The 243,793-nt window shown below is 35.1% G+C and overlaps 21 protein-coding genes across 63 annotated transcripts in view; 11 read left to right on the forward strand and 10 right to left on the reverse strand.

Moving 5' to 3' along the window:
- Nucleotides 1–9,419, reverse strand: part of LOC113052942 (STE20/SPS1-related proline-alanine-rich protein kinase) — a 51,527-nt gene extending 42,108 nt beyond the window's left edge. Inside the window, exons 1-5 of one of the 2 annotated variants that reach the window (XM_026217441.1) lie at nt 9,068–9,419; nt 4,814–4,926; nt 1,635–1,743; nt 1,240–1,381; nt 41–96 (exon numbers count right to left, since the gene is read on the reverse strand). In XM_026217441.1, the coding sequence (XP_026073226.1) occupies nt 41–96; nt 1,240–1,381; nt 1,635–1,743; nt 4,814–4,926; nt 9,068–9,173 (526 nt within the window). In that variant the 5' untranslated portion in view covers nt 9,174–9,419. The remainder of the gene's footprint in view (nt 1–40; nt 97–1,239; nt 1,382–1,634; nt 1,744–4,813; nt 4,927–9,067) is intronic. The other variant, XM_026217442.1, reaches the window with a different exon arrangement.
- Nucleotides 9,420–11,648: 2,229 nt separating this feature from the next.
- On the forward strand, nt 11,649–46,814 carry LOC113052943 (ceramide synthase 6). Its single transcript, XM_026217443.1, has 11 exons — nt 11,649–11,818; nt 14,823–14,928; nt 18,245–18,375; nt 26,784–26,841; nt 30,230–30,280; nt 31,166–31,258; nt 36,089–36,217; nt 36,725–36,831; nt 39,272–39,428; nt 43,029–43,052; nt 43,206–46,814. Exons 1-11 carry the CDS (start codon nt 11,649–11,651, stop codon nt 43,344–43,346), a joined length of 1,167 nt encoding a protein of 388 aa, XP_026073228.1. The 3' UTR covers nt 43,347–46,814.
- Nucleotides 46,815–48,274: 1,460 nt separating this feature from the next.
- nostrin (nitric oxide synthase trafficking) lies at nt 48,275–54,168 on the forward strand. Its single transcript, XM_026217444.1, has 16 exons — nt 48,275–48,366; nt 48,486–48,571; nt 48,793–48,876; nt 49,135–49,197; nt 49,275–49,356; nt 49,827–49,889; nt 50,016–50,114; nt 50,193–50,318; nt 50,393–50,491; nt 51,131–51,256; nt 51,339–51,447; nt 51,788–51,876; nt 52,064–52,189; nt 52,902–53,139; nt 53,224–53,307; nt 53,384–54,168. Exons 1-16 carry the CDS (start codon nt 48,340–48,342, stop codon nt 53,518–53,520), a joined length of 1,638 nt encoding a protein of 545 aa, XP_026073229.1. The 5' UTR covers nt 48,275–48,339; the 3' UTR covers nt 53,521–54,168.
- On the reverse strand, nt 53,935–57,667 carry spc25 (SPC25 component of NDC80 kinetochore complex). The gene is made up of 7 exons (XM_026217445.1): nt 57,524–57,667; nt 57,016–57,178; nt 56,157–56,222; nt 55,888–56,034; nt 55,403–55,507; nt 54,993–55,091; nt 53,935–54,323 (listed from the first exon to the last, which is right to left on the reverse strand). The coding sequence occupies exons 2-7, from the start codon at nt 57,170–57,172 to the stop codon at nt 54,187–54,189; spliced, it is 711 nt and encodes a 236-aa protein (XP_026073230.1). The 5' UTR covers nt 57,173–57,178; nt 57,524–57,667; the 3' UTR covers nt 53,935–54,186.
- An 8,775-nt stretch (nt 57,668–66,442) lies between these two features.
- On the reverse strand, nt 66,443–88,007 carry abcb11a (ATP-binding cassette, sub-family B (MDR/TAP), member 11a). 2 transcript variants are annotated; one of them, XM_026217446.1, is made up of 29 exons: nt 87,805–88,007; nt 85,646–85,749; nt 82,374–82,467; nt 82,209–82,221; nt 81,573–81,627; nt 81,251–81,492; nt 80,144–80,228; nt 79,597–79,730; nt 79,188–79,359; nt 78,191–78,315; nt 77,840–78,014; nt 77,277–77,390; nt 77,066–77,176; nt 76,853–76,978; nt 76,053–76,256; nt 75,733–75,903; nt 75,295–75,496; nt 74,468–74,549; nt 74,262–74,382; nt 74,026–74,184; nt 72,265–72,369; nt 71,991–72,152; nt 71,269–71,472; nt 70,601–70,842; nt 70,234–70,390; nt 69,184–69,381; nt 68,614–68,820; nt 68,081–68,227; nt 67,015–67,215 (listed from the first exon to the last, which is right to left on the reverse strand). In XM_026217446.1, exons 3-29 carry the CDS (start codon nt 82,447–82,449, stop codon nt 67,015–67,017), a joined length of 3,990 nt encoding a protein of 1,329 aa, XP_026073231.1. In that variant the 5' UTR covers nt 82,450–82,467; nt 85,646–85,749; nt 87,805–88,007. The 2 variants fall into 2 exon arrangements, with proteins under 2 accessions (XP_026073232.1, XP_026073231.1); XM_026217447.1 differs by lacking the exon at nt 87,805–88,007 and having other exon boundaries at nt 66,443–67,215; nt 85,646–85,784.
- An 878-nt stretch (nt 88,008–88,885) lies between these two features.
- On the forward strand, nt 88,886–92,885 carry dhrs9 (dehydrogenase/reductase (SDR family) member 9). Its single transcript, XM_026217449.1, has 5 exons — nt 88,886–89,041; nt 90,403–90,717; nt 91,294–91,552; nt 92,012–92,175; nt 92,279–92,885. The coding sequence occupies exons 2-5, from the start codon at nt 90,405–90,407 to the stop codon at nt 92,500–92,502; spliced, it is 960 nt and encodes a 319-aa protein (XP_026073234.1). The 5' UTR covers nt 88,886–89,041; nt 90,403–90,404; the 3' UTR covers nt 92,503–92,885.
- A 136-nt stretch (nt 92,886–93,021) lies between these two features.
- rdh1 (retinol dehydrogenase 1) lies at nt 93,022–98,118 on the forward strand. The gene is made up of 5 exons (XM_026217448.1): nt 93,022–93,470; nt 94,783–95,125; nt 96,118–96,376; nt 97,382–97,545; nt 97,719–98,118. Exons 1-5 carry the CDS (start codon nt 93,468–93,470, stop codon nt 97,934–97,936), a joined length of 987 nt encoding a protein of 328 aa, XP_026073233.1. The 5' UTR covers nt 93,022–93,467; the 3' UTR covers nt 97,937–98,118.
- Nucleotides 98,119–102,269: 4,151 nt separating this feature from the next.
- zgc:172182 (coiled-coil domain-containing protein 89) lies at nt 102,270–107,480 on the forward strand. Its single transcript, XM_026217451.1, has 7 exons — nt 102,270–102,626; nt 104,677–105,149; nt 105,444–105,574; nt 106,040–106,176; nt 106,454–106,530; nt 106,947–107,046; nt 107,130–107,480. The coding sequence occupies exons 1-7, from the start codon at nt 102,567–102,569 to the stop codon at nt 107,214–107,216; spliced, it is 1,065 nt and encodes a 354-aa protein (XP_026073236.1). The 5' UTR covers nt 102,270–102,566; the 3' UTR covers nt 107,217–107,480.
- Nucleotides 107,481–113,035: 5,555 nt separating this feature from the next.
- Nucleotides 113,036–140,260, forward strand: col28a2a (collagen, type XXVIII, alpha 2a). The gene is made up of 35 exons (XM_026217452.1): nt 113,036–113,174; nt 114,009–114,164; nt 115,844–116,418; nt 120,620–120,640; nt 120,983–121,042; nt 122,012–122,065; nt 122,285–122,329; nt 122,955–122,981; nt 123,068–123,112; nt 123,224–123,268; nt 124,177–124,230; nt 126,787–126,855; nt 127,853–127,921; nt 128,040–128,108; nt 129,519–129,587; nt 129,877–129,945; nt 130,751–130,819; nt 130,899–130,967; nt 131,073–131,144; nt 131,270–131,338; nt 131,482–131,553; nt 132,343–132,411; nt 132,573–132,641; nt 133,292–133,360; nt 133,481–133,549; nt 134,023–134,091; nt 134,280–134,348; nt 134,884–134,952; nt 135,168–135,248; nt 135,371–135,406; nt 135,945–135,981; nt 136,068–136,625; nt 137,496–137,972; nt 138,925–139,116; nt 139,555–140,260. The coding sequence occupies exons 2-35, from the start codon at nt 114,020–114,022 to the stop codon at nt 139,560–139,562; spliced, it is 3,639 nt and encodes a 1,212-aa protein (XP_026073237.1). The 5' UTR covers nt 113,036–113,174; nt 114,009–114,019; the 3' UTR covers nt 139,563–140,260.
- Nucleotides 140,261–140,929: 669 nt separating this feature from the next.
- LOC113052954 (Bardet-Biedl syndrome 5 protein homolog) lies at nt 140,930–146,029 on the forward strand. Its single transcript, XM_026217456.1, has 12 exons — nt 140,930–141,128; nt 141,734–141,816; nt 141,906–141,971; nt 142,335–142,384; nt 142,471–142,598; nt 143,207–143,342; nt 143,454–143,549; nt 143,644–143,706; nt 144,385–144,519; nt 144,675–144,758; nt 145,044–145,067; nt 145,290–146,029. The coding sequence occupies exons 1-12, from the start codon at nt 141,067–141,069 to the stop codon at nt 145,389–145,391; spliced, it is 1,029 nt and encodes a 342-aa protein (XP_026073241.1). The 5' UTR covers nt 140,930–141,066; the 3' UTR covers nt 145,392–146,029.
- Nucleotides 146,030–146,473: 444 nt separating this feature from the next.
- Nucleotides 146,474–152,272, forward strand: klhl41a (kelch-like family member 41a). The gene is made up of 6 exons (XM_026217455.1): nt 146,474–147,694; nt 148,948–149,105; nt 149,184–149,291; nt 149,379–149,564; nt 151,224–151,370; nt 151,825–152,272. The coding sequence occupies exons 1-6, from the start codon at nt 146,618–146,620 to the stop codon at nt 151,934–151,936; spliced, it is 1,788 nt and encodes a 595-aa protein (XP_026073240.1). The 5' UTR covers nt 146,474–146,617; the 3' UTR covers nt 151,937–152,272.
- On the reverse strand, nt 152,260–161,548 carry fastkd1 (FAST kinase domains 1). Of its 2 annotated transcripts, none has more exons than XM_026217454.1 (15): nt 161,299–161,548; nt 159,932–160,306; nt 159,572–159,640; nt 158,217–158,342; nt 157,739–158,137; nt 157,522–157,632; nt 157,247–157,378; nt 155,994–156,480; nt 155,257–155,371; nt 155,047–155,175; nt 154,297–154,428; nt 153,964–154,077; nt 152,799–152,943; nt 152,598–152,712; nt 152,260–152,519 (listed from the first exon to the last, which is right to left on the reverse strand). In XM_026217454.1, the coding sequence occupies exons 2-15, from the start codon at nt 160,264–160,266 to the stop codon at nt 152,427–152,429; spliced, it is 2,502 nt and encodes an 833-aa protein (XP_026073239.1). In that variant the 5' UTR covers nt 160,267–160,306; nt 161,299–161,548; the 3' UTR covers nt 152,260–152,426. The 2 variants fall into 2 exon arrangements, with proteins under 2 accessions (XP_026073239.1, XP_026073238.1); XM_026217453.1 differs by having other exon boundaries at nt 159,932–160,309.
- Nucleotides 161,549–162,377: 829 nt separating this feature from the next.
- On the reverse strand, nt 162,378–168,687 carry cfap210 (cilia and flagella associated protein 210). Its single transcript, XM_026217457.1, has 9 exons — nt 168,355–168,687; nt 168,057–168,256; nt 165,989–166,162; nt 165,706–165,911; nt 165,469–165,625; nt 165,249–165,388; nt 163,846–164,038; nt 163,450–163,614; nt 162,378–162,826 (listed from the first exon to the last, which is right to left on the reverse strand). The coding sequence occupies exons 1-9, from the start codon at nt 168,419–168,421 to the stop codon at nt 162,473–162,475; spliced, it is 1,656 nt and encodes a 551-aa protein (XP_026073242.1). The 5' UTR covers nt 168,422–168,687; the 3' UTR covers nt 162,378–162,472.
- A 973-nt stretch (nt 168,688–169,660) lies between these two features.
- Nucleotides 169,661–176,756, forward strand: LOC113052956 (D-3-phosphoglycerate dehydrogenase-like). The gene is made up of 12 exons (XM_026217459.1): nt 169,661–169,859; nt 170,432–170,583; nt 171,408–171,473; nt 171,744–171,798; nt 172,068–172,166; nt 172,262–172,394; nt 173,421–173,569; nt 173,688–173,840; nt 174,434–174,572; nt 174,901–175,028; nt 175,142–175,358; nt 176,385–176,756. Exons 1-12 carry the CDS (start codon nt 169,722–169,724, stop codon nt 176,537–176,539), a joined length of 1,584 nt encoding a protein of 527 aa, XP_026073244.1. The 5' UTR covers nt 169,661–169,721; the 3' UTR covers nt 176,540–176,756.
- Nucleotides 176,757–178,014: 1,258 nt separating this feature from the next.
- Nucleotides 178,015–184,173, forward strand: klhl23 (kelch-like family member 23). The gene is made up of 4 exons (XM_026217460.1): nt 178,015–178,754; nt 180,140–181,357; nt 182,184–182,336; nt 182,492–184,173. Exons 2-4 carry the CDS (start codon nt 180,145–180,147, stop codon nt 182,800–182,802), a joined length of 1,677 nt encoding a protein of 558 aa, XP_026073245.1. The 5' UTR covers nt 178,015–178,754; nt 180,140–180,144; the 3' UTR covers nt 182,803–184,173.
- Nucleotides 184,174–184,316: 143 nt separating this feature from the next.
- Nucleotides 184,317–187,084, reverse strand: mettl5 (methyltransferase 5, N6-adenosine). Its single transcript, XM_026217461.1, has 7 exons — nt 186,749–187,084; nt 186,053–186,167; nt 185,777–185,958; nt 185,584–185,666; nt 185,449–185,500; nt 184,541–184,590; nt 184,317–184,443 (listed from the first exon to the last, which is right to left on the reverse strand). Exons 1-7 carry the CDS (start codon nt 186,846–186,848, stop codon nt 184,402–184,404), a joined length of 624 nt encoding a protein of 207 aa, XP_026073246.1. The 5' UTR covers nt 186,849–187,084; the 3' UTR covers nt 184,317–184,401.
- Nucleotides 187,085–190,853: 3,769 nt separating this feature from the next.
- On the reverse strand, nt 190,854–197,052 carry cxcr2 (chemokine (C-X-C motif) receptor 2). The gene is made up of 2 exons (XM_026217462.1): nt 196,969–197,052; nt 190,854–192,364 (listed from the first exon to the last, which is right to left on the reverse strand). The coding sequence occupies exon 2, from the start codon at nt 192,340–192,342 to the stop codon at nt 191,314–191,316; it is 1,029 nt and encodes a 342-aa protein (XP_026073247.1). The 5' UTR covers nt 192,343–192,364; nt 196,969–197,052; the 3' UTR covers nt 190,854–191,313.
- Nucleotides 197,053–204,155: 7,103 nt separating this feature from the next.
- On the reverse strand, nt 204,156–208,407 carry LOC113052960 (C-X-C chemokine receptor type 1-like). The gene is made up of 2 exons (XM_026217463.1): nt 208,079–208,407; nt 204,156–206,691 (listed from the first exon to the last, which is right to left on the reverse strand). Exons 1-2 carry the CDS (start codon nt 208,086–208,088, stop codon nt 205,610–205,612), a joined length of 1,092 nt encoding a protein of 363 aa, XP_026073248.1. The 5' UTR covers nt 208,089–208,407; the 3' UTR covers nt 204,156–205,609.
- Nucleotides 208,408–210,417: 2,010 nt separating this feature from the next.
- On the forward strand, nt 210,418–220,530 carry LOC113052961 (actin-related protein 2/3 complex subunit 2-like). The gene is made up of 10 exons (XM_026217464.1): nt 210,418–210,647; nt 211,410–211,444; nt 211,584–211,696; nt 213,856–213,901; nt 213,996–214,182; nt 214,931–215,024; nt 216,664–216,790; nt 219,198–219,298; nt 219,480–219,580; nt 220,188–220,530. The coding sequence occupies exons 1-10, from the start codon at nt 210,574–210,576 to the stop codon at nt 220,207–220,209; spliced, it is 900 nt and encodes a 299-aa protein (XP_026073249.1). The 5' UTR covers nt 210,418–210,573; the 3' UTR covers nt 220,210–220,530.
- Nucleotides 220,531–221,273: 743 nt separating this feature from the next.
- Nucleotides 221,274–231,965, reverse strand: LOC113052962 (neurofilament medium polypeptide-like). 40 transcript variants are annotated; one of them, XM_026217484.1, is made up of 10 exons: nt 231,564–231,914; nt 230,503–230,585; nt 230,153–230,309; nt 228,933–229,097; nt 228,541–228,666; nt 227,442–227,680; nt 225,719–225,753; nt 224,325–224,734; nt 224,217–224,270; nt 221,278–224,150 (listed from the first exon to the last, which is right to left on the reverse strand). In XM_026217484.1, exons 1-10 carry the CDS (start codon nt 231,912–231,914, stop codon nt 222,003–222,005), a joined length of 3,768 nt encoding a protein of 1,255 aa, XP_026073269.1. In that variant the 3' UTR covers nt 221,278–222,002. The 40 variants fall into 40 exon arrangements, with proteins under 40 accessions (XP_026073285.1, XP_026073263.1, XP_026073286.1 ...); XM_026217500.1 differs by having other exon boundaries at nt 221,274–222,272; nt 222,501–224,734; XM_026217478.1 differs by having other exon boundaries at nt 221,275–222,722; nt 222,831–224,734.
- A 7,522-nt stretch (nt 231,966–239,487) lies between these two features.
- LOC113052966 (G-protein coupled bile acid receptor 1-like) lies at nt 239,488–243,179 on the reverse strand. Its single transcript, XM_026217508.1, has 2 exons — nt 242,954–243,179; nt 239,488–240,710 (listed from the first exon to the last, which is right to left on the reverse strand). The coding sequence occupies exon 2, from the start codon at nt 240,641–240,643 to the stop codon at nt 239,615–239,617; it is 1,029 nt and encodes a 342-aa protein (XP_026073293.1). The 5' UTR covers nt 240,644–240,710; nt 242,954–243,179; the 3' UTR covers nt 239,488–239,614.
- Between the last annotated feature and the right edge of the window lie 614 nt (nt 243,180–243,793).

Here is a 243,793-nt window from a genome sequence, read left to right on the forward strand (position 1 = left end):
ATACATTTCAGCCAAGTCAAAGTCAAGCGAAGCTACAGACCCGCGATCTGCACCGATCCATCTTCTCCCAGTAGAATATTACCAGCCTTCACGTCCCTGAGGTCAAACCGAGACAAAGCACATCCATGTCACGGTTTATTAGAATCTTAAACATTAACAATAAAGCCAGTGGCTAAAGAATGAATCTGCATGTTTATGAATTTTTTAAGACCATTATTACAGCAGTGATGGTCTGGAGGGAAAAGAGCTCATTAGTATTTCCCAGCGCTTAACATGCAGAGGAACTTATTTAAATCATGTGTTACATATGAGTCTCTAAAAGTCTCACAAAAACAGACGCTTGACTATCAGCATAAAGTCCGGCCAACTTAGCATCTTATTTGGACTAAGATATATACACTTAAAGGAACAGTTCACCCAAAAATGAAAATGTGCTTGAAATTAACCTCAGGTCATCCAAGATGTAGATGAGTTTGTTTCTTGATCAGAGCAGATTTGGAAAAAACTTGCATCACTTCACTTGCTCACCAGTGGATCCTCTGCAGTGAATGGGTGCCGGCAGAATCAGAGTCCAAATAGCTGGGGTGGATTTCCGGTAAATTTTTTTTGAAACTTTCAAAAAATCTCTGGAAAAATTCCAAAAAATCCTGGGAAGTTCCCAAAATTTCTGGAATGTTTCCAAAATGTACTGGACATTTTACACCTTTTTGCAACCCTACTCCAGTCCAGTGAATAAGTCCATCTCCTGTTGTCCTCTCACATCAAAATCTACCCACATATTCGTTTTTTCACTCGTAAACAGTGCTTGATATGTGCATATTTCTCTCCTGATTCAGACAAGATGACCTTGTCAATTTAAAAGAGAAATATTATGAACAGAGGACCAGAAACAAAAGATAAAAATGTCTTGATGATGGATTTATTTATTACACATTAACTCACAGGTTTCCACTTCACCAGATGTTAACTGATGGACTTTAGTGCTGTGGATTATTGTGGATTACTTGATGTTTTTTATCAGTTGTTTGGACTCTCATTCTGACGGCACCCATTCGGATCCATTGGTGAGCAAGTGATGCGATGCTACATTTGTCCAAATCGGTTTCGATGAAGAACAAACTCATCTACATCTTGGATGGCATGAAGATGAGTGTGTTTTTTTGGGGTGAACTATTCCTTTAAACAAAGACAGACAGACAGTTTGAAAGGCATGCAAAATGACCAGCCATGTATCCTTACCTGTGAATCTGCCCATTTTTGTGTAGATAATCTAATCCTTCCAGTACTTCCTTCAAAATGGTTGCTATTGTAGATTCATCTAGGACACCGTTTTTATGCTCTCCTTTGTTGAACGTGTGCTTTATGATGTCTAACACTGATCCTGGATGAATAAAACGCTTTGTAAACACACAAAAATCTTCTAACCTACAAAATATATATGGACAAATCAACTATATTAATGTCAATGCATTTAAAAAATATTAAATCAAGTCCATTTATTTTAGAAGACATAAAGCACAAGCACACTTTTCAGGCCAAACATTTTACAAAGTAAGCTTATTTTAAATGATGAAACATCACATGTAGTGTTGAAAATGAACATGTCTATAGTGCACAGAAAAGATTTCTCTCACCTCCGCTCAGGAGCTTCATGACCAGCCAAAGTTCATCTTTCACAACAAATGAAGTGTAGTAGGTGACCACGTTGGGATGGTTACACTGGCTCATGGCTTGAATCTCTTTCTGTGGAGACAGATGGAGGTGTCTAGCTTTATAATGCATGTCTTTAATAATGTGCCTGTGCTTTATAATGCATGCACATCAAAGTAATCGCAATGGCAGAAACAGAGAAGCTCTTGAACTGATTCATAGGCCAGGCCATAATTCACACCAAAATCAAAAGATAGGAGGAAGAAATGTAAGCCCATGTTTATGACTATTATGATAAAACATGTAAATAACTATTACACACATTTTTCCTCCAAATTTCATTAACTTGTTGGGAAAAAAAGTATTTTTTAAAAGGCATATTATTTAATTTTTTAAAAGTATTTATACATGAAGGTAAAAATTACTGTATGACCTTTAATTAATACAAACTCAAAAAAAAATGAAATGCAATAAATGTAAACGTTTTTCAACCGTGGACTGGAATCACTCTCCATTTCAATTATTTGATTCAATTTGAATCAACAATTTATTTGAGTCATCATTCAAAAACTTTTTTTTTCCTGTGTAAATGATTTAAAGGTTTTAGCAAAAAATGAGCATGTACATTTTTCTATTATGTCCCTATAAACAAACATATTTTGTTATATTGGTGTAATTACATGAAAATAATTAGTAAAAACATTTGATTTTTAGTGTCATTTTAAACTTACATTAAGAAAAGTTCAGAATCTTTGGTTGAAGTGACAGTTCATTTGATTTAAATGAAAAAAAGAGCAAGTAAAATTGTTATAAATATGATAATATACAGCGATTTTTATACTTATAAGGATTACTAATAAGGAAACTTCATTTGAGATCACAACAGACGAATTCTTATCCTTGAAATCTGCAGTGGCAATCAATGCTTCAATATTAATGCTGTTTTCAGTTTATTTCGAAGCAGAACTCATGCATGAATTTGCAAAAAAGTCTGTTTAGCTTGTGCAAGGATGCATGAAGACGACTGATAAAGTAATTACACATATGCCAATAATATAAGGCTTTAATAGAAGGACCACAGGATGCAATTGAAAAAGTGCATTACATATGTGCTGTCTGGCTTCAGCATAGATTTACACAAACCATATTTGAGAGTAAATCTGGGAGATGTTTACAGCAGAATCCCATCTCTGGGAATAAACTTGCTTTCGTGACAGAAAAGTCATTAATCAAACCATCAGTTTCCAATCTCACTGCACCACAACAAAGATCAATGGAAAACAACTCAGTCGTGAGTGTTGGAGTCAGAGGCATGCTGTGTGTGTGTGTGTGTGTGTGTGTTTGTGTGTGTGTGTGTGTGTGTGTGTGTGTGTAAATAATTACAGTGGGGAAAGCGCACTCAATGAGAGAACCATGAAGTATGTGTGTCTGACATTTTTGAAAAACTAGGGCAGTCAAAATTGAAAAAGTTGGCTAAGGATTAATTATCACACAGATAATTGTGATTAATGATTTATTGACTTACACATGCACATTAAAAAGTTGCTTATTCATTCAAAATCATTACATGTGAAGTGTTTGTTGAAGAAATTAATTTTCTCTATGAGAAAATGATTTTTGGTGCAAATTTAAGAAAACATTTTTAAGATTAAACAATTTTATATGCTTTTATAGAAGCATTAAGCATTAAGGATGATTTTAAATTGATTTTTTAAATAATTTTAAATGATTTATTAATTTATTTCTAATATAAAACTTTGCAGCGAGAGTTTAGAGGCAATTTTCCAATCCCATGAAGCACTGAGGATGACAAAAAAGAAACTTTGATTTGTATACACTATATATAAAAAAAAGTTTGGGATTGATATTATATATATATATATTTAACCTGTTAACTGTCACCCCGTTGTCACTACGTTGACTATACTATATTACAATCAAATCTAATCTAATCTTGACAAACTATATATCGTTGGAAAGTTCTAAGACTCCCAAATATATATTTTACCAATATTTTTTGTTAAAAATTACGTAGGAAAAGTAATAGATCAATTTATGACAAGAGTGCACCCTCAGAAATCTACATTACACAAGGAGCTTTGACCTTTGTTTTAAAAAAAAGACTTCCTCGTTGCCTTTTTTTCTATCACATTTTAGAAATCATCAGAAGTTATATATCACTTGAAAACATAAAATCTCAAAATTCATCCTTCAAAACCCATTTTAAAATCAGACATTGCATTACCATGTAAATGGCACATCAAAATCATGTTACAAAATGTTTTCATTCATGAATTATAAAAATGTAGATTTGTATCATGCACATTCAAGTCTATCTTCAAAAACGTGAGTGACAGTTAACAGGATATATATATATATATATATATATATATATATATATATATGTGTGTGTGTGTGTGTGTGTGTGTGTGTGTGTGTGTGTGTGTGTGTGTGTGTGTGTGTGTGTGTGTGTGTGTGTGTTTCGCGCTAACTGGCAACCCGGGGTGCCGAAATACAATTGGGTAAACTGACCGTGGGCATGTTTCTTAAATATCTGCAAACATATTATGGTATTTTTACGCTTTAGTAGAGTCAAAAACTTACAGCACCTTTGAAAAACAAAACTTCCTCTACACTTTGATTGAAATGTAACATTACATCACATGCTCTCCATCGGAGAAAGTCATAGAGAGAGGAGATTTGTTTCTTTAGAAACATCCAGCTTTTCTCAAGACATTAACTGATGGACTGGAGTCTTGTGGATTATTGTGATGTTTTTATCAACTGTTGGACTCTCATCCTGACGGCACCCATTCACTACAGAGGATCCATTGCTGAGCAAGTGATGCAATTTCTCCAAATCTGTTCTGATGAAGAAACAAACTTATCTACATTATGGATGGCCTGGCTTATTATTTCATTTTTGGGTGAGCTACTACTTTTTTGTTAAATATCTATGATGAAAACAAACAGGGGAAATAGAGCCAAAAGATGTCTGTCCAAAATGCCTGCCCAGGCCAGTCAGGCTGTTCAAACAAAACCTAATTGCAATTTACCTGTAACTAATTAGATTTCCATGTAATGTGTGCATGTTCACATGCATATGCATGTGCACGGCAGAATCTGCATGAGGAGACAAAGCTGTTTTTATGTTGTTCCTCACCAACAGCTCATCCATGCTGGTCTGGCATTTCTCCAGGTTGATTCTCTTGATGGCCACACGCTCCTGTCGAGGGCTACACAGCGCTGCCTGGACGACTGCTGTGGCTCCGCTACCTACAAAACACAGTGTACACGTCTCTAATGAACAAAGCACACGGTGTGTCAAAGACATTATTCTCAATGAAAGGCAGACAGTAAACATGCCCTCTGGAATATAAAAGCTTGTGCACAGCAGGTGCAGCTGATCATATGATGTGCTTATAGGATTGATAACAGACGTGTGTGTCGCTCAGATAAGCAGCTTCACTGTAAGAGAGACCAAGTGCATGCTATACAATTGCAAGTTTCAGTAGTTATTTTGCTGCATCTAAATCAATTGCAATTGCAATCAAATAAAAAAAATTTAAAAAATCAAATATTAGCAAACATTGTAAATAATAATAAAAAAAATCTTCAAAATATTATTTACAATATTTTGTGCGTATATGTGTTAACGAAAGGGACAAAAACAAATCCAGAAATGTTAATAAACAATATTACAAAATAATACAAATATATAACAGAGTATTTTATTATTACATATTACACTGTAATTGCATACACTACATTTAAAAAAATTGTGGTCATTAATATTTTTCATTTATGTTTTTTTTTTTACAAAAAAATACAGTAAAGACATGAATATTGTGAAATATTATTACAATTTAAAGCAACCGTTTTCTATTTGAATATATTTTAAAATGTAATTTATTCCTGTGAATTACTGCAGTCTTCAGTGTCAGATGATCCTTCAGAAGGCATATTAATATGCTAATTTATATATTATTTATTCTTGTTTAGGGATATTATCTGATGAATAATATAAGTGGTTATTTCACCGATTCAGTTGCAAAAAATCAGTTGACAGCCTTGGGCATAAAATCTGATATTTTTAGCGAGTAAATATTATGCAAAAAAAAAAAACCTAAGCTTAATTCAATTAAATTTAAATTCAGCAATTTGTGTGCATTTTATTCGCCATCATTAGAATCTATTTAATCCAGATGCAAAGTATATGAAGCATTGGATTTAGCAGGTAAATTTGATCTAATCCTCGATCACCTCATCAGGAACAGACAAACACAGTCTGCTTAAGCAAACAGCAAAACAAACTACTTCATTTCTATCCAAACACACTGCGTGAGTGGAAGGAGTGTATGAACCCAGCTGGCCTTTCTTTGGCAGCATTAACCCAAAACTGGTGCATGCAGGTACTGTAGGTCGCCAAGAACCACAGCACAGTCAGGGCAGCAAGAAAGAGAGGGATTTCATTTGTAAAGATCTTAAAGATCATGTTTAATTTGTGACCCTGAAGTGAGAGCAGCACTGGAGCAGCTGTTGAGCCTGTGCTGGCCCTGCATTAACCTCTTCTAAACAAAAGCCTTTCAGTTCTGCAGTATTTAAAGGTTATCTATCTCTCTTTTTCATGTTGAAGCATCTGGGTTGAGGTCAGGACTCTTCCGGGTCACTCAGAGTGGACAGACAGATAGCATTCAGTCTAAACGGCCTGAATCTTGCAAACTTGAGAATAAATGTTCCCTTCCATGACAGTAAGCTTTCCATTTGACTTTTAGCACATTTTTGACATGCAGCAATGCTGTTTTTGGACAGCAATGGCTTCCTCTTTGCAGCTTTCTCCATTTATAGACAGTTTGTCTTACCATGTGTTGATTAACAAGCAGAGATGATTTCGTAACCCTTTTCCAGCTTGCAAGTCAACAAGTTTCAATCTGAGGTCTGCGGAGCTCTCTTTTGGTTTTTGTAAGTTCCTTCAATGTCTGTGATATCCAACGATCCTGTGCATGCACACAGTTATCCATCTCTGAATTTATGATTCAATTTCTACACTATGCCTAAAATCCACTTAAATTTGATCAGTTGACATGATGTGATCGTGTCTGAAACGAGTTTCCTTAGGAGGCAGTAGTATCTTCATTGAGACAAAATAAAACTCCATGGGTTCACATACTTTTTCCTGTAACTGTAGACCTATTACAGCATTATGTTTATCAGCCAGTAGCTACCATTCTCTATAAATATTGAAAAAGCCACATTTGTTGATCACAAATCATATTTTATTATATAATAATACATTATTATAATTGTATATATATATATATATATATATATATTTTTTTTTTTTTTTTTACTTCTGTAATATATATTGTACTTTTAAAAAATAATTAAATAATATGTAATGTAATAATTTAATTATATAATTATAGAGTTATGCTATATATTAATAAAATGTATAATACTTCCTTATATAATATAATCCATTTATATACAGTACAATACCGTTCAAAAGTTTGCGGCTGTTTTTTTAACAATATGTTTGTAATAACTTAATAAAAAGTACAGTAAAGAAAAAACTAATTACTAATACTAATTACTAAAACTAACAATTTCAAATAACTGTTTTCTAATTAAATACATTTTAAAATACAAAAAAAAAATGTTAACATTTATGAATGCATTAAGTGTCACTTTTGATCTATTTAATGCATTTTAGATTAATAAAAGTATTAAATAAAAAATAACAAAGACTTACCGATCTTAAACTTTTTAACTGTAGCATGCATACAGATACTTATGCATTAAGTAATCATGCTCATATTCTTTTCATGCTTATAATATAATACTGACAACAGTTAATCTATCGATTCAAATGCATTTGAAAAGGAGGTGTGCAATTTCACTAAGCCCGTTTGAAAAATTACACATTTTCTAGACATTTAATGCATAAAACATAATGCAGTAATAGCCAATTGCTGAGATACGACACATCACATTTGTGACTATAAACACACACGCAGTGCTGCTATTCACACCGCAAGAGTGTGTGACACTCTGCCAACTGCGGCTGACAGATAAAGAGGAGGCAGAAGAAGTGCACAGAAACTATAGAGAAGCTCTCCGGTAATGCTAGCTCTTATCTAAGCTGATAACATAAGCATACTGCTTTAACAGGCATCTCAAAGAGAAGAGGCAGGGGGTCCATCAATATCAGCCGCCTCAATTTGAGCTGAACTTTTATTGATTTATGAATGCAGCAAAATGTCAGTGAATAAAAAAATACAAAAAAATTAAAGCAAATAAAAGGAGCAATGTCACAAAATAACAGCTTATTTTGCTATAATTTTGTTATAATTATTATGCATGCATTTACGGCCTCTTATTAACCTTGCTAAATGACTAAATGTAAATGTAAATCTATTTATTTAATATTATTTCAATAAATTGTTCCATTCAATTCTATTCTGACTATTATTTCATGTGTCAGGTTTTACAGGGTTGAGTAAAAATATGCATTTGTATGATATTTATACGTTTATATATATGTGTGTGTGTGTGTGTGTGTGTGTAGACTGTAGACAGACTGCAGTTTCAATAAATTGTTCCATTCAATTCGATTCTGACTATTATTTGCCATGTATTAGAGGGTTAATATGTATATAAAGTCTAATAATAATTGTATGTACATTAGTCAGTTTAAAGCACTTTACAAAGCATAAACATAAAATACATAAATCGATACATCTCCCACCAACTGTGCTTAAGTAAGGTAGACTATATAGATGTGTCACTGTAGTTCAGCTTCTTAAAACTGCACTTCATTTCTTTGTCAAGAACTTTTTGAATTATCAAAAAAAAGACTGAATGCAGTTTTAAGAAATGAGAGGTGCTCGATCTGAGCAGCAGGGGGCGTCGTGAGACGCCCTCAAACTCATCGCATGCAGCAGATAACACCTCTGTCTGAATCTCACACACAGTGCAAGTGTTGATAAGATCAGAATATTAATATCTTAAAATATCTCACATCATAATAATGACTCGTGTTATCACTGATATAAGTGTTTTGTTAAATATCCGCCATGCTGCGCAATGCATCAACTTCAAACCCCTGAAACTTGGTTGCACTTTTTAATAAAATACCCTTCCCTGTGTATAATAACGGCAGCTTTACTGTAAGCGTCACAGTAGCCTGATGTCTCACTGGACACGTGCTATTTATTATAAGGCATCGTCGCTCATCGCACGCGCGCTGTCATGACATCTTATAGCTCCGAAACATATGATAGGAAGCTTCACTTGTCACATCCGCATTGCATTACTGTCATCGGCCGGTGCATATGGAAAAAAAAAAGCCGGTAGGCCCAAACCAAAGCAACAAACTACAGCCAATGACGGGCTCAAATCCATCTGCAATACCCACCGATCACCTCCTGGAGCTCGTACGCCTCCTTGACAATGGGCCAGCTGCTGGTGAGCGCCGGCTGCGGGGTTTGGACGGCCGCAGGGGGGTCGCTCTGCTCCGCCATGATGCTGCTGAGAGAGTCGCTCTCACTGGCTCACCTCGGCTCACCTCACCGCTGCTGCTGCTGCTGCTGGATCACTGCCGCCTGTGATGATCAACACATCCGGAGAGACACTTCGCGAATCCTACTACAGCTAGGGCTTAGCTCATGAATATTCATCTCGGCGCGCTGATATCACTACAGCGTAGCGCGTGAATATTAAGTAGCTTATGAATATAAAGTTAACCGCGGTGACGTAGTTTAGTGACTTACGTTGGCGCGTTTGACAGTTTCATTAATTTTTTTATTTGCTTTTATATTATGTAGTTTAATTTATTCATTTTTATTTGTATTCATTCATTCGTTCATTTATTCAAGTAAGCGTATATTGAACCCCACCTTTATTTATTTTTTTTACTATTGAGTTATCATCTTTCGACTTGCTTTTCGGTCATATTTCTGTTTACAACATTCCCAGCTTTCAGCTGTGTTTTGAAAATGTTTTTCTTATTCCACTTATTACATATCTTAGAGAATATTATTTAATTGCTGCTCTGCTATGAGCTAATTTAATACACACTTCTGAAGTTCAACAATGGCTAAAAAAAAAACATTGTAACATTGCTGTGCATTTTGTAAATATTTGTAAAGATTGTAATGTTTTGAATAACTTTTTTCAATTTCCATGGTTTATTTATTTATTTTGTGTACACATCATATGTGTGTGTGTGTGTGTGTGTGTGTGTGTGTGTGTGTGTGTGTGTGTGTGTGAATTAAATATGTTGTTGTTGTTTTTTGCACTATATGGTTCAGTAACGTTAGGTAATTCATATTCATGATCAAGTCGTAACCTTAGTATGAGTTTGACAATAAAAAGTTTCCCTATTTCACTGGGTTGTGTTTATTTATTTATTTATTCTCAAAATGTGAAGTCTGAGTTGAGTTCACTGTTATGAAGGAATTTTAAGATGAATCAATCTCTCCAGCCTTCATGACTGATGATCTATTATGTTTGTAGTTTACGATATAATCTCTATTTGGATTCACCTCTGTAAAACCCATAGGTAAAACCTGGATGAAGTAAAAACAGAAAGAGCAGCCTGCAGTAGCTTTATGTCGCCCAGCAGGTGGAGCAATTTCATAAGATTTGACAGCTCAAGCGACTATGAAAGGTGGCTCTGTGTAGTTCGTCCTGTGCTTTTATTTTGATGAGTGACTTTTATTTATTGAGAGGAGTAAACGAATACAACAAAAACTTGAGTACAAATAAACACACACACACACACACACACACACACACACATATATATATGTATATATATATATGTATAAGAAGCCCATGGAATAAGTAACTGCATTTATGTAAAAAAAAAAAAAAAAAGACAAGGACTAATGTTTCAGATTACAGACAAATCGGAAAAAAAATATAATTCATATGTTTGTGCTTTAGGAAGTTATAATATGAAGCTATAGCCTACATAATAATGTTAGCTCTAAACTGCTGGATAATGCAAGTTTGGTAAAATAGAAATTTGATCCAAAAGTCCTGGGGTAAGTTGAGCCAGTGGCCCACCCTTTCTTATGATTATAATGTTTAACTTAAAATTTTTAATTGTACTGTAATTCTACATCATAGCCTACTTCGTTCATTTTAAACATTTTTGATTTTGTTCTTTGTTTTGAACTTGGAAACTGATAATTTGAAGTAGACGCTGTCTATGATATTTGGCCATTGAAGTTTTTAAGAAAATTGTATTTCCCTGCAACAATTGTAAGTGGGACGTTAAGTTCAATTAGCCCAGTTTTGTGAGGTCAGTTGCAGTGTTTTTTTTTTAATTTTTTTATTCTTCAACTGTAACTTTATTTTGCTCTGAAATTTTTAATGAAAAATAGAAATGCTTTCAAAGTTGTGAACTGTATCTTTAAATAAAACTTTTCAGAAGTCATCCGTCAATCCATTCCATTATCCAAACCACTTTGTCCTTATTAGGGTCGTGGGGGGCTGCATCTTGAACCACAGGCGAGGAAAACCCTGGATGAAGGGCCACTCCACCACAAGTGCACACATTTAGATTTTAAGAAGTATTTTGATTGAATGTTTCTTCCTTTGATATAGCATAAGGTGAAAATGTAAAGTTATAATCAGTTGCACAGTTTAACTCCTTGTGGCTCAACTTGCCCTCTCCATTTTTGTCTATTTGTTGAAAATAATGACAGAAGAATATTCATTTCTGCCTGAACTGTTCCTTTAAGCGACGCTTTTATGATTGACAGGCGCATTGACCAATCAGCGCCGCGGAGGCGGGGCGCGTCGGACACGTTCTACTTCCCTACATTGGAGAAAAAGGGGACTCGCAACCCGAACGGGCGGTGCAAGACCCGATTCCATCATCACCAACATCATCATCCTCATCATCATCATCACACTGGACCTGCAAAGATCAGCCGTGAGAGAGCGTCGGCCATTGACTGCACATCAAGACTTCAGATCCGCTAGAGATGGCAGGGATCCTGGCGTGGTTCTGGAACGAGAGGTTCTGGCTCCCGCACAACGTCACCTGGGCTGACCTGAAAAACACAGACGAGTCCACCTTTCCACAAGCCGAGGATCTGTACCTGGCGTGTCCTTTAGCATTCTGCATGTTTATGATCCGACTGGTCTTTGAGAGGTACGTCCAGTGTCACATCTTCATCATCATCATCATCAGTGCCGGTGCTGATGATGATGATGATGATGGTGATGATGATGGGACAGGTTTGTGTCGCTTCTCGTTGTAAACTGAATGCTTGCATGAATTAGGACAATGACAGGAACCCAGTATGGCCCATCTCTTCTGGAATAATAATAGTGATAAAAGTAGGTCAGTGCCTTTCTTTGTAGTGAAGATGATTCTTAGGTGTGCAATCTATTTCTGTTTTTGTAACTGAATGCTTTTATATAACACATCTAAAGTTTGAGAATCTTCACTTATTCCCAACACTGGGGCATGTTGTCATACGACTGTATGGGGTAAGTTGTCACAAAGAGAACTTGTCATTTTCAGCAGACAAAAAAAAAAAAAACGGTTACAAATTACTATGTGATGCATGAAAATGCATTAACCCAATTAAGACAATATTTTAGAAACCCGTCCAAGCTGGTGACTGGTATATGCTTGTATTACTCAGACTTTTGGGTCAACTTGTTTACAAACATTAAAAGAAACATCATGGCCTATATTTTTAAGAGTCTCTTGAACTACATTTTGCTATTCATCACTGCTGAATTCATGAATACGCTGATTATATCGATACAGGAATATTTAATGACTGTGGAGCATGTAAACATATTTCTAGACATATTTCACCTGCTTTGAAATATAGGATTAAAAAACAACAACAAAATAACAGTAGTAATAATAATAATAATATGTCTTAATATTTTTAAAGATGTTTATTATACTGACCAAGGCTGCATTTATTTAATCAAAAATACAGTAAAAAAAAAAAAAAACTAATATTGTGAAAATGAGTACAAATGTTTTCAGTTTTAATATATCTTTAAATGTAATTAATTCCTGTAGTGGCAAAGCTGTTAAAGCTGTTTTTTGAGGAACATTTTTGATACATTTTCTTTTTTCAGAATTATTTGATGAATAAAAAGTACAAAATATATTTTTAAAATATTATTATATATTACATATATATTAAATATTATATATATATATATATATATATATATATATATATATATATATATATATTTATATATTACAAATGTATTGTTTAATAAGTTTAATGCAACCTTGCTGAATAAATATATACATTTCTTAAAAAAATGTGTTTATACAATATATATAAGTAAATATAATCATACTCATAGTTTTTGTCCAATCATGATATGTCAGCTCGTATATTGAATGTATATTATTTGCGATTTTAACATAATTTTCTACATTTTTAACCAGGTGCTGTTAGTAGCTAGTAACACCAAAAAACAATTATAGCATGTCTTGTAGAAAATAAAATAATCTTATATTTCTGTCTTGACTGTGGTAACAATTTAATAGATGAAGCTGTTTTTTTTTTTTTTTTTTTTCAGTGTCCATACATTTTTTCAATGGTGTGATATTTGTTAATCTATTGTATTTCTATTAAATGATGGACACATTATTTTTGCACCTGATGTTGTTGACTCATATTAAGTGATGTAGAAAAATGAAAGTGGGAAATGCACCAAAACCTCAGTGTTGTTTTTTTTTCTCAGTTCAAAACCAGTGTTAGGTTTGCAACCAGCAAACAAAAGCACTACTAGAGAAACAAGCTTTTGTGCATTTGGACTAGTTACTGACATACAGTACAGTAAAGCCTCTTCACCATGTGACAACTAGCCCCGGTCTCCTCTATATTGCAGTCGTATGCTTGAGATTAGTTGATAAAACCAGTCATTGTGCACATGATATCAACAGCATATCATGCTTTACAGTGAGTTATGGAACTTAAACATTTCAGTTCTGGACCAGCCGAAACCTTTGGATCTGACTTTACATATAGCTAAACTTGTGCACAATAATAAAAAGCCATCAGCGTCTAACCCAGATTTCTTGATAAGAGCCCTCGTGGTCTTCACTGTGGCTTGTAAGGACACATAATCTGAAGTACAAACATCCTCTTCCATCCTCCTGCGTTGCACAATTTTTTATGATGAGCAACAGCCCATTTATGGCATTTCAGCCCCACAAAAGCAAACAGTGCGCAGGCCGCAAATCAGTCGGGCCACCCATAACCTTATCACAGCTCTACAGCTCTGTAGAAGAATCATTTCTAGAGCACTTTCTGCACTCAATTACATTTCCATCATGTTAATTGCATGAGATTATTAATTAAGTGACAAAAGCTTATTAAAAATCTCTGCTGTCACATCCATTTCCATAATTGTGACATCTTACTTTCCATGCTCAGACTTAGAGACAAGTTTTCAGCTTTCTTGCATATATGTGTGTGTGTGTGTGTATACTAGTGGTCTCTTATGCTTGAACCAAGACTGCCTTTAATATTGTAAAATATTATTACATCTTAAAATAGCTGGTTTTCTATTGTAATATATTAGTCTTCAGTGTCACACGATCCTTCAGAAATCATTCTAATGCCGAAACATTTCTTATCATCAGTGATCAGTGAACTGCTTCTCAAATATGCACTATTGCTGTGTTTTATTTGAAATATTTACGAAATTGTCAGGCATCATTTCAGAAGTTAGGGAAAAATGTAAACCGTGCAAAGAAAATCATATGATTCGTTCACATTATTGATATTGTGATAAAAGATAACCAAACAGGGCGAATATTTAGATTAAGATGAGGAAATGAAAATGTTCTGCATACTGTAGCAGCAGTGACTCGTGACATGTTTCTTCTTTTTAACATTCTCATTATCAGATCAACTATACAGAATCACATTAGCATGACAACACCTACTGTACTGCAGTCGCTGTTTATTTCCTGATGCACACATGTTTCTCAGACCTGCGCTAAAGATAAAATGCTTGTCTGTGAAGATTTCGCAAGATTTCTTTAGCTGCACGCTGAGGTTTTACCCTTGAATATAAATTTTTAATGCAGCCTGTCAGTTAGCAGGCATTGGTATTACAAGATCTAAATCTAATAAAGCGTTCTTTGTTATTGGTTGTTGTAGGTTCATTGCGAGGCCATGTGCACTAGGTCTGAAGATCCAAGCCAACGGGCCGCTGAAGGCTCAGCCCAACGCCATTCTGGAGAAAGTCTTCACTGCCATCACCAAGGTACAGAGCATGTTTCATACCACAGTTCAGGAGGTTTTATTGCTTCAGAAGGCTGAGAAAACCACTACAACACAGTTCTGAGTGGTTTACTGCTATTATAAAAAGGCAGTTTGGTTAAAATTGGGTCATCACAAAAATATTCAGTAGGCCCGTTTCTGCTGTGCTGAATAGATATGTGACCCTGGACCTGATATTTATACATCATCTGAATAAATAAGCTTTCCTCTGATGTGTGGTTTGTTAGGATCGGACAATATTTGAAAATTTGCAACAACAAAACAAAATCTAAATATTAAGAAAATCACCTTTGAAGTTGTCCGAATGAAGTTCTTAGCCATGCATGTTACTAATCAAATATTAAGTTTTGATATATTTACAGTTGGAAATTTACTAAATATCTTTATTTAATACCCTTATGATTTTTGGCATTAAACAAAAATCAATGATTTTGACCCATACAGTGTTTTTTCTTTGACTGTTGCTACAAATATACCCCAGCGACGTAAGAGTCACATATGTGCATTTAACAGTTAAATATTAATCTAAATATTAACACATTAAATCAAGACAACATGTTCAAATATTTCTCAGTTAAATTATTGCTATTAATTTCTGAATTATTATTATTTTCCCTTGTGCATCAATTTAAGTTAAATGTCCTTACAGGATTAAAATGACTTTCAAAAAATGTTCCTAAAAATATTTTTCTTGCTTTCACTCACTTTTTTTTAATTTTATTTTATTGACCAATATCACTTATATTCATAACTACCAAAAAAATTTATTAATATTTAGGATTTTAACCCTTTAAATTATAATGTGTTGTTGTTTTTTGGGGGGGGGGGATTACTGCAGTCCTGGGTAATTAGAAACAAAATTTTGATGCATAATTTTTTTGTGCATTGTCAGATTTTAATAAATACATACAATTCTCCATACACACAAACCACACTCAGATGCTCATACCATCACGCCCACACAATTACACACAATTTCCGAGAGAAACGAGTATATTATCTTGCCAGAATTGTTATTTATTTATACTATTGGCATAATAGACATCTTTTAAGCTGCATTTATGAGGCATAATGATCTGATATTTTGATACTTATCCATTTTGTATCCTGCCTGTTTAAGTGGCATTTAAAGGGACAGTTCACCCAAACTTCTCTCACCCTCGTGATGTTCCTGATGTCTTTGTTGTCTCCAGTTTTTGAGTTAGTATCACCTCCACTGAGTTGAATCAGTATATAATTGTGAGTTTATCTCAAATCAAATGTAAGTGCTCTCACTGAGTTTAATCCACAGCGTGAGCTTCTGAACTAAAGCAGAGCAGAGGTTTCCGTGTTAGAGAAGAAGAATGGTTCATCTTTCTGAGCGAGCTCTTGATGATGACGGCAGTGATCGTGGATTGACGGTTCGGCTGATCGCAGTCTTGGAGCGATAGCGTGGCTCTTTGACGTCTGTGGCTTTATCAGAGCTCATGTGCGCTGACGCACCGACACTATTTTTAGTCAGTTTCCTTGACAAACGTTCAGATTCTCAAATGCACGACATCCAGGCACACGTGAGGAATAAAAAGACAATTCCAGCCTGAAACGGAGCGATGTAGAGACAAAGAGAGACCTCAGGGCGAAACTCATCTAGCTGTCTAATTGGAAACTGATTGAGTTTGGATGAAACCCATTACTGATAGACATCAGTTTTGGGGTGGTTATTTTTTTATTATAAAAACAGTAGATGTTTATTGAGAGAAAAGGCATTTTCTATCAGAAAAACCGATTGTTTTGGCCTTGTATCAACCTAAAGAGATTTATTTTGCAGTAATGGCCATAAATTACCCCACTTTAAAAAATAATTGAAAAAAATCTAAATCAGATATTTTATTAATCATAATAAGCTGAGATTTTGTACAGCTAAGTTTTATCTACCAATAAAAAAGGACTAAAAAAATAGTGTCTCTTAATATTATTTCATGGACTTGCGCTAACATTAACTAAAAGTAAATAGTTGCATTTTTATTAACTTAATTAGTAAATACAATAATTTGTGTATTGCTTATTGTTAGTTTGTATAACTAGCATTAATATTACATTATATATTATTAACATTGTAAACCTTGTATAAAAGTATATGTAAAATATTTGATTGCTAAATGCTACAGTGACCAATCATAATTCAAGTATAAAGTCTCAAACATATATTCTGTGCCTAAAACTTGACTAGTAGTGGGGGATTTTGATTCAACCCACTGACTGAATCTTTTGATTCTTTTACCAAATGACTCTTTCTGATAGTTAATGAATCATTCAGTCAACAGCATTGTTCTGTTGAGTCTTAACCAGCCAATTATTCTGCATTATTATTCATTCAACATATCTACAACAGGTCTTTTTAGCATTTCTTCACAAATGTCAACAGAGAAGACCCCCCCCCCCCAACCCTTTATTTTATCAAGCTATAAATACCAAATAAATAAATTATGATTTTTCAGTAATGTCCTTCAATAGTGCTTCACTCTCAGAAAAAAAGTTACTAAAGCTGTCACTGGGGCAGAACCTTTTCAAAAGCTACACACACACACATATATATATACACCATTGAATTTCTAATATGTGCTTTGTAGTAACTAATATATACCTTTAAGGTACTTATATACACCCTTTTAGGGTAAATAAGGTATAAAGATGCAACTTTTAAAAAGATTCTGACCCAGTGAAAGCTTTTGTTCTAGTTTTTTACGCATAGTCTCGAATAATTATTGAGCTATTATACTCACAATTTACATCATTCTAATTGTGTATAATCAACACCCATTTATACAGATTCCTAAATTGTGCATTATGCATTTTGCACACCTGTTTTTGTGCCGAACTCTAGTTTTGTTTTCCTAACTCTCCTTGAATAAAATTGCACGTGAACTAAATGAATGTATACCAACTTTTGTTCGGTCATTGATGGTCGGCCGATCCAGAGTTCAGAGAGGTTCAGTATGCTTGAAAAATCAATGAAACATTCTAGAAAGAAGGGAATCAAGAACGAGTCCAAGGAAGTTTCTATGAATGCTTTGTTCAGTTGAAAGATTTGTTCATTCACAATGGAAACCCCACTACTCAAGACATCACAGCATGCTGCGCAGCATGCATGAGTCTCGCTGGCTCGTTCTGGAAGTGCAGATGGCTTTTTAAAGACAATGGTTTTAATGTGTATAGAGTGAATTTTTTCAAGCTGTTAAATCCACATGCAGCCGTTTCGTTTGTGCTCTATCTGCGATGGATCTCTGCAGTGACACGCTTCTGTCTGCTGTGTCTTTCAGCACCCCGATGAGAAGAGGTTAGAGGGTCTGTCCAAGCAGCTGGACTGGGACGTGAGGACCATCCAACGCTGGTTCAGACAACGACGCAACCAGGAGAAACCCAGCACACTGGCGCGCTTCTGCGAGAGCATGTGAGAATCTGCTTGGTTTTGTCAGTCCAACAGTAGGGGCATTTTAAATGCATTAAAAAGTTTACTTTCCTGATATGATGTATTCCTCTGTGAAACAGTAAAGTAGAATGATTTACTTTTATCCATCGGAAATTGATTGGATGCTGAAGAGTGGATGATGTTACATATTAAAGCGAATCATGTGGTTGAAAGGGCAGGGGTTGAAAGGTAAGGAAAGTCATATGAGAGGTGCAAGTTATTATATTTTGATAAAGTATTATGGAGATATTTGTTTTCTTTGGAATAATGTGCAATGATGAATCATTCACCATAAGGAGCATTTATTAAAAACAATACGGTTCAAGAGTTTGGGGTCAGTAATATAAAAAAAAAAGAAGTTGTCGAGGGTGTGTTTATTTGATTAAAAGGAAATGCATTTATTTATTCTATTAATTTGTAAAAAAAAAAAAAAAAATTATTCCAACCCCAAACTTTTGACCAATACTGTGTATACTGTCGATTCTGATTTCACGTTAACCTGAGGTGAGCTTTTTTCTCCGATCTCATCTGGTTTGTGTGGTTCGCTGTGGGTTTCTGGCTGAGGGAAGTGTGTCTGCACTACATAGGTGTGTTATTGTTTACCAGTGTTCACTAGTTAGGCGGCATCAGAGCAAGTAAGCCCCAGTCTATTCTGGTTTGTCTTTCTTTACCTCTCAATCTCTCTCTCTCTCTCTTATCTCTCCATGCTGTTGCCTGTCTTTGCTCATCCTGTCCACAGCATCTCTATGCTTGTCCTCTTCTGCTTTATCTTTATCACGCTTTCCACAGTCTTATTCAACATGATTTCAGAGGAATATTTCACCAGTACCAGTCCTATGCAGTATCATGTCACAGCATAGATTTGAGCTACGCTAAACATCATCAGCGCTCGCCGTTGCTCGTGTTGCCGTAAAGTGGCAACTTAATGAGTTCCAGTCACTTTGGTGACACAGCTGGTGTATGTGTAATGCATTTGTAGCCTCAGCAGTGGGATTCGTCAGTGACACCGCTCTGTTGGTTTGTCTGAAAAGCCCCAGAGGTTATGGAGATCATCTGATCAGAGCTGAAGCATGACACTGTGCCAGAGATCACCCAACACGCTCACGTTTGAGTGTTGCCTAATGAGAACCACCAAATGATGCCTTTCTCTCAGAGAATAATGGAGCGACTCTGATTTTTGATGTAGGCAGTTTGGAGAGCCTTTTTGTTGGCCTTTAAGGCTGTACAATTTGGGGAAAAAATCAGATTGCCGTATTTCAGATAAAGATTATTATTTTTAAGTGAAGTGATTTAAAAAAAAAAGATAAATAAGGTATTATTTTTTTATTTCAGGTTTGCTGTGCTTGTTTGTATGGCTGCACAATTTGGCAAAAAAAAAATTATAATAATTTTTTAAAGATAAATATATATATATATATTAAGATAACTAAATAATAATAATAAAAGTAATGATTAAAAAATATATTATAATATTAAAAATATTATTATATACTAATTATTATTATTATTATTATTAATATTATTATTATTATTATTATTATTTAGTTATCTTAATTTGTAATTTTTTGCAATTAAATTGCATATGCAATTTAAAATGTCTTCAATTTTTTTTAATGTCTTCATTTGTTTTACTGATTATGTAAGTCATAGAATAATTTCTATAATTATTACTATTAATTATAAAATCTGAATTAATATTATTTATTTTTTTTACATTGATTATGTATCAAATTAAACCAATTATAAAACCACTGTCAAAGTTTTTCTTACTCTTGATATTGTAATTTTACAGTTGTATTATATTGTACAACTGTAAAATTACAATACTGTCTTAATATTTAGATGGAGAATGGGTCTTTTGCTTTCTGTACTATAGTTTTATATTATTACTGTAGTTTATTTTTATTACTACACTAACAGACAGTTTAGGTTTTGGATGCTGAATGGTTAGTACAAACACACTGGGATGCACCAGAGATGCAAAGATACACTAGTATGTAGTCCTCAATCCAGGCGATCTGCAGTTCACTGTAGACTACATCAAAACCAGAAAGCGACATTCTTATATTTCCTGAAATTCCCATCTTTGGATGAGACTGGAAGTGCAGCATGATTCCGCTCATCTCAGGCTTAGCATCAACCAACACAAGGCCCTTAAAAAATGCATCTGTGAGGCATCTGGCAGATTTCATACAGCTCACTGACAAAATACTGAACTGAAACACATAAAGTGACCACACAATCAGTGGAAACGTTCAAGTCAAACAGTGTTTCTATGGAGACTGAAACTATTCCTTGTTCTCTGTGGGTGTGAAATAATCCACTCTCTCTATGAGAAAGACGATCAAAAAAACCCTGTTGCGTAAAGTCAGTCGAGGTTACACCACTAACAAGAGTCTGTGCTGTACATGAGCCAATGTTTCTTCTCCTTGTGCCAAAAAAGAAACAGAAACCAGGACAAATGCAACAGACATTTTGGTGTGAAGATGTCCTCTTAAATACAAAACTGACAGAATTAGGCTTTGTTCATATTAGAATACTAGTTACAATTCCTCCAATATATGCTTTTATATAACTGACTAAAGTTAAGACCAGTCTTAAAGAAAAAAAGTAGATGACTAACTTGTAAGACTAGTCGAAGCAGTTTATACAACCAGTCACCAAAACTGTAATAAGTATTTATAATTTATATATTTTTATATTATAATTATTATCATGCATATATTATTTATTAATATAGCTATTATTATTAATATAACACTCATGTTTTATTTAAACATTTAAAAATATTTTTATTAAGTATTAGTAATAATTATTATTATTATTATTTGTAGGGCTGCACTAATTATATATCAATATGACTATATAATACTACTAATAATGATGATAAATATTTTTTATTCATTTGCTGTGCTTATGGGATTGTAGTTTATTAGTATTAATATATTATATGGTCCTATTGATATATAATTAGTGCAGCCCTACAAATAATAATAATAATAATTGTTGTTTTTGGTGGATTGGATTTTTTAAAAATCTGCTCAAATGCTTATTTCTCTCTCTTTTCCTATCCACCCTGACTCGTGTTTAACTAACCTGTTTTCAGGCATCTGCATTGACCTCTAAGTAAGTAAATGACTCCTGCTGGTTTGTTTTTACTCTGGATCCAGAATAAAGCTCAATGTTGCAGCATGTTTAATTGCTGGGACCCCGAACAGCAGAAAGTGCCTCAGTTGATTATTTCCCCACTGCAGTTTAACAAAGGCCTAACTGTGCTCAAAAGCCTTCATTAGCCCAACAGTATCTTTCTTTCTCTCATCCGTTGATTATGAAGAAGCATCTGTGAAAGGTGCTATAAACAAGATCTGGTGTTTCCTTCGCTCCATGGTCCATCTCAGTCCTCCAGAATGGCCTCAGAGGCCTGTCAGACAACATCAGTGATCAGAGAACAGAGCATCTCTCTCTCTATATGACGAGGAGACTCGGAGAGAATAGGTGTATCTGCTCTTTCTGGAAGGTCTTTCGAGGTCAGTCTTCAGCTGAAGCCCAGCGGCCCAGATTTTCTGTCTGGTGCTTTCAGTACAGCAGCTGAAAGCAAGACGTCCAAAGCTTCTCAAATAATGACCTGAGAAACACACTGAAAAATGCATTGCTTTGCTTACAATTAGGACCGAGTGCTAGAGCTTGTATTATCCTTATATTATTTCAGCCTTATGGAAATATCATTTCAACCATTTGAATGTAGAGTAAAGTAGATTCAAAATGTTTAATGCAAGAAGTAAAATACTAAATAAAAATAACCAAGACTTGTTTTTCGACACTTTCGTGTTTTATATTTTTTGTATGTATATTTTTATTTTAAATGCTTAATATTATTTAAATATTAGTAGAAATATTTACCTATATTTATTTCTATAACTTTATTATTATATATATATATATATATATATATATATATATATATATATATATATATATATATATATATATATATATATATATATATATATATATATATAAAATGCACAAATCAAATAGGTATTCAAATTCATCAAACTCATTAATTCATTATCATTATTAAAAATAAAATAAGGATTGTGATTCCCTTAAAGGGTTAGTTCATCCAAAAATCAAAATGATGTCATTAATGACTCACCCTCATTGTATACTGTCCATGTCCAGAAAGGTAAGAAAAACGTCATCAAAGTAGTCCATGTGACATCAGAGGGTAAGTTAGAATATTTTGAAGCATTGAAAATACATTTTGGTCCAAAATTAGCAATATATATGGCTTTATTCAGCATTGTCTTCTCTTCCTGGTCTGTTGTGAGAGAGTTCAAAACACAAGATTGACTCATTCTCAAGTAAAGAACCGTTTCTGTCAGACGTGTCTGATTCGAGAACCGAGGAGCTGATGATACTGCGCATGTGTGATTCAGCGTGAAGCAGACCGACTCACAGCTCGTCTGAAACCAAACTGATTCTTTTAGTGATTGATTCTGAACTGATTCTGTGCTAGTGTTATAAACCCAGGTAAACCGAAGGCTTGAATCAAGGGCAATCTTTGCCAATGACGTCATTACGTCGAGCGCAAAAGAACCGGTGAACCGTTTTCTTCAACCGGTTTATTGAATCGAACTGTCCGAAAGAACCAGTTCGCGGAAACTGATGCAACCAGTTCTTGACTCGAGAACAAGTCGATCTTTCTTTGTGGATTAATGCGTATTGGAGACGCGAACCATTTAAACGATTCAGTTCGATTTGGTGAACTGGTTAAAAAAGATCCGGTTACATCGAATGATTCGTTCGCGAACCAGATATCATACACTGCAGTGAACGCTCTCACAACAGACCCGGAAGAGAAGACAATGCTAAATAAAGTCTTGGTTTTTGCTTTTTTTTCACCAAAATGTATTTTTTGATGCTTCAACAAATTCTAACTGACCCTCTGATGTCACATGGACTACTTTGATTATGTTTTTCTTACCTTTCTGGACATGGACAGTATATCGTACACACAGCTTCAATGGAGGGACTGAGTGCTCTCTGACTAAATCTAAAATATCTTAAACTGCGGTCCGAAGATGAACGAGGTCTCATGGGTTTGGAACGACATGGGGATGATTTAGATTTTTGGGTGAACTATCCTTTTAACTGAAGTCGGATCAGAATCATGAGGTGCCCTAAAGATTCCCAATTAAAGAGGGCCTGAAAATTCATGGAAGTACAATCTGATGGTATCTTGCAGTTTTTCCACTAGTACTTTGCAGTTTTGTGTGCACCGTGCATCAGACAGTCAGTGAATGTTACTGTGAGTGAGTGAGTGTCCGCCTGCAGTGAAGCTCAGCCTTAAAGGAAGGAACCGCAATTGATGTTGTTTTCATTTCTCATGCAGAGTGACAGGGAGTTCTGTCTGTGTCGATATCAAAGCAGTAATTAATGGAGTATATCACATGGTAAACCCCAGAGGCTGGACGAGCGCAGTCAGTCGGTCTGTGGTAGGTGTCTGAGTTTCGCAATTCAGTTTTATTCATTTGAACAGTTAAATCTTGCACTCCTGCGTGATTTCTTTTCATGCATTTTTGAGTTCAATAATATCGCAATACGACAGAAAACAAATGGTAGGATTTTTCCATGGACATTATTACCGAAAATAAGACCAAGAAAAGTTTATGATTCTGGCATGTTTTGTTCATCAAGATAATCTTCAAGAGTGTGATTATTACCACAATGAGTTTATCTGTTCAGTGTGATGATGTTTAATGGTCCCAAAAACCTCTAGTCCCATTTGAACACATGTTAGCAACCGTCTTCGTCAAGACGAGTAGGGTATGTCTTCTTTTTGTCCACACACGTCCTGGTTGAATCTCTAAATAGCCTAAAATGTCCAGGTTTTGCTTTGTTTTCATACTTGCGAAATGTAATACCTGAAAAGCAGTTTGACCAATAGCGTGCAGGTATCTAACATTATCAACCAATCACAGCATCCAAGAGAGTGGGATCTGTGCACTCTCAGAAAAAAGGTACAGATGCTGTCACTGTGCTGGTATCCTTTCAAAACTTACTAATAAATACCATAATAAATAATGAATAACAAATAATAAATTCCATTTAAGGACTAATATGCACCTTTTAGGGTAAATAAGGTACAAAAGTGTAGTTTATAAAAAAGGTAACACCCCAGTGACAGCTTTTGTACCTTTTTTCTGAGAGTGTAGAGAACAGTCAATGCAATGCATAAATTTTAGAAATCCCGGTAAATAATCATGAGTTTTAATGGCCTTGTCATCTTTCCTAATAGCAGTGGTTTCCAAACAATAGATGTCCAACAGATGTTACGCAGCACGATACTGGAAATTTACAGTATTGAAAAGACTCTTTTTTTTTTTTACCTCAGTAAGATGCATAGACCACAATTCTGTATTGTCCGCTCACATCCTGCACTCTCAGTGTTTCACATCTACGTTTGTGCATTTGACAAATGCTTTCATCCATTGACATTCAGTGACGGTGTGCGTTTAATCACTTCATGCATTTCCTGGAAATCTGACTCAGGATCTCACCATTGTTAGCATAGTGCTCTAATGTTTGAGGTTCAGTAGTGTTTGCTTTGAATTACATAAACCACCATTTCTCATGCAAAAAAAAAAAAAAGACAAGAGGACAAAACTGAGACTATCAGCCAAACAGTTTAAAGAGTGGGCTGATTTAGACTCTGAATTCAGCACTCAGTTTTAAGCGTCTTTGCTCCAATTTCAAAATACATGTATTATGAGTTATTAGTGTGTTTAAACTGGATTTCAACAAATCAAGTGTTATTTTTGTTGTGCATATGTGCTTTAAGGCTATTCCTCAGATCTGCAAAGGCAAGTCGGATTCAATTGAAGGTGGTTCTTGGCCTGAAGTTTAAGAAACACTCCTCTAGTGTTTTCAGACAGACAGAAGTCGAATAAGGGAAAAGGTTACATGAATCAGCACTGGAAAGCCCGATGAGTGTGTGTGTGTGTGTGTGTTTGGTTGTGGTGGAACAACTGGTTTAGGGTGACTCATATAGATGACATGCTGAAAAAATTGGTGCAGTGTTTTAGAGCAGTGCTGTGTTGCTTCAAGACCCAAATTTTACTCTTAACATCAAGCCAATGCGTATAACATGTTCTTAAAATCAAACATTTACATTTTGACTAGTTTTAAGATGAATTGAATTGCAAAATTAGCATAGGATTTGTGTTTTTTTGATAGTTGGGGTCAGTCAAGGGACAGTAGCATGATTCATCTTAACTCCAGGAATACTGAAGTGAATCAGATAATGGCAGTATAATGTCTGTTTGATTAATACTGTGCTTGGCTGTTCTGAACTAATTATAAGTGAGATGTGGCAGGAAAATGTACTGTAAGAAACCCTAGTTTTAATTCCATTTCCAAAGGTACACTAATGTTGAGTTTTTGAAAAAAAAAAAGTCAATTTTGCTTACCATCAAAAATACAGTAAATACTGTACAGTAGTATTGTTAATTAAATATTAAAATATATTTTGTAAAAATGTAATTTATTCCTGTGATGCAAAGCATCATTGCTCCAGTCTTCAGTGTCACATGATCCTTCAGAAATCATTCTATGCAATCACATAAGTTTTGTTGTATCATCCTCAATTGTTTCCATTTTTGAGACATAAAACTTCATATTCTTACCAATAGTTATAATTTAACATACAGTTTAATAATATTGATATACACTACCAGTCAAATGTGTTTGAACAGTAAGTTTTTTTAATGTTTTTTTAATTATTTTCTCACCAAGCCTGCATTTATTTGATTTAAATTACAATAAAAACTATTTTTTACTATTTAAAATAACTGCTTTCTGTTTGTATCTATTGTAACATGTAATTTATTTCTGCGATCAAAGTTGAATTTTCAGCATCATCAATTTTCAGTGTCACGTGATCCTTCAGAAATCATTCTAATATGCTGATTTCCTGCTCAAAACTAATTTGAATGTACAGCAAATATACTCTAATACACTCATAATTATTATTATTATGTTGAAAACAGCTAAGCAGAATTTGTTCGGGTTCAGAAGCACAGCATTTATCTGGAACAGAGCGAATGAGATATCAGCCCAAGCCAGCGTCCTATCTTCACTTTCGCCGTTGTTCTGAAGGATGTGCTGTGAAATGTTGTCACGGTCTACAATAGCAGGACATCTTGCACATTGAATTCCTAATCAATTTCGAACTACTTGAGCGTGAAGAGAGGGGTTAACCTGATCGCTGTCTGTGCATGAAAGCAGACTTTTTTCATGATGCTTCTGTGTTAAACTTAGCTTTTGGTGCAGTAATAATGCAAACTGAAATGTTTTTGATTGTGCTGTTCTGTGTGTTTTCTTCACAGGTGGAGGTTCACCTTTTACCTGTACATATTTACGTACGGTGTGCGCTTCCTGAAGAAGGTAAACTATCTGCTTTGACTGAATAATTGATGGTCAGTGTGAAACAGTGCATCTTTTATGATTGACAAGTCAATGCATCCATTATTCTGTCTTGGTGTTTCCATAAAACACTCTTTGAGTTGTTGACAGGATGTTGTCGAGCAGAAAAGCGTTGTTTTTCACAGCTTTATCAAATAGATGCAGTGTCACAGTTTTTTATTTACTTATTTGGTATCACGAGTAAAAAACGCAGCAGCGCTCTGAGAGTTACTCTGCATCTTTCCTGGAGCAGACAAGGTGAAGTTAGAGAGATGTCAGCTCTGACTTGATTCTGATTTTATTTGTTGTGTCGTACCGTGCGGTGACGGCGAGAGACAGCGTCTATAAACTCGCTTTCTCTCTCTCTCTGCCCTTCTTCTCATAAAGCTATTCATAATTCATCAATCTATCCATAATGCAAACATGTTCAGAATAACTGGCTGCATAACTGACTCTTCAATGAAGCAATTAAAGGATAGTTCACACAGAAATAAATATTCTGTCACTGTTTACTCAACCTCTCGTTGTTCCAAACTAGAACTGCACAATATATCACGAATGGATTTGAATGGAGCTTTCATCATCAATCATTTGCATGTTGTTATGATTTTACTGCATTAATCTGTAAAGATAATGTCGATGCAGCAAGCAGACTGATGATGAGATTATATGTAATACATGTAATCTATCATTTATATTTAAATGTATAAAATATATGTCAAAAGTATTAAAATATATAATAATGTAAATATATAAAACATATTAAAAATAAATATGTTCAATAATTTTACTAATGTATCAAATTACATTATTACTTTTTATTAAATTGTACATATGTATGTGCCATATAAATAGATAGATAGATAGATTATAAAATGTTATATTTTAAATAAAATATATATATATATATATATATATATATATATATATATTTTACATAAAATATTTTTATGATTTTAAAATCTATAAATAATATATAAAGGTATAATAAAATATAACATAATAAAGGTGTAAAATATATAAAGGTAATACATGTAAGGATCAAAAAAAAAAAAAAAAATATATATATATATATATATATATATATATATATATATATTTAAGAAACACACACACACACACACACACATATATATATATATACACACATATATATATATATATATGTGTGTTTCTTATATATATAAGAAACATTTTCTTATAAAGACAAATTGTGTTTATATACACACTATAACTATTGTTCCAAAAGCGAGCATATTAGAGACTCCTGATTATGGTTACCTCATATATATAATATAGTTTATGAATAAATGCATGTATGTAATGCTGTGTGTCTTTGTAAAAACTAGCCGAAAGGTGAACTGCTTGAACTTGTATGACAGTGCACTCTACTGAGTTAATTTGCCTCAGATGGGACACGTTCCTCCTGCTGCTGTTATTAATAGGACCAGGAGTGGAAGTGGGCTGACATAAACCCAAAACAGACCTACAGCTGCTCACACTGGCAGAAGAACTGAAGAACAGGTTCACCTGTTGCTTTCATCTCAGTTAGGAAGAGCAAGCTATGGAGAAATTGATATTTCAGTCCTTTTCCTGAAAATGATTATGAGAAGACAAACCTGTTAAAGTGGAATGAAACTGAGCTACAGAACTGAAGAATGTAGACAGAGCGTTTCCTCGCCGTCCGTTTGAATCCATACAATGCAGAACAATTAAATTGTACTCAACGGTGAGCGCTGACTTTTTCGACTTTTGAAACAAACAAACTAGCTGAATCACAATGAAATAGAGTCTTAGCACTGAATAGATTTTTTTATTGAATTTCCACCAAAATCAGTATTGTATCTGGTCGGTATTGAAAAGTCCATTTTACATTTTACTAGGTCATGTTTTCTACCTTTTTTTCCAAACTGCATCAAACGCCAGTCTCCCTTTTTGCAGAATGCATTATATCTGCTCGACCAATAACAATGCACCATTCCACACACTGTAAACAATAACAACCAATCACTGTGCACCATTCCATGCACTGTAAATGGTAAAAACCAATCACATCACCATTCCACACACTCTATACAGTAACGGCGGTGCTTTGAATCCACCCAGCAGCTTAGTTTTCCTCATCTACTTTGTTCTTTGTGTTCAACAAACAAGTGCTGCACAATAAATTGCATGTGATTGTCATGCACATTACGTCAGTAAAGCTGGTTCTGTGATTAATAGGACCGGTAAACCTCCGTCAAGGGCTTTTAGAAGGAGTAACATTTAATACATAGAGCCATAGATCACTGACAAGCTGCACTATATCGCATTCATTAGATGAATCGCATTCGATTATGAACGTGATATAGCGTAGCTTGTCAGTGTTAGTGTTTTTATTAATGCCATTTATGTTTTTGTTAGTAGTAGTTGCCAACTAAATGAATGTAACATGGCAAAGGTGAATGCGCTTCTGGAAGTTGAATGTAAGGGAAATGTCATTTTGGAATTTCTATGGTCTAATGTGATGTTGTTTATGATGAAATATTCTTTTATTGCTGTAATTAATTTATAGCATTAACAAGATGATCCATTGCCTTCATGTTGGAAGCGATGACTGATGAATGTATTTTTAGTCCAGTGCTTGTATATAAGTTTAGTGTTGAAGTTCAGAGGCTGTCAAGTGTGGATCAACTTACTATATTGTTTCATTATGAAACATAACCTTTATATTGATTCAATGGATTTATTGCATTTTGAGAAGAAAAAAAAGTATAATGGATTTATTGCATTTTGCGGGGGGGTTTTGAAAGTCAAAACCTGGATTAGAATTTTTTATGTTATTATATAACCTAAAGATGTTATGTTAAAGTTTGAAACAGAAAATAGTGGTTTTCATATTGCCACATTCCTGGTAAAGAAAACAAATTTTTACTCAAATTAATCAAAATTGATTTATTGCGTTTTGGAACCAAACTCTTCATATAATGATGGTTTCACTAAAGCATCAGACGTCTGTCCACATGAAATCTCATTCTTGTCTGTGGCCTTTGAGAAAGATGCTGTGAAGTTGCTACTAAGCCCAAAGTTGCACTGGATTGGATCATATATCATTATTCTCGAAGCACAACCGCAGATCTCACAGGAAATCATCAGCTTCACAATAACAGCCTTTGATGCCGACCAACTTTCCTACATAATGATGTGGTTTATCAAAAGTGAATTCAAAGCATTTCGATTACGTAGCTAGCACTACAGAGGATAATGACTGTATTTTCAGTCTTTTTCATTCTTTGATGTAGCTGAATTTAAAAGCTCTTTCAAAACACATTGTCTTGTGTCTTTATTAAGAAGCTCTGGAGATCATTTGTGTCTGTGTTTGATTTTAAAGAGCCCGTGGCTGTGGGACACCCGAGAGTGCTGGTACAACTACCCCTATCAGGTAGATTTATGCTTTCTGTTATATCAATTATAATTATTAAAAGGGTCATACTGTATCAAAAGACTGTTATGTAAATGAATTGCCAAAACGCATAATTTATTATTATTATTATTTTAACGGTGTCATGTAATTACCCCCTGAGGTCCAGCTAAAATATCAATAAAGGATTTTTTGAGGCAAACGGTCATATTTTAGTTTTCCATGATTATATTTCACCCTCTCTGACTCTTAGGTCCTTTTTAAAAGTTGGAACCATTTTTCATGGCAATGCATTAACACCGCAGTCAAAAATAATCAAATCATTCAGTTATTACATTTCTAATGCCATTTTCGCTATCCATTAAAATTTTTAAAGTCAGGGTTTCCCAAACTAGGGTTCATAGAACTGCATTGGGTCTGTGAGCTGATGAGAAGCTAATAATTACAACATTAAAAAAACGAATTAAAGTATAAATTATTAAAAAGATTTGTCAAAGTTGAAATTTTCCAGAAATGGTTCACCCCAAATTATGCAAATGTAGTCATCCTCAAGCCATTCAAGAAAAAATTTGGAGAAATTTAGCATTACATCACTTGCTCACAAATGGATCCTCTGCAGTGAATGGGTGCCGTCAGAATGAGAGTACAAACAGCTGATAAAAAATAGTTTTATCAGCTATTTTGACTCTCATTCTGACAGAGAAAGCAGTGTAATAGATAGCGATTTCGTATTTTAGCATCTTAATAATGGCTTTGTTTCGTACAAACACGCAGCTTTTCACTTCACCAGATGTTAACTGATGCATTGGAGTGATTACTCCAATAATGTTTTCTCAAAATACTCATTAGGGCTGTTGTAAATGTGGTTCTGTGTTGTGTTGATTATACTGTGTCTGACTTTTCTAGCCGCTAACCGTGGATTTGCATTACTACTATGTACTGGAGCTGTCCTTCTATCTGTCGCTGCTCTTCTCGCAGTTCACAGACATCAGAAGAAAGGTACGTAAGCATGAGTTTACAGCCTCTGATCTTGCACTCTGATCATGATCTGAACTTGAAAGATAGCGTTGTGGGAGGCAGTGAGCGATGCTTTGGTCTGGTTAGACGTGTCTGCTGCAGCGGTTTGAGTTTCTCATGAGAGGGACCGCGCTGGGTTTATTAGCAGTGACGTGTGGGTCTCGTTTCCTCTGCTGTACAGGGGCGGAAGGGCTTTTTTGGTTTCAGGGGAACTTCCTTTTTAAACGTGTGTATTCTTGACCACTAATAACTGCTTCCGCTTAATTTCAGCTGAAGCTTGCAGTGTTTAATATTCATTGTGTTACTTACCATATGCATGTAAGCTTATGGAAAAATACGTATTTATGATCAGTATGCATGATTTTCATTTTTATTAATGCATTGTCATGAGCATTAATTGCAGTTTTTAAATTAGCATTTGGGAGATACTTTAAGTAAATGGGTGTCCCATAGATTTTGCTGATTTAAGTTGTGTAATATTAATTGGTGGAAATGTATTTTTAGCTTTGGCGTTTTGATAATACAGGAGCAAGTGTGAATATTGTTAAAAAATATTGGTCTAATAGTGGTATACTGTACTATAATTAAATAAAAAAGTTCAGACATTTGATTTATTAAATAAAGAATCCTGAAATAAATCAGTTTCCAAAATTGTAATAATATTTCACAATATTTCAGATTTTTTTCTGTATTTTTAATCAATAAATGCAGCCTTGATGAGCACAAAACACTTATTTCAGAAAATAAGACTTATTATCTCAAACTTTAAATGAACAAATAAATGAATAGCGAAGTACTTTAAGTCAAGAATTGTTTTCATGCACATGAACCAAATCATTTTGGTAATACATTTGCAAATATCTAATGATAAAATCTCTCTTGTAAATCTGAGTTTTTTTCCTAATCCGTTTTTTAATGAGACAATCTGTCACGGTGTGTGTTTCTTCAGGTCACACTGGGTTGCCCCGCCCACGTCAAATCTTATTGGTCCAAAAACCTAATGCTGGATTCACACAAAAATATTTTCTAAATTTGAGAGACCACAAACACTAGGACGAAAATTCCTAGATTTAACCATTTTGCTCTTACAGTGCGTGGTTGGCGTGATGTGACAAAGACAGCGCACCACACACCGACCGATTTTCATCTAGAGTTCTGATCGTGAACACAGGAAATCTCGCAAAATCTCTCGAGACTTGAGTATAATCATGGCTTCCAAGCATAACATGGTTTGTTATGCTTCCGTCTTCTGTCAGCTCACTCTCTGATTGGATATTGTTTAGTTTCACGTGATAATCTCCAGATCGTACACGTGTTTGTCCCCGCATCAGGATTTCTGATCGGAAATATTCAACATATTCCGAGCAGATTCAGGAAAATCTGATGAATTAATCTTTAGAACGACCAAGATAATCGGGACATTACCTAGGATTATCGGAAGGAAAAAAAACGGCCCAAAAACCACCCCGATTATCTTGTGGTGTGTACCCAGAATAGCTCGCATAATTCATGTTACATAACCTAATTTATCTTCTGTTTTGCTGTTTGCTCCATACTGCTAAACTAAACTTCTGATGCTGCGCCTCGTTGGGACACGACGTCAGTCTTAAACGAATGTCATGTAAATGAATGCAAATGTAGACAAGCTACCCTCAGCGCTCTCAAAAGCTTCATTCAGCTCCAGAAGCTGTGTAATTGTCCCGTGTTGATTACAACAGTGTCCTCTCAATGTAAAAGCGCTCTCCTGCAGCTGACATAAGTGCTTTCTGTCACATCCGTGCTGGAGATTCTCAGCCTGTGTGTTTGAACAGGTGGACCGTTGCTGTCGAAGACTCCTTAAAATCCCAGTTAGCACCTGCAGTCTGTGCTTTATAGATTTTCTTTCTCTTCTTTCCTTCACAGCCCCTCAGAGCCAGACTCATTTCTCCTCTCATTGTTGGCATGTTTTTCTGTTTTTACACTGTTTGCATGGCAACACACTGGTTAGGGTTTGTAAAAAAAAAATGCTAACTCTTCATATTAAACTTCTGCTATTAATTTTGTATATTTACTATATACAGTGTATATATATAATATGTAATTGTGCATATAAAATGTGTTAATTACTAAAATCATAAAAAACTTCTTACTTGACATACAAGAACATTAACTGATGTAAAATATCATATAAAAAAACTTAGTCTACATGTATATTTATAAAAAGAAAAAAATGCAACAAGGTTATTATGGTACTAATAAAACATTGAGTAAACATTGATTGATATTATAAGACAGTAACTAAAGTATTTTTATAAACTTGCTTATCAGCAGCATTGATTTTGTTCATTACCGAAAACATTAATACATTTCATTACTTAAAACTACATTTTAAAAAAGAAAAGAGACTTATTTTATTTCAGGTTGTTTATATATGTATATATATATGTACATAATAAAAATGACTATAAAAATAAGTAGATTTTTACTAAAGTTAAAATAAAAACAGAAAATATAAATATTTGAAAATATGAGAATAATAATTACCAAATTAATAATAATCTATTATCTATTATTTATTATCTATTAATTATCTATTATTAAATTATCTATTAATAATCTAAATAAAACATTAATAAAAACTATATATATTTATATTAAATATATATATATTTGCTGACTGCAAACAAGACATGTTCTGACAGTAAAAAACTTCAAAACCTATGTACAACCTAAAACTCAAATACTATCTTTCTTTCCTTCAGGAAATGCAAATCTTGTTTTTCTTTGCTCTCTCCTTTCAGTTTTTCCATGCACGCATTGAGGATGTGCTCTGTCCCATTCCCACATCACCGGTGTAACCCTTCTCTGTTTGCCCTGCTTCCACTTCCTTCTGCTGTTTTTCACCCCACTGCACTTCTTCCTCATCTTCATCATCATCATCATCAACCTGCTCGCTGAGTCCGTGCAATCCCACAATGCCGCAGGGAAGCATGCAACACCTGGCCTCTTAAGAGCTTTCTTCAACAGACTTTCCTCAGTGAGAATAGAGTGCATGTGAGGACACTGAAGGCTCCTTCTTTATCTTGCAGTGTTTGAGAATGAAGCGGTTTCATTTGATTCATGGTTTCTTATGCACACATTAGCAAGTTGTGAATATAGTTGCTAAAATAGGGACATGCTGTAGCTATAAGGAAGTATTTATTTAATAAATAATGCAAACCTCAGTCCTTCCTTATGCAGGACATTTCGGACTATTAAGAAATCTGAATATGCTTGCGTTATTATTTAAAAACACTATTTATATAAAAGGGTGTAACCACTGATCTATAATATAGTCATAAATAGATCAGTGGGTGTAACAGATTTCCAGAAATAACTTTGGTCAAGCTTAGTCATTGATTAGCAATTGGCAGTAAGTGCTTTCATCAGGGAGTCAACTTGAAGTATTTAAAAAAATTATATATATATATACATATATATATATATATATATATATATATATATATATATATATATATATATATATATATATATATATAATTTTTTTTTTTTATTAATATTAATGTTTTTTTATTATCAGTGAGTGTGATTTTGCATGTTTTTGTCATTTTAGTTTTTTTATGTTTATTTGGTTCTTAGTTTTAGTTTCAGTTTTAGTTATTTCAGTACTTCAAGTTAAACTAAAAGAAAATGTAAAATTATGTCTTTGCAACGGTTTGAAGTAAAATGAAAGTTTATTTTTTGTGTTTTATATTTTATACTTATATACATATTTATATTTCTCCTTTATATTTTCAGTTTACATTTATTCTATTTTAAAATATATATATATATATATATATATATTAAAAAAATTATTTTCATTTTATTTAAGTTAATAATTATCAGGGCCTTAAGATTTCCACGATGCAGATGACAGACAGAATTACGGAATCCAGTCATAAAAATGGAATTTTCTGTATAACGGGTAATTTCATCGAATTTGTCACGTGTTGGATTAATAAATCCAAAGTAGGTCAGTAGGCTACACTTAAATCAGATTACGATATGGACTATTTTCTGTAAATATTGAGCCACAAAAAGACTATTATAAATGAATCCTGTAAGTTCTGCGTATATGTGTTGATGAATCAAGTGCGTAGGATTTAGTAGTGATACTAGGACAAGTCACTACCAATATCCAGCAATTAGTAAATTGTCCCTAATAATGATTTGAATTAAACAATTTAATGTCTTTTGCCCGCTGTTATATCCTAATGAGAGAATCAAACCTCCACCCTCAGAATGAATGGTGCATACGTGTGGTTTTGTCTACTAGACATGAGTGATTCTTGCGTCTCCTGTCTCACTAAATGAGGATATAAATACACGAACTGAGTTTTGTTTCAGTAAAACTATCACTATTCATATACATACAGGAACTCAAAGGTCTTTATGGCAGCCAGTCAAAATAAAAGTTTTATTTAACGACAAAAAACAAAGAGTTTGTTCAATTTTCATTTGATTAAAAGATATATTCATGTTTTATGCATTCATTGACCTTAAATGTGTCTTATCATCTGAAACATGTAAGTTGCAGCTTCACTGGCCGCTCGCTCTAATGTAAACCTAGTGTTTGCAGGGAGTGTGGAAGTGTGTGTTTACGGCATGACAGTTAACTTGGAGGCGCCAGTGCAATCATTTGCAACTTAAAATACTTATTCTCAGTCATTTTTGCTCATACAGGGTAATACATCTTTCGAATTTGTAAACTGTTTACTTTTATTTGTGTGCACTCACCTTGCAGGATTAAAGTACATAAAACGTTTCCACTTTCCATGTGACTTCCTGCAGGACTTTCTCCTGATGTTCCTGCATCATGTGGCCACCATCTCTCTGATCACCTTCTCATATGTGAATAACATGGTTCGGGTGGGAACGCTGGTCATGTGTCTGCATGATGCTGCCGACGTCCTGCTGGAGGTGACTTCCTGTTACAGAAAAGACACAATTCTGTGAATTATCAGTATAATCGTGTCAAAACCCACAGCAACAGGAATTAACTAGTTCATAAGTTTTAAAGTTACATATTCTGATTTTAATTGTGGGTAGTTAGTGGGCTGATCTATCAATTACATGATAAGGAGAGATCATTTATTAAAGCCTAGTCCGCTCAAATATACAAATGATTTTTAATTTACTCGCTTTCATGTTGTGCATGTGTGTATGTATGTATGTATATATATATATGTGTGTGTGTGTGTGTGTGTGTGTGTGTGTGTGTGTGTGTGTGTGTGTTACTGTGATACATAATGTGATAAAAATAAAGAAATATATTTATATATTTTTTTACTTTTTTATATATATGTATATATACCATTATATTGCACAATCAGGAATCAAGATAGATAGGTGATGCAAGATGTGCTATTTGCATGCATTAGATGTCTGTTGTGTTGATATAAATCCTGCTGCAAATTGTGTTTGTAGGCTGCTAAAATGGCCAACTATGTCAAATGCCAGAGACTCTGCAGCGTCCTGTTCGTCATGTTTGCCCTGGTGTTCATCAGCTCCAGGCTGGGAGTGTATCCTGTATGGTAAGTCAGCCGTGTCAGTAGCAGATGATGTGCTGGTTATAATGTCCTTGAACACCTCTGAACCTCTCATTCTCATCTGTATATCTCAAATCGTCTATTTGATCATCTTTACCAGCATTTTCATTTCAGGTTTTGACACCTTCAGTCAGTGATGTTGCCAAGTAATAGTTACTATGGCTACAGCAGAAGTGTGGAGATGTGGACGAGTTCAGAATGAAAGAAACAGATGGCCTTGTGCTTCTTACAGCTATAATAGGCATTTAATCACTGGAAGAAATGGCACGGGGCTTTAATAAAACCACTATTTTTAACTTGATTTCATTAGACCACTTTACTTCTCAAATAAACAGGTTTAGGCTAAAATGGAGCTGCGCATCTGTGTCGATTACCCCAAGAAATAACTACTAACAGTCATTATAGTTAATTAAACCTAGTATAATATTTTTCTTTACTGAAATAAAGATGATATAAAATAAATATTAGATGAAAAACTTAAATATTAGTATTACTGAAATTTTATTCATATTTTTTAATGGGTTTTTTTTGTGTGTGTGTGTTAATTTTTGTTATTTTATTTCAAAGTTTTAGTAATTTTGTTGAGTGCTTTTGTAATTTCTGGTAGGTCTTTTGTTTTAAATATGTCATTATGTCAGTTATATTTATTTTAGCAGATTAAGGAAAACTAAAATGAAAGATTTAGCCTTGGCAACTAGCTAAATATAAAGTTTACGATATTTCATTTCACATAGCACTAATAAAATTACAAAAACTAAAACAAAAATGTATATGAAATATAAAAATAAAAGCTAAATTCAAAAATATGAATAGATGCTCTCATATTAATCACTTACTACATGATATATTTTAAATAATAGTATATAAATACTTGTCATAAAATAACACTGCAGTGGAGAAATATTGTTACTAAAAGTATAGCCAAGTATGAATACAAACACACACTTGATTTTCCTACATGCAACACATGACTTCAGACATGTTTTATCGTGCATCATTTTTTGATGTCATCTCTTTTCACATGGTCAGAGAAGTACAGCATCATATAAACTTCCCAGCAGCAGCTTACAGGAGATGGATGCATGTGAGCTCTTTTTCAATTGCATTTGCAATCGCTGCATTACAATAAAGTAAAACAATGTCTTTAATAAAAGCATTAAAATCCACCCTGTTTTATTATAGGCACAATGCCTAAATGTGCAATCGTCCATATGCAAAGGATGCATCTCCAGTCTTTCTGCTTCCCACTGATGAATTAGTGTTTGCAATTCTGACTACATCTGAATGTGGTTTGATCTGATCACATCACGCATTGTTTTGGACTCTATTGTATTTATTTGCAGACCGCCTGCGTCTGATGTTAACAGCAGGTGTAGCACATCTCTCTTTTTTCACACCCATTATTCATTTGATTTGATTGTATTCTTCAGAATGAATCATTTGTGCTTTTTCCTCTTGTTTTCCTTATTAACCATTTAATGCTGGGAAGATGTTTAATTCACTCATCTTGTCTAAGTGTCTGCTATGGCTTTTGAGTACTTCATTGTGAGACTCTAATGGAATTAGAGAAACAGTCTAATCTGGATTCAGCTGAGGAGGCGCGTGAGGAACTGATGATGGATGTGACAGCGCCATCTGAAGTCTTTACTGTCATTTAGTGATGATTATGAAATGGCCTTGACAGAGTATTCAGTTATATGCTGCAATGCTAGTTCATGTAAATTCTGATTCTGTCTCATTTTGTAGTTTGAGATTTGTGCAACTTGCGCTACAGTGGAAGCAGTGAAATCTGACCTTTCATTAAAGAGTCATCGTTATCGCTCATTTTCATTACATTTGATCTAGAGTCCTGCACAAATGAAATGTTGCTTTATTATTTTACAGTCATCATTTGTACACGTAGTTTTAAACTTAGTCCTGAAACAAAGTCCAAAAAGAGTTTATTTCCAGATCTACTGTAGATTTAGAATCACAGACATTCAGTGAGGTCTTAGAAAAAGGTTCAGAAATTTAACCATTAATATTATAGCATTTATTATTTAGTATTAGCTTCTTTATATTTTTGTAATTTTGAAATGTGCTTTTGTCATTCTTATTAATGGTAATTTATTAATATTATTTATTCACATTCTGAATAAGTTTTTATATTTTTTTCATTTTAATTTAACTTCTACAGCAGTAATTTTACTTTTTTTTTCATTTGACTTAGATTGTCTTAATATTTCTATAGCTTTAATTTACTTAAATTTTTAGTTGATTCATTTATAATAGTTTTAAAACTTATTTGGCATTTCTAATTTTCATTCAAGTTTTTTTTTTAATTTAAAAGTTTTGGTTTTAGATCACTATTAAGTTTGAAGCCATATTTGTTGAACATACTTGTCCTAATGAAACATCACCATGTTGTAATGAAATGTGCTTGCAGGATTTTAAACACCACTGTGTTTGAGAGCTGGGATATCGTCGGGCCGTACCCTTCGTGGTGGGTGTTTAACGTGCTGCTCGTCCTGCTGCAGGCCCTGCACACTTTCTGGTCGTACCTCATAGTGCGCATCGCCTGCAGGGCCATCTCCAGAGGAAAGGTGAGGTTTCAGAAGAACACAGCTCTCATTGCTAGGGACTGATAGATCTCGTGCCATTCATTTAGAAAAGATGTCATGTCATATTAAGTTTATCAGACATATTTCAGATCATCTTTAGCCCTATTCAGACAGTAGTAGTTTTTCATGGCGGATGTTTGTGGAAATACATTTGAATGGCTCGTCCTTAGTGCTAAAACTCATGCGTTTGGATGAAGATGTGTTCTCTGTGGAGGAGTGAATTCGTGATCCTAAACCATGGGAATGCATTTTTCTTTGGGCAATCATGTTCAGCATGACAATGAATTTAATAGTCATAAAATACTATTTTGTTTATTTAATAATAAGAACTGGATTGACACTCTGCGGTTATATGACGTTGCTAAAAAGAACATTATTTTGTGTATTTTTTTGTGTAATGCAATGTTTATGCGTTCTAAGGTTCACAATAGTGTTGGGCGATGTGGTCATTTTTCGAATCGTCATATCGTCAGCCCGTGAGATCGACGATACACGATATTATCGTGCATGGGTGGAGCTAGATAGAGACTCTTTGTTTCTTGTCATAGCAGAACTATTTGGTGTTTTTAAACAAGCAGGTGCGCTCAGTCTAAATGTCAACGGTGAAAATCAATAGTAGATTTCATTTAAAGTCCAGCAGTTTAACACTAATATTGGGCATAAACGAACACGTTAAATATAAATTATTTAAAACAGCTAAGTTCATATATTATGAGTAAAGTTAAATTGAACTGATGCATCAGTCATACATGATGAGACCGACACACCGCCACAGAAACAAGTATGAAATGCATTCTAACATAACTGCGACATTAAACTATGCTATTAAACTATTAAACTAAATATTGCACGTATATACAGTAGGCCGTTCAGATTACTTGTTAAAGTGCAATGAAATGCCTTATATCTGAATATGATGTACAACTGTTTGTGTATGGAGACTTTTTAACGGCCGAAACTATATATTTTGCATGCATCACATTATAGTGCGGTGTGCATGAAAATAATAACAAGGCGGCAGAGCGAACTTATCATCCATAGTGGTTCTCACGTCCTTCTACGTCATCACCACATAGTGAGTGTTAGAAGTTAAGTGATCAGTCTTTAAGAGAAGGACTATGTGAAAATCACTATGGATGATAAGTTCGCACTGCCACCTTGTAATTATTTTGTCTTTACTTTATTTGTAACGCCTAGAAAGAGTTAATCTCTCATGTGTGAGAAGAGCATGTTGCTGTGTACCAGCCATTAAATGTGTGGGACACCAACTCCTTCTAATCCTCTTTTGCGCGTGCGTGGTGTGCGTGTGTTGTGTGTGTGTGAGAAATGCGGTGCTGAAGTGAAATAGCTGGGCAGTTTAATAGCCAAATTATAATAGGCTGCCTAATAAAAATAAAAATAATAATAGTTATTATTATAATGTAATACATTAATAGGAGATTAATAACATTAATATCGTCTTGATTATCGACAGAGAAATCTGCTTACGTCGATATGATACACGATACTATCGTATATCGGCACAACCCTAGTTCACAAAACACATTATTTTCATCATACTGTAAATTATTTTTGCTCCTCTATGCCCTGCCTTTCATTGATTTTTACAAAGCTCATCGTTTTGAAAAGTGAGGTGTGCTCTGATTGGCCAGCTATCCAGTGCGTTGTGATTGGCCGAATGCTGTGATGTGTGTCCCGGTCAGAACACTGGAGCTACAAGTCAAAAACAATAAATCCCATTACAAACGAGGCATTTGTTGCATCCAGTGGGGACATAATTACTGATTATAATGACTTATACTGCCTTTTTACACGTTGCGTTGCCTATCGCGCTGCGTTAACATTAAGCCATGTCTGCATTTGTGATCGGAGAAATGACAAACAACTAACAATGCTCCATACTGCTCAAAACTTGCATTTGAATCATCGGTGGCAAATTATTTAAATATGAAAATGTACTTACAGGCTTTGAGTAAGACGCGCCACTGTCCCACTTTATAAAAACAGCCTTTGTGCCACAGACGAATTGTAGTCTACTCTTCCAGGATCGGGAAACAGTCCTCCATAAAATACATTGCTCACATCTGAATATTTGGGTTGAACTGTTCTGGAACAATGTTATAAATACAACTTTACCACTGATTTCTAGTTGCTCTTTTGGAAGGCAAAACAAAGTAGTTTAGATTTCACAATGAAACACGTCTTCACGACATGGCGATGCCGCAACAACAAAATTACAGTACAGCGAGAATCAAAGTTACGGCTTCTTAACTTTTATAAAGAGCTCTTTGGGTTTGAAAATTCAGTATTTGCAACTTTACAGATCTTCTTCATGCACCAAGAGCATGTAACACTCCAAAGAGAAAGGAAAAATCGCATCATATAACCCTTTTAAATAGTTTTGTCTTGCATTTTATCTCAAAATGTTGGATGCAGCCTTATTTACATAAAGAAAATATTTGACTGTTTGGTCAACTAGTAAAATGATTAGTTGCATAAGGCCAAATTTGTATAAATACATGCTTTTAAATTTTATTGCATACCTGTTGCTGCCATAAAAATGGCAAAATGGTTCACAGCGCAGTGCTATTGTCTTTTTTTTTTATCTTAAGAGCTCCCAGTATTCTTCTTTTAAACAGTTTCCAGCATTTCAGTAATAATAATAATAATAATAATAATAATAAACAAAAGTGTACTTACTTAAAATGCATGCAGGTTAGCACATAGCTCATCAGTTTTCAAAGAATTACAAAAGATGTCGATTCAGATAGCAATTAAATTACCGTACGACCTCTGTGCTTGTCAAAAACAGTATGTAATTCAGATGGGAGTTTTCACACGGGTGGAGGAAGGATTTTGGATTTGGATGGCAATAAAATCACTATCTAGCTCTTGTTAATGTTGAAATTACCTTACTTCCCCACGAGAAACAATTACTGTCTGAATAGTGCTACTGCTGCATTTATGAATGATGTAAACAGTTAACATGGAGTCTGAGGGAGTTGAATTTTCTGCTGATTACGTAGCTTTCAAAGTCAGCGTGAAATCAAATTGACTGTTTTTCACATTCGTGCTTGCTCCTGGTCTTATTGTTAATGATTAACTTACTGTGTGTTACTGCAAAAATATATATTTTCTTAATAATTATTCATCAAAATGCAATAAATTGTTTTATAATAAACTGACGTTACCAAGTTGAAGCACCACAATTCAAATCAATATTTATAGCTGTGATATTGCACAGAAAATGTCCAATATTGCTTATGTACACACATGCTTCATACGTGTAATGTGTCTCCATATGGTGTTCCAAACGAACATGAAGTTTGTAAATGTGTATACATGAGCAATTGAGTAATTTAATAGGAGATAAAAATGATTTTAAATAAAGCCTTTAAATGTTGCATTCGTGATCCAGTGATCAAAATCAGAAATCAATTCCCTCCCTACATGTTTTTCATGTTGTGAGCACTGTTTCGTGTTGAAACTGGCTTCACTAACTACTTTTACCTGATGCTTACGCTGTTTTCTACTGTTTATGTGATTCTTCTCTCTTGTTTGTCTTCCACGCTACCATCGAAGGCGGGAAAATGGAATCCTTTACATGTAAGTATGTGATTGAAAAAAAGAGTTTGGTGCAAAAAAAAAAAATGACAACAACAAAAACTTAATTGTCCTGTGTACTGGCTGCATTTAACTTCTATATAGTGCTAGAGAAAGTCTGTACTGTCATCTTAACTGTCTCTCATATCTTCCTAGGTGTCGAAGGATGACCGCAGTGACATTGAGTCCAGCTCTGATGAAGACGAGGTTCTTCCTCGCTCTCAGAAACATCACACTAATGGGACCAACGGCACCAACGGGTACCTGTCCCAGTCCCCGTGCCCAGACGAACACTAACCGTCCACCCAGCATGGAGGACGTTTCCCTGGTTCCCAGCTGCGTCACTCTCCGTTGTGTCAAATCATATATGAACATTACCGGTCCCGTACTGGAACTTCTCAATAATGTGAATGCGGTTCTGTTTCGTTTGCTCGCTTTTCACCATTTCCTCTCCAGATGTTTTGTGCTCCATTCGTTGGCTTTTGTTTTTGTGGCTGTAGGCTGTTTATCCTGCGACATTCGTTATCGAAGCACCTTTTAGATTCAGTGCGGTTCACACTTTACTTTCATGCAGGTGAATGAAAGCACTGTTCTTTCTTTCATAATCACATGAGCATGCTGCTGCGGTCATGTATTCTGGCATCGTGGGAACAGTAGGTTTCTTGGATTAGTGTTATTTTGTATATATTTATTTTTTGTAACTTTAATTCATGTGCTTTTTTTTTTTTTTACATTTAATATGTTCCCCTTTTCCACAACAAGACGTCGGTGCTGGAGCTAGTGCCCAGTCTAGAACCGCTCTGGATGCAATTTCTTATATACCAATATAGTTCAGTGATTTTGGTATTTCCTGAATCCACAGTTCCAATAAACATTTGCGAAATTCATCACAAATCTTTGTTGTTGGAACTACAGCCTTCCACCTGTGCTTAGAAGGATTTCCCAACAAACAAAAATATGTTCTATGAATGTTTTGCCAACATTCCAATTAAGTTCTAAAAACTCGGAATGTTCAAAATGCGTTTTAGAACGTTTTTCTTGGTTTAGAAAATGCTACTGGAACATTCCATTTCATAATTTTCAAACACTATGGGAACGTTACTTTTAAATATATATAAATTTGAAGTACATCCAAAAGAAGTTTCCCAAAAAATACCATCTGCAAGTACAGTACGTGAATGTCAGATGCTTGATTGTGTGCATTCCGAAAGAAATTTTTGATTCAAAACACATTTTGACTTTCAGTTCAACTGTTTTTGTGGTTGAGAAAGCTTTTGATGAGAATCTTGCAAGTTAGTTGAACAGTTCTAACTACCTACTTGAATACCACTAGCCGGGTTTCCATCACCCTGCTTTAATGCACATTTTGAAGTATCGCATCAGAATCGAGTGATGGAAACAGAATTTGGGGTTAAAATGCCTCAATTCGCAAAAAAGAAAAGTCACGCTCACTTGAGGTTGTTTTTTAACTTATGCGGAATTTTTTTTAATGCTAATAATGGAAGATGGAAATTTCTTTTTGCGAATAAATTCCTCCAAGTGCATCAAAACGTCATGTGACTTTACGCTAAGGGACGGCAAATCCTGACTAACCAGTGGACCCATCTTGTTCCACAGTATCTGAAATGTTGTTAAATGTTCATTCGGAAATGGCTGAGCAAAGTATTCATGTACTGTATAATTGCCTCCCCGAACTTTTAAACATTCATCCACCTCTGAAAGCAATAACTGCATTAATTTGTTTCATCTGCTCGTTCTGAGGTGCAAGTAATACATTACATAGGAAAAATATTATATTCAGTACCTACTTTTCTTAGTGACGTATAGTGCCAGTTTATCAGGAAGTGACGATTTTGTTCTCTTTGACTCATTAGATGGTAACGGTGCTCATTTGTAAATGTTTTATATGCGATATTTAAATTTAGTAAAGTAAAATTTGCAACTTTGGATGGAAACCCTGCTACTGACAGTTTAGTTTAATAGTGCAGACATCAGTGACTTTTTCTGGCAAAAATTCTGGCAAGTTATGGACAAACCTTCTTCCAGTAACGTTAATAAAGCATTTGTTGTAGTTATCTGGTCTTTAATAGTGTTCTCCGAACATTCGGCACAAAAATTTTATTTATACCTCATTCATGGAATGTTTTTTTTTCTTCTATAACGTTCTATAAACATTTTTAAATGTCACTGCTTGTATCAGAATGTTCAGAGAACATTCAATGGTAACATTCCCATAATGTCGGCAAAATAATCATGGAATGTTGGAACCAAGAAAAATCTGCTTGTTTTTAAACTGGACCTTTTGAATGTTCATAGAAAATTGAAAATGTTTTCATAACCTAATGGGTACATTAGCGAATCGTTCTTAGACCTTATTTTTGTCAGCTGGGTTCATCGCTAGTTTGAGTAACGTAACTGAGATTTGTTGTCGCCAAAAAACTTGCACTGCATCAGCAAGTATTCACATCTGCATTCGTACTTTAATTAAATGTTTGTGCTGGTTTCATATAAGGAACTGATAACATTAAAACTAGATCTTGCATTATCGTCATCAGCAGTCTAAACTGGAAATGTGACTCACATTGGGACGTTACACAGTGACGTTTTAAAATGGCAGTCAATCAGTTTGCTCAAAAGAATCATTCATTCAAACGAATCATGCTAAACTAGTGGTTTATCACAAATCGCTCACGTTCCTTCACCAAACATATTTTCACAAGTACACTATCGTTCATTTGGTAAGAGATTTTTTCGAAAGGTCACCAAGGCTGCATTTATTTGATCAGTAAAAAAATGTTATACCATGAAGTGTTATTGCAAAGAAAATAACTGGTTTCCATTAGTATATATTTTACCATTTAATTTATTTCCGTCATCAAAGCTGAATTTTCAGCATCATGATCCTTCAGAAATCATTCTATTGCTGATTTGCTGCTCAACAAACATTTCTTATTTTCAGTGTTGAAATATATATATATTTTATTCATTTGTGGTGATTGCTAGATTCTTTGATGAATAGAAATAATTGATATTGTAACATTATAAATGCCTTTATAACTTCTGATCAATTTAATGCATCCTTGCTGAACAAAACTATTAATTCAAAATAAAAGTCTAGCTGACTCTTATTGTGTATTTCATCAAGAAATCTATCCTCACTTCAAAAAAAAGGTTATTTATCAAGTGATTGCTGATTAATACCTTAATCTAATGTTCCCTGATTATATTTGATAATAATTTCTCAATGACTCCCAGTCATATTTCCAAATAGGTTTGGTTTTATTATTATTTTGCTCACGCTTCTTAAACAAGGTACATATGAGATGATAAAATATATCAAACTATCTCACTGTTTGAATGAATTAACTTTGATGAATAAGTGGCACTAAACACTGGTTTTATTTCTGTTGTATTGTCTTTTTTAATTAGCTTTTTTGAGTTTAGAATAAAAGATTATTCCTGTTCTCCTCGTGTATTTGATCATCATTCAGCCGAGCTTTATTTAAAGCTTTTTATTCGAGTGTTTTGATGCTGTTTCAGTGTTGGGAAGGTTTTGACCTGGAGAAGCGCTACAGCTAATTAGCCGTCATCTTATTTGCACTGCAGACAGGTTGCTGTGTTATGTGGTTTACATTTGATGTCAAAAAGGCGAAGAAGAATAAAAAAATAGACAATTGTATTCTCTGCCTTTGCTGGAAAACTGATTATCAGCGGTACTAATTAATTATGCTGCCATGTATTTTAAATAAACATGACAAACCAAAACCCTCATGGATGCTTTTGTTGTTTGGACTGCGTCTGTCTCTATAATCAATAAAAGATTAAATGTGAGGGATACTGTTATTTGATGTTATTTTGAAACAGTTTTCTCTAATATGGCCTTGTTGCAGCCTGCATTCATACTTCCAGCAGGTTGAAATAAAGAAAATAAGAAGACAATAACTAATAAGAAACATTTTTTCTTTAAAGAGCTCCAAATTACTAACTAAAAACAATAGACACAAAAGATTATATTCAATATTTTGAGAGAGATTTGACCATCTTGGAGTCAAACCTTTAAAAGCTCCAGAACAGAAGCTTTAAACCTTTAATCCTCTACAACAGCAGCTATGACCGAGCTGGATTTGAGTGTTCTGATTGGTAAAGGAGGATGGGTGGGCGGAGACTAGAACTTCAATAAAGAACACACCCTTCATTGCTCCGCCCCCAAATTGACACACTAATGTAGGGCTGTTCAATTATGAAGTAGACTCCCCATCATTATACAAATGCAACAAAGTTTGCACAATCAGCCAAGAAGCTCGAGCTCCCCATGTAACACGATACACACAGAGCAAACAGCTAGCAAAAACTGATTTATTTATTCATTTTTTTTTTTTTTTTTTGGTTGTTGATTTAAATTTTACACAAAACGCTCACTGCACCCTTTAACCTTACTCAATTTCAATTCATTTTAAAGTAGCCTACTTTTTTATTTATTTTGCATACAGTATTGTCAATGCATTTTTACACTAAGCAAATACTTACAAGAAAAAAATTATGTACAATGTAACAACAACAAATAAAGTCTGTCTTTCTAGCTTTGTGTGATTCTTATGAATTCAGATGTTTTACCCCCCAAATCAACCACTGTTGACAGTTCAGCCTTATTATACAACATTTCACCCCATAATTCTGAATTATTCTTAAAAATTATTATAATAAATATAAATTGAGACATTAACTGACGGACTGGAGCAGTGTGGATTGCTTGTGGATTACTGTGATGTTTTTGTCAGCTGTTTGGACTCTCATTCTGACGGCACCCATTCACTACAGAGGAGTAGTGATGGAATGCTACATATCTAAATTCACCTGGATTTTGGATGCTCTGAGAATGAATAAATGTTCATTAAATTTTATTGTGGGGAGAGCTATTCCTTTAAAAAGTTCAAAGGGAAGCCAAAAAGATTCTTCAGGGCAAAAGCGACATTTACGAGTTTTTAAGAGCACATACTTCTATTTTTTTATCTTTTATTGATTTAACTATTATTCCGGAATGTCAAAAAAATGGCGGTTTATAATACTGTTTGCTGGCAACATCAGGACAAATATTAAATCAGGTGACAAAACTTAATGCAAAGTGAAACACTGATTTCTATAGCGAAGACTGAGGCCACTCCTGTGGTTTTATGGAGGGTTAATGGTGCAGTAATCTTGCACAGGCACACAGGTGATTTCCGCATGCATTCTTCAGGAACAGACAGGGTCAAAGTTTAAACTACAGAGCTAAAGAACGACCAGAGTGAAGATGAAGGACCCACTGAGCAGCTGTACTGTGAGTCAAAAGCCGTTTCATTCTCTTAACTCTACTGTTAAAACTCATTTATTTAAATACTAACTTGTTATCTGTTATAGAGGCTTTGTTGTTTAATTAGGCTGTCTATTGTGTTCCAGTATAATCTGCTGTATCAGGATCTGAAGAGAATCTCTAAGAATGGCGAGTTTTTCTGCAAAGAGCTCTTGGCCGTCTTTCAGCAAAGGTAACATGAACTCTGCTCTTCTTCTTTAAAGGTCATTGTAGTACTTGATTTCTAAGAGAAGGTACTTGACTTTCCATTCTCAAGAGAGTAAAATGCAATGGAAAAAGAATAGAGTAGTTCTCCAAAACCCTGAAATCCTTAAAATGTCCATGGCAGAATTTCAATGACCTGAGCGAACAAGCATAACCTAATATAACAGACATTGTTTTCTATGAATTTAGATCTGAACTGGAGATCAACTATTCGAAAGGACTTCAGAAGATCGCAGGGAAACTCCTTAAAGTCTCGAAAGAGATGTGTGACAAGTGAGTGACCGTCCCATCTATCTACATATAAACAACTCAAAACAAGTGCAAGACAAAAAAAATACTCTTACTAAAAATACATTTTCTGAAAACAACACTTACTATTTTATATATTGCTGCTTTTCATCTAGCCTTTTATATAGTGCAACTGGAAAAATAAGGCAAAATCTTGCATGTGATGTTAACTGCGTCAACAGTGCTGGTTAATATTTGATGCACTTGCCTTGCAAACTCATTGACAGTTTTTCCTCTTCAAAGCTCCACGTATCGTGCATGGTCCTTCATATCAGATGAAATGTACGCCTCAGCAGATGCCCACCGGTATGACAACACTGGATCAGGCTCTTTTTATTATTCATGTGGGTTGCCGTGTATTTATATCGGCCTTATTCTTTCAGCATACTGGGAAATGCTCTCAACCAAGATGCTATTCAGGAAATCCGTCAAATCCTAGATGAACACGGGAAAAGAAAAAGACCGGTGTGTCACTTAGAGCAATAGTCCATCTAAGATGTAGATGAGTTCGTTCCTGCATTAAAACAGATTTGGAGAAACTTAGCATTGCATCACTTGCTCACTAATGGATGCTTTACAGTGAATGGGTGCCGTCAGAATGAGAGTCCAAACAGCTGATAAAAACATCACAATAATCCACACCACTCCAGTCCATCAGTTAATGTCTTGTGAAGTGAAAATATGCATGTTTTTAAGAAACAAACTCATAATTTAGGCATTGTAGCTTTTGGCCAAAATACATGTCCATAACCCGTAATAATGCTTCGTGCAGTGAAAAGAGTTCATTCTGGACTCCCATTCTGACGGCACCCATTCACTGCAGAGGATCCATTGGTACATTTTAATTTCTGGGTGAACTATTTCTTTAATGCTTATGCATATATATTTTTTAAAGATTTACAGCAGCTTGTTTACACAAAGTCTCATGTTCACAGCTTGACAATGCCGTTGAAAAGTCTGGAAAGCTTGTTCTTACAAACTTGAATGAACAAATTAAGGTAAGAAAATAGAGCTACACTTGTGGTTCTCCAATTCAGAGGGATGCGATCAAACAAACCAATATTGAAGTGGGATTCAAAAGCACATGAGAAGGATACATTTTGAGCAGAAATGTGTTTTTGCAGCTAAAAAAGAAGCTGATTGGGTTGACAAGAGAACATGAAGCTCTCTTCAGCTTTGTGGAGAAAAATAAACAAATCTCTACAGAGAAGGAAAAACAGAAGGTATTTGTGATGGTTTGTTGGCTGGGGAAATCCTGTTTGTTGCACTGGACAAAATAACAGGCATTTATTTTCATCTAGATGTTGAACAGATTGACTAAATCAGCAGAACTTCAGGCCAGAGTCGATGAGGAATATTTTAACACCAACATGGAGGGTCACCACATCCGACTGAAGCTGGAGAACACACTGAAAACCTGCTACCAGGTTCATGCTGTTTTCCACAGCTTTATTTCCTCTGATGTCATTGCAATTTGGACTAATTCAGAGCTGAATTTCAGATCATTCAGGAGCTTGAAAAGCAAAGAATAGAGACTCTGTCCAACACCCTAAACAAGTACAGCCTCTTCATGACAGTATACGCACAGACCGTCATTCACGTGAGTAACTGAACCCATTAAACACTAACAGTACTTGTGACAGATTCACCAGGACTGGGGAAATTCTGATGTTTAGATGCTTCCTTTGAATTTACGAGTGTCAATGTGAATTGAAATGGCCACACATGAATTTAAAATAGGATTCAACTTTCCAAAATAAATAATAATACAATAAAATTATAATAATTCAGCCTACAGAAACAAAAAAATAATAATGCCCATACATCGTTTTTAATTTTTTCATAAAGATACATATTTGGATTCAATATCTTAATATTATTTTTCAGAGAAAAAAAAAGTATTATTAAAATAATTAAAATAAATTTTTAAATCATTTAACATTTACAGTTTTGAAGGCTTTAGAGCAAATTAAAGATTTTTGGAAATTAATACATTTCCAAAGCTGAACTCACTCACACACACACACACACACACACACACACACACACATATACAGAGATTATTTTAATTAATATGAATTAATGAAAAAAATTAAGCATTTTCAATTTAATGTATAATAATTTAATATTAATAAAAAAAAGCTAATGTGAATGTTGATTAAACTATAATTTCTTGACGTGATTAAAAACAGACTTTCAGGCCGGTTTCACTGGCTGATTTGCTGAATATTTGCTATAGAGTCACAAACAGATTGAGCAGGCCGTACGCAAAGTTGACGTGGAGAAGGACATTCAGTCGCTGGTCGAGGACGTCAGTGCTACGGCGGATGACAACAAAGCTGAATTTCTCATGGCTGACTACTTTGTAAGTCTTTGAGTTTACAACACTCATTTGTGTTGCAGAAATTGATATGATATGAAATGGGCTGCTGTTTGTGTGTGTACAGGAGGAAGAAGGAAAAACAGTCATGGGGAAAGACAGAAGGAAAGATGCCATCAGGACCAAACTTCAGCGTCTGGAGGACTGCATCACCAAAGCAAAGAGCGACAGAGAAGGTTCAGATCTTATAGATACTGTGTTTCAGAGCTGAGCGTATGTGATTCAAAAGGGTCATATCATGAGGAATCACAATTTCCTTCAACATTTATGATCAAGTCAAAGGCACGTTAAGATAAAAAGGAAGAAACAGGACATTTATTCCTAAAAACCAGAAGAACTGATCAGAGTAAAAACGGTAGAAAGGTTGTCTACTTTACACCTCAAGGAACTGAATTTAAGGAAGGATGATATGACCCGCTTTTATTCCTCAGAGATCTTATTAGGTGGTTCTGTCCGGTTTATATTGTTCATTATATGACTTTTTGTTCAACACTGACACATAAATCTATATTTCAGGTTTAGAGAAAATGGTGAAAGTATATAGAGAACAACCAAACTTCTCCAATCAAAAAAACTTGGAGGAAACAGAACAGTCACTGGATGAGGTCAGATCTTACATTTCATACCAATGTTCTGTTGAATTTCTATCATAACTTTTATTTGCCTCAATAAAAAAAAAAACTGGTTTAAATGAAATTTTAATTTGATCTATTTAAATATTTTATTCAAAATGTAAGGGTTTTTAACAAAAAGGGTTTCAACTAAATACTGACCATCCTCAAACCACGGTAGGCCATCCTCAAACTGGACCTTTTGGAAGCGACGCATTGCAAACTGACTCAGAGTCTCGCCGAGATCGAGGGCAAGCCCAAATCAAGACATCGATTCAGTGACAGCATCACTAAATGGAAAGAAAAGGCGAGTTTGCATGAAAACCACTCACACACACATACATATATGGGTCACATTAAAAAAGTATCATCAGCATGCATTTTAAGTCCTAATTTTTGGGAATTTTTTATTTTTATTTTATGTTTGTACATTTATTATCAGCATTCAAATTTTATTTCAGTAAAATTATTATTATTTATGCATTTTATTTGCAAACCTTGAGAATGAAAAATTTGTGCATATATATATATATATATGTAACTTTATCATAATGCATTTTAAGTTCACACTTCAACAGTTCACACAAACAAACGCTGAACATAAAACTGAGTCTATGTAGGTACTGCAATGGGACTGACAAAACATTTCTTGAAAAGAATAAAATAAATATGGTTAATGTCTCTAGTGTCGAAAGAAACATCCTTAAATCATCCTTGGTTGATCCTATCAAGTAAAACCTCCATTAAACATGTAAATCTCGATGAATCCAGGACAGGGAAGGATGAAAACATGAGTTAATTGAGAAACTAGGTCATAGTTTTGCATGATGTTTCGTTTATGCTGTTGCTTTTAAACAGCCTACACTGTTTAGACTATAATATATGGGTTTCCCCGAGGCTTCAGGGTGAAGAGAGACAGTACCGTAATTTTAATAAGCCTAATTTATAAAAAAAATAAAATAAATAATAATAATCTAAATGTTGCATGACTTTCTAAATTCTCTCTGGTTTTGCTCCAGGACTGTGAGCACAGCGTTGTGCAGCTTTCTCGACCGGTGAGAATCAAAAAGACTCCGTTCAGATCTCGTCAGTCCATGAGGAGCTCCGTGATCAATAAGAGTGCCCTGACCAATCAAAGCCCTGATCCGACAAGCGAAGAGCCCTCGACTGAGACGACCGATGTCATGCATTACAACACAGACGAGCAACAGAGCGGCCCGGTCAATGGAAGCGTGTCTGAATCTGAAGAGGATAAAGGTAAACAGCAAGAAAAACATGTTTACTTTTATTTATTCACACACAGACTCCTGATTTCCTTTTTGTGTTAAATTCCCTAAACAGGCTCAGAATTGTGCTCAGTCGGAAGATGCAAGGCTTTATACAGCTTTACGTCAGAAAGAGAGGATGAGTTAAACATTAATGAAGGTAATATGGGAGTTGATCTTAATACATCATCCCTCAGCACCTGCTTTCTGTTGACTCTCCCTCTTCAATCTGGCAGGAGATGTACTGGATATCTTTCAGAAGGACGACACGGGCTGGTGGTTCGGAGAGCTGAACGGACAGAGAGGACATTTCCCATCCACGTATGTGGAAGAACTGCCTGTTTTCACTGAGATGAAGTCATCTGAAGCTTAACTTTAAAAGAGCATGTGATGGAAAAGGTCACTGAATCATGATTCACTCGTGCTGTAGGGTTAAACACACTTGATGTGATTACTGGAAAAAGACTTCAAATGAAAGAAATTAATTGGATCGTTTCTCAGATTCATTGACTCTAAAGAACAATTCACTCACAAATCATGCATTAGTGTGACTTGAGTAGTTTTACAGTAGATGAGTAATATCTAGCCGATTAAATGTTTTAAAGCGGAGAATAAATGTATTTGCTATGAAAATTTCCATAGTGTCTGGAAAAGATCATTTTACAATTTCACGTTTTCTGATTTTTATTTATTTTTTTCACGAAAGGAAGCCGATAAATAAAATCCATTGTTCTAACTCCATTGTGAAAAAGAAATTTACATGCAATGCACAAAAATTTCAATGCACTTTAAGACTTTCGTTTTGTTTATTTTATGACCTGTATAAATGTTTATTGCTAAAATTACAAATCAGTGAATGTACAAAGAACATGAAAAAACGAAGATGAAATTTATTATTAAGTAAAACATTAAGTAATTACTGATGGTTTAGGTAAATAAAAGCTCAATACATGTGCTAAATGTCTATAAAAACGGTGTCTGGGTCTCTGACCGTCTTAAGTGGATCTGAAATAAAAAAAAATTAGCTTTTGTTCGTCAGTCAGGCTTTCTTTACACCACTGTGAAGTGCCACAAACTCTCTCCGGATGTTTGCCAGGAAGGCCGAGAAGTTGTTGGTCTCCTGCAGTCTGCGCTCTAGATGTGTCATGTTCTCCAGAGGAGGGTCACAGGAGATGACTGAGGGGAAAATATGATCATGTTCTTCAGTACTTCACTTGGGGTCAGCAAGATTTAAAAACATAATAATAGTTTTATTGAGCAATGATGCATTAAACTGAAAATAAAGACATTTAGAAAGTTACAAAAGATTGTGATTTCAAATAAATTATGTTCTTTTGAACTCTGTATTTATAATAGAATCCTTAAAAAGGAAAAGTATCTTGGTTTCCACAAAAGTTTTAAGCAGCACCACTGATTTCAACACTGATAATGATGAGAAATGTTTCTTGAGCAGCAAATCAGCATATTGGCGTGATTTCTGAAGAATCATGTGACTAGAGGAATGTTGCTGAAAATTCAGCTTCGCATCTGTTATTTTAAATTGTAAGAATATTTTACATTATTACTGCTTTACTGTATTTTTTTTTTATCAAATGCAGCCTTGGTGAGGCTTTTTTTTTTTTAAACATCAAAAAATCTTACTGACCACAAACTGAACTATAGTTTAAGTTTCGTTTGAATAACGACTAATTAATCAATCAAGTAATAAACTTGATATTTCTTTTTATCAGTTTAAACATGCAATGTGTGGGTTTAATTCAAATGCACAAAGAAAACCCTCCAAGGTGTAATTTAACAGTACTTAATTATTTTATGGTAATGAGTGATCAGAAGAGGAGTATTTACTGTGGTAAACGCCCTCTGCATCGAGCTGTAGGAGGAACATATGGACCATGTCTGGATCTTTACGACTGATGTTCCTGAAGACAAACTGCAGCTTCTCACCTGCAAATAAACATAGATGTTCATGACACTAGCAAACCTTATCTCAAGTTTGTGACCAAAAATGCTTAAATTGTTTAGTCAGCCGCAAAAAGTTGAATGACAAGACCTAGAAATTACTGACCTAGAAATAGTGCCAAATCATTTTTCAAAATCCAAACACTTTGTTTATTTCAAGGTTTGAAATGAAAGAAAATCACATATTCTCAGACTTTTGTACCTCACTTTATTTAAATGAGTTATCAAATGCATAATGAAAGAGGAAAAATTATTCATACTTTAACATATGTAATAGTTTAACTCAAAGACTTTACCTTGGATTTTTCTGATCTCAATACTGAGGTGTTTCTGAAAGATGTCTTTACATTTGTTCAGCTTCTTCAGTCTGTCCTTGTTGGCTTTATTTTGTGACTGAATCACTATAAAAATGTAATAAACAAGCATTAGTGATCGAGTAGAAAGCAACATTAAACCTGTCCATTGTGTCTTTCTGTCACCTAACAGTCATATGCAGAAAATAAAAGAATACATGTGGCAAAATTAATGAACAAATATGAATATATAGAACTTAATATTTCATTTCTTTTCAGGAAATCCAGCATTTAATTCAGAGATATTTATAGTTAATAATTCACAAATGAATCATCCCTGTATGTCTTTTCAATGATTTGGTAGAAATGATTCTCCAAGTGTTTATACATCACTTATCTTTAACGGATCGCTCTCTTTACCTCACTTTACGTGTAATCCATTACATATTAACACAAAGCATCATGGGAGGAAAGACAAGCCTACACACATTCCCTGTTTTTGGTCTGATCCTTCTTGAGCTTCTCAATTCTCTGGAATAAGAGAGCTTTGTGATGCTCTTTGTCTTCAATCTCTGACACCACCTCAAGATGTTCGGCACTCTTCTCTTTCAGTGAAGATGTTTTCTCTTTCAAATCTAACCGTAAAAAAACGAAATATCCTGGCAAGTCATTGATCTGACAAATCCAGACAGCACACAATATGACATTGCTGTTATTAAAAATGTCAAGCAAGTGCGCCAGTCAATCAATTTCTCACCTTCTTTGAATGTCTGTATCATGTCAAACATGTTTTCATCCTCCTTGCATTTCTTAAAACAAGTACCTATGTAGAAAGAAAGACAGACAGGCAGAAAGCAAGAAATTAATTCATTCCTGGGCAACTTAAAATATTCACATAAATTCTTCTTGCAATACAAAAAAAAAAAAAAAAAAAAAAAAATCAGAAGCTTGTTTCCTCCACCGTATAAGATAATAAAAAAAAGGTAACTGGGAATTCTTACTATTAATTCAAACTTTTTTTCCCTTGCAATTCTGAATTCATATTTCACAATTCTAAGTTTCTATCAGAATTTTCAGAATAATCAGAAAAGTACGAATTTTGAGACGAAAGTTGAAATCACCCTTTTTTATTTGTTATTCCATAGCATTAAAAAAAGGTTTGTAAGACGTATCCTCAGAATTCAGAGAAAGCCAGGATTTTAAATCTTGCAACTCTAAAAGAAAAAAAAAGTTAGAATTTTGAGACAAAAAGTCGCAATTACCTTTTTATTTTTACATTTTTTATCCTCTGGCAAAAACAAGCCTCAATAAAAAAACAGAACGGTGAATAAAAATAATAAAATTATAAAAAATAATTTTAAAAATATAATTATTTTAATGCACTTTGAGTGAATCAGAATGAATCAGCTTAAACTGACACAAATAAATAAAAAAAAGTTATTTTTTTAAATCAGACCAAACAATATTTCAATGGTTAAACATCCCATTTTTTGTCACCCATCAGTTTTAAATGCAGATGATGGAGATTTGCTTTCTATCCAACAGATAGTCTTGTTAAAATGTTATATTAAAAATAAGACTTGCACACTGAACTCAACCCCACAAACATCTCTCACCCAGGACGGACTTCATGTAGTGTCTGTGTTCCTGACAGAGCTCTGTCACCCGGTCATTGAGTACTTCTCCCATGGCCTGATCCAGCAGTGTGCTCCTGATCTCTTCCAGTCTGCTGTTGAACTGCTCCACCACGTTATAATCTCTGATAGATGCCATACTGAGCTGCAAAACCAACCAAACAACACGATTAATGTCACTACACGAGACTCAGGGTGTGTTTACTGCGTGTTATTACACACTATCTACTCTAATATAACCTTACAATACTCTTATATTTGCATTTTGTACACAAGATATACTAATATCGACGTTTAACGGACAATCAATGAACAGTTGTTGTTGTTTGTTCAGATGTAACGTTAACGTTAACGCTTCAGTGCGATGTCTTTTTCTTCATTTCTAACTTAGGCAGCTGAAACCGAAATGATGGTGATGTTTATATCAATATGTGAAATGTGTATAATAAATGTTGTTTTAGTAGTTTGGAGGAACATTTAAAACACTCACCCGTTTTATGGCAGTGAATATAAACGGTGGTTTATTCTTCTTGTTTTCAAAAATCCGCGCCCGGAACGCCAGCGGTTAGACCGGAAGTGGCGTCAGATAATAAACGCGTAGACACGATTACAAAATAGCGGCATGAAATTACTTTTGCTCCGTCACGTGTTAAACTGTTCACGGCATACATAATAAATTCATTTAGTGTTCCTACGTATAATTTGTATTTATTCCCTTAGAAAGCGAAGTGTTAATTGGATATATACAGGTTGCTAATCTTCCCCTCATTGAGTAGTTTTGTTTTTGTTGCGCCATCTGGTGTTTGTTGGAGCGCTGGTCGCTTCACTAAGGTTTTTTTTTTTTTAAGTGTGCTGTTTCATTAAGAAACTCTCAGACTGAATATTTATCCGACAAAACATGTCTTATTTTAAATCAGGAATTTTTTGGGGTTTTTTTGGACAACATTTGTTAAGTTACATTTCGTCTTATCTGGCTTGTTTTGCATTTGTTATCATTACAGATGAGTTGACTGTTATGCTTTTCTTTTCTTTTCTGTATGTATAATTACATAATGTGCTGTATGCAAATCCAAGATATATATACATATACTGTATGTATGTTTCTTTGCTCATTCACTGTAAGAGATACAACCTTGCTTCACTTCCCTGAGCTTGTAATTATGTGTAAGTTCTGCAATAAAAAAATAAATAAAATAAAAATTATAATAATTACAGATGAGCATAGTTGTTGTCTGCAGATGGGTCATTTCTAGTAGCCTGTTCTTTGCAATTTGTGTGCCCATAATATAATAGATGTGTACAAAAAACAATAAATAATAATAATAATAATTTAAAATAATTACTAGGAAGTAGAATACTTTTTGGTGACAAGCTATCTACGCGAAGCATAGTACCACTTCAGATAAAATGATTAAATCATTGAAATGTAAACTTACATTTACATAAGTATAAAAAATATATAATTTACTCAGCTAAGATGGCAGCTTGTAAGAATGACCTAACTGATTTTTTTTTTTTTTTTGTTCTGTCAATTACTAGCAGTGAAATTTACCCTTAAACCACACTGTTAGAAGAAAAGCTTCTATATAGAACCTTAAAAGGTTTTATCAGCCGCTACGTATTTGGAACCCCTAAAAGGTTCTATATAGAACCCTTTTTAAGGGTTCAATCTTCGAAACCAAGAAAAAAGGTTCTATATGGAACCTTTTAGGGGTTCGTTCATGATTATTTATTTTGTCCTTTCCGGATTAAATATTTCATATAAGTGACAAACATCAAGACCCTAAAATGTAAAAATGTAATTCACATAAAAAAGTCACCCATGAATACTGAAAAAAGCACACCCAAAGTGCTTAGAACTAGCCATTTATTTATATTAACAAAAATAATTACTATTACTTAAATAATGCTACTGTAATTTCAAACATTCAAGGCTTTAAATGTACAAATCAACATTAAAACACCAACCATTTAAAATGAAAACAAGAGTTTCACCTACATGTACATATTACAAAATAAGTCCATTTTAAAATTACATTAATCTATCACTAATAAATAATGCAAATATATAGATTCATCTAAATTCCCATCAGGGTCAGAACAACATCAAGTACCTCAAAACTACAAATCCATATTAATATAACTCACAATAGAAATATACAGATATAGAATTACTTCAAATCTACAAATTCATATTAATATCACTCATAAAGAATGTGAATACATAGATAAAAATTCAGATCAACATTTCAGAACATCAAGTACTTCAAATCTACAAATTTACATCAATATCACTCATAAAGAATTTCAAATTCAGATCAGCATTTCAGAATAACATCAATCGCCTCATATTTACAAATGTACATTATCACTATTCATGAAATATCAAAGTATTATGATAATTGATTATACATTTTGAGCACTGGGACATTTTTATTTTGGCTTCTGGAGAGTTTAAACAGGTATTGCTCAACAAAATTCATCATGTGAGTGATGTGCTTGAGGTATTCCACACTGAATATGAAATAAGTAGCAAAGAGTCACTCCATTGCCTCCATCACATGCATTTCTGCACTCAAAATGTTGACACCCTCCATATTGATGCTGGCTCTTTTTGCATGGAGGGGGTTTGAAGCTTCATGAAAAACTATAGTCGGAGTTAGCTTTACTGATTCATGCAAGTTGGAAAACATATAAATTATTTGTGAAATAACTTGCATACTTTCTTCCAAACAATTAGGGATGAGACTGACCATTTTTTACCACAGTGTTAAGGGCCAATTCACTGGCTAGGTTGCACACGCAACTCAAAAAAAATCATTTGAGTCAATTTGGGGATCGCGAATAATTTGAGTTCGGGAGTTCGGAGCGGGTTCGCGAATCATTTGAGTCAGTTCGGGAGTTTACAACGGGTTCGCGAATCATTTGAGTCAGTTTCGGGATCGCGAATCATTTGAATCAGTTCGGGAGTTCGGAGCGGGACCGCGAATCGTCTCAATCAGTTCGGGAGTTCAAAGTGGGTTCGCGAATCATTAGAGTCAGTTTGGGGATCGCGAATCATTTGAATCAGTTCGGGAGTTCGTAGCGGGTTCGCGAATCATTTGAGTCAGTTCGGGAGTTCAAAGTGGGTTCGCGAATCATTTGAGTCAGTTTGGAGATCGCGAATCATTTGAATCAGCTCGGGAGTTCGTAGCGGGTTCGCGAATCATTTGAGTCAGTTCGGGAGTTCAAAGCAGGTTAATGTAAAGTTACATGATGAAGTCATACTAGTGCGCCTGTGCATTTTGAGTGCGTTTTTTCACTACATTATTAGGTGTATTCAAATGCATTTATGAATACATGTAAATGATCACAAAATTCAAGATATGGGGGTTAGAAAATGTTATATATTTATATGATTGATATGATTATGTAGTTAATCAATATCACACGAAGAGTGCCATTTCAGTTTTTCTCCAAAAATCAGCATGATTAAAATGTGATATTAAGTTACTACAAACAATAATTTAATTACAAATACAAAATGTTGCAGAATAATGTATTATATGAATGAAGTGGTGAAAATAAGTGGTGACTGTCAGTTTGTGCACGTATGACAGGATTTGTAGATAAATGAATACAAGACGTAGTCAGCCAGACGATGAACATTATTAATATTATTAATAATTATTATATGATGCAGTCACACTTGTAGCAATATTTGTTAGTTCTGTTGTTGATTCAGGGTTAGTTAGCATCATCTGAGGTCCTCTAAGAGTCAGCATCATCTCTTCTAAGGTGTTCTGGATCCAGACTGGAGCTTGTGTAAATCCTAGTTACATCCCGTGGCAAAACATAGAAACAAATAGAACAAGAATGCACATTTGATCAGATGCAACTACACTCACATTTTAAGATAAATTATTCAAATGCTTGGCGAAAGAGATGTATTTTTAATCTTAATTTAAACAGAGACAGACTAGTGTCTTAACCCCGGACATTATCAGGAAGGCTATTCCAGAGTTTGGGAGCCAAATGTGAAAAAGCTCTACCTCCTTTAGTGGACTTTGCTATCCTAGGAACGACCAAAAGTCCAGCGTTTTGTGACCTTAGGGAGCGTGATGGATTGTAACATGGTATAAGGCTAGTTAGGTACGCAGGAGCTAAACCATTTAGGGCCTTATAGGTAAGTAATGATAATTTGCCAGTTCACTAGGATCTAGTTTTGGTTTCTTAATAAGTGGATTAATAACCGCCAGCTTGAATGGTTTTAGGACGTGACCTAAAGATAACGACGAGTTAATGATATTGAGAAGCGGTTCTTCAGCTACAGGTAACAATTCTCATTCATCATTCATAGACACTGTAGAATCTACATTCGCTATTTTATTTATAATGTTATCTATTTTATCAGTGAAGAAATTCATGAAGTCATTACTATTTAACGTAGGTGGAATATTTGAATCAGGTGGCGTCTGGTAATTTGTTAATTTAGCCACTGTGCTAAATAAAAACCTTGGATTGTTTTGGTTATTTTCTATGAGTTTGTGTATATGCTCTGCCCTAGCAGTTTTTAGAGCCTGTCTATAGATGGACATACTGTTTTTCCATGCAATTCTAAAAACTTCCAAGTTATATTTTCTCCATTGCGTTCAAGACTACGAGTTACTTTCTTGAGTGAGTGAGTATTACTGTTATACCATGGCACAGACGTTTTTCTCTAACATTTTTCAATTTGATGGGGGCAACAGCTTCTAATGTATTAGAGAAAATAGTGCCCATGTTGTCAGTCATTTCGTCTAGTTCATGTGTATTTTTGGGTACAAATAGCAGTTGAGATAGATCAGGCAGGTTATTTGCGAATCTTTCTTTAGTGGCTGGAACAATAGTTCTGCCCAGACGGTAACGCTGAGACATATAGTTAATATCAGTTATACGCAGCATGCACGATACAAGGAAATGGTCTGTAACATCATCACTTTGAGCTACGATATTTATATCAATAAGATAAATTCCATACGATATAATTAAATCTAGTGTATGATTAAAACGATGAGTGGGCCCGGTGACATTTTGCTTGACTCCAAAAGAGTTTATCAGGTCAGTAAACGCAAGTCCTGATGCATCATTTGTATTATCAACGTGAATATTAAAATCTCCCATGATTAGCGCCTTATCAACTGTAACCAGAAGGTCTGAGAGGAAACCTGCAAATTCTTTTAGGAATTCTGTACATGGCCCTGAGGTCTATACACAGTAGCCAGAGCAAGAGATACATTAGATTTCTTTTGCATGTCTGACAGAGTAACATTTAGCAGAAGTATTTCAAAAGAGTTAAACCTGTATCCTGTTTTCTGGGTAACATTGAGAATATCACTATATATTGTAGCCTAAAGAACCTTTGTGCCAAAAGGGTTCTTTCTTGTCATTATAGAACCTATGGTTCTATATAGAACCCCAATGAACCCTTTTTTTCTAAGAGTGTGTTGTCATAACGTTCATCTTGGAGATAGAAAATGTTTCTTTTTTGAGACCCCAGGAGCCCAAATTCAGACCCAGAACAATAAAACCCACAGAAGAGGTGGGAGTTCAAAGGAGGAATCTTTATATTACCAAACTGCAGGGAGAGGAAGAGTAGATATAAGTCATGATCTGCAAGATTAACCACAATCTGATGTGATCCGACCACCTCAGAGAAAACCAGTGTTGAGCTGCTGCAAGAGCTTTACAAGTACAGCAGCTGTGGTCAAAGAGTTCTCGTGTGTTCTGATTGGTGGATGATGATGATGAGTGGATAAAGACTAGAGCAATCAAATAGTGAGAGAGTGATCTGCTCACCTGGTTATGTTCGTGGATGTTTCGACGTGGAAAGCAGTTCGGAATAGAAATATTGATATTTTATTTGTTAACAACATACTTTTCGTACCTTAGAATCAGTAAATGTTATGAAATTAGAGAACTAAGCCAATAGTAGCACTGGCAGTGTCATTTGATTTGGATGGGAACTTCAGATTGTGAATCATTTGAGTCAGTTCAGGAGTTCAGAACATGATTCTTTTGAGTCATTTTGGGAGTTCAAAGTGGTTTGCAAATCCTTTGAGTTATTTTGGAGTTCGGAGTATGGAGCGTGAATCATTTGAGTCAGTTTGGGGATTGCGAATCATTTGAATCAGTTCGGGAGTTCGTAGCGGGATCGCAAATAATTTGAGTCAGTTTGGGGATCGCAAATCATTTGAGTCAGTTCGGGAGTTCGGAGCGGGATCGCGAATCATTTGAATCAGTTCGTGAGTTCGTAGCGGGTTCGCGAATTATTTGAGTCAGTTCGGGAGTTCAAAGCGGGTCCGCGAATCATTTGAGTCAGTTTGCCGATCGCGAATCATTTGAATCAGTTCGGGAGTGCGTATAGCGGGTTCGCGACAAGGGGCAAGGAACTCGACCGGAAGTTGAAGTCGGGTGGGGGCTGCCATCTTTTAGCAGAACTTCACTTGCGTTAGCATTCCCATTGACTCCCATTCATTTTGGCGTCACTTTGACAGCGAATAACTTTACATCTGAGGCGTTTAAAGAATCTGTTTGTCCATTATTTATTTCTAAAGATACACGAAAATGTATAAAGGGATCCATTACCTTCTATGTTACATTATGGCCCCATATAAACAGTTTTTGTAAAAAATAGGCTAACGATTGCGTCATAACCACTCGGCTCTCTGTCACATTACCGTACAGACAGGTGGAGAAGCTCGCAGGCAATTACCTTAATATTGAGTACTGGCGTTACATTTTAAAATACTATACAAAATAATTAATCAGAATACTTACTCCTGCTCACTCACGACAAAGATCTCCCCGCTCAAGCTCGCCGTCTCTGCAAGATTAACGATGGCAGTTTGCACGCACAGCTACTAGAAGATTTACATCTGTCAGACAGGTTGCTGATGTCGTCAAGCTTCGTTTGAGTCTGCGCGTCAGAAACGGAAGTGCTAAAAAACGCTAAAACTGGGCTTCATTTGTCTCAATTGAGTTCCAATGGGGTCGCTGTGTCCATTTCTTTTACTGTCTATGGTTCGCGAATCTTATGAGTCAGTTCGGGAGTTCAAAGCGGGTGCGCGAATCATTTGAGTCAGTTTGGGAGTTCAGAGCGTGAATCATTTGAATCAGTTCGGGAGTGCGTATAGCGGGTTTGCGAATCTTTTGAGTCAGTTCGGGAGTTCAAAGCGGGTGCGTGAAACATTTGAGTCAGTTTGGGAGTTCGGAGCAGGTTCGCGAATCATTTGAATTTGAATCATAGCTGTATATGGATAGCAGTTTTTAACTAATTTAGACTAATTTACATGATGCCACGCCAGCATTTCAACGTTGATTCACCGTTTTACTTTCATCATGGGCGAATTACGATTTTGAAAAGTTAATCAACCTTGATAACACAATGTTGTTTCACCGTCGTACCTGGCACCATGTATAAATTCACACTTGCATGTTCAATTAGATCCTAATTTACATTTAGATCAATAGTACAGGATAAAGGCTAACAATCAAATGACTGGTAGCAATGGCTTTACAATCAATTTCAATAAATTACCACATGCTCAAAATTGTATCACAGCAGTTTTATTTTGGAAACATACTGTATAAAACAGATGAAAATAATCCCAAACTTGAGTATGCATGGATGTATTGTTAAAAACATGTAGTAGAACAATCCAAATACAACAATAGTTTTTGTAAAATGATTTGGCATATAAATGCATATTTTTTGCTGCACTTGCAAGAGAAACCCTTGTACCTTTATGACTGAAACTAGTTGATCTTTTATTTTGGTGGAAAACTACAGTTTCTGTAAAAAAAACATGTTTCAGTAATGTGTCTCATGAAAAGAGATGTGTACATTTGTGCAGTGAAAATGTGTTGCACAGTTTGAGAAGGGAACCTTCAACCAGGACCGCTGTAAGGGGAGGGAAGATTAGGACAATTCCAAGGGCCCAGCGTTAAAGGGGGCACCCCAAGTGGTAGGGGGTGGGGGAGGGGTTCTAATGGGAACCCTGTGTATTCTTTACCGTGGGGAATGCAGAATGAGATTTCTACCAAAGGGGACTCTAAAATGTTAGAACCAACAGCCTCATGCATAGTGTGGCAGTGCTTTGGGTGATCCTTGAAAGAGGTCCATTCTGACATCGTCCCATCCACTCTTTCCCACTTGTGCACTTTCTGTACCGTCCTGTATAAACATTTACATTTAATCATTTAACAGATGACTTTATCCAAAGATACTTACAAATGATAAAAATAGAAGCAGTCAGGTCCACAAGAGAACAACAACAGTATACAAGTGCCATGACAAGTCTCAGTTGGTCTATTACAGAACGCATAGCCAGGTTTTTTTTTTTTTTTTTTTTTTTTTTTTTTTTAAATATGAAATACAAGAAAAGAAGGAAAAGTGCTAGTATTAGCTGGTTAAGTGCTGGCGAAAAAGATGGGTCTTTAGATGTTTCTTGAAAATGAGTAAAGACTCAAAAGCTGTACGAAATACAGTTTTAACATTAACACTATACTGTGCTTACGTACAGGTAAATGAAAACTTAAAGTTTAAATTAAAATGCGTTATAACAAAAGTTAAATAACTTTACTGTACATTAACTGTACTTAAATGTAAAAAAAAAAAAAAAACTTACTCAAAGATTAAATTAAAATGTATTAACATTAATATTTAATTTAGTGATTCAGCTGCGTAACCACTAGAGAGGGGCCTGACACTGAGAACCACTGCTTTAATCAATCCTAATTCATTTTTAATTTCATTTTCATTAATTCATTAAAATTGTACCGACATTTGCACTTATGTTTCAGAAAACACTTTGAAACTATTATAAGAATATAAACATATATAACACACATAATGCATGGGATTCATATTAGGAAAATGTGGAAAGATCTCTAAAAGACAGATATTAACATAACTTACCAGCAACACATTAGGTGAGCATCTAACTTGATCATCTGTGATAAAGCAATGCAAAAATACACACACAGGTATTTATTTATCTTCTGCAGGTTACATGTCCTTTAACCTACCCATTTGTAAACTCTGGTTATACTTTACTATTTTCAGAAGATAATAAAGATAGCGATTTTCTTACCTCATTTTGCCAGTATGTTTGCAGGACCTTGCAGAACACATCTGAGCCTTCTTGTGTTCACTGTTGAATTTACTCTTTTTATTCTTTAAAGCTAGTTTTTGATGCAGTATATTAAAATTAAAACAGTTTTCTTTCAGAAAGGTAATGTCAAACATTTTAAGTTGATATTTCCAGTACTTTTATTATTATTATTTAAATCCTTTTACAACTTTATGCCCTCTTAGGCCTGTGGAACAAATCATCAAGAGAGAAGAAACTTAATACCATAACTTAATACTGTTAATTAATAAACATACTCTCTTTTTTTGTTTTATTGAAAGCTAAATTAATAGTGACACATTTGTTTAAATTACAGTTTTTTAAGTACTTTTTGAGTGACAATAAGTGAGACATCAAAACCAGATCACACATGGCACAACATTAAACAATGACTGAGCATAAAGGTATCAGTGATTATGAACATGTTATCAGTCCTGCACTATTATCACTACAGTTCAAGGACACCATATCTTCAGCTGCTACAATAAGTCAAACCTCTACAACCTTTTAGTACAAATCCAATCTATGCATGTCACACATTTTGATACAATACATTTTCACTAAGTTTCTTGAAAACAGCAAACACAATACAGCTGATCCAGGTCTGTCTTAGTAGAATTCAAACACATAGAGGATACTGTCCAGACATAATAAACATCCAGTTATCAATAAATACAAATCAATAACAAACACCTCAACAACAGTTCAGTAATTCCATCCATTAATGTAATAAGATGTAATTAGTTTGAATGGCCCAAATAAGCCAGACAAAGCAATGATGTGTGAGTTTGAGGTGGGACAACTTGCTTGTACAAACGCTATATAAGTTTTAACTAATAGGCGCCCCTGTGGTGACAAGTTTGTAGTACGCTGCTTTCCTGGCCATGAGTTCCTCGTGGGTCCCTTTCTCGATGACCATGCCCTGTGACATCACAGCGATGATGTCAGCAGTCTGAATGGTGGAAAGCCTGTGAGCGATGACGATACACGTGCGTCCCTGACGGGCCTCATCCAGAGCTGCTTGAACAACCTGAAGAACGAAAATCGAACACATTTTGTGCATTAAAGTCTTCAAAAATACTGTGCCGAGTAGATTGTTGCAAATTGTGGTCCATTCTTGAAAACAAATTACATGATGAAAATTGTATTATTTATATTGCCATAGGTACGCTTAAATTTTGATAGCTTGTAATGTAAATCAACAAAATCTTTATAATAGCATAGCAGATTACTTGGTGGCCAATAACATCTAACACATATTATGTGATATAATCGAACTACTATTTTATTACTTTTAAATTATGTTTAACCCCCTAAAATTACTTTTAGATTAATTTTATCTTGTATAATCCAACTACCTTTTGATTACTGTACTTTTAACCTCCTAAAATTAATTGTAATCTCTGGGCATGTGATTTAAAGCTCAAATCTACAGTGATCGGGAAAAAAATTATCATGCCCAATTTGAAAACATTGTACATTTGTGTCGCTTAATCACGCTCAGTGTGAAAGGCCCTTAACTAATTCACCAATTAATTTGAATAGAATCTTGTACCATATTGATATTAAAAAAATACAAAGAAAAAGAAAACGTGTTCCATTCTTTGTTATCAACCACATGAAGTGCATTAAAAAATACATTATGTCAGGAACTGCAGGGGGTTCGGGAATCATTAAAAAGCGACTACCTAATTAAATCTTAAAAATTAGATTTTTTAATAATATTTTTAAAATAAAAAATCTAATTAAAACACTAGTTGTGTGTGCGATCTAATGACAATTATGTATTTTTTGGAATTTGATTATGCAATTCAGATCTCATATAATCAGGTACTACTCAGCAAATGACAGTCAGAATATAAAATCAGTGCATTCACACATGGAGATAGATTTACCTTCTCACTCTCAGTATCCAGAGCAGACGTGGCCTCATCCAGCAGCAGGATTTTAGGGTTTCTGACGATGGCCCTTGCGATCGCTATGCGCTGTTTCTGACCGCGGGACAGCTGAGAGCCTTGAGCACCGACCTGAGTTTCATATTTCTGAAAAACACAACAATAATCAAAAATACCATTTTTTTTATTTTTATAAATGGAATGGTTTATTGGAAATCTAAAAAAAAAGTTTCAGGAGTGTTTGTATGTTTTGTATCATATTTGATATTTCAGTCTTTTATGATTTATATAGTGAGAATATGTAGCTCATACTCAAGGAAGGAAGAAATAAATATGCAATTTGGTGCAGATGCTTATATTTATATGGCCATAAGTACACTCGAATCTTGCTAGCTGTAAATCAACGAGATCTTTATAACAGCATAGTGGATTATACATTCAACTACAAAAATAAAATGAACAAACAAATGTTGACTTTAAGCCTTTTTTAAATCCAAATTGTCAGTCATGAATAATAGGAACGCATAACTTACATCAGGTAGTGTCATCACGAAATCATGCAGATAGGCCTTCTTTGCAGCCTCTATCACCTCCTTCATGCTCACGGTACGAGAATTATCACCATACTGGATATTCTCTGCAATACTGCAGTCAAACAGCACTGGCTCCTGGGATACGATGCCGATCTGAGACCTCAGGAAGGGCACACTGATGCTCGCAGATGGACGTCCATCGATCAGCTATAGGCAATAACCGAAAATCATAGTTTGTGACAGAAATCAAGGAATTCACAATCCTTCCTCATCGTCTATCTTGTACTAAGAGATATTTTAATAGCATCTAATTACAGCAGTTTTGTCTGTTTTTTTGATTATTTTCAACTTGATTACAATGTGAATCTTTTAAAATCTATCTGGTAATAATTCTTGCATTAATACAACAGCTTCAGATTCAAGCAATTTCTGAGCAAATTTAATATGCATTAAATTACTAATACTGTTGGCTCTGTGACAAATTGCTTTTGTTCTGCTTTGTAAGTTGCTTTGGTTAAAAGCATCTACTAACTGTATTTATGTGGGTTTTCAATAAATACGGTTTCATACCACTTGTCCTTCATCGGGGTCGTAGAATCGCTCCAGCAGTTGAACGCTGGTGCTTTTCCCGCAGCCGCTGCTGCCCACAAAAGCAAGAGTCTGTCCTGGACGTACTGACACCTCCAGCCCCCTTAAAACCTGGACGTCTGGCCTGCTGGGATACGTGAACCTGCACCCTTTGAATTCTATTTGGCCCTTAAAGTCATCCTGTAACAGCATAGAAGAGAACATTATAAAGGCAAAAAAGCAGAGTCATTAATATTACAATATTACATTTCCTGCCCGATAAAGACATTTTTAAGTATATCTACTAAAAGTTAATATTGGCAACACAATGTAGATGCACTAAAGGACACAAAATACTTGAAAAAAGAAAAAAAAAAACATTTGATGGTGTCTGTTAGCAGCATCTGTTTTGGGGAATAACATGCATTAAATATCCCTACCACCTGACAAATGTCATTGAAATACATAAAGGGGATAATTTACAAAATAACTATTATATTAACATACAAATCCAATAATTAAATTGAAAAATAAAGTAAAATTAAAAAATAAAACAAAAATATATTATGAAGTAAAACAGAAATTAAATATGAAATAGAAAACAAAATAAAGTTAAATAAAAACCCATATAATATAATATGCATAAAATGACAAAAATATTGCTGAAATAGGTCATGAGGAAAAATAAAACAAAATAGAAAATAAAACCTGAAGTATAAAGCAAAATAAATAATGGAATAAAATAAATAATAATTAATAAATCACATCTGTCTCTTACTATGACCAGAAGAAGACCATGTAAAAAAAATAATAATAATCATAAAAAAATTAATTCAGAGGAGCAGCCCACACTTTCAATTAGACAACCATCCATCAGAAACTCTTTCTTTTGATGAGTTTGCACATTCAAATTCACAAATTTTTCAGCTAATTAAGAATGGCCATCAATGGAAAAAGATCCATTTTGCCCACAGAATGTTAAAGTTCTACTACTAACTAGGAAAAACGACGGAAGTTAACCGCTGGGAGGGAGAAAAACTGATGCTCTCTTACCCAACTTTGTCCTTCTGTTTCGCTGACGTTAATTTTGGGGACCCTGTCCAACAGTTTGAAAAGCTGGGCCGCAGCAATCTTGGCCTTGGCGTAGTCTGGAGTGAAAGATGAAGCTCTGCCAAGTGCAGTGGCACTGGTCACCAGAGCTGAAATGACTCTGAGAAATAAACACACTCATCAGCATCTATTAAGGACAATAATGACTTGATCTGTTCAAACAATTCCCTCTAACTGATGCCAAGTTGTATATACTGCATGCATTTACATGCATTAATACAGACATTCATTTGAATGAGTATGTTAATTAAGCCACAATCTTTGCGGGGTGTATTTATTATTATTTTTTAAACCTGTACAAAGCACTAACCTGAATACCATCATGTATGGAAGTCCCTCGTTACTGACCAGATAGCCACCGTATCTAAAAGAGGCGGCGAAGGCCATGAAAATGACACACTGGGCGAATGCAAAACAGATGCCATAAACATGAGCTTTTTTCTTTGCCCCTTTATATGGTGTTTGCAGTTGCTCTTCATATTGAGACACAAAGTGTTTCTCTTTGGCTAAACCGGCGATGGTCCTGATGTTGCTCAGAGCTTCACTGGACACCTGTATGAACAGAGAGCACAATTTACACACGTGCACAACAAAAATAATGGGACTTTTTTTTTTTATTGGGCGGGATTCTCATTTGTGTAAAAGGCCAGAGTCAAATTATAATATTCTAAAATAGCTGTTTTCTATTTGAATATATTTTAAAATATTATTTATTCATGTGATGCAAAGCTGAATTTTCAGCATCATTACTCTAGTCTTCAGTGTCATATGATCCTTCAGAAATCAATCTATGCTGATTTGATTCTCAGGAAACATTTGATGCTGATTAATGAGACTTTCTGACCGATTCATTAATGAAGAACTGGTGATTCATTCAGAAATTTGACTACATGCATGTGTATTCGCTGCCTCAGTCAAAGCGCGAAGGATGCATTTAAATGAATGAAGCAGACCGTATTTAACATGACTTCACTGTACCTGCCCAGCAGCCTCCAGTGCATTTTTATCCTCGTGAGCAAATCCTGTCAGCATTTTAGCCTGAAAGACTCCAGACAGGCCGATGAGAGGAAGGAAGCAGGTGACCACTAGACTCAGTTTCCAGCTGAAGTAGTATGCAATTATAAAGGAAGCACCGATGTTGGTCAGTGAATTCACGATCATGCCGATCTGTGAGCCTGTAGCCTTCGGTGAAGAGCACATTAAACCAAATCAACACACACTTAACCATATATCAGTTATGTATATCTTAAAAAGGTGCATATGCTCAGTTTTTTGCTGCTGCATCTTTAAAAAACACCCTTTTTTGCATATGAATTTTTGCAATGATTTTTGTTAGTATTGTATTTTCCTGCAAATCTTAAAGGGGCATATGAAACTTTTTTTTTGTTATTGTTCACCCCAAAGTCCACTTATAATGCTAGTAATGTTTCTATGCGCCAAAATCATCCACAAGTTTGTTTTATATCCATTTCCTATCCTCTCTATGATACTTGGAATTAAATGGCAAGGTTTTGGCTGCTGCAAACTATCTTCTTTTATGCAAAGTTTCTGTGTGCCACAATCTTTCAGTCACAAATGTGTTTTAATATCCGTTTTCGATATGTTTTTTTGCTTCAAGAATTCCTCTTTGCATATGAAATGATTGTTTTCTCCAGCTTTGCAACATTTTTGTGTCAATATTGTATTCTTTTGTCCCTCACCCCCTGCACCATTGAGGCGTCCGTGGCTAGTCTGGTAGTCAGAGCACCAGGACTGTTAAAGGGGTTGTCGAACCAGCCCATCTCTTGCTTCAACATTGCCTGAAATCCAACCTTCCTCAGCCTGCGAGTCAACAGCTCTCCTGATTTAGCAAAAGAATAGCCCTGCAATGAACATATATAACACTATCAGTGATCTGCTGTAATAAAACACACTTCTGATGGAAAAGGGACAAAACGTAGGTATACAAATCCTCACTAATAACTCTGGGAATACCTGTAAGAACTGTGAAAAGAAGCTCAGGACTCCTATGCTGACAAACAAAATACAAATCCCATTTATCTGCCTCCTTTGTTCACCCATGTCTTGAATGGAGAATGTCTGAAAAGCAACCATGATGTTATTAAACTCCATTCCTGTGATTAATAACAGGATACACTTTATAACAGATCATGCACATATTAAAGATGAGTGGCGTTTGCTTGTGCGAAACCTGCCTAGCATGGGTTATTATAAAACTAGAAGCATAAAAACATTGTGTGTATGTGATGTGTGATGTCATGAGAAAACTATGTATAACGCAGGCATGTTTATACAGTTGCTAGCTAATGGGATGCTGCATTTTATTCAAACCCTTTCAGCAATGTACACATTAAAGTTTAATACTTAGGGTTGGGGATAAATAACAGTGTAGTAGACAATACTAAAGAGCAGTGTTGTGGGTAACGCGTTACAAAGTAACGCGTTAGAGTACTCTAATTACTTTTTTCCTGAAATTTGTAACTTAACGCGTTAGTTTCATGCGTAAGTAATCAGTAACTTCGTTATTTAAAAAAAAAAAAGTAATCCGTTATTTTAAGGAAAGGAAAATCCCGACTGCAGCCTGCTTTTTGTCAGACAGGAGTCCTAGGTCTACTGTGCCACCTGCGGATGTATCAGCGGAGCCGAAGCTCTGTGATCGTAAAGTCAATGGCTGTGATGCGTCTGTGCCCTGCGCCTGACCCTGTGTGTGTGTGTGTGGGTTTTTTTTTTTTTTTTTTTTTTTCGAACTCCCGGCAAGATAGCAGAGAGGACAGCGTTTGGTTTATGGAAGTACGCATATTATTTTCAATTTGTCCATGAAAAAGAAAATAACATAACGGTAAAATGCACACTCTGCTTTGGTGAAAAGCTTCTGTCGACCGCCAAAAATTCTACCTCAAATTAAACGCTACGTTTTAATCACTACTTTGAAGAGTAAATGTAAGAGGACTGTGTTAAAGCGAATTTAGGCTTGTGACTGTGAGTGACACTTTAACAATAATTAGTTCGGCTATTAAGCGATTTGTCATTTGCCTGTGTGGCAGTGAAGGATTTAATTCGGTTTGTTATCATTTTTGTTTGACAGGCAGCTGTTAATTTCTGTTAGATCATTGGCTGGCTGGTTGTTCATCATTTCTAAATGGATTTAAATCTGCAAGCCTGTTTAAGGTTGTGTGTACAAGTAAGCATACTTGTACTTTGATAACTGCATTATTTAAAGTTAAAGAAAAATCAGGAGTTATCTTGTGGTGCTCATAATATACAGTAGCCTAGGCTACCCGGGCTGGGTAACGTTAGGTGCGAATTTTGATTAATAATATGTTCTGTGATAATAAATAAATAAAACGCCATGTGGAATAGCCTATTGCTGACTGTCTATCCTGTTATTGTTATCCTGCAGTGTTAATTTAGTCGGATGACTGACGTCATTCATTGTCGGGAGTCACGACTTCTAGGTGCATTTAAAGGGGCCGGGGGCTGTGTCTGTCATGTGTGAGCCACTGCAAACGGCTTTTAATTTTTGGTAACGCATGAGTACTCTAACGCGTTACTTTTATGAATAGGTAACGCTGTATCATAACTGATTACTTTTAATTGATGGTAACGTTGTAACCTAACTAACTACTTTCCAAAGTAACTATACCCAACACTGCTAAAGAGATTATATCTCATGCTCGTGTGTGTGTGTGTGTGTGTGTGTGTGTGTGTGTGTGTGTGTGTGTGTGTGTGTGTCACCCCAAGGATTTCACTGAATAAAAGAGCATAGATGGGGTTGACAGATCCATTAATAGCAGCACCTAAAGAGCCCAGCAGCATATACGGCCACTCGGGACGGTTATACTTCAGGATTCGTGCCACAGGAGCCGCTTCAATGACCTCTTCACCCTTGCTTTTCTGCAAGACAAGACAGGGAACTTTAGAACAAATATAGAAAGCAGAAATACTGTATTCAACTGTATTCAGTTCCAGACCTTGTTGTCTGCTTCAACCTCCTCCATTTCATATCGGTCTGAGTGGATGTCGAATTTTCCAGAGATGGCATCCGGGATTTTGTTTGACATCTGAGAATGTGAGCGCTGTCTCAGAGAACGCCTATAGAAAAGGCATTTTAATTTAAAAAGAGAACATTCCGATAAATCCTCTCAAGATTATATTAAATGTTATAATGTTTATGTACCTTAAGGAGCTCTCATAACTTCCTCTACTGAAACTCCTTGCTTTCTCAAATCCATCCTCCTCTGTCAAGTTCATCTCAGGAGCTGTGTGATTCAGTATCATGTTAGTGTTTAAAGAAACAGGTCACCCAAAAATGTACACAATGTCATTCACCCTCATGTCATTCTAAACTATCTCTATGCACCTTCATTTTATTGCATCGCTTTAGAAGAACGTAGTGCAATGTGCAAGTGTTTTTGTCCTTGACAGATGTAGTAACTACTGCTATGCTTTCATCTAAAGTTACAAAATTAGAGTACCACATATAACATTTGCAAATAAAGTATTTCCATCCTATATTTTTAATTGCGTGATAAAAGTTTTTTTTTTTGCACCTGCAAATTTATATCTCCTAATTCGCAACTGTGAGTTATAAATAAGAATGACTATTTTGAGAAAATAACTGTGAGGTTATATCACACAACTTCTAAGAAAAATTTCAAAGATAATTTTTTATATATATATATATATATATATATATATATATATATATATATATATATATATATATATATATATATAAAAAGCAAAAAAGTCGCAACCATAAAAAATAACACCATCCAGTGTTATTATTTTAATTTTTTTTCAATACGCATGAAAATACATGGACGAACACATAGCTTATAATGCATGGAAATTCACTGGTGAAATAATGCAAAATTTCTGCTTTTGTGTTTCACAGAATATCACCACCATACAGGTTTCCAACAACATCAATGTTAATTCTTGAGTGACGCAAAATGCAAACCTGGACTTGAGGAAATGACTTCCAAAAGTCCCCGTACTCACTGTTCTCTGGTGTATCACTGTCTGTATCCTTCCCTTGATTCTGGAGTGTGACCAGGGTAAAGTAAACTCCCTTTCTGTCCAGTAACTGGCTGTGTGTGCCTCTCTCTACAGCGCGGCCATGCTCAAAGCCCACAAGAACATCGGCGTTACGGATGGTGGACAGACGGTGTGCGATGCTGATAGTCGTCCTTCCCTGTCGAGCCTGAAAAATATCAAAGAATGAGTGTGTGCAACAATAAATGTATGGAAATATCAGTTTCTTGAATAAGATTGCATTTGCTTACAAGTTTCTTAATTCATTACAACATGCAACATTAAATTATAGGATACTACAATTAATTATAACTAGAAAAGGACAGTCTGTCAAGAAGGCTCAAAGTAGGCTCCAAAAAACACAGTTACATTTTGTTCTTAGCTAATGGATGTTGTAAAACTCACCTTGTCCAAGGCTTCCTGTACTATAGCCTCACTTTCGTTATCCAGTGCTGATGTGGCCATGTCTAACAGGAGGATTCTGGGATTCCTGACCAGCGCTCGAGCAATGGCGATCCTTTGTTTCTGCCCCCCACTCATCTGACCCCCACCTTCACCCACCAATGTGTCAAATTTCTGCATGACATGAGACACAGTGTCATAAAATGTATTTAGTTCGATATGCCAACTGAATACATGCAAAATTCTGAAAAAAACTTTGTCTGTTACTTTATCTATTTATCAGTGAAGTAATGCATGTGCTGATCTTATACAGTAAGTGGCACCTGAGGAAGATCCGTGATGAAGTTGTAAGCATTGGCTTGTTTGGCAGCTTCTACAATCTCCTCCATGGTGACTCCAGGACGGCCGTATCGGATGTTCTCTGCGATTGTGGTGGCGAACAGAACAGGCTCTTGCTCCACTATGCCAATAAGGGAACGCAACCACTGGATATTTAGGCTTCTGATGTCATGACCATCCAGGGTGACCTAAAAATGACAATAATTTCAATTTTCAACACCAGATCAGGCATTTGGTATTATATTTAACTATTTTAAACTAGTGTTTATTCAAGGAAGTTATTTTTTTAACAAATAAAAGACTTCTTTTTTTCTTTATTGATTGATTGTTGGAAATAACTGTTGTCCTATGAAATTGTTTAACAAATCTGAACCAGTGTTGTTATTGTTAACTAAAAAATAAAACTATAAAAAAAGTTCTGACTTTCAAATCAAACTAAAATATTCTAAAATATATTCGACGATAAATTAAAGTTGAAGTAATTGACAGTCCTCAGTAGAAGTCCTAGAATAATCACTAAAACTAAAAGTAAAAAAAAAAAAAAAATAAATAAATAAATTATATATATATATATATATATATATATATATATATATATATATATATATATATATATATATATATATATATATATATATATATATATATATATATATAAATGACAATAACAAAATAAATGAAATTGAAAATGAAAAATGACATGAAATAAAAAAATTGGAAATGTGACAACAAAAAATACATACTTTAACAATATATAAATAATAGTAAAATAGTGCTACTGTACCATTCCTTCTTTTGGGTCGTAGAACCTCTGAATGAGTTGGATTACTGTGCTCTTTCCTGATCCACTGGGTCCAACGAATGCAGTCGTCTCGCCAGCTTTAACCACAACATTCAAATCATCTAATATCTGAATACAAGATACGGTCAGTCAATATCGGACAGAAAAAAAAACGAACATTAGATTAAATTATGCATGCTTAAAACCATAACCCACTTTCACTTCAGGACGGGAGGGATAGTTGAAGTGAACGTTGTGGAATTCAATGTCACCTTTAACTTTGTCTAACGTATGACCTTCTTCTGAGAAGCAATCGATTTCTGGTTCCTGTATGGGAACAGGATGTGAAAGTCATTAATCTGTTCCCGAATCTGAAAGAATGAAATTCATTGATTTTGTGAGAACTGTGTGTGTGTGTTATTTTCACCCTGTCAATAGTGTCAAATATACTCTTGGCTGCGGCCCGACCAGAGGCAAAGGCCTCAAGACAAGGAGAGGCCTGGCCCAGATTCATGGCACCCATAAGAACACCAAAGAACACCTGAAGAGAACAAAAATCATTATGAGCACTCTGTTGCATCTTACTGACTGGATTGTACAATTTGATGTATGAATATGTCTCTTACTTATTTTTACTTCTATAATTTCCTATTTTTTATTGTTATTTTTATTTTCTACCAATCTTTTATGATTATTTTTAATTGCCTTCATGTATAGCACTTTGAATATCCATTATATAAAAAATTAGCAACGGCATATAAACTTGCAACAGGAAACATTATGTAAAATGATAAAATTCCAAAAAAAAAAAAAAAAATGGGTCAATAAAAATACAAAATACAAAATTTAATAAAAATTAAAATTAAATAATAATAATAAAATAAAATAAAATAAATACATAATTTTATTTTAAATAATACAATAAAATAAATTCATTAAAAAATCATCTTAAAAAAAATGTCCATTTGTGTCCACACTTGGACGTTGTACCTGAACGAGGCCACCGGGTGTGAGCTCCTTAGTTTCAATGACCAGTTTTGAGCCGTACCAGAAAGCCAGAGCATAACACAGGAATATGATGCACCAGAGGTAACCCTGAAACACACCGATGATCGCTCCCTTCTTAATTCCCCACGCCTGGGCCTCCCCAAGGTTCCTGTCATACCTGTGATTAATAAATGAATCACATCAACATCCCTCTTACTTCTTCAGCCCCTTACTTCCATAACGCCCACTTTTCACAATCCACATAATTCCAGAAGGCTGAAAGTTCAGTGTTTTCTCATTGAATATCCAAAAGTAAATGGGGTTGCACTGACAGATAAAGAGGGCATGCTGTACCTTTCTGCCTCTTTGTGCTCTCCTCCAAAAGCAGCCACCGTTCTCAGAGAGGATAGGACTTCATCAGCCACTGCTCCTGCTTTAGCATAGGCCTTCAACTCACGACCCGTCAGCCTCGCCACAGCCTTATGATCAAACAAAATATACACTTAAATGTTTTACAACACTCTGAAATAGGACAAAATCATAATGGATGACTGAATGATGAAACACAACATTTTAAAGTAATAATTTGCCAATAAAAATTGAGGCCATCTAAGATATAGATCAGTTTGTTTCTTCATCAAAACACATTTGGATAAGTTTAGCATTGCAACACTTGTCCACCAATGGATCCTCTGCAGTGAATGGGTGCCGTCAGAATAAGAGTCTAAACAGCTGATAAAAACATCACAATAATCCACAAGTAATCCACTGCACTCCAGTCCATCAGTTAATGTCTTGTGAAGTTGAATGTTTGTAATAAACAAGTACATCAAAGCATTTTAACTTCAAACCATTGCTTCCAGCTAAAATATTAGTCCGTGTAGATTTCTCTCCTGACTCAGAAGATACCATTTAATTTTCAATGAAGAAATATTACAGATAGAGGAAGCAAGTTAAAAATGACTTGATGGATTTGTTTCTTACAAAGACACAGCTTTACGCTTAACCAAATGGTGACTGATGGACTGGAGTGATGTGGATTACTAGTGGATTATCGTGATGTTTTTATCAGCTGTTTGGACTCTCATTCTGACGGCACCCGTTCACTGCAGAGGATCCATTGGTGAGCAACTGATGGGATGCTAAACTTATCCAAATCTGTTCTGATGAAGAAACAAACTCACCTGTATCTTGGGTGGCCTGAGTGGGAGTACATTTTCATCACATTTTCAGGTGAAGGGTTTCTTTAAATCATGCATTATGTCATGAGATCTGATTACATGTGTGCACTACATTACATTCTACAAGTGCTTCATCTCCTTCGTATTAAACTGTTAATAGTGACACCAACCATCGCCATGAGTCCTGCAGCCAGTCCTATGAGAGGACTCACTGCTATCACCACCAGCGTCAGCTTCCATCCGCCGATGAATCCCACCATGAAGCCAAATATGAATGTTGAGATCCTCTCAATGAAGATTGACACCTGGTCTGCAATAGCGCTGTTGATTTTGTTGATGTCACTACATGGAAAAAGAAGTCACAAACATGAAAAATAAACTAGATTTTATGACACTGAAAAAAATTTGTATAGGATTTTTATAGGACTCAGAAACTGTGGGAAAATTTTACTAATAATTACAAAAAAAAAAAAAAAAACATTAAGTAACATTGGTTTTAAAATGAACTTTTGAAATAGAAAACTGGAAATATGACAGATGCATGAACAAAGCTAACAATAGTACAATGGAAACACTTACTCAGATATCCTCGTGTTCAGCTCCCCGATGGAGTTGCAGTCAAACCAGCCGATCTCCATACGCATTATCTTCCTGAAGTACATTTTCCTGATGCGCTGGATCTGTCTGGCAGCAGCAGAGACCCAGAGAGCGATCTGAAACCAGAGTGAATCTTCATGAATACTGTGCATTTGAAAACATGACTTCTTAAGGTTCATATATTGTGTTCCTGTAGCTCAAGTGGTAAGGTTGGGGGTTCGATTCTCAGGGAACACATGATAGGTAAAAACTGATAGGCTGAATGCACTGTAAGTCACTTTGGATAAAAGCGTCTGCTAAATGCATAAATTTAAATTTAATAAAATTGTATATATAATAATGCCTTTGTCTCCAGCATATCTGGAGCACTACTGAGATTAAAAAATGAAGGACATATATATTAAACCCTGACTGCATCTCTGATACTAGACAGAGGTTAATATTGTGCCACTTCTTTCAAGTACATTTGTCTGGATGGCCATTACAGTAAAAAGTTTCAAATCAGACGAGAACAAACTTTCTTGTGTACCTGAAAGTAACTCAGAATAAGGACTCCAACTCCAATTCCAACATAGTACAATGCAAACTTGGACATTTCAGCTTCAATATCCACCCTGTAGAGAAGGATAGAGCAAGAACATATAAAATATGCAGCTGGAACTACAAACTGCAAAGTGACACATTTGACAATGTTTGAACCAATCCTCCAGTTAATTCCCTGAAACTCTTCTGGCTATTAAACTTGTTGAAAAAAAACTAAAGTAAAAAAAAAATAATTATAATAATGATAATTTAATTTAATAAATATTTTATATAATATAATTATGTAAAAAAAAAAAACTCTAAATACAAATTATATATATATATATATATATATATATATATATATATATATATATATATATATATATATATATATATATATATATATATATATATATATATATATATATATATATATATATATGTAAATAAAATACATTAATAAAAACAAGAGTTAAAAAACAGAAAAGATTTGCGTCAATGAGAAAATGAGAATCAAACAGAAGTGTTTTAAGTTTCCATAATGAAAAATCAGTTTACTCTCATTTGTTTCTCTTAAACAGCAATGAAATTAAGTGGAGCTCAAATTGAGACTTTTGATTAAGTCTCTTGCTTTGTTTCTAAAGAAAGAGATGCTTACAAAAACTAAAGTATACCCAAGATATGTCAGTTGTATAATTTTGAGTGTGGTAAAATGCAAGCTCAATATGACTGGTTTATCGTAGGAAGCCCCGCCTTCTGAATAAAAGAGCCAATCTCTAATCGGTAAAGTGATTTCGTAACTGCAGTGGCTGTTAAAAGTCCTGGTTCCCACAGAAAGAGCGTGCATGTAATTGATGGCCATCGAGTGAAATGACTTGCCTTAAAGGGACTTCGATGCTAGTAATATCATAAGCATTTCTCCTCTAAAGTTTCGTAAGAGATCTTATCGATGTCTCAGATTCAATTAACTCAAATTCAGTCTTAAGGAACTCAAATATTTCTCATCAAATTCTCCCATGTTTATATTTAAAGTTCTGTACTTTCATAATGCCCTCAACTGACCCTTCGCATGGAGTTTGACTGACAGAAGATCTGACCAATCATCACTCACCCACAGTACGTGGTGCTGTTGTCCGGCCGCTCGGCCACAGTCCCGTCCAGCCAGGTGATGGTGTTATTAATGCATGTTTTGTTGGGGTCGGTCAGTTCCTGCACCTCAAGCTCATAGTCCACGAAGGTGTTGGTCATCATGCCGTACACCAGCAGCATGAGAGGAGACGCGGCGCCGTGCACCAGAGAGCACACACCTCCCACCACCATCATCAAGACCTCCTTCCATGTAGCAAAGCGGAACTGAGACCAAAAACAGTGACGTGAGAGAAAAATCATGAATGAAATCAATCGGAGTAGCAGAATCACACTGAGATGCTTACCAGCTGAAAGAATCCAACGGTCAGCGCTTTCTCTTTGGTTTTGTCACTGCCACTCCTACGAACACAGACAGAGTTTAGATACTTTATTGCTTATTTTTATGAGCAATACTTTTATGAGGTGTACATCTACACAGTTCATTTATAATAACTGAATCTAAAGAATCATTGCTTGTACTTGTAAATCAAACCTACATCATATCAAAGCAATAATGTAAATAAAATGTGTTTTTTTCATATTCACTTCATAATATCTACACATTCAAAAAAAAAAAAAAAAAAAAAAAAACTGTCTACCAAAGCACTAAACCCATCACTAGACTTAAATAAAATATTATAGGAACATTTCACCCTAAAATGAAAATGTGGAAATGTATTCAGCCTCAGATGATCCAAGCTGTATATGGCTTTTATTAACCAAACTCATCTACATCTTAAAAATGCCTGAATGCGAGAACATTTTCAGCAAATTTTCATTTCTGAATTGACTATTTTTTAAGAAATGTATTTGAGGTGTGAAATTCAACAGATCATTTTTTTCCCCTCGTATGTTGGACATTCAGTCAAGTGTCACTTACTGTGCCATTTTTGGCATATTTCATTTATATATTATATAGAAAAACAAAAAATTAAACTCACTTGAGGTCAGCATCTGTGTTGTAAAAAAAGAGAAGAAATTATTTGCACATAGTAAAACATTAAATAGTTTTTTCTTAATTATTACAAGTATGTCTTAATTGGAAGTGTTTCAAAATAAATAAATAAATGCTTTCAAAATGAAACACAGCACACTACACTTCATACCGTCATCAGCTTTGTATGATTTTGTGGTTTTATCTGCACTGTCCCCAGGAGAGTTTTCACCTTCATTCTTCTTCATTTTTCAGTTTGGATGCATCTGAAATATGGTTTTACAGAAAAATATCCGTTTAGTCAGTTTTAACTTCCCAACGTCATCAAATCACATACATATCTGTTAAATAATAAATATGAAGTTCCCAGTGCTTTAAGTGGCCCAAAAGAGGTGCCGGTACTCTATTATAGCCAAAAAATATATATATATTTTCTTTTTTTTTTTTTTTGATGATTCCCCTCATCCCCTGAGGTAACAACTATATTGAAGGGCTTTTATATACAGCAGTCAACAGGCAACCTTAATAATAAATCCTTTTATTAGTTTGCGGATTTGCTTGAGCTAGAAAGAACTACTGAACATAAATAAAATGTACAAAAGGATTTTGAAAAAATACCCTTAGAAAGAGCTACTGCATTACTGCATTCAAACTTCCAAACTGACTCAAATGATTCGAGAACCCGCTTTGAACCATAGACAGTAAAAGAAATGGACACAGCGACCCCATTGGAACTCAAGTGAAGCCCATTTTTAGCGTTTTTTAGCACTTCCGTTTCTGACGCGCAGACTCAAACGAAGCTTGACGACGTCAGCAACCTGTCTGACAGATGTAAATCTTCTAGTAGCTGTGCGTGCAAACTGCCATCGTTAATCTTGCAGAGACGGCGAGCTTGAGCGGGGAGTTCTTTGTCGTGAGTGAGCATGAGTAAGTATTTTGATTAATTATTTTGTATAGTATTTTAAAATGTAACGCCAGTACGCCATATTAAGTTAATTGCCTGCGAGCTTCTCCTCCTGTCTGTACGGTAATGCGACAGAGAGCCGAGTGGTTATGACGCAATCGTTAGCCTATTTTTTACAAAAACTGTTTATACGGGGCCATAAGGTAACAAAGAAGGTAATGGAGCCCTTTATACATTGTCGTGTACCTTTAGAAATAAATAATGCACAAACGGAGTCTTTAAACGCCTCAGATGTAAAGTTATTCGCTGTCAAAGTGACGCCAAAATGAATGGGAGTCAATGGGAATGCTAACGCAAGTGAAGTTCTGCTACAAGATGGCGGCCCCCATCCGACTTCAACTTCCGGTCGAGTTCCTTGCCCCCTGCTTTGAACTCGCGAACTGACTCAAATTATTCGCAAACCCGCTACGAACTCCCGAACTGATTAAAATGGTTCGCGCACCCTATTCGGTTGTTAAGTGATGACGTAAGAAGCGCTGCTTCCGGGTCCAAGCCTCAACTCGCTTCACTTGAGAATACGGCCTCATCAGCCGTTTATGAGCACTGTTTATTCATATTAATAATTTAAGCTAAACGCTTTCAAACTTACGGTATACACTACAGTCTCCGTGCTCACAGCGTCCCAAACACAAATAATTTTTATATATTTTTTTTATATTTATATTTTCATTGTTTGCCTATCTGGGACCTCGGTATGGAGTTAAAGGTTAAAATTATAACTTTTTCGCTAGTATTCTATCACATTGTGAGTTTATATTAGCACCTTTTGTTGTTTTCTCGTGGTAACTGATAGAGCGTTTGGACACGGAAGCGCTGCTACGTGACGTCAGACTTAACAAGCGAATACGAACTCTCGAATTGATTCAAATGATCCGCGAAGCCGCTCCGAACTCCCGAATTGATTCAAATGATTTGCGATCCCCAAACTTGACTCAAATGATTCGCAAACCCGCTCCGAACTCTCGAATTGATTCAAATGATCTGCGAAGCAGCTCCGAACTCCCGAACCGATACAAATGATTTGCGATCCCCAAACTGACTCAAATGATTTGCGAACCCGCTACGAACTCCCGAACTGACTCAAATGATTCGCGATCCCGCTCCGAACTCCCAAACTGGTTCAAATGATTCACGCTCAATACTCCGAACTAGGAAGAATTAGGAAGCGTGCATTGTGAAGGGCGCTCTGAAAAGCGGCAGTGAGGGCAAATGATTAAAACCTCTATTAAAACAGATGTCCAAATGAACATGAACCGGTACGCTAAAAGCACGTTCTGGGCGCACAGAGAGGTGGCAGCACGCTCAAGAGCTATATTTGGAAGTGGCGGTACTGAGTACCAGTGCGTACCGGCCCACTTAAAGCACTGGAAGTGCCAGATTAATAATATTAGGTAAAAGTTTATTGTCTTATTGTCTTCGCTTAATGACTACAGATAAGAATAAATGCTTTGTCATATAATTACTGAATATTAAGAATCCTAAACTGTTCTTCTCGCATGATTATGTTTGATGAAATCTTCAAAGAATAATTAAAAACCATTAGTGCATGGACAAAATAAATGCAGAAATAATAAAATAAAATAAAAAAAATATAAAAACACACAAATGAGTTACTTTAGAGTACAGGGCAAACACTGTCAAGAGCAGCTCATTTAGTTTTGTTTTGGGAGAATTTTACTAGAAATATGTTCATAATTAAAAAGATCTCCAACTAAAGATTTCAAACTTTGGAGTCAGAGAACAGTATAAAACATTACAGATCTACTTTAACTTTTGGAGACACATGTATGATTAGTGACATCTTTGCTTTGGGAGAAAACAAATCTGAGAACAAAAAAATTCACAAATAATTACAATAATGGCAGGTAACACAATGAATTACACATGCCATTTTGAAGTAGAAAGACTGAAATAATCTTTGAGTTTGAAAAATCTTTTTTTTTTTTTTTACAGCATAGTGAAATGACTGAGACATCAGAAATATCTAATTTGCAAATCAACTTCATATGTGACCTTGGACCACAAAACCAGTCGGAAGTCGCTTGGGAGTGTTTTTAGCAATAGCCATTAAGTAAAGTTAATGTTCCATGAAGATCTTTTATACATTTCCTACCGTAAATACACCAAACCTTAATCTTTGCTTAGTAATATGCTAAGAACTTCATTTGGACAACTTTAAAGGTGATTTTCTTTATTTTTAGATTTTTTTTCTCCTTCATATTCAAAATTTTCAAATAGTTGCATCTCGGCCAAATATTGTCCGATCCCAACAAACCATACATCAATAGAAAACATATTTATTCAGCTTTCATATGATGCATACATCTCAAATTTACCCTTATGACTGGTTTTGTGGTCCAGGGTCACAAATAACATTCCAAAAGAGCACCAGTTACACGGCTCAATCAAATAATTAAACAGTGTAGTGATTGTTCATCTTTTTTTTTATAATAGAGTAAACAGGAAGGACTGATTCGTACCTGTTGTGAGGAGCTGCTCTCAGTGGCGTTTGTCTCGAGTCAGAGGGGCTCTTCTATCAGTGCAGTCTTTCCACACCTTCTACACTATCTTCCCCTTTATTAGACTGATAAGACATAACCTGATCACCGTCTGACAAGGTCAAGCAGTGCACGGTCTGTTCTCTACACTAAACAGAGATTCAAAATAGTGTAAAAAGAGTTAATGAGTTCCTGATATTGATCACATTTATTTATCACTCATCAAATCACAATGGAGTTTACTGTGGATTATTAATGTCATCTCTTGAACATCAGTAATAAATTGGGTTGAATGACCGTTGGGTTGTTGGTTTATTAAGACATACTGTACCTGTAAGGTTGGGCTTGCAATATTAGGTATGATGATACAGTAAATAGAGAGACAGATCTGTCTTCCTTATTCATTTATAATTCATCTTTTTTTGGTTAGAATCATGCTGCTATAAAAAACAAGGTCTATAATGTACCTACCATTGGATAACAGTGCCATAATTATAATTACAAGTTATTTTGATATATTTTTTCTATATTGTAGAAAAACTACACTGTAGATTTTTCAAAGTTGTAAATAAAACAAAGATGATTCGAGTTTTTTTTTTTTTTTTTTTTTACAAAAAATATAAAATATATTTTTCTAATTCAATTAATTTAATGTGTTACTTGCCATTTCTTTACAATTGTTATTTGAAAAGAATAATTGAAATTTACTAGCATCTTTTTTTTTCAGTGAACACTGTAAAAATATATATTGGTTATGATTCTGTAAAAAATATAAAGATAACTGGACTAGTTTTTTTTTTGGATTAGTCTTTCTACTACAACATTTCACACTTAACTCCTTTTTTTTTGCAATTTTTCCATTGTAATATTGCATTTGGCCTGATTTAATAAATACATCATCTATGAAGGTGATCATTTAATAGGTGATAGTTTAACAGCCAAGCGGTTACTGAACCCTTCTGGTGATTGTCAACTCAAAAACAGTTTAAATGATTAATAATGGATAACACCTCTCCTATGTACCCCGCTATCTGAGTCCCAGTGAATTGCATTGCATTGCACTGCATTATTTGACATTACATTGACTACTACATTACAAAGACAGACGTATAGCTTTAAATGGATCATTTATCACATAGATATAGAAATTAGAGAATTGCTTTGATCAAGTTTTGACAAAATCGGAAATAGATATGTTCTGGGAGCCTTCATAACAGTCAAATTTATGATATGCTGATAAAACGTATGACGCTAAAGGTACATCCTACGTCAATCGTTATCAAAACAGTACATTTTCATAACCTCTGAAGGATCTGAGAATATATATCATAAGGATGATGACTAAATTTAAACGATACTCATGCACAAGAGAAATAGCAAAATAATAGATGCAACAGTGTACTATCTGGTGGCCAGACAATGAATCACACAACTGAAAAACTAAAATTACATTTTTCAGGCCTTTAAATCATGATAAGCAACAAATATGGCATGCATGCATTTGTCAGCAAATTACAGCCTTACAAAAGCATGCAAAACATGCATAAAACAGGGTTTATATATTTGGAAACATATATTTATGCTGGAAACTCGAATATTAGTCTGTGACAAAATCTTACGTAAGTTAACAAAAGAATTAAAAGCTGTCAAAAAAGAAAACACGCTCTCACATGTACCGTCATGTGGGAAAGTGTGTAAAATTAGGTCAGTGACCGAACGGTGAATAACTGCACTGTATTTTCTGACCTGCGATAAATCACTTATCACTTATTAATCAGTTTTGTACAGTCAAAATGATAAAGGCTGGTGTGGTTGTTTGTAATAATCTACCATAAAGTTGCATTATGCAACTCTTTGTCATTTGAACATCATATATCACTCATTGACATCAATACACTGTATTTACATGATAATGGATTTGAGTGAATTTAAAAGACATTCTAGTAACATTTTGCAATAAGGTCTCATCACTAACAATAAGAAATGCATTTGTGTTTAATAATCTTAGTTATCTTTAGTTAATTAAAATACAACTCTCTTCATTGTAACACTCAATTTTAAGTCTCTGCTCCTTCTCTTTATCCACCAATGGATCCTAGGCCTAAAAAGGATTCAATTCTTGATGTGGATGTTTACTATACCTCCAGACAGTGACTGACTAGAGATGTTTCTGTTCATATGCATCCATTCTTCTGTGTCCCAGCTCATACAGCAATCTTGAAACTTCTTTTGAAGCAGTGCATGCCACATAATCTCTTTACGAAGAATTGTTTAAGTCCTTTTTTATATGTGAATGCGCCTCAATGACTTGTGCAGCAGCTCTGAGCCGTTACAGCCACAGGATTTATAATAACACAAATGATTCCTGCTTAGTACTGATTCAAAGAAGTCTGGAGTCACTTCCTTTGTTCAGGAATGCACTGTTTATAGATTCACAAACACAGGAAGCTGTGTTTGATCTGTTACTAAGGACCAGCGTTGCTATAGTCAATTAAAGGTAAAACTATTACAAACTATTTAAGTTCATTATAATGAAAATGGAATAAAATAAAACAAAATAAACTTCAGCTTAAAAATAAAATTAAAATTAAAATAGAAATGCTGCCTTGAAACTGAAATAAAAATATAAAATATACAATTTTATGAAATAAATTAAAGCTTAATAAAAAAATTACAATGAAAACTGAAAATATAAAAACGAAAATTCCAAATATTAATTAATACTATTATGAAATAATAAATAATATTCCTTCTTAGGACTGTGACTATAAACCTTGACCTACATTACATTTTCTAAAATATTTGTGACACTTATAAAATATTTTTTATTAAATCTATTTTTTATTATTGTACTGTATGTATGAATTAAATTCTTACATGTAAATTAACTGCTAAAGATATAATAAATAATATTAATAATAATACTAATCAATTCCAAAAGGTGATGCATTAAGTCTTTTGTGTCTGGAGTTTTTATTGTATGGAAAAAACATGTAAACTATACCAACATCATCTCCAACATCACGATCCATCAGTCCAAGCTTCACTGCAATTACAAGAAAAACGCTGGAGAAATGTATCTCTGGTGTTTTATCTGACCTTCCCAATGTTCCCAGTACGACTGTCCCATTTCCTACCAGCTGCCAAACTTACATCCGTGTGGAATCTCAATGCATCTGAGAACACACGGTCTTTTCTGATCACCAGCGCCCCCTGCAGGAACAACACGGGACAGGTATTACATAATAGCAGACACTTCCAAGTAGTTATCAGTTCAGTATGCAGACTATGCACAGCCGAAACGAAGAACAAACACATGCCAAAACTACTGAGACGACTGGCTAATTTCTAGAAACGGACATCTTAAAGAAAGCAACGGTAAGTAGCCTATACGAGCGGTTTGTAAAGTCAATTTTGCACGAAGGGTCAAGTGAGCAATTTCCTGTGTTTAGTAACGTTAAATGAATACTGTTTGCAAAAGAGTTATCTGTCAGGACAGTTTCGACTACTGATCACGCGCTTTCTTATAGAGGCACTTCAGTGTTGTAACAACGTTAGCTTGGTTTATTTCTTTCAAGCGTTTCAAGTACGTAAAAGTACTGTGTAAATTAAAGTTTACTATTGTTGATATCTTAGGTTTACACCCCGCTTTGCTGAAGTGATGTCCGACCGACTCTTTTTCGGGAATCGGTTCTTTCAAACGGTTCATTTTTTTTTACAGCGCCGGTGTTCTGTCGATTTGTCCAAATTAGATTTCGCGGTTCTTTTACTTCGAACGCAATCACGTGTTCCAGAACATCCGATCGATGTCACGTGTTCTAAAAACCTTTTAAAGCTAGCCTAATATGATAAAAGATACTGCGATATAACATTTAGGCTACTGCAATTTAATGTACTGCAGTTTAATTTGTTGCAGCTAAGATTAATTTCCTTTCAAACCTTTTACAATAAACAACGCTGCACGCACTCCTTTCGAACAACATTGCAGATTTTTGCATGTTATAATTGAATTACATTTTATTAAAGCAAGTGTGTGTGCGTTGATAAAACTGTCAAAAAAATCAAGTTTCAAACATTGCAGCACGTTTTATTTGAGAAATGTTTAACTTACTTTCCATCAAGTCAGTCACATCTCAGTTCACCCTTCCAAATGCTTATAATATTCAAAAGTGGGTCTACTTTGTTAACAATTGTTTCTATCCACAAGGACACTTCGCTACTTATTCGGTTATAAATCGGTTATGTTCGAAAAAACAATAGTGAATTGTTGACTCCAGAACCGCTACGACCGATTCAGCCCGATTCATCAATGAATCCTTTAAATCGGCTTGTGTGAACCGGTTCAACTGATTCTTTGACGAGATCCGATTCAAACGAACGATTCATTCAACGATTTGGAAAGTGGCTTCTTTGTGTTTCACAATCACAGATTTACTTGCACAGTTATCCAATATTAAAAGATAAAGAAACAGACAAACATTATTAATATTATTCATTTTTTATATACTGGTTTTTATATTTGTTTTAAATGTATCATTTGATTTTCCCTTCATACTGATTGCAATGCATAATGTGCAATCAGCCAAAAGTTAATGGTTCACTAGGTTTTGTATTACATAAGGGGAGCTTTGGCCACATGCACTCTCTTTCATATCTCTTTTGTTGTTTTTGATTTTGGGGGAGTTTGCATGAATCTGGGTAATCTTTTCTTATGAAAACAAATTAATTTTCTTTTGCAGAAATGTTCCTGTACATTGTAGGTCTCATAGTCTTGCTGTATGTGTATCGGTGGTTCAGAGAACTGGGACGAGTTCCCAATAAATCGGAGAAGTCTGTGTACATCACAGGCTGTGATACAGGGTTTGGGAATCTCTTGGCCAAACACCTGGACACAAAGGGTTTCCGTGTCATCGCTGGCTGCTACACGGAGAAGGGAGAAGTTGAGCTGAAGAAATGCTGCTCCGACAAACTCACAACGCTGCATTTGGATGTGACCGATAATTATAGCATCAAAAAAGCTGCAGACACCATTAAAACTCTGGTGGGAGAGAAGGGTAAGTCACAAAAACTTCTGAAGGATCATTTGATGCTGAAGTAATGTCTGCTAAAAATTCAGCTTTGCATCCCAGGAATTAATTGCATTTCAAATTATATTACAATAGAAAACAGTTATTTTAAATTATAATACTATTTCACAATTTTACAGTTTTTACTGTATTTCTGAGCACATAAATGTAGCCTTGGTCAACATAAGAGATAATTAAAACATTAAGAAATTAAGAGTGCACTTTTAGAGTAATTCCTGATTTTAAATAGATGCCTTGAAAAACTTGATTTAAAAAGTAAAAATTTAAAATTTAAAGCAATTCATTTAATTGATCATTCAGTAATGGGACATTTGCTCATAAATGCATGTTATCCTACACAATACATATGTGTAGTAATGCACATTGTACGGGGTATTTCCAGAAAACTTAGATGATATTAATAACCAGTTTATGACAAATCCTGTGATTAAAATCCTGTGATTGTTTAGTTCTCAACAAAGTAAATTAAAATAAAGGATATTTATTTTGCAGTCTCCCTTGAGATGAATTAAAATCATTTTATTTCGTTGTGCGTGTTTGCAGGTCTGTGGGCTGTGGTCAACAACGCTGGGATCTCTTTCCCAACTGCTCCCAATGACTGGCTGGAAATCGAGGACTTCAAACAAATGATCAATGTCAATCTGATCGGGGTTGTTGCCATCACTCTGAGCGTGTTGCCGCTCATTAAGAAAGCCAAAGGCAGAGTGGTCAATGTGGCCAGTGTGTTCGGAAGGATAAGTACTCTGGGAGGAGCGTACTGCATTACTAAGTATGGAGTAGAGGCCTTTAATGACAGTCTAAGGTCAGTATGTCCTGTGATTGATCGTTTTTTGAAAAATCTCAAAATCTCATTTACAGCGAAAGAGAGTGGAAAAAATCCTATCCTAAAAAAAGCTGTAATTGTAGTATTATGTATATACTGTCGTAGTATTTATACATTTTTTTTAATCAGCTTTTATTTGTATATTTTCAGTTTCACTCATTCATTCACATTTGGTTGTAATGTTTTTATATTTCTGTATAACTTTTTAGTAATTTTAGTACTTGAACTTAAACTTATTACAGTTTGTTGCATCCATAAAAAATTTCACATTGTCATTTTTTTTTTCATTTAATATGTATAAATATAATATAATAGTAATAACACTGGAAATATTTTCCAAGTGCAAGTTGAAATTTAGAACTAAACCAACAATATTTCCAGAATCAATTTTTTTCATATCTGGCAGTTTTAGTTCTTTAATGCGTCTTTGTTGTCCAGGAGGAACATGGCACCGTTTGGAGTCAAGGTTTTATGCATTGAACCTGGATTCTTCAAAACGAGTGTTACTGACTCCACTATCTTTGAGAGCCATCTGCAGAGATTGTGGAAAAGGTTGCCTCAGGAGGTCAAGGATGAGTATGGCAGTGATTTCATAGACAAAAGTGAGTTCGAGTCCAATAACCTGCTTCAAATAAATAAAGGCTGCACTCTCAAACTGTTTGCACTAGTTCTAAAAGCCAAAATAAACTATGATTGCGCTTCTAGCAAAGCTGGTGATTAAGGAGAAGATTGATAAGATATTGGATCCAGATCTGATGAAGGTGGTCAGCTGTATGGAGCACGCTGTGGCTGCGGTCCATCCTCGGACCAGATATTCTCCAGGCTGGGATGCCAAGTTCGTCTGGCTGCCTCTCTCCTACATGCCAACCTTCATCTCAGATGCTTTCGTTTTAAAAAATGCTGTTCATCCAAAAGCTTCGGTTCTGTAAGCATAAACAGCCACTTCTCTATGTTGCACCTATGCAGCATATTGATGGAATAAACCGTACTTTCTTAACTGAATTATAATTTCTTTCAAACTAAAAAAAATGTTTGAACTCAAGAACCACTAATTTTAAATGCAAAGACTATAATTTAATAGACATGAATGCATTCTCAAGCAAACTGAAAAACAGTGTGCACACAAAATATTTGTAAGAGATTGTAGTACATATTCTCATAATGGATAAAATATAGTATTTCTGAAGAAAATTGTTAGAATACAATTATCCATCTATAATGGACATGAAAAGTGCCCTAATTATAAAATGATCCACATGTGAATCAGTTAAAACTTTTATTGGACATTTTTACAATATTGAATAAATAAAAACTAAATTTTAAAATGTTTTCTGTAACTTTTTTTTTTGGGGGGGGGGGGGGTCCGTTTTCCTGTGAGATTTTCTAATCACAAATAAATATTTTGCCTTTATTTTACAGCATTTCAATTATATTTTACCCAATATAAATATCCTCTCATTATCTCAACTTTCATGAAAGAATATCAAACCAGTGATATGATTATGTAAGCTCAGAATTTAATACATTTCTTTAAAAGATTGATAAAAACTTTTATTACACCATCACCATATCAACATCATACAAACATGTGTTGTTTAATCTGCTATATCAGAACCTGTCAAATGTTTAATTTCACCGCTTATTTTGACCACAGCTACAGTGTAACATGTCCAAAGAAACCAATTAATGAATGTTCAAAAGCCAAACTAGGCCATAGGTTGTGTTGCACAACCTCTGTGACGTTTATTGCTTGTGGTGCCCTTGGATCCCGAAGTCGGTTTGTGGCCCTTGAGCTCTTCTGTGCAGCGGGATCAGGACAGGAGTGAGATTCGGGGGTTCGGAAGCAAGAGCTACTGTTTTTCTCAGTGAAGGAGTATTGACAACTGCACTAGTAATGGTACGTTAGTCAATTCTGAACATGATCAGGTCATTTCTGTCTTTATTTCATTAATGTATAAAGCATAGTAGGGTTTAATGTGTGCGTGATTTGTTAATATTTCAGTGTTGAAGTAGAATTTATTTTTGCTATAAATCATTAGCAGTGAAATGAGGGAATGTCTTCGGGTTATGCATGTAACATGGTTCCCCTTCTAGGGAACAAGATGTGTTCCCTAGACAAGATGTCAAGATGTCCTCTAGTGGACACTTTGGAGAATAGGCATGGCAAGGGGAGAGCATCTCGGTTCCCTCTGGAGGTACTAAGGTTACAAGCATAACCCAAGACGTTCCCTTTCTCACCAGAAGAGCAGGAATGCACCGTGGTATGTCTGAGAGGCATTAACTGTCATTAACATTAATTGTAATAAAAATAATGCAAAGAATCTTATTTTTGCTTAATTCTTGATCAAAAAATGTAAACATTTTAAGTGTTTTTTTTTTTGACAATCATGCAGCCAGACATTGAAAAAAAAAATTTGTTTCTCCATTGGTTGTGCACTATAATCAGTTTTAATTTAATTAAGTTTACGTGTATAAACTTTGACGCAGTTGCACAACCTAATTTGAACTAATGAATAAATAATAGGAATCTGCCAGCAACACAAATTCAGTCTAGTTGGTTTTAGTTGAGTTTAATTTATCATAGCTTTTGCTCTCCTGTCTCTTCTTTCAAAGTTATATTTATAATAATTTATAAAAATGAGAATGTGAACACTTATCTCTTAAAATTAACCTGGAAAACATATATATATATATATATATATATATATATATATATATATATATATATATATATATATATATATATATATATATATATAAATACATAAACATCCACATTAAATGTATATAAAGAAAGAAAATATTAAAAATATTCACATACAAAGCTAAATAAATAAAAATATATAAATAAATGTATGAATAAAAAAATATACATTCAAACATGAATAAATGAAAATAAAGATAAATTATAAATGCATAAAGAAAATATATAGACACACCTACAATCAACGTTTAATCAATGTTAAAATATTTCTGCCATTACTGTATTTATTGACTGATTGATGAAAGTGGAGTAAAACATCAATGCCACAGTGTTTTTGTAATTATTTTGTAGATATTCACTTGAGTATTTCTCAGTGTAGTGTTTGTAATCATTCAAATCTAGTAAATGGAAGGGGAGGGAAAATGTTGCCTGATAAGTCGATATGGAATTGTTTTGTTTTGTACATCATCATAGAACAAGCTTCACCCGTCTCCTCCACCCGCAGGTGTTGTTCTGCGCGGATCTTCTGTGCTGCTGCTGCTGCTGGTCTCTGGTCGTTCTCGCGCTCATCGCCGCGGTCCGGTTCTTCCGAGACTCCCGTCAGATCACCGGCATCCACGAGAAGCACGTCCTGGTGACGGGCTGCGATAGCGGCTTCGGACACCTGGCGGCGCGGCAGCTCGACCGGCGGGGGTTTCACGTGCTCGCCGCGTGTCTCACGGAACCTGGTGCCTCCAGGCTGCGCGCGTCCGCCTCCCCCAGACTCAAGACGCTTCTGCTCGATGTTACCGACAGCGCGAGCGTCGATCGAGCGCTGGAGCGCGTGCGCAGCGAGACCGGGGAGAGAGGTGAGACGGACACCCTAGCTCGAGTCAAGCCGACCAACCAACTCATAAATCTGCAACTCCTGGACAAGCGCTTTTAGTTTACCCGAAGGAGCATCTTCAGCCAATTGCCATTCTCAAACCATACTTTCCTCATAATGCACGTGACATGCTTGTTTGCAGAATTCAGTGACCTTATGACCTTAAAGGGTTGTGTTCACCCCAAATTTATTTAATATTTGCTGACAGATTACTCATGCATCTCAGGTCCTTCAGATGTAGATGAGTTTGTTTCTTCATCAGAACAGATTTCTGGAAATGTAGCATTGTATCCCTTGTTCACCAATGGATCCTCTGCAGTGAATGGGTGCCATCAGAATGAGAGTCCAAACAGCTGATAAAAACATCACAATAATCCACACCACTCCAATCCATCAGTTAATGTCTTGTGAAGAAAAAAACTTTGTTTGTAAGAAAACAAATCCACAGTTAAGATGTTTTAACTTTAAACCAGCTTCTGGTCAGAATATCCATAATCCTTAACACTTCCTCCATTGAAAACGTCCTCCAATGTTACACCTTTACTATAAAACCATGGTTAATTTTCTTAAAGGATTGTGTATTCTTTATTTATTTAAAAAAGAGAAAAAAGAAAGAAAGAGTAACCTTAATATTATAGTGTAATTTTTGGTACTGATTAATAAAAACGGGTTGAAGTCAAAAATGTCATGATGGATTTGTTTCTTATAAACAAACAGATTTGAATTTCACAAGACATTAACTGATGGACGGGAGTCTTGTGGATTATTGTGAAGTTTTTATCAGCTGTTTGGACTCATTCTGACGGCACCCATTCACTGCAGTGGATCCATTTGTGAGCAAGTGATGAAATCTAAATTTCTCCAAATCTGTTCTGATGAAGAAACAAACTCATCTACATCTTGAATGGCCTGTGGATGAGTAAACTCTTCTTTTCTTTGCATCTACACTACATTTCTTCGTTTTTCTTACATCAGGTCTGTGGGGTTTGGTGAACAACGCTGGCATCTCGGTCCCCATCGGCCCCATGGAGTGGATGCAGCTGGAGGACTTTAAGAAGGTTCTGGATGTAAACCTCATCGGTCTCATCGAGGTGACCCTGAAGTTTCTTCCTCTGCTGAAGAAGGCCCGTGGTCGGGTGGTGAACGTGGCCAGCATACTGGGCAGAGTCTCACTCATCGGGGGAGGATATTGTCTCACTAAATATGGTGTGGAAGCCTTCTCTGATAGCTTGAGGTATGCCTAGCTGTCTAATAAGGAACTGAACTTCAAGACATATCAACAAGAGCTTGCAGTATGTATTGTGCTTGTTCTTTATCCTAGTTTTTAGTCCTTACAATTAAAAGCCTCAATAGTACATATTTGACAATCATCTTAACTATATATATATATATATATATATATATATATATATATATATATATATATATATTATAGTTAAGTTATTATAATATTTATTAATAAATAAAATATATTTGACATAATTTTATGTATTTATTAAATGTATTTAAATATAAAATGAACACGTTTTAATAAATGAACAAACAAAATGTCTTTAATAAAAAAACAAAATCAAATGCATTGTTTTACATTGCTAACTGATTTTAATTTTAAAAATCCATTTCATCATGGCTTATATTTATTCATTTTCTCAAATATAAATACATTTTATGTATTTGTTTAAAAATATATATATATTTTAAATCTAAATATAAATACACATAAAAATAAATAACATTTTCACAAATATATAATGTATTAAGTAAAAAAAAATTAAAAAAATAAAATGTTAAATTACAAACAAACCAATAACATTTACATTTACATTTATCAATAACATCATCTGACTTTTTAAAATAGCAAAAATCAATTTCTAAATTTCCATAAATATTAGAGCTATATAAGTAAAGATTACACAGGTCATAAGGACTGAAATAAATAAATAAAATAGATAAAACATATTTTAAAATTAATACAAATAAAATGTATTATTTTATACTGCTAGCAAGCTGTATTTATCATCTGACTATAATTAAAAACAGCCAACAAAATCCATTTCTAACTATGGCCATGAGTCACCACAACGTCAGTTTTTCTGAAGTTAACCCTTTAAACACTTTACATTTCACTGAGTTAAATTTATAAACCATAAACATACTTAAACTTCTTTGAGATTTGCATCTTTACTTCAATGTCTAATGATGTCTCTAAAATCATTTTATTCTCTGTTGCTGATATCAGGAGGGATATGATGCACTTTGGAGTGAACGTAAGTATCATTGAACCAGGCTTCTTCAAGACACAAGTAACCGATCTGAGCCTCATTGAAGATGATCTGAAGAAACGGTGGAGCAACCTCCCAGCAGAGGTCAGGAGAGCCTACGGAGACTCATACCTGCAGGACTGTGAGTGCTTCTGATGTCATGTCAATGCAGATTTCATGCAATACTAGAATTTAACGATTTATATCATGGTGCATTTGAAGGAACACATGCAAACAAGCTCATCCAGTGAAACACACAATACTTGACTGACAACAATGTGACATTTCTGCATTTCTCTTAATCTTTTCCTCCAGATATAAAGGTGCAGGAGTTCTCCATGAAGATTCTGGCCAGTAGTGACCTTTCCAAAGTGACGTCATGCATGCAACACGCTCTTTCAGCACGTTATCCCCGAACACGCTACAGTGCAGGCTGGGATGCCAAGTTCTTCTGGATTCCCCTCTCGTATCTGCCGACATGTATAGCAGACATCTTCACCAACATTATAATGCCTTCCACGAACAAGAGCTGAACGTTGCTACAAAAAACTACTGAAAACAGCACTGCAGCTCAACATATCAATACAAGCATCTTTGGGAATATTTGTCTTTGAAACTGATTGCAGTGTGCAAAAATGTTTAAACAACTCTGAATCTTGAAAAACAATTCTGATAATTTGCAAAAAAAAAAAATCCTACTATTACCTGATTTGATGATGATGATGATGAATTCAAAAATATCAATCAAATTCTCCATGATGTAAAGCAGTCAAATGTCAAAAGTTCATATCAATCAGTATTAGGCATAAAATAATGTCTTTGGAATCATTCATATACAGGATGTGGTAATGGTCTGAGAATTTAACAAATGGTTGCAAACTGACTCAGAGGAAGATGGGAATCCTGTCTTTGTGGCAAGTTTTCTGCTGATTGGGGAAAAATACAAGACGACTTCATCTTACAAATGGTCTTTGAAAGCAAAAAAAAAAAGAAAAAAAAATGCATTTAAAGGAACACAAGGAACATCAGATTTTGTGAAAAAGTGACATATAGAGCAAAACGGGCACAATTTTTCCAATAAGCACCTCAAAATTCGGAAGAAAAGTATTGGATTTCATTCTGCAAATATGATGCATTTTATGTATTGTTGCATTTTCCATAAAGTACCCTTTGGTGTCCCACAACAAACTGATCCATTCATTCATGTTATACATTTAAAAAAAAAAAAAAAAAATTAAGAAAAATGACAAATGGATATTCTGACGAAGACAAGCCTTCTCCGATCATTTAGTTTGCTTAGACCCTATGCTCACATTCATCTGCCTCCAATTTGAGTCCAACGCCCACATCTCAGCATCAAATCAACCACCCATACATAGAAGAACCAACATTTTTTTGTGAATTATTTTTTGATAATCTATACACTTAGTAATCTATGTACTTTGCAGCACAGAAAAAAAAATCTATAGTTTCACCTAGACTTTAAAAATATTTTTCATAACTTAATGGAATGACCCCAAATGGAAAACTCTTCAACACTCTTAACAATAAAGGTTCATTTATGGTTCCATGAAGAACCTTTTACATCCATAAAGGCTTTACAATTCACAAAAGGCTGTTATTCATGCTAAGAGAGAGAGAGAGTATTTTTAATGTATTTTTAAGACCCGTTCACTGCTTGGGGAACCAGGAATAGTTCATTTATGGCATCATTGTGCCAAACAAACAAAAAACACTCAAAGCTCTCCATCAAGCAGAAGCTCTCTGACCTCCCAAAATACCTCACAGACCCATAACCCACTCTTCAACCCTAACAGTCAACACCAGCTTCTGGAGAGTTTTTAATAAAGGCTTCTCTGCAACTAATATCACCTGTCTTCACTAATTAACCCAACCCACATTAATTAGCTCATTAAAACCATAAGAAAAAGAGGGTGAAAGAAAGAGGCTTTCCTTGTACACGTGTATATACTGGATAGCACTGTGTGTGTGCGTGTGTGTGTGTGTGTGTGTGTGTGTGTGTGTGTGTGTGTGTGTGTGTGTGTGTGTGTGTATATATCTTTTGGTACATAACAAATTGCAACATTTCATGCTTTTTGATTTTTCACAGCAGCATTCATTTCCAGTTACTTTCTACATATCAGCATGTCAAGATGAATAAATACATAATATTCATTTTGTTTTCCTGTAATTAATATATAAAGTAATTTAAAATGTTTTGATTTCACTGTACATGCACATCATCAGATGGGAAACTAAATATGAAAAGCTATTGAACTATTGGACATCAGAGAGCTCCAGATATCAGTCATTATCACATGCATATAGACGGGAAGTTTCAAGTATTATTCACTGAATATATACTGTAAGACAGAAGTGGTGTGTCTTCTACTTCTATTCAAATGTGTTTACAGCAGAATATGTCACTGCATCATAATATTTGGAGTAGTTTACCATTTCTGTCATTATTTCCTCACCCTGATGTCATTTGAACCCATATGCTGTTATTTTGTGGAAAATAATCAGCACTTTATAATGCGATTCGGTGTCAGTTTTTCTGACGGCACCCATTCACTACAGAGGATCCACTGGTGAGCAAATGATGCAATGCTACATTTCTCCAAATCTGTTCCTACATCTTGGCCTGAGGGTGAATTTTCATTTTTGGGTGAACTGTTCCTTTAAGACGAATCAGATCATATGGCAAAGTCTCAGCTGGCTCTCAATGCACTTTACTGTATTGTTGGCATATATATATAGTTGTGTGTGTGTGTGTGTGTGTGTGTGTGTGTGTGTGTGTGTGTGTGTGTGTGTGTGTGTGTGAATCTCCAGGAACAAGTAATAGTCTATTTCATAATAACATCTGACCAAAAATATTTTCTAATTTACAAATGTACAGTATATTCATAACATTCTCTTTCAGCAGCATCAGTGCAAAGATATACAAATATGACGTCACAATAATAATAAAAAGGAACATGAATTGGCATACAAAAGGCAAAGTCTCTTTCCTGTAAACTATACAAACATTTAATCTATTCTCATCTATATTTTTAATTTTTTTTCCTTCAAAAATAATCTTAAATTGATTTTTGTCATATGCGGGCTGCATATAAAAATAGATTCTTTGAAAAAGAAGTGTTTCTTTGTGGTTTTTTTCCAATGTGGAAGATGAGAATGGTTGCCTTGCCAAGTAGCTGAAATGAAATACATTTAATTGGAAACACTAAAGTTACTAGAATGAAAGTCTAAATTAATTAAAACAAAACAAATATACATTAAAAAAAAAGGAATAAAATGACTACAGGGCAAAGTTACTCAAATTAATTTGAAAAAAAAAAGATTTGTAAATAAATATTATAATAGCTTATACAAAAAGGTTTATATATATATATATATATATATATATATATATATATATATATATATATATATATATATATATATATTATATTTACAGTTGAGAGTAAATGTTTTCTTTTTTGAATATATTTTCAAATATAATTTATTCCTGTGATGTAAAGCTGAATTTTAAGCATCATTACATCTTCAGTGTCACATGATCCTTCAGAAATCATCCTAATATACCGATTTGCTGCCCAAGAAACATTGTTTATTATTAAAATGTTGAAAACAGAAAGTTCAAAAAAGAGCATTTATTTGAAATATAAATCATTGGTAACTATAAATCTCAAAATAACAGTAGTGCAATGATAGTTCACTGTGCTTTGTACAGTTACCAATTTAGACAGTTTACAGTATACCTTGAACAATGTGCAAATATGATACCAAACAAGTTAACAACAAAAGTTGCACCATACCTTGACAGTTGCAATGAAGCACACATAAAGATATAATGAGGAGAAGTTGTGCATTGTGACGCACGGTCCCGGCTGCTGTGTCCAGCCCCTCATGAAGCCGGACAGATGGAGCTCTTGGGACTGAGATGCAGTGGCTCGGGTGCATGATTAAGGGCGTGCACATGACGCTCCACCAGCTCGACCCACAGGATCATATCCTTGACTATTTTACTTCATGTTTAGGGCAGCAAATTTAAGTTTCTTAAATTTGTGTAAAATTTAACAAATAATAGAAATGAACATTCAGCCTAAAGTCGATTCAAAAGCTTCTTGTAGAGTCTGTTGTGAAACAACAGCATGATACTTCTAAGGTTGGATGCCCAAGTCAATATTTTTGCAATACATTTTTTATTGATAAGAGCCCACAGCTGTCTCTGATTCTCAAGACTGAGCACAAGTTCAAGTTTCCCATAGGCTGAGTAGGCCAGACTCAAATAATGCAGAGTACGGTTTTAAATGCCTTACTTGTGTGGTGGTGTTAGCACAGTGGATAAGACACATGCCTTTGCTGTGAGAGACCCAGGTTCGAATCCATTGTGAGACACTAATGTGTCCCCTGGGCAAGACACTTAACCCCTAGTTGCTCAAGAGGCGTGTGACCTCTGACATAGCAATTGTAAGTCAGCTAAATGAATAAATGTAAATGTACTTAGGGTCAGTGAATTTCTATAAGGCGAGTTAAAGTTCATTAGCTTAGCTAATAAGTGATCCTTCTGTGCCAAAATTCATGTTGAATAAAGATTTGATGTGTGTTAATGTCCTGTGATCCTCACTTTATAATTAAAGAGCTCCCACTGAATAAAACATCTTAAACCAGCCAAAGATTTTAAAGAGCTACAGCTGTAGATCATAACGTAATGCTAATCAAAATAAGTATATATTCTTCACTCTACTAATCAACCTAATGCAAATGTGCCTTTCTATAGACCAGTGTCTCTTCACACATTAGAGAGGAGCTGTGGCGACATCTAGTGGTAAAACTCGAGCACTACACCTGCGTTTTCAGCCCAATCTGCTTAACCTGAGGGGAAACACACAAAACATACATACCTGGAACAACAGCGCGTGTTATAAATGTTAGTCGATTTTTAAAATGCTGAAATTACATTCTCAAATCTAGTTTGTTCAAAGGGAAAACACGCACAATAATCGTGACGAAATTCGCTGTTGCTAGGGGCAACCGGGGAAACTTTGTATCGCCACAAGCCGAAGATCAATCACTGCAGCTCACTGCGGTCGAGACGCCTTTGTGAACAAACCTGGTTTATTTTCTTCTGCGAAACACAGCCTTGAGAGATTCGACATGACATCTCCACAGAAAATCCAAATAGACCTCAAAACGATGATCAAAGACACCAAACAGGTACGCAGTTTCATACAAAACTGTTTACGCCCATTTCATCATCTCTGTTCACCTGTCAACATCGACTGTTTTCATGTTGTGTTTGGGATAAAATCGTGGCTTTAAACACATCATTCGCCCAAACAGTAACAAAGCAACTGGACACGCATTACTAAAAAAAAAAAAAAAAAAAAAAAAAAACAAAGGAAAGGAAAACAACAAAATTGTTTATTTATTTTTTGGTTGGTTGTTGGTTCTACACATTTCATTTTAAGATTGAATTAATAGTTTTGCTTTATAATACCTAAGGTTTGATACTCAACTTGTTTTTTTTAGCTTTAAAACCAATAATCTCCCAGTAGGGTAAACACACCGGGGCTTGTTGTCACATTTTTTTTAACCCTATTTCATATTTTCAGTTAATTTATTTTACTTCTCCCAATTCAGTTTCGTTGACACGCAACTTGAACATTTCCACCGATACTGCTTTAGAAAATAAAAATAAACAAAACAGATCATATATCACGCATCGACTTTTTTTTCATAACACGTCTCAGTGGCGTCACACTGGATGGGGTAAGTTGTCACAATGGACATAAACAGCATCATGCATACAAAAAAAATCCCTTGTTTTGGTCAATACATATCACAGTACACTGAACAAAATCATATGAATAATATTAATATATTTCAAACATGTGACAACATGCCCCAAACAAATATCTATTTAAAAATCTGCCATCATAATATATTAGGCTCTTGCTTGACTTGTGTAACCAAGTGTAGTTTTATTGTGGTTACTTGTGTAATGGAGCGGACCAGGTGAAGTCAGGTCACAAGCAGTGCACAAAAAAAGAAAGAAAGTGCATCTATCAAAAATAAATGATAGCAAAAAATTAATAACATGAGGAAATGTTTAAACTAATAAAAAATAAATCACTGTAATGCTTCTAAAATAAAATACAGGATCTACCCTGATGAACAAACACAAAAAAGGCTAATAAAAAACAGGATATACTAGACCTAAGTCTACCAAAACCATGGGAGGTGAATTAAAAAAAACACATTCAGTTATGAAACTTAAACAAAAACAAACCTCTGAATAATACCCATCATTTTTAAATGATCATACAGCTGTATCCATAACTAAACAAATAATAAAATAAATCCTCAAAACTAGCAACATGTGAATGTGTCCCTCCCTCCGGACTGAAATGGTTCAGTCCCATTTCCTGCTGGAGTGGCAGAAAGGTGGAGCCAAAGCCCCATTTTCCCTTTTGCCTGATTGTACCAGGAAAAAACATCCATGGAAAGAACTCATTCAGAAACTTTGTATGGCAAGCACTTCCCGTATTTTATTTATTTATTTATTGCCTCTTTATTTTGAACCACTTTTATTTCTCAACTGTTAGTCGTTTTGAATAAAACATCTGCTAAATCAATAAATGCATAATGTAAATTTTTCACTTGCTCCTGTAATAAAAAAAGTATGTAATTTACAGTGCCAATGTGAAACTATACTAGAAATATACCAATTTACAAACCAGACATGATTAATTAACAATATTTTCTAATTTTGAGGCATTTTACAATGGCTTTGTCAGTGCACAAACATTTTCTATATGTAAAATATAAATACATATTTTTATATAATTTAAATTCAGCAATTTTACTTAATAATAATCATAATAATAATAATAATAATAATTTTTATAGCATCTTTCAAACACCCAAGGACACTTTAGATAAAGTAAATAACATATACAACACATAAACAGCCAAACAGCAGACAGAGGTGAAATAATGCAATATACAAGATAAGCAATATAGAATATTTTCATTTATTGGTAAACTACTTCTTTAATTTTATTATACTGGCAACTGTATTAACCATTTGACAGCTTTTTTCTCTAAATATCAGTATCAGGCTTTAAAAACCCATCTAGAGGAAATTATGCATCTCATGCATCTCTCAGAATTGGTTCTTAGACCATCTAATTGAGCAGAAATTATTAATATAAAGACTTTTATTAGCACAGGTTTAACCCCAGATCTTAATTCTTCCTTCAAGGATATGGACGATGTGCACCAAGCCCTGGAAAAGCTCAGAAGTCTCTCTCAGGAAGAAAGGACGGAAGCAGAAGTGCTGCGATCAAGAATCGATGAGCAGTCCACTCTCATCTGCATCCTGAAACAGAGAGCAGACGAGATGCTTCTGCGATGTCAGGCTCTGGAGAAGATCAACGCAGAGCTGGAGAACCTGAGAGCCAATGTGCAGCTGGAGCTGGAGAACGAGAGGAAGAAATCTGAACTGCTGGAGCAGAGATTCATGCACCTGGCCTCCAACCACCGAGAGCTGATCAACTTCAAGAACGAGTACAAGAGCCAGAACGTGAAGCTGGAGAAGGAGAACGAGAGACTCCGAAAGGAAAATGAAACGCTTTTCAGTGAGGAAGTGCAAGAAAAAGAGAAGACCATCCTCAAACTGACTCAAGAGCTCAAGGACTTGGCAGAGCAACATAAGAGACTAGAAACAGAGTATCAGTAAGAAACGCTTCTCGGTTTCAGTCTGTTCTGGAACTAAAAACCTATATAGAGTTTTAATGAATTGCCATAATAAAAAATAAAAAAAATCAATGCTAAAGAGAGATCAAACTTTAGTTTTTTCAAGTTTTCACAAACTCATGTTAATTAAAGCAATTTATTGATTGCATTTAAAAAAAAAACATATTGAGAAAATGAATGGGAAAAATAGTTCCAGAACTGAAAAAGCTGATGGTTACTGTTTACTTTCAGTGAAATAAGTCGAATTGAAATGAATGGTTATGATCCCAACAGGGAGAAAACAACAGGTTTCCAGATTAAACTGAAAGAGCTGATCAACCTCCATCAGATTAAAGAGGCGTCGCTGAAGAACGAGCTGAGCGACACACAGAAACAGCTGAAGAATGCTGTGGAGATGTGTGCAGGTATCTAGGCCATATTTCACCAAAGCCTAACTAGAATAACAAACTTATTAACACATAATAACAACATTTTAGTTTTGGAAAGTTGATGACATTTAAAATAGTGTGTGTGTGGGGGTTCTTCAAAATTTGAATTTATTACACATTCCATTTTCATTTTAATTTGAGAAGTTTTAGTAATTTAGTTGTGTTTTTGCTAATTTCATTTTATTTCAGTTTTAGTTTTATTAGTGCATGAAGCTAAACTAAATGAAAATGAGAAAAATATTGCCAAAATGTTTAAGTATTTTATTTAATTTTTTCACAAAAAATGTAATGAAATGTTTTATGTTAATGTCCTGAAGCAAAGCTTGACGAGAATTTAAAAGATGTGGACTATGCGAAGCATGAACAAAAGTCTTTAAATGTGTGTAGTCGTCCAGTTGTAACCTGCACACTGTTAAACACCTCACGCATTTCTTTCAACAGAGTTGGATTTCAAACTAAGACAAACTCAGGAAAAAGAGTCAATGAGAGAGACGGACAGTCAAGAGAGACTGGAGAAACTCGTGAAGGAAAAGGATGATCTTATTGATCTCTCAATGCAGCGTGGGAAAATTATCCTGGTGAGCAATAAAAACAATGCATATTTGCATTGCTTTAACCATTCTTTGTTAGAGTCCACCTTCTTACATTCCACGATTGGTCGATTATGTAGAATGCCTGCATGCTATTGGTCAAACTACATTTAAGAAATTACCTATAGCAAGTACAATAGCAAAACAAAGCCAAAACCCAAATATTTCACACAGTTTAGATACACGTCTGGGGAAAAAAATTATCAGTTACATTACTGTTGGTTTTCAGATGGGGTTGTAATGATTTCATTGCAATGTGTTAAAGGACAAGCAAGCTGAAATTCAGGAGCTGGCTCGGAAAAGACAGGAAGCTGAGAACGCCAGACTAGATGCAGAAAACCGGTAAGAATTGCAAACTTTTATACATTAATACTAGACTTTTTATAAATATACCATGTCATGTTAATTAAAGGAATAATTCACCCAAAAGTGAAATTTCATTATCTTTTACACAGTTTCAGGTCGACCATTTTCCTTCCATGCAACATAAAATTAGATTTTTCCATTCGAGGACAGTATATAAAGAATACATCTGTCAGACTAAAGAAAGCACCATAAATATAGAAAGACAATAATACATGGTCAGAATAACATGAGTGAAAAAAACAATACAACAGACAAAAGTTCAGTTCTGGATTTTTGACTTTCTTTATGACTTTGAGTTTCTGTTTGCACATGATATTACCAATATCTATAATGCATTACTTGCTTAGTCTGTCTTTCTTAAATTTATTTATTTTTTTTTTTTTGGTTATCAGGTTTGAAAAGGAAGCAGCCGCTGTGAACCGTGAATTAAAAGTGAAGGAACTACAGGACGCCTTAGAGAAGGCAGAGGACACCTGCAATGAGCTCAAAAAGGTCTGCTAAAAGAAAACCTGCAATGTACAGTGGACATCTTAGTCTCAGTAGCATATAAATGTTTTTACATATCACGTTTTTAGGAATTTGAGGCATATAAAAAGCACAGCAGTGGACTGCTTGAGAAGGAGAAGGAGTTAAACTGCAAACTTCGGCACATGATCATCTGAGCCATCCATCCCTTTCCATCATCATCATCAAACCATCATCAAAATCAGCCATGATATAGTGAAAACCATTGGCTCATCACATATGGGGCAGTTTTATAAAATGAACCAGAAGACAAAGCTGAAATGAGGTTTCTCTGAAGAGAATGTCTTCCGTCAGTAGGTGCAGTTTAAAGTATTCCTGTAGGGGAGTTTGATAGTTTGCAAATAGGTTGGTTTTGGCTAAACTGTGACTTTTATAAATAAAAATAGCATTTTTAAACTTCAGCTGTTGTTTATTGTTGACTGTCAATGGCTCTATCATGATTATCAGAAAATCATCTGATTTTGATCACACTTGGATAAACTCTGATCTTTGTGAGCTTTAAATTGAAGTCAAATATTGCCTTTCAAATAAGGGATGTTTTTTAAACTAATTTGAAAATGTAGGTTTAAAATTTATTTTGCTCTTTCCACCAAGTTGAATATATCAAATGATGCTTATCAGATAATTCAGGATTTTAAGACCAAGTAAAGAAAATGTAAGGAATTATTTTAATGGAACACAATTCATCAACATAGCCTCGGAATGTAAATGTCTTGCGCTTAAATATTATTAATATACGTCTAGAAACAGGATTGGACAGCCCTGCTCTGTGTACAGATTCTTAATTCAAGATACAAAGAAGCAGAATGACATCTTATATGTCTAGTTTCATAAGAAATTGATCAAAATAAAGTGTTTTTATGATTAAACCGAGCAAATATCTGCCAGTGAGCTCGGAGAAAAGTAACAGAATTTAAAGGGAAAAAAGATTTCATTCCACAAAGATTTTCAAAGATTTTCATTTCATTGACAGATATTTGTTCATGTTTAGAGCTAATTTTATCCAGTTTCTCAATTTAGAGTTAAGGGTTTAAGAATGTTTTGATATTTGTATCAGAAAACAATGCAACATTTATTGCAATCTGTTTAGAATTTGAAGAATTCCTGCTTAGATTTAAGACTTTTTTTAAGGACTCAATTTGTGGAAGGATGAATAAAGACTTTTTAAGACCTGTAGAAACCTTGTAATTAATTGTAATGTTCAAAATTAAAGGAATAGCTCTTATTAACTCACCCCTTATTTGTCCAGACAATGAAAATGAATAGGCTCCAATGTTGTTTGGATTCCAACGTTCTTCAAAATATCTTCTTTTGTGTTCTTCAGAAGAAAATAGCCAATAACCACTATTTGTACAGTATGAGCAGTCAGAACTGAATCATTGAGACAGCTCTATCTGATGCTCATCCGTATATGCAATAAATTGGACTGTTCTGTATGTAGCCTGGTTCTTGAGATGATAAAACTATTCGACTGCGTTAGTAAAAGCTCTCAAGCCATATAGCACTAGAAATGCAATGTTTACCTTCTAGTTCCAGTTCCTTCCAGCACTTTAGGCCATGCATTGGTTCACCATGTATTCCTCCATGCATCGATATAACAGAAAGAAACTATGCTTCTGTCCAAGTAATAACAGCATGTCTTCTGCATTTACAAATGAACGGCATAAAATTACAGTATTTTGCTCCTTGTAATTTTTTGTGTAGTAATTTTAGTGTCATTCCTGGACTTATTTGTGGCCAAATAACAGGCAGTTTGCGTAATTGTATAGTGGTCATCTGGTCTGCAACTGTATATATGTTTTATAGAATAGAACATCTGGATGAATTGACAGATGTTCACACTTAAAAGCATGTACTGTAAGTCGCCTCTTGGGTTAACTTGTTTTCATTGCATCTTGCATTGCATTATGTCATGAAATATTTTAGCCCTAAACTGAGGATATTTAGTCATGTAGCAGAGCACTTTCTTTTCCAAAAAATGATGGTCCTTCTAGGATGTGAACCTGAGATGAACATACCTTTAAGGTTAGGTATGTTAGTCCTTATATCATCTATGTGAGTTTTTAACGACTGTGACCGGTTGCGGTCAAAATGTTCTCGTAACTGCACGTTGCCATAATCTGTCACCATTTCATGCATCTCATCAAGTTGAAGCATGCAAGTTTGCATCCGGGCCACAACTGAGCAATGCACCTGCCCTTTGATTGTATTTGACCTGGTCAGCCGTTCATAACCTCACTGTCATGACAATCTGTTTCCTCAGAAGTGCTGAGAATATGGGAATGGCCTTATATGGGAATAACTGGAACGGTGTGAATGACCCTGTTTCTGTGTCCTTTTTCTATGTTGTAATTCTTTCCAGGTACACTGATGTAGAGGGGACTTGACTGTTAAGATCATTTATTTTAGATGATACAGTATGTGAAGCGTTTCGAGTATAAATAAAAACAAAATGAAAAGTTAAACTTTTTTGTAATCATTTATGGTCCTCCATCTCTCCTAACATCCCTGCATTCACTGAATGGCAAGAATATCTGATGGCTTGTTTTAGACTGGCTTAAGTTAAGATCAGCAAAGACGTGGGAGCTATATCCAGGTCACATTTTAGTCAAAAATCAAAAGAAAAAAGTCACAACAATAATTACTCAAGCATGGTCCGATACCAAAGAATTAACAAAAGAGCAAAAAAAATATATGTATATATTTTTTAATATATTAAATATAAATCAGTAATTGTAAGTTGTAATAATATTTCACAACATTACTGTATTTCTTTATTGAATAAATGCAGCTTTGGAGAGCAAGACTTCTTTCCATACCTGTCTTTAACAGCTTCCCTTCGTTTTAACTATTTCCGAGTTTCCAGCTTGTCATTACAAGATGTGATGCTTTTTACAAGTGGAAAACTCATAATTATAGTAATTCCAAAAACACACACATAACTAATTGGGTAAGCAAGGAAAGTACAAATATCAGAATAGGACAAGGATCAGAATGAGCTTTATTCACCAAGTGCATCCAAACACACATGGAAATTGTACCAAGGAGCTCTGGTACTTTATCATATTATTTTATTTTAGTATCTTCTCGTGCTGATTTGTAGTGCAAAGAGTTTTACCGTTTGCTACACTTTATTTTCTAGCAGAGCTAATGAATCGGAAGTCTCGAAGAAAATACCTTACTTTCGTGTTGAAAAAACTGGATACTGGAGCTTGACTTGTAAACTGAAACATGATGAAGCACCTCCTAAAATGACAGCTGTCAGCTTGAATCTCTGGAAAACTCCCACCACATCTGTTGGCTCCGCCCACCGCTGAAGCCACACCCCAGCAGCTGCACTGTCGCCAAGACTCTCCAAGTATAGGTCTCTGCAGGAAAGTAATGGGAGTTACCAGATCAGGGTGTTTTTACACCATGATACCTGATTGAGACTCTCACCTGACCAACCTTTGATACTTATTATGTATATTTCCAGAAAATGGAAGGAGCAAAGTTTTAAGAATGTTCCTTGCTTGCTGTAATTATATGTTATTTACGCTGACAAAAAAAAAAAAAAAGATCTAATTTTAGTCAAGTAAAGCTAATTAAAATGAATGAACAAGATATGATGGGATATTGACAAAAAAGTGGTTAAAGTGGTCTTTTTCATATCAGAAGAAAGACATGCTGTTGATATATTAAAAAGATTTCATTTCAGATGTATTTTTTCTATACATTCACAGTTTTGTACAAGCCTTATTTATAATTCATAATAGCATTAAGAGAATGAAATGTGCTGTAGCTGAAACAAAGCATTCCAGAATGTCAGTCATAGCCTGCGGAGTCTGAAACTGAAATCCCTGTCACCCACAGCACAGCTGAAGAAAAGAGCCTCGGCTTCTGGACGTGCAAACACTTGTATCAAACTTGATCTCGGGTCAAGGGTCACATACGCTCACACCCGGGTCACAAACCAACCGGGACTCGGAGGAGAAATGCCCCAGATGCGGTATAGAAACTGTGGAAACATTCATCTTTTCTTTATTGTTGACATCTTGCTATTTTTCTGTTTTTGCTATTTTATTAAATCTTTATGATTATGTGAGTATTTACTAAACATCTATTTCTGTTTTGTTTGTCTTTTATCAAATAGTGCTTGTGGCCAGTTAATATTGGACACACCTTCTCATTCAAAGAGTTTTCTCTGTTTCATGACTATGAAAATTGTAGAGTCACACTGAAGGAATCAAGGGCTATTTGAGCAAGGAGGAGAGTGATGGGGTGCTGCTCCAGATGACCTGGCCTCCACAGTCACCGGACCTGAACCCAATCCAGATGGTTTAGGGGTTAGCTGGACCGCAGACCGAAGGCAAAAGGGCCAACAAGTGCTAAGCATCTCTCGGGGAACTCCTTCAAGACTGTTGGAAGACCATTTCAGGTGAATACCTCTTGAAGCTCATCAAGAGAATGCCAAGAGTGTGCAAAGCAGTAATCAAAGCAAAAGGTGGCTACTTTGAAGAACCTACAATATGAATATTTTCAGTTGTTTCACACTTTTTTGTCATGTATATAATTCCACATGTGTTAATTCATAGTTTTGATGCCTTCAGTGTGAATCTACAATTTTCATAGTCATGAAAATAAAGAAAACTTTGAATGAGAAGGTGTGTCTAAACTTTTGGTCTGTACTGTATATATTTGTAATCAAACTAATGCTGCCTTGAGCAAAAGAGACTTCTTTCAAAGTTTGAACGGTAGTGTATATACCAGATTTTTATGGAAACTTTCTTTCAGAATGGCAGGGACGATCTCACTTCACATTGTGGTCAGATTTTAGGCCAGTGCCATACCCTAATAACCAGGATGGAGGGACGAGACACTGCTAAAGAAAAGACTAGATGAGGTCAGGCCCTCTGATCACCATGACAAACACCATAGCATCCAGTGGAATGTCTGAAGAAAGACTAAAGACTTGTAAAACTAACTCCACCCATATTCCTCTTTGTCTGTCTCATTTCATATATCTTAAGTCTGTTTTGTGGGATAAAAGCCCAAACCAGGAGTAGCAGAACAGTAGAATAGTTCTGTACATCCTTATATCTTTTCAATTTCCCTTCACAATGATGGTTCAAGATGAACTATTTGTGTCCAAAAAAGACCAAAAAGCAGAACAAAATCATAAAAGTAATCCATATTAAAACTTGTGCGCTATATTGCATGTCTTCTGAAGTCATCCTATAGCTTTGTGTTTCATGAAAAACACTGATTTTGATGACAGAATTTTCCTTTGTGAATCAATTATTCTTTAAATTATCTGAATATAATATTTAGGCTTAATTTTATGATTTATCCATATGAATTGCATATAAAATGTGGGAAAAAAAATCAGAAAACTGAAAAATGGTGTAGTTTATTAACTATTTACATCTTTGATATTATCTCAGATATATTTTTAAAGTGCATTCATTCAATTTATTTAGAATCAGCATTAAACTTAATAGTGAAAACAATGACATATATTCAGTTGCTTTCGAGAAGATAAATAAGCAAAATTCATTGAATTCAGTTGAAACAAATTGGACTAATTTATGATAAATATATAAACCTGGTTTCTACAAACTGTATTTAAAACATTCAGTTTCTTTTTTAAATCTTACCTGATTCATTTATGTTTGACTGACAAGTATGCATCAAATTATATTATCTTAAAACAGTGTCTTCCAAATGGAAGGAAATTTAATTTGCAGAAACAAAAATCTTACATTTAGGCCTAAAAATATTTTGAGAGTGGATTTATTTATTTATTATTAAATAACTGGAAAAGGTACATGAGACGTATCTAAAGTGCAATAATGTAGTGTGCTTGTTGGTTCACTCTTTTTGAGGAGACATGCAATGCAACTAAAGAGTTCGGTGAGTCCTCCTCTCCTTAAAAGTGGGAGGGAAATGGGCTGTGACAGTCGCAGACACAGCCTGAGGATGCCGTCTACTTCTGTTGACTCAGGCAGAAGTGCACTTCACTTCAGAGCCTCCTTCATTCGCTCACACATCACCTGAGGAACGCTGAGCTGCACACCTGCGCTGCTCGCTTGTGGCAAAAGACTTTACTGCCAAAGGTGAGTCACCTTTCAACATCTAATAAATATTTGAGTCTTTGAGCTTTGCATTTTTAGTCAGGTAGTAAAGTCTGTATGGAAGGTAATATACCATAATGTACAGTACGTGCCAAGCAGGTTTGTATATAAAATAATATCAATGTGAATTATGGGTTTCATGTGCCCTTGGAAACTGTTAATGGTTTATTAATGCATGATTGAGAAAAAATGCATTAATTCAGAAAGAAAATAAGAAAAAGTGTTTTGCATAAAGAAAATTAGAAAAAATATATATATTTGTACTGCATATGTATTATTTTCTTGTCATTTAAGCATGCTTCCTCTACAAATGTTATAATTAGCATTTTTATAAATGTTTTGTTACATATTAAAGTAAAGAAAACCATTAATAAAATAATCAAAACAAATCGCCCATGTAATATAATATAACATATCTTTTATGACACTTTTATGACACTTGCCAAATTTATTTTTGCCATTTTATATGTACAATCAATGGGCTAAAAATAAGCTTTATTGTCTACATGCAAAATATAATGTCTTATTTTCATCTTTTGATTTTGGCATTAAATGTGATCTTGCAGAGAAAGAAAATGTACTTAAAAAATAGAAAAATATCTATGCATTGCATTATTTTTTAATGTCATTTAAAGCATTGCTTCCTCAGCTTTTATATTTTTAAATTTGCATTATTATAAATGGTTTTGTAATGTATTAAAGTAATTCTCTTTATGCAAAATCTTATTTTTGTCTTTTGATTTTGGAGTAAATTGCAATCTGGACATGTTCTTTTCAAGTTTTCAATAATATAGTAAAATATTAATATTTTTGCAGGAGTGGCAGTCATGGCTCACGCGTTGAGCTGGTCTCTGTTGTGTTTTGGTTTGCTGAGTGTTTGGGCTCAAGATTTTCACGAAGAAAAGACCGGGCCAACAAGAGTTAAAACCAGGGGACAGACGGCAGCTATTTCACAAAGACATGAGGGTCAAGGTGAGGCGACTCATTTTTTAATGTGTGACAGTATGTATGCATGCAAGTAAATTTTTTTTTTTTTTTTTTTTTTTTTTTTTTTTTTACTTTACTCCACTTTCATGTCCCGTCCTACTTATTTTATCATTGAGTATTCTGTTTCACACATTATGGGACAAAAAAATGGTTGCAAATGTGTTTCATGTAGACTTTAAATGCTGGTTGTTCTTGACACCCAATGAGTATCTTGCCATGTACTGTATGTGCTATAAACTCATAGGTCACCGTCAGTATATCTCTCATGCTGTCTAAGAAACATAAAGCTATGCCTATATGTTTAAGCCTAAAAACATGCAATGTCATGTTATGACATACTAGACATACTAGCAGCATATTTAAAGAGCGTCTGGAAGGAGGATGTGTCTGGAGTGATTTTGGAGCCCTGAAGCATTCAGTTCTCCTAACATGAACATGATTTATTTATGTGGGTGTAAGACCCGGTAGGTCATGTCTTGTCACCGGTGACAAGAAGACTGATGAGCTGCTGTGTTGAAAGTAAGATCAGTTGACAGAGTTCATTGCTTCTTGAATCCAAAAACAGTCATTAGGAGACTTAGATGATTAATATAGCATTCACATTTTCTGAAACTTTTAAAAGAAATGTAGACAGACAAATAGCCAGAAAGATGAGGGCTGAGCACTATTCAGAACTGAATTTGCTTTTTAAATTACAAAATTGAATTGAGGTTGTAAACACATTTACATTACATTTACATTTATTCATTCAGCAGATGCTTTTATCCAAAGTGACTTACAGATGAGGACAATGGAGGCAATCAAAAACAACAGAAAGAGCAATGATATACAAGTGATATAACAAGTCTCAGTTAGGTTAACACAGTACACGTAGCAAGGGATTTTAAACAATATAATAAATAAAAAGAAAACAGAATAGAAAAAGAATAGAGCATGCTAGTGTTAGAGGACTTTATATACTTGCTAATTTACCTAATTCACACAATATACATGTCTTGTTTACTCAATATTTCTTAATGCAGTATGAATGTTATAATCCACGACATATTATATATTTCCGGTAACAAACACACACACACACACACACACACACACACAAACAGTTTTATTATTGACTATTATATTTAATTATTTTCATAAATGTACTTTTATTTTAGAACATTTTCTTTCCCACAATGATCTAATATACTCAGTATAGTATAAAAGTATGATCTACTTGATCTAACTTAATCATATGTAATATACCTAATTTACTCAATAGTTTATAAAATATTATATATTTATATATGATTTTTGTTTATATTATATATTAATTTTTAATTGTATTTTATAACCCCCCCCCCAAAAAAAATGTTTTTTTTTGATAGCTATGCTAATTGATGACAATATTTAACTTGGTAAAGAGAAATATGTTGAATAATATTCTACATAACAGGGAATAAATTAATGAGTATCACTCATGTATTCATTTGTTTTTTCACAAAATGTTTTATGGACTAATTAATTTCCTTGTTTGACTGCGTTGAATTTCTTTGAATTGCTACACAGTAAATTTCCAATCAAATGAAAAGGGAGTCAGTTCTTACATTTATAGCCAACTGTTTAATAGTTCATTAACTTTTCTTTAACACTGTTTTCCCATTTTCCTCTCGCTGTGGCTTCAGCCATCTTGGATGAGGACTGCAGTCTGGAGCTGGCCTTCCTTCTGGACAGCTCTGAGACGGCCAAGGACAACCACCAGCAGGAGAAACAGTTCACTATGGACATTATAGAAGGCCTCCAGAGCATCCGCTTGGACACAGGACGCAAACTCAGCTGGAGAGCGGCCCTGCTTCAGTACAGCAGCCACGTCATTATCGAGCAGACCCTCAAACAGTGGAGAGGCTCGGAGAACTTCAAGAGCAGCGTCACACCGATGGCCTACATCGGACACGGCACTTACACCACCTACGCCATCACCAACATGACCAAGATATTTGTGGAAGAATCGAGCCCAGAAAGCATCAAGATTGCCCTGCTCCTCACAGATGGGACTTTTCATCCCAGAAACCCTGATATCTTCTCTGCTATGGCTGATGCAAAGAACCAGGGCGTGAAAGTCTTCACGATTGGCATCACCCGTGGCGCCAATGACCCTGCCAACACAGCAAACCTGAGACTGCTGGCCAGTACACCGTCCACCAAATTCCTCTATAATCTACAGGACACAAACGTCATGGAAAAAGTCCTAATTCAGATTGTAAGTACTATAATGTCTTCAATCACTCATTCTGTCCTCATGCTGAATGTATAGGTAAGCCCACATAACATTATCCACACATTTCCAGAATGGCTCAAATTCTACTCATTCCAGCAACTTGAGTATATGTGTATTCATTATTTTGGTTTCAGCTACCCATAAAGGTATATTCAGTTTAATTTATTGGGTTTGAACATGTTTAAATGCATTTCACAGAATTCCACAGTTTTTTTTTTTTTTGCTTTACCTAAAATGAGTGCAGTAAATGCAAAATGTCTCCACATTCTGTCTGGGCTTGTTCAAGAGTAAAAGTTATACGCTGCTTACGCTTCTCCAGCAGAGAAGTAGTTCTTTTTACACGTTTTGGTATATACACAAGTTTCAGTTCACAAACTTTCATTTCGATTCAGGGATTTCTGATTCTGATTTATTCGTGCATATTTTACTTTTATTTTCCAGAGATAACAAACTCAATCAATATCAAACACACAGCCAGTTATAAGCTTGAAAATGATTGTAACTTAATGTTGAAGGGTTCAGTGTGTCCATTTAGAGAGGATCCGTTACACTGATTCAAGCTAACTACTGAATCTTTTTAATCTATTTTTGGATAAATATCTGATACATGTGTGACACAAAAGTGGAAACACTTCAGAAGTATCGAAGTCTTCATCGGATTGGTTGAATTCTACAGGATTTCCGGAAGACTTGTGTGTCACGTTCTTTAACGATCCGCCTGGAAACAAAAATGCTGTAGCGCCAAAACACCTCACGAAAGAAGAAAGCCGTTGTGTTTACACCTGTGACGACGAGCGCTTATCAGGATCAAGTAAACACTGGATTGTTAAAAATATCTCAGATATTTAAAGTTCGCCGCATAGAATATTTAAAATACATCCGAGAGTTTTACACACCGGTCTGTTATTGTGGCGACATGTCCACGCCCCGAAACGTGATGCTGAACGAAACGAACTGTGATTGGTTGTTTAAAATGTCGATCAAACGGCCTCATAGGCGGGCCTTAGCTAATGAAAGCTGCCTTAGACTCCAGACCATCAGCCACCAGTCTGAAGGTCTGGCTCCGAGAGACTACATTCATTCCAGTCAAAATTCCAAGTACATTTAATGTAGGATGTGGCCAGTTCAATTCAAATTCACACCCATGACTCCGTTCTTAAATTCTAAAATTCTTAAATAAAAAAACTGTTATATACTGTCTCTGTTAGTTGTATTGTCTTTTACACAGTGCTTTAAGTGGCCCAAAAGAGGTGCCGGTACTCTATTATAGCCACAAAAAAAAATAATTATTTTCTTTTTTTTTTTGATGATTCCCCTCATCCCCTGAGGTAACAACAACTATATTGAAGGGCTTTTATATACAGCAGTCAACAGGCAACCTTAATAATAAATCCTTTTATTAGTTTGCCGATTTGCTTGAGCTAGAAAGAACTACTGAACATAAATAAAATGTACAAAAGGATTTTGAAAAAATACCCTTAGAAAGAGCTACTGCATTACTGCATTCAAACTTCCAAACTGACTCAAATGATTCGAGAACCAGCTCCGAACTCCCGAACTGATTCAAATGATTCGCGATCCCCAAACTGACTAAAAAGATTCGATAACCCGCTGTGAACTCCCGAACTGACTAAAATGATTTGCAAACCCGCTACGAACTCCCGAACTGATTAAAATGGTTCGCGAACCCTATACGAACTCTCGAATTGATTCAAATGATCCGCGAAGCCGCTCCGAACTCCCGAATTGATTCAAATGATTTACGATCCCCAAACTTGACTCAATGATTCGCGAACCCGCTCCGAAAAAACTGACTCGAATGATTCGCGATCCCGCTCTGAACTCCCAAACTGACTCAAATGATTCGCAAACCCGCTCCGAACTCTCGAATTGATTCAAATGATCCGCGAAGCAGCTCCGAACTCCCAAACTGATACAAATGATTTGCGATCCCCAAACTGACTCAAATGATTCGCGAACCCGCTACGAACTCCCGAACTGACTCAAATGATTCGCGATCCCGCTCCGAACTCCCAAACTGGTTCAAATTAGAGGTGTGCGATACCGCTAGATTTGGTATCGATCCGATACCAAGTAAATACAGGGCCAGTATCGCCGATACCGATACCAATATCGATACTTTTTAATAATTAAGGTGGATGTGTCTTCAACCTAAATCTAAATTAATTTTCATGACTTTTAATTTGTTTTTGTGATTTGCATTTTGGGTTATTAATCAGTACTACAAAAGCTTTTGTTCAGAAACAACTTTTGGTTACTTCTGATTTATTTAAATAAACAAAGTTACAAAATGATTACTTCACAAATATAAAAAATGTAAAAACAAATTCTCTTTTCAAGTAGCATGTTAATAAAAAAAAAATGTGCTCCTCTTTAGTGCACTTCTTTTCAGTATTTTTTTCTTAAAGTCACAAAGTTTTACTTCACAATATAAAACAAATTCTCCTTATACAAAATTCCTGAAGCCGACATCTTCCACTATGGAAAGAGGCTGCAGGTCCTTCACAATCATTTCTGATAGGCGCCTTGTAATATCCACTGCTCTTGGAGAATCAGCTATTGAAAAATAATAAAAATAATTAAGTCTGGTACACATCTAGGTGAAGTTTAAATATAGAAACTAGTATCCCTTTCACAGCTAACACAAAAGGGTAGATCGGCCTGAAAATACAGCCATACAACGCTCCTCTTTCTCTGCCTCTGACCGACTGCTGTTAGAAATGCGCGGCTGAGCGGTGCGCGCGCCTGACTGCTGGTGGTAGCGCTAGTGGTGAGTCACGTGACGGTACAACACAGGAGAGGGGGCGGAGAGCAGTGTCGAGCACGAGCAGCACTCTTGAGAGCTTGCTCTGCTCTGTGACAGCAGCAGCATTTTGACAAACACGGCCAGGTCGCAAAACGAGAGAAACTGAAACTTAAGTATCGATATTTTCCCGTTGGTATCGATCAATACCGATACCAACGTTGGTATCGATATTATCGATATAAGTATCGATCTGCCCACCTCTAGTTCAAATGATTCACGCTCCATACTCCGAACTAGGAAGAATTAGGAAGCGTGCATTGTGAAGGGCGCTCTGAAAAGCAGCAATGAAGGCAAAGGATTAAAAGCTCTATTAAAACATGTCCAAATGAACATACCAGTACGCTACAAGCACGTTCTGGGCGCACAGAGAGGTGGCAGCACGCTCAAGAGCTATATTTGGAAGTGGCAGTACTGAGTAGGCTACTGGTGCATACTGGCCCACTTAAAGCACTGCTTTTACATTATTATTATTATTATTCCATCACTGAATGTGATTGTAACTTGATAAAAGATTCAGTGAGTTTATTCATTTGATTCCTTAGAATGATTCAAACATCTGAATATTTTTTAATTATTCATTTAAAGAAAGAGTTGACTCATAAGACTCACTATGGCTGCACTGTTGTCTTTTGATTTGCTAAGAATCAAAGAACCGATTCAAATGAGTTATTCTCTTGGAGTCAGGTTGCACTAGTTGATGATGGCATTGCACTGTACAATATGGCGTGCACTCACCCCATGCAACTCAACAGAAATATGTATTTTCAGGCCATTATTCAATGGTACATGGTCTTTTCATTTAAGCACATATTCCAAATCTGAAGTAGTTGGTCTGGCTGTTAAAACAGATTTGGTAAAGTGTTTGACAAGATTTTAAACATGAACAAGAAAAAAATTATTATGTACTGTTAGTGTTTTGGGACCCCTGACACCTAACATTTATCCTTTCTACACTTTATTTATTATAATTAGAGTAAACACATCCTGTTGTGGCTTTTCTGACATGCATCTGGGTTTATATCTACCATAAATCTTTGTTGTCATTTCTGCTGTTATATGGATATGTATGTAAAGCAGGTTTCATTTTTCCCATTTGAGCAGAAACACTTTGACATAATTCCAAAGTAAAGCAAGACTGGGCATGTCAAATGATACTGTGTCCTTTACTCACATTTGTTGCTCGGGGAAATTTGTATAATGTATACCCTGATATTAACTGTTCATGCTCTTTACCCAAACTGCTAAAAAATATAAAAATGAAAGCCTTGCCATTGCCAAAGTGCAGCAATTATAATCTAATATTCCAGCTATTGTTTGAACTAAATCTAATTTTCTTGTTGTTGCATCTCTACACAGGCTCAGCTGGCAAACGATGGGGTGAGTAAATAATATTTCAAGTCTTTTATGGTAATATGCATTAGTGCAGTGTTGAGGAATAGCTTACTATCCTCCCGAACTCTGTACTAGTTGTCGGATTCATTGTAGTGAACCATTTCTTTCGGATTAGCAAATGAAATGAACTGATTAGAAAAATTGTATTTAGCACAGAATTGTATATGTATTTAGTAAAATGTGTACACACACACACACACACACACAAACACAAAAAAACTTGTTTTTATTTATGCCAGAAAGAATATTTTTTTCTCCATCTCAGCCTTATTGAAACACAAAACAAAAAGACAACTTTTCCATTTACACACTTTTCTCTATATGTAGTGTCCTCTGTCTCCAAAGTGTGCTTGTGAGAAGGGCGAGAGAGGACTCAGTGGCCCGGCTGTAAGTATTTTTATTTTAAACTTCCTTCAATAAAACAGGCCATTTTTGCTGATCTTACTACTGTTTTAATATAAAGTTTTACATTTCTTGGCTTCAAAGTAATGTATAGTATACAGCTAAGAGTGTTTGATGTTGCATTTTTCTGGTATAGTAGCTACTCGGTGACATTGTATATGTGTTGTTTCAAGAATTGAATAAAGAGATGAAAAAAAAAAAACTTCCTTCAACATGGGACGGTGTTTCCACGCGAGCCCACAGGCACATTTTTCTCCTCTTTTTTCTGTTCCTAAGAGGCATGGATTCCTTTGAAGAATGCCAACAGTGGGAAAAGACAGGCATGATCCTGACAGTTTGGATAACCGCTTTGCTTTGTAAAAGTCAGGATAATTATCGTCTTTGTCAGGACCCCTCAGCACTACCTCGGGGGAAACACAAAATAAGATTCCTCACAAGAAGTCTCCTTCATGTTGAGTCTGTTGAAACTGAAGACAATGTAATTGCATGTTTTCGCTGAAAACCTTGACTTTAAAACACTTACGGGTCCAAATTTAACATTATGCCACACCTGTCAATGATGGGTTAATAGCCTAAGTAATATTTGTAAATATTTTTGAATATTTACAAATATTATGAATACAGATATGAATACAAAATAATATATTTTGAAGAATGTTCAAAGTTTCTGGTCCTATTGAACTATTGATTTATCTTTTATAAATAATGAAAGTCAGTGGGACCTGAAACCATTTGCTTACCGACATTCTTCAAAATATCTTCTTTTGTGTTCCTCAGAAGAACGAAATGCATACATGTTTTCTATTTGGGGTGGATTATTGTTTTTTTGATTGGTCAGCTTTATGGGTCTAATAAACCCATCAGACACATGAGGTCAATAGTTTTTTTCACTCACTGAGAAACATTTTTATTGGCATTGACACTGCTGCTCACTTTCTCCTATTTCCTCCGCAGGGAAAGAAGGGTCGTCCAGGTGAGGACGGAGCCCCTGGGGCTAAAGGTCAAAAGGTCAGCATTTTGTCTTTCTCTTTCTGTCTTTCTCTCTGGTGTTTGCTTGCTTCTGTGGATGCACACAGGAAACTCATGGCTAGTTATATTGTTGTGTATTTGTCTCTTCATATTTTGTATTTTAGATTTCTTTCTCAGATTGGACAGTACAGCAATCAAGACTGACAGACTGTATTCTATAACCCTTTTTGTAAAACACTTGTTTTGTGCTCTTGTTAGGGTGAAGCTGGTTTGAGTGGACTTCCTGGCCGTGAGGGAACAGAGGTGAGGGCACAAAATTCCAAATTGGGTACTATTTGCTAATTGGGTAAAATGAAAAGTATATACAAAAAAAGGGACAAGAAACATGTAAAAAATATGTAATTGGTTATTTTACACAAACACACACACACACACACACACACACACACTATATTATGTATATCTACAATGTGTGTGTGTGTGTGTGTGTGTGTGCGCACGTGTGATGTTATTTCTAGTCATGTGACAAAATAGTTTCCTTTTTTTTATGACATCACACTGAGCTTTATTTGGCAGACATATTTTCTATTATTTTAAAACAAAACATCTATAATAAAATATTATTTCAAAATACTTTTTTTCGTTACAGTTTTGTTACAATTTCCATACAGTTATGCCACCTAAACATTATTGACTTCAAGCCTAAAAAAACCCCCATTAAAATGAACCTTAATTCACAAATGAAATGTGTTAAGTGTATATGAACTGCATTTTATGTATTTTTAAAATGACTGAATAGATCCAGAGAGTTAGTGTCGCATCATTGACCAACATGCAAGAATAAACTTAAAATTAAAGTATTAATAATATATAATAATAATAAAAAATAATAATAATAAAAAATAAAGTCTTCCTGTTTTGTTCTCAGGGAAAACCAGGCTACACAGGAGAGAAGGTATTAAATCCCTGCCCCTATTCGTAATATATTGATTTTGATCCACACAATCATATGAGACTATGATCTTTTCTGACCGTCTGTAGGGTGAAAGAGGAGAATGTGGCACTCCAGGAAGCAAAGGAGACCGGGTGTGTAGACCTTCAGATGTTGCCGGATCTGCAAACTCCATTATGTAATGAACACAGTAATACAGTACTGCACATGTTTCAAATGTTTAATTATATCGTACCATCTGATAGGGTCCTGAAGGTCCAGTTGGTACTCAAGGGTCCAGAGGTTTACAGGTGGGTCTGATTATACATTTATTTCATATTCATTTTAAAATATAACATCGGTCTGTATATTTAAATATATACAGTATGTATGTCCAAAATCGGTTACAGTTGTTTCTTTTAAAGCCATACCTCTTGCAGTAAGAGTTGTAGCAAAAAGTGTTTTCAAAGTTGTCAGTTATTTGTGAAATTTACTCAAATTTACTGAGTGAAAATGGTATAAAGTAAATCCTGCACCAAATTCTTTTCATTGTGTATTTGAAGTATTTGATTTGATGTATTTGATGTGGTTTGATCCAATAACGGGACGTTTTGGAGCCATTTACACACCTGTATTTAGCATTGACCATCTAGATCACATGAAACAGATGCCTCTATGTATTTCAAATTAAAAACATACCTTTAATTTATTTTAAACTAAACGTGAGAGCTTATTACTTTGGAAGCTTGTTTCCAAAACAGAATTAAAACAATATAAAAGGGTTTTGCAATTTGAAGTTTTTTGGTCATTCTGAGTTTCTCACAATTCAAACTTTTTCTTGGAATTCTGAAAAAAACAAAAAAAAAAAGATTTGTGAGATGTAAACTCAGAACTGCAATATTTACAGTAAACTTAAATTGTGAGACATAAACAGAATTTTGAGTTTATATGTTGCATTTATAACGTTGTGAGATATTGTGAGATAAAAACTTAGAATTGTGAGATAAAACATTATTTTATCCTGTGGTGGAAATCTGCTTCAGTATATTTCAAAGCAGTTAAAAAACACGTTGAATTTCCCACAACATATAATTAAACTAATATATTTTACAGTAAGCAGCATAATGCTATGGTGTCTACAGATTGACAGTTAGACAGCCCTAAAAAATCAAATGTTCATGCTAGACACTGTAACATACCCTTCATGTTTCCCCTGCAGGGTTTACCAGGACCACAGGGGGACATCGGACCAGAAGGCCCACAGGGAAAGAAGGTCTGTGGCTTATAATCACAAACCATTATCCTGGAAATTTCCGCTCATCACATTTAACATGCACACCTGGAAAAGTTTCACTGTCTCCCATGACTCCAGAAGCCACTGCTTATTCGGCATGTTATTGTGCATGAGAAGAGCCATGCACTACAGGCTTGTTTGTTTGCTATATCCATTAGATAAATGGATGTTTAAGCCCAAAGTGCATGAAAAATATTAATGCATTCCCATTTCTTTACAAGGAATATTATTCATATTCATTTTTGACTAAATCATGCACTCTGATCATAATAGCAGGTGCAGAATAGAGACAGACTTTTAGATTTCGCTCCATTATGATATATTTTATGTAAATATTTTATGCATCCCTTTACAAGGGAATTTGAGATTTGAGTTTTATCATGATTTAAGAGGGATGGCTCTTCTAAAAGTGTCTTTCTTACTTTATTTACTCCTCCTCATGTTGTTTTAAACCCATTTGCTATTTTATTTTCTGTAAAATACAACGTAAATAACAAACAAATAATCAAAAGTTAATCAAATGTTTAAGTTTTCAGAAAGAACTTACATCAGCTGGAAAGTTGGTATGTTGTTAAACAACAGTACAGTACATTAAACACACTGGTATCCATAACATCTTTATTTTTATTCCTGTCAAAAATAACCCTGACAAAAGTCTATTGCATGGTTTTAGAAATTTTAGCATGAGTCATATGGACTACTTTTATTGCTCTTTTTTACATAGACATTGGCTATTAATTATTTTTATAATAAAAAGACATGCTATTCTTTTAAATTTCTCCTTTGTGATTGATTCTAATGAGGGTGAGTAAATAAGGAATCTAGGAGTGAGGTAAACTGGACTCTTAGACCAAATCTTATAAGCGTCTTTTTTCAAAAGAGACCAAGGTTATGTCTGCGATGCAAAGGGTGCATAAACTGTAGTTTTAGTATAAGCATGTCTCGTGCTTGTGCTCAAAAAGGGGATGAAGATGAATGACATGTTTTGACATGTTTTGGATTTCCTTTAATAGAGGTCTGCTGCTCTTCATGTAGTATCTCATTGTTTAATTTAACTGCAGGAAGCCGTCAAGGTTTAAACAGCTCTGCAGATGTCCTCCTTCTTTCATGCACGGGTTCACAAATCAGTGTCACAGACAGTCATGAAGGAAAAATTGTTTTGTACTTCCTGTTTAGAAGCGGATTCATCTGTAACAGATGATACTGCGATGATAAACAGTCATTTTTATTTGGAATAATGTGCCCTGAGGTTGAAAGTCAACGAATGAGATGCTAGAAAGTGCTTGTCAGGTCAGCAAAAAGGACTATGGGTGGTCTGATATTATTGTCATGGTAGCTAATAACAGCAGAAATGTGTAAGATGGAAAAATGCTGTGCAAAGTATAAATTCATGCACAGACATGTAGATGACGTGAACAAAGATAATTTCCAGTCTGTGGAAAGGAGGCACAGTAAGGGGATATTGTAAATGTAACAAGCAGATTTGTGACTGCTCGCACTGACCTCTTTGTGATTGGATTGTTCTTTTTAAAACAGTTCAGCTCTATAAGGTCCTGGATGAAAATCAAAGGAATAGTTCATCCAAAAATGAAAATTAGCTGAAATGAACTCACCCTCAGGCCATCCGGGATGTAGATGAGTTTGTTTCTTCACAGGAACAGATTTGGAGAAATATAGCATTATATCACTTGCTCACCAATTTGTCTTCTGCAGTGAATGGGTGCCGTCAAAATGAGAGTCCAAACAGCTGATATAAACATTACAATAATCCACAAGTAATAGTAGTATTATCAGTGTTATTTACATCATATATCTCTCTGAAGAGGAACATTCCTGGTTAAATTCATCCTTAGCTCTATTAACAGAATCTATGGCTTGTTATCAGTTTCCACAGAAATAAATTCAACTCATTGATAGTCATGTGCTTTCAGTGGAAGTGGATTTCTGTCAGCACCTTTTTAAGTTATGTTTTTACAGTCTGAGGCACAAGTTGAAACTGTTTTCATTGATAATCAACAGCATGTCACAGATACTGTACATACAGCTTAAGTTTAACTGAACACAGGACATTCCTTTTAATGTTTCTCTGAGATGACAGCTTGAATTTAAAGGGACAGTTCACCCAAAAATTAGAATGTTTCTTATTTCTCTTGAAAACAATAGATGATATTTTGAAGAATGTTGGTAAACATTTACTGGTAGCCATTGACTTTCATTGTATTAAAAAGTCAGTGGCCACAACTGTTTGATTAGCATTCTTCAAAGGAAAGAAACAGGTTTGGTACAACATGAGAGTGAATAAAATATGGCAAAATTGTCCTTTTTGGGTAAACTTTCCCTTTAAATAAATACATACCTGATTTGTCAAATTTTTCACCTGAAGGATGACATTCTTATAAGAAACCCAGAAATGTCTGTATGAATCGATGTGAGATTTCAACACAATAAGAAATGCCTTCCATCAGAAATAATGAATGTGATGTTTAATGAATTAAATCTATCTCATCAGTTGTTTTTGTTTGTAATTAATCACAGGGTGAGCGCGGCCCTGCTGGCCCGCCTGGAATTCAGGGCGACAGTGGAATTGGACTTCCTGGACCAAAGGTCAGCTTTATTTACCTTTTTGACTGCAAATCCACTAAGATACTCCAAAATTGCAGCAAGCAATCAGACTTTAACGCTGGGGAAACACTTACACTGGTTTACTGGCTTTAGTTGAGTTTCAGTAATTATCAGCTAGGAGACCAGCTAAACCATCATAACAACAGCTTGACTGGTTTAAGATCTTTTTTTTTTTTTCTTTGACTTTCCATGGCCAATGAGCCACTTTAACTGCTTTATCATATTTGATACACAAAAATTAAATTAAAATATACATTTTAAGACCTGTAAATGATCAACATGATCAAAACTTTGATTAAAAAACCTTTGCACATCAACTACATGCCTTTAAGTTTTGTAAGTAAAAAGCATTTTAGTATAATTGTAAAAATCCAACATCAGGTTATGGTTCACGTGTATTTTTGCATTGAAACTTTTATACGTATACATTAGAATAGCTTTTAGATTGAATATAAAATAAAATGTTAGTAATATTTCAAGATTTCAACATCTACTGGACTGAAGTAACTAATGTTTATTTAATTATCCTTATGCCATTTTTTTCATATCAAATATGATCCATTGGGCTTTTTAGGAACATCTAGTTGTTAATCTCTCAATCTGCATTGCATTGCATTTTATGTTTTGAAACTACAGAACACTGATCATCAAACTAAGCCTCTGAATCTTCTTACTAATGCATATTATTGGGAAATAAAGTAAAAACTGATATTTATATGCATTTTATGTAAGTAGTCTGTTATACTGTTATAAAGATCTCATTTATATTTCAATGCATTAGAATTTCATCTTACCTTTTGGCCATATCAATATCAGCATCTGCACCAGAATGCATATTTTTGCTCAGTTTGCATTGTGCATTTTTTAGATGATACGGATGGTAAATGTTTTGGATTCTCAGATATACTGTGATTTTCTATAGAGTAGCCTATTTCTTACTTTTTCTCCTGAATTGTTCACATCTTTGATCCGTCTGCAGGGTGATATGGGATTTCAGGGGAGACCAGGTCCTTCGGGTCCACCTGGCATAGGCGAGCCAGGTCTGCCTGTAAGTACAGAAGCACAAGTTCAGAAATATTCAACTGTTTACTAATCAGTACACACTAAATGTACATCCATAGATTTGACTGTATGACATTTTCCCTCACATTTACTCATCAAATCAGGGGCCTCAAGGGCCACAGGGGGTTCAAGGGGAGAAAGGACCACAAGGAGAGGGTTTTCCAGGTCCAAAGGTATGTTTAGCCCAAAAATGTCATGTTCTCACTAAAGCCACTCTCTGCTCTTTAATCTACCTGGAGATTTGTAGCAGCCAAGGGCAATCTGAGAAGATCTAAGTAAACAAATGCATTAAAGACTTTTAATTCTTTATAATACCTCATTAGAGGCTCAAGGTTTCCTGGTAAATCCTCATTTTAAAACCCAAGACTATTAATTATTGTATTTTCCAGATAAATTAGCTGAGCATTACCAGCCTGAAGATGCAAGACAGAATTTAATGGATCCGTTTTCTTTGAGCTCTATAAATACTCTTAGCAGTCTAACTAAGTCTTCATCAAAGCCAGAACTGCACATAAAATGTGATCATAAATTAAAAATACAGTAAAGAAAAGAGAACCTCAGTGCTTTGAAAACCTTCATCCAGTAGTGAAAATAAATTATTTCAGATTTATGATCATGTTCAGTATTCATGATGATACGAATCATGTTTTTAATTAATCTGAAATGAATCACAGGATTTAACTGAATTTACCAGCTCTTACACCATTTTTGCTTCTGAAGTTAATTATTAAAACATTATTGTTTTGGTTTCATAAGTGCTCTATATCAAATGAATAGTGGACATGAAATAACTTCACTTCTCCTTACAATGTTTAGTTTCTCCAGAAAGTTGATTTTTCTGCTAAAATTTACCAATTAAATACATGTGACAATAAGAAATAATAAGCAGTGTTATCGTTAACTGCAATGAAAACCATTCATAATAGTTTTCAGTAATTGCAATAAAGTTGAAATAAATAAAATAATCGGCTAAGGAAAAATTTTAATAAAAAAAAAACAAGCAAAAAATAGTAAATATGTTTAAGTACTAATTGTACTAAAACTGATTAAATGTTTATTTTTTAAAAATACTTATCTAAATAGAAATATGAAAAAGTCTATAATTTTAAATGACAAAATTACTAAAGATTATAGATGAAAAGATTACTAAGATTATAAATGAAATCTGAAATATATAAAGTAAATTAAAAATATTAAGTTGAAGTACTTAAGTGATTACAACTAAATAAAATAAGGAAGAATATATAAAAAAATACTTTAAAATACTAAGAAAATATCACAATACATGTGAAACACAACGCAATTTTTAAATAAAGTCAACAAATCTTCAATTAGCTCTGATTGAATCCTTATGAGTGCAACCTAAACTATCAGACCAATCGAGCCACTTTAGATAAACAACAATTAAGGCTCATTGAGGAATTGCACTGCATTATTACTAGTTGGAAAAACAGGTGTTTTCAAAATCTCTTAAACAAAGAAACAATACATGCAGTGAGTGCAGTAAATGCATCTGAATGGCAGAGAAAGGGAGATTGGCATTTCAGCAACACTGGGCTGATGACGCCTCTTTTGTTTGACAGGGGGACCGAGGTCTGGAGGGGCCGAAGGGACCAAGAGGACAACAGGGCACTGGAATCAAAGGCGACAAGGTGGGCTGTAAATATATCAGCCCATGAATGGAATTCACACAACCACACCATCTATGACACAAAAGGTTTAATGAAGTATGTAAACTGGCCCAAATTCCCATTTAAACACCAGGGACTGATTGCACGGTAATAAAGAGTGAGAAAGAGCAGATGGGAGGGTGGCACAGCTCAGATGAGTCCTGCTCACCTATAGTACTGAATAAAACCAAAACAGATTATTATTCCCACAAATTAAATCTCAGGATGTATTAATCTATCTGAAACGGACTCATCCTCTTTGTGTTTTCAGGGTGAGCTTGGGCCTCCAGGTTTACCAGGACCGATTGGACTCCCAGGGCTTGGCATTCAGGGAGAAAAGGTGATGTGATGTGTTCTTAACTGTCCTTGATTTATTTAATTAAAGAAATGCACATGAATGAACATGCATTTTTTTATTTATAATATATATGCTGTCGTCATCAGCTAAACTGCAAATTGATAATAATAAAAAATGTATCTTGAGCAGAAATCATTCTAATATGCTGCTCAAGATACATTTTTTATTATTATCAATTTGAAAACTGTGGTAAACTACCATTCTAATGTTTGCTTTAAGTAATATAAAAAATGTAATAAAATAAAAGACCAAAAGAATATCAATAAATTGATCGAAAGTGACAGTAAAGACACTTAAAATATTACAAAAGCCTTTTATTTTAAATAAAACTGTACTTTTGAACTTTATCAAAGAATCCTTAAAAACATTTATTACAGTTTCCACAAAAAAAGTCAGCAGAAAATAGCACAAGATGTTTTTGACAAATCAGCATGATTTCTGAAGGATCACGTGATACACTGAAGACTGGAGTAATGATGGGGAAAATTCAGCTTTGATCACAGGAATAAATTACCGTTTCAAATATATTACAATAGAAAACAGTTATTTTAAACTGTAATCATATTTCACAATATTGTTGTTTATACTGTTTTTATCTAATAAATGTAGCCTTTTTTTAAAAAACTTTTTCAAAAATATATAAAAAGACATTTATTATTCTAAACTTTTGACACACACACACACACACACACACCTAGGTGTAACATATGTATGTGTGAAATTTTCCTATATTTTTTAAAATGCAAAATTATTTCTCTTATATTTCTCACATATTTCTTGATGTCAGGGTGTTGAGGGTCCGAGGGGGCCTCCAGGAGGAAGAGGACCTCCAGGAGAGGGTTTCCCTGGTTCCAAGGTTGGTAGTAAAGATTATAATTAATGGCAATCTGTAAAAGGAAATTAGTTCTTGACTCATCTATTTCCCATTTTTCTAGGGAGAACAAGGTTTTCCAGGAGAGATGGGCAACCCGGGAGAGAGAGGGCAGGGCGAACCTGGATCAAAGGTTTGTGTTCTTAAATCCTGGGAGGTGTAGGCTCCAAAAATAGATTTTTAGACCATAATAAAAGACTTTAGAAGATGGTACTAAGTACTGATATTATTTCTTCAGGGTGAACCTGGTGCATCTGGACTGGCAGGTGTACCTGGACTTCCAGGGGAGGACGGAGCTCCGGGACAAAAGGTAACTCAGCTTTCTGATGTCAGCTCTTCAAACGGAATTGAGACTGAGTGTTCTGCTGATTAGATATGTCTCTAAGCAAATAACCAAGTTTACCGGATGTTAAATGCATTGTTTCTCTTCATCAGGGTGAGCCTGGGGCAACAGGTTTGAGGGGACCTGAGGGGACTCCAGGAATTGGCACTCAAGGAGAGAAGGTACAATAATCTCCTCATTAATCATTTTAATATTCAATATGTTCAGATTTTGGGTATCTTGTGATCTAGTGGGTGTCAAACAGGCTTTAGTATCATCATCTTCAGGTTATGTCGACTGATATTCTGTGTTCTAATCTTAATAGGGAGATCAAGGCCAACGAGGCATTCGAGGGTTGCCAGGTCCTCTGGGCATAAGTGGCCCTTCGGGACCAAAGGTGAGAATATCTATAAAAAAATAGAGCGCAATCTTGCTTCTGGGAGTATTTTAATCTTTTCTCCATAGGCATTACAAAAAGTATTAAATAACGAGTTAAAAAACTAAGCCTGGAGCTAAAGCAACCAAGTCAGAAATTTTGGAAATCAGAAAAATACAAGAGTGAATGTCTATTCATCAAAAGTGACAGTAAAGAATCTATAATATTACAAAAGATTTGAAAGAAAAGATTTGAAATAAATGCCGTTCTTTTGAACTTCAAAGACTTCATCATGATTCATCAAAGGAATCCTCAGATCCCAGTTTCCACAAAAATGCTTATTTTAAATTGTACTAGTATTTTACTGTAACTGTAATTTTGATCATATTTTGATCATTTTACTAAAATCCTACCAAAACTTTTGAACATTAGTGTATGTTTACAGCAAAATATTTAAATCCTTGCAAATACAAAAGAGTGTAGGGAGAAAAGGAATGAGGTTTCTATTTCCTGAACCTGAACTGTTGGGCTCTATACAGTATGTAAAAAAATAAAAATAAATTTGTATATATATATATATATATATATATATATATATATATATATATATATATATATATATATATATATATATATATATATATATACTTTATATACTGCTTTATATAGTTTATTTTATCTTTTTTTTTTTTTTTTACTCCAAGTTTACAGAACTGCTCATTGTTTGAAATAATAAATGTCTGTGGTTTTGCACATAGTTTTAGATGTATTGCAGTTACATCATTGGAACATTACACTGTTGTTTTTTAGGGAGAGCCAGGTACGCCAGGAAGGCTGGGCATGCCAGGATTACCTGGACGAGCTCTAGCAGGACCAAAGGTAACAAAAGCCAAGCTCCTACAGGCTGGCAGGCAGTCATTGTGTTAATGGCCCACTGCCAACACTATGAATCAGAACGTTTCTATTTCAAGATTCATCATAGCCAACTTAGCAATAAAACCGAGAAGTAATGCCATGACCTCATCTCCTCGTGTCTTCAGGGTGATGTGGGTCCCGCCGGTCCTCCCGGACTGATTGGAGAGACTGGTCACGGTCTGCCTGGTCCAAAGGTAGGTGGGATTTTATAACCTGAAGAACTACTAAGAAAACGAGTAAAAGGAATGAGAGTGTTTGAATTAGCAGTGATAATGTTTTGTAATGATTGCGGAAAATAAATGATTGAAACTACTATGCTAATCATAAAAATAGCTTTATTGCTGGTCAAAAAAAATTTGTTTTTGAAAGAAATGCCTTTCTGATGAAAGATTTTGATTATGCTAATAATAAAACTTTTTTATATAGACAATTGGCGTATTTTTTATGTTTTTGAAACAAGTCTCTTTTACTCACCAAGGCTACATTTATTTGATCAGAAAATTAAAAAACAATAAATACAAAAATAATGGGAGATAATATTACAATTTAAATAACTGATTCTATTTTGAATATATTCAAAAATATCATTCACTGCTGTGATGTAAAGCTGAATTTTCAGCACCATCACTCCAGTCTTCAGTGTCACGTGATCTTTCAGAAATCAATCTAAAATGCTGTGCTGGTGATTTAAAATGTAAAAATATTTCATAATATTACTGCTTTAACTGTATTTTTTATTTAAAAAAATGCAGCCTTGGTGAACAATTATTATTTTTTAAATCTTAATTATTCCAAACATTTGACCAGAGTATATGAAGTGGTGTTCCTTTCTTGTCTCATTTAGGGTGATCGAGGTAACCCGGGACCGCCCGGACCATTTGGGCCTAAAGGTGAAGGATTTCCCGGTCCAGTGGTAAGCAACTACATCCCTGTTTTCATATAACATCACTTAAAATTTAAAGCCATTTCAATTATAGTTCCTATAATCAGGTTTGTTGCTGTGTATTTGAGCATGTTTGTTTATTTTACACAGGGTCTGCCTGGTTTACCTGGACCACCGGGTGAGCCCGGCCCAGAAGGCATTGGTGTTCCTGGACCAAAGGTGAAGTTATCACTTTTTGTATTTATGATGTTGTTGTTGATATCCGAAATGCATTCAGACACGTCAACTTTAATAGATATGACTTGATTATTTACACGAAAACAATAAAATTCACAGAATGGAAATAAATTGCTTAAAGGGTTAGTTCACCGAAAAATGAAAATTATGTCATTAATGACTTTTCGGTGAACTAATCCTTTAAGTTACTCATTGCTCTGTTATTTTATTGTTAGTTCATTAAGATTTTTAAACCATCCTTTGAAATGCTGATTTCTTGTTTCACAGTTTACATAGTATTAGTAAAGTATTTAAATTCACTCAGAGGTGTGTTATTGCGATACAACAAAGCAGTGGCGATTATTTCAGAAATGCTCAATATATTCAAGCTCGGTATATTAAGTCATTTGACGAGAACATGCAAATGTCATGCATAGTAGGAATCATTTTAAATGGTGCTTTTGGTAAAATTTCAGGGAGACACTGGATTCAGGGGTTTGCCTGGTTTGCCAGGTCCAACTGGTGAAGGACTGCAGGGACCACCGGTGAGATATTCACGTCATCTGACATAAACTCCTACAGTACAGTAATGAAACTGATGCTGAACGCCCCACGTGTCCAGAACCAGAGCTCTGAACAGCATGCACAGGGGGTCTGTCTGTGTTGCTGTGGGGATTGATGAAGACCAGTTATCTTTTCAGCTCATGTTAATTCTGCTTTCTTACTGTTTCAGGGCAACATGGGAAGACCAGGACCTCCAGGACCACAAGGACCCTCAGGGGAAGGTATTCAGGGACCCAAAGTAGGTTAACTATCTACTACCTGCTTTATAGGGCTGGGCGATTTAACTAAAATTATATTTTTGACCAGTTTGGTGATATTCAGCCTTTCTTTCTTTCTGTTTATTTTATTATTTCATTTAATTTCACTATTTTATTGATTGATTGATTTATTTTTTGGAAGAATGTTGGTGACCAAACAGTTTTGGTTCCCTTTGACTTCCACTGTATTTTTTTGTCCATTTCATAGAAGTGTGTGGAACCTAAAAGAAGACAAAGTCAGGTTTGGAAGGCCATTAGGGAGAATAAATAACGACTGGATATTCTTCTTCTTATTATTATTATTATTTTATTTTATTTTTTTTGGGTGGCCAAAAAAAAAAAGTGATTTTGACAAAAAAAAATGACAAAAGACACTAAATATGACAATGACACATATCATTTTGCTTTAGTAGTATAATCATGAATATTCAAAATATTGCCCAGCTCTACATAATAGCATTGTGTCCAAGTCATGATGACTGGTCAGAAAATAAACTTGTTTGTTAAATCCATCAGGGTGATCATGGGGCCCCTGGAGTGACAGGGCCGAGGGGCCCATCTGGAGAGGGACTTCCAGGCTCCAAGGTGAGACTTTGGTTTAGATCACACTAACTGAAGAGGATGGGGTAGGTATAAATGGTTAAATATGGGTCAGAAAACATAATTAAAAAAATGAATTAAGACTATTTTTGATGAAAAAGAATCTCTTATGTATGTACTTCAGAAATAAAAATGAAATTATTAGTTAAAATGTGTGATATGAGGCCTTTGATTCATCTGTAAATCTCTGTGTCCTGTAGGGCGACCGTGGTTTGCAGGGCGAGAGGGGCTTCAAAGGAATGAAAGGTGATTTGGGTGACCCAGGGACTCCAGGACTAGCTGTAAGTTCATTTACTTTCTATAAACCATCTTCTGTGTCAGCAGACAGAATTGAAATGTTGTGAATACTAAATCACATTGTAAGTCAGCTTGTTTAATGATTGTTTTAACCCCTTCCTTCTAGGGAAGAACAGGAATCAAGGGCGAACAAGGGCTCACGGTAAGATAAAATACATTTGCATCTTTTCAACTGTATTTTGAGTAAATTTTTTACATCCATAAGTATTGCGAATATTAGTTAATTTTGTCATTTTCTTTTAATGATTTGTTTTAGACAGAAGGCATAATCAAGCAGATTAATGTGTTCCTTATTTCACAACTATGGAACAATATGCTTTTAAAATATTGGCAAATTCAGTCAGTGTTTAATTATTTTTTGTGCAAGAAGACATAATCAGGCTGATTAAGGAGTTCAATTTAGGAAAACTCTATAAATGTATAGATTATACAACCACATGCATGTTAAACATGAACAAAATAAGTCGTTTTTTATGAGAGAAGACAATCAAGCCGATCAAGGGGTTAATTTTAGGAAAGCTATGCAATCATATGCATTTTAAATATTTGTAAATACCATAATTGTTTTAATTATTTTTCAGAGAGAAGACAGAATCAAGCTGATTAACGTATTAATTTTAGGAAAACTATGCACTGTAAATATGAGCAAATTAAGTATTTTTTTGTTGTTGTTGTTTCAGAGAGAAGACATAATCAAGCTGATTAAGGAGATTTGTGGTGAGTTTTAATCTTTAAGTATGACGAAACAAACAATTTGATCATGAAATAACATGCATGTCATATATGACTTCACATATTTCTAGGATGTGGTATTAAGTGCAAGGAAAGGCCCATGGAGCTGGTGTTTGTGATTGACAGCTCTGAAAGCGTGGGCCCGGAAAACTTTGAGATCATCAAGGACTTCGTCACAGCTTTAGTGGACCGTGTCACAGTGGGCCGTAATGCCACGAGAATCGGACTGGTTCTGTACAGCTTGGACGTCCAACTGGAGTTTAACCTGGCCAGGTATATGACCAAGCAGGATGTCAAGAAGGCGATCAGGAACATGCCTTACATGGGAGAGGGCACCTACACTGGCACCGCCATCCGCAAAGCAACACAAGAGGCCTTTTACAGCGCCAGGAACGGGGTCAGAAAAGTAGCCATCGTCATTACAGATGGACAGACGGATAAAAGAGAACCCGTTAAGCTGGATATGGCAGTACGTGAAGCTCAAGTGGCGAATATTGAGATGTATGCGCTGGGAATCATGAACACCTCTGACCCAACGCAGGCCGAGTTCCTGAGGGAGCTCAACCTCATCGCTTCTGACCCTGACAGTGAACATATGTTCCTCATTGATGACTACAACACACTGCCAGGTGAGCATGGAGGAAAATTAAAGCATATACACACAGTTTTTGTTGTTTTTATTTATTTATTTATTAATAATAAAAAACTTATTACTAAAATAAAAATTTATTACTGTCAATAGGTTCAAAATAGAATAAAATAAAATATTTGATATAAAATTATTAAATGTGTTAAATATAAAATATATATTCATACTTCTTGACATGTAAAATATATTAACAATATTGAATATTGCCACTATCAAATATTACTTTAATATAAAATAAATAATAAAATGTATTTGCTATAATATAATATAATAAATATATAATATTTTTTTTTTTACAAACATAAATATTGATGATATTGAATTTTACCAATAGGCTGAAAAATATAATAAAATTATATAAAATATAATATGTTTTTATAACAGCCATAGTCTCCAGTTATTATAAAAATGTTTAATGCAAGATGTAATAAACAGCAATTATAGTCATTTAAAAAGGGTATCTAGTTAAAATAATCAACACTTTTCTGTATGTATATATTTAATTATATTAATGTGCAAACACCAATATAACAATACATAGTAATATATGTATACATTTAAAAAATGTAATAAATTAAAAATGCCACCCGGAGAAATTGTTATATTGGGGTTGTTCTGAATCGGTTCACACAATTGGAACAGATTTCCTAAAATTAATAAATTTTAGCAATTTTAACTGTATTTTTTTTAATTGACTTAAATAAGAGAAGCTATTTAAACATCTATAAACTTGTTTTAATTTAATGATGTGCTCCTTTGTCGATATTTTTTATATTTTTAATGTTGCTTAATTTAAAACCCTAGCTGCAAACTACTTGCATCTTTCTCTGTGTCTGGTCTCCTTCTGCAGCTCTGGAGTCTAAACTGGTTAGCCAGTTCTGTGAGGATGAGAACGGGGCACTTTTCTTCAACCGGATTACAAACGGCTTGAACGGAAACAATGGGTACGGCTACACTAACGGCCAAGAGGATGTTTCCTCATACAGGAATAATGTTTGGGCTGCTGATGGGAGAAGATTTCAGGAGATTTCACAGGACAGATCGCAGAGTCACACGAGAGGCAGAGGACACGGTATACGTCTTCCCATCAACCCTGGCCCTGATGTTGCTCTTGTGCAATTGGAGAATGACCATGAAGGGGAGGATCTAGACATAAAGACACAAACTCAAGGTGGCACTGTTGCAGTTGTCAGTAAGACGGTCCAACCTGTACAGCCAGGAACCTCTTCATCATCATCTTCATCATCAGTATCATTATCTTCATCAGTGTCAACACATTCTACTTCAGTGAATGTGAATGCAAAGCCTCGTCCTGTAGTGATAAAAGGTACTTACTATTGTTATACAATATAAATATTGACTTCAATAGGCTGAAAATATATATTACCAATTATTAATTAATGTTCTATAGTATAAAATATATAATAAATATACAATACAATATAATAAGAATGATAAAATATTATAAGTAATAAAATTAGTAAGTAATAAAATAGTTTTTTAATGTAAGTTTTATGCTGACAGAACAGAATATTAACAATAGGCTGAAACTTTTAATAAAAAGTATTATATAAAATAATAAATGTAATATGTTTTTTTATTACAGCCATTGTCACCAAGTATTTTGAAAAAGTTTAATACAAGGATTAAAATACAGGAAAGGCTAGTTAAAAAAATATAATATAATATAATATAATATAATATAATATAATATAATATAATATAATATAATATAATATAATATAATATAATATTGACACTGAATACTGGCAATAAGCTGAAAGGGGATTCAAATTTGCAATATAAAATAATACTAAAACAGTTTCATATAATATATATATATATATATTATATAAAATTTATATAATTAATATACAATACTATAATATTCTATAACATATATGTTTATACAAAATTTGTTATAAAACTAATCCTGAAATTGAAAAATATAATATATATATATATATATATATATATATATATTATATATATATATATATATACAAAAGCTGTTATAAAACATAAATATCGAGAATACAAACAATCATGAGCTATATATATATATATATATATATATATATATATTATAATATAGAATAATAAGTAATATAATTTTTCAAATATATTACTTTATACAAAGAAAGTTAATATAAAACACAGACAATATTGAAAAATATATAAAATTATATTTTTATAATATAAGTTTTTTTAATGAAAGTAGATTTTATTTTCTGAAAGTGTTTAATGGTATTACTTTCTCTTCTTCTGTGCTGCATCAGAATCAGCTCCACTGGATCCTCGATGTTTGCTCGGTCTGAGTCAGGGTTCCTGCAGAGACTACGTCATTCACTGGTACTACGACAGACAGGCGAACGCTTGTGCGCAGTTCTGGTACGGAGGCTGTCAGGGCAACAATAACCGCTTCCAGACGGAAGAAGAATGCAAGAAGACGTGTGTCCTCACCAGCACAGGTATCATTCACTCCTACACACATAAAGGAAGCAGTGTTAACAGCAGCATTAGCATTTATTACAGTTATTATAATTATTTTTTGTTACACTAACACTTTTTATTTTAATGAAAATAAAATCAGAATTTATTTTATTCATTTTAGTTTTTATTAGTTTAATAAAAAATTATATTTAATTTATATAATTTATATTTATATAAATTAAATATATTTATATTTTAATATTTTAAAATAAATATAAAATAATATATAAATATGAGATGAAACCAATTAAAACAATAAAAATTGATATGTGTATATATAAAAGAAATGTAAAGCTGAACTATGTATCTATATAGATAGTTTTTCTTGAGAACAATATTTCACACATACTGAACTTTCTTTCAAAATGTGACATGATTTGCATCTTATATTGACTTTTTCTGCTTTGTTTTCATAGCAGGCTAAACGGGATGAAGATCTACATCACTGAATAGTGATAAATTAACTTGTATTATGTTGATGATGCTGTACACGTGCCACAACGGTCACTTCTTTCTATGACATCATAAACTGTTTCCTTACATTATGCTCAGGATCTAGAGAAAAATTTTTATGTGGACACAAATAAGTCAAAAGATTTTACAAGCAAGTTCCTCCTAACCTCAAACACAGGCGTTATGTTATTATGAAGCTTCAAAGGCCATTTATTCATATGCACAACACATGTTTAATATTTCTCAGTATCATTTTGAGAATCTGTGCACTGCTCTGTATGTGACAGTTGTGACATGAAGAAATATTACTAAGAACCTTCACTGGGAATTGATTGTACATATGTTTTGTTTTATTTAAAATTTCTATACTCGAGAAAAGCCACAGACATATTTACTACTGTAACAGGTTGCAGAAGTGACATAAATGATGTTTTAGGAATTTTATTGGTAATATTAGCATTTTGTCATAATCATAAGTCATAATCATGTAAACTCACCTATGATTTTCAAAAAGGAAAACATTTTGTGTGTTTCAAAATGTATTCATGAACCAGCCCTGTCTTAGAATTTGTCTGAAATAAGCCGATATTGAATTGTAGACTGTTATGATATATTTTTTTTTAATGTGTTCTTTTCTGGAATTTTGTGAATAAAATGTTTGGTTGATAACTATGTCTAATTTGTAATTTAATGAGAAAACATAAGAAATATAATTTATCCCTTTTACTACATCTAATTACGCTTTTATTTTATACACATGCATATGACAGACCAATAGTACAGATGGATGGATAGATAGAGACAATATCATGCAGTTAGCATCTAAACAGAAGTGCAATAAGCAGTAAGTACAGAATATACAAGGTCTACAATATGTACAATAACTATACAGATACAGAAGTATTATGGACATAATTTACAGATTTTGAATACTTTCAACATGATATACAGATAGGTGTACTTTGAATATACTATACAGATGGACTATGTAAAATTTACACTAGTGCACGGACAGTAAAGAGCATAGAGAATATTTCAGTGTGCAAATTGATTACTCAGTGTTTCTTGATGAACAGACAGTAGTGCAAGTAATAAAAACTTTACTTAATAATATGTAGTGATGAGGAGGGGGTCTTATAATTATAATATACATCTTATAAAAATCTAATATAGATCCCATATAGCCTGCTTCTTTAAAACACATATTACTTTTGACAGCTATTATTAAATTGCCATATAGAAATATATATAATAGTTAATAAAGCAAGTAGCATACCGGTATGTCTACTTTCAGATTTTTCGCGGTTTGACCCTTCCAGCTCGCCGTGCTCACTGTTACCGTAGTGACGTGAAGACGCTCTGCACTAAATCTTCTTATACAACGACTTGAGCGTTTCAGTCAGGAAAGGAGAAAGAAATAAACATATTTACTTTGATTTAATTCACGTTTAAAACGCTGAGCGTGAGGTCTGATCATGGCGTCGGTGTTGGACGCACTCTGGGAGGACAGAGACGTGAGATTTGATATCACTCAGCAGTAAGTCCTCAGGCTAATCTGCTAGCTCAGAAGCTAGCTATGTTTATTTATTAAATCAGATACATTAATAGTGAAATAGGCGGATATTTTATACATTTAGATAACTTAGATGTAACTTATACGTGCTAGTGTTCCCATAAGACGTTTTTGTACTCAAACAGCGCTAGAAACCCAGAGGAAATAACATAACAAAATGATATTATTTATTATTAGACAATAATATATTTCCATTCGAGTCAGTCCATGAATTTAGATTATAAAGTGATCTTTAGAGAATTTAAACATTGTATCGAATCAGTCAGGTTTATTGTTTATAAACTAATACCAGTAATATTATCGTAAACTAAATTATAACAAAACTGTTAAAAACGTGTTAATTAAAATAAAGCTGAAACATGTGAATATAACATTATTCACCAAAAACTTAACTCAAATTTATATTAAAACTGAAAATATAATCATGAAAGCTCATTCTGAATAAAAAATAAATTTTAAATAAGTACATAATACGTAAGGCATATTATTACACTTTATTTTTATTTTTTTTACTGAACCATTTGGTGTCCTATACTCCTCTTAGCAACTGTTTTAATATCTCATTTAAGGCAGATGAAAACCAGACCAGGTGAAGCGTTCATCGACTGCCTGGATTCAATCGAGGACACAAAGGGAAATAATGGTGATAGAGGTGATTAAACGAATTATTTCAGCCTTGTTACCTTTCTGTATGTATATTAAGTTGTCATAATTGTGACATCTTTCTTTGTCTTTATATAGGAAGACTCCTGGTGACCAATTTGAGGATAATTTGGCATTCATTGGCACTTCCAAGAGTCAACTTGTGTGAGTATTTGAGAAATATTCAATTATAATTTCAAAAAATGTAATCTAATTAACTTTATGCTGGTGTCAACTACAGTAGAAAGACCTAATGCCATATTTTATTGCACTGGACAGATGTAGCTCTTTTGTGATGTAATCATTTATGCATCATAGGAATGTTTAAAGGGTTAGTTCACCCAAAAATGTAAATGACCCCATGATTTACTCACCCTCAAGCCATCCTAGGGGTATATGACTTTCTTCTTTCAGATGAATCCAATCAGAGTTCTATTAAAATATAACCAAGCTTAATTGGTGTTACTTTTCAATAGATTCAGAAGAAGTCTTTTATTAACCTTCTATTTTATGTTTATTTATGAACAGCTGTGGGATACAACTGCATTATTAATATCACCACAAGGACAGCAAATTCAGTGAGTTATCTTGCTTCATGTTTTCATCAAATCCTTTTTGATAGCTCATGTAGTTTGTCTCAAATTCCCTCTTTTTTTTCTTTCAGAAACTTAGAGGTCAGACTGAAGCACTTTATATATTAACCAAATCTAATAACACTAGATTTGAGTTCATATTCACCAATGTGGTCCCAGGAAGTCCAAGACTGTTTACATCCGTCATTGCTGTGCACAGGTACTTCTGCTATACATAATGACAGTTCAAATTACTTGAGTCGGCATTTTGACTAAATCAATAATATAATATTTAAATCTACAGTATTTACTGTAGAGCTATAGTTCAATATACACAATAATCTGTGTAATATATTTTGTGAATAGCAGAATAATAAATTTCACACTTTTTTTTTTACGGCACTTTGAACTAATTTTTAATACTTCAAAAAATATTAGATTTAAAGAGGGACATAAAGACATACCACATAATCTGACAAAACAGAAAGCCCCTGGGTTCAATGATTGGTTTAGTTTAGTATTATGTACTTTGGTAACTTACAAAATTAATAATAATAATAAAAGTTTTCTTAAAAGAAATGGTCACCTTTTAATGAAATAAATTACTCAGAGGATATATAACTTTAGGAAAGCCTATGAAACATGTTTCTTAAAATAAAGTAAAATATACAACAAAACTGTATGCTGAAATTATTGGAATGTCAATAAAATGTATTTATTTAATTGTATTCATTCAGCTGACACAAACAATAAGATCTATTAAAGCATGCCTTTACATAAATAAAATATTAAAATAGTTACCAAACTAATTATTTGTGTTTCTTTCAGAGCTTATGAGACTTCCAAAATGTATCGGGATCTAAAGCTAAGAGGAGCTCTTATTCAGAATAAACAGCTGAGGCTTCTGCCACAGGAGCAGGTTTATGACAAGATTAATGGAGTCTGGAACCTGTCTAGTGATCAGGTATTTTCAGTGGATTTACAGTATTATTATTACTGATTGTTTAATAGGAATCTAACTGAGAAAAGTCTGTTGCTGTGACCTTAAACAATGAAGCATGGCCTTGTGTTTCAGGGCAATCTTGGAACGTTTTTCATTACTAATGTGAGGATAGTGTGGCATGCCAACATGAACGAGAGCTTCAACGTCAGCATTCCCTATCTGCAAATTGTGGGTGTTTCTTTTGCTTCAAAACACTGAGCCATCAGTAATGAGTTGTAATTATTAAAACTGTGCTTTCTTTTTCTTCTTATCTTGTTTGAAGCGCTCAATAAGGATTAGAGACTCTAAATTTGGACTTGCTCTTGTGATTGAGAGCTCTCAACAGGTAAGTCTGCAACATCAAGATCTTCAGAAAAACTTTTGTCATACGTGTTGTATTATGTGACCTATAATGACCCAAACATCTCATTAAAAGTGTACATTTTTCTTAACATTATTATCATTGTGACGAGTGGGATCATGGGGCTCATTATCACTCCACTCATCATAATAACTTTTTGATGTGATCGAGAATAAAAGGATAGTAATTTATACACTGAGTGAATTTTTTTTTTAAATAAATTATTTAGCAAGGACAGGTTATATTGACCAAAAGTGATAGTAAAGACATTTATAATGTTGTTGTTAAATGCTGTTCTTGTTTACTTGTTATTTATTAAAGAGTCCTTATAAAAATGTATCACACTTTCCACAAAAATATGAAGCAGCACAACTGTTTTCAACATTAATAATAATAGGAAATGTTTCTTGAGCAGCTAAAATCAGCATATTAGAATGATTTCTGAAGGATCATGTGACACTGAAGACTGGAGGAATGATGCTGAAAATACAGCTGCGCATCACAGGAATAAATTACATTTTAAAATATAGATTTAAATAGGAAGCAGTTATTTTAATTTGTAATATGAAAACATGAAAAGATCTTACTGACCCCAAATCTTTTAACGGTTGTAATTCCCTGGAGTGAATGTAGCAACATTTCATGCTGATTTCTCTCTCCTAGACGGGGGGTTATGTGCTGGGATTCAAGATCGATCCAATGGACAAGTTACAAGATGCAGTGAAGGAAATCAACTCCTTACACAAAGTGTACTCCGCAAACCCCATTTTTGGAGTGGAATATGAGATGGAAGAAAAGGTATTGATGAAGATTTTTGATGTATATTGAAAAATACATTAATTTGAAAATGGCACATCCGTTTTAAACATGGCTAGAATGGCTCCAAGTTTCTGTGAATTAAAAGCAAAAATCTGGTAAATAACATGGAAAAATAAATAGGCTTCCTGTCTCAGCCTCAGCCTCTGGAGGAGCTAACCGTAGAACAGCTGCCTGATGATGTGGAGATTGAGCCAGATGAGCACACAGACGCTTTTACCGTGAGTTTTACCTCATATGCTACTCTCAGAGATAATGACACTCTGCTTTCAACACGTAGTGCTCTGTGTGTGTGTGTGTGTGTGTGTGTGTCTCACACACTGAAAATAGCTGATCGCCTAAGCCTCAACTCACAATGCTCCATCAACACAGACTTTTGTCGCCTGGTGTCAAAAATGTTTACACAGAGCTCTGATGATTCTGACATCAGGAATGCTCTCTAATTTAAGACTTACAGTAGATGTACAATCACTGATGTGCAATTTCTTCTCTTTTTTCACCTCAAGGCTTATTTTGCAGATGGAAATAAGGTAAATTCTATCTATCTATCTATCTATCTATCTATCTATCTATCTATCTATCTATCTATCTATCTATCTATCTATCTATCTATCTATCTATCTATCTATCTATCTGTCTGTCTGTCTATCTGTCTGTAATTTATTTTTATGTATCCAGTTATCATCTAGCTATCTTTCTATATATCTGGATAACATTTCCATTTAAATTCCATCTTTTTTTCTCTCCTTAAGCAACATGATCGTGAGCCGGTGTTCTCTGAAGAGCTGGGTCTGGCTATAGAGAAATTAAAAGATGGATTCACACTACAGGGACTCTGGGAAGTTATGGGTTAAGATGCTCAAACGCTCTTCTCCATTATATGTATTTTGGCATTGCGTTGTTACATTATTTAGATCTGATATTGAAACATTTTTTATTAGCAAAATGTCAAAATTGTATTTATTTTTAGAATATTTATTTGCTATTTGATAATGTTTATAAATCATATGCAAGCCAAGTGTAAGGAAAAAAAGCTGGAGAAAAAAAAGGTTATTTTGTATAATATGAATATAGACACAGAAATAGAAACATTTATATATGTATAAAATATCAAATCATATTTGTATATTAGAAACTGTTTGTGTAGGTAACTTCACGTGCTAATTCTGCTGTTGTGTTGTAAAAAAACACATGACGGGGGAAAATGTTTCTTATTTTTAATCAGTTTTGATAGTAATGGTTTGTTTAAATCATCATATGTAATTCACTGGCTCAGGTTTGACAAGTCTGTTTAAGAATGTGTCAGAGAAGCTCAACTACTTCACAAATGACCTGTTTGCTGACCTTTTAGGCAACAGAAGAATATGAAGCAAAAAGAGCATTTAAGGAACATTTCACAATAATAATTATTTACTCACCCTCATGTTGTACCAAACTTGTGTGCCGCTATGTTTCTGTGGAACAAAAATGTAAAATGTAAGTTTAGAAAAAATTACAAACTATTTACAATGACCTTTTATAGTCTGTCAAGCTACAAAAAAAACAAAAACAAAAAAAAAAACATACATTTTATAACTAGCTCATGGAAGTGCATAAATAATGACAACATTTTCATTTCTGGCTGAACTTTTCCTATTAATAGAAACCACACATGAAGAGTACAACATAAATGAGTCACAGACCTATAAACTTACGCGTCATACAAATGACATCATGTGCAAAACTGAGGTAATGACACACACCTTTAAAATGATTTAAAACTCTTTAGACACCTGTTGATTTCCTATTGACGCATCACTCCTTCCATCCTTTAGAAATATAGCACCAAACACACACTCACCTCCGAGTGTGTCCAAGTTTCACAGTTGTCTTTTTCAGTCTTTGACAGCTGCTTCACGTGGCACTGGCCTCCTGTTCGGTCAGCCTGAATTCTTTCTGACTGGATGAGGGGTCTATATTTAGAGGGGCAGACTTAAATTGCAGTGTTGTGTTGGAGCTCTGTGTTATTTCAGCCTCTTATGACTGGATCAGCAAGACAAGAGGAAGTATAGCATCTTCTTCAAGTCCTCCAAGATTTGAGATGGAACCCAAGGAAATCAAGGAGGACCTGATGCTCTTTCAGAGCACCCTGCTCCAGGACGGTTTGAAGGAACTTCTGAAGGAGAACAAGTTTGTGGATTGTATTCTGAAGGTTGGAGATCGGAGTCTTCCCTGCCACAAACTCATCATGGCTGCATGTAGCCCGTATTTCCGAGAGCTGTACTTTACTGAAGACGGTGTTGAGAAGAAAGACTCCAGCAAGGAAGTAGTCCTGGAGAACGTGGATCCCACCATTATGGACATGATTGTGAACTATCTCTACTCGGCAGACATCGAAATCACAGATGAGAATGTGCAAGACGTCTTCGCAGTCGCCAACAGGTTCCAGATCCCATCCATGTTCACCGCTTGCGTCAACTATCTACAAAACAAGCTTTCGTTGGGTAACTGCTTGGCCATCTTCAGAATGGGACTGGTTTTGAACTGCCCTAGACTCGCTATAGCTGCTAGGGACTTCATAGCGGAGCGTTTTGAGACTTTATCCAAGGATGAGGACTTTCTGGAGTTCAATGCTCCTGAGTTGTTCGCTATCATCGGGTGTGATGCCCTGAACGTGGAAAAAGAAGAGGTTGTGTTTGAGCTCTTGATGAAGTGGGTCGGGAAGAACAAGGAAAACCGGACGAAAGCTTTGGGAGATGCGTTTGAATACATCCGCTTCCGACTTCTACCCGAGAAATACTTTAAGGAGAAAGTGGAAAAGGACGACATCATCAAGGCCGACCCCGAGCTCGCCAAGAAGCTGAAGGTCATCAAAGAGGCGTTTGCTGGAAAACTTCCGCAAGGCGAAGAAGAAGAAGGCGAAAAAGTGTTGCCTGGTTATCTCAATAACAGCAAACGGCTGGGGATGTTCAACAGGGATCTCATCCTGATGATAAACGACACCGCGGCCGTGGCCTACGATGCTCATGAAAACGAATGCTTCCTAGCAGCCATAGCAGAGCAGATACCTCGAAATCATGTCAGCATCACATCGAAGAAGAACCTTCTCTATGTTTTGGGAGGACTGTTTGTTGATGAAGACAACAAGGAATCACCACTGCAGTGCTATTTCTACCAGGTTAGGCCAAGTCACTAAAAACGCCGTTTACACCAAGGTTTCTAACTCCAACTACACTTTTTTTTATAGTTGTGTGTTATGGTTTTGCCTATTCTCATAGCATAAATATAATGACATAGAGAAACAATTTTGATGGAATCACTTTCATATTGTTTTTTTCCCAGCTGAAAAATGATTAACTCGTTGACAGGCATCAGAATTTACCGGCCTTAAAAGCACAACGTTATACGAGGTTGTAGCTGTTGATAATGTTAGTTTTTTTGGTGTGAGCGGACTGTAATTTATTCAAAATGAAAGTTCTCTCATCACTGACTCACCTTCAGGTTGTTCCAAACCTGTTATACTTATCTTTTGGGAACACTTGTGTTGCAGCAACCTGGGATTTAGCACAAGGACTCATTTTATAATACGTTTCAAGAGCAACATTCTGTCTCTGAATTTCTTAGAGCTTTTCACTGTCGTACTTTTAACCCTTGGTAATGAAATCCTACTCTCATGTTTTTAGACACAAATCGCGATTTCAGAAAACCAATCAAAAAATTACCAACACTTGCCTCAATACATATTCATGTAGCCTTAGTAAATGTACATAATTAATTACAGAAGATGTAAGTAGGAATGTTATTTATCCATTAAATGCCATCAAAAAATTTTGCACAGAATTTACGAATTTCAAGCAGAAAAACATGAAACAGATTTACTTTTATTTAATTTTATATGATTCATGCAATAGCCTATATATTCCTATTTTATAGTTTTATAAATGTATTCATATAATTTTTATATTTATATATATATATATATATATATATATATATATATATATATATATATATATGAGTTTTTTATATTGTATTTTAATTTTAGTTTAAATGTTTTAGTAATTTTGTTGTTTTTATTAGTTTTTTTATTTGTCTATATACAAAATATGTTTAGGTTTTTCGTAGGCCTAATTATTTTAAGTAATTAACAGTTTTTATGGTTTTATTTAAGAATGCCAACTTTTGTGTTGCAAATGCAAACCGGTTTGAAATTTCATGAAGGTGAGTAAATGGTGACTCGATTTTTAATTTATGAGTGCACTATTCATTAAATTGTAACGTTATGACATTATATTTCTGGGAAATGGTTTTAGGTGCAAAAAAAAGTCCCGAATCTTTAACCGGCCTAACACAAAGGCCTATTTCATCAGTAAGAAAAAAACTAAAGTTATATACATTTAAAATTTATTTTAAATCATGCATATTCTTCAGCTGGACACACATTCTCCAAACTGGATAGCCCTGCCACCGATGCCATCACCCAGGTGTCTGTTCTCTATGGGGGAGTTTGAAAACCTCTTGTTTGCAGTTGCTGGTAAAGACCTGCAGACCAACGAGTCTCTGGACTCAGTGATGAGTTATGATGTCGAGTAAGTTTCTTCTGCATTTTCTATGCATAAGCCAAATAATTACAAATCCATCTAATTACCTTTTGTTGCTCTTTGCAGTAAGATGAAGTGGCAGGAGACCAAAAAACTGCCCTTAAAAATTCACGGTCACAGTGTTATCTCACAAAATGGACTAGTTTACTGCATAGGAGGAAAGACGGATGAGAAGTAGGCCAGGTTTGAGTTTACATGATCATAAATACAAAATAAAAGTCTGAGAGGAGGCCTTATTGCTTGTTTTCATCTGTGGAACAGTAAGACCATCAACAAGATGTTTGCGTACAACCACAAGAAGTCTGAATGGAAAGAGCTGGCGGCCATGAAAACACCCAGGTCAATGTTTGGAGCCGTCGCCCACAGTGGAAAGATCATTGTGGTTGGAGGGGTCAATGAAGATGGCCTTTTAGCCTCTTGTGAAGCCTACGACTTTGGAAAAAACAAGTATGTATGCATCACTTGTTTTTAATGTATACTTAATCCTGGAACCAAAAAGATATAAAAAAAAACAAACAAACAAAAAAAAAAACGTCTAAATTAAAGCGAAATTTAACTGCTTCAAAGTTTCGAAAAGCATGGTTACTCCCACCACTTAATAACAGTTACCTATTTTTTCCAGCTATCTTTTAAAATATAGATATTGTCATCAGTGCTTTAAGTGACCCAATAGAGGTGCCGGTACTCTATTATAGCCACAAAAATATAATTTTTTTTTGATGATTCCCCTCATCCCCTAGCCTGACTACGTCAGACTTCCTACTTCCGCTCAATTTCATTTCGCTTCTGTACTCTACGAAGCAGAGTGAAGTAGCAGAGTCTGGTATTACCAGGCTACTCATCCCCTGAGGTAACAACAACTATATTTTATATACAGCAGTCAACAGGCAACCTTAATAATAAATCCTTTTATTAGTTTGTGGATTTGCTTGAGCTAGAAAGAACTACTGAACATAAATAAAATGTGCAAAAGGATTTTGAAAAAATACCCTTAGAAAGAGCTACTGCATTACTGCATTCAAACTTCCAAACTGACTCAAATGATTCGCGAACCAGCTCCGAACTCCCGAACTGACTCAAATGAATCACGCTCCGAACTCCCAAACTGACTCAAATGATTCACGAACCCGCACTCCCGAACTGAACTGATTTGATTCGCGAACCCGCTCCGAACCACTGTCTATGCTCCGAACTCTCGAATTGATTCAAATGATCCGCGAAGCAGCTCTGAACGCTCCGAACTGACTCAAATGATTCGCAAACCCGCTACGAACTCTCGAATTGATTCAAATGATCCGCGAAGCAGCTCCGAACGCTCCGAACTGACTCAAATGATTCGCAAACCCGCTTCGAACTCTCGAATTGATTCAAATGATCCGCGAAACAGCTCCGAACTGACTCAAATGATTCGCAAACCCGCTACGAACTCTCGAATTGATTCAAATGATCCGCGAAGCAGCTCCGAACGTTCCGAACTGACTCAAATGATTTGCAAACCCGCTACGAACTCTCGAATTGATCCAAATGATCCGCGAAGCCACTCCGAACTCCCGAATTGATTCAATTTTTTTGATTCGCAAACCCGCTCCGAACTCCCGAACTGGTTCAAATGATTCACGCTCCATACTCCGAACTAGGAAGAATTAGGAAGCGTGCATTGTGAAGGGCGCTCTGAAAAGCGACAGTGAAGGCAAATGATTAAAACCTCTATTAAAAGATGTCCAAATACTGGTACGTTATAAATGTATAGCCTGAATGTAAGTCGTTTTGGATTAAAGTGTCTGCTAAATGCATAAATGTACATTTTGACTGAAAAAAAAGGATCTTAAGGACACATGGAAAACCTACAAAATTATAACTGAATCAAAAAATATTTTCAGCAAGATATGTTTGGTTTGAACCATATAGGTTTGAAAGACAAATGAAGCAAAGTGTTTAATAATTCTAATAACTGTTTTTCATGTGAAGTTAAATATAAATGGCAAAAATATTTAAAATTCACCCGTTGTTTACTTAACTGTAGTTATCCTTTGTAATTTGTAATTATCCTCTACAAAGCTATCAGAATCAGTTTAACCCCCCCCCCTTTTTTTTTTTTTTTTATAGATGGGAGCCGTTCAGTGAATTTGTGCAGGAGCGAAGTTCTGTGAATTTGGTCAGTGCTGCTGGTGTCCTGTATGCGGTGGGGGGCTTCGCCGTGCAGGAGAACGAGGACAAACACTGTGTCCCATCAGAAATTCCAGACATCTGGCAGTAAGTCTTCTGCTTTACACACCAATAATCCATCTGAATTATATTCATCATACACTAGCACTCAGTTGGGATAAAAAAAATTTTTTTTTCCAATAAATGTTGTTCTTTTGAACTTCCTGCTCATCAAAGAATCTAAAAGAGAATGTGCCACAGTTAAAATAAAAAGGATCATGTGACTCTTAAGACTAGAGTAATGATGCTGAAACTTCCATCACGGGAATAAATAAAATGTTAACTACATTCAAATAGAAAACAGTTATTTTAAATGGTAATAATATTTCACAATACTACTGTTTTACTGTACTTTTGGATCAAATAAAAGCAGCCTTGGTGAGCAATAAGAGAAAAGGTTTTGAAATCATGAAAAGTGCATGTAAACTTTTAACTGGTAATGTATCATTCCAACTGGGGTTACATCTAAAAACACTCTTTTTTTAATGTATGTTTTATCTAGGTATGAGGAAGACAAGAAACAGTGGTCAGGAATGATACAAGAGATGCGATATGCTGCCGGCGCCTCCTGCGTTTCTATGAGACTAAATGCAGCAAAGATGCCTAAACTTTAAAAACATCATCATAACTTACAGTTTGTGTCCGATAAAGTCTAACTATATTTTAAAGCAGCATAATCCACCAAAAACATTTAAAGTCAATATGAAATCATATATTCACTATGATTCCCATTCCCAGTCTTTGTAAGTTTTAATCAAAATGCAACTTTTCAACTTTCTTTTGATGCTGACATTACAAATCCCTCATCCCTCTTCTTTCCAGAAGTATAAGAGTAAAAATGACAACAGATGTATATTTCATGTTGGGTTCTGTTGTGAAATGTGGAGCAGTTAAGAAAAACGTTTCTACAATGGATATCAAAATTAAAATGTACTTATTTTTATCCATACACACCTCTTTTCTCTTTTATATAAAATGCATAATAACAAATACATATTTAAAGGCAAACAGCAATGCATTTCTTCCTGAAATGACGTAATATAATTTATTAAAAAATTAGCACTTAATATAAGATTGCTATCCTATCTTGCAAGTTTCAATGTCTCAGGGTAACTCTGAGAATATCTTCTTCCTCAGATATTCTTTCCATGCATCTTCTGTGGAAAGCTCCATTGAGTTCCATTCAAAGTGAGGAATCTGTGTAGAAAACTGCATTATTAGCAAAACCACACTCAACAATTTAGAATCAGTATAATGCGTTGTCTTTCTTCCGACCTGTAATACATGATATCCTAGAATTTCCAGATGTCTTTTCTTCATCATGGCCTCTCCTTTCATGTGCCAGGAATTTTTGCAGAAGGATTTAGAGTCCAGGAATTCCAATGCAATGCTGGACAGATTTAGAGAATCATATTATATATGTTTTTTTACTTGTCCTGTGCACAACAGAGCGTGTGCAGGTCACATGATGCATACCGGCAAGCTCCGGGCGGCAGCTCCGTCCTCTCTCTGTCTGCCGATCCGGACTCCCAGTGAACGTTTCCGCTCTCGCTGATCTGCAGCTGAATCTGCTCGCTGTATGGTACTGGATGAAGATGGCGATCCAGGACAAGTTCAAAATCTAATGGCAAAAATATCACAGCTGTCATTTGCCTACAGAAGCAGCAAAGCTGTATCTAGGACTGGCATCCTGTACCACCTTATGTCTGTAAATGCATTTAGTCAATAAAATATTACACTGGGTCACTATACATCAAATCTATGCTAATATACTTAATGGCACATAGCACTCAACGACAAACCATACTGAGAAGACAATACTTAAGCATAGAAATAAACTTGTATTGCATGAAATCAAATCAAATAAAAATAATTACAGTCTTCCAGTTACAACAGATGTTAGACCTAAGGCAAATTATTTTGCCTTTATTTTTGTTTTACAAAGGTAATGCTTAAGCATGGGAATGAAATTGTTGCATAAAATTAAATGTAATAATTTATTCTGTTGAAACAATCTTAAACCCAAGTCAAATGATTTAGTCTATTTTGACAAAGTAATGATTAAGCATTTAATGAAATTGTATAAAATAAATTAAATTAGTTCAAACAGATGTTAGACCTAAGGCTAATTATTTTGCCTTCATTTTTGTTTGAAAAGTTCATATATACATATAATGTTAAATCTAAGACAAATGATTTAGTCTTTTTTTGACACGGTAATGGGCATGAATTAAACTGTATTGCAACTATAAAAACTATATGCAATAATATAACAACTATAAATAATAATATTCCGTTAAAACAGATCAGACCTAAAGAGTGTTATTTACTGTTCCTGCATTGCTGTTTATCAAACGTGTACAATATTTACCCACAGTGTTGGGAATTAACAATTCACATTTCATCTTTTTAAAGTAAATTCTGACTTAATTTCAGAAATTCTGCGTATATCTCATTTCATTGTTAAACTATGCTGTGTCATATATTTAAAGACAGGTGGAAAAGGGGCCTCTAGCTATATAGGAGAAATATTTTGAGAAGGATTTGTGATGAAAAGGAAGGTAGCTTTCTGAGGTGTAGGTGCACAACGAGACCAAGGAATGTGCATTTCTTCTACATGTGACACTGGTTCAAAACTCACCGACGGTATAGAAGTATGGAGTCAGCACTCCTACTTTGGCACAGTTCATCCCACCCAGGACGTCACCGAGCATCTTATGGATCTGCTGCTGAGCTGGACTAATGGAGCTGTTGGCTACAGTTTTTACAGTACATTAAACAGTTTCAATCTATTTGATTACAGGGAAAGTAAAATTTGAAAAAGAAAAGAATGTTTTTATTAATCAAAGATGCATTAAACTGCATACTGGTTTCTATGGTTTAAACACTGATATGTCTGTCGAGCAGCAACAATGCATATCTGCAGATTTCTGAAGGATCATGTGACACTGAAGCCTGGAGGACTGATGCTGACCTCTCTTCTGCAGCTGTTTACAGTAGCGCTCATGAAACCAGGGCACCTGGAACTCAGGACACTCCAGACACACGGCCCGATTCAGCTCCATGAGACGGAGACGGATGCGCATGTTTAGAGAATCTGGAAACGCTGTCAGCGATGAGAAAAAACACTCAAATAAGCAACAGAGCACTAATACAGCTGATAAAAACTTCACAATAATCCACTCCACTCCAGTCCATCAGTGAACATCTGGTGAAGTGAAAAGCTGTGTGTTTGTCTGAAACAAATCATTTTTAATCCATAATCAATATAAAGCTTTCTCCAGTCAAAACGTCCATCACCTGTTGTCTCTCAAATCCAAACTCACAACTGGGCTCTTTTTGCTTGCAAACATCACATGATGTGTGCATATTTCTCTCCTGATTATAGACTCGTATTTTAGCTGGAAGCAAACAGTTAGAAGTTAAACATCTTAATGACTGATTTCTTTCATGCGAACATGCAGCTTTTCACTTCATAAGATGTTAACTGATGGACTGGAGTGATGTGGATTACTTGTGGATTATTGTGATGTTTTTATCAGCTGTTTGGACTCTCATTCTTACGGCACCCATTCACTGCACAGGATCCATTGGTAAGCAAGTGATGCAATGCTTAATTTCTCCAAATCTGTTCCAATGAAGAAACAAACTCATCTACATCTTGATAGACTATAACTATATTATCTCATATAATGAATTTATATAATCTCAGAAACAGACATACTCTCCAAATGGGCATCCAACTTTGCAAGAAAGTCCACATTGAAGATCTCTCTGACCACTTCCTCAGGGAAATAATCAGCCAAAGCCAGCGCGTAAGCCAAGAGAACCAGTAGATGAGGGTCCAGTGAAGCTGTCAGAATCAGCAAAAACAGGTTACATTCCAAGTCTTTAAGATTAGACATTTTAAAAATGCATAGAAGAAGGATCTTACAAATATATGGAGTGAAATGTTGAATGCACACGTCAAAAAACTCCTCCGCCTTCGGTGAGTCATAATTTAGCACAGCGAAAGGCAGCAAAATGGAATAAGTTGCAGAGTAATGAATCTGTTTGGAAGACATAAACAAAGTATTTAACAACAGGTGCTTCCGATTATTTTATTTTAATTAATAATAATAATAATAATAATAATAATAATAAATGTTTCAGCAAATCTGCATATTAGAATGATTTCTGAAGGATCATGTGACACTGAAGACTGGAGTAATAATTCAGAAACTCAGCTTTGCATCACAGGAATAAATTACAGTTTAAAATATATTCAAATAGAAAACAGTTTTTTAAAGTGTAATAACATTTCAAAATTTTACAGTTTTTACTAGATTAAATAAATATAACCTTGATGAGCACAAGAGATTTATTCAATAACAAAATTATTACTGGCCCCAAACTTTTAAACAGTGATGTATATACTGCATCTCATCAGATGAAAAAAAAAAAATTATACATATATATATCTATATATATATATAAATGCATGCTAACTGAAAAAAATTAAAAAAAGACAAAATAAAATTACAAAAACTTAAACTAAAATAAAAATAAAACAGTTAAAAATAATAATAATAACAGTACATAAATACTACTGAAATCACATTATAAAAAGCATATACAATTAACCTTATAATAAATAAAATGTATTGAAACAGCATGTCAAATGACTCCCACCTTGTCTATATTTTCAATCGTCACACTAGCGATGCGGTCCATCAGTGCGGCACAGAAGTAGTTAGTCCTGGTCAGATAAACGCCTAGCTCATGCACGTTAGTCCAGGATATCTGGTCGATCAGTTTCTGCATGGTGACCATAGTCTCCTCCAGCAGCATCTCATCAAACCACTCCCCCGACAAACACTTCACTTCCTCCAGCACCACGTCCAGACTCTGGAAGCCGTGCAGCCGCTCACGCCCGCAGCGGTTCAGGGTCTGCAGCAGGCGCACGTACTTGCTGGAGGTGTTGTGCCGGTACGAAGGATCGTTGCGAATCCACTTGGCGATGACCATGGAGTAAGTGTTGAGGTCGTTTAGGCTGCACTGTGGGATCACGGCGTTCACCCGGGAAAGGACGGCCTCATCGTGGCGGGGAGAAGGAAGCAGGGACAGGACCCTGGTTAGCATGGTCACCTCGTATGGATACACACTGGCCTGCAGGTACCTGAGCGATGACCGATCAAATACAGAAAAACAACAATCTTTAAAAACCTAAATGTGTTAAATAAGATACTTTAATAGTCTTATTTCTTTAAAACAAAGTCTCATTAGTTAGTAAAAATGACGAGCAATCTATTTATTTTTTACAGAATGTATTAGTCTGTTGTTATTTTTTCTTCAAGTTAATTCATAAAATACAACATATGTTTCTATAATAATTAATTATATCATAAAAATATAACTATTAAATTATATTATAATAATTATTATAATGATATAAAAATTCATTGTCCATGCTACTTATGATAACAGGTACAATTTTAAATAAAAAAAATAAAATATTATTAAATGTTGAAATTAATATATTAAATAATATTAACGAAGTCTGAGAAAGAACTGTTAATTGTAAGGACCCAAAGACTCCAAATAAAATGACTTAAAATTCTATATACAATACTGTTCAGACGTTTGTTTTGTTTTTGTAAGAAAATATTATTCAATAAATTACATTTTAAAATATAATAATAATAATAATAATAATAATAAAAAAGTTATTTTTAAATTTAAAAAAAATTTCACAATATTGCTGCCTTTATTGTATTCAAATAAATGCAGCCTGCATGAGCATAAAAAACTTTTTTCTAACAGTAATGAAAAAAACACCACAAAGCTTCAGAATGACACAAGGGTGAGTAAATAATGACAGAATTTCGCATTCTGTATGAACTAGCCCTTTAATTATAAGACTCAACACTTTAGGAGACACTTACTGCAGCAGTATGGCTTTGAGTCTGGAGAAGATCTGGGGATTCTGGCAGTGCAGCAGGATGAGAGACTGAGTGATTCGAGTGATTTCCACTGACCTGTACGTCTCCAGATTCTTTAAGAGCACTGCTGCCATCCTGTCGAAAAACACAGAACCCCATATAGACTAACAGACTGCCAAGCAATGACATCGTTCTGAGATCTCATACACCAACCCCAACTCTAATAATTATTTGTCTGCAAGGTTCTGAGGCGTGAATGACATGCAGATTGTTCTTACTTGTTTATCAACTGAAGGTTTCTGCATTGCATCTCCTCCATTGTCTCCACCACACCTAAAGCCTGATGGGGATTCAGCTCATCAGCCAATAGCAGCGCAGTACTCTCTAACCTGCAAGACCAGTCAAACAAATCAAATCATGCTGACGTGATGATAAAGTAACATTGACATAACAGAATATTTCTTAAAAGAAAACGGGATACTTTCCCTTGCTCACCCCTCTCTGACACCTTGCCCACCTAAAGGTCCTAAAGAAGCGAAGAGTTTGGTGAAAGTGGCAGGATCAGTGCTGGTGTCCACCAGCTCCAGGAGTCTCTGTCTCACAGCCAGCCGGAAATCACAGTTATTGTACTGCATGGAGTGATACAGCCCCAGAATGATGCTGATGTGCTCTACGTCCATCCGCGGGACGTTCTGCAGGAGAAGCTGGTTGCATTTCTCCAGGAGCGGCCGGTGAATCTGTTTGACGTTCCGGATGAACTGCACGACCCTCCTGGGGTTGTTGAAGTGCAATGGGTTTGTATGGTCCAGAAGGAAGTCTGCTTTTTTAAACAGTGCATCCCGTAGTTGTGGTGACACCAGGGCAAAAATACTATTCATCAAGGGTGTGAGCACTCTGTCAGGAGGATATGAGTAAATACATATCTTTTGGTGCATTACAGCTTTAATGTGCATGATTGTTAAAAAAAGCACACCTGGCATCTTGAATGGAGTCCAGTCTTTGACTCACTATTTGTGTAATCTGACCCATCAGTGGACTATGCTGCAGGAACTGATCGCTCAGACAAACCGCAAACTTTGAGAGTGTTGCCATCTGGAATCTGAAAGCACAGAAAGCTTGATTTAAATGTTTCATTTCACTTTTAAGGGGCATGTACAGGCAGTCTATGTTTTTAAAGGGGGGGGGTGAAATGCTCGTTTTCACTCAATATCCTGTTAATCTTGAGTACCTATAGAGTAGTACTGCATCCTTCATAACTCCAAAAAGTCTTTAGTTTTATTATATTCATAAGAGAAAGATAGTCTGTACGGAAAAACGCAAGTGGCTGGAGGCGTGACGTGTGGGCGGAGCTAAAGAATCACGAGCGCCAGTAGGCTTTTGCGTCGAGAGCGTTTGGAAGCTGTGACATTACTGTGAGGAAAAAAACATCCAAAACAAACCATGGCTAACAGTCAGATTCAACCGTTTATTTATGATCCAGAATCAGATCCCGAGGCTGAAACTGAACGAGAGCAGCATCAGCAACAACGTCTCTATGTAGTATGTACTGAAACTGCATGAGGTTCCAACACACGATCGTGACCCTTTTTCGTTGGGACTGCATTATCCTTAAGAAATAAACAATGTGCAAATCCGGCGTCAAACTGGGCCTTGTTTGTAAAACAAGCATCTTCGAAATGCAGGGAACGAACACAAACACAAACATGGATGCATAAATATAAATATTAAAATGTTTATTTTAAATACTTAATATTTATTTACTGTACATTTTGTGTAATTTTAATGTGCGCCTGTGTGTATATATTGTATTTTTTCCATTATTTATACAGAATATATAAGCATATTTTGCATAAATACATATGAAGATATACACTGTAGAGTCTATATGCATGTTTTGCATAAATAAATTAAACATGCATTTATAAGTATATTTCGTACAAAGCTTCTAAAGGGACATGGTGGTCGGAAAAATATTTTTCAAAACTAGCATAAAATGCAAAAGAGTTTAAAAATATTTTTTTAAATATCTCCCACCTCATATTTTTCCTACCACCATGTCCCTTTAGGGGCTCCATAATTTTGCAATAATAAATAACACATACTGTAAATTTTACACTTACATGAATATTTATATGCATTTTGCATAAGAAGATTTACTTGCATATTTTGTAATAAAGACAAATATACTGCATATTTCACATTTACATATATAACACAAAAATGCCTATTTTGCATAAAATATATGCATGAAATTGCAGATTTTGCAATAATCATAGAATATATTGTACATAGCATATGGATGCATTTATGTGAGGCTTTTTCGGGTACCTCTCTAGTCTGTTCCAAGCCTCTGTCACCAGCTGCTGAACAAGAGAGTCATGGTGTTCTACTTGAAGCCTGCATAACAAGACAAACGCAAGAGGCTGGTTACTTTCCCCACTCACATTTAATTAGGACAGTTTAGACAACAGCTCTGTTCCAGAACCTGCCCTAGATAGATAGCTGCCTACTTAAGGAGCATTCTGACTGAAATGAAACATGACTAAATGCCTAGAAATCTTTTTGATTCAGATAGATTGTACAGAGGAATAATTAATAACACAACACTATAAATATGCACAAATACGAAGCAAAAAAGAAGCGTTTGGAACAGAGCTTTTACTTGAGCTTCATATGTTCACTCTGTACCTGAGCACAACATAAAGCATATCCACCACTGAAGCATCATCCATGAGGCTGATCTTATTTTCAGCCAGAACTTGAAGCGTCAGGAACTGCGGATGATTCCGGACCTGCTCGATGGTTCTGAGCATGTGTGGCCGCTCTCTTTGAAACCTCCACAGCTGTCCAATAGCAAAGCTCACATGGCTCGCCGACAGCTTGGCTTTGTTCCGGCCCACCACATCGAACACCTGGTCTTCAGCGGAGCACGTCTGAAGCTGGTCTAGCACCTGATCACGGCTGACGGCCCCGCTGTGAAACAGCCTGCGGGAACACACCCGAAACGATCGGAGCCGGAACATGGCAGAGGACGGATGCCGTCAGGACTCACTCCACATCAGACTACTAGACAGATCAGATTCAGATCATCAGGTTTAGTCCATGTAAGCTTGAATGCTGCTTCTCAAGCAAAAGAACATCAAATATTAAGACATTCAGAAATACATGTTAATCACACACTCATTATAAAATTAAATTAGAAAATTCTGCAATCACTACTGCTATTCACTTAAAAAAACACAAAATTAATAAGTACTTAAATTTTGATTAAAATAATTGTAATATGTAAACAAGTGCATATATCATGCCTTTTTCTATTTTTTTTCATGTAGGCTATAGGACAAAAAAAAAAATCGCATGATTTCAATATAATATAGTACAATATTATACACACACACACACACACACACACATATATATATATATATATGTATAATGCATGAAATACATTTTTTATAAATATGATAAATATAAGTATTATAAATATGAATGAAAAGGAAACAATCAATCCTGAAAAACTTGCAGGCATTAAATAAATATATATTAGATCTAAATAATAAAATTGGCTAATTAAAAATAATATATTTAATAATATATAATACATGTAATGGAAATAAATCTTGCAAACTTAATAAATTGGGTTTATTGGGAACGTCATATATATATATATATATATATATATATATAAAATCTCAGTTTTTTTTAATTTAAAGTAATATATATATATATATATATATATATATATATATATATATATATATATATATTCTTTACTAATATTAAGCATATGTACAAAATGTCATCCTGTATACATGTCTATTCTGTTTATGTGAATTCTCACAATCTTTGTTAAAAGCTTCTTAGTTTTGGTTTTGCCATAACCAAAATGAGCTGAATGTTAATGTTTAACTTTAACACTGCCTTTAACTTGTCTCCCTGAGAGTCAACTAGCAAACACATACTAAGAGTAAGTTCTGAACACTGAAAGTCAGCTCCATCTGAAGCAGCACGTGTGTTGAACAGGATGATGTTCTGTTAAGAGAGATTCACAGTACCTTCAACATCAGCTAGCCATGACATAACACACACATGTACACACAGCACGAGAGCCCTGTGCTGCAGCAGAGCACGTGTTATTAGAGGACAGGTGTGCTCAAGTCCCACAGATGCGCGCTACTGATTGTGTCGGATGCACAACTGCACGCTTAACGTGCATGTAAGAACAATGTTTTATCGCCCATGTGTACAGAAAAGGGCAACACTTGAGTGTCATGATCAATGCTACTACAGTCTTCCTGTTTAATGACGCGCGCAGCCAAAAGTCACGGGGTCTGTCAAAATAAAAGTCCCACGCTGTAGTAAGAAAATAAATAAATAAATGAAAACATTATGAATTTGCAGGAGGGATATACATGCATGTATAAATGATATAATAACATAACATATTATTTAATATATAAAAATAGTATATAGATGGTAGATAGAAATATATGAATAGATACATGCATAAATGCATAAGTCATTGTTCATAATCATTATATCATTCATGCATGAATATGTCATTATAATTCATACTCTAATTAATAAATAAAAAATTTATATTTTTAAATTCCTGATATTTAAATGACTTAAAAATATAGAAGACAAATTATATATTTATTTCATGATTTACATGTGCATTGTTGGGAGTACAAAACATTATGTAGGCTACCCAGGATTGATTTTATACACAGCTGGTAGCAATGCTGCTGTCATATTAATATTAGTAATCTTGTTTTATTGTAGAAATAATATCTGTATTGGTAATTTTGTGTCTATCTGGTATGAGGAAAAAAATAAATAAATAAGCTAAAATACAAATTATCTTCAACTGAACACTTTTGAGTAAAATGATTAGCTAATAATTAGATGTTATTTATTTTATAAATGTTTTTATTCAGACATCCCAAACTTTAATTTGACTTTCATTTTAGTCTGTTTTAACTATTACTCAAGTTTCTAGGAATAATACTGTTATTTATAACCAAGTTTTTTCACACAACAGAATATCTTTTAATTCTAAACATAAACATCCAAATTGTGTGTAAAAAAAAATATTTCGGGAAACCTTTTTGGGGTTAAAATGCTATATTTGAATCAAAATGCAGCAATCACAATTTCTTTAGCATAAAATCTTTATTATTGCAGTAGTAAAAGAGATTGATATTAACATCTGGATGTTGTGAAGTGTTAACAGGTAAATCCTAGTCTTTTCTTTGACTGCTGAATGTCAGAGGTCTCGTTCAGCTCTTTGATGTTTTGAGTGGTGCCGCTCACATAAGTGGGCATCTGAACACCCGACTCATCATGGACTAGATAACTTGGTCTAAGTCCACCGAACACGGGCCCCAGACCCCCTCCGATGCCCTCTCTGGCAGCCTTTAGGAGCGGGTAGGTGATTCTCCCGGTCTTCCCTGCTGTTACAATCACCTGTTCAGCATATTTCTGAAACTGGTTTTCCTCCTCAACGATGAGAGCAGTGTTCTTAGCCACAAACGCCTTCTCTTCTTTTTTCGTACGGTGATGCCTTGCACGTTTTTCAGCCTTCACAAAACCAGTGTTACATTTGAAAGAAATCATAGTTCAATGTATGAAACGTAAACAAGGAACGGTTCACCCAAAGATAGAAAGTGGCTGAAAATGTACTCACCCTCAGGCCATCCAAGAAGTAGATGAGTTTGTTTCTTCATCGAAACAGATTTGGTAAAATGTAGCATTTCATCACTTGCTCACCAATGGATCCTCTGCAGTGAATGGGTGCCGTCAGAATGAGACTCCAAACAGCTGATAAAAACATCACAATAATTCATTTCCTAATTCAGTTTTTCAGTGGAGAAACCAATATTGTGGATAGAGGACTCAGTTTGAAGTTAAAAACAATCTTAATAATGAATTTGTTTCTTACAAACATGCAGCTTTTCACTTCATAAGACATTAACTGATGGACTGGAATGCTGTGGATTACTTGTGGATTATTGTGACGTTTTTATCAGCTGTTTGGAGTCTCATTCTGACGGCACCCATTCACTACAGAGGTTCCACTGGTGAGCAAGTGATGCAATACTACATTTCTCCAAATCTGTTCTGATGAAGAAACAAACTCATCCACATCTTGGACGGCCTGAGTCGGGGGGTTCATTTTCAGCAAACTGCAGAGCTCTACCCACCATTTCTTGTATATAGCTGTCCTGTAGTGTTTTGCCTTCGTCTCTCGCTTTCTGAGCTTGAAGTTCTTGCTTTTCCATGAAGATTTTATCCGCTTCCTTCTTTGCATTCAGCATCTCCAGAGCTTTCTGTTTTTCTTCCTCTGCCTTTCGTTCCTGCTCTTTCCTCTAATACAGGGTTAAGAAAATGCTTATTTCAATGTCTTTCAAATTATATACATGTATATAAACAGTTTGATGATCATAAATGCAATATTTCTGTAGTAAAATCACTGTAATACATGACCTCTTGTCACTAGTTGCTCTAGTTTAATCAAAAATCTAAATAATCATGCATCTATTACTAGACAAATCTTTGAAGATGAAGTGTTGATGAATTCATCAAGAACAGGTCACTACCATGGACTCTCTGTGTGCAGTGATGGAGTTCAACATGGCTGCATGTTTTTCTTCTTTCTCACGCTGTTCTCGAGCCTGTTTGGCCTCACGTTCAGCGACGGCTTTGGCGATGATCTCTTCCTCGTTGCTGACTTGTTGCTGCTTCTGTACGGCTAACTTCTGTATAATAGTCTCTCTGTGTCTCTGCAGCTCTCTAAAGCAAAAAGAAATGCAAATCCAAGCCCAGTGCTGAGACAAGGCAATCAGTGAAGAGAATCATTCTTTCTCTTCAGGGTTCCCACACTTCACCCACACAATGAATTCCCATGACTTTTTCATAGCCCTGTCAGTTATATATGGATAAGCATGTTGTATGAATGTGGAAGTCCTTTTGTATATCAGGTAACAATCTTTTGAATTAGGATTTTTAGTGTTTAAAGATTCCAGATTGAAGATGGTAAGCAGGATTTTTTTTTTTACTCGACACATTTATAGTCAGAAACAGCAGTTTCTAGCTGATTCAATAGTTTAGTACAGGGCAAAGTCCACAAGTGTTGTTATTGGTAAATAAAACTTACATAATCTTTTTAATAAATCTGAAATATAATAACTATTAGACAACCTTAAACTTAAAAAACTTAAATGAAAAATGCAAGTGTTGCCTTGGCAACTACGTGAAATAAAATAAGATGAAGTTTAAGCACTAAAATCATTAAAACTACTGTAAACTTAAATAAATTAAATCTAAATAAGGTTATTATAGTTAACTAAAACTGAAACTAAAAATAAAACCATTGAACAGATTAAAAATATTAAATAATAAAAACTATACAGACATAAAAATATACAAAAGACAAAAAAAACAACAAAATTACTAAAACTTTAACTAAAATGAAAAAAAGACTTTAAAAATATTAATGAAAATAAAAACATTACATTACAAATATTAATAAAAAAATATAATAGTATCTCAATGAAACTGAAGCTACAAATAAATATAAAGAAAAAAAAGAAAAAAGCACAAATCAAAATCCCTAAATTTTAAGCTACAATTAAATTTGAACAGCTAACAATATCAAATATATATTTCAAAATATCAATAGATAATATAAACAATACTAAAATAACAAATAAGTCCACAATGTCTAGAAAAATCACAATTTTAAAATAACAAAAATGTCTCACAAATTAAAAATGCTGCCAAATGTATTTTAGCTATCTTATATAGCCATTAATATATCAAGTTTAGTAAAGCTTTGAATATTTAACATAAAGAGTTTGCATACTCTGTGTACAGTTTGAAAAAAAAATAATTCTTCATAAATGTAAAAAAATGCTCCTAGAAGTACATTTCTGACACTAGTTATATACCCATTAAACCCACAATAATAATTTACACTGTGTAAGCATGTCATTTACAATACCTAAATATTTCCTCCTGCTTCTCTTTCCTGATTTTGATGACTTTCTCTTTATGTTTGGCGAGCTGCTTGCGTTTCTCCTCCTCTTCCTCGTGCCTCTGAGTCTCTGCTGCTTTCATCAGCTCTCTGTTGGTCAAATAATCCTGATGGAGGACAGAAGAACGGATTTCAAAACAGCATCTGATTCACTCTGTCTGTAAATGTTGTTCAACAGTCGCCTCACCTGATAAGCCTTCATCACGCTTCCCTTCTCTTCCAGTTTCTTGCGCTCGTTCATGGACTGTTCCCACAGATGAAGATCTCGGAGTCGCTCAATTTCTTCAGCCTCACGTTTGGCCTCCTGCCTCTCCTGCTCTTTCTTCATTTCATGATCTTTTATCCTTAAAGAGCAGAAAAAGTCAGGTCCTTTTTACTACATCACAGTTGCCCGATGCACTGAAGCACTTTAACATCTCCTTACTGTTGTTTCAAGCTCTCAGCAGTTGCCAGCTGGTCTTTTTTCCTCTGTATGGCTTTCTTTTGCTCCTGCTGGAGGGCCTGTTCTTCTCTGTAAGCCATTTCAGCCACGATATCTCTGTCTATGTCCTTGCTGGCATTTTGCTTCATGCGTTTTAACTCAAGCTGAGCCTCTCTTTCCTTCAGAACCTCTGCAAGCAACAGAGCGCTCTATAAAAAACAAAAGGATAGTTTCTACGAACATTTCACAACAGAAAAAGTGTGATCAAATAATGAGAGACACACACATGGAAGCCTTTCACTCTGTCGGTCTGGTAGTATTGCTGGGTTTTTGCTTTCTTGATGGCCTCCTTTCGTATCTGGGCCTGGTATTTTGCTTCTTCTAAGTCAACTTGTTTCCGCTCCTCTTCTTCTAATGCCTCTCGAAATTTTTTCGCCTCTAGCTTTTTTTGTCGTTGTCCCTGTAAGGGAAAAAAAATATTGATATGTTTTTCTCCATGGCAGACATTTGGCAAAAGTCAAATGCACAGCTTATATTAACCCAAGCAGTGCTTTAAGTGGCCCCAAACTTGGTGCTTTTTGATGATTCCCCTCATCCCCTGAGGTAACAACAACTATATTGAAGGGCTTTTATATACAACAGTCAACAGGCAACCTTAATAATAAACCCTTTTATTAGTTTGTGGATTTGCTTGAGCTAGAAAGAACTACTGAACATAAATAAAATGTGCAAAAGGATTTTGAAAAAATATCCTTAGAAAGAGCTACTGCATTACTGCATTCAAACTTCCAAACTGACTCAAAGGATTCGGAACCAGCTCCGAACTCCCGAACTGACTCAGATTAATCACGCTCCGAACTCCCGAACTGATTCACTTAATTCGCGATCCCCAAACTCACTCAAATGATTCGCGAATCCGCTTTGAACTCCCGAACAGACTCAAATGATTCGCGATCCCACTCAGAGCTCCCGAACTGACTCAAATGATTCGCGAACCCGCTTTGAATTACCGAACTGACTCAAATGATTCGCGAACCCGCTCCGAACTGTCGAATTGATTCAAATGATCCGCGAAGCAGCTCCGAACTGCCGAACTGATTCAAATGATTTGCGATCCCCAAACTGACTCAAATGATTCGCGAACCCGCTCCGAACTCCCAAACTGACTCAAACGATTCGCGAACCCGCTACGAACCACCGAACTGACTCCATACTCCGAACTAGGAAGAATTAGGAAGCGTGCTTTGTGAAGGGCGCTCTGAAAAGCGGCAGTGAAGGAAAAGGATTAAAACCTCTATTAAAACAGATGTCCAAATGAACGTACCAGTACGCTAAAAACATGTTCTGGGCGCATGGAGAGGTGGTGGTACGCTCAAGAGCTATATTTGGAAGTGGCGGTAGGCTACTGAGTACTGGTGCGTACCGGCCCACTTAAAGCACTGAACCCAAGCATTTATATCAATCTTTTTTTCTATTTCTTTTTTTTTGTACTTTTTTATTTTTTATTAAGAAAACCCAAAAATATTACATCAAGACAGCATTCAAACTATACAGTCAGCTTATTCAACATTATAATTATATGCATAGACAAAATTAAAAGTGGATGGAGAGAAGTACAGAAAAAAGATTAAAATAAAACATCACACAAATATCGGCACTGGCTCCAAAGAATAAATATTGACCTTCCAAACAAGTATTATTTTTGTATTATGAGATGTATATACATTTCTTATTTCAGTTAACATTTATTTTAAAGTAACAGTTTTTTTTTAAACTTTTAACAGTTTTTTTTACTTTTAGTTTTACTAACATGAATAACCCTGTTCTAGACACAAAAACTGGCAAAATATTATCATTAATTATTTTATCAACTAAATCAAACAAAATCAAATTTTGTATTTTTTCTTAATGAAGACTCATTGATATTAATCAAAACTTTTCCTTAGGTCGTAAAAATATGATTTGACTCATATTTGGGGTTTTTCAAGCAAATTTTATATATATTCTGTTTTCATTTTAATCTAAGTCAAAGATTTAGTCATTTTGTTGTGTTTTTGTAATTTTTAGAAGAATTTGTTTTTATATATGCATATTATATTGTATATCATTTATTACAGTTTTAATTTCAGTCATTTTAGTACACCAAGTACATCGTACTAAATCAAAATGGGAAACATTGCCTTTGCATCTTAATATTGATATTTATCAAAATAAGACTCATTGATATTTATCAAAACTTTGCCTCCTTTAAAGATTTTAGATCGTTATAAATTATGATATTTACTCATATTTTGGTTTTTTCAAGCTAAAATTGCTCACTATGCAAGAAAGTAACAAAAACTCCAGGTGCTCACAGCGATGGTGTTGGCCCAGTGTTTGACGAGCTCTTTAGAGCGCATGTGCAGCAGCTCGCGCTCTTCGGCCGCTGCGGTCACACTCCTGTTGCGCTGATTTACTCCGTTCACACGGTCCTGCAGGCGCTGCCAGTCCGATTGGGATAAAATTACTACTTGACGAAGATCTGCTTCGGGTTTCTCCACCTCCGAGCTCACAGCTGTGTGCATTCGACAACACGTTTCCAAGTGATTATAAACTGTAATTCATATAACGTTAATGTCTTCAGTTATCTCGGTCAGTAGAGTTTATTCTCACCTTGTTTACTCGAGCCTTTCCTCCGCCCGTATTGAACGACTCCTGTCCTTACTGACGCGGTTGACATTTTACCTGCTGTTTTATTCCTCTCACATTCGTTGATTGATCTTGAAGTTGGTTGAGATGTTTATGTATTTTTATTTATTTCCTCATACATCGGCAGACTTGGCTGATGTTGGCAACATGATCGTACTCGCTACACTGTGTTGCTCGGCAACCAATTCAACTTTTGTTACACTGTTCCCCGGCAACCCGACTAGGAGGTGACGTCATGCGAAGCCTTAAAGAGCCAGCCACCTCGAAAATAAACCACGCCTCCTTCAGTTTCACATTGGAACAGCATTTTTGATCATTTCAATTGGGAAATGAATGATCCATGCAGCAAAAGTGTTTTCTTACAAGTAAAGGATATATATTTATATATATTTTCAATTATTCCATAATATTTTCCATGTCAAAACTTTCTGTAGAAAAAATTGGGGTCTGATTTAGACACAAAATGCTTCTTTTGTCAGAATGGCACTGAACATTTGTTTTGGTCATGTAGTTATACTTAATAAGTTTGTTTATCTCAAAAAGAGTACTATCTTACAAGACTTTTCAATGAATCCTAAATTTTCTAATTTTTTATTATAATTTTGAAAACCCAAAGCATTTATATCTAGATTGTGTTGTTTAAATAAATATTATTTTATTTAAATGTTGTATGCAAAATTCTGTATTCACAAGAAAAAAGAAAAGGAAAACCACTTTTTCTGTAGAATGTAACTCTATAATTTCATCCCTTAGACATATAAGCAACAAAAAGCTAATGTTTATGCTTTTTGAGGACTTATATATGATTAAACCTTAGAATTATTAGGCCTATAATAATGTTTAATATAAAACAATTATAGAAAATAAACTGAGCAGATTTTGCAGTTGATTCTGAAAATTCATATAATTTAATTTAATATAGATAGATAGATATATAGATTAGTTTATGCATGACTAATAACACATTTTTCAAATTTACAAATGCAAACTGTTTTCACTATGGTCTATTTTCACAAAAGGAACTTTTATTAAAGTTCCAATATTAAGGTATTTTCATTAAAATGTAAAATATATAGTGCTGTCAAATGATTAATCGCATCCAAAATAAAAGTGTGTGTGTGTGTGTGTGTGTGTGTGTGTGTGTGTGTATATATATATATATATAATTGTTTCCTTAGAGTTTGTAAAATGAGAATGTTCAATTAAATAAAACAGGACGAACTTCTGGAGAGGCGCGTGAAGGGCGGAGTTTCTGAGAGGAGCTCTTTGAAAGAGCGCCACGGAACATCAGTCAGTCATTTGAGGAGAGTCGAGTCACTGAATCAACACTAATGGCTCCGGTATCAGTCAAACGCGTTTTAATCAGTGAAAGTGTCGATCCATGCTGCAAAACTATTCTGCAGGAGAACGGCATTGAAGTGACGGAGAAGCAGCAGATGACTAAAGAAGAGTTGATTGCAGAGATTCAGGTAACGTTAAGTGATTCTTTAACTCTCGAATTCAGAAGCAACTTCACCGGAATATCAAGTGCATTGATTTGAATCGTCGCCAGCGAAAGAATGGCGTTCTCCAGAGCAGCAAAATCAACTCGGTGTGCTTGATAAAATAACAGCATGTGTGAATGTGTGACTGTCACCCCTCCTCCTCTTCACAATCTGATGCAACAGTAGCCTGTATCTGCACCATATGAATCATCCCAGTCAATTCCTAATAATTATATTAGACCGCACGTATAACATCCGTTTATATATTCGAGGTATGTTCTTTTCCCCTGTTGCATTGTGTTTAATGCACGTGTTTTGCTCTGTGCATGTGTTTTTAGATTGTGTATTGGTTGGGTTTTAAAATATGTATTTGCTTGATATTATAAAATGCATCAATTGTTTTTCTTTGTGGATTAATAAAAAAACAAAACAACAATGCTGAATGCATGTTGTCTTGTCACTATTGTCATTTCACATGTTGTCTTGCCTAGAAAGATTTAAGAAAAACTTAAACCCTGTTTTACATGCTAATTCTGTTTACTTATCCTTTCCCCAAGCATTATGACGGTTTGGTCGTCCGTTCAGCAACCAAAGTTACCTCTGATGTCATCAATGCTGGCAGTAACTTGAAGATCATTGGACGCGCTGGAACAGGAGTTGATAACGTGGACGTGGATGCAGCAACCAAGAGAGGCATTATTGTCATGAAGTAATGAAGCATGTTGAGTCTTGCTCTGACCTCTATTCTGTTTGTTTTCAATGCTTAAGCATGTTGATCTAGTCGTGCACTCTTCTTTCTTCTTTTCTTAAAGTAATAGTTTACTCGTGAATGAACATTTTGTAATTTATTGCTTCTCATGTCATGTTTTCTAATGAAACCCATCTTGGGAGATGTTAAAGGAATAGTTCACACACAAATGAATATTTGCTGGAAATGAACTCCCTCTCCGGCCATCCAAGATGTAGATGAGTTTGTTTCTTCATGGGAACAGCTTATGAGAAATTTTGCATCACTTGCTTACCAATGAATGCTCTGCAGTGAATGGGTGAAAAAGAAATGAAGTGAAAAGCTGTGTTTTCGTTCAGTTTCTTGACTTACTTTTTTCCATATTATGGAAGTCAATGGGGAACAGCAACTGTTTGGTTACCAGTTTGAAATAATTTGAGGGTGAGTAAATATTGACAGATTTCTCATTGACTATTCCATTAATGATGGATTTTTCTTTTTACAAACACACCACTTTTCACTTCACAAGGTGTTAACTGATGAACTGGAGCAGTGTGGATTAGTGTGATGTTTTTATCAGCTATTAGGATTCTGACGGCACCCATTCACTGCAGAGGATCCATTGGTGAGCAAGTGATGCTAAATTTCTCCAAGTCTTCTCTGATGAAGAAACAAACTCATCTACATCTTGGATGGCCTGAGGATCAGTTCATTTTAATGAACTATTCTTTCAAGTAGAATGGCCAGGAATTATTTTCCTAAATTTTTTTTATGTTTATTCATTTTTTCATAATTACATTTTTCAGCACTCCGAGTGGAAACACAATCAGTGCTGCTGAGCTCACCTGTGCTCTTTTGATGAGCTTGTCAAGGTAAGCTGGCAAAATGACTTTTTTTTTTTTTTTTTGCTTTTTAATGTTTTATGAAATATGTTTGAGAACTCAGAACTTTAAAGTCTCTGATGTATGACTCTAGGTCTGAAATTGGGTAGAAAATTATAAAAATGTAAAAAACAAAACATAAATGATACAAAAAAAAACACTGTATATTCCTATAAAATATTTTACAAATTTTTTAATTGTTGTTATTATTATTATTATTATTTTGTATTTTATTATTTTAATTTTTTTTGTATTTCTTAGACATATTCCACAAGCTGTCATGTCAATGAAGGATGGAAAATGGGATCGTAAAAAGGTATGTGCACTTCTTGTTCTCTGTGTGGCTGAAGGCATTGTTTAAAGGGTTATGCGTTACGAGATAGGGTACTGCATGCACCATCCTTTCATATATTGCACATTTTGGCAATAAACAGAAAATATGTGCACCGTACACAGTTTAGAAATTGTCAGAGTTGTGATTTCATAGTTGTACTTTCCCGTCTGTTTAGTCAGTCATCACTAATCGATTGCGATCACTGAATGGGTTGTGTTAGATGGCTGAGTGCTTCGCTAATGCTTTTACAGTTCATGGGCGCAGAGCTGTATGGAAAAGTTCTTGGGATTGTAGGGCTTGGAAGAATCGGCAAAGAGGTGGCATCGAGAATGCAGTCCTTCGGTATGAGGGTAAGATCATTGTGTCCTAAAAACTGTCCTGACTTTAAAAATGCAAATGATATTAAAACTTTTTATTTTATTTTTTACTATTGCATCTCTTATAGACCATTGGCTACGACCCCATCACCCCTCTGGAGGTTTCTGCGAGCTGGGGTGTGGAGCAGATGTCTCTGGAGGAGCTGTGGCCACAGTGTGATTATATCACAGTCCACACTCCACTCATGCCCTCCACCACAGGTACACACACACACACACACACACACACACAACATTCTGCTAGTTTGCTTCACAATTCAGTTAAAACAATCGATTATTTTGAGAAATATTGTGATACATCTCATATAAAGTGCCAAGACTTAAGTCTAAAATCCTGAGCAGTGATAATTTCTAGTATCGTTGATAAACTCAGTGATGGAAGAAACAAAGCTTTTCAAATCTTTAAATCAACAAAATGTCAACAAAATATGCAATACCATTAAATATAAAGTGTCTGTTTAAATAGGTGTCATTTTAATAAATTTGTAAGGCCGGTTTTATGGAAAGCTTGGTAAATTGGGTCAATAATAGACTATTACATACATATTATACAAAAGTGTCATTTAAAAATATCTACAATTGAATAAAACAGTTTCGAAACTCGATTCGCAAAGATTTCAAAGCTTCAAAAAGCAGTGTTTCAAAAGCGCCCATCACTAGATATACTGTTAAAGTTTTTTTTTTTTTTTTTTTTTTTAATATCTCAAATTCAAATAAATTTTCAAATAAAGTTTTTATTCTTAATATATAACTTTTATTTTAGTTAAAAAATGTTTGTAATTTTGAATTGTCACATTTGTATTATTATTTTTATTTCTTAAACATGTCTATACAGTTGACAACTAGCTGAAATAAAATAGTAAATATTTTATTTGGTTTAATTTAACTTCTATTTAATTTTTAATTAACTGTTATTTTTTATTTTATTTTCATTAACTATAATAACCCTGGTTTTGAGGTGCATGTATCTAATCTAGTGTAATCTTAAAATTAATTTTAAAATATTGTATTTGATAATAATAATAATAATAATATAATTTTTTTATTTAATTAATGATTACAATTATTTATATTTTTAATAATAACAACAGCAACAACATTTATTATTATTAATAATAATAATAAATGCAGTTTAATAATTGCTCTACTAGACTATATTGCGGCTTTATTTAATTTAGCTTGAATTGCCCCAGTGTAAAATCAAACTTTTGCTGATGTGCTACACAGGTCTCCTTAATGACGCTTCCTTTGCTAAGTGTAAGAAAGGTGTGAAGGTGGTGAACTGTGCTCGCGGTGGCATCATTGACGAAGCCGCTCTCCTCCGGGCTCTGGAGTCGGGACAGTGTGGAGGAGCGGGGCTGGATGTGTTTGTGGAGGTCAGAGCTTGTTGATCACTTCGACTGACAATGCTTTTAGCTTCTTGCCACTGCTCAATGGCATTGCATGCAAACATATTTAAAATAATACTGATATTGTCTTTTTCGGCGGGTTCAGGAGCCTCCAAAGGATCAGCGGCTGGTGAAGCATCCCAATGTGATCAGCTGTCCTCATCTGGGAGCCAGCACTAAAGAAGCTCAGGCCCGCTGTGGGAGAGATATCGCCCTGCAGATTGTGGACATGGCCACGGGAAAAGCATTAGTTGGAGCCGTGAGTCATGCTTCGTTTTAAAGCAATACTTTTTATGAAGGCGCAATATTCTCCCCCCAGAAAATCTTTCAGGGACATTTTGTTTATTTGTGAGAGGATATTTTTTTTCCTAATCACATAATAGTGTAATAGTTAAATTATCACTGAAGTAGCTGTTTCACAGAAATTGCTGTAAATAATGCATATTTGTATATACTTAGGTTAAGTCTTTTAATTTGTAGAACGAAATATGGAAACAAATCTTCAGTTAATTTTCACCACAGATACAGTATTTCTTTTTAAATCCAAAACTGCTTTTCTAAAAACCCAAAGATAATTCCAGAAACAGATTCCCACAGTCAGGGAAAGTCTGGAATTGTCAGGATTTTTTTTTTTTTTTTTTTGGTGACACATGCCGGACTTCTCCAATCATTTAGTCTGCTTTAACTCCACCCCTTTCACATTTAGCTCCTCCTCCATTCATTGAACAACTGATACATAAAACCTCGTCCCTGCCCTACATCCTTTTCTTTTTCAGTATTCTGTATCACTCAAACCTATGCCACAATACAGAATGAAAGACCACAACTTTGAGTCCTAGTTTTCATCCTCAGGTGAATGCTCAGGTGTTGGTCAGTGCTTTCTCTCCTGACTCTCATCAGTGGATTCAGCTGGGAGAGTCCATGGGCAGAGTGTTGAAGGCCTGCACTGCTTCTAAAGACCCCTACAGTCAGGTCCACGTCACAGCACTTGGTAAGATGAGTTATTCACCCAATGTGTTGTTCAAACTGTTGTCATTCACTCACTAATTCAATAAGTGCTTAAACAAATAACAAGAAATCAATCCTGTTGCTGGGACAGTATGTACATTTTCTTTTACTAACTGCTGGGACAAATAATTTCTCCTCCCAGATGTACATATCAGAGCTTATTGGATTGTATAAGTCCTACTCTACTGAGTATTGTATTCTGTTGATGCCATCTTGTGGCAAGATCATGCATTTGTATGCATTTAGCATTCATTTTGATTATATATTAACAATAATACATAAATATGTATTTATTTATTTGTGCTGTTCAGGGGAGTCCTTGAAGAAGTCCTCAGGGTTTTTGAGCTCAGCAGCTGTAGTTGGTTTGCTCACTGAAGGTCCTCAGAAAGGCCCTAACTTGGTGAATGCACTGCCTCTAGCTGCAGAGACCGGAATTACAGTAAGATTTCTTTACAGTTAGTTTAAGTACCGTATTTTAAGTTAAAGCACACCATCTAGGTGTTTTATTTTGCCAGCAGTGCTCTGATCTGTCCCTGTGTCTCAAACCACCAGGTGCAGACGGATCATAAAGACTCAAATGAGCGGGAGGTGTGTGTGGTGGAAGTCTCTGTGAATGGTAGAAGCTATACGACTGTAGGCTCGGTGCAGGCCGGGGTTCCTGTGCTGCTGGAGCTGAACGCAAGTGTGTTTCGACAGCCTGTTCCTCTCACTGGACACCTGCTGTTCTTCAAAGCAGCCAATTCCACTAAGCTCCTGCCGTCTGTGACCGGTAAAGACTCATTCACATTCTGCACAAATAACCGTAAAGGGAAAGATCTGTGATGAATTGAAACTGATAGAAAAACTAATATTATTAGGGAGTTTAAAAGTGATTTCCAGCTCAGCTCTAAAATATTGGCCAGAAAATTGCTAATTTGAGTGACATTTCTTAAAAAAAAAAAAAAAAAAAAGAACTTATCAACTATTCACAAATGACTGAAAGTCATGGAAATATATTTTTCAAAAGGCACAGAAATTTATTTTTTGATCCAGGTAATTTTATTTACAATTACAGTAATATGTGTTTTTACATATACTTAAATATTTTTTCATTTAAATGACATGTTATGTACATTTATAGAAATTAAAATGCAAGGTTAGTTTTTTCCTTATTTTTACTTCCATATTTGTGCTGCAAATTTGCAAAAAACTATAAAGCTATAAAACTATAAAAAACACTAAAACAAAACTAAGAATATAGTATAAGAATATATCAAAGAATATTATAAAAGTGCCTTCATATGGAGCACAAAACCAGTCTTAAGTCGATGGGGTATATTTTTAGCAGTAGTCAAAAATATATTGTATTGGTCAAAATTATTATTATTGTTTTTTCTTTTATGCCAAAAATCATTAGGATATTAAGTCAAGATCATGTTTTATGAAGAGATTTTGTAAGAATCCTACCGTAAATATATTTAAACTTAATTTTTGATTAATAATACGCATTGCTAGGAACTTCATTTGGACAACTGTAAAGGCAATTTTCTCAGTATTTTTATATATATATATATATATATATTATTATTATTTTTTTTTATTTATTTTTTTATTTTTTGCACCTTAAGCTTCCAGATTTTGCAAATACTGGCTTATCCTAACAAATCATACATCAATGAAAAGCTTTAGTCAGCTCCCTTGTAATGAATAAATCTCAGTTTTGAAAAATTGATACTGATTTTGTGGTCTAGGGTCAAACATGGTTTGAGAGTGGCATATGGGTGAATGATGACTGATGCTTTCCGGTCTTTCTCAGGGGTTTTGGCAGCAGCAGGTGTGGAGCTGCAGTCCTTCAGTGCCTCTACTGCCAGCAGTGGTGAGCAGTGGTACTGCATGGGCATATCTTCACTGCTGGGGGACATCGGGGCCCTGAAGTCTTTGGCGAAAGAGGCTGCACAGCTCACGGTCTGAATATCTGTCATTGATGCTGATGGGGAAACACTAAACATTCCAGAAGCTTAAGCTCTAGTCTGATTGAATATCATTTCTCAGTGTTACTCACATTGTTCATAACACTACAATTCCTAAATCAACAGTGTGGTAAAATAGTCCTATTTTTGTCATTAGTGTTTACTAAAACCACTGTATTTCAGATGAAAGTGTTTGATTAAAATAACAAAAATAAGTGCTTTGCAGTCGAGTTTGTCTCTTTTCATCATACTAAAGGTTTGCCATCGGATCCTTTGTATAAAAATGACAAATAGCTGAGGCCAATGTCCTGCTAAACAATATAGAAGTTTACTAAACACTAACAGATGTTCGGCAAGTTTGGGATCAGTAAGATTTGTATATATATTTTTTAAGATGTATTTTTTGCTCAACAAGGCTGCATTTATTTGATCAGAAATACAGGGAAAAAATATTGATATTGAAATGTTATTACAATTTAAAATTATAGTTTTCTATTTTAATATACTTTAAATTATAATTTATTGCTGTGATGTAAAACAGAATTTTCAGCATCATTACTCCAGTCTTCAGTGTCACATGATCCTTCAGAAATCATTCTTATAGGCTATGCTGATTTAAAATCAATATTGGAAATACAGTACTGTTTGTGGACTGTATATTATTTGCCCTTTTCTTTTTTTCTCCCCCCCCCCCCTTTTTTTAAGAAATTAATGTTTTTATTTAGCATGGATGTTAAATTGATAAAAAGTGATAATGAAGACTTGTTACTTGTTTAATATTGTTAGAAAATATTTCTATTTTAAATCAACTTTAACTATTCATCGAATTATCCTGAACAAAGTATCACAGTTTTCAATAAATGAAGCTGCAAAACCAGCTTCAGCATATCAGAATGATTTCTGAGGGATCATGTGACACTGAAGGATCGCAGAAACGGCTGAAAAATCAGCTTTGCATCATATAAATAAATTACATTTTAAAGTATATTAAAATAGAAAACAATCATTTTAAATGGTAATAATATTTTACAATATTAATTTTTTTCTGTAGTGTTGGTCAAATAAATGTAGCCAAGATGAACAGAAAAAACTTCTGTGAAACCATTAATAGTCTTACTGATCCCAAACTTTTAAAAAGCAGTGTATATACATATATATGCCAAAAAATATATTTTAGCTCCTTTTTGTTCCCAAAACGTGCATGTGTGTATTTAAAATAATTCTTGATCCTGTTCCCACATTCTTTCTGCTTGGATACTTCTGCTTATAAGAACATATGACAAAAGTCTGTATTACATCCACTTTCAAAACACTTTAGTTACACTAGACCTTGTCCCCAAGTATAACTGCATCATTCCCAACAACCTTTAGCATTAAAATACTGTTAATGTTTCAGAAAGTCTTATCTGATCAGATCTCACAGTGCATGTATTATTATTTTTTAGCATTTATTTCCTTTGATGATCCAAGATCGTTTCAGGGAACCTAACACTGTCAGCAAACATGAATATGTTAATCGATCTCGAAATTGCAGAATGCATTCAATTTAAAAACTTGAATTACAAGCACTCAAACATTTATCAATTTGAAATCACTTCAGAGAAGTGCACTCAAACGCGAACATCGACTGACCCCCTCACACTGTTTTCATGGTAACCGTGAGTTATTTCTGTCTCTTTAATGTTACCCTGTGGACTTAATGGCAATGCACATCAATAATTCACCGTCGCTAAGCTATAAACAAACGCTTTTGCGTTCAGTCAACGGTGAAGCGTGTAGAATGGATTAATTCTTGGTGTTCGGCAGCCCTTGGTACTGTTTCCCTCAGGCAAGCGTTATTATTATGCAACGGCTTTAATCCTTATTAGGATTATACACTCGACACTGCCATGACAACTAAAACGTGAAACTGGTGTTATGTCTCAGTTGATTGAAAAATCGGAATTACAGCTTTTTAATAATGTATTTATGAAGACGGGATGCTGTAGTAGTGGTTCGGTCACATGGCTGTGTTGGATCAGTAGTAGCGGCTGACAGCAGCGAGGCTCCTGCTTAATACACCGATACCAAAATAGGAGCGCGACATTCTCCAGAGGCTGACGCTAAATACAGGGGCCACATGTCTGATCTGTCCCAGCACGAGCCGCACTGTTGGGGATAAAACCTCTACAGCGAAGAAAGGACGAGCTTTGTCACTCAGTCATCATACGGGTCAGGTAAGCTTGGTTTTTACAAAGGGGCTAGTTGTCACAGCCGCTCTAACTGTAACTGGAGTTTATTTTTTTACATAATTCGTGGTGCTTTTGTCGATTGGTTGCAAAAACCTAGTTCAAAACAGAGTTGTTGTTGTTATTATGGAAATACGTTATTAAATATAAACAATTACTTATTTAATTTTAGTTCGTTGCAAAGGCAATTCTCATTTTCACTTTAAATACTAATTTAACTAAAACTAAGATAAAAAGTACACACAATATACATATATGTATACAAATATTTGCCTTTATAATATATATATATATATATATATATATATATATATATATATATATATATATATATATATATAGGCAAATATTTACCAAAACTTTAACAAATATTAAAATTAAAATGGAAAATTAAAAAAAGCTAATTCAAAGAAAACTTAAAAACTTTTGATAGTATTTCAGTGATGCTAAATAACACTGACCTTAATTAGGATTTTTTTTTTTTTGTGAATTTTGTGCTCAAAGTAAATGTATTTTTGTGAAAAAAAAAAAATATATATATATATATATATATATATATATATATATATATATATATATATATGAAAAAAACTACTATACATTCTCATTTTCACTTTAAATACTAATATAACTAAAACTAAGATAAAAGTACACACAATATACATATATGTATATAAATATTTGCCTTTATAATATATATAAGAAAACTTTTGATAGTATTTCAGTGATGCTAAATAACACTGACCTTAATTAGGATTTTTTTTGTGAATTTTGTGCTCAAAGTAAATGTCTTTTTGTGAAACTTGTTAGGTAAACAAGTAAAAAAATAAATTATATATATATATATATATATATATATATATATTTATATATATATTTATATGAAAAAAACTGCTATACAAAACATTTTTTTCATATTTTCTATGGTACCATTTACATTTAGTTTTGTGTAGTTTGTATAAAATTATAAATTGTATAAAATTGTTTTACTGTTTACATTTTGCTTAAAACGTGTTTAATGCCCAGTGTGACAACTTGCCCCATATAATATGACAACATAACGGTCAACATTTGTGAAGATATAAAAGCAGGTGTCTGTCTATACAGAAAGTTACCTTCAAAAATAATATTCAGAAATATTAACTGGAATAAACATGATGAAAATGGTGTCTAAAATATGAATTTGTTCTTAACTGCATTAGTTCTGGCTTTGTTGTGTTTGTCCCTAGAAATGTTTTACTAATATGACTTCATAAAATTTCTACAACTTCAAGGAATTTTCCTTGACGATAATTTAGTAATAAGTTAGATTAGCCAATTTTGTTAGGACACTTCAAAACTCCCTTTGAAAACTGAAAATCTTCTCTTTCCAGTTGCAATGTCAGGAAAAGCTCAAAGCGGTTACTCCTATGAGTTCTGCGACGCCTCTCACTCCTCTGAGGTGCTGGAAGCTCTTCATGAGTTTCACAGCAGTGGTCTGTTCACAGACGTCACCCTGCAGTCTTCATCCGGAGAGCTGTTCCACTGCCACAAGGCTGTCCTATCAGCCCGCAGCTCTTATTTCAGGGTAATGTTCACCTTAGACATGAGAGAACGTTTGAACAACACCATCACCCTGCCTTGCATAAACGGAGAGATTCTGGGTGCTTTGGTGAGCTACGTCTACACTTCAAAGATCAGCATTACCCAGAACAACGTCCAAAGTCTTCTGGAAGCCGCAGACCTGCTGCAGTTCAACTCGCTCAAGAAAGCCTGCGAGAGCTTCTTGATTCGTCTGCTGGACGTCGATAACTGCCTCGGGATGCACTCGTTCGCCGAGCATCACGTGTGCTCGGATCTCCAGCACGAGGCTTTGAGGCTCATACGGAGTCGCTTCGAAGAGCTCACACTTCAGGAGGAGTTCCTCGAGGTGGATTTCCAAAAGCTCATGGGGATTTTAGAAACTGAGAACCTTAATGTGTGGAAAGAAGTGACTTTATTGGATGCGGCGGTCAAATGGGTCGCCCATGACACGGTTCCTCGAATAAACCACCTTCAAGAGCTTCTCAAATGCATCCATTTGGAAGTGGATGATGCTTGCATCAAAGCGGCTTTTGATCTACGCAAATGTTGCTCTGAAAGCAAATTGCGATCTCTGATTCGTACCTCCTTAAAGCCGAGCAAAGGTTTCTTACAGTGCTGCAAAAAACTAACGTGCAGCTTGTATGTTATTGGTGGATATTACTGGCATCCGTTGTGTGAAGTCCAAATGTGGGACCCTGTTTCCAACACATGGGTTCAGGGGAAAGACATGCCTGATTTTGAAAGAGAGAGTTATAGCGTGGCACTTCAAGGCCCTGATATCTATGTGACCGGAGGATACAGGACACAGACTGTGGATGCTTTAGACACCGTGTGGATTTATAACACAGATTCAGATGAATGGACAGAGGGACGTCCCATGATCACAGCCAGATACTACCACTGCTCGGTGGCTTTACGTGGATGCATATACGTCATTGGTGGATATACGGCAGGAGCTCCTACTCCAGAAACTGAATTCTATGATCCTTTGAAGAGGAGATGGTTTCCTGTAGCGGATATGATACAAGGTTTGAGAATTTCAGTTTACATACACAGACCTATTGGATTGGTTGCCTGAATGAGGAGATCTTAGTTCATGTTTACAGGCCATGGTGCTGGAAGTATTTTTCTCTATTTTAGGGATAAAAAAAAGTTAAGAGGCATTTACCAAATCTACCAGATTCAAGATGAATGGCAGCATCACAACATTTCAATTTAAGCGAAAAGGAACAAGACCGTGTACTTATGTTGTCATGTCATTTGCAATGATTGATTTGTTACATAACAAAAATCAGAAACCATGGTAAAACATTCTTATTCAAATTTTTTATTAAAATCAGAAAGAGGACAAGTATTTTTTTGTTTTGTTTACCTAACAGGTTTCACAAAAATATATTTATTTTGAGCACAAAAAAAAAAAAATCTTAATTTAAAAATATATTTTTTGGAGAAATATTCAGATAGATATATAAACTACTGAGGTCAGTAATATTTTTAATTATATACCTACACACTTATAGAAGATCTTTTTTTTTGGCCCTTTCGCACAGCCCTACTGAAAATGTATCTTTGCATCACAGAAATAAATTACTTTTTAAAATATATTCAAATAGAAAGCTGTAATTTAAAATTGTATTCCTTTTTCAAAATATTGTTGTTTTTACTGCATTGAATGAATGTCGCCGTGGTGGGCAAAAAAAGGATTTTTTCATAAAATGTAAATCTAATGCGTAGTGCAGTTCTTCACCCGGATTTTAGCTTAAAAAAAATCATGCACATTAAAACTTTTAAATATTTGAAGATCTAATATGCCTGTTGATGGCAGTTCAGCGTCTTTCTGTTTTGACTTTAAAGGTGTGGGAAATGCAACCGCTTGTGTGGTGAATGACAGAGTCTATGTAACCGGAGGACATTATGGGTTCAGAGGAACCTGCACTTACGAGAAGATTCAGACTTACCGGCCAGATATCAATGAGTGGAGCATCACAACCATATGTCCACATCCTGGTGAGCCACCTACATTTTGTATTAGATAAGCTAAATAGTTTAGATCTCTAGGCTACAACCACCGTGGGTTGTTTTCTGACTCGTGAGCCCAGCTGGTTACTCCCATAATTTGACTCTTATGATTTGAAAAGCTCATCAGAACTCTTTACTTTCAGAGTATGGCCTCTGCTCGGTCTCCTTGAACAATAAGCTTTATCTGGTTGGCGGTCAGACCACCATCACTGACTGCTACGATCCCGAAAGAGATGAATGGAGACAGATGTGTGCGATGAAGGAGAGAAGGATGGAGTGCGGCTCGGCTGTTATAAACGGATGCATCTATGTAGCAGGTGGGTATTCATACTCTAAAGGTACATATCTGCAGAGTATAGAGAGGTATGACCCTGAGATCGATTGCTGGGAGATAGTGGGAAACCTCCCGTCAGCTGCACGCTCGCACGGCTGTGTTTGTGTGTTCAGCGTGTGAAATCACAGAACAGACACTGTCCAGTGGGGTCTAAACGTCTGAGACTATTTTCATTTAAACACAGAAATGAAGTGTTAGAGCAAAGTGAGCGGTAAAGTGAATAGGCAATACTTTAGGAACTAATTCTGGGTTTCTATCACTTTTCCATTACATACTTTTCCAGTATGGATTTCTGTGGATTTTTCCATATTGTTCCAAACATTTCAATGGATTTTTGTATATTTTTCCAGAACACATTTAACACCTGATAAATGTGTTTAAAATCCAGCTGTTGACTATATTTAATATTATGTTGCCAAATAATTGCAGGAATTGTAGCCACGTACAAACACCAAACCTAAAAGCCCAGTATTTCATTAAAACAGGATTACGTTTGACATGCTTTCACTGACTTTAAACACTTTTTAGCGCTCGTTAAATTCATATTCTAAACTAAAAAAAATACAAAATAGTGATATCGTCACTAGTCACTGATTACATTATTAAATGTAAAAAATAATACTGCCACCAATTACATGAGAAATGTATCTGAAAATATTATTCTCTAAATAATAGCACAATATACTGTCCAGTATAATAATGTTTGTGGTTATACTGTAAATTAAAGCATTACTATACATTATACATCATATTAAATACATTGTGCAATCATTTGTCAGTATTCCTCGTTAAATACTCAAACGCCATGAAAATCACTCTGCTACTAATAGTATGCATACTAATAGTATGCAATTATTTTCCAATGCTTATCCAGACCTGGAATTTACTCAAATCAAATTCCATACTGCATAATTCTTACATGCAAATGCAAATTTCTTACATGGATCATGTGACTCTTTGTACTGATGGTCAGACGTTCGTTCATTGCATCTCAAATCATGCTGGAGAACACGATCATCATCAGGTTTTGTTCACATCAGCTCCAAAAGGGAGAGAAACCAACAAGAATTCTTCATTTTCAGTTCAGTTAATCACTTGAATTGTTATCCTGGAAATCTAAGACTTTTGGACCACATGGTATATAATTAAGTGAGTGTGATGTTTAATATGGTATTATATTTGTTCAACATGTGAAGTCACTGATAATGTGTGAGACACAGTTTGTCTGTTATCTCTGCTGGAAGATAAAGGGCTGTTTCTAAATATAATCAGAATAGCACCTTTTTGAAGACTAATATTGTGCAGCAAAAAAAAAACTAAAAAAAAAACTAAACCGTTCTGGTGTTTTAAATCAAGAAATGTAATTATTCTTTAGTATTATTAATATTTATTTGGATGATTTTGTAGTTGTAATATAGTTGTGAACCCAGGATTTTACTATAAATATGTGATGTGTTTTGTGTAATTTATTGTTTTTAGATATTGTCATGTTTTATCAACTGTGTATGCTGCCAAAAATGTGAAAAGCACAAATTTTAATAAAGTTCCAACAAGTGTGATTGTAAATCCTACATAGACGCTGGTATTTCTGTGGTGTCCACTCAAAAATGATGCTGTATGGTCATTTAGAAAACTTATTTTGAAGAACAGTTTATTTTTATCTATAAAATAAAACTAAAATTTTGCAAAACAACACATGCTCTTTTTTGCCCAAAATGTTTATGTCGGAGTGAATCGTATGAAGTCCACTTGAATATCAACCTAAAATAATCAGATAGAAAAATCATGTCACTAGTTTGTCATTGTAAAGTCTGACAAAATGTGTCCAGCACAATATTTTGTAACAAACTTGACTTACCGACTTCTTTTTGTGGAACTTATAAGATGCTGGCAGGTCGTATCTGAGCTCTGCGAGAGAGACAACAACAGTTGAGGACCAAAAAAAACATATCACTATAAAGCTTATTACAACCTACAGGTTAGGGATGTCCCGATCAGGTTTTTTGTGGCCCAGATCTGATCCGAGTCAATGAATATTGAATATCTGCCTATACAGAGTCCAGATCTGATATTTGTATGTTCTTAGTGTTTGAAGCACAATTCAAGGGTTAAATAAGTTATATAACAATGTATATTGTTACATGTACAGTACAGACCAAAAGTTTGGACACACCTTCTCATTCAAAGAGTTTTCTTTATTTTCATGACTATGTAAATTGTAGAGTCACACTGAAGGAATCAAGGGCTATTTGAGCAAGAAGGAGAGTGATGGGGTGCTGCTCCAGATGACCTGGCCTCCACAGTCACCGGACCTGAACCCAATCCAGATGGTTTAGGGGTGAGCTGGACCGCAGACAGAAGGCAAAAGGGCCAACAAGTGCTAAGCATCTCTCGGGGAACTCCTTCAAGACTGTTGAAGACCATTTCAGGTGAATACCTCTTGAAGCTCATCAAGAGAATGCCAAGAGTGTGCAAAGCAGTAATCAAAGCAAAAGGTGGCTACTTTGAAGAACCTACAATATGACATGTTTCAGTTGTTTCACACTTTTTTGTTATGTATATAATTCCATATATAATTCCACATGTGTTAATTCATAGTTTTGATGCCTTCAGTGTGAATCTACAATTTTTATAGTCATGAAAATAAAGAAAACTCTTTGAATGAGAAGGTGTGTCCAAACTTTTGGTCTGTACTGTAGATATATATATATATATATATCAATAGTTTGAATGGTAATGCATGTTTTTAGGTGCACTAAATATTACCTGCAATGACTTCCATTTTCACCTTCCAATCATTTGCTTTCTTCTGAATGTGCTGAAAAAAATGCAATTAAATTGTAAGTTTTTCTCATGAATATAAGTGAAATGTCGAAGCTATGATATTATATGGCAACTTACATCTCGTGTTGAGGTCTTGTGAAGGGAATACACTGCTGTACTTGCCATGGAAATCGCTGTCTGCAGGAACTGCATGTCAATACCTGAATTGAGGATATGGATATAACAACAAGAATCAAGGTCAACCAATGGAATTTGGGAAACCTGTTCGACAATCAGCAGCAGAGCTTGTTGACTTTAAGATGACTCTTACCCTGGTTGTGCTTGGTGCCAAATGGCGGGTTCATGATGACCGTGTCAAACTTCTTGGCGTAAGAGGATCCAATAGAGCACACGTCACACTGGACCATATCAATGTTTGACAGCTCAAAATCCTCCACATTTCCTTTGAATATGTCCAAGGCGTCTTCGTCGATGTCAAACCCAACACACAGTCTTGAGAGGAAAGATTATGGTTGTGTTGATTCATATCATTTTTTAAAACTAGAGTAATTTCAGCTTATAGATGAAAGGATGGAGTCGGTCTTACCCAGCATCAAGCACTGCGGCTCCTATAGACAAAACCCCACATCCACAGCCCAAGTCTGCAACTAGTTTATGCTGTATGTCATCAAATGTATTGTGGATGGTGTACAACATACAGCCTACAGTGTGAAAAAAACATTAATGGTATCTTATGCCATAATAAAATATATTACAACCATCTGTCCTAGACAAAGGACTCCAATGTTCAATTAAATTCTGAATTAAATATTCATTAACAGTCTTTAAACTGTACAATGCATACTATTTTTAAAGTGGCAAGTGCATTATGCAATGATAAAAATCTTTCAATCAGTATGTTACATTGTTGTCCCATGACATTTGAAATAGAAAATACTATTTTTTTTATTTGAATACATTTAATCTTAGTATTTTTGTGGTTTCAAAATGCATAAAATACCAAAATCAACCTCTTTATTAGACTGCTGATTTCCTGTATCAATAAATATACCAAAATACCAAAAACAAAAATGACTATGCAACATAGAAATACATGCATTTGAAATACTGCCCATCCCTGGATCTGAACAACATAACATTTGCATACTATATTAAAGGAATCGTAAGAATAGTACACAAGTATGCTAATCCTAATACAGAATAGACGCATCTAAAAACTCACAAATACATATCTTATGGTTACAAATGCATACACTGGACACAAATACAGTATAATGCTCACCCGCTATATGCGGACTGGTGGGGTACTGCTCCAGGAGTATTTTGGGCTCCTCAAACCCATCCACCTGCTGAAGGCAGCTTTCTAGCTCTTTGAGCTTCATATCTAACGTTACATCAGAAGATCAACTGATCCTGCTCAAATCAGTCTGTGTTTCAGTAGTTCATACTAATCTTAATCAGATCAGAAACGCCGAATGATCATGATTTCACGACTGATCTTGAGACTTCTGGTGATATAGTGACTTTCCTCAAGTAGAAAATTCACTTTGGATCAAATAGGTAAACATGTAGTGTACGTACATGTGTTTTCCTCTTCTTCTTCTGCTTCTGCAAGCTTGGCTTACGTTGCCAGCTGTGAGCATGAGCGCCATCTGCTGGCTGATTACTTGCATGTGCACATTTATTATATGTCGTGAAAACATTTTATTCATATTATTTAGTTTTCTAACATTATACAATTATGATTAACTGAACATAGGAAACCTTTTTACTAACACGAGAACATGAAAAAATGGCAATGTATTAAGAAATATTCTGGTGTTTCGTAATGCATCTTTTTTATTATTAGTATATTCTTGTAAATAGTTAAAAACAAGCAAACAAGCTACTAACCATACAGTGAATCCTTATTCCCTTTGTAGTTCCCTTTGCTGGCCCCTAGTTGCTGAATTTGGAATATAATAACACACTGCTAATACAATTATCAGCAAAAAAAGTTATTTTAAAAAAAATATTCTATTCATGCACGTGTCTTATCATTTCTGAGCTTGACCACAACATATATCCATTTTTTTTTTGTAAATAAAATCTCAACAAAATCAGGAAATTATATATGAACAAACCAATGAGTAAGATCATTCAGATTAATACATTTTAATATAATTCAATGTAAGAACACTTTAACACACACTCTGTATTTTAGTGGCATATAAAGTTACCAGCAACTTTATGTTGCATGTCTGTTTGCCCTGTGAAGGAGGAAACCAAGTTGCCTCACTTCTCTCTTTAATTTCTCCGTTTTTTTTTTTCTGAATTAACTTTATTTGTACCCCATGATGCAGAGTAAGAGGAAAATAAACAAATGTAGGCAACTACTAAAATTTGACACACCATTCAAAAGCTTATGGGTCAGTAAGATTTTTTTTAAAGAAATGTATGCTATTTAGCAAGAATTCTTTAGATCGATCAAAGGTTACCATAAAAACATTACAAAAGATGATTTAATTTCGAACTAAATTAAACGGGGTATAAATACACAACTAAACAGGAGCCAGGAGTACAAGAGGCCCAGTGAAGCCGAACAGAGAACAGAGAACAGATGACGGTGGAGCCTGAGAGACTGAGACAGAAGCCTGGCCTCCGAGGGTCAAGATGGAGTTAAAAGGTCATGATTCCCAGGCTGTGGCAATTAATCCAAAGGCAGCTGTGGCTGGCTTTTTCTTTATAACGGTTTACTAATTCATATTCTGAGCTATTCTGCTTATACTTTGCAACACTTTTTCTGTGTTCAAAAAGTGCAAAATGTATATAATGAGCGAGTACATTATAAATGCATTTACCAAACCGGCTTTTTGTCCAAATCACTACGGTGTACATTTATAATAAGTGATTATTTTTGCACCATTGTAGCTTGTTCGGGTCATCACCGCTTCGGAGTAACACATACACGAGTGAATCGCCCTACTTGGTCTCATGGCATAACATAGAATGTAGCTCCGGTTAGAATATTCTTCCGCGGGATGCGTGCAGTTCTGTTTGTTATTAAACGCTATAGCGCCTAAATTTACAAAGTGTTGTTTTAATAAGGTTTGTACTGCATTTTTGACTTAATACAGTGGAAAACAAAGATTGAGAAACCACATCCTGGAACCTCTTGGGTGAGAAACAAACAAACAAAACTATTCTACCGATTCTTAAATTACTCCCTAAACTTTAACCCTTCTTTTAGTCTTTATGTATTAAAATTGCGATAAACAGTGCTTTCACCAGTGTTGTTTAATTCACACTCACAGAAATAGGTACCTGGTATTAGTTTAAACTGAAGTAAACACTGATAATGAGAATAAACCTGAGATGGCCACATTAAGAATTAGAGAAGAGTTCATAAAAAAAAAGACAGAAGTGAACTGTATCGTGTTTCAAAAGCACCCTTTCCTGTTTCTATTTCTCAAGACTTTATCTATGCAAATCAGATTGATAAATGACGTGTCACATGGATATATCTAGTCAAAAAAGGTATACATTTCAAAAAGGTATACATTTTTATTATAATTGCGTGCTCTGCATTTAACCCATCCAAAGTGCACACACACAGCAGTGAACACACACACACTGTGAACACACACCCGGAGCAGTGGGCAGCCATTTATGCTGCGGCACCCGGGGATATCAGATATTTGCATATCTGTCATAGATGTTCTGTTTTTTAGGGTTGTGCCCTTTGAAGGAGGAAAACAGGTTGCCACCCAGTGCTTTAAGTGGGCCTGTATGCACCGGTAGGCCTACTACAGCCACTATTCCAAATATAGAGTTCAAAGCGGGTTCGCGAATAATTTGAGTCAGTTTGGAAGTTTGAATGCAGTAATGCAGTAGCTCTTTCTAAGGGTATTTTTTCAAAATCCTTTTGCACATTTTATTTATGTTCAGTAGTTATTTCTAGCTCAAGCAAATCCACAAACTAATAAATTTATTATTAAGGTTGCCTGTTGACTGCTGTATATAAAAGCCATTCAATATAGTTGTTGTTACCTCAGGGGATGAGGGGAATCATCAAAAAAAAAAAAAAAAAAAAAAATGATTTGGCTATAATAGAGTACCAGCACCTCTTTTGTATGGAGCCAAAAGAGTCTCAATAAAGATGAATGCACACACTACATTCACATATGCACACATAGGATTCATACATGCACACACATAATCCATAAATACACACACAGGATACACAAATGTGCACAAAATTCACAAATGCACACACAAAATTTAAAAAGCACAGAAGATTCACAAATGCATACAAAATTCAGAAATACACACAAAATTCAGAAATACACACACAATTCAGAAATGCAAACAACATTTACAAATGCACTGAAGATTCACAATTGCACAAGACAAGATTCAGAAATGTATTTCTGATGCACACACACATATATCTTGATTTACGAACTGCTTGTGGACTGTGAACTTCACTGCATTTGTGTGTGAATTTTGAGACTCCCCTGACTTGGCTCGACACACAAATGCCTTTATTTAAACAGGGAATGATCTGAAACCAATCAGATATCTCCCTTGTTTTAGCCAATCACAAGAACGCACTCCAGCCCAGTGACTGCAGAAAAAAAAGTTTTGTATGAATTTTGTATGCATTTGTGAATCTTCTGTGCTTTTTAAATTTTGTGTGTGCATTTGTGAATTTTGTGCAAATTTGTGTATCCTGTGTGTGTATTTATGGATTATGTGTGTGCATGTATGAATCCTATGTGTGCATATGTGAATGTAGTGTGTGCATTTGTAAATTTTGTGCACATTTGTGTATCCTGTGTGTGTATTTATGAATCCTGTGTGTGCATATGTGAATGTAGTGTGTGCATTTGTAAATTTTGTGCACATTTGTGTATCCTGTGTGTGTATTTATGAATCCTTTGTGTGCATATGTGAATGTAGTGTGTGCATTTATCTTTATTGAGACTCTTTTGGCTCCATACTTTTGGGCCACTTAAAGCACTGTTGCCACCTGTTTTGTTGTCGAGAGGAACTGGAGATGTTAGTGTACAAGGTACAAGGTCGAGAAGCATTTTTTTTTTTTTCGAAAGCAGCTTTATTTAGACATGTGAAGCCAAAACATATATTTTTTTTACATTAATTCAGAGTAAGAACAAAAATAGCATGTCCTGAAACAAGCAACTAATAAAACCTTTCACCTTTTTTTTTTTATTTTTTTTTATTTTTATTTTTTTTTGGTAACGGTAATGTTTCATGAGCAGCAAATCAGCATATTAGAATGATTTCTGAAGGATCATGTGACACTCAAGACTGGATTAATGATGCTGAAAATTCACAGGAATAAATTACATTTTTATGTAATAAAATTTCACAATATTACTGTTTTACGATATTTTTGATCAAATAAATGCAGGTGAGCATAAGAGACTTTAAACATTTTTTAAATTACAGGTAAAATACAGATGAAAAATAAACAAAACAGAAAATATCTACATTCGCCTGTTACACTTTTCCAACAAAAACAGAAACCTCTGCAGAGTGTTTTACACAGATCATACTGATATGTACACAGCGTTGAAAAAGAACAAGCTCTGCATTTTGCCTCAAACCAAAGAAAAACCTTTCAAAGATCATTATCACTAAAAAAGCCAGAGAAAGTCAAAGATACACAAGCACACTTTTATTTTACCTCTTAAAAATGACAATTCTGTCTTTACTGACCCAACCTTAAAGCTCTGTATTTTCAAGACAGGGATGATATAACATTTCTGGCTAAACTATGTTTTTAAAAGAAGCATGAAGAGGAAGAATACATATCATTTTAATATTACAGAGGAACACAGCTGACTACAGAGTCACTGACATCTGCCTAGTGCTTGCAGAGCTATAAGCAGATCCTACTCGATATTTCGACATTGTGTCTCTCCCCAACAGGCCTTTCTTAAAGAGAGACTTCAAAAGCTGGTTGCGGAATTTCTTTCCAATGAAGGCATACAAGATAGGGTTTATCGCGCAGTGGGTGAAGGCCAATGCCTGCGTGATGTACAAGGCAACGTCTATACGGTCTCTCAGTTTACACGTTTCCTTCACATGGCCGCCTCGCATCAGGTTGTCTGTTAACTCTAGAATATTATTGGGTAGCCAGCAGACAATGAAAGCCAACACGACGAATAGGATGACCCGCATGGCCTTCTGTTTTTGGCTGTTGCGCAAGCGGCAAAGTGTGCAGATGGTGAAACCATAGCAGAAAATCATGACGGCCAATGGCAGGAAGAATCCCAAAGTGTGGTGGAGAATCCGCCAACTCAGTCTCCAGCTGTCCATGTTTTCTGCGGTCAAATTGTCATGGCATATATATTGATCCGTATAACTGGACGCAAAGGCCTCACGATTTATCATAATGGGCAAGGACAACATAAAGGCACACAGCCACACCAATGCACACACTTTTCCCACCAGATGTTGTTTTTGGGCGAGAAATTGGGTTGCTTTCACGATGGCCAGGTAGCGATCGATACTAATACATGCCAGAAGAAAGACGCAGCAGTAAAATGTAGCTTCCTGCAAGCCTGAAATCAGTTTGCACATAACTGTGCCAAACATCCAGTGGCCGACGTGAAAGTAAGTAGCCCAGAATGGGAGTGTCAAAGAAAAGAGCAAGTCGGCGATGGCCAAATGCATCAGGTAAACGTCAGTTGACGTCCTGCGGTTCTCCATGCAATTCACCACGAATATCACCACCATGTTGCCTGGCAAGCTCAGACAGAAGACTATGGCATAAACTAAGACCAAAACCATGCTGTTCAGACTCTGTATGGTTTGTGGGCAGGGAGTCACCAAATCAGGGTATATGAAATCTGGAGTAGTAGTTTCCATGTTTAGGACGTTTGACTTCCAACTGTGGGGAAAAATTATATATTAGAACCAGCATATTTCAATCTAATTCACTCAAATGTTTCACAACCTGTCAACATTTTTGACATTCTGTGGAGTATAAGTTAATCAATGTAATTAATGAAATGTATTTATTTTTTTAGTTTGAATGTAGATAGTAGATAATTAAGCTCGTTTCATAACTTAAAAAGTGTTTGTGCTGCCCAGGGCTCTGAACTGTTTCAAGGAACAAAAACGAAAACCAGTAAAAGAACAATATTTTTACAGGAACAGAACCAGAATTAGAAACTAAATAAATTTGTAGTTCCGAACAGAATTGAAAATATGAAATGGCCATTAACTGGTTAATAACGTTATATTATCATTCAATTTAATATTAGAAATTTGCTGTCAATCAATCAAGAATTCCAGTAGTACGGCCTAGGCAAATGTGACATCCAACGAGTGAAATTATTATATTTATTTATATATACATATATATATATGTACGGTATATATGTATATGTGTGTGTATGTATATGATAAATAGGATTTTTATGCCACTGAAATGTCTTGTTACCAATTTCAATATCACAAAAAGCTTAGTGAACACTAAGCTTACTGAACACAAGTAAACAGTAACAAATTATAAAAAATTAGAACAAAGATACATACCAAATCATCCTACTTGAAAAACTTAAAATTAATTTTAAGTTTAAAATTAATAAGAAATATTATATTGTAAATAGATAAATGTACAAATAGGCTGATTATTACTCACTGTATGACTTCGAAATACATTAATACTTACTTTTAATACAAAAGCGATTCAGTCAAGGACAGTGAGTTATTTTCTTTCTGATGTTTGATTTACATTATTGACATAAATGGCAACATCGGCTATTAGACTGCTTTAAAGGAATAGTTCACCCAAAAATGACAATTCTGTTGTTGTTCTAAACCTGTATGAGTTTCCCTGTGCTGTTAATCGCAAAGTAATATATTTGGAACAATACTGATAACCAAAAAATAAAAATAAATAATAATAATAATAATTCAAAAATAAATAAATACACTATCGGAGTCAATGGGGACCAGAAACTGTCTGGTTGTGAACATTCTTCTCAATACCTTCTGTTATGTCGAGGAGAACAAAGAATAATGTCCGTTTGTGTTCTACTGAAGAAACAAAGTCATCTACATCTTGGATGCCCTGGGGGTAAGCATCACATTTTCATTTTTGGGTGAACTATCCCTTTAACATTGATGTAGGACACAAATTACTGTGTTGACGAGGATACTCGCAAAGACAGGCATTTTGACCCAACTAAGCCCCTTTCACACTGCCATTCCGGCAAATTCACGGGTAAAGTGTTCCAGCAATTGTTCCCGGGTCACTAGATTTTGCACTTTCACACTGCCAGTGATTACCCGGGATATGTGCGTGCTTTCACACACAACCCATAAAGATCCCGTAACGACATGTGACATCAGGGTGTGACGTGTAATGTACAAGTCGAAAACGTTAGGCACGTTATACTTTCACTGAAGCAAGCAAACGATCTCGGCGTCAGCGCGGAAAGTGAGGAACAAACTGATCTCTGCTTCATTACAGTTTGCACATATTTTTTTGTCGTGAACGTTGATCTTCCTTCAAAACAGCCGGTAAAAGAGTCGCGCGATAACTGTATTTGAACGTGTAATTACCAACACAAATTCTGCACCGCTGCTTAATGTCCATGAATAGTTTAAAACAGGGTTCCTCAAATCTTACCCTGGAGAGCCAATACACTGCAGAGTTTGGCTCCAACCCAGATCAAACTCAACTACCTGTGATTTTCTAATGATCCTGAAGACACTGATTAGCATGCTCAGTTGTGTTTGATTGGTGTTATGCTGTGTTCACACCAAACGCGAATAGAGCGTCAAATTCGCGTCTACCGCGTCTAGTTTGCCGCTTGACCATTTTGAGATCATTCGCTTCATTCGCGCGAGTAATTCGCTTCATTCGCGCGTGGAATTAACTTCACAACAGACGCGAATTCGCGTCATGGGGGGGCTTCTGCCAGCTGAGTTCACGCAGCATTTTCAACCGCCATTTTTATTCGGATAATTTTCAAAATATTACTGTTACTGTGTCATGAAATGTAATTTTAAAAGTATTTCAGGCGAGAATGTAGTTGTTTTAAACTCAGATATGCGGTTTATTTATAATGACAGCGTCTATTTAAAAAAATGTGTTTCGCCGATCTCGGAGATGAGCTCCATTCGACCAGCGGGAGCTCCGTCATCATGTATCCGCTGAGAGCAGCCTCGGCTCGGCTAGACCTTCTGACATTTGCCGCTTGCTCTGATGTCTCTTTAGTGGTTCAAGATAAAATATAATTCGTTTGGGGTAAAATGAAACGTTTCTTATCAATTGGCCTTTATTCAATTTATCTATTAATATGTTTTTTATATACATATATGTCCTTTTTATTCCTGTCTCTATAGAAATATGAACTTTTGTCATATAGCTCCGGTTGACTGCTCACTGACAACATCAGTCGTTCCTCCTTGTTGAATGAGTGGAGAAGGCTATTCCTGCACAACCGGAGGCTGCAGGAACATACTGTTGAATGAGTGACTCCTAGCAGGCTCCTGATTGGTTAACGCGGCGCGAATTGACGCCAAAGTTCAAATTTTTCAACTCGGGCGGCAGACGCGAATTCGCGTCAAACGCTAAATGCACAAAAAGCACCTTCGCGCTTAACGCGCGTTTCGCGCGAATCGCCCTATTCGCGCGTCAATTTGCGTCATTCGCGCGAACTAGACGCGCGAATGAGGCGAATTCGCGTCTTCCGCGCCGCGCTTAACGCCCCATTCGCGCCGCGAGACCTCCAGACGCGCGTAAACGCGCCTTTGCATTGACTTAACATTGAAATCATTCGCGCCAGACGCTCTATTCGCGTTTGGTGTGAACACAGCATTAGAGCTAAATTTTGCAGGAAAGTGGATCTTGTGGGCCAGATTCGTGGGCCAGGTCAGGTTCGGCTTAATTTATATCATCTTACGCGGGCTCGGGCCGGGCTCAGTAAACGAGCAGTCATGTGATGTGTTTTGATTGCCGCGAGAAAGATACGAAAATGGATGCTGAGTAGGTGTAATGGAGGCATGCCTCTGGCAATTACGTTTTGGTTGCACCAGCAACTAAAGCAAAGTCTGAGGTGTGGAAAAGTTTTGACCATGTTTATAATGAGAATAATGAGTGAATAATGACGCGCCATCAGTGAGCACAGGAACGCGCTGAAGACATCTACAGTGGATTCAATCATTTTCCTCCACAAAACCATGTAGGCTTTGCCTAATCTCTGTGAGTAAAGGTTTTTCAAATGATAACTATATATTCATTGAGTCTTAAATGCATAATGTGGACAGAGTTGGCATTATTCTTTTATTAAATGTCAGTTGATAGTTGCGAAGCAAATCCGGCGGAGCCTTTATCTTAATTTCGTAATTGCCAAATACCCATCTTAATTTAAAATTTATCTCAATTTAATTTGTCAAAAGAGACTCGTCTTTAGTGCTGAGATGTTACGATGTTACAGAGGACTTATTTTATTTCTTTATTCCAACTTTCAAGTGGCCTAGTCTACATTAGTTATGAATAAATTATGTTAAAACATGTATAAATTACTCATTTTTGACAAAAGGCAAAAGAGCTGTGTGTGCACACATTTGAATAATGTCGGGCTGTAAACGGGTTCGGGCTTTAAAAAAGCTGTCAATCAAAATGTACTTGTCGTGCTCGGGCCGAAACCTGTCAGGCTCGGGTCCTGTCGGTCCTAAATTTTAAGGCCCGATTACAGCTCTAGTATGTGGGATTGACTCAGAGTGGTTGAAATAGGTATTGCAGTCCAAATTCAAAATATTGAAGATGGTTTTTGCTGTGTTTTCAACCAAATGGCAACCCGGGGTGCTGAAATACAATTCAAATACAAAGACAATACTGTACATTATTATTATTATTAGGCTATTGTTATTATTATTAGCCTATTATAGGCAAAGACATTTGTTTTAAAATAATAACGTTATTAACAGATTTTTCCTACCAAACCAGTTTTGGAACAGTAATAATACAGAGGAACGCAGTTTTTTCTTTTCAAGCCCTGCCACCTGAAAGTTTTAAGTTTAGTAAAACTTGAAATGCTATATTGTGCTAGTGACAACTTGGATATTTGAGTTGACTAAACTTAAAATTTGAAGGCAATGAACAGTTTTTTACAGTTAATTTTAAATTTGCAATATTTAACTGAACTGAATCAACAATCAACAGTTATTTTCTTATTTATTACTGTGAACCTGCTTTGAAACAATTTGTAGACATAAAAGTCCTATATAAATATGACTTGACATTTATTCTTAATTTATTCTTAAAGTGCAAAATAAAAAAATAAAAAAGAATGAGTTGCTTTGTCTAAACTTTTGACTGGAGCTTTTAGATGAAGCGTAAATGCATGCAACTAAAAGTATGCTTAAATAGTTCAGTGCAATATTTCACTTAAAGTCATATTGCTAATCCATTAATCTTTAAATGAATTAAAAGATGAACAAACTTTCTATAAATTGATAAAAATGTTATTTTCTTACCGTTTTATTTTCTGTGATTTTACTGATTAACAGCGCTCAGGTCTGACAGTCTAGGTTTTAGAAGATCATCCAGTGAAAATTTCTCAATACTGACTGACTGTTAATTTTCTGTAAGTGGTTTCATAACAACTGATTATAATCGGTGGGGGGGGGAGTGGAGGGGGGGTATGTGTACCAGTGTTAAATGCTACTGTTTTGGACAGCATTGATAACGTCTCTGATAGATAATATCATTTTTTTTTTTTTTTTTTTTTTTGCGTTTCCATAACTGAATGTTGTATCTTGTCACCAATAGTCAGTTTGCTTTTTTAATTACTGTCAGTTTTAGTGCCAGGGATTTAGTGTTGCCAGACATTGCTATCAAAACAAACAATACCATTTACGTTTATGCACCTGGAAGACACTTTTATCAAAAGCAACTCACAGTGCATTCAGGCTATACATTATTATTATTACTTTTTTATGAGGATGTGTGGTGTTCTCTGGGAATTGAACCGACAACCTTTTGCGCTACTAACAGAATGCTCTACCACTCAGCCACAGGAACAATAAGAAACATAAATAAAAATAAAACCGAAATTATTTCAAATTTTCTACACATACGATAATATAAATTTTATCGCTGACCCTAAACTGCAATGTCCTACTTTATTAACTTTGTAAAGTGTCAAACTAAGTGGAAAAAACAAGTCCAAAAACACTTAAAATAGCTGGATCTGGCAGAGCTCACGACTCTCAATACCCTCAGAAATAAAGGTACAAATGCTGTCACTGGGGTGGTACCTTTTCAAAAGGTAGACTTTTGTTCCTATTAGCTTCTAATATGTACACTTTAAGTACAAATATGTACCTTTAAGGTACCAAAATGGATCCTATTTACCTTTTGAAAAGGAACCGCCCCAGTGATAGCTTTTGTCCCTTTATTTCTGAGAGTGAAGAAGACTTGTTAACTCCGCCAGCAGCGACAGTTTTCATACGGATGCTAAACATTCTTGCAAAGGTCTAAACTGAATTATGCATATCAGGAAAACATTCATATGAAGAGTTTAACAGCAAATTAGTCATTAGAGAACAAATTTTATTTTTGAAAATTTACCGAGGTCAGCACATCCGTAACGTCATAGCTAGCTACAGGCCTGCTGATTATCACTAGGCGACCCTGTCTCTTTCCTTCCTGTGTGAATAAGCAAAAATAATGTAGAGCAGAGATATTATCAGTACTTTGGTTTCACCGGAGAGTCATCCAAAACCAACATTAAATTTATTGAGGGCTGGCACCACTGGGGACCCCCTCACCATGCAGGACTATCCTGCCCCCTCACTCTCAAGATGAGTGTGAAAATAGAATTTAATGATGAAATATAGTAGGCTTTTGAAATTAAACATCTGCCAAGTGCATGTTGTAGCATTCATATTAGGTTCTGTTTCACAAAATCATATTTTAATTAGCATATTTGACACACAAACTTCCTGCCAAGAATGGAAGAAGTGGAGAGAGAAAATCACCCAACTGTCATTAAGCATTTCATCACCAGTCAGGATTAACGATAAAGCTTAAGTGTTGAAAGAGTATAAAAGGCTCTGCAATTGAGGGTTTGCAATAAAATATGTTGTTATTACTATTCAAATTTGAGTATTTATGAATGGTTTTGGTTATTATTGTTACATCTGCATACTGCATGAATAGATGTTTCTAACTCTCGATGGTGCCGCACACAACTTCTTCAGTACTTGGCTCTCCAGTGTTTGTACTATTTTTATTTGTATTTCCTATTTCTTTGTTATCAAACACGATCAGTTTCACCAGGGATGAACTTCTGAACATTCAGCAGAAAACACCACAAAATCTTCTACCAGATTTAAATTATTCTGACGTTTTACTGAACGTTGTAGTCTGTGGAACAGCTGAGCTGTTCAAGCGCTTCAGTGCGCACAGATGGGGAAAAGAGCCATTTTGCTCATCAAGCTCAGAAAGCGTGGATTTCGAACACTGTTGTGTAGCATCCATCTGGAGAATCTCTGCTCTCTACCCAACAACATGGACAAACTTCTTCTTCTGCTTTCTAGGTTTTATGAAAACTTGTCTGAATTACGCCATTCTGGATATCATGCTACATCTGCATGGCTTTCAGCTGTTTAAAGCAGATTGCGACTCAGAATCAATGGCGAAATCGTGCGGTGGCAGGATATGTTTTTACATCAACGAAAGGTGGTGTACAGATGTAACAGTGTTAAAGAAGATGTGATGTCCTGATCTGGTAGTCGTTCTATTCACCAAAGGAGTTTTTCTTTTTCATTCTCGTGAATGTTTACATTCCTCTTCAAGTGCACGTGAGCTCAGCTTTACAAAAACTGGCAGATCAGATTACAGAACAACAACACCCGGACTCTGTTTTAATCATTCTTGGAGACTTTAATAGAGCCAATATTTCCTGTGAACTTTCAAAATACAGACAGCACATCACATGTCCCACCAGAGACAGTAATATGTTGGATCACTGTTACACAACAATAAAGGATCCATATCACTCTGTACCACAACCAGCTTTCGGACACTCTGATCACTGTTTGGTTCGTCTTATACCGACCTACAGTTAGAAACTGAAATCAACTAAACCTGTTTTTAGGACTGTAAAAAGATGGACTAATGAAACAGAGCAGGAATAATAAGCTAGTTTTGACCTCACTGACTGGAGTATTTTTTTAACCGATCTGGGCGAGCTCACAGACACTGTAACATATTATATCAGTTTCTGTGAAAATATGTGCATTCCTTCCAAGAATCATCTAACTTACAACAATGACAAACCATGGTTCACTCCAAAACTCAGACAGCTCCGTCAGGCCAAAGAAGGCGCCCACAGAAATCGGGATGGATTCTTGTATAATCAGGCCAAATACACATTAGAAAAGGAGATCAGAGTGGCAAAGAGGAATTATACTTGAAAGCTAAAGAGCAAATTCTTTTCCAGTGATCCTACTTTAGTATAGAAAGCTCTGAAAGAGATCACCAACTACAAGACACTTTCCCCCAGCGCTGTGGAGAATCAACAACTAGAAGACGATATGAACAAGTTTTATTGCAGGTTTGAAAAAAACACTTTTCACACCTCCTGCAACCCCGCTCTCCTCCCTTCCAGCACTCCAAATCAGTGAGGATAACGTGCATCAGGTCTTCAGAAAGAACAAGAGAAGACAGGCACCATGCCCAGATGGTGTTACACCAGCCTGTCTGAAATCCTGTGCTGATCAGCTGGCCTCTGTCTTCACACATATCTTCATCTGATCACTGTAGCTGTGCAAAATCCACTCATGCTTCAAACGCTCCACCATTATCCCTGACCCAAAGAAACCCCAAATTACAGAAGTAAATGACTACAGACTTGTGGCTTTAACGTCTTTGGTCATGAAGTCATTCGAAAGACTAGTTTTCACTTATCTGAAGTACATTACTGGACCCTTACTGGACCCCCTGCAGTTTGCCTACAGAGCAAACAGGTCAGTGGATGACACAGACAACATGGGACTGCATTACATTCTGCAACATTTAGACAAGACCGGGGACTTATGTGAGGATCATATTTGTGGACTTCTGCTCTGCTTTTAACACTATCATCCCAAACCTCCTCCTGCCAAACTAACTCAGCTCTCCATGCCCACATCCATCTGTCAGTGAATCAGGAGCTTCCTGACAGGCAGGTAGCAGCTTGTAAGACAGGGAAAACTCTGAAACAGCACCTGTACGATCAGCACTGGCATCCCCCAGGGTTGCGTCCTCTCCCCACTTCTCTTCTCCCTGTATACCAACGACTGTACATCTAAGGACCCCTCTGTCAAGCTCCTGAAGTTTGCAGACAACACCACACTCATCTACCTCATTTAGTATGGTGATGAGTCTCCTTAAAGAGCTGGTTAAAGAGCTGGCTGTCTGGTGCAGTCTCAACAACCTGGAGCTCAACACGCTCAAAACTGTGGAAACCACTAACCATCATGGACAGCACTGTAATAACAGTGGAGTCATTCAGGCTACTGGGCACCACCATCTCCAAGGACCTGAAGTTGGACAATCACATTGTCTCCATTGTGAAAAAGGACTAGCAGAGGCTGTACTTCTTTCACCAGCTGAGGAAGTTCAACCTGCCACAGGAGCTGCTGAAACAGTTCTACTCCACCATCATTGAATCCATCCTCTGCACTTCAATAACTGTCTGATTTAGCTCACCTACCAAATCTGACCTCAGAAGACTACAGAGGGTAGTCCTGACTGCTGAGCGAATCATTTGTACAACCCTCCCATCTCTCTAAGAATTGTACTTATCCAGAGTGTGCAAAAGGGCCAGTAAAATCACTTTGTACCCCTCCCATCCAGCATATTCCCTCTTTGAACTGTTGCCATCTGGTCGACGCTACAGAGCTCTGAGCAGCAGAATGACCAGACACAGATTTCATAATTGTTTATATTATATTTTTATTTAGCTTTTTTGTACATTGTCTATTTTGTCTATTTGTATATTATTATTTTTATCATGTGTGTCCTGTCTTGTCACTGTCATTCTGTTGAGCTTCTGTCACTAAAAAAATTCCCTGTATGTGTAAACATGACTTGCTTGACGTATTAATATGTGGTGATCCATTCAACTTCTGTATTTTCCATTGTTTTTCAATGTAAATGCGACACTAGATGGATGTCTTTAAACGTTGCACCCAAGTCCCACATCTTAAGCAACGTCTTGCACATGACATTGTATTCTACAATGCATCGCTCAAGTAAAATGCATAGGTAATGAAAACCTATGCATTTAAAAAAAATTACCCCGTGATTTACTCACCTTCAAGCCATTCCAGATGTATGTAACTGCCTTCCTATGGAGACTGTGTTCCCTGAACTAGAAAATAAATAAAAAAAACCATCGAAACCAATTTAAATGTAAAATTTTTATTGTTGTTAAACAAATAATTATAAAAAAAGATAATATAATACAGATAAACAAATGATAAAAAATGAATATTAGATCCCTTTCTACAAAAGTGCTGTTTGTAAATGATATGATAACAGATCATAACTTAAACAGAAACCTGGCTAAAACCAGATGATTACATTATTTTAATGATTCTAAATGATTCTAATATAAACGTTAGCCACATCCAAAAAGTGAAAGGGGAAGTGTTATTTGTTAATTGTTGACGATTTAAATATCCATGTAGATAATGAAAATGGTGCATTGGGATCAGCATTTTTAGACATTCTAAACTCCATTGGGTTTAGACAACATGTGTCAGGACCTACTCACTGTCATAATCTTACTCTAAATTGAATACTCTGACATGGATGTTAATGTTGTTGAAATTCTCCAGCAAAGCGATAATATCACAGATCAATATCTAATCTCGTGTATACCCCATTTAGCTAAAGCTGCAAATTCAACTCCTTGTTACAAATATGGTAGAACCATCACTTCTACCACAAATGACTGCTTTGTAAATAATCTTCCTGACTTGTCTCTATTCCTCAGCATATCCATAAGCTCAGAAAAACGTGATGTTGTAACAGAAATTTGGACTCTCTCTTTTCAAGCACTTTAGATACAGTTGCTCTTTTATGCTTAAAGAAGATTAAGATAAACAGTCCGACACCGTGGTCCAGCTAGAAGAAAACAAAATTAGATGTGTTTCATATTGCCTGGAAAGAAAGTACTTCCTCCTACAGAAAAGAATGTATACTGAAAAAATATACTCAAGTAAAAGTAATGCTTCCATGGCTCCTTTTGCAAGCAGTGTTTGTACTTCAGGCTGGAGAACGTGAGCATTGTTGTCCCACACCAAAATCTGAATAATGCCTCTAAAGTGAGGTAGTCTGTGAGCGACCTGAAGTGTGTAACCTCATTCTATGGTTTTCAGAATACAAATTGACACATGCAGGATAACTTCCAAGCCTGAAGCTGAATGTGTAGTGATTCTATCTTTTCAAATGTTAATTCACCACAAGGGGACAAGGAACTGACATTCCTGGAAATGAGGAGGAGATAAATGCTCTTTTGAATATGTGGATCCACTATCACAGCGGTGGTTTGCAAGTGAGAAGGACAGGTCCAGCTTGAAACATATTCAGGCAAAGGTAGCGCTCCAAAACCACAAAATTGGCCCTGGCCTTGCCTACAGTGTACAGCGGCCTTAGTAGCATGCAGAGGCATCAGGACTTGTGCAGCTTCTCCAGAACCGACCAAGCCAGGCCGAGATCCTCAACAGTCTTAAATTTGCTCATAAATTTGCTCTTAGATGTGCCGGACTGCCGCATGGGAAGGCTTCTGGATTCTTCCGCTGCCGGGGGCTCCTTCTCTGAGGGCGAGGAGCAGGCTGACCTTCCTTCTTATGCTTCATGCATGCAGAGTCAGCAAGGAGATGATCCTCATTGCAGACGGAGAAAAATCTTACAAAACTTATATAGAGGTCAGCTCCTCCCCTTTTTGATGAGTTGAAGAGCTGTTGGTTCGTGCAGCTACAGGCTTCAGTAACAGAATAAATAGGTGTTTCCCTGTAAGCTTGTCAACACAGTGGGAGAGACCATTCGAAAGGGAAAGATGTCTATAGACATCTTACGTTTTTAACAGCAAAAACGCATTCTGTTTTATTTATTTTATCAGAAACTGGAATTATAAATATTTTTTAAAATCTGACTGAAGAATCAAGTGAATTTTTAAAGAACATTCCACTGAAGAACATTCAACTCATATACATTTTAGAAACCTGAAATATAATCATTTTAATTGTAGTTATTTTATTTTATTATTTGCTGTCTGTTAGAATCAGTAGGTGACCGACAATAAGATTATATTTTTTGGGTACCAAACCAATCTTTTTACAGAACGCCAATTCTGTGACACCACTTTTAAATTTTACTTTCAGGCTGCTGCTTTCAAAAACTGAAACATACAAAAATAAATAAAAATTGTGCCCATGAAACTCAAATATAACTTAAAAAACTATATTTAAAATGAACTAACAATTAAGTGTGATTAAAAGTAGGCTAATGCTATCATGCTCATCAAATGTCACATTCAGTATCACACGATAAAGAAGTGGCCTCAACCACAATTGTGAAACAGTATCTGTATATCTGACAGTACTGATCATTTTAATTTTGCAGCAGTGACTGGCTGAATGTATATTAAAGAGACATACAAAGAGTGTTCATACATTTTTTTTATTTTTATTTTTTATTATTATTATTATTTACAAATGAGCATGAAAATCAAAAAGTAAATCCATTATAAGTTCTGGAGAGATTTTTCTGTCATTCCATCCATTTAATACTGACAAACCATTACACCACAAACACACAAAAAAAAAAAACTAATAGCTTTCATGCACTTTATATAGTTTTATTTAAAGTACAATTTATGGAGGAAAAAATGTAATGCATTTCAGAAAACCTTCAGTCTTTTAATACAATATTTACTTTCTTGTACATCATACTATATATTTAAAACATGCACATTATCTCTTTAAATAAAATAAAAATAATTGTGTACTGTCCACATACAGACCAGCTGCCTTGACAAAAATAATAATAATTATAATAATAATTATAATAATAAAAACAAATATACAATAAGCTATTCAAAGAGCTGTTTTGCTAACTTCAAACACACACCTCTCTACAAACCAGAAGCCTAGCTTTCTGCAGAACAGTCACATTATTTTAAGATCCAGTTCTCACTATTAGCTATCAACCATATTCAGCTATCCATGACAGTAGTTGTTATATTTAGGTATTGTATGGGATTAAGGATGTAGAATACTGTTATACAGAGTATGTGCTTTATCAGTACTTATAAAATGCCAGTCATTTCAATAGGAATCCACAAATCAGAAATTTGCATGAGCACAAAAGATTTCCCAATGCAGTTTTCACTGCATGTGTTCACAAGAATTGACCAACAGAAAAGCTGCTTGGTATGAAAGTGACTTTTTTTGTGGGCACCAGTAGCTCAACCAAGCAGTATAGTGCTGCTGATATGCATTTTTGTAGGCCAGAAACTGGAAACAAGTTATAATTATAGCACTTCCGGTTCCATTGTCCCGAAGTCATTGGGTTTTTTGAATGTTTTCTAATAATGCCTGTAATTAACACAAGCTCAACATATTTTCATGTTTTATTCAACAATATAAAATACTTTAGTAACACCCCTATTCTGTGTGTTTTTAAAGCTTTCACTTGTCTTGAAAAAAGCAGTTGTCTTCATGCGTCAAAATGAGACTACAGAGGTTGTCGGGGACATTAAATGCCAAACACATAAACTCATACAATCACTAGTCCACTTTAACACCCTCACTGTGTTTATAACAAAGCTCTTGCAAACTATTTGTAATCCAAACGTACAATGAAAATAATTTTTTAAATAAAGAGTGAAAGAGTTGTCGGAAGCTTAGAGTTGGTGATGCTGAAGTTGTGCAAATGTGGTGTAGCTCCTTTCCTTTTTATTCATTTAGGCTTCAAAAAGGTGCTTTTTCTGACCAATAGGGGGAGCCAATTCATCATGGCAATTAGCACCCTACAACAAAGTGTTTTCTAGTTCAACCAAGCAAGGGAAGGTGCACTACATTATTTAAAGTTTGCATACACTGATGCCCATTGTTTAGCTCACAGGAAGCTGGAAGTGGCTTCAGAGGTCGAAGAAGTTGCCCTGCTAGATCTGGAGAGGCAGAACGACTCCAGAACTCTTCTTCTATGAAGCATCTGCAGAAATCTTTTTCTGAACTTCTCTCCCACAAAGGCGTACAGCCACGGGTTCACGCAGCAGTGCAGAAGGCCAAGGTTTTGAGTTACGAACATGGCGACGTCCACCGACGTTTGTGTGGAACAGCTGAATTGAACCACTCTGGTCCTCAGGAGGGTGTCAACAATCGTCGAAACATGAAAGGGGGTCCAGCACAGAAGAAAGGCCACAACCACAGCCACAATGACCTTCATGGCTCTTTGTTTCTGGAAACAGCGTGTACGCAAGAGCCGCTCCACTGTCAAGCTGTAGCAGATCAACATGACCACCAGGGGGAAGAGGAACCCGAGCAGATGCCTCATGATACGCGTGGCCAGTCGCCACTCGTCAGCATTATTCGTCTCAAAGCGTTCTGCACAAATGGTCTGCTGGGAAACTGGCTCGTAATACACCTCGTTGTAGAATGACGGCAAAGAGAGCACCAATCCAAAGACCCACACCAATGCGCAGGCGACTCCACTGCACAATCTTCTCCGAGCCTTCTGGGACTCCATAGCTCTGACGATGACCATGTAGCGATCCACGCTGATGCACACCAGGAACAAAATGCTGGTGTAGAAGTTCATTTCCTTCACCAGGCAAACCAACTTGCATGCAATATCACCAAACACCCAACCGTGGATCACGGAAAAGGCTGAAAACGGCAGAATCAGAGCCAATAACGTGTCGGCCAGCATCAGGTTGAATAAGTAGACATCTGAGGCGGTAAGCAAGTGTCTGTGCGAGACAATGACCCAGCCTACGATCAGGTTCCCAGGAATAGCCATCAGAAAGATGAACACAAATAAGACACAGAACGCAATGTTGACGGCATCCACCATGGAGGCGGAGGAGCAAAGCAACGTAGTCTCATCCACGACAAATTCAGTCGAGTTCTGGAGATCTGTGTTGTTGAGCTCACCGTAGAAGTCACCGTAGTCACTGATATTCAGTAAATGGTTTGGATCTGTTAGAAAAGGATAAATAGGAAATATTAAAGCAATCTGTGATAAAAAAAGTGAAATGTATTATTAAAACAATTCTTACAGCAAGTAATAAAGTTTAGTACTTCAATAATAGGTTATTTAGGTTTTAGAAGTTTACAGTATAAAAATGGAAATGTTATATAAACATATATATATATATATATATATATATATATATATATATATATATATATATATATATATATATATATATATATATATATATATATATAGTACAGACTTTACTATTTTTAATGTTTTTGAAAGAAGTTTCTTCTGCTCATCAAGCCTGCATTTATTTGATCAAAAATACAGAAAAAGCAGTAATATTGTGAAATATTATTACAACTTAAAATAATAGTTTTCTATTTGAATATACTTAAAACAAATAATTTATTCCTGTGATGCAAAGCTGAATTTTCAGCATCATTCCTCCAGTCTTCAGTGTCACATGTAACATCCAGTCTGTCACATGATCATTTAGAAATCAGTCTGATATGATGATTTATTATGAGTGTTGGAAACAGTTCTGCTGTCTAATATATTAGATGAATAAAAGGTTAAAAAGAACTGCATTTATTCAAAATAAAAAATAAAATTCTAATAATATATATTCTAATAATATATTTTTTTACTATCACTTTTTATCAATTTAACACATCCTTGCTGAATAAAAGTATTGATTTTATTTAAAAAGAAGAAAGAAAAAAAATTACTGACCCCAAATTACTGACCAGTAGTGTATATTGTTATTACAAAATATTTATATTTTAAAAACATCGCTCTTTTTTGTTTTTTTTTTATTCATCAAAGTATCCTAAAAAAGTATCACATGTTCTGAAAAAATATTAAGCAGCAGAACTGTTTCCAACTTTGATAATGAATCATCATATTAGAATGATTTCTAAAGGATCATGTGATAGTGATCCTAAAAATTCAGCTTTGCATCACAGGAATCAATTATTTTTTTAATTGAGTTTTATGGAGAAATGTTCTCAGGACATAAAAATTAATGATTTCAGATTTGAAATTGAATTAGAATGTTATATATATATAATTTTTTCTTCTAATTTTATAGTTTAACATAATTGGAAAGATAAAACAACTGATGAAGACTTAACTTGGAAATGGATACATAGAGATTAAATACAAGTGTAATTACTGTAAATTGATCAAAAAACATTTTAAGTTAAATAAACTAATTTTTTTACGTTCACAACACTTTGCCAACACTTTGTCTTTTAAAGCAGTTCGTTTCTTTAGTGTTATAAGTAAATTCAAATTATCCAGGTTAACGTTGCATTATTAAAATCCGATTTCAAATTGTGGACTTCTGATTAAATTATAAAATTAAGATATTGGACTTACCAGTCATCATAACTTCTTTTTTTGATTTGGTACCGTGATAATAATCCACAGGATGAAATGTCAGAGATGTCAATGAAGACTATTTTATACCCTTTGTTGATATATCCTGTTTGTCTAAGTCTTAAAGGTTACTTCAAGTGCACAATCTCAACTAAGATGTTCTAATTTGTCTATTTATTTCTCAGAAACCTATTCTTAGTTCTCAGGAATATCGAAACATTTTTTCCCTTTCACAGGAGACAAGCTGATCCTCACCTCTAAGTTTATGATACCTTAAGAAGATGCAGAAGACGAGGATGTTGCTTTTATCCCGCTATAAGAAAGCAGAAGATTAGAGATGTTTGTTGGGGAAATTTGAAATATCCTAACGGTCACAAGATCCTCACTCGTGTTCAAGACATAAACATGATCAAAACACCAAAAGTGAAACTAAGAGTCATGTGGCCTAAAATCATCCTAATAGATTTATGATATGAAGTCATGAGGCCATTTAATAGGAATTCTGGATATATCTGGAAATATATTTGGATATATATTTTAAGAATAAATATAAATAAGAAATCAATATAAATGAATAAACTATTTTTTTTATTTATTACATTTTATTTTCATATCATTTTTGAATTTTAAATGAATGACTGGAATGTTTATTTTTTTTTAAATAAAATTATTAGGATTTAGGAGAAACAATGTGAGGTTTATAATTAAATCTTAAGAAAGAAACTTTGAACTTCATGTAGAAAAACCTGACACACACAATATGGAAGTGATTTTTCAACATCGGAGGAAAGATGTGTCACAGATGCGAGGCCATACATCATTATTTACCCACAGTTATCCAGGAAATTGAGCAACTCCATCCCACTGGCTTTGGTCTGAAGATGCTGTAAACAAGCGTGTTTCTCACATGAGCAGCAGCCAGTTCATTTCATCAACTATTTTTAAAGGTAGGTGTTATTTAAAAAAAAAAATAACCACAATTAATTATCAGATATTTGAGAACAACAACAACAACAACAACAACAACAACAAAAAACAAAAAACTTACATCTTTGACACTTAATTTATAAACATTGATGTGGTGTTTAAGAAAATATAATCTTTATATTAACCATAATAACTTTTAATGATAATCTGTTGAAGGGAAAGAAAATTAAAATGATTATTACTCATGTCTTTCTAAACCTGTATGACATTCTTTCTTTAGCAGAACACATAAGAAGATCGTTTAAAGAACGTTGGCAAACGGTTTCCGTTCACATTGACTTGCATTGTATTTTTCATCCATGGAAGTCAATGAGAACCCAAACTGTTTGGTTACCAACATGCTTCAGAAAATACTATAGTAGAGTATAGTACTAGCACAATGACACATATGAGGTTAAATTGACACCTTTCTAAAACTGAAAACAGTGTGAATCTGATCTGGCCTCCTTTCTGCTGTGTTCAGGACAGGAAGAAACGCTTTTCTACGAGAAGAATAAGAAGGAAAGCAAAGCAAGATGATATATAAAGTGATTGTATTACAAAATAATGTTACATAAATTCAGCATCCATATTGAAATATGGTAAGCAAGCACAAAATATGGGAAGAACAGGAAGAAAATCTATGTTATAGCAAAAGGACAAAAAAGTTTTTTTTTTGGCAGTATTTTTTTCACTAACATTTTCAATGCAGGACAGTATTCGTATATCAACAACAATATGCACCCTCATAAAAAAAAAAACCATTGTCCAAAATCTACTTTTATATGAGTTTGAATGCAAATGTTTGTTGGTGTGTACACAACCATCCCATAATGATAAAAATCCACCAACTCCTCTTTTTTTGTTTTTTGCTGAAATTATAAGCAATGTATCAGAAAAATAATATAATAAATGATCTGTGGGGTATTTTGAAATGAAGCTTCACAGACACATGCTGGGGACACCTGAAAATTTTTCGCTCACATCTTGTAAAAAGGGGCATAATGTCTAAAAAAAAAGGGGGAAAAAAGTAATGGAGATCACAAAACAGGCTGTTTTTATGTTAGAATGTAGAATATCAACATCTGTGCTGAAATATTTCAGATTAAGACAGATTAAAGAGTAGAAAGCCCTATGTTGAAAGTGCAATGTTTGTAAAACTCCTTATTTAGTAATGACGAATTCCTGAAACGTCATATATGCGAAATCATTGGTCATTCTTTGGTGGCGTGGGAAACTTTGAAGAAAAAAATAATTATATAAAAAAAGATTTTGAAATTGAAGATCTTACAGTAAATAAATTGTAAATAGCATAATTCCATTAAAGTATTTAGTTTAAATAATTAGTAGGCTACGCGCGAACAGTCAGGCAGTGACGCGGGCAGCCCGCGGGTCTTTCGAGTGAATGCGGAAGCGGCCAGAGGTGTAGAAGCAGGAAAACCAAAACGACTGGAGCAGGATTTCAGAAAACCAATATTATCGCTTCTATTTTAATTCCACACAGCCATTAGACATTCATTTAAATCACCATGATTTTGTTGGAAATCAACAACCGGATCATAGAGGAGACCCTCACCCTGAAATTCGACAGCGCTAGCAACGGGTGAGACGAAGATCTTCCTGTCTGAGACACAACTACATTAAACATCGATCATCTGATGCTTTGACACGAGACAGAGTTTGTTTGCGTGTATAAAATGACACGGTATCACGAGCTTTCATGTTGTATTGACTCTGTTCTGTCGGATAATGTGTTGATGTGTCCGTGTTGGAGAAATGAATCATCCTGAATGGGGTGTGTCCGATAGGAACACCCCATACAATTAAGAAAAACATGATTTAAGTGTGATTGCTTGATAACTTTGCCCCCTTTAACGTTATATTCTCCAGTTTGTGACTTTGCGCGTGCTCGCTCTCCTGCTGGAACGGCCACGCGCCTGCTGCAACTGATTACAAACAAATTCTGATTTGTGTCCCGTTTACTTTTTTAGTTCAACTACTTAATAATGAAAAGTTTAGTTTTTATATTTACATTTGTGTCATTACGGTCTGTCATTGTTTACATTATTACTGTGATACTCGATTCTGATTTGTCAGTCACGGCATTCCGGTCAAATATTTCTAATAATATATATATATATATATATATATATATATATATATATATATTTCAACAATATGTATTTCTTGTCAATTTATTGATTAGGCAGGTAGGCGTGTAGAAGTGGAATAATGTCATTATTGCAAAATAAAGCACTTTTGCTTGACTGTCCATAATCCCTTCACTTCTTTGTGTTTTATGGGAAAAAGTACTCTGCATAGCAGACCATATTAGCTCATAAAACTATTATTTATTTTTGTTTAGGAACAAGCCTGAAGCTGTAGAGGTTACATTTGCAGGTAAAGTCGAAAAATGTGTTTCTGTTCTCCAAACATTACTATGCATGCTTGTAACTGATCTTACAACAAAACTAATGTTTATTTTACACTGATAAAAGCAGATTGAATAACATGGGGTCTTGATATTCCTTTGCTGCAGACTTTGATGGTGTGATTTACCACATCTCTAACCCCAATGGAGACAAAACTAAGGTGATGGTCAGCATCAATCTCAAGTTCTTCAAGGAGCTTCAGGAGCACGGCGCCGATGAGGTATGAGAAACAATCACAAAACCTGGCAAAAACATGTCTGGGACCATAAAATCAGAAGAGAGATCCTAAAATCGACTCTCTCAATACAAAATGTACTTCACCATACAAACGTTTGGGGTTTGGTAAGATTCACAAAATGTCTTTCCTAAAGAAGTCTTTTATGTTCCCCAATGCTGCACTGATTTAATAACAATAATATTTTATATACACACACACACACACAACCAAAGTTTTTGAACATGAGGATTTTTAATGATTTAAGAATTCTCTTCTGCTCACCAAACCTGCATTTATTTGATCCAAAATACAGCAAAAGCTGTAATATTGTGAAATATTTTTACTATTTAAAATAACTGCTTTCTGTTTGAATGCATCTTAAAATGTAATTTATTCTTGTGATAGAAGCTGTATTTTCAGCATCATTGATCCTTTATCACATGATCCTTCAGAAATCATTTTAATATGCAGATGTGCTGCTTAAGAAACATTTATTATTATTAATATTTAAAAAATATTTTTCATGATTCTTTGATTAATAGAAAGATCCAAAGATCAGTATTTATTTGAAATAAAAAGCTTTTGTAACATTATACACTATACCATTGAAAAGATTGGAGTCAATATATACATACAGTACAGACCAAAGTTTGGACACACCTTCTCATTCAAAGAGTTTTCTTTATTTTCATGACTATGAAAATTGTAGATTCACACTGAAGGCATCAAAACTATGAATTAACACATGTGGAATTATATATGGAATTATATACATAACAAAAAAGTGTGAAACAACTGAAATATGTCATATTGTAGGTTCTTCAAAGTAGCCACCTTTTGCTTTGATTACTGCTTTGCACACTCTTGGCTTTCTCTTGATGAGCTTCAAGAGGTAGTCACCTGAAATGGTCTTCAACAGTCTTGAAGGAGTTCCCCGAGAGATGCTTAGCACTTGTTGGCCTTTTGCCTTCTGTCTGCGGTCCATCTCACCCTAAACCATCTGGATTGGGTTCAGGTCCGGTGACTGTGGAGGCCAGGTCATCTGGCGCAGCACCCCATCACTCTCCTTCTTGCTCAAATAGCCCTTGATTCCTTCAGTGTGACTCTACAATTTTCATAGTCATGAACATAAAGAAAACTCTTTGAATGAGAAGGTGTGTCCAAACTTTTGGTCTGTGCTATATATTTATAATTGTAATTCTCATCTGTTTGGAAAATAGAGTTCAGGTTTCCTGTGGACACTTATGCAGAAAGGAATTTTTATTTCACACATTATTTTGGGTCATTCTTTCATACTGATCATCTTGTGATTTTTGTTTTTTGTTTTGCATGATTCAGTCCAGACAGGGTGATCACATTTAATCACCATGTAAGGGTCTAAAGGACATGTGGTTTCTTTGTGAAACAGGAAGTGTCTCTGACTCGCTTTGCATAGAGGAAGTCACATGTTTTAAATAAAGAAACCTCGGTTCCTTGTTTAGTAAACTTAGCCAGTGTTCAGTTTATTTAGCGATCAGTTGTTGCTCTAAATTTTGAATTGCGTTATTTGCAGGCACATTTCAGGATGGATATAGTTGCTTTGTCAGGATTTTGAATCAGTGCATTGAGAAAATGAATGAATGAATGAATGATTTTCATGGGTCTTGAGGGTTCATGGAGCTGAGGTTGATGGGTGGCCTTTTCTCTGCCAGTGCATATAAATATTCAAAGTGGGTTCCAGCCTCATTCAGGACCGCTGATGTAAATCAAATAAATGCAAATCAGAGGAAAACCAGCAGAAACGGCCTTTAACTACCTGTTTGCACACAAAGACAATCTCTCAGACAAAAATTAATTCAAATGCATTTTTTTTTTTTTTTTGGAAGTTGATTTATTTGTTAAATCCTATCTCTGTTCTATTACATTTGGGCTAAAATAGGTGACAAAACACAAAATGCAGGACGCTCAAATCATGTGTTAAATGCTGGGAATGAATCAAGCTGTTGTATATGTAAATTATGATTAAGAAGCATGCATTGCGTTGTGATGATGAAATTATTAAGATGCATCATTTTTTCTTCATGATTGCAAAGTATTTGTAATGATGCGTAATGAATTTACTTCCAGTGAGTGTCTTTTATTAATAAAACAAATGAAAGAGATTTGTGTTTGTTGTGTTTCAGTTGCTGAAGCGTATTTATGGAAATGTCCTCGTGGCACCAGAAGACGGTAAGCCAAATGGTTGCAGTTTTCATTCGTTATTTTTCGTTATTTTTACTGTAAGAGTTTTGGTCTGACTGTCTGTTGTTGTTGCTCTCTGAAGGGTACAATATTTCACTGCTCTTTGACCTGGAGGCTCTTCCACCCAACAAAGAGGAGATGATACACCAGGCAGGCATCCTCAAGAGAAACTGCTTCGCTTCCGTCTTTGAGAAGTACTTTAAGTTCCAGGAAGAAGGTCGTGAGGGAGAAAAAAGGGCTGTTGTTCATTACAGGGATGACGAGTCTATGTAAGTACTTCTACTATGTTTAAAGCTTCAGGACAGTAGAGTTGCAACTAATTTAGAGAATCAGTTAATCTTTTATTTTTATTTTTTGATTTTGTATTAATTATTATTATTTTTTAATTTTTTTTTAGCAAAAATTAGTTAAATAGTTTCCTTTCAATGACATTCCTCTTGGATTTAACCTGACAAAACATATTATTAACAATGTGCAAATTCAAGGCAATAAGGAAAATGTATGTTTATGCAATATTTTGTGTCAAATGATTTAAAATAGTTTCAATATAAATATCAATATAATTAACAATATGATTAGCCAGTTAATATTTAAATGTTTACACATTATATATATAAACAGTTTGAAAACAGCAGAATGGGTGATAAAATCTAACCAAAAAAAAAAAGATTTTTATGGTGGTTTTTATGTGGTAAAATATTTTAAGCTTAAATTTAACAATTTATTAAAAAATAATTGATACTGATTAATTCAGGAAAACGTATGTTATCTGAAAACAAGTTATCATGTGAATTGTTTCTAGTGAATTCAGTTCATTAGATTAGATTAAATGGTATTGGGAAAACAAAACAGAAATACTAAAAAAAAACATTTTTTTTCTATTAAAAAATATATTCTTTTTTTTTTTTTTTTTTTTTTTTTTACAAGCATTTAATAAAGTGCTCAGATTTAAAAAAAATCAGTTTTGCGGCTGTTCTCACCTCACCTGTGTTTGTGTCTTTCTCTCATTGGTTTCAGGTATATCGAGGCTAAGAAAGACAGAGTAACTGTTGTGTTCAGCACGGTGTTCAAGGATGACGACGACGTCATCATCGGGAAAGTGTTCATGCAGGTTCGCTCAGTTTATCCCATTTTCAGGTTCTGTTTTGACCTACTTTGCAGTTGTTTTTGTATGCTTAAAATGTTGAAACACATGCCATCTGGGTGTTTTGCAATCCAGTCATTTGGTGTCATGTGTCAAGTTTAAACCACCACACGTCAAGCAGTGCTGTCATTTCTCAGTTTACAGAATTAAAAGCTGACTGACCTCAAAACTTATGAGCTCATTGTTAGAGCTGTATGCTTTTCACGTTTAAGTCATTTTATATCTCTGTATGTACTGTAGCCCCAAAAAGTGTTTGGACGAATAAGCCGCAATTGAAAATGCGCAAATATGTTTACATTATTTAAAAATATCAGTGCAAAGGGTATTTATTTTAAATAAATATATAAGCAAGCACTAATTTCTATCAAAGTTTGCATCTAATGCAATGACATTAAGACCTTTGTAATAGTTAAAAAAATTTTTAAGGGCTACTATATACATATTGAATAATTAGGTGTTTTTTGCTGATGTATAAAAAATGTCTAAAGATTCTTGAAAGAAGATAAATTGAATAAGATATTCAGACTTGTTTTCATAGACCGTCTCTGCCTGGTATGGTTTGAAATCACTTTGAGTGATAAACTTTCACTCTATTATACTTAAATTTTACAATTAATCCGCGGATCACATGCATGCCGAACTGTGGCCTAATTCATACAGATCACCTACAATCCGTTCAACTACTAATATTTTAACTGAAAAAGATTTTCATTCAATATTATTTTCTCAGTGAATATGCTGCATTTATTTGATAAAAATACAGTAAAAACAGTAATATTGTTCAATATTAATGCAATTACCGTATTTTCCGGACTTTAAGTTGCACTTTTTTTCATAGTTTGGCTGGTCCTGTGAATTATAGTCAGGTGCGACTTATTTATCAAAATTAATTTGACATGAACAGAGAGAAATGAACCAAGAGAAAACATTACCGTCTCTCGTGGCTAGACTGTAATGTTTTGTCTTGGTTCTAAATAAATGCGACTTGTAGTCCAGTGCGACTTATGTTTTTTCCTCATCATGACGTATTTTTGGACTGATGCGACCTATACTCAGGTGCGACTTATAGTCTGAAAAATACGGTAATAGTAACCATTTTCTGTGGTTTCCAACATGGAATGAAAAAAAAGGTAATTGATGTTTTATGTCAGTATTTTGAGTTTTTTTCTCACAATTCAGATTTAGTTTTCTCTTAATTCTCTTTTTTTTTCATAATTGTGCGAAAAAAGTCGCAATGTCCTTGTTTATTGTTATTCTGTGGCAGAAACAAAAAAAAATGGAATTGTGAGATATCAAAATTGCAAGATATAAACTCAAGTTGGAATTCTGAGTTTTATATTTTGCAATTCTGAGGAAAAAAAAAATGTTGCACATACCTTTTTTTTATTCAGTGGAGGATATGGACTTCCGTCGTTTTCAATTTTAAAATATTTTTATGCAATCAATCTTTTCTGGAATTTATAGCTGTTTTATAATACAGTGAATAAAATGCTTTCCAGATTACTTGCACATAATGATGTCAGCAGTGTAAACCACCACCATCATGTTTGTTAACAGTGGTGTTTTGACCGTCATCATGATGATGCCTGTGTTCCTCTGTGTTCAGGAGTTTAAGGAGGGCCGGAGGGCCAGTCACACGGCTCCTCAGGTGCTGTTCAGTCACAGAGAACCTCCTCTGGAGCTGAAGGACACTGACGCCACAGTGGGAGACAACATCGGCTACATCACTTTTGGTTTGTATCTTGAGGTCACATACACATATGGCTCTTGGCAAGTGTTCATATCAGACCCTGGTTGAACACCTTTATCAACCTCAGCTGCTAGTTAAGTATAGACTCTTGATGCCGTGTACATTAATTTGGACATTTATGAGGCCAGAACAAAGCACTGCTTTAGCACTGATTATGTGTGATAGGTGCACGGTGCATTTGCATTCGGATCAAGAGAGCAAGCACCCGTCTTCTCTTCATGGTGGTTACACAAACCTCTTAATGAATAGAAAAAGCACCACACCCTTTTATCAAAGCCAAAAACATTTACCAGCTCTACTCCACTTGAGATTCTCATACAACCAGGAAGTATCTAGAGAGACATGCAATATTTAGCGCTTCTTTAGTTCTGCTTTGTCTCTTCATTTAACTCTGGTACCCTGCAGCAAGAAATGCAGAACAGAAGTAACTGAAAATACTAATCTTTGAATGTAAACCTCTTGATAAAGATTATTTTATTCTCAGAATAATGCATTTAGATAATAAAATTCAAATGAGATATTTTTTTATATTATTATTCATATTATACCTTCAGTGTATACCTTCAGGCATCCATTCTGGTTTAAATTTTGCGTATTTATATATTATCCCTCTATAAACGGCAACTACCCTGCAACAAAATCACTAAATAAGTTCTGAATCAGTCTTTTCGCCTGGTTTTCCTTTTGAGATATTTAACAATTCTTGAAACAGGATTAAATTTACTTCAGAAGCAGCATTGAATAAGATATTAAAACCTGTTCATAGACACTGTTTTTAATGCAAGTGTATTTTGTCCTAGTGCACTGACAGAATTTTATATACACAATATATTTACAAAACACTTTTTAGTTAACTAAAAACTTAAAATTAGATTTTGTTGTAGTAATAATAATAATTATATATACACACACTCACCGGCCACTTTATTAGGTACACCTTTTCAATTGCTTGGTAAAACAAATTGCTAATCAACCAGGCAACTCGATGCAATTAGGCGTCTAGATGTGGTGAAGATGACTTGCTGAAGTTCAAAGCGAGCATCAGAATGGGGAAGGATGTTAAACCGACCCGGGACCCGAGGTAATAGATTCGGACCCAACCCGGCTGATCATTTAAAATATAACTGACTTTACTGATTAGTGATTGGCTCTTTTATTCAGAAGGCGGGGCTTCATTCAGTAGAGTGTCCATATTGACTGTTGTCAATCATCTTGTCGGTTAACATCCTCCACATTTCATTTCATTTCACTTCCTACTGTATTGTAGAGAAAAGTAGCAGCACCTACTGGCAGTTTTTTCTATTTTTTAAAAAAAATATAATTTCAGTTATTTAAATCATTTAATATTTCTATATTTAAAGTTTAATATTTAAAAGTATTAATCTCAACATGAATTTATGAATTTAACTGCACCTTTTTTGTTGTTCTGTGCCACCTCTGTAGTACCAATTAATTTTGTTATTACTGATTTAATTTGATTGGTAACTTATTCTTCTTGTTCTTATTCTATTGTTTTAATGAATCTAAACCCTTTTGAATCTGACATAAAAGATGACATACTTTTAATAAAGTTAGAAAAATGCTGTTACAAAAAAAAAAGCCCCTGTAAATCTATTTGAGTCAAATGTCACCTAGTAATGGGAAGGCTAAATTTATTTAGAATTTTTGATCATTGATCAGAAGGTGCTCCTGAAAAGAAAAATGAGCATTGAGCCCTGTGATACTGTTAAATATACTTTCAAATATAATTTAGTCCTGTGATCAAAGCTGAATTTTCAGCATCATTACTCCAGTCTTCAGTGCCACATGACCCTTCAGAAATCATTATAATATGCAGATTAATTATTTATTTATAAACTTTTTTTTTATTTTTTTTTTTTAGATAAATTCATACTTTTATTAAGCAAGGATGTCTTGAACTGATACATGGTAATGGTAAAGTGTTGGTAAAGACGTTGTTTGAAAATATTTAGATTTCAGTAAATTCTGTACTTTTAAACGTTTTATTAGTCAAATAATCCTGAATTATTTACAAAACAAAAAATATTAGCCAGCCCAAACGGTTTCCAACAATGATAATAAATCAGCATATTAGAATGATTTCTGTAGGATCATGTGACACTGGAGTGAGACTGGAGTAGAGATGCTAAATATACAGCTTTGCATCACAAAAATAAGTATATTAAAACGGAAAACCATTATTTTAAATTAAAATAATATTTCACAATATTACAGTTTTTTTCTTTATTTTTATTAAACTCTTGATGAGCATAAGAGACTTCTTTGAAAAATCGTAAAAAATCTTTATGTAAATGTTACCCAACGTGTCACAATTACAGTGAATTTCTCATTTTATTTCAAATAAAAAAACTGAATTCCTTTCCCAACAGTGCTGTTTCCTCGACACACCAACGCCAACACCAGAGACAACACCATCAACCTCATCCACACCTTCCGGGACTATCTGCACTACCACATAAAGTGCTCCAAGGTGAGAGACCCTCCTCAGAAACACCTGATTGTGTTTATGAAGGGTCGAACGAGAGCTTGGTTTGCATTCTTGTCATTCAACCATTCTGCCCTTTGTTTGGCCAGATGAAACACAATTGTCAGCGTGAAGAAAACAGCTATATTCGTGGGAATGAAGATAGATGTGTTTTCTCTGGTTTTAGGCTTACATCCACACTCGCATGAGGGCCAAGACCTCGGACTTCCTCAAGGTACTCAACCGAGCTCGCCCGGACGCTGAGAAGAAAGAGATGAAAACTATGTCGTAAGTGCTGTTTCACAATCACTAGTGTTTCACACGTTATATGAAACCGCACAAAGTAAAGTATTTTTCTCACAGGCTTTTTTTCAGCAGAGGTGGTTGATTTGTGCTGATGTTGGTGCATATCTCTGGTTTGAATTTAACACCAGTGGCATGTGCTTGCAAAAGATTAATTTGTGACTGTGTGTTTGAATCTTCATTAATTACGTTGAGGTCGTTGCGCCATACACCGATCATATCAAAGCAGATTACCATGTACTTTTCAAAGATACTTCAGCTGGTTGTTGTTTGAGCTTGTTTAAACTGAAACATGGCCAAATACTGCAGGTACATCTTCTCTGGAATCAAAGGCCATTTTTCTGGTAGATTAGAAATTGATTTTTATCAGTAATGTAGAAACCTTTTGAAATATACCTACTCTGAGCTCTGAAGAATGACTTCTCGTGAATGTCAGTGTGCCTTTAACTAAAAAAACAAACCTGCTACCTGTCAGCACTACACATAATCCTATGTAATAGTACACACTTGCAGTATTGCGTATATAGCTATATTTATTCCACTGTGCATTGATCTATTGAATATGAATTTAACCCTCACATGATCTGTCCAGGGGCAAGACCTTCTCCCGTTAAGGACATGATGTGCAATCACGAGACCAGCATCTGTGGACTCCATCATACACCTCTGGCCAGTGATATTGATCCTCCACCTGTAAATTGCACCTCAACAGGGAGACAAATATATTCCTTGCTTTGCATTAATAGGATAAATGTTATTTGTATGTCGGAATTTTGATACGCTCTTGTGTTTCATTGCATAGCTGTTGTCTGACAGTGTTTTATCGACATTAGACATGCAGTATTTTCCCTTTCCTCTTGCCTTCTGTTTGCGCCAAATGCATCAATATTGGACATCCTGGATCGGTCATGAATAAACCCATCTTCTATAGAAGAGATTCTGTGGTTGTTATTGGGGGTGCATGCAAAGGTTTGGGGTCGGTAGGGTTATTTTGATGCTTTTGAAGTCTCTTATTCTCACCAAGGTTGTATTTTTTTTTTTTTTACCCAAATATAGTGAAATCTCATTACAATTCAAAGTAACTTTTAGTTTTAATATACGACTCTTATACCACAAAACCAGTGAAAAGAGTCTTTTTTTCCTAAATTGAGATTTATACATCATCTGAAAGCTAAATAAATAAGCTTTCCATTGATGTAAGGTTTGTTAAGATACAGCTATCTGGAATCTAAGGGTGCAAAAAAAAAAAAATCTAAATATTGAGAAAATCAACTTTAAAGTTGTACGAATGCATTGCATATTACTAATAAAAAATTAAGTTTTAATATATCACCAGTAAGAAATTTACAAAATATCTTCATGGAACATGATCTTTACTGTCCTAATGATTTTTGGCATAAAATAAAAAGACCTCCACATATATTTTAAAATGTAATTTAAAGCTGAATTTTCAGCATCATTGATACGGTCTTCAGTGTCACAAGATCTTTCAGAAATCAATTGAATCTGCTGCTCAAGAAACCTCTGATTATTATCAATGTCGAAAATGCCTGTGCTGATTCATATTCTTGTGGAAATCGTGATCCATTTTTTTTAGCATTCTTTGAGAAATGGCAATCTTTTGTAATATTATAAATGTCTTGCTTCAAAAACAAAAGTTCTTACGGAACCCAAACTTCTGATTGGTCATTTACATTCTAAAATAACAACGCTAGCCAGGAGATAAAGCTCATACACGTTTTATTGTGGTACAGTAGATTAATAAAAAGTCATGGTCATCACAAAGAAAAACTGAGCTATAAGAAGGAAAGAAATACAGAGATGAAGAACCAATAATGCTGTAAGATTAGGATGAGACGTAGCAATACAATGTCACTCGTTCTCCTTCATATCTTGAGACCCTTCTTGTAATGTAAAATATTTGTTATACTTATTTACTTTGGTTTCTTAATTCTTTTAATTATGCAAAATAATAATTTGGTAATGTATGGTATTTTGAATAGAATAATAACACCCATTCATATTCAGTCGAGTCTGCTGCGGTTAATTTGTCTTCACAGCTTCAATAAGGGTTTACAATCCAAAAGTGCTCATACTTGGGAGCAAAATTTATATTTTTACACTTTACTTTATATTTCTTCAGACAGAATCATAATTTCATAATTTCATTTTTTACACTGATTTACAAATTTTGATTAGCATTAGCTACAGAAGAACATGAAGCTAATAAACACACGATTAACATGGTATATAACTGGTATGTGATTTTCATGAGCTTTGGAGTGACACAGCTACTCTGGTGGTGCCAATCTACAATCTTTTTTCGGGCTGCATTTAGTTTTCTTTCATTTTGTGAACTATTATGATTTTACGTTATGCATTTAAATTAATAATACCCATGGCAAAATTAATGTAGGGGTGGCCACTGGGGTGGCCAGATTTTATGGGCACTCCTAGGGAGCACCCCTGTCTTCATAAACTCTTCTTCTTCTAACTCCTCTCGCTCTTCTATAAGCTTTTCCATCTCTAGCCCCAGTTGTTCTCCCCACTCCTCTTGCTCATCTTTCCACTTTTCCATCGCTAACTCCAGTTGTTCTCCCCACTCCTCTTGCTCATCTTTCCACTTTTCCATTGCTAACTCCAGTTGTTCTCCAAACTCCTCTTGCTCGTCTTTTGCCTTTTCCATCGCTAACTCCAGTTGTTCTCCAAACTCCTCTTGCTCATCTTTTGCCTTTTCCATCGCTAACTCCAACTCTAACTCCAGTTGTTCTCCCCACTCCTCTTGCTCGTCTTTTGCCTTTTCCATCGCTAACTCCAGTTGTTCTCCCCAATCCTCTTGCTCGTCTTTTGCCTTTTCCATCGCTAACTCCAGTTGTTCTCCAAACTCCTCTTGCTCATCTTTTGCCTTTTCCATCGCTAACTCCAACTCTAACTCCAGTTGTTCTCCCCACTCCTCTTGCTCATCTTTTGCCTTTTCCATCGCTAACTCCAGTTGTTCTCCAAACTCCTCTTGTTCGTCTTTTGCCTTTTCCATCGCTAACTCCAGTTGTTCTCCAAACTCCTCTTGCTCATCTTTTGCCTTTTCCATCGCTAACTCCAACTCTAACTCCAGTTGTTCTCCCCACTCCTCTTGCTCGTCTTTTGCCTTTTCCATCGCTAACTCCAGTTGTTCTCCCCAATCCTCTTGCTCGTCTTTTGCCTTTTCCATCGCTAACTCCAGTTGTTCTCCCCACTCCTCTTGCTCGTCTTTTGCCTTTTCCATCGCTAACTCCAGTTGTTCTCCCCAATCCTCTTGCTCGTCTTTTGCCTTTTCCATCGCTAACTCCAGTTGTTCTCCAAACTCCTCTTGCTCGTCTTTTGCCTTTTCCATCGCTAACTCCAGTTGTTCTCCAAACTCCTCTTGCTCATCTTTTGCCTTTTCCATCGCTAACTCCAACTCTAACTCCAGTTGTTCTCCCCACTCCTCTTGCTCATCTTTTGCCTTTTCCATCGCTAACTCCAGTTGTTCTCCAAACTCCTCTTGTTCGTCTTTTGCCTTTTCCATTGCTAACTCCAGTTGTTCTCCAAACTCCTCTTGCTCGTCTTTTGCCTTTTCCATCGCTAACTCCAGTTGTTCTCCCCAATCCTCTTGCTCGTCTTTTGCCTTTTCCATCGCTAACTCCAGTTGTTCTCCAAACTCCTCTTGCTCATCTTTTGCCTTTTCCATCGCTAACTCCAACTCTAACTCCAGTTGTTCTCCCCACTCCTCTTGCTCATCTTTTGCCTTTTCCATCGCTAACTCCAGTTGTTCTCCAAACTCCTCTTGCTCATCTTTTGCCTTTTCCATCACTAACTCCAGTTGTTCTCCAAACTCCTCTTGCTCGTCTTTTGCCTTTTCCATCACTAACTCCAGTTGTTCTCCAAACTCTTCTTGCTCGTCTTTTGCCTTTTCCATCGCTAACTCCAGTTGTTCTCCAAACTCCTCTTGCTCATCTTTTGCCTTTTCCATCGCTAACTCCAACTCTAACTCCAGTTGTTCTCCCCACTCCTCTTGCTCGTCTTTTGCCTTTTCCATCGCTAACTCCAGTTGTTCTCCAAACTCCTCTTGCTCATCTTTTGCCTTTTCCATCGCTAACTCCAGTTGTTCTCCAAACTCCTCTTGCTCATCTTTTGCCTTTTCCATCACTAACTCCAGTTGTTCTCCAAACTCCTCTTGCTCGTCTTTTGCCTTTTCCATCACTAACTCCAGTTGTTCTCCAAACTCTTCTTGCTCGTCTTTTGCCTTTTCCATCGCTAACTCCAGTTGTTCTCCAAACTCCTCTTGCTCATCTTTTGCCTTTTCCATCGCTAACTCCAACTCTAACTCCAGTTGTTCTCCCCACTCCTCTTGCTCATCTTTTGCCTTTTCCATCGCTAACTCCAACTGTAACTCCAGTTGTTCTCCAAACTCCTCTTGCTTGTCTTTCACCTTTTCCATTGCTAACTCCAGTTGTTCTCCAAACTCCTCTTGCTCATCTTTTGCCTTTTCCATCGCTAACTCCAGTTGTTCTCCCCACTCCTCTTGCTCATCTTTTGCCTTTTCCATCGCTAACTCCAACTGTAACTCCAGTTGTTCTCCAAACTCCTCTTGCTTGTCTTTCACCTTTTCCATTGCTAACTCCAGTTGTTCTCCAAACTCCTCTTGTTCGTCTTTTGCCTTTTCCATCGCTAACTCCAGTTGTTCTCCCCACTCCTCTTGCTCATCTTTTGCCTTTTCCATCGCTAACTCCAACTGTAACTCCAGTTGTTCTCCAAACTCCTCTTGCTTGTCTTTCACCTTTTCCATTGCTAACTCCAGTTGTTCTCCAAACTCCTCTTGCTCATCTTTTGCCTTTTCCATCGCTAACTCCAGTTGTTCTCCAAACTCCTCTTGCTCATCTTTTGCCTTTTCCATCGCTAACTCCAGTTGTTCTCCAAACTCCTCTTGTTCGTCTTTCACCTTTTCCATTGCTAACTCCAAAGCTAACACCAGTGGTTCTGCCAACTCCTCTTCCTCCCCAAAAACGTGGTTGTTGTGATCAGTAGGATTTTGCTCAAGTTCACTCTGAGAGACCCCTTTTCTGTCCACTATTTCTTGCGTGATGACGATGGCTTTCTTAAGTCCGACGGAAGGCGGAGGAGCTGGAGACAGAAAGCTGGAGGTTAGAGTCAGTCTTTGGTAATTCATTAAGACATTTACAGATGTCCCACCTTTCCAGGAATGTCCGGGAGTCTCCCGCATAATAATAGAGACTCCCTGTCACCTGAGAATTCTAACCCATAACAGCTGTTCAGCCAAGACACAAATTTACTTGGTATTATAATACATTTTTTACATAATTTGTTATTGTTTTTACCTGTTATTACAATGCGTTTTCCTGGTATTGTTAATGCCTCTCCTGACTTCTTGCATTTGGATATCCAGTTATTTTGAGACTACACTGGATCACTCTCACTTTCGTTTCACGAATAGTAATGAATGAACAAACAGGTTTTTGTTCTCCAGGGCTATTTCCTGGAAACGGGTTTGGACAGGGTGGGATGTCTGCACTAGTAAACATTACTTGGGCCATTCTATGAATCAGATACCTGTTGCATTTTGAGAAGGTAATTTTGTAAGGGAACTTTTTTTGTAAAAGATTTTGCTCCATTTCAAGCAAAATTATAATATATTCATTGACATTTAGAACATGACAAGATATAATTATGTCTTCAGAACAATAACAGGGTGAAGTTTTACAGTTTAATTTGACAATATAAGCTCACGAAAGTCCTTCTTTGAGAATTTAATGCTGATATTTCTAATTCATTTTACTATACATGCTAATAGAGCCAAAGGCAGCTTAAAAAAGGCACTAAAATAGCACCTGTTTTGTAGAATGACCCTTTTGTTTCTTTTACAGATTATAATATGATTTCCTTCAAACATATTTGCATGAGGTTAGCAGTTAGAAACAAACAGCGTGAGTGATGTGAGTGTATTCGGGCAGCAATGTTTACTTGTCTTTGTTAGACAGTAGAGCAGTGAGTGATGATTAGTATGAAGACAAGCTTGTTGTGGGTTAGGCAAGCATCTTTGTTAACACATACTGACGATGCCTAAAATCTACACGTCAGGGCACTCACCTGCATACAACGCCTGCTCTAAAGAAAATTCCTCTCTGTGAAGGGAAGAGAGAATATGAGAGAATGGCACAAAAGGAGGTGCTTGATGGGAAAAGATGCAACTAAATGTTCAAGACTGGGGGTGGATCGAAGTTATGAATGATTCACTGAAAAACCCACACTGAGTGATCACTTTTCTGCAAATATAAGGGGGGAAATGTCCCCCTCATTGCTTTTAAGTGGTGTCTGTTTTAAAGGACAGATGAATGCTGGGAAATGTTTCTCAAAAGCCTGTAGAGAAAGAGTTTGTGCCATGTGTTTGTTACTACAGAGTGACTTCACCATGGAAAGATGAGCTCTGTGCACGCTAGATTTGCATGGGCAGCTCACAAAGGAAAATGCCGGAAACAGCAATGCTGTGTAATGTGCACGTTACAATCAGTGACCAAAGAGATTTCAAGATCAAAGAGATAGTCCACCAAAAATTTGAATTCTGTCATTAACATTCTAAACCTGTATGGATTTATTTGTTCTATGAAACATGAAGATATTATATGAACAAAAATTATAATGGAAGTCGGTGGGAACTGAATATGTTTGGTTACCAATATTTTAGCAAAATATATTTTTATTTATTTTTATTTACTTATCTTTTTTTTTTCGCTGAAGAAAGAAGTGAATACAGGTTTGGAACAACATGATGTTGCAACAAACACGCACAAAGTTACTTTTTTGTGTTTGTTCTGAACTGAACTAAAACATTTGAACAAACAGCAGTATTTAACTCAATGTTAAAAAAAGGTGGATAGATTTCCAATTTTAGAAACAAATCCTCAAATCAGTGATTTGAATCATTTTATTAAAGGAGTAGTTGCTTGAAACTGAAAACTTGCTTAAACTTTACACACCCTCAGGCCATCCACGATGTAGATGACTTTGTGTCTTCATCGGAATAGAAATGTAGCATCACTTACTCACCAGTGGTTCCTCTGCAGTGAAAACAGCCTATAACAGTTCTAAACAAATGTTTTTTACTGCAGGAGGCTTTATTATGGATTAAGGACTTGTGTTTTGTCCAGAAGCACCAGTTTAAAGTTAAAATGCATTGGATTTGTTTCTAACAAACGTTCAGTTTTTCACTTTACAAGACATTAATTTATAGACTTGAGTTGTGAGGGTTACTTGTGGATTACTGTGATGCTTTTATCAGCTGTTTGGACTCTCATTCTGACGGCACCCATTCACTGCAGATGATCCACTGGTGAGCAAGTGGTGGAATGCTACATCTCTCCAAATCTGTTCTGACAAAGAAACAAACTCATCTACATCTTGGATGGCCTGAGAGGGAGTTCATTTTCAGTAAATTTTCTTTTTTGGGTGAACTATTCCTTTAAAACCTGATTGGATACATGAAATGACTCGAACTAATCAGCTTAGATGGTATTTTTTCAACATAATGTCAAAACTGAAAATGCATATATTTTTTATTTTTTTTTATTTTATATGACTAGCAAAATTGTGTTGAATACATTGTGAATCTTTGATCTATTACCCAGTCCTAATTTGAATCTTTACAAGGGAATTTATGGGATTAGCCTTCAGTCTAAAAGAAAGAAAAAGAAACCTGATTCAGCTCATTAAGGACTTGAGGCGATTAGGTATCAAGGATGATTCTGGAATTGAGCTTGAATATCCATTTTGTGAGCACTGTTCACAAGCTCTTCCTCTCTCTCCTTCATCTTACCTATTTTTGTCCCCCTCGTCGTCAACAACACCCTCCAGGAGGCAATGATAGGTGGCAATCTCTGCCTCCAGTTTGGACTTGATGTTCAGCAGGGCATCATACTCGGCCGCCTGACGCTCCACCTGCGCTCGCACCTGTCCCAGCTCTCCCTCCAGCTGCACCAATCCAGAGTTGTACCCATTGACTTCATGAGCGTAACGTGCCTCTGTTTCACGCAGCGAATCTTCGAGGGATCGAATCTGCAAAACACCAAGCAGAATAAACAAAAATGACATTTTTGTTTCTCATGATCTTAATAACTTTTTAAATATAGGCCTCTGTGTAAAACGCTTGAAATTGACAACAATATATTTTTTATTCTTTATTCTAAATGTATTACATTATATTATTTGTATTATATTGTTTAATTTCATTATTTTTGTTCCACAATAAGTTTGCTTTGAAAATATTGAAAAAGATTCACAATATATTAAAGACAATTTGTGGAAGCGAAAGAAACAAAAATAATGCAATAAAAATATGATATAATACATTTTATATATATATATATATATATATATATATATATATATATATATATATATATGTATATATATATATATATGTATATATATGTATATATACATATGCATATAGTACATATACATATACATACACATACATATACATATACATATACATATAAATATACACACACACATATATATATATATATATATATATATATATATATATATATATATATATATATATATATATATATATACACTCACTTTGTGGAGTGAGTAGGTGTGTCAAACTTCTTGACATTCAACAATTATTTTTTTGCAGAAATGTGCTTCAAAAATTATGTTTACAAAAACCAACAACCTAACAAATCTAGACAAGCCACCATATAAAACCAGCTCCTGTTTTCCCATGGTTTAAAAACCACAGGTATAATGTGTAAATTCAGATGACATGGGTGCACAGAGACAGGTATTGAACATTTAGTGCAATCACATTTCATAATGATTTAATTGATGCACATGTCTGCCAGGTGAGAGTGCTGACTGAGAGATTTGTCAAGTGCATAATTTGTGTAATTTGTGTATCATACCATATTGTGCAGAGCCTGCAGGTCAATTTCTAGAGTTTGTTTCGTCCTGCGCAGCTCGTTCAGCTCGGTCTTTCCTGCCTGCAGAGCTTCTGTGTTCTGAGTCACCTCAGCTGTGATGCTGTCAAACTAGATAGAGAGGACAAGTGGCGCCTTATAATATTCTACAATGTTTTTTTTATTTTTATTAAAATGCACTTTCCCATGGGGTAGAAAATAGGGTCACAACTCACAAAAGTTGAAAGATGAAATTTTACTTAGAAGATGAAATTATTATAAGAGCTGTTTTTGATGTATTTTAGAAGCACTATATATATATATATATATATATATATGAAAGTGGCAACAATTTTGGAAGAGCAGGAGACAACAAATGAATGTAAAATATGACTGACTTTGTTTTTATACCACTCTTCAGTTTCCTCGCGGCTCTTCTGCGCGGCTCGCTCGTACTGCGTGCGGATGTTATTAATGGTCTCATTGAGGTCTGCATTGTTTTTAGACTCCATTTGCACATTGACTTGAGAGTCACTGATATGACTCTTCAGGTTGGCAACATCCTGTGAAATAAAATGATTAATGAATTTAGATATATCGATTATAAAGGCAGGATCTGGCAACAGAGCTAAGTTTGTTTAACACTTGCTCTAAAGCATTGTAAACCAGGTAGAACGGTTGGGAAGATCTGTTTTTTAATTTATTTTTTTTATTAGCAGTTCATAGTTTGGAAAGTATTTTGACCCCCCCCCCCCACACACATTTAAAATAAAATAAATGTAACATTTAATTAAAAATAAACAAAGAAATAAAGTAGAGCTTCAAAAAAATTGTTATTGGAACAAACCACAACAATCTCTCCACTGAAGCCATTGATTATATATATTAATAACGTAAATGCACTTTAATTTTTATTAAATATTAATATTAAAATGATTTAAATTCTAAGTTAATTAAATATATATTTATTCAAAAATTCAGGTATTTTAATATTAAAATAGAATTAAATTAAACTAACATTAATATTATTTAAAATTATTTTAGTATTAAAATTAATAAAATATTGATTTTATTAAATTAATATTAATTTATTATTTTCTATTATCTTAATAATAACATTTCATTATATTATATATCATTATTTAATATATTCATTACATCAATTAGAATATTAAGCTTAATTAATGTTAAAATAATATGAATCATTAAAAAGTAATTTTACAATGTCTGAGTATTTTACAATTAAATTTGTTTAATATTAATTAAATTTATATTCATATTAAATTAACATTCATGCAATGATTAAAATATTAAAATATTTTAATAATTTTATTTCACATTATTTTAATGTAAGAAAATAATATATAAAAATTACTATGAAATTTAAATCGCAAAATCTGCTTAAAGCTGATATCACAGTTATTTAGGATATCTATGGCGCTGTACAGTAGAATTAATTAGATTAATTTGACTTCCATCATTGATGTTTGCTTTCGTAGTGCTCTGTTAACTACTAACTGCTGCTGCTTATGACTTAAAGGCTGTTTGTGCTCCAACAATGAGTCTGTCTCTGTAGGTTTGAGGTGTTGCTGTTTAATCAGTGTTGAGTGGCATGTACCTCCTCGTGGCTCTTCTTCAGGAACACCAGCTCTTCTCTCATAGACTCGATCTGGCCCTCCAGCTGCATGCGGCCCATGTAAGTGTCGTCCAGCATCTTACGGAGTCCTGCCAGATCCTGCTCCACCCCTTGCCGCATGGCCTGCTCCGACTCAAACCTGCCGGAGCGATGCAGTGAGAGCTTATTTACATCAGAGACCACAGGACGTGTGTCATATCTACAGCAAACTGTGCTGCAGCTCGGTGACAGCTTAGTATTATTATCTCATTATACTACATATTATAAGAGAAATGTTCTTAATTCGAGAGCTTTCAACATTTCATCAAGGAACAAATAACCAAAAAACTCACTTGACTTTGAAATCGTCAGCAGCCAGCCTCGCATTGTCTATCTGTAAGAAGAGTCTGGCATTGTCCATGGTCATTTCCTGGAGCTGAGGGGTTGGTATGCAAGCACACTCACATCATTCTCTTGCATTTATGGATTAAAGCATTGAAGCCAACAGCATATATTTTTATTTGTTTGTTATTTTTTTTTACTTGTACAATTGTCATAAAACTTAATGCCGATAACCAACAGAGGAAAATAAATCATGCATCACAAAATAATTTAATAAAATGCATACTGCATAGTATTTCATTGTGTTCCTTTAAAATTGTTATAACTCTTAAAAGACCATTTAAAAAAATCTAAACAATAACAAAAAAAGGTAAATGATTTGTGTTTGAGGCTTTGGTTCCTTTACTTAAAAAAAAAAAAGTGTTCCCCTTGGCATTTTTAATGCACCCAGTTTTCTTTTCAGTTTAATAAAAGCATTTTTATTAATAATATTTCTTCCATTTAACAATCATTGTTTCTTAATTGCACTTCAATTGTTTTATTGCTGGTTTCTATTTGCTGGTTTTTCTTTTGCTGCTTTTGTCGAGATCACTCCTGCAAAGTGCATATTTTTATTATAATTTGTTTTTATTATTATTGAATCAGTGAATAATTCAATGAATGATTTATTTCCATATTTTTATTAAATGGTTGCAACATGTTATCATTAAGTTGTTCTTGAAGCTTAAACCACATACACAACCATTAAAAATTACAACTAAAATTAAATTTCAGTCATTTTTGGGGAGGTGGAGCAGATAGTGAAGAAAAAGCATCAAAAAGGTCCAACATAGATGTAGACCTGCATCTCGTGCATTTAAAGAAGCTACAGAGCTGGAATTGAAAGGATTGAAACAAATAGAAAAACATATTTAGCAACTACATAATTCCCAAACTTTCATTTGTGTTACTTCACCATGAACTATCATTGTAAAATTAGGAAAATAGTCATAGTAAAGAATTAGCAGATGTGTCCAAACATTTGGTAGTGTGCGTTATGATAAAAATAATGCACGAGTATTTATTTGCTCACCTGGTTTCTCAGATCATTAATGATCTTCTCATAGGCGCTCCAGTCTCTGTCACTCTCAGCTCCTTTCCTCATCAGAGCCTCTTTGATTTGCTTCTCCAGTTCAATGTTGGAGTCCTCCAGGAGTCGCACTTTTGACAGATACCCCGCCAGACGGTCATTCAGACCCTTCATGGTCTCTTTATCATCAGCTGGGGGAAAAGTGCTGCTGTTGATCTGCACAGTGGGACGCAGTGTGTTTGCCAGATTCCCTATAGTGGCTGGGGAAATGGACCCGAACAAACCACCCCTTGACCCCAAGCTACCAGACAGACTTGAGCTGGAGAAACTCCTGGAAGGGCTCATGAATGACATGGTGCGGTTTAGAAGTGGCTTTGAGCGTGCTTGCGAGATGCGGTCTGTTGTTTTACCTGCGGCAGGTATGTGAGGGGGTTTGGGAGCAGCTATATATAGACTTCAGATCTCTACTGTGATTGGTCGGGGAGATGTAAGTCTACACCTGCACGGATCTCATTTGTTTGCAAATTCCCACAGAGGATAAACAAGGACATACTCTCAAACTACACTGAGGAGGGTTCACTTAGAAATTGGTATTACATTTTGCAAAAAAAAAGAAAGACAAAAACACTGAATTAAACATGATATTTTTAAGAAAAAAAATGATATAAATTTTTTTTGTAAAACTTACTCCAATCACCTTTGTTTTATTTCAACACAGAAATATTATTCCGTGTTACATGCATCAAATTTTTTTTTTGTGTTGACACATGAATGAGCTCAATTTGTGCTTTATATATATATATATATATATATATATATATATATATATATATATATATATATATATATATATATATATATATATATATATATATATACTGTCCATATATAACAAGTCCAAGTTATATTTCAAAGACATTTGATTTTGCTTTACCTTTTGTGACAACATGCCCCAAAAGTTATAGTAATAGCTAATGGGTTGTTGTCACACAGGGAACCAAACAGCCTATTATTATTCTTTTTTTATCGAAATATAAATAGTAAAACAAATAAATATTGAATTTAATACATTTTCTGTATTCAAATGGTATTTGAAAAGTGCATTCTGTTTATCTCACAGATCCTGTCACATCCATGTCATATTTCAGCGCTTCACCAGGTTATGAACACACACTGACCTAACATGCCCCAATAGCAATAGCTTATGGGGTAAATTGTCACACTGGGAACCAAGGAGTATATCATAGGCTTTTCATTAAAATATAAATATTTTTACATTAGGAAACATTAGGAAAAATTAAATAAACAGCAAACAATGGAGATCACATTTCAACAATTCAGTTTAAATCTGCCTTCATTACATGACTTATTTGTGTCTGAATGTATTGTGTCTGAAAAGTGATTATTTTTATAATATGAAGTGTGGTGTTTTCCTTCATGGCCACATGAGGGCAGCAGAGACCGCTTGATATCTGTGCTACTCACAAGAAAACTTCTCCAGGAACCATGAAGGACTGTATTACAAACATAGACAGCATGCAGGATTCCTGTAGATACAGTACATTAAAGGGATCAGCGGGGATACTTAAATAATGTATGTTTGCTCTGCCATCAGATTTGTATTTTACACACAGGTTCACGGGAATCGCTCTTTGGGGTCGGATCTTTTTAAATGAATCGTTTGAACTGGTTCGCAAAAGCGACCTGAACATAGACTGTATAAAAAGCCTGAATGATTAGTCCATGAATCTTAGTGATTATGTGTGCTAAAAGCGGTTCTCGAATCAAAAACTCGAAACATTGAACGGGGAGCCGTCTTTTTCCAACAAAGCATTAGGAGTGAACCGAAGATCTGACTGTGGGGAAGTTTTATTTACTATGCAGCAACATCGGGATATCAGGGAACACGCGATTTCGTAATTACGCCGTGACGTAAAAGAACCACTGAATCGTTTTTTTTTAAACTGGTCCTCAGAAAACAAGAACCGATTCGCGGAAATGAATCAGACTACAAATGTCCTAATTCTCATCTTTTTTATACGTGTTTTTCATGCAACAATATAACCTTCTGTGACTAAAGATATGTATTTTTTGTGTGTGTATTCAGCAGCTTTATTGTGAGCAGAAAAAAAAACATGCTTTTCAATGTTAGTAGCTATAATTAAATATGTTTAGTTTAATGGTATGTAATATATCTTCTGAATGTGTGATAAACCCGTAAATGCTGTAGGTCACAAATCGTTTGTCAGAAACTAAACTGTAGTAGAGTTTTAATCTCACAAGACTGATAAACATTGGATAGTTTTGAGCTGACAAACAACCTGGAAAGACACAAAGATGGACCCATGAACATCAGAATCCTCTGCTGAGTTGAATTATGACAATAGAGATTATAGACTTCTGATAAGAGCATAGACATGTGTAAACAGAAAATTCAAGACTCCTAAACTCTTATAAGATTCAGTTTGAGTCAAATAGCAAAATAAATTAAAATCATCTATCATATCTATGTACACAGAGATATACTAATGCATGCTCTCCTCAAAATATTGTCCATTTATAAGAAGAAAATGCATGATTATTATTTGGGAAGGAGTCTGTTTGAATACAGATGTGATGTTCTTCAGGGAGGTAGATCAAGTCCGACAACTTTTCCATTTGTTGATTATGAATAAACAATAACAAGCTGAGCAAAAATTTGCATGCACTAACAGGGAAACATGTCAGAACTTTCTGGCAAGGATCTGTCAAATGTTCTTCCTGTAATGTTAGTAAAATGTTTGTTCCAACTCAGCACAAAAAAGTTATTTATGCATTGTTCATGGAATGTTTCTGAAACAGTTCAGTTAGCAGTTTATCTAACATTTTTTTTTTTCAAATGTGACTGCTTGTCTCAGAACGTCCAGAGAACATTCAAAAGTAACGTTCGCATTCAAAATGGAATGTTCTCTCAAAATTCAAATGATATGTTTAAAACGTTTAAAAAACGGGATTTTGGAACATTCAGAGAACGTGTTCATACCTTATTGGAACATTTGCACAATGTTCTTAAAGGTGCTGTAGGGAACTTTTGTAAAAAAATATTTTTTACATATTTATTAAACCTGTCATTATGTCCTGACAGTAGAATATGAGACAGATAATCTGTGAAAAAATCAAGCTCCTCTGGCTCCTCCCAGTGGTCCTATTTCCATTTGCATAAAATCCATCGCTCCCGGTAAGAAACAACCAATCAGAGCTGCGGTCCGTAACTTTGTTTGTGTTCAAAATGTAGAAAAATGTATATAATAAGCGAGTACACCATGAATCCATTTTCCAAACCGTGTTTTTGGCTTGTCCTGAATCACTAGGGTGCATCTATAATAAGTGTTTATATTCGGACTATTTTAGATTGCTTCGGGGATACCGCGGCGGAGTAACCCAGTACCGTTGTGATTCTTCATAGACATAAACAGAGAGAAGTAGTTCCGGCTACTATGTTCTTCCGCAAGACTCAAGCAGTTCTGTTTATTAACCGCTAGAGCGCCAAAAGTTCCCTACCGCAGCTTTAAAACATGATTTTGCAAAACAGCAGCTTGAATATACTTTAAAACAGGGGTGTCACACTCAGTTCCTGGAGACCCAGAGACCTGCAGGGATTAGATTCAACCCTAATTATGCACACCCCATCCAACTAATCAAGTCCTTCAGGCTTATTTGTAAACTACATGGTATGGGTGCCGGAGCAGAGCTGGAACAAAACTCTGCAGGGCTCCAGCCCTCCAGGAATTGAGTTTGACACCCCTGCATTAAAATATCTCCTACAGGTTTGAAATGAAATAAGAGTGAATAAATGATGAACATTTTCATTTGTAAACGGTTTCTTTCTTTCAGGTCAAGATCTGCTGAGCTTCAATCTCAAGCTGGAGTGTTCTGAGCATGGAAACCCAGAGAAGCACAGAGACAGATAACATCCTGAAACTGACGAGCCAGTGTGAGGTTGCGGCCACTTGCAATAACGATGACAGATAGAAGAACAAACAGGTAAAAAGATGAGTATTGTTTTTGGTCAAGTGTATCTGATTTTGATCTAGTTAGCGTTTCAGTAAAAATGCACTCATCCTTCTCTGATAAGTAAAATAATCTAATTTTAAATTCTGATTTGCGGCCACACTTCGGCTGTCAGTGATGAAAGCATCTTTACAATGGCTCTTATTGGATCTGGTTTTCAGAATGAAAGGTCACAGCACGATTAATGGCCTGAGTTAACCTGGCTAGATATGATGCTCCTGCTTTTTGGGGGTCTTCTTCTGTGCAGATGGATTTTATGATGCAAGTGTAATATATGATGCAATATAATTCCCGACAAATGAAAGGAAACATTTTTATTTATGGGGGAATCTCATGAAACCCTAAACTTTCTAGTCATCGTCATAGGACAATTTTATTTTTATTACCATAATAAAAAACAGACAAACAAAATTCTCATTCTCATTAATGGAATGGGGGAAATATATAATTTACATAGTAAAATGTTTACGCAACAGCATTTTAAGTTGTATTTTTTGCACTGCCTTTTATTTATTCTTAATTAAATATTAAAATTACAATATACATTTTTAAAACAAACTTGAATAATTTTGCAATTTTAGGGTGAAATGTTTTGGACATGTTTTCTTGAAATTCACTTGTTTTCACATATAATGTAATACAGTGCTTTAAGTGCCCAAAAAGAGTTGCCGATACTCTATTATAGCCAAAAAAAAAAAATATTATTATTATTATTTTTTTTTTTTGATGACTCCCCTCATCCCCTGAGGTAACAACAACAACTACTGTATATTGAAGGGCTTTTATATACAGCAGTCAACAGGCAACCTTAATAATAAATCATTTATTATTTTGTGGATTTGCTTGAGCTAGAAAGAACTAATGAACTGATTCCAAACTGACTGAAATGATTCGCGAACCAGCTACGAACCCCCGAACTGATTCAAATGATTCGCTTTCCCCAAACTGACTCAAATGATTCGCGAATCCGCTTTGAACTCCCGAACTGACTCAAATGATTCGCGATCCCACTCCGAACTCTCGAACTGATTCAAATTATTCGCGATCCCCAAACTGACTCAAATGATTTGCGAACCCGCTCCGAACTCCCGAACTGACTCAAATAATTCGCAAACCCGCTACGAACTCCCGAACTGATTCAAATGATCCGCGAAGCCGCTCCGAACTCCCGAATTGATTAAAATGATTTGCTATCCCCAAACTGACTCAAATGATTCGCGAACCCACTCCGAACTCCCAAACTGACTCAAATGATTCGCGAACCCACTCCGAACTCCCAAAATGGTTCAAATGATTCACGCTTCATACTCCGAACTAGGAAGAATTAGGAAGCGTGCATTGTGAAGGGCGCTCTGAAAGCACGTTCTGGGCGCACGGAGAGGTGGTGGTACGCTCAAGAGCTATATTTGGAAGTGGCGGTACTGAGTACAGGTGCTGGCCCACTCAAAGCACTGATGTTATAAATTACTTAATAAACATTTGATATTATAATTATAATTAATATATTTTTTAATGTTAGGCACCGGCAATGCCCTTTATTTTTTTTTCAAATAAATAATATTCAATTCCTTACTGCATTGTTAGGTTTTTAATGAATCTGAGTGTCCGTTCACTGGACTACAAACACTTCTATACTCCTCTATAATAACATATCTCATCTGGCATTCATATTTATAAACATACCATCATTTAACGCTGAGGTCCTCGCACAAAAGCAGGAGTGACTGTCCTCCTTTCTTGTAGAGTAACCAGGAGCCGCTCTTCAAAGGTCAGATAGACTGTATACTAAATTCTTTTATTTATTTGAACTCTTTTTTATTATTTTACATTTAAACACTGCCTGGACAATGTCTGATATCTTTCATACATATTTTTTTGTACTTTGTGTTTTACATTATACTTGATTAATAAACCACAAAATCTGTGTTAATAAAATAAATATTTATAGTTTTATGACGAAATTGAACACTTAGGATCCGAAGTTCCTAAATGGATGTATAGCAATAGTAATGTTTTGCACGCACAACTAATTAGACGATTTCAGTTATTGTTTTCTGATGACAGCTGAAAAAGTTACAGCGGAACTCTCGGAGTATAGCAAAAAGGAAGAAAGTGTTGGGTATCGAAAGTGCAAGAGATGAACTTGTATGTGTGTGTGTGTGTGAGTGGGTGGGTGGACGGATGAGGGTGTGTTTGTGGTTTTTTACACTATTGACCTTCTTTAGCTTTTATTTCAAAACTATGAGGAACAAAGAGTCAGGCCTACAGACTAAGAGATTAATCAAATTCAATTTTATATAAATGCTCATGTAAATAATGATCAACATTAGAGTGCATCTGCCAATGTTTGTGGTGAACTTACTGAATGTCCTCAAGGGACTCGACATGTTTCACATCCAACCCTGCATCCAACACAAACCATCAGGACAGCTCAATTTGTCTTTATATCTCTTGTTTACAGTTGCTTTGTGATTTTAGCTCTTTGTCTAATGTATGCAAACTGAAAAAAATGTCAAAGAGTTTCTCCAGACTCAGTGTATCCCACCGTGATGAATGCACTGGAGTGGGTTTGTCAGCGGAAGGACAGTTTCTGGGAATGAGTGCAAGAGAAGGACCTCTTATCTCAGTTGCAAAAATATCTTAACATATCTATGATCACATCCTAAACTGTTGGTCAATTTAAGGTTCCCATAATGGTTAATTTATTTACTTTATGTCTTCAAAAGTATGTGACATTGTAAATGCTTTATCTCAGTGAGAAATGTCTAGAATATGAATGTTTGGTAAACTAATATGATGTAGTCTGCTAAATGTCCTCAATTTGTAAGGATAGATAGATAGATAGATAGATAGATAGATAGATAGATAGATAGATAGATAGATAGATAGATAGATAGATAGATAGATAGATAGCTTAAGAATAATATTTTTTCAGCTTTTTTTACCCAGTCAAACCACAAAAAAACAATACATTTTAGTAATATATTTTCATACTTATGAAATATAATAATGTAATTTTACATTTAATGAAATATAAAAATATGTTAATATTAATATAATAAATGAATATTACAAACTAATACATATTAGATCATTTATAAAATGTTGTTATTAAAAAAAAACTCCACCCAATGTTGAAGAATGAAGAATATTTTTGAAAATATACAGCTATAACATAACTCATGAGCATTAACTCATTTGCAACATAAAATGTAAAACATTACTAATTCGTTTGTACTGAAAAGTCATTTTTGCAGTGAACTTTAGTATACTAGATGACTTTATCTTGGTGAGAAATCAGCACAGTTGTAAATATATATTGCAGAAAACTGAACATTTAAGTATGCAAGGCATACATATATATATATATATATATATATATATAAATATATATAAAAGATGAATGTAAAAATGTTTGTGACAGCACAAAACTCTATGACAAAAGACAGACGTGATTGTTCTTTTACACTACCATTCAAAAATTTGGGATCATTCATTATTTTAAAAGATATTGTTACTTTTATTTCAGTAAAGATGCATTAAATTGATCAAAATTGACAGTGAAGACATTTATACTGTAACAAAAGATTTCTATTTCTACTAAATGCTGTTCTTTTGAACATTCTATTAATAAAAAATACTCAGTTTCCACAAAAATATGAAGCAGCACAGTAGTTTTCAACATCGAGATTAATAAGAAATATGTCTTGAGCAGCAAATCAGTATATTAGAATGATTTCTGAAGGATCACGTGACACTGAAGACTGGAGGAATGATGCTGAAAATTCAGCTTTGCATCACAGAAATAAATTATATTTTAAAATATATTCAAATAGATAACACCTAATAATATTTCACAATACTTTATGCATTTTTATCAAATAAATGCAGCCTTTGTGAGAATCTAACCAACCCCAAACTTCTAAACAGTAGTGTATTTTTTTTTTTCAAAGCAGGATTTTACACATTCAATTGAAACATCCTATCCACTCACTGTCCAACTGTCACAGTGCAATATCTCTGTTATTCTGTCCTCCTCTCCAGCGGTTTCTCAGTTTAAGCATCACCCTGCTGATGGGCTCAGTGTACTGCTTGTTGGCCAGTCCCAGTATGAGCGGAATGACAGCCATGCTGCCGATTCCCGTACAGGACATGATGATGTACAGAGCAGAGCTGGACAAGTTCACCCCGGTCTGCAGAGCCGTCACAGACATGAGCTGGAAGATGATATACGGCACCCAGCAGACCAGGAACGTGAGAGACACGGCAGCCACGCATTTGGCGTAGCGCAGGTTAAGTTGCTGCTCGTGGTCGGATGGCTGCTGCTGCTGGAGACGGTCCACGGCGCGGTGGAGCTTACAGATGTTACGCAACTGCTTACGTGCGATCCACAACACCCGTCCCATCATGGCTGCAATGGACAGCATGGCCGGAAGCACCAGTCCGCACACTTCCAAATAAATGAAGGCCCTGGGAAAAACCTGTTTGTAGGAGCAAACCTCATCCTCTTTGGAAGCATTACGAGATGCGGTTGATCTCAAGAACGTCTCGTTTGAATCGGAGCTCTTGTAGGCATTGGGTTCAACCCAGTTATTCCATCCAAAGGCAGGAAGTGATGCATACAGCAATGGCGGGACCCAGACGGTCATCAAGGCCAGTGGGAAGCAGCGGTGGACCCAGAACTGGCTGTGGTGGAGCGGGCTGACGATGCACAGGTAACGTTCGTAATGCACCATCACCAGATTGAAGAGGAACGACAGGAACAGAAAGTTTGGGAAGATGTATATCACCAAGCAGTGCTTGAAATCCAGCTGCCGGTCGAGCGTCATGCCGGGGATGAAGGGCAGGGCGATGCCGGTGCACAAGTCAGCCACCAGCAAGCTCAAGAAGAAGTAATTTGGGGTGTTGTGCAGCTGACGGTTGCAGGCGATGCCTATTATGATGAAGAGGTTGGAGAAGATGATGATCGAAGACAGTGGCATTGTCAGATAGAAGATCAACTTCTCTCTGCTCAGCTTGTCGAGCGGATCCATGATGGAGAGCTGTTCCCCGCTGGACTAAATTAAACTAAACCTCCTCCATCTACTGTGAGGGTGAGTCCTGAAAACATACAGCATATATAATAAACAGGTCTGGCTTAACATATCAGTTCAGTTACATGCACACATAATTATTCATCTCACAGCACTACCGGTTGGTTTTACTTCCCTTTATATAAGACAGTGAGAGAGAGTTGACATCTGACCCACTTGAAATGAATTCAAGGAATAGGACACACACACACACACACAATAAAAACTCTCAAGATTTACGCAACCTAATTTCTTCCCAAAACCATATGCTGTTGTTTATTTCTGTGAAACAGTGTTATTTTAGAATCTTTTCTGCTATCCTAGTATTTATAAATATTTTGAATTTGTCTTTATTTTCCATTGTTCATGTTTCCATTACTGAGTTTTAATAATTTTGTTGTATGTCTGTCACGCTCGGTGCTTATAAATGAGAACATGACAAAGAAATAATCCGAAAACAGTCTGTTAATAATACAGTAAATACACAAGAAACACAGGAGAATCACTAGAATCAACAGAGCACAAAATGTAGATACAAACAACAACCGGCCCCACTGAACAGATAAGAGAGTATAAATACAACAGGGACTAATAGAACACAGGTGAAATAACTGATAAACACAGAGGGGAAACTAGGTCAAAACAGACGTTACAATGTGTTATTTAGTTCTCATTTTTAATTTCAGTATCAGTTTTATTTTTGTTTACATGTTAGGACAACTTTTTTTTGCGTTTTCAACTAACTGAAATAAAACGTTTTTCTATTAGCATTATTATGCAATTTTTTTTTCAATTAAATTTATTTATTTCAATTAATTTTTTTGTTTTGTTTTGTATTTTCAGTGTTTTTGTATTTTAGTTTTAGTTAACAATAACAACACTGTTGTGGAACAAATAAATTAATAAATATTCCGAATTTTTTTCCAATGCATGTAATTTTATATATGTATATCACGTTTTTTCAGAAATGTTTTGTAATTTTTTATTATTTTTTTGTATTCAGTTTCTCAATAAAATTATATAAATGCTTCATAAATAGACTCTATGACTTGCATGCTATTTTTCTAGACCTCTCAATATCATACAAAGTTTTTGCAAGGAACAGACTGAAATTTAAGTCGCTGACATTAGTTGAGTCATTATAGGGTGCATATTGGTTCCTCAAAGGTACATATTGGCAGCCCCTGAAGGGTAACATCCCTGTGACAGCTTTTGTACCTTTTACACTGAGAGTGCTGGAAAGATTATTAAAAATATATTGTATGATGTTGAGAAGTGCATTAAGCTTTGAAATTGTTGATAGATCAAAAGGGTTTGTAACAACATGAGGGTCATTTAATAATGACAGACTTTTTCTTCCATTACTTTAACATCTGATCATTTCCAATTCAATATACAAAATCATTCTGTTAGCAATTGACTCTTCTACTGGTCAAAATATCAGCTGTTTCTTTATCATGATGCACAACTGACACTCGAACACATTCAAGCTTATGGTGCTAGATGCAGTAAAGATACTGTAGCTGATGATAAATACCACAACCAAAACAGCCTGACCACAAAATGTCACAGAGAGCATGTTGAACTTACTCGCAAGTATTAATAAGCCAGTGCTGCACAATTGCATCCAGCTAATATTTAAATATTCATGTAGGTTCATGTTTCCATTGTATTAAACAATGGTGGCATGACCATCACTAGACAAGCCAACTTTTCTCTTCATTCAAGGTGAAAATGAAGTTCAGTGATGCTTTATGTTGAACTTGGTCTTTGATTTTACTTTTCCTTTCAATATAATGAACGATTCAGCACAAACAATATAATCAGATAATCATTCTACTATAAAACAATTACAGAGACGGTTAAGAGATACACTTCTCTTTTATGCAAGACCACAACTTTCATTTAAACCTGGACCTAAACATACATTTTAAGATCTAAATGATCCGACATAAGATTTGACATATTTTCTAGGTCACTAATAAGCAAAAATAGTAATTGATCATGTGACTTTTTTGTAGAAATTGTTAATTGAAGCTCTTTGGATCATCTCAGATCATGATGCTGGAGAACCTGAGCATCTCTAGTACTAAAAATTATAATTTTTATAGTATAATTTTTGGTGTAAAATGTTGTTTTAAACAAAATATGCAAAATATGAATGTTTTAAGTAGTGGAATCAGACGTTTGTATCATAGTGCACTTTAAACGCTTCGCCGACTTGAATGAGGCAGTGAAACTAAAAGAAAAAAATGTCTTCCAAACACTTACCTTACAAATAAAGTAAATCTTCATACAGCAGACTCTCATAAGAAGTTCCTGCCGTGTGTGAACCAGTGATCTGGACTCTTTCTGTGTTCCTGTCCTCTTGCTCTGTACATCAGCAGCATTTGCGGACGGAGATCTGAGCAGTCAGTGCTCACAGAAGTCACAGAAGTCAAGAGCTCCAGCAGGATGCTTCTTAAAGCGACAGTGACCTCATTCTGACTTCGGTCATGAAGCATCACAGGAGAGGTATTTCAACTCAGGAAGCCAGAGTTTACACTCCATTTATGAGAGAGATGTGGGAGGCATGGAAACATGCAATGCTGATATCTAATTGTATATTTCTATCATAAAAATGGTCAGTTTAATCACATTTATGAGGTAGTTTGTATAACTTGTATAAACTAAAAAGAGAGTGTTGCACATAAATTTGTAGACTATACTACTAAATTAACTACCACTACTTCTAATAAATAAGATGGTTAGTTCACACAAAAATGTAATCTTGACTCATTCTCATGTCGTTCCAACACCATAAATTCTTCTTTCTTCTGTGAAGCACAAAATGAAACGTTAGGTGTTCTTTTCCATTTACAATGAAAGTAGAAGCTGATTTACAGTAAATGTTCAAAAGTTTGGGTTTTCTGAAAGAAGTCACACCAAGGATGCATTTATTTGATCAAACTAATAACCATGACACTAAAAACAAAATATTGTCAAATATTTGTACAATTTTAAATGACTGTTTTCTATTTGAATATATTTAAAAATGTAATTTATTCCTGTGACTCCAGTCTTCAGTGTCACATGATCTTCAGAAATCATTGTAATTTACTAATTAGCTGC

Source organism: Carassius auratus, chromosome 34 (genome assembly GCF_003368295.1).
Source record: "Carassius auratus strain Wakin chromosome 34, ASM336829v1, whole genome shotgun sequence".
Classification (NCBI taxonomy): domain Eukaryota; kingdom Metazoa; phylum Chordata; class Actinopteri; order Cypriniformes; family Cyprinidae; genus Carassius; species Carassius auratus.

Excerpts from the sequence above, each read along its gene's own strand:
- LOC113052943 (XM_026217443.1), top strand. The coding sequence starts at position 11,649 with ATGGCAGGGATCCTGGCGTGGTTCTGGAACGAGAGGTTCTGGCTCCCG. Across the intron at positions 36,832-39,271 it reads CTGGGAGTGTATCCTGTATG|GATTTTAAACACCACTGTGT; the intron begins GTAAGTCAGCCG and ends ATGTGCTTGCAG. Across the intron at positions 43,053-43,205 it reads GAAAATGGAATCCTTTACAT|GTGTCGAAGGATGACCGCAG; the intron begins GTAAGTATGTGA and ends ATATCTTCCTAG.
- nostrin (XM_026217444.1), top strand. The coding sequence starts at position 48,340 with ATGAAGGACCCACTGAGCAGCTGTACT. Across the intron at positions 50,319-50,392 it reads CACTGAAAACCTGCTACCAG|ATCATTCAGGAGCTTGAAAA; the intron begins GTTCATGCTGTT and ends GCTGAATTTCAG. Across the intron at positions 51,448-51,787 it reads AGCAAAGAGCGACAGAGAAG|GTTTAGAGAAAATGGTGAAA; the intron begins GTTCAGATCTTA and ends TCTATATTTCAG.
- spc25 (XM_026217445.1), bottom strand. The coding sequence starts at position 57,172 with ATGGCATCTATCAGAGATTATAACGTGGTGGAGCAGTTCAACAGCAGA. Across the intron at positions 56,223-57,015 it reads CTACATGAAGTCCGTCCTGG|GTACTTGTTTTAAGAAATGC; the intron begins GTGAGAGATGTT and ends CTTTCTACATAG. Across the intron at positions 54,324-54,992 it reads TGCAGAGGGCGTTTACCACA|TCATCTCCTGTGACCCTCCT; the intron begins GTAAATACTCCT and ends TTTTCCCCTCAG.
- abcb11a (XM_026217447.1), bottom strand. The coding sequence starts at position 82,449 with ATGAAGAAGAATGAAGGTGAAAACTCTCCTGGGGACAGTGCAGATAAA. Across the intron at positions 75,904-76,052 it reads TCATCACGGATCTTCCTCAG|AAATTTGACACATTGGTGGG; the intron begins GTGCCACTTACT and ends CATGTCATGCAG. Across the intron at positions 71,473-71,990 it reads ACGCCTCAATGGTGCAGGGG|GCTACAGGCTCACAGATCGG; the intron begins GTGAGGGACAAA and ends TCTTCACCGAAG.
- dhrs9 (XM_026217449.1), top strand. The coding sequence starts at position 90,405 with ATGTTCCTGTACATTGTAGGTCTCATAGTCTTGCTGTATGTGTATCGG. Across the intron at positions 90,718-91,293 it reads AACTCTGGTGGGAGAGAAGG|GTCTGTGGGCTGTGGTCAAC; the intron begins GTAAGTCACAAA and ends GCGTGTTTGCAG. Across the intron at positions 92,176-92,278 it reads CAGTGATTTCATAGACAAAA|CAAAGCTGGTGATTAAGGAG; the intron begins GTGAGTTCGAGT and ends TTGCGCTTCTAG.
- rdh1 (XM_026217448.1), top strand. Across the intron at positions 95,126-96,117 it reads CAGCGAGACCGGGGAGAGAG|GTCTGTGGGGTTTGGTGAAC; the intron begins GTGAGACGGACA and ends TTCTTACATCAG. Across the intron at positions 97,546-97,718 it reads AGACTCATACCTGCAGGACT|ATATAAAGGTGCAGGAGTTC; the intron begins GTGAGTGCTTCT and ends CTTTTCCTCCAG.
- zgc:172182 (XM_026217451.1), top strand. The coding sequence starts at position 102,567 with ATGACATCTCCACAGAAAATCCAAATAGACCTCAAAACGATGATCAAA. Across the intron at positions 106,177-106,453 it reads AGCGTGGGAAAATTATCCTG|GACAAGCAAGCTGAAATTCA; the intron begins GTGAGCAATAAA and ends AATGTGTTAAAG. Across the intron at positions 106,531-106,946 it reads AGACTAGATGCAGAAAACCG|GTTTGAAAAGGAAGCAGCCG; the intron begins GTAAGAATTGCA and ends TTTGGTTATCAG.
- col28a2a (XM_026217452.1), top strand. The coding sequence starts at position 114,020 with ATGGCTCACGCGTTGAGCTGGTCTCTGTTGTGTTTTGGTTTGCTGAGT. Across the intron at positions 134,349-134,883 it reads AAGGTATTCAGGGACCCAAA|GGTGATCATGGGGCCCCTGG; the intron begins GTAGGTTAACTA and ends TAAATCCATCAG. Across the intron at positions 135,407-135,944 it reads AGGGCGAACAAGGGCTCACG|AGAGAAGACATAATCAAGCT; the intron begins GTAAGATAAAAT and ends TTGTTGTTTCAG.
- LOC113052954 (XM_026217456.1), top strand. The coding sequence starts at position 141,067 with ATGGCGTCGGTGTTGGACGCACTCTGGGAGGACAGAGACGTGAGATTT. Across the intron at positions 143,550-143,643 it reads GCATTCCCTATCTGCAAATT|CGCTCAATAAGGATTAGAGA; the intron begins GTGGGTGTTTCT and ends TCTTGTTTGAAG. Across the intron at positions 144,520-144,674 it reads AATATGAGATGGAAGAAAAG|CCTCAGCCTCTGGAGGAGCT; the intron begins GTATTGATGAAG and ends TTCCTGTCTCAG.
- klhl41a (XM_026217455.1), top strand. The coding sequence starts at position 146,618 with ATGGAACCCAAGGAAATCAAGGAGGACCTGATGCTCTTTCAGAGCACC. Across the intron at positions 149,106-149,183 it reads GTGATGAGTTATGATGTCGA|TAAGATGAAGTGGCAGGAGA; the intron begins GTAAGTTTCTTC and ends TGCTCTTTGCAG. Across the intron at positions 151,371-151,824 it reads GAAATTCCAGACATCTGGCA|GTATGAGGAAGACAAGAAAC; the intron begins GTAAGTCTTCTG and ends TGTTTTATCTAG.
- fastkd1 (XM_026217454.1), bottom strand. The coding sequence starts at position 160,266 with ATGTTCCGGCTCCGATCGTTTCGGGTGTGTTCCCGCAGGCTGTTTCAC. Across the intron at positions 155,372-155,993 it reads CGATTGAAAATATAGACAAG|ATTCATTACTCTGCAACTTA; the intron begins GTGGGAGTCATT and ends TCTTCCAAACAG. Across the intron at positions 152,944-153,963 it reads TCCATACTTCTATACCGTCG|ATTTTGAACTTGTCCTGGAT; the intron begins GTGAGTTTTGAA and ends TTTTGCCATTAG.
- cfap210 (XM_026217457.1), bottom strand. The coding sequence starts at position 168,421 with ATGTCAACCGCGTCAGTAAGGACAGGAGTCGTTCAATACGGGCGGAGG. Across the intron at positions 165,912-165,988 it reads ACAGAGTGAAAGGCTTCCAT|AGCGCTCTGTTGCTTGCAGA; the intron begins GTGTGTGTCTCT and ends TGTTTTTTATAG. Across the intron at positions 163,615-163,845 it reads CTGCACACAGAGAGTCCATG|AGGAAAGAGCAGGAACGAAA; the intron begins GTAGTGACCTGT and ends ACCCTGTATTAG.
- LOC113052956 (XM_026217459.1), top strand. The coding sequence starts at position 169,722 with ATGGCTCCGGTATCAGTCAAACGCGTTTTAATCAGTGAAAGTGTCGAT. Across the intron at positions 170,584-171,407 it reads AGAGGCATTATTGTCATGAA|CACTCCGAGTGGAAACACAA; the intron begins GTAATGAAGCAT and ends TACATTTTTCAG. Across the intron at positions 175,029-175,141 it reads CTGCAGAGACCGGAATTACA|GTGCAGACGGATCATAAAGA; the intron begins GTAAGATTTCTT and ends TCAAACCACCAG.
- klhl23 (XM_026217460.1), top strand. The coding sequence starts at position 180,145 with ATGTCAGGAAAAGCTCAAAGCGGTTACTCCTATGAGTTCTGCGACGCC. Across the intron at positions 181,358-182,183 it reads TGTAGCGGATATGATACAAG|GTGTGGGAAATGCAACCGCT; the intron begins GTTTGAGAATTT and ends TTGACTTTAAAG. Across the intron at positions 182,337-182,491 it reads AACCATATGTCCACATCCTG|AGTATGGCCTCTGCTCGGTC; the intron begins GTGAGCCACCTA and ends CTTTACTTTCAG.
- mettl5 (XM_026217461.1), bottom strand. The coding sequence starts at position 186,848 with ATGAAGCTCAAAGAGCTAGAAAGCTGCCTTCAGCAGGTGGATGGGTTT. Across the intron at positions 185,667-185,776 it reads TGGCACCAAGCACAACCAGG|GTATTGACATGCAGTTCCTG; the intron begins GTAAGAGTCATC and ends TCCTCAATTCAG. Across the intron at positions 184,591-185,448 it reads GAAAATGGAAGTCATTGCAG|AGCTCAGATACGACCTGCCA; the intron begins GTAATATTTAGT and ends TCTCTCTCGCAG.
- cxcr2 (XM_026217462.1), bottom strand. The coding sequence starts at position 192,342 with ATGGAAACTACTACTCCAGATTTCATATACCCTGATTTGGTGACTCCC.
- LOC113052961 (XM_026217464.1), top strand. The coding sequence starts at position 210,574 with ATGATTTTGTTGGAAATCAACAACCGGATCATAGAGGAGACCCTCACC. Across the intron at positions 211,445-211,583 it reads TGTAGAGGTTACATTTGCAG|ACTTTGATGGTGTGATTTAC; the intron begins GTAAAGTCGAAA and ends CCTTTGCTGCAG. Across the intron at positions 219,299-219,479 it reads ACCACATAAAGTGCTCCAAG|GCTTACATCCACACTCGCAT; the intron begins GTGAGAGACCCT and ends CTCTGGTTTTAG.
- LOC113052962 (XM_026217465.1), bottom strand. The coding sequence starts at position 231,914 with ATGTCATTCATGAGCCCTTCCAGGAGTTTCTCCAGCTCAAGTCTGTCT. Across the intron at positions 229,098-230,152 it reads TGAAGAAGAGCCACGAGGAG|GATGTTGCCAACCTGAAGAG; the intron begins GTACATGCCACT and ends TTTATTTCACAG. Across the intron at positions 225,754-227,441 it reads GACGAGGGGGACAAAAATAG|AGAGGAATTTTCTTTAGAGC; the intron begins GTAAGATGAAGG and ends TTCCCTTCACAG.
- LOC113052966 (XM_026217508.1), bottom strand. The coding sequence starts at position 240,643 with ATGGATCCGCTCGACAAGCTGAGCAGAGAGAAGTTGATCTTCTATCTG.